The sequence below is a fragment of the Dasypus novemcinctus genome, chromosome 13 (genome assembly GCF_030445035.2).
Source record: "Dasypus novemcinctus isolate mDasNov1 chromosome 13, mDasNov1.1.hap2, whole genome shotgun sequence".
NCBI classification, from domain to species: Eukaryota; Metazoa; Chordata; class Mammalia; order Cingulata; family Dasypodidae; genus Dasypus; species Dasypus novemcinctus.
The window spans coordinates 100,402,029-100,690,386 of NC_080685.1; the positions used below are offsets into that span (position 1 = coordinate 100,402,029).

The 288,358-nt window shown below is 43.6% G+C and overlaps 2 protein-coding genes across 3 annotated transcripts; one reads left to right on the forward strand and one right to left on the reverse strand.

Annotated features, from left to right (window-relative positions):
• Positions 1–9,862: 9,862 nt before the first annotated feature.
• Positions 9,863–67,103, forward strand: SMYD2 (SET and MYND domain containing 2). 2 transcript variants are annotated; one of them, XM_004485170.4, is made up of 12 exons: positions 9,863–10,101; positions 35,047–35,110; positions 43,834–43,944; positions 46,094–46,154; positions 47,166–47,290; positions 51,505–51,572; positions 54,505–54,607; positions 56,960–57,070; positions 57,883–58,003; positions 58,959–59,133; positions 61,676–61,784; positions 63,940–67,103. In XM_004485170.4, exons 1-12 carry the CDS (start codon positions 9,929–9,931, stop codon positions 64,018–64,020), a joined length of 1,302 nt encoding a protein of 433 aa, XP_004485227.2. In that variant the 5' UTR covers positions 9,863–9,928; the 3' UTR covers positions 64,021–67,103. The 2 variants fall into 2 exon arrangements, with proteins under 2 accessions (XP_004485227.2, XP_071063837.1); XM_071207736.1 differs by having other exon boundaries at positions 9,890–10,101; positions 42,612–43,944.
• A 3,669-nt stretch (positions 67,104–70,772) lies between these two features.
• On the reverse strand, positions 70,773–240,265 carry PTPN14 (protein tyrosine phosphatase non-receptor type 14). Its single transcript, XM_004470998.4, has 19 exons — positions 239,648–240,265; positions 169,325–169,641; positions 157,655–157,824; positions 124,826–124,923; positions 122,538–122,605; positions 116,506–116,576; positions 115,494–115,581; positions 111,547–111,635; positions 108,482–108,569; positions 107,609–107,691; positions 104,437–104,494; positions 100,724–100,802; positions 95,350–96,824; positions 90,561–90,704; positions 89,310–89,528; positions 86,727–86,855; positions 84,782–85,016; positions 81,908–82,071; positions 70,773–78,145 (listed from the first exon to the last, which is right to left on the reverse strand). The coding sequence occupies exons 2-19, from the start codon at positions 169,496–169,498 to the stop codon at positions 78,017–78,019; spliced, it is 3,561 nt and encodes a 1,186-aa protein (XP_004471055.1). The 5' UTR covers positions 169,499–169,641; positions 239,648–240,265; the 3' UTR covers positions 70,773–78,016.
• Positions 240,266–288,358: the final 48,093 nt, after the last annotated feature.

Consider the following 288,358-nt stretch of genomic DNA (forward strand, 5'->3'; position numbering starts at 1 on the left):
CTCTTCTAGATTCTAAATTTGTAGAGGATGTGTTCTGAGTGCAGTTCAACTTTGATTCCTCCACAGCACCCAGGGGAGTGCTTCACATCACTAATACACTAAATGATTGAATAATGAAAGGATACAAAAGCTATTCAGTTGGTTTTTTGTTTGACCTTATGAGCTACATATATTAATCATTTTTTCTGTTCAATTTTCAACTGTTCTGTCTTCCATTTACAAAACAATGAAAATGAGAAAAGACAGATGTTGCTTGTAGTAAAACTAGGAAGCAGTGAGTGAAAAGGAGAAAATTTCATCAGATTCAAATCACTACATTTTAGAAATATATGTTAGTGGGATAAATGTTTGAATTTTTACAATTTCATAAAAAGGAACCTTTAGAATATAGTCAGACAAAATTTTTCTGGTTTGACTGGTGTCAAGATAAATGCCATACATTTTTATCTATCAAGCAAAGTAATAAGAAATCCTCATTTTCCAGCTTAAAAAATGTTTTCACCTTAAATCTAATGATTTCCCCAATACAAAGGATACAAACATTTAATGTTACTGATTTCTAACTCTTATTAGGAAAGAAAACTAAGCTAAAGATTTTTTTTTTGTTTAAAGTGTGTGATGGCATGGAGTTAATTAAGATTTGTTTCATTTGACCAGGTACAGCTTCTGTATTGGTGTCTTCCTCACTCACAGCTGTTGACTCTTTTCCTCTAGTATTTTCCTTACCTCTTGCAGCAGTTTGATATTATTGACAAATTCCAAAAAGAAATATTGGATTATGTTTGTAAACTGATCTTTTCCTCTGGGCATATTAGATTATATTGGATTCAGAGGTTTACCTGATTAAGTAATCAGGTAAACCTCCTGTGCCAGTAGGGCATTGAGCCCCCTCCCATTGGTGGGTGGGGACTCACAGATAAAAAGGCATGGCAAAGGACAGAGCTAGGGGCTTTTATTGTTGCAGTTTTGATGTTGGAGTTTGATGCTGAAGGTGGAGCCCCAGGGAGAGAGACAGAGTCGTTTATCTAACCTGGTGGAGAAACCAGAGGAGCTGAGCCCAGAGGAACCCAGGAAGGCTGAACCCTTGCAGACGTTGGCAGCTGTCTTACTCCAAAACATGAAAATAGACTCTGGTGAGGGAAGCAACTTATGCTTTAATGGTGGAAACTGAGGCACAGTGGTCTTACAAGGAGAGACGTGCTGTCTCCATGGCTAGGCTTGCACCCTAAGGAATGCGGTAATTAAGAGTTCCCGGCAAGCAGGATGAAGCTGTTCAAGGGCGAAAGAAAAGATGAGCACTTACCTTTTGTAGTAAATAAAACACTTAGACTTTGTACCTTGAGATAATACTTTTTGAGTTCCTTAGTAATGCTAATAGTTAACTGCATGTTGCTGCTTGTTGTCACAGACACTGGGGTATAGAGAGAGCCCCTTGTAAACAATAAGGTTGTCTGAGGAGTCAATACTCACAGACGCCCGGATCCCTACTCTCTCGTTCTTTCTTTCTTTTTCTTTCTTTCACTCTCCTTTTTCTCTTTGTTTCTCCCCCCCTCCCACCCCCCATATCCTTTGGGCCCAAATCTCCAATACTTGAAGGCCTGGTATCTGTAAGCTCCTACCCCAAATAAATACCCTTTTTAAAAACCAACGAATTTCTGTATTTTGCATTGGCACCCCTTTGGCTGACTAATACACCTCTTATAAAAGAAATAAACTAGACATGTTAAAAATTCTATGCAAAAGAGTAAGCCTATAAAATGCATAAACCTAGGTGTGAAGGTTTCACACACGTCTCATCTCTCTCCTTTTTGTGGCATTCTTTGGCACTCACGTAAAATCAGTGGGAATTTTGCAGGGCATCAAAAGCACTGACAGTCTGGCTCCAGGTGCGTTGTTCAAAGTCATTAACCTCTAGTAACAAAGTCAAGTTCTGTACCCAGTCCCCATCTTCCAGCCACAAAATGACACTGCCTCCCCAAATAAAAGCAAGTTATTAAAACAGTTCTCAACAATGTAGCAATGCCCAAGACTTCTAAACTTTGTTACTCTTAGTACATTTTTTTTTTTTTTTAAGTGAGGGAGAAAAAGGTAGTGAGACTTTCCAGAGATAAAGTAAAATGCTTACAAGTCCAGACCAGGCCCAAGCATGCCAGTAACAGGGCCATTTCTTGAGTCTTTATTGTCTTTTCTTACTTTTCTTCTTCAATTTTCAATATCTTGCTAGAACTAGTATTTTGCCTGAAACATGAGGATAAAGCCAGCTTAAGCTTTTTACCCCAAAATACAAGAGAACACGGCTGGTAGTTGACCAACCTGTCCCCCAAACCGCACTTATGTCCTCTTCTCTGGGCTTTCTTACACCTCCTGCTAACACAATTTCTTCCTGGGTAACTCTGCCTCTGGTGAAAATGCCTCTGAGACGCTTTCTGGAGGCTTTTGCAGCACTTCAGCCTGGAAACAAGGGTTTGCTTTTTCTGCTTGAATCCACAGCCTTTGCTTGCCAGCGAGACAAAGAGCATTAAGTGGGTGCCCTTGGCTAGCTGGATTTGCAGGCATTCCAAGCCAACACCGAAGATTCTGAAATCCAGAAAACAGCAACATATAACCCTGGAGACAACAGCAAAATACTCTAATCACTTTAATAATTGTTTTTTTCTACCTCAGAATAAAGATTCACATGGTAAAAGAAATTTCTTTCAAGTCTTCATAGAATCGCTGTCTGGATTTTTTTCTTTTTTTTAATTTCTTGGTTTAATAAAGTTCTAGGAGCTAGGTCAAAATTATTACTAGTAGAGCATGCTGTAAAAAAAATCACCCCTCACCATCAAAATTTTTTCAGGGAGTGGATATAGCTCAAGTGGTTGAGCACCTGCTTCCCACATATGAGGTCCTGGGTTCAATCCCTGATATTGCCAAAAAAAAAAAAAAATATATATATATATATACACAACATATACCATTTTTCCCAGGTACTTCGGTTTTCAGTACTTCAGTTTCTCAGAACATATTTGAGAATCTAACATATAACTAGTACTGAGCTATCCACAGAGAAGACTACCAAATAAATTTAGAGTGTCTTCCTTTAAACAGCTTTTAACTTACATGGGGATAATATCAAGGTGCTGATTATATGCCAGGATGGTACAGATTAGATTTTAGGATGTAGAAATCATTATAGGCAGAAATGTCTGCAGAAGGTTTCTCAGAATAGATACACCACAAGCTGAGTAAAAATCTCAGTGAGGTTATAGGTTGATTTGTGTCTCCCAAAAGATATGTTGCCGTCCTAATCCCCAGTACATCAGAATGTGACTTTATTTGGGGGGAAAAGGTCATTGCCGATGTAATTAGGCAAGTTAAAACGAGGTCATACAACATAGGGTGGGCCCTTAATCCAAGGAGACCCGTGTCTACAAGACGAGGACACAGACACACGGAGAAATGGCCGTGGGCCCGTGCGGCAGCCCCCGCCCAGCCTGCACCCAGCCCCGTGCTCCGCCCGTGTGTGTCTGTGTGCAGGTGTTTCTTATGTTTCCCCCCGTGCTCGGGTTTGCACGCAGGTGTTGGCTATGCCTCTACTTCACAAGAGACCACGGGCTGCCGGCAGCGCCCCTACCCCCCGAGGGTGTAAAAGCTCAGCACTCAGGGGTCCCTGAGCTCTGACGCCGAGGGGCAGAGAGGCGAGGGGTGCAGAGCTGCCAGCTGTGGGCCTTCTGGGGGGTCAAAGAGGCAAGGAGAGGCGCGTGGAGCTGCCACACTGGTCGCGACCGCCAGCTGGCCTCCCAGGGGTGCTGGCCCAGGTGCGACCCCTTCCCGGCTCTTTCGGACCTTGCGCTATGCAAGCAATGAGGCAGCCTGTCGTGCCTGAGCCTGTGTCTCCACGATGTACGGGAGAGCAGCTTGTTCCACACCTGATGACGCAGGTAGAGACAGAGTTCTGTCGCCACCCAAGGAATGCCAAGGATGTCCAGACACCGCCAGAACCGAGACAGAGGAATGGCACACATTCTTCCCCGCGGCCCTCGGAGGGAGCATGGCTCGTCCAGCCCAGGCTCGGGACTTGTAGCCACAGATCTGTGAGACCATTCGTTTCTGTTGTTTGAAGGCATCCGTTCCTGCCCTTTGCTGTGGCAGCCAGAAGCAAGGGCTTGGCCTTGATAGGCTAGATGATAAAGAGCACCTGAAAGTTCTCGAGCAGAAATGGCATTATTAAAGCCGTTAGTGTAAGGCAATACTTCACAGCAGGAACTAGGGCTGGTGGAACAGAGAGAGACCAGGCAGGTGAAGCTCATCTACAGACCCATGTGTTTAAGAGCCGCTAGCAATTTCGATAGGAGCCCTCAGGTGCCATGGGCGGTGGAAATGAAATCTCACTTTCCTGGGACAGCGTCTTGGGTTTGGGTGGCGCGCGCGGAGCTAAGGCACTGAGTGCTTGGCAGGGGTGGGGCCGCACGGTCCTGGGTCATCAGTCCACACAGGCAGGTTTTGCTGGATTGTCCCTGGTTCTCATTCACGATGGCACTTTATCTGCTTTAGTGTCCCTTTTTGGTGCATGTGCGGGAAATCACACTTCTGAGAGATTTCTGAGACTTCAGACCTCTGTCCTACGTGGTCATTTCTATTACAGGGGAATGCTGGGCCTACTTGAGAAGAGGGCATAGGGCATCTGTCTTCTGGCTGCCCCAGAACTACGGGGTGGCTCTGTTACCGTCCTCCATCCTCCACGCTTCAGCCTGGGATGAAACTAGGGTGTGTGCCCCTGGCTGAGAAGTACCCCAACTTCTCTCTGGCTTTCCTCCAATTCTCCCCCTTATTCTGGTCCTGAAGAACCTTTTCTGGATAGGGGGAATCCTTGTTTCACATTATCATGAAGGATTTACTAGGATTGGAGCCCTTTTATTTTTTTCAACTTGAACATTTTATTGAGAATACATTTTCTCGGTTGGAATGTGATGATTTCCCTTTTCTGTTGACTTCAAAAAAATTTTTTTAAAGATATTTAGATTACATAAATGTTACATAAAAAATGTAGGGGATTCTCATATGCCCCGCTCCCCCCACCACCCACATTTACCCACATTGACAACATCCTTCACTAGTGTGGTACATTCATTGCAATTGATGAATGCATTTTGGAGCACTGCCACTAAACATGGATTATAACATACATTATAGTTTACACTCTCTCCCACGCAATTCTGTAGGTTATGGCAAGATATATAATGGCCTATATCGGTCATTGTAATGTCATTCAGGACAATTCCCAAGCCCCAAATGCCCTGTTTCCCCTCTCCCTGACCTCAGAACCTCCAGCAGCCACTGTTCCACATCAGTGATACAAGTTTTTCCATTTGTGGAATCAGGTAAGTCTAGAGTAGAATACCAGTAAACCCGCTCTAGTCCACAGTTCATTCCAGGATTGGAGCCCGACTCCCTCAGAATTTAGCCTTTTGTGATCCAGAACACTAGGCGTTTGAAGCACAGGGGGCTTTTCCCTCCTATTGTGCAATATCATTTCTTTCCAAGGCCAATACCACTGACAGAATGGGAGGTGCTGGTCAGGGATAAAAGGAAATGCAGGGGGCCGGTGGATGTTCACTGGCTGGTATCTCAATGTATCACCGCTCAGCACTTTATTGTATTCTGGAGGCTACTGAAGTAATCCAGACATGAAGTTATAAGGCCAAGTGGCCTAAGAATGGAAATGAAGGAGACTGAACAGGAAATGCAGCAAAAGGGAAGAAATGAATTTGAGGGACATCACTGGGCATATTTTCCATGGCTCACATTTCAGGTCCTCTCTCCCTTTCACCTGCCACAACCACCACGTCCTGGTAAAGTTCCTCAAATCCCTCCCTCCCTCCCATGGCTGTTGCCTCAGCCTTGCCACATATCGCTCTTTGCATTAGACTCCTTATTGCTCTCCCTACCCTCAGTCCTTCACTCCTGTAAATGATCTTTCTAGAGCCAAACCTTGCTCACATCATTCAAAATTCTTCTCTGGCTCTGAACTCCTATTCAGGGCAATTTAACGCCCTCACACCTGGCACATGACCCACGCAGGCCTGCCCAGCTTCCTCCCAAGATCCCTGGCCCTGGGGCTTGAGCTCCAGGGGGCCTGGTATCAGGAGCATGGACTCCACCGCCAGACCCCCGGGGTTGAGTCCTGACTCCCACCCCTCCCACCCCATTCACCAGGGCAGATTACTAAGCTTCTGTATTCAGCGTCCTCAGCTGTAAAATGTGGGGAGGATTAAGTGAGGATACCCTTGAAAAGTGCTTAGAACTACCGCTGGTGCATAGTAAGTGCTACCTGGATGCCTGTCAAGTCAAATAAAAATAGCTTCCTGGATTGTCAAGTTCTTTCCTATCGCATGCGTTTCCACCTTTAGTTGCTTAAACCTATTTCAGAGTCCTTTTCCTGGGTCAGTCTCTACTCGTCCATGTAGAGGGAGCTACCATATTGGCTGCTCTGTGAAATCTTTCTTCTGCACTTCATTCAAACGAAATGGGCTGAAACAACCCATTTATTCTATTGCAGTTCTGATGGCCAGAAATCTGAAATCAGAGGCCCTGGGCCTAAGTCACGGTGTCAGCAGGGCCGTGCTCCCCCCAGACGCTCTAGGGATCTGTTCTCGGCCTCTTCGAGCTTCAGGTGGCGGCACTCTTGGTTTGTGGCCCATCACTGCAGTCCCTGCCTCTGCTCACACTGTCATGTCCTCTTCTGTGCCAAGTGTCCCTCTGCTCCACTCTTATAGGACACTTGCAATGTCCTTTAGGGCCCACTTGGGTAACCCAGAATACGTTTGCCATCTCAGGAGACTTAGCTTAATGACACCTGTAAGACCCTTTTCCCAAATACGATAACACTTACATTAACAGGTTCCAGGGATTAGGTCCTGATATCTCTGGGGCCCATGATTCAGCTGTGACATAATTGTTTGCATGTACGTTGGTCTTTTCACCTCCGTATGACTAGGCTCTGTTAGTGTAAGCACATACATATCAATGAACAAAACAGGGAGAAATACAGCAGAACAGGTCCACCGTCTGTGTTTACTGGTATTCCTTCTCTGCGACAGCATTATGTCCTTAGACCGGAGCTATTTCTTTCATGTGCTGATCTGTGGTTGGAAGGATATTTTACTCATGAACTGGATCAAATACTAGGTTAGAGAAATTGAGTCAAGGAGGCCTTCAGCCTTGTATCCCTTCTGCATTTCAGGCAGGCACAGTACTATCAACCGTGTTCAAATTCCATTCCTTCCAAGTCATGGGACAGAAAGGGGTGGAAAAGGTGGCTGGGCCCTGACAGCTAGAAGGCTATTCTCACGGAATGTGAGAAGGCGGAGTGGCGCACGGAGAGCATGAGCTCATTAAGAGCGCTGTCATCGGGTTGCCCTGGCTCGGTCTGCCGCCAGTCCCTGCCAGTTTATTTTCAACAGAGTTTTCTTGGTAATTGAAGCTTCTAAATTCATGGCTGTTGCTCAACCGACCATTCCCCCATCTCAAGTCACTTGATAACGTACAGCACGGGGATTTTTCTGAAATGAGGCAGCTTTTTTCTAGTGTTCTCACACCAGTTACCTTCACCTACAAGACTAAGTCTTACCTGGAAAGACAGTTCAGTAGCTAACATTATTTTGGCTCAGCTGGGGAACTCTTGCCCAATGAAAGAGAAAATACTACTTGTGATAAGGAAAAAAAAAAATAAACAAGTAGGTGGGTTGCACAATTAATCCAGGAAATCATTGGCTGTATTCTAATTGTTCAGGTCTCTGTCAATCTTACCACATTGTGGTGATTAGAGTCCCCAGAACGTTAAACTGTAGACCCCAAGAATTTATCTATAATTTGCCTAACTAGGGTAACGTTCAGAAGCTTGTAAGGCTTCAGAAAATTCTTTCATTTTCATCTAGTGCCCACTTATCCTAGAGGACAAATGTCAGAATCAACTTACATGGGGAGACTGGACTAGTGCTTTCTACCAGGAGCCTGGAATCCGTCAGGCCCCCTATTGCACAGCGAAAATGCCTGTAAGGTGGCCAGCAGGGCCGGCTGACCTCCTAACCCCATCCGTGACAGTCCCTCCAGCTCTGCTCCAGGCACTCTTTCTTCCCGTCTTTCATATAGATCATGTTTTTCCTACCAAAGGAATTTTGCACATACTGTTCCCACTGCTTAGACTGCTTGTCCCTCCTCCTCTTCTCATAGTTTTCTTCATCCTTTGGGTCTTAGCTCAAGCATTACTCTCTCTGGAAAGCCTCCCCAGACTAGGTCAAATCTTCTGAGACCCCTGGCAGTTTGCATCTGTTGGTGTGATTATCTGCTTCTTGCCTGTCTCCTCCAGCAAACTGGTAAAAGCCCTATGAGGCAGGCATCGGACAGTTTTTGTTACTATTATATCATCAGCCCTTGTCACTGTTTCAGGGAACAGTAAGCACGTAATAAATATTTAAAAGTCAAATGACAAGTAATCTTGTGCTAGCTCTGCCACCGGGCTATCAGGCAGGTCATTTAACTTCAGGGGGCTGCAGCTTCCTCATAAAAAATTGCCTCCTCCATTCCAAAAATGCTAGGCTATTATGGTTCCTGTCTTGTGCTTACAAGCTTGATTAAACTAAAGCTAGAAAGCCAACATTATCTGCCATGGCCTCGCTTCACATCTTCTGTGTGGAGAAACCCTACGCCTAGGCAAGAAATGCAGTATCCTTGATGCCCCTACCTTTCTCCAGTGCCACTGTCTCGATTCCCACCCTTCCACCCCTCATGTAGAAAACTGTGGAAGCTTCTTTAACTGGTGTGCCTGTATTCATTTTGCTAAACTAGCCCTGAGCTTAACACAGGCAGCAAATGTTTAGATCATGGTTTAAAGTGTTATATGTTTTCTGCTAAATCATTCCTTTATGCTGTGAGTCTTCACTGTGTGCACATGTTTCAGCTTTCACATAATCCTATGTAGAACAGATTATTTCCTTTTTCTCCCGCATACAAAGAATAGTACATATATGTATAGGACTTATGTTCTAAGCACTGTTCTATGGGTTTTATACGTATTAACTCATTTAATCCTCCATGCGATGTGTGACTTAAGGTAACTGAGATCACAGATGGTGAGAAGCTGAAGTAGATTAAAACCAGTGCAAATCCTAGCAGAGGTCTGGTCAAAGCATGGTATGGACCCCAAGATTCTAAGTTCCCCAAAGGCAAGGTTGTCCCCTATTTCCTCTGCATCCTTCACAATAAGAGGGAGTCCTCTTCGGTCCACCTGATTACCTTCCACTAGAGGAGCAGAGGGCACACGACGTTCACCCGGAGCCTCCCAGGGTTCCAGGCCTCCCAGCACATCTCTGGGAATATGGCACCCCGTAACTCGGCACTTAAGCCTGGTTACGGTGGTGCTCTCCCCTTCCCAGTTTCTCTTCTGTCTTCCCAGATCACCCCTTCGAGGCTCTCTGACAAGGACGTAAGACTGCAGCGTGCAGGGCGAGCTGCACCTGCACGGAGGGCGGGTCTTCTGGGCCAGGCAGCTCTCCAGGGGGAGGCCTCAGGTGCCCGCCCCCCGAGGTGACCCCAGCCCGCCGCGCGGGGCGGGGGCAGCGTCCCGCGCACTCCGGGGACCCCGAGGCGGCGCAGGCCCCTCCCGAGCCGCCAGGGCGGCAGCTCCTCGGCCGCGGTCCCGCCGGAAACGGCCCCCGCGCGGCGCGGGGCGGCCCGAGGGTCCCGCGCGCGGGGCGGGGCGGCCGGGCCCGGTCCCTCCCGCCGCGGGGGCGCGCCGGGCGGGGCCGTGCTCCCTTCCGGGGCGCGGGCGGCCGCCGCGTCGCCCCACTCCACCCCGCGCGGCCCCGGGTGACGCTGCTCCAATAGCAGCGCGCGGGGAGCCGCAGCCCGGGCCCAGCCGGCGCCGGGCGCCCGTCGCGCCGCCACCATGCGGGCGGAGGGCGACGGCGGCCTCGAGCGCTTCCGCAGCCCGGGCAAGGGCCTGGGGCTGCGCGCCCTGCGGCCCTTCCAGGTCGGCGACCTGCTCCTGTCCTGCCCGGCCTACGCCTCGGTGCTCACGGTCCACGAGCGGGGGAACCACTGCGAGCACTGCTTCTGCAGGTAGCGCGGGCGCGGGCGCGGCGGGGGAAGTGCGCGCGGCGCGCCGGGTCCTAGCGCCGGGCCGAAGGGGCGCCGCGTCCCGGGAGGGCGCGCCGTGGTCCGAGCGCGTTCACCCCGAGAGGGGCGATGCCACGTGCGGTGAAACGGGAGCCAAGGTCCCGCCGCCCCGTCAGCGTGGCGCGTTTGCAGAGTTGCGCACTCCGGGGGTGTGATCCTCGGGACCGCAGGCTCCTGCCCTCCGACGTGGGCTCGGAGCCAGGCTTGCCCCGAGCGGAGGCAGGCGGGGTGGGGCGCACAGTCGGGCAGCCCCCGTCTGGCTCCCTTAACTTGGGCTTCCTGCCGCTGTGTTCCAGCCTCCTCAGCCCAGGCCTGCCTCAGATGGGCCGTTTCCTCCAAGGACCTCAATGCCTTAATAGTTCATGTAAATATTCCTGCTCTGCACTTGGTATTTGGACCGAGTGGGGTCCCCACCTCTCATCTCGGGTTTTCAGGGGCAGCACCGAGGGGACATATTTGGCCCTGGTTTGGCGTTAGGAAAGCGCGGTCACTGGAGGGATTGGCAGGATGTGTGCTTGGAGAGGATATTAATTGCAGTGTATCGTGTATATATGTGTCTCTGTTTCTCTATATATATTCATAGACACCCACACATAATTATATCCTTAAGCCTTATGACAGATTCAGAGCTGGAAGGCACATTAGGAATCACCAATGCAAGCTTATCTCCCTCCATTTTATGGATGAAAAAACTAAAGCCCCAAGAGGAAGTGGGATTGCATATGCACAGTCACACTGGTAGGGGAAAACCTGTTCTCTTTCAGTTCTGCCCATTTCCCATCTCGTTAAGTGCTCGATAATTTTACTAGGGCTTTGGAGTTAAGTTGTCCCAGGTCTTTCACCGCTCTGAGGAAGGGACCTTGTTTTACTTTCTCTGAACCTCAGTTTCTTCATCTTTGAAATGGAGATTACTGGACTAGGTTAAGCAGACTTGAGGTCCTGCAGGTACCTTTTGAGAACAGGCCTCAAGTTCAGCGTACACCGAAGTGCTCAGTCTCCGAGACCTGCGTGCCTTATTCTACAATAAGATGTAGGAAAGGAAGGGACAAAGGCTAAATATTCGAGTAATCTCGCCCGGACTCCCTGCCAGAACTGTCTTCCGCTTGGGGGGACCTGGAAAGGAACTAGACACAGACTCATGCAGTGGGCAGCGCAAGGGCTGTATGTGATGTGGCTCTTTGAATTGGTGAGCCAAGAGCTAGAGGGTCATGGCACCACTTTGCGACGTTTGAGTGAAGTGAGCATTGGGTTTTCCCAAAGTTAAAAAGGCTGCTGTGACTGGTCCCTTGATCTTCTGAGCCCGGCTGTGGCTGGGAGTCTGCCGCAGCGTGGGTGACTACAGTGGCAGGAGCAAAGCGGGGTCAACCGGCCCTCGAGGAGGCCCCGGCAGGGATCCGGGTGACTGCTGGAAGCCGTCTTGGGGGATAAGAATCGAACGGCAAGCACATAGTAGGTACTCAGATCGTCGTGGCCAGTCCATTCTTCCAGTGAGTTAAAGATCAAATCCCCGTGGGTTCAGAAAGGGAGCAGAGCCAGTCTTCTCTTTGGCTGTGTTTCCTAACCGCATCGACGCTGCACCTCCCACCTGAGGACTTTAGTGGACAGTCAGGTACAACTTCACAACGCAGTCGGCCTCAGCTCTTCTGCTCTGGGCCCATGTGTGACAAAATAGACTTTTTAAAAAAAAATGTTGCATTTTTCTGATGGCATTTGTTACCTTTACCAACTGTTGCTTTGGGGCCACCACCAGGGCTGCCCCATGCAGTGAGTGACACTGAGTACTCCCTCCCCTTCTGTCTGTCCTACTTGAACTACTCTCACCACCGAGAGTCTGCTTCCTCTCCACAGAGACATTTGCAGTCAACTAAAATAATACATAAGAAGTGATATCCAGAATGCATACCCATGGAACTGGAATTATCTCTGTACCTCTTTCTAAATTTCCATTAAATCTGTCTAGGTTACGATTAGTAGCTAGATCAGTCCAATAGTTTTAGCAGCAGTTCTTCTGAAAACTATTTGCATGTGACTGAGGACAAACAGGTCTGTCCGGCTGCACTGTAAGAGAAGGTGTCTAGGCCGCCATGGTGCCTCAAAGGAATAGGTGCAGAATTCCGCAAATGTCCATGCGTTTAGGCCAAAACTCCCCTACAGCCTCTGCACCTTGCCCCCACAGGGAGGGACCCTGGTCCTTTATTGTGTTGAAACAACATTGCTTTAGATAAATTGGCCACAAGAGATTTTCCAGGTCATCTTAATTGTTATTGGGATTTAACTTACCTTAGAAGGAAAGGAAAAACACTTTCTTGGGAAATAAATATATTCTGTAAATTGAAATGGGAAATTTCTCAGGTCCCAATGGAGTGAGACTCTTATGGTCAGGGCAGTTCAGGCGAAGGTTTGTTTCTGGGCATTGTAAATTTGTCTCACGTTTTCTCAGTTTGGTGGGTAACACTTGGGAAGATAGGTTTTGTGCCTCTTCTGCCAGAGGGCAGCTTCTAAAAATATAAATGTCTTCTAATTGGGAGCTGTCCCCATCAGACCTCTTCGGGATGGTTTCTGTACATACACATGGATATGCACACACACAGTCACGTGTTTTTTTCCTTTTTTTGCTGCTGGCCAATTTTTTTCGTGGCAGTTTTTCTTTACATACATTACGTTTTAAACTTGGTATAACGTTTGAGGTTGACTCAGAAAGGGAGGAATCCACTGTCAGCCAGTGTTCAATCTAAATATTCATTCTGAGCGCAATTCCTTGGAGGAAGCAGGTGTCTCTCTCTTCATCTTTTATTCTCTTGGCTCATGGGTCATTTAAGGGCAGCATATTTTCTTTTTTTTCTGAGTATGGGAGAAAAGTAGGAAGATCCACTAGGACTCCTTGGAATAGGGTTCTTAGAACCCAGCTTTCGTAAATTTACATCCTACATGGTTTACTGAGTGACTGTTTTAAAATTAAAAATGTTTGCATGAGCAAAACACTATGATTAAGATGTCTTATTTTGATGGTTATAAAGAATTTTTTCCCTAAAGTCCCCAGATTTGTCTTGTAGCAGTATTTATCTCATGTTCTCATGGTTTTTCCAAATTAGTGAAAGGGTTTTAGTAGATCTTAATCAGTATTGAGGTCCATGAAATCTTGATGCTGTTTTCCTTTTTTTTAAAAGATTTATTTTATTTATTTCTCCCTACCCCTTCGTTGTTTGCACTTGCTGTGTCTGTCATCTTTGTTTGTCTTAAGAGGCACCAGTAACCAAACCTGGGACCTCCAATGGGGGAGGGAGGCACCTAATCGTGTAAGCCACCTCTGTTCCCTTCTTCATTACATCTCTTGTTATGTTTTTCCTCTTGTGTCTCTTGTTGTGTCATCTTGTCATGTCACCTTACCGTGCCTACCCATCGTGCCAGCTCACCGTCCTACTCATTCTCCTTAGGAGGCACTGGGAACCTTTGCTCTGTGTTTTGTTGTGTCTCTCATTATGGTTTTCTTCTTGTGTCTCTTCTTGCGTCATCTTCTTGTGTCAGCCTGCCACGCCAGATGTTGTTTTCTTAAGGCTCTCTGTTGTTTTCTTAAGGCCTGCTTCTGGCCGGCTGAAACTGCATGTCAGAAAGGGACATTGTCCCAGGACTGCTGTGATTCTGATTATTCCAAGAACATTCTTTGAGGGTAGTGTCTCTAAGGGGTAAATTGTTTCAAACGTTCTCAAATTATCATGTTTTCTGAATAAAAATTAGATACATGCTCTGTGGTAGTTTGGAACTATGTGCCCCAGAAAAGCATGTTCTTAAATTTAATCCATTCCTGTAGGTGTCAGTGCTTGTAAATAGGACCTTTTGATGAGGTTGATGAGGTTAGGGTGTGGCCCGCCTGCCTGAGGCTGGGGCTTAGTCCTGTCGCTGACTCACAGAGAAGGCCACACAGAAAGAGAAGAGCCACAGAAGCTGGAAGCCGGTGGAACTGAGAAGCCAGGCAAGGCTGCTGTGTGCATTGCCACGTGACAGAAAAGCCGAGGGCTGGGGGTCACCCGCAGCCAGCCCCAGAACGGCACGGTCTCCTGGGAGAAAGGATCCCTAGACGACACCTTGATTTTGAACTGCTTCTAGCCTCCAAACCAGAAGCCAGTAAATTCCCCCTGTTAAGCTAAACCTATTGCACAGTGTTTGCTTCAGTAGCAGGGGACACTAAACAGGTTTCACCAGGAGAGGGGGGTGCTGCTATCACAGATACCAAAAAACGTGGAAATGGCTTTGAAATTGGGTAACAGGTAGAGGCTGGAAGAATTGCAAAGTGCTTGCTAGAAGCCTCGATTGTTTTGAAGAGACGGTTGGTAAAAATATGGACACTAAAGATACTTCCCGCGCGGCCTTACGGGGAGATGATGAGCCTGTTACTGGAAATAGGAGGAAAGGCGATCCTTGTTATAAAGTGGCAGAGAACTTGGCAAATCGGGTTCTGATGTCGGACGGAAGGCAGAACCTGAAGGTGATGAGCTTGGATATTTTGCTGAGGAGATTTCTAAGCTAAACATGGAAGATGCAACTGGATTTATCCTTGTAGTTTACAGTGTAGCGAGAGAGGAGAGGGCTGAGGAGGAGGATTAGCACAAAGAAACCAGAAACTGGTGGCTTGGAGATTTCTGAGCCCATATAGGGGCTCTGAGATTAGGGCCTGCAGTGGGACCTCCTTGAGCTTCAGAGAGCAAATCCCCAGAGGATACGGCTCCAGGGGAGGGTTTCACGGAACGTGGAGCCAGTTGGCCGTTTCTGTGGCAGGGAGGATTGGAAATGCCCGTATGCAGGAGAGAGAGGGGGAGTTCTGTTGTCTGATGGTTGGGACCCCTGTGTCCTGCATGGAAAGTGATTCTTATTTTCTTAAAACCTACTGGAAATGATGGAATGAATATATACAGGTAAAATACCTTAGAAAAAGAGTGTTTTCTAGCTCCAAAGTCCTTAGACACTTTAATACTCTTAACGTGAGGTTAGACCTATTTGAGGAAAGAAATGGAAGAAAACAGTCTCCCACAGGTCAAGGACATCTCTGCCCTCGCCTTCAGGGTTCTCGCAGCTGCGGCGAAGCGCCAGCCTTTAAGGGCATAGGTGCTTGGTGCCATAAGACATCTGGGAATACAGGGAACATAATTTCTGTTACAGTTTATAGAGGCTCGGTGACCGAGCTGCACGGTTGGAAATGATTTCAGATGAAAGGGAGGGAAAAGCAGCCGGATATCCTGCGGGGAAATTCAGACCCTGGTGAGGGAAGACCACCATCCAACACCTTTCCCTCCCAAAAGCAATTCCACGAAATCCTCTCAATCAAAAAAATCCGAAGATCCCATCCAACAGGACGCTCCCTTGCTCCCTTGAATCGAGTTGCTCTTTGCAGCTCATGGAGCATTTCCAGGCCTACGCTTGCTTTGATCCACCCAAGGGTGGGTGGTGCAGGGAGACCTTAGCCCATGCTACGTAGGACGTAGGACGACAGTGAGGGTGGGAGAGCCGTTAAGTGGTTTCCTTGATTTTGCTTTTTTTTTTGGGGGGGGGGAGGGTGTCAAATATTGAGTGCCTCCCAAGGCACTTTCTGTGCCTTCGGTGGGAGTCAGGTCTTGCTTTTCACGAAGGTTGTCCTTCCTGAACACTATTACGGCTTGAGCCATCTCTGATTTCTCCTTCAGTGAATGTAATTTTGATCACCTCTTTTATGTTACTTCTCTTCTCTCTCAACAGGTAATTCAACAAACTACTGCATTGTTTCTGGATGTTTAAAAATATCTTTTGCCAAGTGGTGGTTTCAGAGATGTCATTTGGTTTATTACATTGCTTTGATATTTACATAAGAGTTACACACACACGTAAATATATCTTTTTAGGAGGTGCTGTGGAAGCAGGCGCTCAAACCACCTGAGCTCTACCAACTCCCCCCATATAGTCTTTTGTATGTAGCAATTATCTTATAATAGAACATAAAAAGAACACGAGGCTTTGGCCCTCTTGTAGGCTTAGAATATTTAAAATATTATTCCAGAACTAAACCAGAGTTTGTCATTTCAGCCTTTATGCCCCCCTGTAAAGAGTTAGTTTCTGTATCCTCTACTAGGTCACTATCAGAGTATAAGCCCTTTTCTTTTCTTACATATCCATTCTTTTTTAAATCGGTTTTATTGATACATATTAATGAAGCATACAATCCAAAGTGTACAATCAGTGGTATTTGATATAATCACACATAGTTGTGCATTCATTCCTTCAATCATTATTAGAGCATTTTCATTATTCCAATAATAATAAAAAACAAACAAAAGAAGCCTTTTAATAATTACCTCCCACTATCTCTGTGTTACTTGCTGTACATAACTGTTCTGTTTCCATCTTTCTAATTTATTTCTATTTCTATTTTGTATAGGTGGAGTCAATATGTAGTACCTTTGTCTAGTTTCTTTCGCTTATTTACTTTTTTTAAAAACCATTAATGGAAGATTATTAATATGCTACTATACACTACATCCACATTTAGCTTTGGTTGTATTTTGCCCAGTACTAGCATCTTGTAACACTGTCATGCATTTGTTCCGTTTCAAAGAAAAACAGTATGCAGTATTACCCAAAGTCATATTTCACTTGAGGTTTTGCTATGCTACATAGTCCCATATTAACGTTTTTTAACTTTTCCTTCTAGTAATGTACATGATGGTAGATGTTCGCTTTCAACCACTACCATACCTGTTCATTAGCACTACGAGTTACAAACATAATGTGCTTTCACCATTTCTACTCATTTCCAAAGCTTTATGAACAACATTTTTACCAATAATGCACAGATTAACCCCCATTCTATTTTCTGGTGACCTGTATTCTGGTTATTAATTCCATGAGTTTACACAGTCTGTTTGGTTCATAATAGGGCAGTCATACAGTATTTGTCCTTTTCTGTCTGGCTTGCCTCACTCTGCATGATGCCCTCCAGGTTTATCCATGCTGTTGTATGCTTCACTACTTCACCACTTCTTACTGCTGCATAATACTCCATCGTGTGTATTCACCACAATTTGTTTATTCATTCATTGGTTGATGGATACCTGAGTTGTTTGCATCTTTTGGCAATTGTGAATAATGCCACTGTGAACATCGGTGTGCAGATGTCTGTTCGTGTCACTGCTCTTAGTTCTTCTGGGTGGACACCTAGTAGTGGTATTGCCGGATCACATGGTAGATTTATATTCAACTTCCTTAGGAGCTGCCAATCTTCAGCAGTAGCTGTATCATTCTACGTTCCCACCAACAGTGAATAATCATTCCTATCTCGCCACGTCCTCTCCCAACACTTGGAGATTTCTGTCTTTTTAATAGTAGCCATTCTAATAGGTGTGACATGATATCTCATTGTAGCTTTGATTTGATTCTTAGGGATGTTGAACATTTTTTCATGTTTTTCACCATTTGTATTCCTTTTTTTTTTTGGACAAATGTCTATTCAAGTCTTTTGCCCATTTTTTAATCAGATTTGTCTTTTTATTGTTGAGTCGTAGCTCTCTTTTATATATTATGAATATTAAACCCTTATTGGATATGTGGTTTCCAAATATTTTCTCCCATTGAGTCACATGCCTTTTCACCCTTTTGACCAAGTCCTTTGAAGTGCAAAAGTTTTCATTTTGAAGAGGTTGGATTATCTACTTTTTTTCATTTGTTGTTCATGCTTTGGGTGTAAGGTCCAAGAAACTACTACCTACCACAAGATCTTGAGGATGTTCCCCTACATTTCCTTCTAGTAGTTTTATGGTCTTGCCTTTTATATTTAGGTCTTAGATCCATTTCGACTTGATTCTTATATAGGGAGTGAGATAGGATCCACTTTCATTCTTTTAGTTATGAATATCCAGTTTTCCCAGCACAACTTGTTGAAGAGACTGTTTTGTCCTAGCAGTGTGGAGTTGGTAGGTTTGTGAAAAACAGACAGTTGGCCTTAGGGGTAAAAGTCTATTTCTGGATTCTCAATTCTTTTTTTTTTTTTTAAGATTTATTTTTTAAAATTTATTTCTCCCCCTTACTCCCCCCGCCCCCCGCCCAGTTGTCTGCTTTCTGTGTCCATTTGCTGTGTGTTCTTCAGTGTCTGCTTGGACTCTTGTCAGCTGCACTGGGAATCTGTGTCTCTTTTTGTTGTGTCATCTTGTTGTATCAGCTCTTCGTGTGTGTGGCCCCACTCCTGGGCAGGTTGCACTTTTCTCACGTGGGGCAGCTCTCCTTGAGGGGCGCACTCCTTGCACGTGGGGCTCCCCCATATGGGGGACACCCCTGTATGGCACGGCACTCCTCGCATGCAACAGCACTACGCATGTGCCAGCTTCACCCACGGGTCAGGAGACCCTGGGTTTGAACCCTGTACCTCGCATGTGGTAGGCACATGCCCTATCAGTGGAGCCAAATCCACTTCCCATGGATTCTCAATTCTATTCCACTGATCAATGTGTCTGTCTTTATGCCAGTACCATGTTGTTTTGACCACTGTGGATTTGTAATATAATTCATGGTCAGGTAGTGAGACTACTTCCACGTTGCTCTTCTTTTTTAGGAGTTTTTAGGAGGTTTTTGGCTACCCTTTCCTTTCCAAATAGATTCGGTAATTCCCTTTTCTATTTCTGTAAAGGAGGCTGTTGGAATTCTGATTGGTGTTGCATTCAATCTGTAAGCCAGTTGGGGTAGGATTGACATCTTCATGATATTTAATCTTCCAATCCATGAACATAGAGTGGCTTTCTATTTGTTTAGCAGCGTTTTGTAGTTTGTTGAATATAGGTCCTATATATCTTTGGTTAAATTGATTCCTCTGTATTTGAGAGTTGTTTGTAGCTATTGAATTGTTTTCCTGATTTTTCCTCAGGTTGTTCAATACTAGTGTACAGAAACATTACTAATTTTTATGTGTTGATCCGGTTGTCCTGCCGCTTTGCTGAACTTGGTTAGCTCACATAGTATTATTGGAGACATTTCAGAATTTTCTAAATATAGGACCTTGTCATCCATGAATAGTGAGAATTTTACTTCTTCTTTTCCTGTTTGGATGCCTTTTATTATTATTTTTTCTTATCTTATTATTCTAGCTAGAACTTCTAGTACAATGTTGAATAGCAATGGTGACAGTGGGCATCCTTGTTTTGTTCCTGATCTTAGAAAGCTTTCAACCTTCCCCACTGAGTACAATGTTGGTTGTGGGCTTTTAATATATGTCCTTTATCATATTGAGGAACTTTCTATTCCTATCTTTCAAAGTGCTTTTATCAAGAAAGGATGCTGTATTTTGTCAGATGCCTTTTCTCCATTGATCAAGATGATCATGTGGTTTTTTCCCTTCAATTTGTAAATGTGGTGTATTATGTTAATTGATTTTCTTGTGTTGAATCACCCTTGCATAGGAGGACTAAGTCTCACTAGGTCAAGGCGTATAATTTTTTTTAATATGCTATTGGGTTCAATTTGCAAGTATTTTGTTGAAAATTTTTACATCTGTGCTCATTTGAGAGATTAGTTTATAATTTTCTTTTCTTGTGGTATCTTTATCTGGTTTTGGTATTAGGGTGATGTTGGCATAATAAAATGTGTTGGGTAATAATTTCCCTTCTCTTCAATTTTTCTGGACGAGTGTAAGCAGGATTGGTGTTAGTTCTTCTTGAAATGCTTCATAGAATTCACCTTTGAAGCCATCTGATCCTGGACTTTTCTTTGGGAGAGTTCTGATGACTGTTTCAATCTCTTTAAAAATGATTGTGGGAAGCGGACTAGGCCCAATGAATAGAGCATCCACTTACCACATGGGAGGTCTGCGGTTCAAAGCCCGGGCCTCTTTTACCCATGTGGAGGTGGCCTATGTGCAGTGCTGATGTGCGCAAGGAGTGCCGTGCCACACAGGGTTGTCCCCCGTGTAGGGGAACCCCATGCACAAGGAGTGCGCCCCGTAAAAAGAGCCACCCAGCACAAAAGAAAGTGCTGCCTGCCCAAGAATGGCACCACACACATGGAGAGCTGACACAGCAAGATGATGCAACAAAAAGAAACACAGATTCCGGGTGCCACTGATAAGGATAGAAGCGGTCACAGAAGAACACACAGCGAATGGACACAGAGAGCAGACAGCTGGGGTGGGGGGGGAGGGAAGGGAAGAGAACTAAGTTTTTAAAAAATCTTTTAAAAAATGTGATTGTTTTGTCAGGTTCTTATATTTCTTGTAGCATCAATGTAGGTTGTGTTTTTCTAGGAATTTGCCAGTTTCATCCACGTTGTCTAATTTGTTGACCTATAATGTCTTATTAATATCCTCTTGTGATCCTTTTCATTTCTTCGGGGTCAATCATAACATCCTCCCTTGCATTTCTGATTTTATTTATTTGCATCTTCTTTTTTCATTGTTAGTCTGTCTTGGGGTTTGTCAATTTTATCGATCTTCTCAAAGAACCAGCTTTTGGTTTTGTTGATTTTCTCTTTCTTTTTTTGTCTCAATTTCATTTAGTTTTGCTCTAATCTTTAGTATTTCTTTCCTTCTGCTTGCTTTGGGTTTGATTTGCTGTCCTTTTCCTAGTTCCTCGAAGTGTTCAGTTAGGTCTTTGCTTTTAGCGCTTCTTTTTTATTATAGGCATTTAGGGCTATACGTTTCCCTCTCTGCATCCTTTACTGTATCCCATAAGTTTTGGTAAGTTGTGTTCTTCTTTCATTTGTCTTGAGATATTTTCTAATTTCTCTTACGGTTTCTTTTTTGGCCCACTGATTGAATGTGTTGTTTAGTCTCCACACATTTAGAATTTTCTCCTTTTCTGTCTATTATTGATTTCTTGCTTCATTCCTTTATGATCTGATAAGGTGCTTTTTAGACATATTGAGATCTGCTTTGTGACCCAAAATGTGATCTATCCTGGAGAAAGATCCATGAGTACTTGAGAAGAACATATAACCCACTGATTTGGGATACAGCCTTCCGTATATGTCTGTTAGGTCTGGCTCATATTTCATATTGTTCAGGTTCTCTGTTTCCTTGTTGATCTTCTGTCTTGTTGCTCTATTTAAGGATGTGAGTGGTGTGTTGAAGTTTCCAACTGTTATTGTAGACATGTCTGTTTCTTTCTTCAGTTTTGCCAGAGTTTGTGTCATGTGTTTTGGGGCACCCTGATTAGGTACATAGATATTTAATTGTTGCCTGGTGGATTGTCCATTTTATTAATGTACAGTGGCCTTCTGCATTTCATAACATTTTCGCATTTAAATTCTGCTTTGTCCAATATTGGTATAGCTACCCCTGCCTTTTTTAAGTTACAGTTTGCATGGAGTATCTTTTACTAGCCTTTCATTTTCAGCCTATTTGTGTCTCTAGATGTAAGGTGAGTCCCTTGTAGACAGCATATGGATAGCTTATGTTTTCTTATCCATTCTGTCAGTCTATATCTTTTTTTATTTTTAAAGAGGTACCAGGGATTGCACCTCAGACCTTGTACATGCAAAACAGGCACTCAACCACTGAGTTACACCTGCTCCTCAGTCTGCATCTTTTGATTGGGGAGCTAATCCATTCACATTCAGTGATATTACTGTAAATGCATTATTTGTTTTCACCATTTTATTCTTTGACTTTAATATGTCATATTCTATTTTCATCTGTCTTTTTCCTCTTTCGGTTATCCTTCTGAAAGTCTTCTCTTCTATACTTCCCTCCAAGTGTCTTCTCTCCTCTCTTTTCCTTTTGGGCTGGAAGGTTTCCTTTAATGCTTCCTGCAAAGCCAGATTCTCTTTTTTTTTTTTTTTACAAGTTTTCTTAATTTCTGTTTATTTGTATTTTAAACTCACCTTCATATCTGAAAGGCGGTTTTGCTGAATAGAGAATTCTCAGCTGGCAGTTTTTCTCTTTTAGTATCCTACTTACGTCATACCACAGTCTTGCCTCCATGGTTTCTGATGAGAAATCGGTGCTGTATCACTAGTTGTCCCTTGTATGTGATGGTTTGCTTCTCCCCGGCTGCTCTCAGAAATTCCTCTTTATATTTGGCATTTGACATTCTGAGTAGTATGTGTCTTGGAGTAGGTCTATTCAGATTTATTCTGATTGGGGTATGCTGAGCTTCTTGGACATATTTATTCATTTCTTTTATGAGTATTGGGAAGTTTTCAGCCATTATTTCTTCAACTACTCTTTCTACCCATTTCTTCTCTTCTCCTTCTAGAACTCCCATGACACGTAGGTTGTTGTGCTTTGTGTTATTCAACTCCCTGAGCCCCTGTACAATTTTTCCCATTCTTTTCTCGCTTCAATTTTGGCTGTTATGTCTTCTGCATCACTTATTCTTTCTTCTATCATTTCAGGTTTGCTATTGTATGCCCTAATGCGAAGTTGTGAACTTAAAAACAATCATGCACAATGTGCAGAGTTCTCATACAATATCCCCCCACCAACACATTACATTGTTGTGGAACATTTGTTACAGCTTATAAAAGAACATCATCAGACTATTACCACTAACTAGGGTCTATAGCATACATTTGATATACTTTTTCCATACACCCCCCGGCCTCTAATTTCACCTAGTATGTCTTTCATTCCCATAAGAACTGTTATTTTTCTATTCAGGTTTTCAAATTTTTTCTTTTTTGTGTTTGCCCAGTGTCCTTTATCCTTTAGCAATATTGTCTTTCAACTTGTTGATTTGATTTTGTAGATTTGTATGAACCTTGTTGACTGTCTCAAATCCTGTATGTCATCTGGGGCTTTGCTATATCCCTTTTGTTGGGCCATATCTTCCATTTTTTTAGTATGGCTTGTAATTTTTTGCTGATGTCTAGGTATCTGATTATGATGATGAGTTTGCTCAGTTTCTCTCTGATACAGGATTTAGTGGCGGGAAGCTGTGTGTTACTGCTGTTCTTTAATTCTTGGTTCAACATGTTCAAGGTCTTTAGGATTATCCCTGTTGCTCAAATCTGGACCATGGACCTAGTAATGGGTTGCAGACCCACTTCCAAGGGCTTTAGGAAGAGGGGGCTTGTAAAGGCCAAAAAAAAAACTCTCGTTTTTTACTTTTCATTTCCTTGCATGCACTTTCTTGGTCTGCCAGAAGATGGTGCTCTTTGGCAGCTCTCTCAGTTCAAAGCCTGCTCAGCGTGTGTTCTCTGCAACACTGACTGCAACTTTGTGACAGAGGGTCCCACCTCAAGGCTATTCATGGCCTCTCAAATCACTTTCTCAGAGACTGTTCTCCAACCTTTGCTGGCATGCCCTCCCTTTATGGGTGGGAAGTAATTCCATTCCCCTCTGTGTCCTCAACAACCAGTCCCGGTCAGTGCTAGGTAGGGAGGGCGTTTGTGGGAGTTGGATCTCTTTCATCCCCGGCTGGCTTGCTCATCCCCTGTCTTCCCAGAACTCCCAACATATCCATTCTGTAGAACTTCTCTCTGTGCAAGAGTTAAATGGTGGAGGTTTAGAAATGGGATTTTAAGTGCAGTCACACTAGGAAGCCCCTGCAGAATTAATAGTCTTGTAGGACAAATAGGTTGCCCACCTGTGTACCTGCAGGTTCTTTAAAAACTCCTTAGAAAAGACATTTCTTTGGGAAGATCCAGGGCTCAGTGCTTTAGTTCAGTGGCAACCTGGTCTTTGGGAGAACTCAGAACTGGTGAGAACATGGGACAGCAAAATTGTGTGTTTTAGAATTTGAAATAGCAAAAAAATTGCATAGAAAGTGTCTTTTTTTTTTTAATCTTAAGACTTACCTCTTTTGGCTAAGGTTAATATCTCCTTTCTTTTTCTTTTGTCAATATGAAGACAATATGACATAATTACCTGTTTATGCCACTTTAATTCTGGCTCCCAAGGATGCAGCCAGTAATTTTAGAACATGCTCTATATTCACAGAATCAATAATTAAAGTCCCTCCCCCCCCCCCATTTTTTAAAAATTATTTTTGTTTCTAAAGAAGCTTTTAGATTACATAAGCTTTTCATAAAAAGTATAAGGGATCCCCATGTGCTCCGCTCCCTCTGCCTCTCACCCTTCCCCACGCTAACCGCGTCCTTCAGTAGCCCCTACACTCTTGACCTCAGGTGTGGACTCGACGTAATTGCGCGTCCTGGTTGAAGGCCTGCTTTTATTTGGTCTGTGCAAGGCCAGTTCTGTCCCCTTCATCCTGGACTCCCCAACCCCAGTTCCTCCTCTTCCCCAGACAGTGTCTCTAAGGGATTTCACTTCGTATCTTTGAATTTGTGTACTTGTATGTCCTGGTCATGGCCGGGAGCTGGGCAGGCTCGAGCAGGGCCCCCTGCCCGCCCTCCCTGGCTCAGCCCTCGAGCTCTCCCCGGGTCTGCCCACCCTCCCTGGCTCAGCCCTCGAGCTCTCCCCGGGTCTGCCCACCCTCCCTGGCTCAGCCCTCGAGCTCTCCCCGGGTCTGCCCGCCCTCCCTGGCTCAGTCCTCGAGCCCTCCCCGGGTCTGCCTGGCCGCTGCAGGCCTTTCCCACAGCAGCAGTCCAAGGGTGGGGGTGGGGGTGGGGGCCCGTGCTGCCCTTGTCCTGGCCGGCAGCCTGTTTTGGAGCTGGAGGGAGGCGGCCGTGTGAGAGGTGTCCTTCCCTCTCCAGGGACTCGCCGGACCGACCTCTGTGCAGTCCCCACACCCTTCCCACCCACAGCATCCCTCACATCTTTGGATTTCCAGGACGCCCGCAGTCCTTCAGGGGTGCGGTCCTCGGGGAAGGGAATTGACTGAAGAAACTGCCTTTTCTGGGTTGAACTGTGACCTTGACCTCATTAGCAGGGGTGCTCCAACCAGGCACAGAGCCCCGCACCTCACTTGGTGTAACTTCTGCTGCCTTTTCAATTGCAGAGGCGTTCACCGCAACACAATAGCACAGAAGGAAATCAGGTCTCTTCCACACTTCTCTGAAGGACAGAAATATGCAATTTAGCAGGAAAATAATACAACAAAGTCCTGGAGGTTCAGGAAACAACTAATCTTTCTAGTCCACGCATTTGCAGAGGATCCAGCTGTGTCCCTCAGATTCTTCAATGACAGTTTTAAATGTAGTGTGTGATTCCTCGTGCCAGCTTATTAGCATCGAGTCTGGTGACTCTTGTACATGCGTTTCAGATCACTCAGTAGACACACTCCATCTAAGAATGGATTGGGTTAGTTTTTACAGGAAGGAGTAGACCTGAGAAGTCCTAAGTGCTTATCTTTGGCAAATGTTTACTCCCTGGAGATCAAAATTAATGCTTACTGTGATAGCGGAGACACTGTTGTGTATTACTTCGTGTATCATGAGGAAGAGAGGGTGTCGGTGCCAAGGGGATATGGAGTTGCCATGGCAGAGAAGGTAAATATAGAAAACACTGGAGAAGTCAATTTCAGACCAGGGCATATCCATGGAAAGAAAATCTGGCTGACAAACAAGATGCAAGTTTTCATCTGAGCCCAATAAAAATCTCAGGGATTTTCCATCCTGGCACTTTCGAAAGGAGTGACATTGAAATCTGTGACCAAATGGAAAATTCTTAGACAGGCGGAACTTTCCCCTTCAATCTGGGATACCAGGAAAGACTCTTCAGGGATGTGGGGACGGACTCCTCTTTTAGGGATTTTTTTCTTAAGGTGCTAGTATTTGTAAAGGAAATACTTGTTCCCCTTTGCCAGCTGAAACTGTATCTGTCCAATTCACAAATCTGTAGTAGAGTGACAAATGCTGTTGACTGTGATAGCCTTATGTGTCCTTAAAACCTCAACAGTAAGAGAGATTTAATTATGAACAGATGGTAAACTTTCTGAGGACAGGGGGTATAAATATACATATGCATATATATGTTAATTATGCAACAAAGAGACGCAGATGCGGCTCAAGCAGTTGGGCTCCTGTCTACCATATGTCGGATCCCAGGTTTGGTTCCCGGGCCTCCTGGAGAAGGAGAGCTGGACACACCGCAGTGAACCGGCCTGCGCCGCGAGCTGACTCACACTGCAACGTAACAAGATGGTGCAATGACCAAAAAAAAAGAGACACGGAGGAAAGACAATGAGAGACACAACAAGCCAAGGAGCGGAGGTGGCTCAAACGTTAGAGTACGGACGTTTGAGTGCCTCCCTCCTATGTTGGCGGTCCCAGGATCGGTTCCTGGTGCCTCCTAAAGAGAAGACCAGCAGACACAGAAGAATGCACAGCGAATGGACACAGCGGACAGCAAGGGCAAACAATGAAGGGTGTGGGGCGGGCGGAGAAATAAAGTTTTTTAAAAAAGTTATTTTGACACATGTTCGGGCCTTACAAGGCACCCAGTGACTTAAATGCTTTTTAAGTACAGCTCATACTCAAGAAGGGCCCAGCGCAAATTGTCTCTCTTTCATGAAGCTTACTCTTATATTTACTATTTTATGACATTTTGCTGTTTATATTGATTGAGCATCCTGCTGTGTTTTAGCATTATACTCCAACCCTGGGGATACAAAGATGAATAAGACAACATCCTTGTAAATGCTGTGCCCTAACTTCCTCCAGGAGCTCGGTCATGATGTTGCTTCATGTTCTGAATTCAGTGTCATCTGGGCCGTTTGGATGCTGAATCATTCTACCTAGTCTTCTTGTTTACCGTTCTCGTAGGCAGGGCTTATTTCCCCAAATAGTTCCTTTCATGAACATGTATTTTCCTCAGAGATGAGCACAGCATTTTGTAAAGAAAATACTTTTTGAACAGAAATTACTTGGCCAAGGTGGATTAACAGGTATTTCTTTACTGCTCCATGTGCATTGTATAAAAATGTTCTTTACATCTTCATTCAGAAATAAAAATAATCCTTAAGGACTGAAAGAAAAACATGTTAATTCTGTTTAAGTGTTCTTAAAGTGAGGCCTGCAATTGGGGTAATTTACCTGAACAATTGACAATTCTGTTTTGTTTTGTTTGTAATATAAAATTGTCTACAGGAAAATAAAGGATAATAGAGTCAGCTCTTCAAAATTTTTCTGTAAGTAGTTAAGTTGCGTTTTCTGTAAGTAAGACTCAGAACAGGTCATTTGTGTCTTGGGTTAATATATGAACACTTATTATACTCATGTTAATACTCAGCTTGCTGCAGAGGATCTGACCTTGCTTTGGGAATGCACATGTAGCATTAAGTTATAAAGTTATTTTACCTGACTTATTTCTGTGGTCACAATCCTGAAGTGAGAAGTCTTGTTGGGAGCATTTAAAGTTTTTAAATAGTTAAATTTGTCTCTCTCTGGTTTTGTCCTTTTCCTCCGTATTTAATCACCTGGGAATTGTAGAAGTTAGGGCAACAGCAATTATAGGGGACTCTAAGAATATTGGGTATTCATTGCAAAGGACTAAGGATTACTACCATGTATTGTTCCAGTGGATGAAATGGCAGAGGTGATTTATTGTCTCCTCCTTCATGAAGACCACAGCTCAAAAAAAAGGGGTAGGAGATATTTCTTTCCTTTTGACTTGTCAGGTGAGTTGGCATTAAGGGAGTAATGTTAAAAGTAGCAAGGAATTGACTCTCTGATCTCACACACAATTTAAGATAGAGCACAAAATTTAAGGTAGAACCCATTTCCGGAGGGAAAATGTCATTTTTTTTCAGAGTGCCTACGTTCATTCTTTCAGCAGGCTTTAACGGCTAGACATTTCTCATGGTCAAGATGAGGTTTGCACGTAGGAGTTGTCCAGTATCTGAAAAAAGTAGTTTGATAGTCACTGTTCCTAGAGGCCAAATATTTCTCTCCTCTCTACATAGGCTGCGTGAATTTTTTTTTCCTTCCTCGGGCAAAGGTAAATTTCATCTCGGCCAGAGCCTTCATTAAAACAAAGTCTAAATTAGCGTCATCATTTTAACAAGGCCAGCCGTCGCCCTGACCACCCAGCCCAGCTTCCCATCCTTGTAAATCATGGCTCATCTGCCCAAAGTTCGGAAAACCTATTAGTTGCTACCTTACTGCCCTAAATATTTCCTGCTTCCCTGGGAGGACCCGGGCTCTAACTTTTAACAAGCCAAAGAACAAAGCCTGGTGCTGAGGGGAAGGTTGAGCCAAGCTCTGGTAAGAAGCTTCCCGCTGCACGTGGGTCCCTTTACAGGGCTACGGTGTGGATTAAAGTGCTGTGTTGAGCATCTTTTGCTCTAACACAAAAACCTGGAGCCCGAGTATTATCCTTGTCCCTTGACTGGGGTTATAATAGGGTTCTGCCACAATTCCTCAAATTTTTATGTCTCTCAAATAAGATTGGAGGCCTTGCCAGTGGAACCACTCTCGCTGGGTGGGGGGCGAACTTTGTTTCTGATTGTCTTATTTCAGCCTACGGTGAAGTTATATTGCGCGGCTGGGCTTTTTTTCCCTTTTCTCTTTTTCCTTTGGCCGGGGCTGCCTCTGTTCAACAGAGCATACTTGTCACTTCTTCTGTCACCTTTAGTTAAAAGTAATTGTTATTGCAAACTCCCTCCATGCCAGTATCATCTCCTTTCATGGTGAAACCCACTAAGCTTTCATTTCAGTCGCAGAAAGTAGGGAGCTTACAGGATCAAATTCCTTTTTATCTAGACCTACAGCACCTGCGGCAACACATTAACTAGCAGAGTTGCTAATTACATCTCTAACTTGTTGATCTTCATGGCTTCTGAATTTTAACAGCAAGGAAATTAATCACTGTGTGTTTCCTTCAGTAGGAAATGACAGGCGGGTAAATTCTAAGTTCTGTTCGAGTCACTAATAATCAAATACTTTCGTTTTCCTGTCATGTTTCTTTTCCCTCTTTGTGAATGGAACCATTTCTTAAATTCAAAGAGCCCTGCCAGTCATAGCAGGGTAGATATTTACCCAAAGGACAAAAGCTTTAGAGACATAATCCTCTAAATATGAGTCAGAGAGAAATTGTGCTGAAAGTATTTCAGTAGTTGACATCACTTTGTAAAAACAAAAGAACAGAGGCTCATTAAAAATGCAATAAAAAAAGTGCAGTAGTAGTAGCTGACATTTATTGAGTACTTACTGTGTACCAAACGGTGTTGAACATTTCACTTGTATTTTCTCATTTAATTTTCATAGCAAGCCTTGGAAGTAGGAAATGTATCTTTATCTTATTAGGAAACAGGTTCAGAAAGGATTAATAACTTGACAGAGATCTCACAGCACCTCAAGCACCAGAAAGGAAAAAAAGAAAGATTTGAAATAGGGAGGTGGGCAAAGTAACTCATCATGTTCATCCTAAATTATCAAGCAGGGATCAGGGAGAGGGCAGCCCAAAGGTAGCTGAGGCTTTCTTGCTTAAAGCTTGCACCTGGCTTCTCGGATGCTTTCAGCCACAGTTAAATACATTATAAGCCACTTGATTCTTACCCAAACACTCATCACCACGGTAGCTAAACATCATAAGAAATGAAGTATGTACTAGTCATTCTTGGGGGAATTACATCGTAAAAAAATTTGGTTTGCAGAAAAGAGGGCTTCAATGCTTTGTACAGCAAATTCAGCACCAAGTCGGGGCTCAACTCGAATCTGTTACCCTTGTCAGTGGCTGTGAACTCTGGCTGCACATTAGAATCTCCTTCGGAGCTTTCCAAAACTCCCACTGCCTGGACCCCACCAGACCTGTCGAATCTGAATTGCAAGGCCCTGCCCCGGGCATCTGTATTTTTAAAATCTCTCAGATGACCGTCCTGTGCAGCTTAGGTCGAGAACCCCTGAGAGAGACCATTAGTGATTCCCTGGTACTTTCCTTTTATTGTATTTTGGGTTATTTTAGTTTATTCCTCCAAGTGACCTTATTAATCTTTCTTTGATGGAAATTTTGTTTCCTTTGCTTTGCACAGTCTTTTTCCCTCAACCTCCTGAACAATTCAGAGCAGGTTATGTTGCAAATAAGAGACTGACGGTCTTCCGTAGGAGCAGTTTATTCCAAAGGCCTTGTGTGTTCCTGCAGTGAAAATGGATATGCCCTGTGCAGTTTCCTTCTGGCAGTAACTTCTCAGCCAGCCATAGACAAACATTCGAAGGATCTCTCTTTTTCTCCTGCACATCCACACACAGTGCAGATACCAACTCAGCAGATTTTAAGTTTCAGCCATGAGCCTTAGGTAACGTTTCCATCCCTCCCTCGCTGGGGAGATTGGGCTGTCTGGATACACTGGGCAGAGCTCCCTCTCCCGCGCCTGCCTTCCCATGTCTGGAATTGCTCCTGACGGAGTAGATGGTGATGGAGTCTTCCATTACACTGTCAGGAGCCGGTCTAGCTTTTCTCCTCTTCCAGCCCTGGCGGCAGCCTGGCTCAGAAGGATCCGTTCAGAAAATTCACGTATAACCAGGCAGTTGACTCTACGAGCATACAGTAAGACCCACCATGCTGGAAAAAAAGGCTTTTTCTGTTGTGACGGTGGTCGTCTTCTGTGACCTCGGCCCCCAGAGGACTTGAGCCTGCTTGGGCCCTTCCGGAGTCCGTGGCACTCTTAGGACTTGAGCGTACGGAGTGGGAGGGAGGGCCCTTCTTTGCATAGGGGAGATACAAAATCAAGCCTTGTTTCCTCGCATCCCATTTCCAGTGAGATTGAAGCCCGTGTGCCAGTTGGTGGAGAGACCCTTTTCAGGCTCATTTTGAAAAGCACGCGGGCCCCTCCTGGTTGCGCCTCTGACACAGAGCGGCACCAGTGGGAAACGGCCGGGGTTTACGCGGATGGGAGCTTCTGCTTCGGTGTTCTGACCATCCCGCAGACACAGATAATCGTGGCTTCGTGTCGTGAGCGGTGCTCCTGGACGGTTGTCACAGCACTTGTCTTCGTTTCCTAGGCCTGCTGTAACAGTGTCACGAGCTCGGTGGCTTCCGACGACCGACTTTGACTGCCTTGCGGTTGGGGAGGCGGGAGGTCTGAATGAGGGGCCAGCGGGCCGGCCCGCGCACAGCCCCGGGGCGGGCTCCCCCTGCCTCTTCCAGCTGGTCCTTGCCGCGAGGCTGCATGCCCCCCCCCCCGCCGTGTCCACGTTTCCTCTTTTTATAAGGACACCGTCATAGTGGATGAGGGTCCACTGCCACCCTGTTTGCCTCATTTTAACTAATCACGTCTTCAGGGATCCCATCTCCAAATAAGGTCGGATGCGTGGAGGAAAGGGTTAGGGCCCAGTTCAGCCCGTAGCAGTGCTCAGGGAAGGATGTTCTTGCATGAGGAACACAACGGGTGCCTCCGTGTGCATTCACACTCTGCTGCTTACTTGTTGAGTGACTCCTTTGGCTTAGGTTGCCTCTAGGATCCTCATTATCTTCATTTGAAAACTAGGACTATTAACTTCTTCCTAGAGTTGAAAGGATTATTAAGATTAGTACTTCTCAAACTTTTTGGTCTCAGCAACCCCTCTATACTCATAAAAATAATTGAGGCCCAAAGAACTTTTGTTCATGTGGGTTATATATATCGGTATTTACCATATTTGAAATTAAAATAGAAAATACCAAAATATTCATTTTTGAATGACAACAGTCATGACTCTTATCATAGACTCTTTACGAGAAAAGTATTTTCCAAAACAATTAGTGAGAAAAGTGGTGGTGTGTGGTGTTTTACATTTTGCAAATCTCTTCAATGTCTGGCTTTATAAAAGAAGACTGCTGGATTTGCAAATATGGTTTACATTGTCTGTGGTGATATTATTTTGGTTGGTATATGCCAGGGCAGTCTGGCTTCCCATAGATACATAATTGAGAAAGATAATCATGAATATTCTTTTTTGACAACACTAAAACGCCATAAATGGCAATTCCTTAAATGTTAGTTGTAACTTAGAATCTGAAGCTTTAGCAATAAAACTTTTTGTGCTCTGTTACATTAAAATCCATTGGTATTTCTTACACTTTAAATGAATCTCTTAGCCATGCATAATTTTATAACATCCTGCACTGGTCATTTGAAAAATACTGGGTCTCTAAGTTATGCAGATCTTCTAAAAATTGACTCATTCATTATATATTTTAAAAATCACAATTGTTAATATTACCACCAGTCTCATCAGAAAACTCTTTTTAAGTATTGGCAAGTTGTCAGGCTCAGCGTGGCAGATAGATGTTTTCCAGAATTCTAATTTTTTGCTTGAAAGTCCAAATTTAATCATTGGCAATAAATACTGCCAATTGTTTTCCTTGAAGTGGCAGGCTCATTCCATTCATTTCAATAACATATCTGCCAGATACTCCAGTCTGAATAACCACAGTTTGTTTGAAGTTGCTCTTTCAAGTAAAAATGGCATTCCAGGAAAAAAAGTGGCTAGTTACAGCTCAGATGGTCTCACAAGAGCTTTTCCTTTGAGACAGCCATTGGACAATGGTCTAGAGCAGAAATGCCTTGTGCATATTTCCCATTTCATCAACAGAATATTGAAAAGATATATACTCAAGAGTGGAAATTTAATAAAATTAGTATTTATTGCTGCTTCAGCAGAGATATTAAGTCTGGGCTTTTTGTTCCCTCTAACTGTGATTGTGAGGATAGTTTGGTGCCACCGCTTCGATTCACGTGAAGACCCCCGAAGCTGGGCCCTCCCTTGCTTTTGCAGTGCAATTGTCAAAACAGTGGGACCGAAAAATAGAAAAAAAAAATCTTAGCATTCTTTTGAAAAGAGTTCTGAACTCACAAGCTTCCTGAATGTATCTCTGGGACCCCAGCAGTTTGCAGACCACAGTTTGAGAACCCCTGAAATAGCTATTGGAAATTGCATAATGTATCGCTAATACTTCAAAGCTGGCTCTTTTCTTCCTGTTTTTCATTCTTTGTGGCTTGTGGACTTGGTGACCAGCTGGTTCGCAGGAAGCCTCACCGTTGGGAGATTTACTATTTTGATGAAATCCCATTAGGATTTGTCAGAGCCTAGTAGCCTTTGCTCTCCAGGGATGTTGCCTTGAGGCTGAAAACAAGCCTTAGTTTCATTTTAATCTGACTGCTGGTTCCTGTGGCTGAAGACCTGTATAATCCTTGCTTTTTTGCATGTCGTGAGCATAATTTATTTTAAAATATATTTTCCTAATCTTTCATATCAGGGGGCCTAAACTTATGTTTTAGAGGCTTTTCCTTGGTCCACGTGTAGGCTATAGGTGGCTCACAAGCCCTTGGGGTAACTTAGTACCTTTAGGCAAATTCTAAAGGAAGTTCTGTGACCTCTCTCCTACAAAAACAAACCTTTAAAACATTACTGTTTTAGGTTGACGTTTTTATGGGGTGGCATCTACCTGCCCATTATCCATTTCCAAACACACTTTTTTGGAGGGTAAGAATTTGGAAGCTCCCCTCCTGAGTTGGCTCATCATTAGCCTTTCAGAGACCTCAGCACTTGGCGCTTGCTTATAAGGCACCTCACAGTTGTGTCCTGAGCACATCTTCTCGTTTCCTTTCCCATAAAATGCAAGAGAATGGTGCCTGTGCCTTTCATTTAGTTTATATTCCAAAATGCAAAGTCAGGGTTTGCATATCTTCAGACACACTCTGGGGAAGGGGGGCGTGGATCTCAGGCTAGAGAAACCCATTCAGCTAGATTAGTGGGTTCTTTTTTTGAACTCTTGAGCTGGGTAGATTTGCAAACTCAGAGTATTTATTTATGTCTCAATCACAAGATGTGCTTTTCTCCCACACATTCTCTGTTCTGCTGCTTGGATTCCAAGTGCTGTCACGAAAACTGCAAGGCAGTCTGTGTAGTCCCAACAGTAGCGTTTTGGGGGAAACTTTCTTGTTTCTGTGGGAGTAATGTGCTGACTGCTGCTCGCTGACGAGCAGCAGCAGAGGCTTCTGCAGCAGGATACACGTACTGGGAAATGTCAGCTCACCCTGTCCCTGCGTCCACTGTGCTGTGCTGCGGAGGCCGTGGGCAGGTGCGTCTGCTACAGCGCAGGGCACCGCGCTTGCAGCCCGGGGCCCCCCGCACGGGGCTGGCATTTGTACCTTCAGAATCTGCCTTCCGTGCGGCGGCGGGACCTGGACAGAGCGGGTCTTCCACATAGCGCTCTGGGCTGAACAATGAGGTGGCTCCCGCTTCAAAAACAATTGAAGAACTTGACACGTGTGCTTGAATTCGGTGGCTCACAGTTTTTGTAAAAGCTTTGGCTTGTCTAACCCAGCAAATACACTAGCACCGAACAATTGGGAAATGACAATGGCCCTGTCCTTTATGGGGAGCAGGAAGAGAGCGGAGCTACGGTCAGGGAGAATTGACCTAATTATGGAGAGGCAGAAGAATCACATCTAAATAGTGCACTGGCAAGGTAGGTGTGTATGCCAATTAGATGCAGTAATATTGTATTCAGGAATATGGCTCTGCTTGCTAGGTTGTGGTGTTTTTAAACTTAACTTGCTGGCCATTTGAATCACTGACACACGAAAGTCTATCTTCTACCTTACATGGCAATCCCCAAATAATAAGTTTTGTCCCTCACCTTGTATATTCACAAGTGTCAGTGCACCCCCAATACTCTGTCTTGAAGATGTCAGACCTGCAACATAGTTTGGGGGTTTTTGTTTGTTTTGTCCCTCATTAGCAATTGAGAAAATCAGGACATAAGAATCTTTGACTTATCCAAAGTATCTGTACAGACGATGGTCACAGATGAGGTTTCCCGAGCCAGGTTCACTCTTGAGTCAGAGAGCGCGTCCCTCATTTCTTTGAGAAGTGCCCTTCCCACCGTGGGGGCTTGGGAGAGGTTTGTGCATGTCCTCTTTGACTAACTCGCTCCCACTCAAGAACTGAACCTGGTTGGACTCTCCTCTGGGGACATGCCACTCACCAGTGGGAGAGAGAGGGGCGGTGACGATTGCCTCTGCTTTCCCACCGCCGGACGTTTACTGCAGCGTGATAAAATGTGCAGCGTCGCGTTTCTGTGCCTCTCACCGTTACAGCACCCTTTCTGTTTTTAAGGAAAGAAGGCTTGTCCAAATGTGGAAGATGCAAGCAGGCATTTTACTGCAACGTGGAGTGCCAGGTAGGTGCTGGGCCAGCCGGTGGGGAGAGCCTTCTTTCTCTGACGATTGGGACACCGGCACCCTTCCTTCCTTGCCACTGCGCTCCCCAGTGCTCTCCTGCCTGCCCTGCCTGCCCTGCTGCTTCTGCCTCAAGGCCGCGGGCCAGCGCGTGCTGGTCTGTAACAGTTTGGGGGCCTTGTCTGGGACTGAGAATGGAGTAGGGACACCATGTTAGATACAGGCAGGTCCGTTCCCAACATTGACCCCTTGCCCCAAGGACACAAGCAACGGATGGAACATACAGAGATGACAAAGGCAAAATATCGAAATGCGACCTTGACCTTTTTCCATCGTTTTTGTCATGGGTCTATATAAAACTCCCTAGAGCAGGTCACACCTCGCCCTGGGGCCCTTAGAATGAGCCTGATTGCAGCTAGATTTAGGTGAGTCCTTGGCACGGCTTTTATATAGCCAGAGGGTGGCCGTGCTCTGATCCTGTTGTACTCCGAGCTTGTGCCTCGGAAGCTGCCAACGCCGAGGGGTTGGGGACTGGTTGTGTGCAGACCACGTGCCATCGCGTTTGATGGACGGGTCTCAAGTGACTCCCACAACGTGGCAATCGGAGGCTTCTGGGAGGAGCTCCGAGGAGGCTTTGATAGGTATTTCCCAAACTGTTCAGCTCATACTGCAAAACGTTCCACGGTATTCGACAGAAAACACGTCCTATGTTCAGTTTGGGGGAACACAGTCTCTTGACTGCAGAACATTTCGGAGTCTTTAATATGCTAATATGCATTATGAACTTCTAATCGTTTCTTATTTGAACACTGTACGCACTTTTTTTTGGAAAAAATGTATTTTGGGAAATGCTGATTGCATTAAAGGGTAGCCCTAGGCAATGGAGGATTTCCTGTCTATCTGCACCTCTTTTTTGTTCTTTCATATCCAGTATCACTACCCTCCCCCTTCCTTCCTCCCCTTTTACCTCTGATTAGGCCATTTCCTTTTGCTGCGGCTCTTTTTCTTTCTTCCTCACCTACCCTAGCTGTTGGCCCTGAAAGGCCCGGAAGGGCACAACCTAGTGGGAGAGGTCTCCAGGCCCTGCTGTCTCCTGGGCCCCTGGGGTCCCGCTCCTCCTCACCGGCAGCGGCTGGGGAAGCCAGACCCCTCCCGGGGTCTCCTCTCCGAATCGCCCCCAGTTGCCTCTGTGACAATGGGAATATCAATGGGGCTCACAGTTGGGGCTTGGGGGGATATGCCTTCTTTTAAAGGGAAGAGATCCTAACTTGGGGCTTACCTGGGGAGCAAGGACTCTGGGGTTGGATGCTGCAGCGTCGTAGAGACCCGAGGCCCCGAGGAGCACGGTGTCTACAGAAAATGACACATTAAGTTCTGGTTCTTTGGAGAAGCCAGCGACCGCATACAGGGGCTATCAGAAGGCAGAGGAGGCGGACGTCCCGGCCCTGCTCCTCACCAGCTCTGGGAGCTTGGCACATCACAGAACTTCTCCGGGTCTCAGTTGCTTCCAATGTAAACTGAGGTCAGCGGTGCCCACGGGACAAGTAGTAAGGCTCACATCATGGGATCGACACGAGACTTCTGTATAAATGGTGAAGCTCTGTACAGATGCGAGGGTTTATTATCATTCACAGTGTTAAAGTGTACAGTGACGTAGAATGTGTAGAATGTAGGCTGTTCTGAAGCTTAGCATTGTGCAAAGAATAGAGCAGCCAGTACACCTCAGATTTAAGGGGCTTATTTTTCTTAAGAGAGTAGGTGGGTTCTAAGATCTCGCAGGCATTTTTCTTTCTTTTTTATTATTTATTTTTAGGAGGTGTTAGGGGAAACTCCTAACAGGAGGTACCATGGATTGAACCCAGGACCTTGTATATATGGGAAGTAGGTGTTCAACCACTGAGCTACATCTGCTCCCCAGTGAGATTTGGTTTTGTTTTTTTTAGGAGGTCCTGGGGATTGACCCTGGGACCTCATATGTGGGAAGCAGGTGCCCAATCACTTGAGCTACATCCACTCCCCTAGAACTTGAGGACGTTAAGGGTGTGCATTTGTATGAGTAATCCTTATTACAAAATAAATCTTAACTGTGAGCATGCCGTTACAATAGAACACCTGTGTGAGATGCACAGGTGCTTGTGGGTCTCCCAGGCTGGCTGCTAAGCCGGCTTTCCTTGGGCCTCACCTGGTGGCATTCTCTTGATGACTCTTCCTGATCCAAGTTGGGATTTTGAGGCACCCATTATGGTCCCTCTGCCCTGCAGGACCCAGCCTCCCAGATCCACCAACTCAGAAACCTCATTTATTAGTGCCCAGCGAGCGATGCCCTCCCTCGGGGGCAGGGTCCTGTGAACCAAGGACACCAGCCCGTAAGCACTGGCATGCCAGTTTACTGCTTCACAACGAGCCCATTAGACACATCAAATGGGTGGTCACATCAAAATGAAGAGATTGCTTAGGTGGCAGAGAGCTCTGGAGTGGAACAGGCAGTGATGTGAGCCTGTGGGTCAAGGGCCTCAGGCCAGCACAGCCGTCAAGTCAGACGCGGTGCCGGGAGTGCTGCCTGCCCCTCGTCCGGCTCTCGCCAGCACCCTCGGCCCTGAGGGTGCCCCTGCACTTCTGCTCTTTGAAGCTTCTCCTAAGTGTCTGGTGACCGCAGTACCACTCTCGGTGACAAGTGCTCACACAGCTCCTAAAGCCACTTGTTTCCAGAGGCAGCAGGCTGGGTTTGACCTGTAAGATTCATCTGTGCTCCATCCGTGTTTTATTGCTAAAGGAAGAGGCTAATGGCTATTAAGGTTTTTCATCCTTTAGTACTGAAGAACTAAAATAAGTGTGGAGCAGCGTATTGTAATGAGGAAGAGCGGTCATAAATGTTGGGGGGAAAATAAGTGCCTAGAAATCATGGGAGATCCAAGGGCGTCAAACGCGAAATCATTAGGGAGGAATCTGGGGCGTTTGCTCTGGATGGAAATGTATTCAGGGCTCCGCCGAAGGGAACGCGGGGGCAGGATCAAAGTGGGGGTTCCGCGCAGGGTAGAAAGTAGCACAAGAAAAGAGCAGCGACGAGGACGCTAATTGAGTGATTCTCCACCTAAGAAAGCGTGGTTCTCAGCTGCTGGTAATTAACTGGCCCTTCTTCAAAGACAAACGTCACCCGGCAGCCCTTGTCGGGTGGTCAGCGCCACACGGCAGGGGGTTGGGTTGGACTAGAGGTCAGGGGTCTGGAGCAGTCATTAGAGGAGGAAACGACGTCCAGAGGGGTTGGCTGACCCGCGCGAGCTCACACAGAGACAGAACAGGGACCAGGCTTCCCAGCCGGCTGGGCGAGAGTGTCCCCTTCACAACCCTGTGCCCTGGAGCGTGGAGCGCTCTGGCAGAGGGGTCCCCGTGGGAGGAAGTGGCCTTTGAAGGACGCGAAAGGGGAAAGCCCCTTCCAAGTGCCATTGCTTTGCCAGAAACGTTTCCAAGAGTCCTGAGGCACTGATTTCTTCCTGAGGGTTTCCTCTCTCCACAGAAGAAGGCAACTTAGGAAATCCCGGTCGCCGCATCCTTTCTTCGAGCCGGGCTCCTCTCTTCCCGCAGTGCTTCAGGGTCCCGCGTTATTCTGTGCGGTTGAGTTCAGTCTTACCTCGTGTATGCCCCTCTGAGTTCACTTCCTCCGCGTGAGCCTGCCGGAGGAGAGATTTTAATTGACAACACATGAAAGGGTAAAGGGACGGCATATAAAAGACACCGAAATCCCTTTTTAGTTCGGCTTATTTGGTAAGCTGGTTGTTTTTAATGAAATGTATTTATTTTTATAAATATGCCTGGAAAACTCAGTACACTGTTCACTCCACGTCTTCATTACACTGGGCCATGCCACGTTCAAGAGAAGAGAAAGTTTAGGGACTTGGTTTGGAGAGTAATTGTGCAGCAGAGCATCCTGGAGTATCTTTAACTGTAGCAAGTGGGGAGGAGAAGCTTGCTTTTGTTTTGTTTTGTAAAAGAGGTGAAAAAATGATGAGGTTATGATTCTGCTCCTGATGGTAGGAAGGGGCCTGCCCTGGTAGGAATAAAATGAGCCCGTGTGGAGGACTCAAGATGTTGGAAGATTCTAGACTTTTGCCATTGGCTAAAAAAAGAACTGAGGGGTAGGCACGACCTAATAAATGCTTACCGACCCCGTCATCGCTGTGACGCTGAGCAAAGGGGGCCTGAGCCATCTGTTCAGTGCTGGCTAAATTCACGGGGTCCTATAACCCAGCCATAGGAAACAGCTGAAGCTTAGGGCACCCTTTTCCCCCAAATGTTTAGCATCACTATTAGGAAAAATGGTGTAAAATTGTGCATTCCCTCTTTTATGGGGAATACAAAAGAAAGTGTTCTAGGGATGGTGGGTCCACACCTCTGGTCATACTGGTAGGAGATGGTCAGCACACACCTAATTTCTTTGGATCTAGTCCCCTTGAAGTTAATTTTAGTGGCATCTCAGAAATAGTAACACGTTTTCTTCCTGTTCCCCATCTGAAGATATCACGTGTGCAAAGGCTTGTGCAGAAGTAGACTGTGCTTGTTTTGAGAGCTCTGTTAGAACAGCAGAGTCGAGGGATAGACTTAGAGAAGGGGACTTCTAAATGGGAATCCATCCAGGCCCCCAGTCCAGGAAGGCAGCGTATCCTTTGCGCAGCAGAAAAAGGAATGACTTAACAACCACTCCTTGCCTTCAGGGTTGGAAGTGTTGACACGTCATGAGACAATCTTGCAGTTGTTAAATGCATCTTTTAGCATTTTTGCCCTCGCACAATGACAGTCCTGCAGAGCAGTTATTAATTACATTGGCCAAAAATGTAATGCAAGTTTAAAAAAGAGGGCCATCACTGCCAAATATTTTACATCTTGCCTTCTGAGAGATTTTATTACTTAAGTTTTTACCCAAATAATCTGTGCTCATTATGGAAAAGTCAAAGAGTTGCAGACTGAAAGGAGAATAGAACACCCCTAAGCTTACTCTTCCCGAGAACACCACTGCTATCGCTTTGGCGTATGTCTTCCTAAATCCTTTCTCTGCATTTATATGCATATTATTTTGCTGGAAAATAGGATCCTAGTTGACATAAAATTTTATAAGGATTATAGTCAGGGCAGGAGTAGTAGATTGCATTTTGAAAAAAATAAAATAGTAGAAAAAGTTTTAGAAGACCTTGAAAAAAAGTTAGAAAAGCATCAAGTTGTAAAACGCTGTGTACACCAAAACTACCAATATGTGAACAAACAGAAACCCCACAATTAAAAACATTTATTCCTTATTCATCAGGTTAGCCTAATTTTTTCCCCATTTTGTTCAGTCTTGTTTATAATTTCTTACGGGCAAAACCTTCCTCTTCTCTAAATTTGTGGACACCTCTGATGGATGTGTCAAATAGGTTTAAAACCTATGTGACATTTCTACTTGTTGCTGTCCATTTTTTTTTAAGAGAGAAAACTGAGCTGTGCCGGTTATGGTACATCTGTTTCATTCCTTTCTTCATGCATCTTCAAAAAAGAAAGGGGAAACTTACAATTAAGCTGGTAAGTTTCCCACAGTGAAATTTCCATGATTCCGCATTTCCTTGAATTTATCCAGCTCTCTGATGTAACTGCCATCAGTTGGGCCGTGTCCAGTTGTGGGTGCTCTTAGTTTTGTCTTAGGTTCTGGCATGTTCCTACACTGACCCCCAGCCCTACCTCCCTGGTCAGTTGCGGGGCTTGTCGAATGAATGAATGAACCAATGAGTGAACAGTTACCAGCCTTTTTTCGAGAGCTCTCTACCGGCCAGGCACTGTTCTCAGTACTACTTCTGAGTGTTCTAAGTGAGCTAGCTCACTGAATCCCCAGAACTACCCTTTGAAGCTGAGTGAATGTTCGATTATCCCTGTCTGACGAGCCGCACCTGACAGTCTTTGAGCTTTGTATCCGATTATCACTGTTGAAAGGTCTAAAATCACAGAATTCCGGACCTGCTAACTAACTTACAGATCGTGTTAATTCCGACCAAGGATATAGGCCTAGAGAGATTCAGATGCCTGCCAAGCATCACAGAGTTGCTTCGTTGCAGAGCTGGGATCAGAATGCAGGTTTCCTGAGCCCAGGCCCACCCAGCAGCACCCTCCTTTCCTCTGAGGGCATGACAGTGAAGTTCCCTTCCCGTTGAGGACATTTATATTAATTACACAATTACATTAATGTGAATATTAACATCATTTATTACTTGTATTACCAAAGTTCATTTTACGTCGATTGTAAGAATAAATGAACCATCTTAATAAATAATGATGAATTCAATTATTTTAACAAATGTTAATATCAAGCTCCTCCTTTCTCCCAGGAGTTCACTGTTTAGGATCGAAGACCACAGACGTAATTCAGAAAACCGAGAGCTTACAGGCCCTTCCGGGACAGAGACCCCGTCTTAACCTGGGCTGTGCTCGGAGCTCCTGGGGTCATAGTGGGCACTTGTCGACAGCCGTTGACTTTTCCATCCGTCCCGGCCGCTGGTGGCTGTTTCCCTTGGCTAGCCTGACACCCTCGCTGGCGTCGTCTCTGTGCCTGGCAGCTGGGCGGAGAGCCGGTTGTGTGCAGGGAGCTGACCCACCTGATCCCACCTCTGCCTCATCGCCAGTGCTCTCCTTTTAGGCTTCCCCTGAAAACAGAACCTCTCTCCCTTGGGGCACGGCTCCCTGCGCTTAGTTATATTCGGCAGGACATTATTGAACTCCGCAGAATGTCTCGGCACAGCCCTTGAGCCGAGGGGCTGCGCCACACATGGCGCTAAATCATTAAGTGACGTTGTGTCCTTCCTTTCAGGGATGGGGGTGGAGGGGCGGGGGTTGGGAGGCATCTTCATTCAATAACTTCCTTGGGTGCCTGGTGAACGCCAGGCGCTGTTCTCGAACAGGTTCGGGGACTACAGCTCTGAGCCAAGGGGACTGCGTTCCTTTATTTTAATGGGGAGGGAGAGAATGTAACTACCCCAAATCTACTAAATATGTCATATATCAGGTGGTGAGAAGCACTAAGAATAAAAAGAAAGCAGGGGAAGGGAGCGTGCGGGCGACGGGGCTGTTTAGAAAGGGCGAGCGTGAGGAATATCTTGCTCAGTGACATTGGGGCCGAGGCTTGGAGGGATGATCCAGGGGAAGGGGTTGTAGGCGGGAAATATGGCAGGAGCAGAGCTGGAGGCAGGAGCAGAGCTGGAGGCAGGAGCAAGCTTGGCCGGCTCACGGATCGTTAAGGAGGCTATTTCGGACAAAGGGGAGTGAGGCGAGGGGAAGAGCATGTGTGGTAGGAGAGGAGGCTGAGTAGACATTGCCTTGAGGAGCGGGAGTAGCTCAGTGGCTGAGCGCCTGCCTCCCACGTGCGAGGTCCTGGGTTCAATCCCCGATACCTCCTAAAAAGAAAAAGACATCGCCATTTGCTCTCAGATGAGAAGCCAGTCGAGAGTTCTGAGCTGAGCACTGGGTGACCTGCCTTTTATTCCGCAGACTCCCTCTGGCCGCCTGTTCCCTCCACAGAGGGATGCGCTGGGAGGCGAGGGCAGAGGTCGAGAGGCAGGTGGCCGCAACAGGATGGAGAGCTGGAGAGCCGCTCCGAGCGCGGAGGCAGCATTTGTCCGAGCGGCCAATGTGGAGTTGACTACGGGAGGCCAGGAGGACCAGGGGTTCCCGGCCGAGCCGCTGTAAGGGGAGACGTGCCGTTTCCTGAGCCGGGGAAGGCGAGGGCAGAGCAGGCCCCAGTTCCAGGGTCCGCAGGTTGCCTAACCGAGAAAAGAAAAGGAAAAGGACTCTCCAGCCGGACACTCCCTCAGCCTTGCCCCAGGCCTTCCAGTTCCCGCGTCTCCGTCCGCTCTCCTGAGGCCGCTCCCGGCAGGTCCCCCGCGCTCCACTGGGACGGCTTCACCGGTCGGCAGTGACCTCCACGGGGCCAGGTCGGGTCTCGGTCACCCCCCACCTGACTGGTCAGCAGCAGTGGCAGGATCACGGGCTCCCATTCTGAAAGCATTTTCGTCCTTGCCTCCAGAACAGGTGGTGCCCCTCCTTCAGCTCCCCCCGCCCCCTCGAGGGCAGCTCCACCTGCCTTCCGGGGCTGGGCTTGCTGCACCCCACCACCCGGGGCAGGAAAGCCTCAGCGCATGACAGGGAAAGGAATACCGTTTTCCCGCTCGCCGAGGGACTGTTTCACAAGTATTCCCAATAGCTGCCCCTGCCTGGCGCTTGGAGGGTCCTGGAGAAAGTCCTCACCTGTGCTTTTTTTATCACCTGTAAAACGGACCTCGCGGCCGTGTAAGTCGACCCTCAGCTGTCGGCCGCGACGTGAGGACAGAGCAGGGCTGGTCCACTGGGTACACAGACCTCTCGCGTACCCAGACACCGCACGGATGGATGATGGAAAGCTGGTGTGTGGTCTGGAGTCACGACAGGCTGCAGAAAGACACGAGAAGCTTGATGGGAAGAAAAAACCCGGAGCAAGCAGATGTTTGTCTCTCCACAGCCTTCATGACGCCTGAGTCACGGTTTTACACAATCCTGTCTATCTCAAAAGATGTTTTGGGCTCTAGCTTCTGTGAGGCATCCTCCAGTTTTCCAAAAGAAAACATTTTGACCTTGACCTTCATGGCGGGGACTTGCTGCATCCTCTCTGCTTGCACTCTATTACGGTGTGCATGGGGGGGTTTGGTTGGGTTTAATTTTTGTTTAATCTTCCCAGAAAGAAGATTGGCCCATGCACAAGCTGGAGTGTTCCCCCATGGTTGTTTTTGGGGAAAACTGGAATCCCTCTGAGACCGTAAGGCTCACGGCAAGGATTCTGGCCAAGCAGGTGAGGAAATGGGATTCTGTTCAAGCGAGTTTTGTTTTATTTTTTCCTTAAAGGTCAGAAGGATGAGTAACTGACCGGGGGTGGCCAGCTCTTGCTAAAAGCTTTTGGACTCCTTTCCTTTCACATCCATATGGACAGGGGGAGGAAACCACAGCCGAGGCTTAAGCTGGGTGGTTGTTTGTCCCGGGCAGTGAGGTTATTGCTTCTCTCACGCCAGGAAGGTGGCCAGGGCTATTCACTCCTTAGCTTTTTGCCATGTACGCGAAAAGGTGTGGATTGGAAAACATGGCCTTTCAAAGAGTAAAAAACCTGACACAAATTAGAGCTTCCCAGAGTTCCTGATGGGGGTAAAAAGCTTTGAGATTGTCTTTCCTTTCCTTTTCACAGAGAGACAGTGCACCTGCCCTTCCTCCCTGGGCAGTATCCTGCGCTTTGCTTCTCCTTCCTCACCTGCCCTTACAGAGGCAGGCAAGGAAATCGATGGCGCACCTGGGATGCCACGTGCAGAGGGGATGAGAGAGAGAAAAAAAAGTGGGAAAGTAGAGGGGAAATGAGTAAAAAGACAGGGAGAGAAGAAAAGAAAGCAGCACCTTGGTGGGAAGAGACGGCTTGACAATGTTTTTCCAGAGATGATCAGGACTGAAAATGACCGGTCCTGCCTCCGTAGCCGTCCACTGACCCCCAGGCTTGGGCAGGCCTTCTCGACCATTTCGATCTAAACCAAATGTGATTGTTAGGATCCTGGGCTGCCCACACAGACGGAGAACATTACAGAGCCCTGAAGTCATCACTCCATTATGTTCAATTCAGGTCAGGTGCTTTCCGAAATGCCACTTGGCCAGCTCAGGGTAACCGAAGCCACTCCAGGGTGGCCTCTGGAGGGATAAGAGAAATTTCAGGGGGAAAAAAATCTGTTTGCCTGGAGAAGGAGCAATTAACATTTGGATCGTAATGAGAATTATCTTTAAATCTACGTGGAGTATTTGGAGGGGGAGGGGGCGTGTCGGGATAAAAGCCAAGAAATTAGGTCTGTAGGCCTCTTGAGAGGATTAAATGAGCAGTCTGCTGCCCTCCCCTTTCCCAGTTTATTAATGTTACTTATAATGTTGTGGTTAAGAATTCAGGAGAGCCTGGTGAATGAAATGAAATGCTTTCCCCGACAAGATGACTGATTAATCTTGCAGAACTGCATCCTGTGAATGGAAGATGTCTGCTCCCAATAAAACTATGGAAATGGTTTGGCATGGGGGGGGAGGATGGTGGGGCCCAACTTTCATTCTAATTACTAGTACTACTAATGGTCCATTTACATGAAAAGTTACCTGATCATCTTTCATCTCGGCAGGACTTGATGATTAAAAAAACAGACCATTTGTATTCTAGTAGCTTGCAAAGGCTTAGGGGAGACAGGCAACCAAACTACCCAGGGGAAGCTTAACATGTTAACGAGGGAGGTGAGCGCGCCCCGCTAGACCACCTGTATCCCCAAATTGAATAGCCAGATTACAAAGACGCGGCCTCCGGCCAGCTCTTGAGCTCCGCTTTTGAACTCTTGTCAACATCAAGTTTATTCATGTTCTCAAAGCCTGGCGGGTTTACTATTGTTAGCTCCTCTTGGGGTGTCGAGAACAAAGCGAGGAGCACGTTTAAAGTGAATCTGGGCTCACAGATACAACCAAAAGAGTTCTTTTTGAAACGCGGAATTTGAGATCATTTTAGCCTATGCTTAAAGAAAGTGTAAAATGGATGGGGGGTTTGATTTTTGTTCCTTTTTAGAAGGAGAAATAATAAATAGGATGGCCTGTCGGTAGGCTCGGTCCTTTTAAGTAAGGGCTCTCAAAAAAAGTTGTTTTCCAGCCATCATTCTTTCCCATAACAAGCATTTTTGAGCCTACTGTGTGCATCGCATTAGCAGGGTGTTCGGGCCGGACTGCCACAGTGGTGACGCTTTGAAAGCTTTGTATAAAGAGTGTTTTGAATTTCGACGTTGGGCAAGCCCTCCGAGCCTGAGTTGGGGACTCCTTGGATTAGCCTTCTTTCCTTCAGCGAGAATCGCTGCTCTTTCTTCATGTTAGTTGAGAAGTGAAAGCGCTCCTTTTTTGCACTGATTGTTGAAATCTGTCTCTGTGATTTCTTCCCCAATTACTAGAAAATCCACCCAGAGAGAACACATTCAGAGAAACTGTTAGCTGTGAAGGAGTTTGAATCACGTAAGTCCCAAGACCTTCAGTTTTTCCGCGACCGGCCGAGAAGTTATTTTATCCCTAAATGCAACGTGGGCTGGGAAGATCGAAGAAAGAATGAAAGAGCTTGTGCCCTTGGCAGCAGTGGCAGCTTTTAAATCATGAGTCTTTTGGCTGTTGTTCAGCTTGGTTTTGCTTTTTTTTAAAAACCAAAAGGTTGTGATTTTCATTTTGTTTTTTTGTGTGGGGTAGCTCTCCTTATGGCGTGCGCTCCTTGCGTGTGGGGCTCCCCTACGGGGGGGACACCCCTGCATGGCAGGGCACTCCTTGCGTGCATCAGCACTGCACGTGGGCCAGCTCTACACGGGTCAGGGAGGCCCGGGGTTTGAACTGCAGACCTCCCATGTGGTAGACGGACACTCTATCAGTTGAGCCAAATCTGCTTCTCTGTTGCTCAGTTTTGAAAAATGGTGTTATATTTTTTCCTGAGTTGACAGGATGACTAGGAAACAATTTAGGAAAGGTAGGAGCTCCCCCGAGATGAGTTATTGCATCCCGATCTATCTCCTGATGGCTCTCCTGGCAGGTTGAGTATTTTTGGATCTCTGCTGAATCGCAGTCCTGTAAACAGCTGATATCCTTCCTGGAAGGCATTAAACCAGGGGCTGTCCGTCTGCTTGACCGTGACACAGATTCCAGGGCCAGCTGGGAGCCCCTTGACTAGACCGAGGCCGATTACCAGTCACTGCCACTCGTTCCTGACCTTGTTGCTAAGGGTCAGTTGAAATTTCATGTCCCAAATGACTTCCACTTGTCAGGAGGAAGGTAAGAAAGGAGCGGCACGCTTTGTTCTTGCTAGGGTTTGTTTGTCACCTAGACCACGTGATGGGGAAGACTGCTCTGGAGACTTGACCAGGGCCTTTTTTTTTTTCTTTCCCCCTCCCTCTCCTCTTGGCCATTTGCAGTAAGAGAAGGATGTAGCTAGATATCCAGGGTTTTTCTTCTTGGCAAATAATGGGTTCAATTGTCTGTCCCTAGATCTGGATAAGTTAGATAACGAGAAGAAGGATTTGATCCAGAGCGACATTGCCGCTCTCCACCACTTCTACTCCAAGCACCTGGAATTCCCCGACAATGACGGCCTGGTGGTGCTTTTTGCACAGGTAAGAAGGCCAGGGTCGGCTAAGACTTCAGGCTCAGCCTCTCCCCTGTGCGCCTCTCCCCAGCACACACGCCTTGAAGATGAGTGGAAGGCCCGGTCCACAGAGCGGTAGAGCGTCTGCCGAATGACAGGGCTCTTGGCCTGCTGGGTCCGTTTTGCCGTAGCCTTGCTAGGTGATCTTGAGCAGAGCGGGTTCCTCTCTGTGCTGGTCCTTGGTGATGAGTAGAGCATAGAAAATTCACCTCCACCCCTGCCTTGGAAAGAGTTTATGAAAACAGATGCGTTGCCAGCAACCTGCTACTGTTGCAGACTTTAAGCTCTTTGAGAAGAAAAGCCCTGAAGTTCCTATATTCAGTTTTACTTTTCTTCTCTTACACCTTCATTCTGAGAAAATGCCAGCAGTAGGGGATTGGTTGAATAAATTATGTCACAGTCATATGATGGAAGATCACGTAACCTTTATAAGTTACGTTTCAAAGAATGTCTGAAGAGATGGGGAAATGGTGATGTAACAGTAAGTGTAGAAGCAGGGTGGAAAAGGTATAAAATACGAAAATACACATACACACTTTTTAAAAAAGATTGAGTCGAAATCCTTGTTGAGTTGTGGGCAATTTTTGCTTTTTCTGATGGGTGATTTTCTGATTTTTTTCTACATGAATGTGTGTAACTTATATACTGAAAAGAAAAAGGGGAAAAAACACAATTCTACCTTTAAAAATATATACCTATAAAGAGGTGACAATCTTTCCTCACTTCCACCCATTTCAACCCCCTAAAACAACACTGTTAACAGTTTAACTAATTCCTTTATAAACTTTATGTTTGTATGGACATATTTCTCTTGTGTTACTGTTAAAATCAGAATAAAAGGCAAGTTATGAGTAAGTATTAAGGTAGAAATGATAAAAAAACTTTCCTGATTTTCATAATATCCTAGATTTATGCCATCTGTTTATACCACAGTGGATTTGGGTGACAGTGAAGAGTTGATGAATTGACTTCTCTTAAATCTTTGTAAAAATTGGTACATGATTTTTTTTCTCTCTGGGTTGGAGAAGACAAGTTTATGTGACAAAGGAGGAGAGAAAAGAAATAGATACACGCTTCTAGCTATGAAGGAAGATGGCTTGTCTTCCAACACAGCAATGCTTGCTCAGTGTTAATGTGTAGATATTTTCACAGCTACAAATCTAGGCTCTTGCTCTCATAAGTAGAAAAATAATTGTGGGGTAAGCAACTCAGAGTCCTGGAAATTTGGATGGACCCAGAACATCCAGCACATTTAGGTGCCTTTAAAAAAAATACACACATGCATAATTAATTTCCTCATAGACTTTATTTTTATATTTATCAAAACATAGTATCCCTTCTGAATACATGTGTGTTTAGACGCACAAATATGCACAGATATACACTTATATATTTTTCATAGATAAATTTGAAAAGGGAATCCAGCATCTCCAGAGAAAACTAAAGCAACATTTAAAAAAGGCCGCTCCAGCCTTTCGCCCCACTCGGGTCCTGCTGCTCAGCCCCCAGCTGTGTTTGGGCTCCCCTCGCCCCTGGGCCCTTTCCCTCTCTTGGGTTTAGGGAAGAGTGTTAGGGGTTAACTTGTGGCCCACAGCGGCCAGCGGCCAGCGGCCAGCGGCGAGTGACTGCCCTCCTTCCACAGCCGCGAGGTGCGTTACCATCACCCGCAGCACAGGCTTGGTGGGGAAGTATATTTCTGGTGCGCAGCCTACGTATAGTCTAAACGCTAATTACCAGACTAGCTTTAGCAAGGCACTTACGCCTGATTTGACTCGAAAAAAAGGACCATGGCCCATGTATTTTTCTCAATATGCAAGTTCACTCTTCTTCTCTAGGGATACTTCAGAAGGGAGGAGAAGCTGGCAAGCAAATTGCTATGTAGTCTGGCTTAAACGCCATCACCACCTCGTCGAAAGGAACAGGATTGGCACTTGTGCTTATAGAAGCCTTTGCCTTGAGGAAGCACATGCACCCTTCCCCTGTAAGCAGAGGAGGAGGAGAGAGGGAATGGAGGGATGACTGGTGGGCCTAGCTCCTGGAGCCTGCAGGAATCTGGAATGGCAGAACTGGCCGGTTGCTCTTGGCTGTAGAGGATGAGACAAAGAAGTAACGGGGCAAGTCCTCTCCCACTCCCACAGTTCATCAGGAGTTGTCTGTACCTAGATCAGTTTTGAAAATTGTCAAATGCTCTCTTTCTGAGAATCTTAGTTATTATGTTATGGGTACCAGACACCAGAGGCATGTCACTATCCATTCTGAGAGTGCATATAGATTATTGAGACACTAGTAAGGTACAGGACACGTAGTTGGTGCTCCAGGAAATGTTATGGAATGAATAAAAATCCCAATTCACTCTCACCTAATGTTGGCGCATGGTCATTGGTTAATGGTTCTGACCGAGAATACAGGTCAGGGTACTTGGAGTTGACTCAGAGTAATACGCTAAAGTCTTCTCCTTAGAAACACCCCACCTGATGGACATGGTTATGGAGAGTGCCCCAGGATGTCAAAGACTGTGCATTATTTTACTAATCCACAGTGCCCTCCCATTTTCCTCGTGTTATGTTGCATTGTAAACACCACAAGTCAAACTCATCATTGCCCTTCTCTGTGTAGCAAGATTTCCACACCTTTGTCCCATTAGTTTTTTTTTTTTTAAAGGAGGTTACCGGGGATTGAACCTGACACCTTGTACATGGGAAGCACGTGCTCAACCACTTGAGCTACATCCACTCCCCTGCCCCGTTAATTTTAAGTAAAACTGACCACACCAATGTTTAGTAGATGAGAAAAAAGTTCTAGTCAAGGAAACTAGGTTTTGCTGTCAGTGTCTAATTTGGATTCTGACTTTCGTTCTGCCATCAACTACTTATATGGCCTTGGATAAGTCACATAACGTTGAGCCTTCCTGAACCTCAACTTCCACATCTGTGAAATGGATCATGTAACACCATATTTATGTCATGGTAATTATACAACACTTAAGCACAGTGCCTGGTCCAGATTAAGTGCCCAGTAGATGCTAGTTTTAAAAAGCCTACCCAGAAAGCGGATGTAGCTCCAGTGGTAGAGCACCTGCTTCCCATGTACAAGGTCCCACGTTCAATCTCCGGTGCCTCCTACAAACAAACAAGCAAAAAACCAGCTCTCATTGGGCAGATGTGGCTCAGCTGAGCGCCTGCCTCCCATGTGTGAGGTCCTGGGTCCAATCCCTGGTACCTTCTAAAAAAAAGAAAAACCTACCCGTTGGCCTGAAATGTACCAAAACGGAAGCGTGGCTCCAGCCCCTGGGATGATCATTCAGCGTGTGTACCTCAGGGACACAGCTGGGAGCCAGCAGGGTCTCACCAGCCGGCCACAGATTGGCGTTGTGACCTCGGGCCAGTGAGCTTGCAGGTATGTGTGATAAACCCCCTCTGAATTGTCTCCCAGGAGACTGTGGTCCTTGACGGCACAGGTGTTGGCCTGTTCCTCTTTCTCCCCACAGTGCCTGGCACTTGAGGATTCTAAATAAATGCGTGGGAAAGGGCTGAATTTATAGAACGATCGAGAATGGAGGGGATGCATGTTTTCCTGTTCAGCCTGCCAGCTCTAAGCTAAGCTTCCAAATGGTGAGGGTGGCCCTTGGTGCTTTCTGATGCGGCGTTTTCTTTTAAAGGATGGCAAAGTGGTTGATTTGCCTAGGAAGTGAAAGGCCAAGTCTCAAGTAGCTTCAGGCCTTCTGGGTCCTTCTGCCTGTCACGGGATGGAAAGCAATTAGATTCGGTATTTATGGGCTTTCGTATTTGCCGCCTCACATGAGATGGGACTGGGTTAAGGGACTCTTTTTTAGTGGGGGAGAATTGAGGACAGCATGATTGGGATTAAGCTGCAGGTGTCCTAATCCTCGTACACACTTGAGTGCATGGAGCCTTTGGGGAGTATCGCTAAAGTAACATTCTTGGGCCACCACGTGTAGGTGGGTAAGTAGGCTAGCTTGAGGGTGCCGTCAACCCCGGCAGTCCTGCTTTTATTTATGGTTAATTCTTGTTCGAATAGAAGGTACCATGGCCAAGGGAAAGGTCTTAAAATCACTAAACCAGAACATCTTCCTAGTTAATTTGTCCAAATTAAAGAAATTATTTCTATCCAGAGGGAAGCTGTAGTTCACTTTTTCCCCTTTCTCCCCCTTTCTCACTGCAGGTTAACTGTAACGGCTTCACAATCGAAGATGAAGAACTTTCTCATTTGGGATCAGCGATATTTCCAGAGTAGGCCAAATTTGACTTCGTTTCCTGTCTTTGTTCTTATTTAACACTAAGTTGATTTTTCTGATTTTCAAATAACCCACCTAACTGCATGTGGCAGACATGAAACTCCGAGTGAATTAAGACACCTTTTTAATTCTGCCAGGTTTCAAAATATTTCCCCTACACTTAAGGAGCGGAAGGTAGTAGTTAAGAGAACAGCTGCTTGTTAAGTCCTGCTAGGCAGAGAGCTGTTATTAAAGAACGTTTTAGAGTGCGCACAGAAGAACAGACTATGCCCTGCTGAGAAATTTGCTTTCTGCATGTCTGTGGTTCTAGAAATCGTTGGGTTTTTAACACTCTAAGTGAAACATTCATTGCCAGCCAAGAATTGGCCATAGGTTTGTGTAGAGAATATACGAGCCGCCTTCCCAGCTCTCCTTTTTGAGAAATACCAGTTCAGAGACATCAGAGTTTGGAAGAAGTAGAGAAAAATTTCAGAGAACTCTGGGATTTGTTTCTCTCCTTCCGGTATACTCAAGCAATTCAGGAACACCCAGCCAGTTGACGAGTGGAGATATTTATAGCTCTGACTTCAGGGATGGCTGCGGAAGGCTTTGCCATTGTCCCTCTGATGGGGTGGGTATTCCAGACTTCTGAAACCAAACCCTCGCCTCACAAGTGGAGCAGAAGAGCTTCCTGCATCCTCTCTGTGACTCAGTACGCGTTATAAGAGGTCACCCCATTCTAGAGACTGGGGGAGCCTTTAGGTGGAAGCCTGTGCAGGGAACGCTGAGCCGTGCATTTGCCTGGGATGAGGCGCTCACCTCGCCTGTGTGTGCTGCTGCCAGGTGCTGGCAGGCAGGATGGGGTCCCGTGAGCAGCTGTCAGAGGCGTGCTTGAAGCAGAGAAACAGAAAAGTTGACTCCCAGATCGTCACTTTGAGGCTCCTGCAGACTGAGTCCTGATAGGAACAGAGTTTTTTGGACAGTCTCCTTGGGGTATTTGCCCTTGGGAAAAGGAAGGAGAACAGGCCGAAGGGCGTGGGGGCCTGTGGAGAGCGCCCACGTGGGCACCGTCAGCACCGAAATGAACCCTGGAGTGGCTCTTGGTATCTTAAAGACTAAAGGGACGGACAGTGATGCTCTTGGAAGTTTTCACCCTTTTCAGGGATTGCCGAGAAAGTAACAGAACCCTGAACAGGCGTTCTTTTAGGTTCTTTTGCCTTACTTCTCCTTGTTTAAAAAAATGTCCGTGAGTCTGTCTAGAAGTGAATGACCTAATACGTCTTCTGCAAGATGACTCCAGCCATCTACTTTTCCTTTCATAAAATTGCCCTTGGGGGAAACGGACTTGGCCCAGTGGTTAGGGCGTCCGTCTACCACATGGGAGGTCCGCGGTTCAAGCCCCGGGCCTCCTTGACCCGTGTGGAGCTGGCCATGCGCAGTGCTGATGCGCGCAAGGAGTGCCGTGCCACGCAAGGGTGTCCCCCCGCGTAGGGGAGCCCCACGCGCAAGGAGTGCGCCCATAAGGAGAGCCACCCAGCGCAAAAGAAAGAGCAGCCTGCCCAGGAATGGCGCCGCCCACACTTCCCATGCTGCTGACAACAACAGAAGCGGACAAAGAAACAAGACGCGGCAAACAGACACCGAGAACAGACAACCCGGGGAGGGGAATTAAATAAATAAATAAATCTTAAAAAAAAAATTGCCCTTGGGAGTGGACGGGGCTCCATGGTTGAGCGCCTACTTTCCCCGTCCCAGGTCCTGGGTTACTCCCGGGTACTTCCTAAAAAAAACAAAAACAAAAACTGCATCGTGGTGCATTTATGCGTTAGATATCCTAGAGCCCGTTTCCCTTTGTCTCCTTTTCCTTGAGGTCGGGTGGGCTGTGGTGCCGGGTAGGGGGGAGCGTGGGCCTTCTCAAGGGCCGGGATGGTGAACGTGCTTCCTGTCGGTCCTGGGCCCAGAGCTAGCCCACCCTCTCTTCAGCCCCTGCAACCCCTCCCTCCGATGTGGCGGCGTTCCTTTCTGAACCCGGGACAGCTCATTCCGAGTCCGGCCGTGCAACCCTGTTGCTTTTTTTTGTATTTTCGGGGCAACCAGAAGAGGGGTTTGGGTCACTGAAGGGTGAGGAAGGTCATTCGGCCCTCCGTGGCTGTTCTGCCTCTGGACGCGGAGGCGCCCACAGGCACGCGAGCCCCAGTTTCTGGGCAGTTTTAATTGGGGGAAGAATCCTCTTGGGCTGAAATCATATCGGCATTGTGATTTCAAAGCCGGCATTTTCAGAGATCAAGCACTTTTTCCCTGTAGTTTAGAAGTTTCTGTTCTTAGAACTTTGACCTTGATATAATCAGAAAGCTCAAAGCACCGCGCATAGGCGAATTCTCTGTCCTCGCTGCCCCTGAAAAGCCGGCAGGCTGAGCAGCAGGAGTGGCGATGTCCCAATTTTCCAGATGAGGAAATTGAGGTACAGAGAGGCCCGCATGGGCTTCTCGGGCCTTTCGGGGGATCACAGCTGTCACTTCGGAACCTGGCGTTTCCCTCGGTGTTCACGGCTCAGCCCCGGAAGAAGACGCATTAGCAGTAGTCCACTCAGGGTAAAAACAGTGGCCTGGAAATGACAACGCATTTGTCTTTTACAGTGTAGAGTGGAGCGGCAATTAGCTGCAGCTCTTGGGTTTTGAGTTTTGCATCTAACAGGGAAGAATTTTAGTGGGTTGGGTTGGTTGGTTGGTTTCAGCTGCTTTTCAATTGTGGATTTCACTCTTCAATATTGATAAAGGTTGAGGTAGTGGATATGATTCTTATAGCAAGCAGAAAACTCCTGGAATGGGGTGGCCAACTTTTAGTTGTGTTTTGTAAATGCCTTGCCAAGATACAGTTCCCCAAGTAGAGTGACCTAAACAGCTTGCCTGCCCCCTTGAGAAACTCGAATGTTCTCTTCTGATTGGCAGTGTTGCATTGATGAATCACAGTTGTTGCCCCAATGTGATCGTGACCTACAAGGGGACCCTGGCAGAAGTAAGAGCGGTACAGGACATCAGCCCGGGAGACGAGGTGAGTGGCCGCAGGGGGCTGTGGCAGTGTGCTTTAGACAGCTGCTTTGCAAGGCCACGCAGAAAATGAGTGCTGGGGCGCTTGGGAATACTGGCTGCAAACGGCTCCAGCAGCTTACCTGTGGGGCCCAAGGTTTGGAAATGTCTGTTCTCCAGGAGGTTAATGACCAGATTTGTGACCCGTTGGCTTGGGGTCCTACCCTTTAGCATTCAGTGTGCACCATTGCCACCTTTGGTCAGGAAGAAACAGGAAAGAATAACTTTAACTGAGCTAAATTTCTAACAATGATTTAGAAAGAAAAGAGCCCGTCTGGTGGACCTTTTTAGAGTCTGTGTATTCCTGTGCTGGACGACTGAGCTCTTTTTTATTAATAGTGAAATTTTGCCTCCCCTCTCCCTAAAAAAGGTCCAAAGCAGTATTATCTAAAAGAGAGAACAAACTGCAGAGCTACAATTCCAAATGACTCATCGGCGTTTTGGGCCGGGATTCCCTTCTCGGAGTGTAATTACGCAGCTGGCCGGTGGTCAGCACTGAGCGGGACAGGAGGCCGCCAGCCCCTAATGCCCACGTGTGGAGGGCGGCCTGGGCCACTGGCCGCACCCCTGCCAGGGCCCAGCCATCTCACCTGGCCGTGCCTCCCTTTGCATTGATTCTGTAATTACCTCCTAAGATGCCTCACCTCAAAAAGGCGGGCACCGTGAATTGTTGTGTGTGCCATTTGTCCTTAAGTAAACAGTGAAGTCCCTAGCTGGGCGCGTGAATTTTTAGGGAATGGAATTACACCTTTTAGATTGAATTCCAGTGCAGTGATTTTTAATGTTATTTTAAGGTGCATGTCTGGATCTTTTGAATCTTAAGTATGCTAAGTGGTTAAGGTTCCGATACCTCTGGAACATGTTAGCTGGTCCATAGTCCAACCGGGGCCTGAAGCCTGCTGCACCGTGCGGACTTTCTACCCTTGGCTAAAGAAGCTACATTCGTCTTGCAGAGGGAATCCCGTTTTTGGTGTCTGGATTTCTGAATGCCGTGGGGCGACTGTCCCCGATGCCCCTTTTGTTAAAACGGGCCATTCGGGCTAGTGGGAAGTGAGTCTCGGGTCCCAGGCATCATGGGGCCAGGTGGACAGGCCAGCAGTTTGTCCCCAGAAGGGCTGGCTGAGAGTCCATCCCTGCAGTGGCCTTTGTCGCCATCTTCTGGGCCCTTCTGTTCATTGCATGCTGCCCAGCAGTGGTCTCAAAGGGAATTCTGCAGCTTCTGGCCTCGGGAGGCAGGGCCAGACTTGCTCCCATTTCTGTTTGCCCCTGAGCTCCCGCCAGTCTAAAACGCAGTGATGCCATAGAAGGCAGGGAAGTCAGTGGCTTGGGGGTCACTTGCCCTTCAGTGGGAGAGGAGCCTGTGCCTCAGGGCGTCGGAACAAGCCTCGAGATCTTCCTATTGCTCTCTGGGTCGGGGCAGGCTTGGCACACCCCGGGCATGCGCTTCTCCCACCCGCCTGCCGGTGCGCGACGTGCCTGGCATGCTGGCGGCTCTGTGGCACCCATCTGTTCCCTCAGCCATTCGCCTGGTCGTGTGGGATGATCAGCAAGTGCCATCCCCGGGAGTGGATAATGGACATTTCAGCACTGATCCCCTCTGTCTTAGTTATCGACCCTCGTTAGAGCAAAACAAGGACGGCCGAACCCCATGAGTCCAAAGGCAAGAGATCCGACTCCCCAGGCTCCCCGGCCCAGCTGGAAGGATGGGGGGCTGGCTGCCTGCTAGGTGAGGTGGCAGCAGACTTGGTGTTCTGGAAGCTGTGGCCGGCATCCGGGCCCCCCAGAGCTGCCGGTGGCCGGCGAGCTGTGTTAGGGAGAAAGGGCAGGCGTGTCGGCGTGGTTTCGTCCTGCTCTCCCCTCGGTCAGGCAGCGGTGGCGGCAGTGAAAGCGCCTGAGCCCTGCCAGGCTGTGAAATGAAAGGAGCTCAGCAAAGGCCAGGCCCGGGCTCGCTCCCGGGACGAACTGCATCTTCGCCCAGCGGAGCCTTTACTCCGACCCACGAGGCAAATGCCTCTGCCGCCAAGACAGGCCTGTGCTTGGTGTCTTCGGGGAGGGCAGGAGGTATGATCCTTTCAACCTCCCGGTTGACTGTCGGGGCTCCCCGAGTCTGTAGGGGAGCTCTGCGCCCCACCACCGGGGCGCCCGGGAGGTGGTTGCCCAGCAGAAGGAGCTCAGTGTGTTAAAGTCAGCAGCGTCTCCCCAGGCTGTGGCCCTCCTGGGGCCCGGGCTGCTGCCAGAAACTGGTGCACGGCCCCAAGAACGGCCAGGGCTGCCTCGACGGTAGTAGACTGAAGCTTCAACTTTTTGGACCACTTAGGTGTTTACCAGCTACATCGACCTCCTATATCCAACCGAAGACAGGAATGACCGGCTCAGAGATTCCTACTTCTTCACCTGTGAGTGCCAGGAGTGCACCACCAAGGACAAGGTGAGCTGACCCGGCAGAGGCACTGCCCGTGCCTCAGCACCTCTCTCAGAAAGACTCCCCATGTGCCTGGGACAGTCAGCAACGGGGATTTTTTGTTTTATTTTATTTTTATTCATTTATTTATCCTGCACGGGCCAGCACTCTGCTCGGGCCAGCTCGCCTTCCCTGGGAGGCCCCGGGAATCGAACCCTGAACCTCTCATATGGTAGACGGGAGCCCAGTCGCTTGAGCCACATCTGCTTCCCTGCCGAGGGTATCTTTAACCCTTTTAACTCACAGAGAAAACCAGCAGGATCCAGCTGGACCAGGTCTCTGCTCAGACCTGCTCCCGGGAGGTGACGGAAGCATTCCTATTCCACCGTGCAATAGAAGAACCTGCCAGATTACTATTTGCAGAGGGGAGAAGGGAGGGAAAAAGCACCTGAGAATAACTTGCAGGCTTTCCAACCTCTTCATCAGAATATCTGGCATTTTCCCTGGCATTGCTCAAATGCTGCTTCTTCAACACCACCCCTCTTTATTCCACTCTCTTGATGATTCCTTGATGTGTGCCCACACCTCTGCTCACAGCAAACATGTTCTAGCTACCTTGCCCAGATAAGGATTAGCTAGGAAAAAGGCATTTTTTCCTCTGTTTTGGGGAAAGATAAAGGGATATTGGATTTCCTTTAGAAGAAAAGATTTCCTCTTGTTCTTGTGTAACCCTAAAAGGCCTCTACCTCTGCATGGGGATATTTACTTTTTGAGAGGTTTCTCCATCAGTGTAGTTTCTCTGGCAGGTAACACCTTGCACCTTTGGACATTTCCCTCAGGATAAAGCCAAGGTGGAAATCCGGAAGCTCAGCGATCCCCCAAAGGCAGAAGCCATCCGAGACATGGTCAGATACGCTCGCAATGTCATCGAGGAGTTCCGGAGGGCCAAGCACTACAAATATATCCTTTACAGCGGCCCACTTTCCATCCTCGCTGGCGAGCGGTGTGGGCAGGTGGGAAGAGGGGAGAGGAGCAGGGTGGGTTCGAGATGCTGAAGAATGTCCCCTGGGGAAAGTGTGTTGCCCACCCATTATATGGCTTCAATCCTATGTTTTACAAAGTCGTGCTTAGGTTATTTCTCCGTATTGACTAGTTTGGCCCAGGGGAAGGGTTTAATTTTGGAAGACTGAATGGAACCACTTTTTGAAGGCTGTCATTTATTAGGTATTTTATGTTGGGCAAGTCATAGTGCCAAGTGCTTTAGTACAGTGATCTCAACGAATTCTCACAAGGCTGGTAACCCTCCTCCCACAGCAGAGGAGAAGCAGCTGGTCAATGACAGGTAAGTGCCCAGGGGTACTCAGCTCACCTTGGCAGGGTCAGGGTTTGCCCCAGCTCCCCTGTCTACCAAATCCCCGTTCTTGACCTCTACAGTAGGTAGCATTTTCCAGGTAGCTGGAACGGGTCTAGAATTATACTCCAGAGGGTAGAGGTAAGAGCAGTGAAAGGAAACTGGAGAAAGGCACTGTGGTTTCTTAGCAAAAGAAGGAACTTGCCCTCGGTGGGGCTTCTTCCTCGAAAAATGCTCTGGCCAAATTGCCCAGGGATTCCTGCGTCAGCCTGGCGGGATTGAGTTCGATGAGCTGATTGAGGATTTGTGATTCTAATCACCATTGCTTCTTTCCGAACTGAGGGCCTGTTCCTGTGGCAAAAATGCTTGAGTTTTAACACTGGAGGTTTTGAGGGTTTTTCCTAAGGAAAAACCAGTTCCTCCTGCTTTTGCCTGCTTTATGGAATTAGCTTTGGGGGGAGGACAGTGTGTCCGGGACGGGTGGTATAGTTGAAATGCCTGCTTGAACCTGCCTGGGGCTGTCTCCTCGCGCCCCGGCCTGTCCTTTCCTTGACGCCGGAGCACCGCCCAGTGAGCTGCTGGAGATCTGCGAGCTCAGCCAGGAGAAGATGAGCTCCATGTTCGAGGACAGTAACGTGTACATGCTGCACATGATGTACCAGGCCATGGGCGTCTGTCTGTACATGCAGGACTGGGAAGGAGCCCTGCGATACGGACAGAAAATCATTAAGCCCTACAGGTGATTGCAGGGGCTGCGCCGTCCGAGGATGGCACTCGATGGCCGCGGACCCCCTTCCCCTGGGGTGCTGGAGCCTGCCTAGCACAACTCTCTCCCCTCTGCACCTCCAGTAGTTCATTCAGCCTAGCATTCAAAAGCCACCGATTCGTGTCTTTTCTAATTCCCCTCCCACCAGTTTAAATGACGCTTACTGATCAGTAATTGGTGGTCTTGAAAACTCTCCTTCACCAACGTGACCGTCATCATCCCCCTTCTGCTCTTTCAGATCGCAGCCCCACTTTGCAAAGTTGGGAAACCCTGAGGCCAAGCAGGTTGGGTTGGGTTATTTACTGTCTCCCTTAAGGGTGGGATAAAACAACTCGGGTTTTACGTTCTATTAACAATGACTGCTAGCCACACAGAAGTTTCTGGAACAAGAGGGTGATTAAACCTTAGAGTGGGGGAGGAAGGAAGACCGGGGAGCCTCCAGTCATCTGCCTGGCCACGGCCATCCCCGCCCAGCTCACCTCCCTGGGCGGCTTGTCAATGGCGTTTACAGGGTTTGCCTGAGACCACGTGGATCCCAATCTCTGGGCCCGAGACCTGGAAATCCGTGTGTTCAAGAAGCACCCCAGGTTGCCCAAGAATTTGAGACTCCCAGGGTAGCCCTTCAAGTGACGTTCCTTTCTGGTCTGAATCTCCACCGCTCCTTCCCCCACGTCGCCCTTACTATCCAGCAGGGGGCGCTGAGCCCCAGGGGACGCCAGCTCCTAAAATCTCTTGGAAACAATTCAGCTCCCGGGTCAGAAGCCTTCCCTTCCCAGGGGGCGCGGAAGGAAGTCCTCGGGTCTCTTGCGCACTTCCGCCTCGGGGCTGATCTCCAGCAGGGCCTGGCTGGGCTGGTGGGTGAGCCCGTGGGGAGGCCTGCTCTGGGGCCTGAGGTTCCAGGTCACCTCCAGGCAGCATGGCTGCCTCCTGCCCAGGACCACAGCGGGAGCTTTGCTCTTTTGGTTTTTTTTGTTGTTGTTGTTGTTGTTTTAATTTTATTTTATTCATTTTTTAAAAAAATATTACATTCAAAAAATATGAGGTCCCCATTCACCCCCACTGTCCCCACCCCACCACTCCCCCCACAGCAACACTCTCCCCCATCATCATGACACATCCATTGCATCTGGTGAGTACATCCATTGCATCTGGTGAGTACATCTCTGGGCATCGCTGCATCCCATGGCCTGTGGTCCACACCATAGCCCACACTCTCCCACGTTCCATTCAGTGGGCCCTGGGAGGACATACAATGTCCGGCAATTGTCCCTGCAGCACCACCCAGGACAACTCCAAGTCCTGAAAATGCCTCCACATCTCATCTCTTCCTCCCATTCCCCGCACCCAGCAGCCACCATGGCCACTTTTTCCACACCAATGCCACATTTTCTCGATTATTAACCACAATAGTTCATGAATAGAATATCATTAAGTCCATTCTAATCCTTACTGTCTTCCTCCTTCCTGTCGACCTTGGCTTGGTTGTGTCCATTGCACCTCTATGTCAAGAGTGGGCTTAGATTCCACATGGATACTGGATGCAATCCTCCTGCTTTCAGTTATAGGCACTCTAGGCCCCATGGTGTGGTGGTTGACATTCTTCAACTCCATGTTAGCTGAGTGGGGTAAGTCCAATAAATCAGAGTGTAGGAGCTGAAGTCTGTTGAGGCTCAGGGCCTGGCTATCATATTGTCAGTCCAGAGATTCAAATCCCCTAGATATATCTTAAACCCCAGCACCAACAACAATTCCAGTAAAGTAGCATTAAAGGCTTGTGAAAAGAAATCCCATCTGAGTCCAGCTCCATCACGCAGAAACACCAGCTCTGAAGAAGGGCCGACTGACATGGCAGTGAACTCCATCTGCCATGACCATGGAGCTTTGCTCTTTTGGACAGGCTTTCTGTTTAGCGAGGCGAGAGCAGCCTAACTCTAAACAGCCCTGCAGGCACACACAGGGGCGAGGGGCTGCCTCCTGGGCTTTGCTCCTAGCAGCCTTCAGTTACACCAGGGAGAGAGCACCTGCTGTATATCAAGCCCTCTTCTGGACAACAGGGAGCTTGTCGTTTTGCTGACCCAGCTGCTATACCGTGGACTGTGGCAGACAGCGGGGCTCTTGAACCACGTGGGTGTGTGTGTCTGCTGTCCGATGTGAGGTGTGGACTTAATTGCTAAGCTCATGAACGAGCAATTTACTTGAAAAGATGTTTGCCCAGCTCCCGGGGCCTTGCCTTGGCTACACCTGAAATAGAAATATCTGGCCTCGTGTTGAATTTACAGATGTTTTTGCATGGGATTTCTCCAGTAGTTTCTGTGTAGCTTTTCAGAAACACGTGGACCGCATTGAAACGGAGTTGCTCTGTGAGGGCCAGGTAGCGGTGGACCCTCCGGGCCGTGCCCCCCAGCGAGTTTGGCGAAGGCTGCTGCCCTGGAGAGTTCCCAGGCTTCCTGCGCCGGGCCTGTGGGCTGCTCTGCAAGCTTTGACGAGATTGCCTTGTTTTTCTCTCTTCTTCCAGTAACCATTATCCTTTGTACTCTCTCAACGTGGCCTCCATGTGGCTGAAGCTAGGAAGGTTGTACATGGGCCTGGAAAACAAAGCTGCAGGAGAGCGAGCCCTGAAGAAGGTATGTCTCAGGCCCTGAGGTTAGGATTGCCCGAGCAGGGACAGCCTTCCTCGCGTTCTTCCTTCATGCCAGACAGTTCTGAGTGGATAATTACCAGCTCGTGACCCTCCCTCCGGCCCGAGGAGCCTGAGGAGATAGGATGAGCAGGTGAGGGTGGAGAAGTGACAACAGGCCCAGCTCTGTCATCAGGGGGCATGGGGTGTGCCCTGGAAGTACCAGGAAGGCCTGGAAGTACCCTGAGGCCACTGGCTGGGCCCAGAGACCTTGCAGAGGAAATCCTCCAGTTTCTGTCCTTTAGAGTGTATGGATTGGCGATGCCCCACTGTCGTGATGTCGAGCGGGTTAGAGATAGGTGTGCTCTTTATTAGGATTGTGCATTTGCCGTTTCTAAATGCACTGGTCATCATCCTGGTTCGTTGAGTGTCCATTCTATGCCAGCACCCTCACGTGTCTTCGCATTCTTAGAAAAGAGATCTTAGGTTTTTCTGGTGAGGAAATCGAGGCTCAGAAAGGTGAGTTACTCAACAGCTGAGGCAGGCTGACTGGCCTTAATTCAAGCCGGGGTCTTTATCAGTTCAAAGCCCCAGCCCTCCCCGCCCGCGCGCGGAGGCTTAAACACACCAGAAACCAAGAAGACGAGCAGATGCCCCCACAGTACCTGAGCTGCCCCGTGCGAGGGGACGAGCCCCATCTTGGGGCGTTTTTCTCACCATTGAGTATTCGTTCTCCGCTGCTCCCTGCGTGGAAGGTAACGGTTCACAAAATGTCATTTTTGGGACAATCTACTTAGATACTTTCATAAGAGAATGCTTCTAAGTGCCGAGGCCTCGTCCTCCAGTTCCCCAGAGCTTCCCAGGAGGCTGTCCGGGAAGGAGAGTGCAAGGCCCCGCATCCCGAATCCCAAACGCCGGGGGCGCGGCCCAGCCAGGTGACGAGTACGTGCTGATTTTCAGCTTTCAACCTGTGGAGTTTTTTCTCCTAAGATAACATTTATTGCCTTAATGAAGGAAAAGGAAAATGAACCCGTTAGGTTCTCCCTGCAGCCTTTTCTTCTCTAAAATGGCAACGTGCTCGGAAGCAATTAAATGAAAGATCGAAGGACAGAAGAGGTGCGAGGAAAGAGCGTGGGTCTTGATGCAGAGGGCAACGGGAGACAGGAGAGGGGAGCGTGACTTAAACCAGCACAACCTGCGGCCGGTCAGCCCCATGGCCTGCCTTCCGGTGGTCTGAGACCTAAGAGGAGAATGGCGTAATAGAAAGAAAGGAATACCCTTCATAGTCACGGGCTGTCAAAAATCCCAGTCGAGGGAGTAATTTAATTTTTGTCTGTTAGTAATATAATTGAATACAAAAGAGCAAAATTTTTATAGATCCCATTTGATGTATGCTTCCTTTATGCCAGGCACTATTCTCAATGTTTGTGTATGAACAACCCTGAGAAATAGGTATTATTCCCATTTTACATTTGCAGTACATAAGGCACAGAGTGGTTAAGTAAATTGCCCAAGGTCACACAGCTAGGAAGTGATGGATCTCCTAGAAACTCTACAACTTTTATATTGCCTCACTAAAAAGAAGGCTTATTAAATATTATATATTCTCGGTGTACCCCAAAATGAAACCTGCAACTATTTTAAAGGTTTTTAGGATATGTGTTAGGAGGAAATGTACTTTTTGAAAGGGAAAAGTGGGTTTTTTTCTTACAATTTAGTAATCTAAACTAAAACCAAAATAGGCTTGCTGTAGCGCTCACCGTGGACTTTTCTGTTCCATAGCTTGTATCCTTCTATTGAGCACTCCCTGTTTTCTTGGCTGAGCATCGCCCAAGAATGCTGGCCTAATGGGTTTTTAAACACTGCACTGTCTAGATTGTTAGGGCCGAGGAATATCATGGCATCATTTTATCGACGCCCATTTCGCCGGCTACTCTCTGGACATTTTTGCAGAATGTCGTACTCCCAGGGAGAGGCTGGATGCCCCGCTGGTTACCAGATAGTGGGGCTCACTTCTTAAAAAGCCAGACCCCGTGGAGAACAGAGGCGCCAACAGCCAGCTGGCGTCCCGTGCCTGGGAGCAGAGAAGTCCCGGTGCCTTCAGGTAGCCGGCCACGCGGGGCGGCCGCAGCCTCTCACCCCTCTCGCCTCTCTCCCCGCAGGCCCTCGCCATCATGGAAGTAGCTCACGGCAAAGACCATCCCTACGTTTCTGAGATCAGGCAGGAAATCGAGAGCCACTGAAACTAGGCAACATTTATTTAAACCCTAGCAGAGCCGCCTTAACGAAGCTGACGCCGTCCCCTCTTACCCCATCACGCCAGCATCGCTGTACACTCTCGGGAGTGAAAAACCTGCCCTGACTTCCAGCTCGCGCATTGCTTCCGTGGAGATCGGTCTCGATCGTTAACCTTAAGAGCCAGTTAAAATTGGAATGCCCTTTTTTCCCCTCAGAGATCCTGATAATGGCATGGTTTCAGTTAATATAAATTCTACCCTGGACAGAGCAAACTTTTTAAAAAATGCAATTGTTCTCCCCCTCCCGCCGCGACTGCCGTGTTTTCGTAGCTCGAGTTTCAAAAAAATGCAGCTCTTCTTCCCTTCGTGCCTGTTGTACTGTTCTGGACAACTCTGAATGATGAACGAGAATAAACACGCTCCTGGTATCCGAGGCCTGCGTTGTGTTCTGTCTGCGGGGAGGATTTCCCAGGCAGTGGCGGGAGCCCCGCTCCGGGGCCGCGTGGATCAGCCACCCCAGGTCCCCAGCCTGCAGGTTCTTTCACGTACAGGCCTGGGGAGGAAGGACACCAAAAGGACGGTCGTCGAAGTGAAGAAGGAGCAAGTGACTGCCCGGGACGGAGCCGTGCCCTTAATTCTCCCGTCTAGCGCCTCGTGTGCCCTGAACGTTGGAGGGCACGTGGTGCGTGCTTCCGGGGCATTCTTATTTCCCAGCCCGTCTGCAAGTCCGTGTGCTTGCTCTCGTCCCGTTGGTGGTGCTGGGCAGTGTTCTTGTCTGGAAGGGCTCCAGGGCTTGGGAGAAGGCAGAGCGACAGCATTCCTTAGCCGGCTGTGGGGCTGAGCAAGCCCCACGCTCTCCCCAGATGGCCGGCAGGCATGCAGCTCTTTGCACGGCCCGGTGGCAGCACCCTCAGGAATTGTGTTTGTTAGCAACCCCTGCCGAGAACACAACACACCCGGAGCTCCTGAGAAAGGACGTTTCTTTGGGGGCAATTCTCAGAGGCGGGAGCGAGCAACTTCCCCCATTATTTAATAACTAGAGGCGGTTGGAGTTCGCACAGCAGTTCTCTTAACTTTTCGTGATCTGGAAACAGCTTGAACAGCTGTAAATCTGTACGTTGTCCTTCCTCCTCCACACGCACGCTCACGCCTCTCGTGCGTAGCCCGCTGCTCACGGTGGGATTTAACTGAGAGCACATGCCCTTGTCCAGAGGGCCAGCAGGTGGAATCCCCTACTGTATGAGAAGCCCTGTGTAAATCTAGTACCTAAAGGAGGGGACGCGTGAACCCGGCGCGGAACCAGTGGTGGGATCTCCTGTGGTGCGAAGCCTAACGGCAGCTTAGCCTCCCTTCTCTGTACGTTTTATAAAAAGGTCAAAGCAATACGTTCTCACAAGAAATATGAATACAAGCATATATGAAAAACTGATGACAGTTCCACTCCCCAGAGGTAACCATGATAAACACTTGGCTTTATGGGATCTCAGTTTTTTTCCACACCTGTATAATGTACATAAATCAATATTAAAAAAAACAGAAGTTGGATGATCCTGGCATTACTTTGTAATCCTCCTCTCTGACTTCATTTCAACGTTTAGACGTTTGTCGCATTCTTTTTAAGGCAGAATACTGCATTGAATACACGTCACAACTTGCTCAGCCATTCTGCTGTTTAAGGACACGCAGTGTTTTTCCATTTGGTTACAAGGCTGCAATGATCTTAGACAACTTTGCTTACGTGTGGTAGCATATTTTGGGGTAGATTTCCTAAAATAAGTAGAATTTCAGGGTCAAATAGTGGGGACTTTTAAAAAAATTAGATCTACCCACTTCCATTTTAAAAACGACATCAGGTACCAATAGGATGTAGTAGTATTCATTGTCCTTCACCCTCATCCCACTCTGTTATGATTTCTTAAAAACTTGCCAGTCTTATGTATGAAAGAATATTTTATATCCTTTTCTTTGTTAGTGAGGTTGGGTACTTTTTCATTTGTTGAGGATTTATTGTATTTCTTCTGGCAACTACCTATTTTACTGTTTGTGTCTTTCAGAATTTTTTTTTTTAGGAGGTACCGGGGATTGAACCCATGACCTCATACAAGCAAAGCAGGTGCTTAACCACTGAGCTACATCTGTTCCCCAATGAGTTGGTTTTTTCGTTTGTTCATTTTAGGAGGTACCGGGGATCAAACCTGGGACCTCATACATGGGTTGCAGGTGCTCAATTGCTTGAGCTACATCCACTCCCCTCATAATAATTTATAGGAACTCAGTATACATTGGGGTATTAGCTCTTTGCCAAGTATTGAAAATAATTTTTCTTTTCATCCATACCAAGGCAGATTGTTTTAAGTGAAAAAAAGTTACAGCTTTTTAATATAAATCTTTGCTCTACCTGGAGTTTTTTTGTTTACTGGTAAGGGATACAGTTGTGGTATTTACTAAATTTTAATTTTCAAAATTGCCAGCCACTTATACCAGCATCATTTGTTAAATAACTTATTTCTCCCCGCTGACTTGACATGCTACCAGTATCATGCCCATAAGACGTGGGTATATTTTTCCTCTAGTTTCATTCCCTTAATCTATTCCTGTTCCAGTAAAATACTTATTACTGTTGTACTACAAAACTTTTATTATCTAATAGGACTGATTCTTCTGTGTTCCATTCTGATTTTTTTCTCATCATTCTTCCATGTTTAAACCAAATTAACATTAGAATCATTTCAATTAGTAGTCTCTTGGCTCTTCTCCACCTACTCCACAAAAATCCTGATGTGTTTTTTATTAGAATTGTGTTGGATTCTGTGACTTAAAGAGAACTGACTTTGTCACAGTATGAGTTTCCCTGTCCAAGTATGTGGCAAGTTTATCAATTTATCTAACTCATTAAGGGTTTAATTATGTTTCCACAGGTCTGACATATTCTTAAGTCTTAGATTTCCTGTTTTGTAACTATCATGAATAGGCTGTTTTCTTCTGGTATGTTTCTTAACTGGTTAAGTCTGGTGAGTTTTTCCCATTGAATTTTATTAAAGAAAAACTGTAAAATCACCTAAAAGAGATATGTTTAATCCTGTTATTGTCATTTTATTGCATATTTGTATGTGTTTATATATGTATGTTTTTCTTGTTGCAGTTTCTTATATTTATCTTTTATTTTTGGGGGGGGGGGCGGTGCGGTTTTTTTTCTTTTCTTTTTTTCCAGTTTTCTTCCTAATCCGTGATAATAGTCTATTTGGTGATAAATAGGTCTTCTAGTGGTTACCATTATATCTCTAAATGATATAAAAAATTATCCTTTTCCAAATCTCTCCTTTTTCCATTTATCCACCAAAGAAATACAGGCACACCTCATTTTATTGCACTTCACGTTATTGTGCTTTGCAGATGATACGTTGTTTACAGATGGAAAGTTTGTGGCAGCTCTGCATCGAGCCAATCTGTCAGTACCGTTTTCCCAAGAGCATGCGCTCACTTCGTATCTCTGTGTCACATTTTGGTAAGTCTCACAATATTTCAGACTTTTTCATTATTATATCTGTTATGGTGATCTGTGATCTGTTATTACTATTGTAATGGTCTGGGGACACCACGAACCGTGCCCATATAAGACGGCAGACTTATGGGTAAGTATTGCATGGGTTCTGCCTGTTCCACCAACCGGCTGTTCCCATCTCTCTCCCTCAACTCGGGCCTTCCTATTCCGAGACAATATTGAAGTTAGGCCTGCAAGTGTTCGACTGACAGGAGGAGTCCTGTGTCCCTTGTTTTAATTAAAGGCTAGAAACGATTAAGCTCAGTGAGGATGGAATGTCTAAAGCTGAGACGGGCTGAAACCTCAGTCTCCTGTGCCAAACAGCCAAGTCGTGAATGCAGAGGCAAAGTTCTTGAAGGCAATTAAAGGCGCTACTCCAGGAAAACATGACTGATAAGAAACCAGAACAGCCTTATTGCTGATATGGAGAAAGTAGTAGTGGTCTGGATAGAAGATCAAACTAGTCACAACATTCCCTTAAACCAAACCCTAATCCAGAGCAAGGTCCCTAGTTCTTTCCAATTCAATGAAGGCTGAGAAAGGTGAGGAAGCTGCAGAAGAAAAGTGTGAAGTTCATGAGGTTTAAGGAAAGAAACCATAACGTAAAAGTGCACGGTGAAGCAGCAAGTGCTCCTGTAGAAGCTGCAGCGCCAGTTATCCAGAAGATCTAGCTAAGATAAATGATGTGGCTTAATAACAATTTTCAGTGCAGACGAAAGCCTTCTGTTGGAAGATGCCATCTAGGACTTTCATAGCTAGGGAGCAGTCAGTGCCTCGCTTCAAAGCTTCGAAGGACAGGCTGCCTCTCTTGTTAGGGGCTACTGCAGCTGGTGACTCTAAGTTGAAGCCAATGTGATATACCATTCTGAAAATCTTAGGTCCCTTAGGAATTATGCTAAATCTACTCTGCCTGTGCTCTGTAAATGGATAAACAGAGCCTGGATGACAGCACATTTGTTTACAACATGGTTGACTGAATATTTTAAGCCCACTGTGGAGACCTGCCATGCAGGAAAAAAAAGATCCTTCTTAAATATTTACTGCTCATTGACAATGCACCTGCTCACCACCCAAGAGCTCTGTGGAGACTGACAAGATTAATGTTGTTTTCATGCCTACTGACACAACACCCATTCTGCAGCCCATGGATCCAGAAGTCCTTTTGACTTTCAAGTCTTATTATTTAAGAAATACATTTCATAAACCTATCACTGCCATAGCACTTCCGTCTTTGGATCTGGGCAATCAATTGAAAACCTTCTGGGAAGGATTCACTATTCTAGATGCCATTGAGAACATGCACGATTCATGGGAGGAGGTCAAAATAGCAGTATTCACAGGAGTATGGAAGAAGTTGATTCCAACCCTTATGGATAACATGACGGGTTGGTTCAAGGCTTCCGTGGAGGAAGTAACTGCAGATATGGTGGAAACAGCATGAGAACTAGAATTAGAAGCGGAGCCTGCAGGTGTGACTTGAGTTGCTGCAAGCTCATGACAAAACTTGAGACTGTAACTGGATTGATTCCTTCTTATGGATGAACAAAGACAGTGGTTTCTTGAGATGGAATCTACTAATGGAGAAGATGCTGTGAACGTTGTTGAAATGACAGATATTTTACATAAACTTAGCTGATAAAGCAGCAGCAGGGTTTAGGAGGATTGACTCCAATGGAAAGAAAAGTTCTGCTGTGGATAAAATGCTATAAAACTGCAACACATGCTACAGAAAAATCTTCCATAAGAGGAAGAGTCAGTTGATGTGGCAAACTTCATTGTCATCTTATTTTAATAAGTTGCCACAGCCACACCAACCTTCGGCACCCATCACCTTGATCAGCCAGCCGCCATCAGCACTGAGGCAAGACCTTCCACCGGCAAAAAGATTACGACTCACTACAGGCTCATTAGTTAGCATTTTTTATCAATAAGGTATTTTTTCATTAAGGTCTGTACATTTTATTCTAGACATAATGCTGTTGCACACTTAATAAACCACAGTATAGTGTACACATAACTTTTATATGCATTGGGCAACCAAAAAAATTTGTGTGACTCACTTTATGGCAGTATTTGCTTTGACGTAGGCTGGGACTGAACCTGCAATCTCTCTGAGGTATGCCTGTCTATTCACATGTGTCTTCATGATAGCAGACTTGCCAAATCCCAGGACTCCGTATGGCAAGCTCATTGTGGACTCCGTCTAAGCCTGTAAATTGGGTCTATTAACAGCTCTGGAACAATCAATTAGTGTATGTAGTCTCTTGCCATTCTACCTAAATCTCTCTTCATTTTCATGGACATATTTTGCCTATTACCTATTTTCTTACATAGTATTGCTTTGAAGAATTGTTTTGTTGCCACAGTCACCGTAAGAATGGAATTATTTATGTGTTTGATTAAATTTGGTTGCCACATCCTTTTACCCCCAAAGCAGCTTACAGTACTTTCATTTTCATGATGTGAACCAAGTGGGGACCTCTGATAGGTGAATGACCCCTTTGGGAACGACTATTAAAAACTTCTGAGAGCAGGTGTAGCTCAGTGGTTTGAGGACCTGCTTCCCATGTACAAGTTCTGGGATTCAATCTCCTAAAAACAAAATAAAACTACTTTCTGATGCAGCGGTAGGGATTGTGACTGGGTTACTCACAGAAACTGGTATATTGCCCTGCTCCTTTTGAAAGACACATCAAGTGTCTACCCTCATTATGAGGGGTTCATTGTGTGTGTGTTTTGGTGGTTGGCTGAAAACCTGGGACAGGGCAGTCACTTTAAAACCAAGATGTGAGCTGAAAGACAAAACAAGAATTTTGGGTCTTCTGTAGCAGTCTGGGTGCCTCCCTTTTCCAGGTCACCAGTTTGAGATCTGGTTAAAACATCTTGGGGGGAGGTGGAAGGCTTTGTAGCTTAATAGACGTGTTTATCATTGCATTTTTCAGAAAGGCCCGTTTCTCTGTATTCTTTACTCCATTTGCCTAGTGAGCATGCACCTTTTTCAGATTTAACAATGACAACTTTGGGAAAGTCAAACTAAATCTTCATTGTGCTCAAATTATGAAGGAATAAAAAGGAGGTAGAAATGGACCTTAAAAAAATGAGAGAGCAAATTTTCCAACGCCGTTTTGCCTATGAAAATAATCCCAAAAGAAGGGATGTAGGTGCTTTCAACTAATGTAACATCTATAGTACAGAAAATAATTAGCGTATTCAATAGTTTCTCTGAAAAAATGGTTTATTGCATATGGAAATCAATAGATATCTTTTACAAAAAAAGGTTAGAATAAAGATCTCACATTTGTAAAGGCACATATGAAACATTTTACAGCAATAAGAGGGCAGTGAGGACATAAACAATACACAAAGACCAATATCTAAATAAGACTTTATTAAAAAACACAGGAAACAGTGCAAAAAATACTGTCAGAAGTCAGTTTTATATACCTGATAATTGTATATAAAACTGGCAAGCATAAGCTTATTTACTGATATAAAATTACACATAGAATAGCATGCATAGTCTTATTTAAGGCTTTTAATATTATTAAATTGACAGGGAATTTATACCAAAATAAAGCTGACAATAGATACTGGTAAAATCACACCCTTAACCTAGGGAATGTCCTATAAACTTTTCTGCCCCTCCCCCCTTACAACTATACTTTGGTGCTGGAGGAACTGGGCTTTGATCTTGCAAGGTCGCGAGTGGCCGCCAGGGGGAGATGTGTTCTCAAGATCCCAAGTCCCAACCTGGAATGTATTTCTTACAGCAACAGTGTAATAGGTGGGAATTCCCAGGCCCACCCACAAAAGCCAGCCAGAGCCCGCTGAGGCACCCCTTTGTTTTGGCCACCTTTCCAGCTGTGTTGGAAATGAGTAGGCTTTTATGGGTTGACCAAAGAAACTTAACTGGTTTCTAAGTTGGGGGCTTGATAGTACATTGTTTCACAATTTAAAAAAATCTGTCCGGGGAGCCAATACAGCTCAGTGGTTGAGAGTCTGCTTCCCACGTACGAGGTCCTGAGGTCAATCCCCGGTGCCTCAAAACAAAAACAAAAACCTGTTAGGACCTGTATGCTTCCCTTGGTCACACCCTCACAGAGAAAGCTGCTCGGATCCTCAGCAAGAAGCTGTTGGAGCATGCCTTGAGGAGGAGAGGTGGCAGGTGCCCCGTGGCCTCCCAAGTCTGTACAGTGACAGCCATAGGGGAGAAATTGTCAAAGCCAAGCCAAGGCCCATCGAGGTAGTGAACGCCCAGTGCCCCACTTCTTGCCCCCCTGACTTCCTCCAAGTCAGTATTGGGCATCTGAGCCCGCCCTGGTAGGAATGGTAGTCCTAGGAGGTTGGAGCTGGGCAGGTGTTGGGTTAGGGGAGAATGGAGCAAGAAGAAACCTAAAATGCCAGAGCCACTTAAAGAAAACTTCATGCCATTGTCCTCAGGAAGTCATCGAGGACTTGGCTTGATTTTCTGTCCTCCCCCTGTTCTGGATGATTCTGGCCCATTGAGGGTCATGACTTGCCCTCTTTCTGTATGAATTTGCGTGCAGAAAATGTGTGCACATGGTGGTAAAAAGTAGGTCAGGATGTGTCAGAGTGTTCTGTATGGTGGTGGTGGTGGTTTTAGGAGGTACCAGGGATTGAACCCAGAACCTCACACATGGGAAGCAGGCGCTCAGCCACTTGACCAACATCCGCTTCTTGCTATAGACCTTTTTATAGGAGACAAAATGTGAGGTCAGCTGGAGAAGGCTCTGACAGCATGGAGACTAGAACCTCATCAGAATCTCCAGTAAAATCCTCATCTGGATGCCAGGGCTAGCTTCCCTATAAAATGGCGGCCTGACATTTCACAAGGCCCCTAGCAGGAAAACCAGATGAGACCAATGGGTAGAATCTAAGTTTTGCCTTCAAAAATGATGGTCTCCCTAGCATTATTCACAAGTCAGCCAGCCTCGGATTGCATCCCCACATGTGGTATGTTTATACCGCACCACTTTTAGAACATTCCCATTTCCAGAATGAGCAAAATAAAACAAAGCAAGTTATACTGATGGTGGTGAAAGCAAAAAACAAAAAACTATTGCCAGTTGTTTTCAATTATACTGCAATTCACAGCATTTTATAAAACACAGACCAAGGATAGTATCGAATACTGAATTAAGTAGAACATAGCCCAGTGAAACAAACTAGCCTGTTAGCTGGTGTAACAAGTTACTTAAGGTTATACATTTATCATCTGCGTCTGTAAACCCTCCCGCCCCCCATCCCCCAATTTAAGTATCCTCCAGCAGTTTAGCTGAGTATGGAAGGAATGGAGGACATATACAGGAAATCATCTCTGATGAAGAGAAACCTTACTTCTGAACGGATAAGATTATAATGGCTTTTCAGATTCCAAACAGTGGCAAGAAAATAAAAATAAAATTTTACAATGTTCAAGTTGGGAAAAAAAATGGCCCTGAATTAGAGCTTACAGTTCTATGCTGAAGGTATTGATTAGCTAATACTGCAATTGACGGAGGTGGGGGCCCCTGAGAGTGTTGGGCAGTGCTGATTTGAGAGCCACGATGGCTAAACTCAAAGCAGGTTTCCTGAGATTTTAGCAAAAGTTTCCACCCAAGGCCCAAAGAGATCCCGCTGCGATCTTTTCAGCTTTCTCTTCAAAACCCTATCAGGTGAGGAGGCATTAGTGGCTCCCTGAAGGAGGGGGAGGAGGAAAGCACAGGACAGCCGGTAGACTGGGTAACCGTTTATCCTACCCCTCCCAAGATAACTGAGAAGTGACTGCAGTACAACTTGTCAAGGTTCCTGGGAGCCAGAAGTGTGCCTCGCTCATGACGGACTGGCCGGGACATTTAAAGAGGCTCTGATCAAGCAAGATGATTCAGCAGGAAGAAGCTAGCAATGCATGAATCTGACGACCTCAGTCGTGGCCAGTGCGACTGTACATGGTCTCACCTATAATGTCAACTAGTTCTGCAATAACTGTTGTATCCATCAGGGGCCATCTATCTGTTCTTTCATGTCTTCCAGTAGCCTTAAGGGAACAAAAGTGGGGGTAAGAGGCCTTCCTTGTTGACAGTGATCTGGCTATTTTCATTCTGGTAATTTTCATTGACTAGATCTTAGTCCTTGAAACTTTTAAAGCTTTACTAGTAAAATAAGATTTCCTAATCTCATATTTAAGACCCTCATTTTCTTATGAATATAGATTCAGCCATTTTGTAGCTAAAAGGTAAGCAACAAGGAAAAAAAGCATGTTTTTAAGAGCTGACCTGTAAAGCAGATTTTTAAAAATGCAAGGCCAGCAGAGTCCTAAGATGCTCTTGGAAAAAACATAGTGACACAACAGAACAGTCCTGCCCATGTCCCTGAGGAGACAAGGACGACTCAATCACTGTATCGCGTCCTCCCGGTTTGTCTGCCTGAGAAAAACAAGACTTGCCATAACATGCAGCACCTCTGGGAGCCAAGGGGACGTGCAAGGTGGCAGGAAAAGAGGGGCCACCAGCGGCAAATGAGGGGAGCTGGTGCTCCTGAGCAGCCAAACCAGGCAAATGTGACGACCTCAAAACCAGAATCCATGATATTCGTCGAGCTCTACCTCAACGCTTAAAATCAAGCAAGAGTGAAAAGAGAACCCAGTGCAAGCACCAGTCTTTCCCAGAGGTCCCACCTCACAGTCTGCATCACTAGGACATATAGAAAGGGAAGCAGGGAGAAGAGAAATGCCAGGGTTAGAAAAAACGTGGGTCAATAAACTTTTTGTTAGCAACCTCAGGCCTGACCTAAAATCCCTCCCTCCTCCTCTGCCTCTCCCCATTTACAGCTGCTCTCCGGGAAAGCTTATGACACTTTGGGAAAGAATGATCCTGGTGGCCGAAAATGTGGCAGCAGGAACAGTGACATTCCACACAGACATCAGTCATGTTCAGGCAGTACCTGGCTCTAGCTCTCCTGACTTTTAATAGACATCCTTAAATTTCTTTCTAAAATGGGAGGCAATGAAGCTCTGACCTGTAGGAACTGACTCTCATCCTTCCCTTGACTATCCCTGACAGCAGTCAATTACCCAGTCCCAGGAATTGATTTATGCCAGATATTCAATGCCAGGTGTGTGGACATTTAAATAAGGAACTTTTTAGTTGGGGATGAAGACCTGGTCTTGAGTCAGAAGATACAGCTGTATGAAGCTGGAAAAGATAAGAAAGGTGGTCGCCTGGATAAACACACTTACCTATCTGAGGTTATTACGGAAAGGTAAAGGTGGTTGGGTCTCCCAGCACCCTCCCGGCAGCACCTACAAAGACCTGAGCCCTCTAGCCAGGAGAGTGAAGGACGAGGGGACCGGAGAGAGAGAGCCAAACACCGACAGCTCAAGTATAATCTGAAACTCAGTTCCCAGGGGAGCGGGCTAGCTCAGAGGTTGAGCACCTGCTTCTCACATACAAGGTCCTGGGTTCAATCCCCAGTACCTCCTTTTAAAAAATCATTATCCTCAACCTAGGACCACCAAGGAGGCTGAAGTAACATTCTCTCAATTTAAACTTCTCAAAAGCTTATGACTCAAAATATTCCACATGAAGATGCTTTCACCTTCCCTGATTGTATTCATCTCCAACTAAGTAAAGAAGCTTAGTCCCCTTAATTCTCATCTAAAAAAATCAGTGCCTGACATTCCTCCCTAATGCAGCTAACTCCTCCCTTTTTTTCCAATCCAGGGAAAGAGGTGTGTATAAATATAAATGCTACCTGTAAATGCTACTGTAGACTCTCACTAGGACATGGTGTCTCCTTAGAACCCAAATGAAACCAAAGAAAGCCCGGTGGAGCACTGCCCAGCTTCGCCAGCAGCCTCATCGCATAAGGAGGAAGACAGCAGACTTGGGCCCCTGAGATAAGGGACTACAGTCAACAAGGATGGACACTTTGGGTTTAGCATAGCCACGTGCGTGCTGTTGAAAGAAACAAAATAGGTCAACTAGAAAGCTCCAAGCCAGAGGCCTGACAGTGTTTGATGGCTTTGTTTTGAGATGGTCTTGCGCTCTCTTTCTTCTCCTCCATTTTTAATTTTCCCCCTTCACATCCAAACTGCAGCAATAGAAGCCGACAGCTCCAGCTTCAAGCTTGATACATCATCAGGAAATCATTCCAAAAGCTCTAACTAGATAACTAATTTAATACACTTTACTTCAAGGTTTATTCCTTGGCTTGCTTCCCAGATATAAAGCATCTCTGGGCAATTATTATGCAGATGCCACTGAAAGGACTTTAAGTGGCTGCTGCTAATTTAACAGGAGATGTGTTGGCATTTGCTGGAGTTGGGAAAAGGAATGCGAAATGGACTAAAGAACCAAAAGCATTTGTTTTTAAAAAGGAAATATGTGGAAGAGCTTTTAAGTGTTTTCCTTTGGCTTCAAATATAAACTTCAGCTAGGAAACTGAATATTAAAGCTACTTCCTCCCTGCATTTTGTGCACTAATGAAAATTTGCATAGCATAATGTCAGAACAGTGAACTGGCTTGGATGAAGCCCTTAAGAGATGGGCTGAGAGACAAGAGATCTGCCTGCTGCCCATGTTAGACCTTTTCATTGCTAACGTTGGAGCGTAAAAGACAAAAGATAAATACTGATTTTGTTCATCATGCAATAAACCAGTAACTGCAGACCAATTGTTAAAATATCCCTAACAGCAAAGTTCCCCCAAAATGAAAAATCTCCAAGAAATAGAAACAAGTACCTCTTTGCCTGTTGATGTTCCAAGTTCTGAGCTTCAGATAGGGTTAAAAGTGTTCCACTGAAAATACATTTAATACATGGTCTTCTTTAGAACTTACACTAAAATTCTGGAATCTACCAAGCCCAGTTGAAGTTGGCCTCCTTGACTGACTTTTCAGACCTGGGCTAAGAAGAGAAGAAACCTCCTCCCCCAAGTACTCTAACACAGAATACTGCCACCACAAGCCTTGGTCGGATAAGAGACCAGTTTGATTCACATTCCAAAGTGGCTCATCAGAAACCTGATTTCATACCCGTGTACTTGTGTGTGGCAACAGAAGTCACAAGACATGCTCTTTCTGGTTGGTTCAATGCCATTCTGTATATTTACAGCTCACCAAAAAAAGAAAGGAGCCCTGGAGGAAGGTATAACCTAATGCCTGCAGTGGTAAAGTCTACGAACAAGCCCACAATTAAAGAACTGTGTTCAAGAAGAACAAGACAGGAGAGAGGAAAATCCCCTAAAATTCAGCAAGAGGGAACTATACGGACCATGAAGTTCAGAAGGACAGAGACCAGCCGAGAACTGACCAGAAGGAGGGTTAGCAGGGAGACGAGGAATGCCGCAAAGGGCTTCTTTGTGAGAGACAGCGCTCACGTCTTTCCTAGAGTGGGGCAAGATGTGGGTGCGGGGTCATGCGTGGCTTAGGTGCTGCCAGCCCAGTGGGGGAGCACACTTCTGCATGCTCCCTAAGGGAAAACAGCCCCCTCAGTCAGCTTGCCCAGCTGTTCCCTGCAGAGCCCCCCAACGCTTCCTGACTGATGGGAAGACTGACTGCACCCAGCAGCTCGAGCTCCAGCTTCCAGCACAAGCACCGTATTTCAACAAGACGAACTGCCAAGGCCCTGCGCCTCCTTTCTCTTCCCACTCTGGGCCATTATCTCCTCTCAACGGGCAGGAGGCCTAGTGAACAGATGGCCTGGCCCTGGGTCTCAAAACCACCAGACTGGGGCCCCCTGAGCCAACACAGAGAAGCAGCAAGGTCCCAGGGTGCCGTCCCCAGCAGGGAAGCCCAGGCTCCAGAGTGGTCAAGGAAGATCCAGCACAGAGCTCCTTGTTCATCCTGGAAGGTGCAATCACTGCACCAACAAACGTTCAAGCCGGGGGTGGCAGACACTAAGGGAGGTGAGGACAGAATGGAAGAAGAGAGGAAACCAACTGTCCACCAGGGCTTGCAAGCCAAAGAAAATGTTAGCGAACAGAGGTTTCTCTTCAGGAAAGGATCGTGGCCCTTTGCATTTCAGGATGAATTCATTTTCTTGCCATCTTTGATTTGGACGCAAACCATCATGCTGATCAATTTCAGGCTTGGTTCCAAATCCGGCTGTGACTTCACTAGAGATGTGTTCCCTTATGCCTCTGTCCCCAAAATGAGCCACCAGGCACCCTGACGTATTACAATGCAGATCAGTCAAAGTGTGGTTCGAGTGGGAAGCACTGTATTGTGAAAACTGGATTACACTGAGTCACAGAAGTTATTCCAGAGGGGTAAAAATAAATTATCTCTTACAAAATAATACATGACGCTAGCCTATGAATAAGCTCGGCTCCTGTCTCCAGAACTCGTGGTCTGCTGCCAGCCGCCACACCCTGCCGGGGAAGCAGCCGTTGTCTGGAGGGGCCGCCCCAGCCGCAAGACGGGGCCGGGCCCCCCCCGCCCGGGGCGCCGGGTCTGTAGAGATCAGATGAGCCTGGAGTTCTGGAGAAAATGGATGAGGACCTGGTAGACGAACTTGTACTGGGCGATGGTCTGGATCATGAACATCCTTTGCTCCCTGAGGAACCGCAGCATCATGGGCACTTCCACCTTCTGCAAGAAAAGAGAAGCACCAGACCCCAGGTGAGCACCCGCCTGCCCGTGGCCGGTCGTCTTTCCCTCTTACACGCGCAGCCCACGTAAGGCTACGGGACAAGGCAAAGGACCCTGCCCCTCGAGGCTTAACCGAGGAGCCTTGCCAGCAGCCAGGCTGGGGGTCGTGCGTCACGGATGCGATATTTTAAAATGCAGGTGGGTCCGTTAGGTAAAACCCAGAGGTCTAGAGGTCACCCTGACTGGTAACTCTCAACTCCATCCCGACCCAGGGGTGGGATTTGGGGTGCCTCGTTTGACATCTCTGGGTTTTCGTTTCTTTGTCCAGTAAGGGCTGCAGGGTGGCCTTATGTGCATGTTACTTACATTCTCTAAAGCTCAGTGTCCTCGAGAATAACATGGACTAATTCATAGTACTGACCTCATGGGCTCAAGGGAGAAAATGCACGTAAAGATTGAGCACAGTGTCTGGCACACAGCGAGTTCTTGCTAAATACAAGTCCTTATTCGATGATCAACTTTAATCGAATGGGGGACAGTAACCCCTGTCCTGCCCCCTCACAGGACAGCTGCCCTGATCAAGTGAGCATTTACGGGTAAGCCTCCCAAAATGTGAAAGCACAGTCTCTCAACACCAGTCACGTTTGGAGCAAAAGCCTTCAACTGAATGCCTTTTTGACTCTTAAATGAGATTGCATGTGTAGAATCGCTCTTCAGTGGGAAGGATTACTCCCGGGGGGCTGCTGGTGTCTGCGCAGGCTCAGGGGCTGCTCTGGCGTCCCCTCACCGTGTCGTTCCACCTGCACCAGCTGGGGCATGTACGGCACAAAGACCACTGAGCCACGTGGCCGTGGCACACTCCTCACCTCTGGGAGCTCGTGACCCAGGCGAGCCACAACAGCGCAGCATTTGTCAAGGACTGAACAAATATCAGAAATAAACCCAGGGAAATGGATTTGGCTCAGTGGAGAGAGTGTCTGTCTACCATATGGGAGGTCCAGGGTTCAAACCCAGGACCTCCTGACCTGTGTGGAGCTGGCCCAAGCGCAGTGCTGATGGGTGCAAGGAGTGCCGTGCCACGCAGGGGTGTCCCCCGCGTAGGGGAGCCCCATGCACAAGGAGTACGCCCCATAAGGAGAGCTGCCCTGCACGAAGAAAGCGCAGCCTGCCCAGGTGTGGCGCTGCACACACGGAGAGCTGACACAAGATGAAGCAACAAAAAGAAACACAGATTCCCATTCTACAAGAATAGAAGTGGACACAAAAGAACACATAGTGAATGGACACAGAGCAGACAACTGGGGCGCCGCAGGGAAAGGGAGAGAAATAAATATAAAATAAATACTTAAAGAAAAAAATCTGTGCTTCACTGCTTGTGCTTAACTTTTCTAGGTTAAGAATGAGACTCCCAAGGAAGAGTCAAGGAAAAAGGTAAGTGACTTCACTGACAAAATAAAGACTGTATGAATTACAGACTAAAATATGAAAGTATGCCAAGGCCAGAAGCCATGGGAAGAAAGTGGGAAGGTTTGCACGCAAGAACAGGGCACATTACTTCATATTTATTTGTCAAAATCTTTGTTCCACTCTTCTCCTGAAATAGGGGCTTGAATTTTACTAGCCAGGCTTGAAACGGCATCAGAACAAAGTAGAGCTTTCCCCCTCACCTAAACATCTACCGAGAGCAATTATAGGAAATGGGACAGATAAGGCTGGCTCTATTCTGTGCCAAGGGAAGGGAGGTGAAAAATATGAGTCATTTTGCTATCTTTGAATATCGATGGGAACAGAAGTTCTTTTTGGACTCACCAGGTCCCAGCAAAGAATGTTCTGGCATGCAGCTGGGCATTGAGGAAATCCGCTAGGCTGGGACCCACCGTAGAGAACTGAGTCACCCTGAGCCCACAGCAAGCCCAGCGGAGGCCCTACCGGCCGAGCCCCTCCCTCAGCGCGGGGCTGGCCCCGACGTGCTGTCGGCGCTCTGCTGCGCCAGGAACATCTGGCGACCAGGGAGCCCTCGTGTCATCGCGTCGCTGAGGCGCAGCCTTTGATGGTCTCCATAGAGCTCAGCACAGAACAGCTTTTCACGTCTGACAAGACGACTGAAGGGCTTCTCAAGTTCAAAGCGGGGAAGAGGGAGTGGAGGAAGAGGGAGCGGAGGAAGGGGGTTCAGGGAATGGCGAAAGAAGGCGAACCTGACCAAAGTGACCGAAGGGGGAGGGGCACGAGGAGGCCCTTCCTCCTCCCCCGAGCTGCGGGGGGCGCCAGCGTGCGCTCAGGTCGGCCGTGAGCGCCTGCCGTCGCCTGGCGCTGGGCGGATTTGGGACTGGATGGCGAGTGACTCGCGGTATTAGAGGCTTCCTAGCAAGGACAGGGTGGAGGAAGCAAACGATACAGAAATCCTGTGTGAGACAAAAGGGCAAAAATGGGCAGAAGCTGAAATTTCTCAACTCATTCCATTTTGCTTATGGATTAAGAATTTTTTTTTTCAAACACTGCTACAGCATGCTACTCTTACTTTTCAGCAACACAGATACTCTTATGTAGAGACCAAAAATGTTTCCCAAATTAAGGTTTATGGGCATGGAGTTTAAAATTCTCTGGATGCGTTTAAACTTAGTATTTGTTGTTCTGGGGAAAGTTTTTAATATAACAGGCTTGATGGGGCAATATTTAATCTGATTTTCAAACTACTGATGCTTTTTGAGTAACTAAGTATAATATATATTCCTCCTTAGAACATCCATGATGATGCTCCTTGATTTGAAAACTACCAAACCACTACAGGATTTGCCTTCTATTTTCCAAGCTGTATAGGTTGAACAATGAATAAGAACCAAGTAACACCAGGTGTTGGGAGACAGGTGAAGGCATGGAAATTACTCGAACCAGGAAGTGGTCGATCTCATGCCTTCGTGGCACTGCTTAAGAGCCACAGGACACTGGACAAGTCACTTTTTTGTTTCTGGGCCTCAGTTTCCTCATCTGTGAGATGGGAGGAGTGCCCATGTGCCTGGCCACCCTAACAACTGCTGGGAGGACCAACTTGGAGAGAATAAAGTAGACCTTTACAAACCGTAAAGCCCTACGTGAACAGAAGGTAGAGGAACTGCTCTTTAGCTGTGAGCCGCTGTTGGTCTCATCCATGTGAAATTGAAACAGCTTCTCACTTTAGCTCCCCGATCCTATCGCAGTAAAAGAATGCCAGGTCCCTTGGCACACGCTCAGCCGCCCAGTTCTACAGGGAAAAACAGGTACTGTTCGGCGTACTCAGGTTTTCCACCCTGGTCTGCCATATACCACACCGTTGCCCAGTCTACACTAGTGCGAATGAGTAACCCCTTTTAAATAACCTCACCCTGGAGGGGAAAAAACTTTTCTTCCAGGTATGTACATTTTTACATGGGCTTCAGACCAAAAGACATCCTAGAAACACAAGACGGAGCTAGGTGCAACCAAACCACCCCCATGGAAAATTACCCACAATAAAACCAGACTGTCTGCAAAACACCGTAGACTTCTGAGAGCAGATGCCACCTAAGGTCAAGATGTTTGGATGTTTCCCATCTCCCACTTTCATTTCTTTTATATTATCTGGATAATCAGAGCATGGTGAGAGGTCAGAGATAAGAAAGGAATCTCGGGCCTGGAAAACTCTTTGTCAGGAGAAGAAATTAGCCACCGGGAAGGAAAGGGTGCAGGCCAAGGTTTGGGCGCTTTGTCCCTCAGGTGGAAGAGTGTGAGGGAAGCGAGAGGACTTACCTCGTTATGCTCCAGGCAGTAGATCATGAGTTCAGAGAGGATGACCACACCGGTCCTCCCCACGCCGGCGCTGCAGTGGACGATGATGGGAGGCTGCCACTCCACAGAGCCCTCCAGCATGCTGTTGGTGTGGCGCCGCACCGACTGGATCTCCTCCAAGTAGGCTGCAAGGCAGAAGGCAAATCCTGTCCCCAAAGCCCTGCCTGGCTTTGCAGACAAGTCAGAGGAAAGAAAAATGACAGTGCATCTTTTTTTTTCCCTTGAGTCACAATAATTGACAGTTCTTACAAGACACCTGAGTATTTGGCCGGTACCCACTGGACAGTCCTGGATCCAGAGAGGACCAGCTGGGAGACCATTAGTCCACGGGAGAATCTGCTCTTTAAATTAAATAGTTCTTTTTTAAAAAATTAAATTCGGTCTTCCCCTTTGCAAATCCCTGAGTCCCCTGAGCAGATGATTCTAGACGTTACTTACAGCAGTTCCTCCTATTAACAGACTGGGAACAGAACAACAGCTAAGTCCCCTTGAAACGCCCGCCTGTCAGAGCCAATTTCTGGTGGGGAGAGCGCATCCATCTGCCCTGGCTTCCTGTCTCTCACCGAGGCTTGACTTCATTTCTAGATTCTAAACTAGGCTCTGGGAGGCCCGCTTCTCAGCATGGACTCCATGTGGTCAGGACAGGGCTTTACCGTGAGTGGCTCAAGATGAGCCCCCCATCTAGGGGCAAAGCAGGTATGGGGAGGAGGGGGTTGCAGGTCGCCCCCCAGCCCCGGGCCTTCCAGCACCCGCCGGGCTCAGCAGGGCGGCTCAGGGTCACTCCTGCGGTCGGCCACGAAAGAAGTACAGCGCCACAAAAGCCCAAATGGCACACGAACGTAACCAGGAAGGGAGAGGATAGCTGTAATCCACATGGTCCCCAAACTGGAAGAGGTCCGTTACGAATTTAGACCTTGCAGTCGCTCAGGGGAGAAAGTGGTTTGGAGGTTCCTGATACTTGGCAACCCTCACCCTAGCGCTGCAATGTGCTTTGGAACCACTGCAGTAATTTAAAAACATCTTTTTACATACAATCAATAAGAACACCAATTCTTTATCATCTTATCCAATTGCCAAAATAAGCAAACTACTACTATTAACAACATAACATGAGATGAAGAACAAAACAAAGGGCAGGAAGACAAATGACCTGAGGTGAATAAAGAGTAGTTTCTACTGGAAAGGGGGGAAAATGTTAGGGGGCTTAGCATCCTCTGTCTCACAAAAGGCAATGCTAGCATAATGCTAAATTTAAGAAGGAAAAGGAAAGGGGAATGGGACAACCAGTAGATGCCATTTTCAAACGGTGCTTCTCTTATCATTCGTATTCAAAAAGAGTTCCTTAAATTGTAACTCAGTGAAGGCTTCAGAGGGCAGAAGACAATCTGGCCTTGGGGTCAGCACCCAGATAACCTAACCTGAACAGGGGCAGAAATCTTTGTTAAAATTTTAAAAACCTAGGAGGGATGGAGAGCCATGATTTCTATGACCCTACACAGCATTCCTTCTGAGATTCTTAGAAACCTCAGTTTAAAAATTTACATTCTTTGAAAATAGTCTGTATTTTTCAGAAATCTACATGGGCCTTAATAAATTGATTACTGGAAAGGAAGGAAAAGAGCACTGTTTTGAGGGGAAAAAGTTCTATGAAGGTCACTGCTTCCTTATTAAATCCTGAGCTACAGTTAATTGCCTTTTTTTTTTTTTTTTTTTTACCTCAGGCAAGTCTTTATACCTCTTTAGATCTTGCTCAAAGTTCTCTGATTCCATCATTTCTACTCTTATTTCTACTTCCAGGACCCAACCGCTCAAGTACCATTGTCGCCATCACGGGAAATGAAAAAGGTGTTAAGTTTGCATCAGAATCTTTCCGTTGGAACTTATCGGTGGTACTCTCAGGCACGTGAAAACTTTCTTTCTCTTCCCACTTCCTCTCCTTTTCACTACCTCCTCAACCCCTCTACCTCTTTTCTAATGAACATCAAGATAAAGCCTGGTTTCTGACATTATCTCCATCTGGATGACAGCCTAGGCAGAGGCCACTAGAGCATGGCCAGCTGGAGAGTAAACAGCCCGCTTCCATCAGCAGAGAAGCCCAGGACCTCCTGAGGTGGTGGGTGAGGACTGCTCTTTCTCCACCAGTCGGTACATTTAGGTGAGGGGGTGGGACGTGGCAGGGGCGACGGCGGCAGCCTCCACTGCAAAGCGGGACGAGGTATGGGGTCTTTCCCATTAGACTCGGAGGGCCATCTACAGCCAAGACTGTGAGCCTGTTTTCTTCTCTGCACTCTCAGAATCTGATAAAAGTGCCTGGCACAGAGTAGGCACACTCAAAAATATATGATCTTTCAAATTAAAGGATCCCATATTCTCTGGGAGAACTAATAGATCAGATAACCATATTCTGAAGAAATATATACAAATGAATATATTAGTCTTCTGAGTACATTTCAATTTCAAAGACTCCACGTTGGTTAAAATAATTCTTAGTCACTTAATCACAGATATGAGAGAGCACTGACAGGTTTACTGCTGTACATACAGGGCACAAAATGCAAACCTCCATGAGAAATATAAGTCATTAATGAGTAGTTAATGGTCTAGATCAAGATAGAAACAATTCATTTATCACAGTCTTAGCTTATTTGTATAGAAGATGAAATATAGTAACATTGCATCATTATTCTCTGTTCTTTACAATGATGAAGGGGCATGTATTTCAATGTTACAATACTTCTGCCACTTAAGAGAAAACATGCTCCCTTCCCATTTCAGCTCCAACTGACAGACCATTAGTGCAACTAGTGGAACTTCAAACTGGGGGGAAAAACTTACACAAAAATCCTTGGACATCCTCTGGGCAGCCGTGATCTGGCCAATCGGTGTATTGCAAATGCCACACTGTCCGTTCTTGTCCAGACAAAAGGTGCTTGACCTTCAGGCCTGTGGTTGCATAGCAACCAGAATCTGTTCGGAACTTTGTGGTGACCTTGAACTTGCCATAGGTGGCCGAGCTGTGCTTAGAACCCAGTTTGGGCCAGTATCGATGGCTCTTGTTTCGTCCACCCTCCTAAATCACACACAAAAGCACAATTGGGAAATATGTCAGGGGAAACTTTCATCTTCTTAATCTTAGCACCTGGGGACAGAAAAATGCAAACACTGGGGGCACTTGTGTTCAGAGGAGCCTGATGGCTAGCCCTCTTGTAAAGTGGGTGTGAAGTTTGAAGCACACCTTCCTCTTTCATTCACCAGTCTTGTGAAAATAGGTTGGCCTTCGGTCTTCTTAGCAGGTCAAGGGGATCGAACCCAGGACCTCGTACCTGCAAAGCAGGTGCTCAACCACTGAGCTACACCCACTCCCCTGACCTAGGCTCTTGAATTCACATTTCTGCTGAGTGTCTCCATCAACTACAGCTTTCAAGAGGCTGTAAGGTCCTGGCTGCCTCACAGGCTATTAGACTCTACTCTGTCTTCACAGTGCTCCTTCCTGTCACTCGGGTTTCAGCTCAGATGCCATCTCCTCAGACGGCCCTCCGCAGCCCACCTAATCTGAGGTAGCAGCCCCCGTCACTCTATCCCGTTACCTTGTTCTGTTCCCGCCATGGCACTTCACACCATCTGAACTTTATGTGTTTACTTTTGACTCCTCTGCTAGGCGTAAGCTCCATGGGGACAGGGGCCTTGCCTTGCCTGGTGACCACTGGGCCCGAGGCCAGCACAGATGGCACACTGCAGTTAGCTGCACAGGCTGCTTGGGGTGATGCGATTCTACGAGGTCGTAAATCAACTTTGAGATTGTACACAGAAGTCACTCTTTTTGTGGGATGGTCAAGCAGAAGGTCAGCCCAGAGATATGCAACTGGCTTTACAGAGTCTAAAATCCTTTTTGCCATCATAGTCTAACAGGCTGTTCTGGAAAGCAACTGCTAACAGTCAATGAAGAGAATATTATTTATTTTCAATTCTCTCTGTTCCCCACTACATTAAAATAGTGAGGGAAGGGGGTATTACAATTCCATGGATATTGGTAAAACGCATGAGGCTGCTTCCTTAAATGACTTCAAACCATATGTTGGAATTTAATAAAAGGGACAAGAGAAGGTACCTAAAATTTTAGACTCTGACAAGAGAAGAAACACAAAACTACCTCTCCCAAAGACAACAAGCTTGAAGCTGACTGCTGGGTGGTAAATGCATTTGTTGTGGTTTTTTGTTGTTTTTTTCTTAACACCACATAGAGGTCTCCAGTGACAACAGGAAAACCGTGTTTGGCTTGGCAAAGTAAGAAAAAAAAATTTTTCCCCCTCTCCCCCAAAAAATAAGAGTCCTCGACAGGAACAACAACTTCTGGTCTCTTTTCAGCTGATAAGCACGATGGCCGTGTGGGGCTGGCGCTGCCCACGGCTGAGAACACGTCCATTCACCCAGAGCAGCCAAGGTTGGCCAATTCCAGCGGAAAGAGCGTGGCTTAGTTAGGCACATGAACATCAGCTGGCCGGACTGCAGCTTAGTGGTCGTTTTCTTTTGCATGTTAGTTCACGGCAATTCAAGGAAAGGCGTAAAAAGCCAAATGAAAACGGGAGGAGGAAAGCGGCCACCATTCGTTATCCCTGGGAGGGTGTGAGGGGGCCAAATCCACATGGAAGTGAGAAAATAGGCGCGGATCACAGAGCAAAGGATCTGCAGAGAGACCCTGCGGCAGGAAGGAGGGGGCAGGAAGCCCATCTGTTCTGGCCGGCCCCAGCCCAGGGAGAGGGCGGCGGGGCCGGTCCCTTACCTCCTCCGCAGTGACCATGGCGATGACGTTCACGCCCTGCTCCCACACCATCTGCCAGAAGTCGAGGCACGTGTGCGGCAGGGGCCCCTGCGTGGCGATGTAGTGCCACTCCGCCCCACCGACCACCACCTGGAATCAAAGGAGGCATCAGCATGCCAGGCCCCAATGCAGGGCGGGTAACTGCTGACCTTGTGTCCACTGCTGGGCACTCTGAAGGGGCGGATGACACCGGGGGGGGCCAAAGGAGTTGGTGCCATTGCCAAAACCCCGAGATCCCGGAGGGCCGGGCATGCATTCCCGCACGAACGCATTTGTTGCCCCTCAAGCCAATTAAATTATTTACCGGTGCTTTTTTGGTCTGTGACCCGCAGTAAGAATGTGCAAACCAGTGCGCATTAAAAATATACACACGCACGCAACCTTATGGGAATATAAGCGCATGTATATCCTCACACATGGATTTACTTGGTACAGAAACAACAGTTAGGCTGACCATGTGCACTGCACTCTGGGACATTCCATTCTCCTCTCTCCTCGTCTAGTCGATTTCATTAAGAAAAAACAAAACCCAAAACCAAACCAGAACACCCAACTGGTCATAGCCATCACTAAACTGACCCCACACCCCACTAAGGCATTGTGGCCCACAATTGGGAAACGCTGCTCTGTGGCATCCTTTTTAAAAAGTGAAATGTACCATGGAATAACAGCCCTTCTGGAGAAGTGTCTTTCTATAAGAGACAGAGGTATAAATACCCAAGTTGTCGCTGCAGCTCTGTGGGCCACATTTGGCAGAGATGAGAGGAATGTCCTGACGTCGACAGTATGTCATTTTAATCCATAACTTCACCTTGTGTTATACCAGTGTCCCACTGCAGCTACTGTCTGAATTATGGGGTCATGAGATGATCGTAGATAAAAAAATAATTACCCCATGCAGGCAAGGGTGATTGTGAAAGGGTAATTCTACAGTTATAAATACCAACTGCAGAGGATCATAAACAGTAACTTGTGCCGCAAATGCTGAGTGCACAGTCTCAGGGATAAAAGGGTGAACTTCGGAGGGAGTCCTTCTGTGCCCGCCGCCCTCCACCCCCATTTCCGTGCGGTGCTACAGTGGACTCAGACCCCCGTACACAACTGCGCAGTACAGATCTCTTTGGAGTGTTCTAGGAGCAACGACGTGATCATTGTCTGAAAGTTTTGTTCTTCATTTATTTTATGAAACTTTATACGAACACAAAAAGTAACCATGTCAGTTATCTCACAACACCAAACCTGTTTAGGTCAAAGCTGGCAAGCCAAATCCACTTTGAAGTGCCGTGGGAGGTCACATTCACATGTTTGCCAGCTAAAAGCCTGGCTGATCTGCAGAACTGTGATTTTAAACCTTAGCCTCTCTGGTGCCCACCATATAGGAAGTGTAAACCTCGCAGAGTGTGCTGCTGCCTGGGGCCTCTTCTTATTTTCCCAGTACTGACAGGAGGGTATTGAAATCTGCAGTAAAAGCACAACCGCCAGTGCTACTGAGGCAGAGTTCACGGATGTGATTCCACCTCTGAGCAATAAAGCTCCGTTCTCTGTTCATGGCTGCCTGGAACACAGGGACACCGGCCCGATACACAGCTCTCTTCCGGAGTACAGCACGTTCTTGCAAGCTCTGTGGGTCTATTTAACACACCTATGTCTAACCCGGATGCACAGATGAATGTGGACCCCAGAGAATACTGAGGAAGGGAATGCTCCTCTGTTAAAAAAAACTCACTGGGCACAGTTTATACAGGGTGAGAGCTTTTTTCCAGGGAACAGATGGAAACTGGTGGAGGGGACTGGGCAAAAGAGGACGCTCGTATAATCTTGCTCTGTAGGATTTCCACAGACACCCTGCTGAGCAGTGGCTGTGTGGGCTGCATCAGTGTTTCAATACCTGATGCAAGTTAAGCCCATGAGATTTGCCCGTGAACTTAAAAGTTTCCTTAGGTTTTTCATTTCAGTTCTTCCCTCTCAAAAAGAGTGAAAATGAGCAATATGGCCTATGACAGTTTACAGTGCTTTCTGATACTTTTTAAAAAAATGTGTATCTATGCTCTGTAAAAACTCTACACCCAACCACTACAGTGTATTTTTCATATTCTGTATCAAAACTGGTTAGAACTGATCCATGGCCACAGTTTAGAGGCTCACAGGCACCTAGCAATGACTGCTACAGTTGAAAAGTCTACTGGAGAAGGGAAATGATTCTGAACGAGGCCAAAAACAGGTTTCTCAGGCTGCTGATCACAATGTACTATTACCGGAACCTTGTGTTGTTTGGGGAGTTGGAACCAACAGAGAGAAAAAAATTTCAACCCTGAGATAAACAAGCATCGGCAGTACCTGCCCTGAGGTTTTCCTGAGGCCGCTGACTTCCTTCTCCCTGCGGTGACAGACTCGCCCTTCCAGCTGACCAAGACAAGCACTCCCTAAGTGCCTGGGGATAAGCCGGGTGGGCACAGCTGAGGTCCATGCATTCCCCCGACAGCCTGTTTTCATCTTTAACCTGGCAGTGTTTGGAAAACTGCCCCAACACGCTTCCCTCTTTACCTTGATATGGGAGGCGTTAATGTAGCCGGTGTTATTTTCTTTGGTTGGTATCAGCTCCACTCTGTTCTCCTCATAGGGGACAACTTCTCGGATTCGGCTGCGTTCTGCATTTTCTGGGAGAGCTGCGGTGCTGAAAATGCCATTAGCCTTTTTCTTTGGAATTTGCTCATATTCTGTAAACACCATTCCCTCTTCTAGTTTCTTCTTCAGGTTTCTGAACTGCAACAGAAGATCAATTTTCAGCACGCTGAACAATCTGATCCAAACATGCCCCAAAATTCCCAATGAAACAGACTTCTTTAAATATTTACAGCGATAGCTTTAGGAAGGGATTTTAAGACATAACAGCTACTGCTTGAGTATATGATCTCATTATTAACCAAATTGCCAGGTTTTTGTTTTGTTTTGTTTGCTTTTGTCCTATAACCCTTTTCCTTCTCACTCATACCTTAAACAAAACAATCTGGAAAAATACGCAAGAGGTGAAATTCAAAATCAATCCTTTTCTCCTCTTATCACAGCTGTTTTTACTGAGCTAAACTTTAAGATGATACTGGTCCACAGTTTGTAGTTCTCAGGATTAAACCTTCTTCTCAAGTCCCTTGTGGCTCTAAAAGCATTCTAAGCCTTTATAAATACTTGCAAAAAGTCAAAACCCTAATGTTATTAGCACTCTCATAAATTTATATTCTGTTCCCTAACCTTCCAATAGAAATTCTGGGATCTAAAGGAATACCTATTTTTCACCTCTGAAACACTACCATGCAACTTCTCTTTGATTTTCAAAACCAAACTTCTCACAATGTGTTATCCTAACAAATATAAATGAGCCACAGTTTACAGCCATACACCGAGTCACCATATTAAAAGAACTCTCATCAATGTTTGGGTAAAAGAATCACCTTCTAAGAAATGGCAACCATTCACAAACATCATAGAATTTGAGAGAGACAGCAATTGTTTAACCTCTTCATTAAGAGATTGAGTGCCTTGACCAAGGATATAAAACTTGTTAGAGGTCCTTTTTATGCAAGTATCACTGCACCAACTTTACAAAGCGGGAAAGCTGGAACAAAATATTCGATGTTGAAAAAGACTGATTTACGGGCTTACATTTAGACCAGATCTTCCTCATCTCAAATAGAAGAATAAATTACAAATCTTAGACGTGGCATGTTTGGGCAAGGAGAGAGCTCTGGAATCCTAAGACCATAGAGAGAGAATCACACACTGCACAGGCCCAGCACTTACCCGTTCATCCATGGCAACTCGGGTGGCATCAACTCGATTCTCTTCCCGCCCGGAGACCCGAGCTACTGCGAGCCCATTCAGCGCTGCCAACATCAGCGGCCTCTTCTGCACCTCCAGGCCTGCCATCTTCTGCTTCTCTAGATTCTTGTGGCAAGAAAAGGCATGTTCTCGTTGTTGTAATACCAGTAGAATGCTGGAATGTGTTTTAATCTCCCCAAATCTGTAAGTCCCCCAAGCCAAGGAATGTCGACAATCACCATTAGTGGGGCAAAGTCAATCAACAGCCTTCCCATTATTCCCATCGCACATGACGATGCCTGGTCCTACAGGACTCCTGTGCTTTAATTAATTAGTTAATTACTAAGTTTACTCTTTCCCGGCCTTCACTTTAAGATAAATAAAGGAGAAAAGGCTCCCCACAAAAGGCATCCTATCACAGTGCTCATAAGCCCCCCCACATACAAACAGGGAATGCACAAGACCCTGCAGGAATTTAAGCGCTGAAGGAAAAGAGGACAAAGAGCAGAGACACGGAATTTCAAAAATAATCTAACCCAATCACAAGGATGGGCCGTAAGTAGACAATGTTGCAAAGTTTGTAGAACTTGGCTGTGCTGCTAATGGAGAGGTCCAAGTGCATAAGTTATGGAGAAAACCTTCCCAAGTTCCCGTTCTGGGGAGCTATGACTGAGGATGTCACATCTCTATTTAATCTCTGACCCTGGGGTTAATTCGGCCCCAAGGTGGGAGCTGATGTAGTTTGGTACACTCACTAACGCACAGCCTGGGGTCATCTGAGATCACCCATCAGGCATAACCTTTTGGGCTTCATCCAAAAAACCCAAAGGAACAGACACCGTGGCTCCCAAGGACTGGTGCAAGATTGTTGGATGCGACTTACCGACAGGAGTATATGGATTTTGGGGATGAGCAGACCACTTAGGAAAAGGTTTTGATGTTGACTCCAGGCCCTCGCTTGTAGCTTTTAGATTTCTGTCCTCTCTATCCCCACCTGCACCTACTCTCTGAAACTGGATCAGTCAGGCCACTGGTCCGTAGGTCTCGCCTCAGCTGTGCTTCCCCATTCCTCTAAACTGAGGTATGAGAAATCTCTTTTTACTCATTTCAGGCAAGCCAGTAAGAGGTTTTTCCTAAAAACAATTTTGTCACAGAGGGACTTCACTAAGCATAGAAAAGGTAAGTTTTTTTTAGAGTTTTAAGCTTCTGATCCAAACTAAAGTGAAACCACGTTGCAGATTCATTTGGGTGTCACAGATGAAACGGTTCTCTCTCTAGTTTCTTTTTAGGCCTTTAGATAATTTTTTTCCATCGTTTGTAAATCTTCTCCCCAAGGCATCATGGCTTCTGGTGGATCACACGGGGTTAGTGGATTATTCTCATTGTGGGTGTGGAGTCAGCTTTACGCCTTCCATGGTCTCCACACACCTACAATCAGAAGGGCGCCCTGGCCTTCCCGAGCTGTTGGGAGGATGCTTCCTCCAGTGACAGAGCCAACCCATCAGACAAAGGACAGGAGCCGCGCAGAGAGTAACTCAAAGCGAGATGAGTGCAGGCGGACTTTGAGCCAAAAGCACAGCCCTGGTTTCTCAATTCTAGGCACCCTATGGGTAATAGAGTTTAGAGCTAAGTTTCTGGGTTTCTTTTTGCTTATCAGTTTGTTTTTACGGGGGAGATTTTTTTTCTTCACCTCTTCTCATTGGGAATCTTTTCACCCTTCCCCAAAGTTGTGTGAAAGTAACAGGGCTGAAAAACTGGTCTAGACCCCCAGACAATCTTTATTCTTCCTTCCCATCTGAGCTTATAAGGTAATGCTACCTGGGCCTAAGACAAAAAGTAACTAACTTGTCTCTCTCTTGGGAAAGGACAACTACCTATCAAGTGAAAACCAAACCTCAGTGAGAAACTATTTCTCTAGTGCCTTCTCACTTACTAACTTTTACCAGAGATAAAAAAAAATAACAACAACAACAGGAAGCTCTGATGTGGTCCCTTCTCTTCCCTGACCCTGACTTCTATTTAGTGGACTAGGAGCAGGGAAATGTCTTCCTGGCAGCAGGACCAGCGAGGAGGAGGAGCTAAAAGGCTTGAACCATCCATCAAACAGGCAAGAAGCCGAGAATTAGGGAGAGTTGCCTGTAGGGCAAATTCTCACCATACCTGTCCTCCTCCAGTTCCCATTAGTTAGTTTCTCTTTGTTTTCTTTTCAAGAGGGTCCTGGAGAGGCCAGGCAGCCTTCTCCCACCGGTTCCTAACAAGCCAAACAAGAGCTGCCCAGCTAGGACAGCAGACAAGTATAAGATGGGGAGATGCTGTTAACACGTCACAGGGAGTTTCCTCACTGAAAGACAGCTGGAACCATTGTCAGCTTCAGGGGCACTAGCAGTGTCACCGTACTGCCCTGGCATCGGGATCACTGAGAAGCCAACTTGTCCAGTTCCCAGCAGGAGTAGCAGACCTTGAGTCTTGGAGGAGTGCATGAGGTTTGGGAAAAAAGCAAAAGGGAAATGAAGTAGGGATGGGGTAATGATTGTTCCTGAACTAAAAACTAAAAATGGTCAAAATTTGCTGTTACTATTCTCTACCTGGATGAACAGAATAGCAGGTGGAGAAGGAAGAGCAGAAAACCCCCTGCTCCTTTGTGATAATGCAAGAAGATCTACAAAGGGGGCTAGGTCTGCGATCTTGGCGTCAGGGTCGTTGTTTAACATGGGTAAGAAGAGAAGAAAAGAGAATGAATATGACTCAAATGAGGTTATTGTGTGAGCATCAATACATACCATGAGGCATGTTGCTTTCAAGAGACCTGAGGCCAAGAACTGCTGGAAAAAAATCTCTTTATACCAATTAATTACTTTTTCCAAGCTGGGAAAGCTTTCCTCTAATAGCATCCCGCCCCCACCATGCTTCATTCCATCCCCCTGGCCAGAAGTTTCATTTGCCAGAAGTATAGGCACATCTTTCAAAATTTCCCTCCAGGTTTGCAAAAAGTGGAAAAAGTTATGCCTGCACCAAATTCTTAGCACTATTCCTCCAATGGCCAGAACTGTGAGACTGAGAATGTTCTTAAGGTTTTTCTAAAGGAATAAAGTTGCTGTGGATAATATTCCTGAACCCAGGAACTTGTCCTCCTTTAAAATTTAACTCCTGACTGTCCCTCTTAGGTGATTCCCGCTGGTGATTTAGGAAGACTTACGAATGAGGGGAGTCTAATGAGCTCCATCAAAGCAAATTTTAAGTTAACAGCTGTTCTAGAGTTCCTAAAGTAAGCCTCATGGTATAGACGTGAATGAAGAGTAGAAAGCAATCTGAGTTTGATTAGTTATAATGGAGAGTTTTGTCTTGCATTTTCAGGGTGTAAATACTTTTGACCTTTTAGATATTTGTTAAAGTAACAATGACAATCCAACTATTTTGTCGACAATAAGAGATACAATGACCTCGTTCTACACACATATCTGTTACCTGCACTGTCTTGTTCTGACAACATACCTGGTCCCTTAGATTGTATAGATTCTGAAGAAGGCTTATTTATGTCTAATACTGGGATGAACCTTCCAATGTTGTATGTGTGTCTGTGCATATGTATGGATGTGCATGTGGATATGCAAATTCACGTATGTGTGAATTCACATACATGTGCCTAAATTTTTGACAGGATAAGCTCAGTGGGGACTTGAAGCTCCATGGTCAATTACTGAGTTACCTATCCAATTACTCTCATTTTCTTGGATTTGTATTAAACATCTATTGAAAGAAAGACCAAAAATAATGCTGGGTTCATCACAGTCTGGACAATACTAGCAAGTAATCTTGACATGCAGACCTTGGTAGAAAGCCTGGAAGGATGGTTCGCTTTTAATACCTAATTGGAGGAAGCAGACTTGGCCCAGTGGTTAGGGCGTCCGTCTACCACATGGGAGGTCCAGGGTTCAAACCCCGGGCCTCCTTGACCCGTGTGGAGCTGGCCCATGCGCAGTGCTGATGCACGCAAGGAGTGCCCTGCCACACAGGGGTGTCCCCCGCGTAGGGGAGCCCCACGCGCAAGGAGTGCACCCATAAGGAGAGCCGCCCAGCGCGAAGGAGGGAGCAGCCTGCCCGGGAATGGCGCCTCACACATCACGGAGAGCTGACACAACAAGATGATGCAACAAAAAGAAATACAGATTCCCGTGCTGCTGACAACAACAGAAGTGGACAAAGAAGAACACACAGCAAAATAGACACAGAGAACAGACAACGGGAAGGGGAGAGAAATAAATAAAATAAATTAATTTTTAAAAAAAAGATTACTTTGGAAAAAAAAAATACTTAATTAGAAAAAATACTTCCCCCTTTTAAAAAAAAAACAGTAGGAGATGTAGGAAAACAAGCTGCTAGCAACCTATACAACAGGTAGTTTGAGACCCGAATAAATAGCAAAATGTTCCCTCCACACCACGAGCCTACGCTGTCCTCACTCAACTATAGCACCAAGAGAACTGGTTCAAAGCCATGAATGAGCACGGAAGACTCATCTGAAGGGGCTGAAAACAACGTTTTGTGGAATAAGATACGACCCGTTTAAATGCCACATGGTTCTTTAAAATACCTAACACTTTCTCCGATAAGCCCCGTGCCTCCCTCTGCACCTAAAAGCGTGTTTGCTTTCATACACTGAATTTAATCACAGAAAAGGACCAGATCGGGGCTGCGTGGCGGAGCCCTGCGAGTTTCACTGTCCCCGAAAACCCACCAACCGACCAAACCCCCGGGAGGGGCAGGCACTCACCCTGATCATCATCTCCCTCTCTATAATGCTGTCCTCCAGGGAAAACATCTCAGACACAGGCCTCTCCTTCACAGGCTCCTTCTTGACCCGCTCCTTCACGCTCGTCAGGTCGGGCTCCGAGATGGAGGGGCCGAGGGAGGCCCCGTTGGCGGCCAGCGCGTCTGCCCGGGAAGCCGCCACCGCCTTGGCCGGCCCGTGCCGCAGCACCCGGGCCCTGGCGGCGGCCGGAGGGAGGCTGGCGTGGTCCTGCCTCAGCGCGCCGTTGCTAACGCTCTTCCTGGGCCCGGGGTACTCGGGAGGGGGCCTGTTGGGGATGCGGGCCAGCGCGGCTTGCAGCTGGGCGCTGTAGCCCGCCTCCTCCCGGAGCGCGGGGACCCGGGCGCCGGCTTCGGCCGCCTCCTCCTCGTCCTCGCTCTCGCTGCTGTGGATCAGCATGGTGGCGTTGGAGGCGGTCTTCTCGTGGTGGTAGCGGGGGAGCGCAGGCCCCTCGTGGCCCGCCCGTCCCCCCTCCGGCGGCGCCTGCTCCCGCAGGGCGCCGCGCCGCACCTTGGGGAGGTTGAGCGACTTGAGGGTCATGGCTTCCATCCCGCGCACCATGCTGCTCATCACCTCCAGGCTGTGGCGCTTGCTCCCCGCGCCGGGGTGGTGCTTGGTGGCCGTGAGCGGCTCGCTCGCCTCCTGGAGGGACTGGTGCACCACGGGGGAGCTGTCCTCCTGGAAGGTCTTCACCGACAGCTGCACCTTGCGGGTCACCAGGTCGGGGCTGCTGCCGCTGGCGTACTGGTGGCGGTGGCTGGCGAGGTCTGGGGTGCTGGTGGCGGGCCGGGGCCGCGGGTAGGGGGGTGGCGGCCTGAAGAGATAGTTTTGGAGCATGTGGGCTGCGCTGTAGTGCAGGCCACCCTGGAGCTGCATGTTGGCCAGCTCGGGGGTGCTCACCGTGTGCGAGATGGCGCTGGCCCCCGGCTGGCTCTGTGCGGCGCTCCTGGGGCCCGTCGGGTCGGCAGGGCCCACGGGCTGGCCGCCGTAGCCCCCCTGCGGCGCATAGGGGACGGGGTAGGGGTGCCTCTCCCGCATCTCGGGCTGGCTGTACACCAGCTCCTCCGGCTGGGTGTAGGCATGGGCGTTGCTGATGGTGAGGTTTCTCAGGGACTGGCTCTGGCTGTCCGCATGGATCACCCCTCTCTTCATCTGCCGCATGACGGTCTCGTAGTCGGGGGTCGGCCTGTAGGACGGAACGATGATGGCGCTGTGCCGGTGGCTGGGGATGTAGTCGGCCCGCGTGGCGTCGGTGCCCGGGATGCTGAGGCTGGAGGAGATGGGCGAAGCCTGCACGAAACCCTGGGAGCAGTTGAGCGAGCTGACGCTGGGAACGCTGCACGCGCTGCCGTTGGTCACCGCGCCGTTCAGGTAGTTGAGGTCCAAGCTGTTGTGGGAGTTGCAGTACAGGGCTTCCTCGTTCCCGTGGAAAATGCTGTCTGCAAGAAGTCAAGCAGAGGCACGTGAATTCGGAGCCAGCAGGCTTTGAATCCGGTCAGCCTCCCGAGCGCAGGGGTGACTCTCCATTTAAAGAAGTCACGGAAAAATGAAGTCCCTTGTCTCCACCCACATGTGCCGCAGAAAAACAGGAAATTTCTTGGACAAAATGCCAATATACAGAAGGAACGCTTTAAAGCATAAGGAAAAAATGAATGTAAACAAAGAAAGGTATCCACGTTTGGAACAGGAGTCGCCCGGACAAGCCCTCAGTACTGCCGTGAGCTTTTAAGTTGGGTAACGACGCATGGGTAGGTGTTGGGTACGCCAAGTCCTGGCCTCCTGCGCAGGGCTCAGGAGCAGGACTGGATGTCAACAACTCTAAGAGGGTAATGGGTTTGACATGGAGCTACTCTTCCTGATTGCAATGCAAAAGATCCCTTTACCCAAGGAGCCGTTTGAGACAAATACTTAGAGCCAGGAAGTCAGCATGGCCAGCTCATTCAGATCAGCAAACCCTGGAGCCAATTCAGAATCAGACCTACTGTACCACTGCCTGAAGTCTTCCTTTAGATTTGATTTCATAATTGAGGTCAACTCAAGTAACAATTAGTAGCAGTTTAAAGAGGGGTCCCAAAGAGATAAAAATTCTAAAGTCAGGCCCCTGCCAGATGTCCAGGGTTCTTTCAGTCAACACACACCTACATACACACACGCCTCGGAAGGTAATCTCTTGCCAAGCACTGTTCTGTGAGAGAGTGCACTGACTTTCACACTATGAATTTAAGCATGGGCAAAGCAGAGGGAGACAAAGCCGGAAAAGGAGAAAAAACAGAAAAGGTGATTCATGGAAAATAGTTGCCTGAAGAGGAGGGCAGTGGACAGGGACCAGATAAGAGGAAGCGGGCAGGGAAAACTACAACGCAGGGTAGATTTGACCTCCTTCATGGGTCTTGGTGCCTTCCCATAGAAGCAGGGTAACTTTGCTAGCCTGCTGGTAAGAAGTCCTGTTTTATTAAATTAAATAGCCTTGATTTGTCTTTGTTTTCACGCTCACACTTTTCACAGAACAGAGGATTCAAAATAGCCAGCAGATGATAACACAGAAACTAATCATCCATTTAACATACTGTCAAGATCTAAGACTTTCTAACATCCTCTGTTTTGAGGAGTGCTTAATGTAATGATTTTTTTTTTAAGATTTATTTTTTTATTTATTTCTATCCCCTTCCTCCCCTGCCCCAGTTGTTTGCTCGCTGTGTTCTTCTGTGACCGCTTCGATCCTTATCAGCAGTACTAGGAATCTGTGTCTCTTTCTGTTGCATCATCTTGTTGTGTCAGCTCTCTGTGTGTGCGGCGCCACTCCTGAGCAGGCTGCACATTCTTTCATGCTGGGCGGCTCTCCTTACGAGGTGCACTCCTTGCGCGTGGGGCTCCCCTATGCGGGGGACACCCCTGCGTGGCAGGGCACTCCTTGCGCGCATCAACACTGCACATAGGCCAGTTCCACACGGGTCAAGGAGGCCCGGGGTTTGAACCGCGACCTCCCCGTGTGGTAGACGGACGCCCTAACCACTGGGCCAAGCCTGCTTCCCTAGTGTAACGATTGAGAGTACTGGCTTGGGAGATGTAGCAATTTGAGATTATTTTATGAATCCCAAAAGAAGAAATATTATGTTTGTAAACTAATCTATTCCCCTGGGTGTGATCCTCTTCAATGCATTAAATTCTGTGGAGGGGCCTTTGATTAGATTATCTGTTAAGACTGATTTAGGGCTTTCGATTCAACTGTGTCAGGTGGTGGGACCCAGGTTGGGGTACACCCCCCCTCCATCTCCCCCCCCAGTCTGATATAAGCAGACACTCAGACAGACACAGGAGGAGAGAGCTCTGCCCTTTTTGATCCTGCCATGTGTCAGAATTGGGAAGGGTCACTCTGCTGAGGCCCGGGTGAGGTGAGCCATCCTGCCTGGTAGCTTACGGCTGAGACTGGGAAGCGAGCAGGAGGGTGGAGACCGACAAGGAGGCCCAGAAGGCGGCAAGCCCTGTGCCAGGAGGGACAGGGCTGCAGGGTCGCTGAAGCGTGCCGCTTCTAGAAGTCGGGCCCACAGAGCTCAAGAGGCAAGGGTGAGGGAAGTGGACGTGGCTCAATGGATAGAGCATCCACCAACCACATGGGAGGTCTGTGGTTCAAACCCCAGGCCTCCTTGACCCGTGTGGAGCTGGCCCACGCACTAATGTGCGCAAGGAGTGCCCTGCCACGCAGGGGTGTCCCCCGCGTAGGGCAGCCCCACGCGCAAGGAGTGTGCCCCATAAGGAGAGCCGCCCAGCACGAAGAAAAGTGCAGCCTGCCCAGGAATGGCGCCACACACACAGAGAGCCGACACAACAAGATGATGCAACAAAAAGAGACACAGGTTCCCGGTGCCGCTGACAAGAATGCAAGTGGACAAAGAAGAACACACAGCGAATGGACAGAGAGAGCAGATAACGAGGGGTAGAGAAGGGAGAAAAATAAATTTAAAAAAAAAAAAAAAAGAGGCAAGGGTGAGCCCAGAGGGGAGGCAGCGCCACCATCTTGCTTCACCACGTGGTAGCCAACTTCGGAGAGAACGTACCTCTTCTGGTGCCTGGAGGTGGACTTTTATGGCCTTGGAACGTAAGGCTTACCCCCAAAGAAACCCCCTTTATAAAAGCCAACAGACTGCTGGTACTTTGCACCAGCAGGCCCTTGGCTGAGTATTACAAGAGTCAAGACACCGACCTGGGAAGCGGACTTGGCCCAGTGGATAGGGCATCCGTCTACCAAATGGGAGGTCCACGGTTCAAACCCCGGGCCTCCTTGACCCGTGTGGAGCTGGCCCATGCGCAGTGCTGATGCATGCAAGGAGTGCCCTGCCATGCAGGGGTGTCCCCGTGTAGGGGAGCCCCATGTGCAAGGAGTGCGCCCCATAAGGAGAGCCACCCAGCGCAAAACAAAGTGCAGCCTGCCCAGGAATGGATCTGCACACACGGAGAGCTGACACAGACGATGCAACAAAAAGAGACACAGATTCCCATGCCACTGACAAGAGAAGTGGACAAAGAAGAACACACAGCGAATAGACACAGAGAACAGACAACTGGGGTGGGGGTGGGGGATAAATAAATAAATAAATCTTTTAAAAAAAGACACCAACCCTCACCTCACCTCCAAGTCTGACCATTACCCTCTGGGCATCCCAGTTTCTATAACTGTAAAATGGCAACGATAATAGCACCGATCACATAAGTTAATTTTGAGGAGAAACAAAACATAGCAGGTGCTCAGAACAGTGCCTGGCACATAATAATTGCTTTATAAATGTTAATTTTTACCCCTCTAATTGCTATTGTTACTAGAGCAGGCTTTTTCATGCATTTTGGATGGAAGTGTTTAGGGAGAAAAGGAGGAATAAAACAGATTTCCTTTACAAGGTAGAAGCTCTGAGAAGGGGCTGGTGGGAGAGATGAGAAGTAACAGCTTAGTAAGAGGCTGCAATTATTTGGGTATTTCTTTCAATCGTCCTGGATGCCTATATTCTCTGTCACCATGAAAACAGACAAACCGGTGTAAGCTTTCCACGTGGTAGGAGGGTAAAAGGCATTCAGCCGGGGTACACCGCCCCCTCTCTTCGCCAGCTCACATGGGAAGGAAGGAGAAAAGGCGCTCACTCGCTGCCTCGTCTCTGACTCCCGGAGGAGCAAATTTCTGGGGGAATTTTTCTCTCGGGGTAAATGGTAGCCTTTCACCAAATGAAGCTGCTGGCTCCTGTCATTCAGACAAGGGTAACGTGGAAGCATCTCTGTCGTCAGTCTCTTGTACTGCTTACCGGTACTCAACGTTTGGTCTTAGGATGGGGAAGGGGCAAGCCAGAGTTACCTTGGGAAGTGTGTGTTTCCGTGTAGTGCTCTCCACACTGGACGTGCATGGGAGGCAGGATGTAAGGCGGCTGCCGGGGCTGAAACAGAGAACACGGCGGATGGGGGAGGGTGCCGGCAGGAGCGGCCCTGGCTCCAGAACCCACGGCTGCAAGGACGTCTGCCAGCAGCTGCTCTCCCTGCCCAACCCCTCGGCCGCTCTTCCACCCATCTGCACCCCCATCTCATTGCTAAGTTGCAACTGGAGACACAAGAAGGGGGAAATAAAGAAGCCGGTTCAAGGTTAGACAGAGAAAGAAACAATCTGAAGGCTGAACGTAGCTATTAATCTATTTTCTAAAATGCTTGCAAAGCTCTTTATGCCACTTTTAAGGGAATAACTCAGGCACATCATTAGGTCTCACCTAAGAAATATGAAGAGAATAAGGGAGAAACTGTTTCAGTCTATTCGAAATTGGCTCCCTCCTGGAGCCACCAGCTCATAGATATCAGTGTTGCTATACCTACAGCTCACCTTCAACCTTGAACTGGAACGGGACTAGTGTTAAGCAGGGTCCAGTTGCAATTTATATAAAAATCTAAAATGTGGCTGACAGCATGAGTGCATTTTTCTTGCAAACACTTATTGGTCCTCCCCATTGCAGAATGAAATGCAGAAAGGGCTTTGTAGGAAATCCGTTCAACTATCTATCTACCCTTTTGTGATGGTTTGAAGTGTGATGGACCCCAGGAAATCATATTCTTAAAGCTAAGCCATTCCTTTGGGAATAAACCTGTTGTACCTAGGGCCTTTTGATGAGGTTCCTTCAGTAGTGGCCTGGGGTGAGTCTTAATCTTCTAACTGGAATCCTTTTTAAATGGGATGAATATGAAGGAAGAGAGGAAAAAGGCCACGGACTCCAGAAACTGAAAGCAACATGATCCAGAGAAGGGAGAGACAAGCAGACGCTGTCACGTGCCTTGCCAGGTAACAGAGGAGCCCAGGATTCCCAGCCACCAGTCTCCGGGGGAAAGTATTGCCTGAAGATGCCTTGATCTAGACATTTTTCTCCACCTTAAAACTATAAGGCTTGTAAGCTAATAAACCCCCATGGTACAAGCCAACCCATTTCTGATACATTGCTTTCGGTAGCCCAGCAGTCTAAAACAACCATTGAAGAAGAATCTTTTCTATATGGTTCTTAAAGATGGCCATTTACAATCAACCTGAGTAACTTCCCACTCCGAAGAGAGTAAGTTTCAGAAGGGGGGAAAAAAGAGCTTCAATGGATGAAATATTTGGTGAGCCAACAAAAGAAATATTCACGTTATGATTATTTGATGCTGTGATTTAGAGCAAGTCATTTAACCTCACTGGATCTCAGGTTCCTTTTTATGCCATTTTTAAAGGAATCACATTAATGCGGCCTCCTCCTCCCCCCACCTACCCAAACCATTATCCATTTTATTTACATATTAGGGATCCAGGAAAGAATTTTTTGATGAAAGGTTTCTCATGCTAAAAACAAACAAAAAACAAACAAAATTATAAAGTTAAATTTGTAAACTACCAAACTAGATGATCTCTTAAAAGTTTATTTTTAAAAACGAACCATAAAGTAGATATTTTTTCAAATATTACTATTTTAGGAGAGAAAAAGCTAAAATCAAGTCAACAAACCCCAGGTGAGCAGAGGTCATACTTTCTCAATGGAAAAAGTACTTGTCAGAGTTTAAAGCTGGAAAAATAACTCACCTCCCATGTTTTGGCTACAAACAAAATGCTTGAGTATCCAAAGGGCAAACGAAGAAGGTAATGAGGTCAAGGGATCCGAAAGTTAAAAGTAAGCACGGGAGAAGAAATAATGAACTGAAATGAAATTAATCTAACTAAGTAATTCAGGGTACCAAAGGAAAGATGCTCTATCACTTCTCCTAATATATACTTTTGGCTGGTTGTGACTTAAAAATATTTTTCCTCTTCTTAGTCAAACATTACTTAATTTTTCCATGAAAGGACAGCAGGAACTACAGCAGGTTTTTAAAATAGAGAGGGATTTGGATTTGTAGAAGGGAATAGAAATACTTAGCAGGGAAAACTGGCTTACTGCCTCCTCTTGCACTTGTTAAAAAAAAATTCAGAGTAAGTGACAATCTGTGGAGTGTTGTAAGTGTACAGGCAAAGGGCAATCATAACTAATCCTCCAAACACTATTTTAGAATCATATATTCCATTTCTTCCCATACCTGCTAAAACAGAAGCAAGTGAAATGTCATACAGCAGGCAGCAGGAGGGCAAGGGAAAAACAGCAGTCCTGGCTGGCAGCAGGGAGCCAAGAGACAAAGTTACCCTGTCTTGTGCATAGTCTCATCCCAAGACACTCTTGGCTTAATACTTTAAGCCTACAGAGCAGGAGAAAGGGAGAAGGCAGAATCTGGCTTCCTGTACATTGTCTTCCTCCAATAAAATAGGAAAGCCTCTGCATTCTCTAGATAGTTATGGCAAGAGATGGGGTCACAAGAAAAGCTTAAATCACTTTGTGCCTCCCTTCAGGTTCCTAGACATAAATGAAAAATGATCACACTAAGATATCTGGACCCCAGAAAAGGAAAATAACACTAAGGAAGGAGAAGAATTAAGAAAGCAGCATCATGAATTGGTTGGTACTCCAAGGGTAAACCCCAAAGTGACTTCCAGGCCTTCAAGGCCAAGAAAAGGGAAATATTGCACATATTAAGAATATAAATATCCACGAGTACTTAGGGATCATTATGGAATGATATAATGGCTCAACTCTAAAATTATCCAAGTCCATGCATTTTCCAGAAAAAAAGATTTTCTCCAAATTTTCCTTTCAAAAGACAAGTTAAAGATGTGCTACAAGGTATGTATACATTGCTTAGAAAGAGCAGTAAAATATTATTCTCCTGTGCACTAGAAGCTGATTATCTAGAACGATAAAAAGTCATATGTCTATTTTGATTTTGTTTTTAAAAAAATCATAACCGAAAGGGAAAGAACTGTGACCTGGGGGGAGAAAACTTTAAAGGGAACCAACTCTCCTACATATTTCTATTACATTATCTTTGAATAATCCTTTAAAATTTGACACAGCTTAAGACAGAACATATATATTGCCATCAAAGTTGTTTTCCTTATCTGATTCACCTGATGAGGGGAGTAGTAGAAAACAACAAATAAACCAATGTTAGATAGAACAGCAGATCGATTCAAATTACGTTGGTCAATTAAAGGCTTCGAATTAGAAAACAAGCAATTAATGTTCCCCACTGAATACCTGAGGCCAAACAACTAAACTCATTCAATTCTTTCCTCATTTAAAAAGCATTCTCTGACTAGTTTATTGAGGTCTCTTGATGGCAATGAATACGAAAAACCAGAAGGAGTGATAAAACAACAGATGAGCAAGTAGATAAAAACACGCAATGGACTGTGTGCTGGCGGACCGGGTTTCAGTGGCCTGGAATGAGATGTGCAGGTTGACTCACGGGGCTGACCCTCGAGCCCTGCCCTGAGAAGCAATGCGCCTGGAAGGGTACAGGGGAGAAAATGAACCCACATCGCCCCAGCTTGACAGACAGGTGCCCTCCGTGTTCTCAGGATCTGCCCTGGTCCTGATGTCTTCTTACCTCTCTCCTCAAGTTTGCAACAAAAGAACACATCTGTGTTTCCAACAGTCAGACTACTTGGTTATTTAAAGAGATGATACATACCAGGGAGGACCGGCTCCAGGTGAGCTGGCGTCTGATGGGGGGTGGAGAAGTTGATTGTCTGTATGAAAAAGTGAAAAAAACAAGGCTAGTCAGTATTATTTACCATCTAGAAGAAGGCCAGAGAGATAAAGGAGGGGGAGAAGGAGAAAAGAACTACATCAAAAATACCAAGCATAAACATTGTGTTTCCAGATAGTGAAGCTAAGAGCAATTTCTATTTATTTTTTAATTCTTTATTGGCAATATTAAAAGAGTGAGACTGATGACTAAAGAAAATTAAGTGGGAAATAAGCAAGACTGAGAAACATCACCATTAGTACATGCCGATTTTAAATGCTACTCTGTAACTTTTCATATGTTTAAGGAGACAGATCTGAGGCTGTTACACCTCCTGTCTCTTTATATTGCATACTGTAATAAAGCTCTCTTTGTAAAAAAAATACATGTAATTATTCTTTAAAAAGAGGAAAAAAATATATTTTTTAAATGTCGACAGTCAAATGAAAATCCAAAATCGTAAAATATTTCTGAATAGGGTTGTTGCAAGTTGAACTGAGTCCCCCAAAAGATATGCTCAAGTCCTAACCCCCAGTGTCTGTAGGGTAACTTGGAAAGAGGTCTTTGCAGAAATATTTGAGTTAAAATGAGTCATAGTGGACTGGGAGGGACAAGGAGGAATCCAGTGACCTGTATCCTTATAAGAAGACGAGGTGAAGACACAGGGACACAGGGACACACAGGGAGAATGCCACGTGATGGCGAAGGCAGAGACTGGGGATACATCTCCAAGCCAAGGAAGGCCAAAGACTGTCAGCAACAACCAGAGATGAGAAGAGGTGAGGAAAAATCCTCCTCTAGAACCTTCAGAGGAGAGTGGCCCGGCCAACACCTTGATTTTGGGCTTCTAGCCATCAGAACTCGGAGAGAAGAAATTTCTGTTGTTTCAAGCACCTAGTTTGTGGTAATTTGTTATGGTAGCCCTAGGAAATTAATAATGACCATATAAAAGAACTTTTCATTAAAATATCATAACACACAACTATTTCTCTGGTCAGACCCTTTACAGACTGAGAGCCAACCTGGATTAAAAATAATAATAGTAAACCTGGATTAAAAATAAAAAGGAGAGTAGCAATAAATATACGTAGGGCCTAGAAATGAAATCAAAGGTGCCTTGGAGCAAACGGTGCCAAATGTCATTACATTTCCCCTGTCCTCCCTCAGTGTAATCATTAAAACTAAAAATTCAGGAGGTATAGAGTTTTACATCATGTTAAACTTCTTTAATTTAAAGGATTCTCCTTATTCTGAAATTTCATCCTTCCTACCTTGTTCGTGATAGAACGTCTTTTCCTTGGTCAAATGATGGAGATAGAACACTGGAAGTTTTAAACACTTGGCCAAACTCAATAGAATCAGACCTACGTTAAATACACTTCCCCCATTTTTTTCTCCCATAGTCAAGAAATATGAGAACCACTCTTGGTAGCTATATCTCCAAATAACAAGCAGTAGGTCTGTAGGAGCAGGAAAACCGATGACCGGCTTCTCGAGGGCAGAGAGGACTCAAAAGTGGAGAAGGATGCTGTTAAAATGAGGCTGGTTTCGTGAAACTCTAGTGGGATACCCAGGCCTTACTGGAGTCTATGCTGCACTTCTGAAACCATACAATGAATTGAACAAGCATGGGGATTATGACTGTACTTTGCAGAGGGAGTCCTAGCCTTAGTCACCTAAGAGATTAGGAACCTTCCATGCCTGGCTAGGAAGAAGAAAGGAATGGTTATGATGGAAGGAGAAAGGAAAATCAGAACATCTTCTTAGTCTTCAATCTAACAAGGGATAGTCACTAATATCAGAAGAAAGGACCACAAGAGACATATAAATATTCAGTACTTTTTATAGGAAAGACATTTGCTGAGAAATGGTTAAGCCAGAAGACTACTGTGAAATACACTTCTCAAAAGTTTTCTTTTTATTCTCCCTACAGAAGTCAACTACTGAATGCCTGTTAATGTCAAAGACCCCTTCATATGTCAAAGGCAACGACCGTGTAGAACTGCACAGACGTGACCAATAGGGAATCTGCTCAAAAGAATGGTCTGTGAGCGTGTGCCTATAAGAAAGCCATGGCCATTTAATTTACCATGTCCTGATCAGGTCTTCCTCTGATTTGCATTGGCCAACTTTGCTGGCAGCCTTAATACTATCAAACATACTTTTAGACCCCAGCAGTGACCAATTTGCAGTGGCTGGTTTGAAACAGTCTCCCTCATGTGGAGAAAAAAGTCTGCTATGACCTGCCGATCCAGTAAAGCAGCCACATCCTTCAGCAGGAACTGCTCTAGGACAATACTTTTCAGTCTTGGATGTGTCCACTGGGGGAGTGGAAAAGCAGTTCTTCTTTTGCATTTACAGCCCTAAAGCTCTTTGAAACAAAATTAAACACCTTGGGCTCCCACGCTGCTGAATGTACTCTGTTGAGGAACGTCTTTTGAAGGCAACCAAGGTAAAGACGACGTAGTGTGAGCCCCAGCATGCTACATCTGGGGTCAGGTCACATTTAAGTTCCCTCATCAGATTCCTCTTGATTGTCTGTATTTCCAAATTACAACACACACACACACACGCATAGGTTTGTGACATCTATTAGTGTCTTCCAAGTCTTCCTCTAATTACCCTGGCCTCTCATTTATACTCAGATGACATGACCCAGAAGCACACGCAGGGTAGGCCAACTGTGTAAGCGAAACGGAGCTGAGGATGACAGGAGCGTCTTCTCTTTCAAGTTGGCTCGTCACCGCTACATGCTTCTGAGGGTTCTCCACATCTGACACGAAGAGGCGCCCTGGCAAATTGGGCATGGCTCGGCTCCTCCAAACTCATAGCGAAGCGTCGCGAAGGGGGTGGTGACGTGGGCCCGCCAATTCAGGTCGTCAAGCATCCGCAGTCAATCTGCGAAATTATTTTGTCTCCAGGCATATGCACTATGTTAGAGAGACTTTTTCATTACAGTTCTTTCATTCCTGCCTGGCTTTAGCATACTTCTTTAGCTTTTACAAAGAATGAGGAAAAGGAGGGAATGGAGAAAGTGATCTACAATATCCCTAAAGCACACGAATGTAATCTGACAAAGTCATCTGGTGAGAAGGTGAACTGTATCCATACTTACTCTGTGCAGATTTTGTTTTGTTTGTAGAACTTGTGCCGTGTAGCAAACAACCGAGAGATGTATTTGGCATTTTCGATATCATCCTGGAAAAATAAGGGACAGAGAAAAACAAACATTTGTTTGATGATATATGCATTTCACTAAGATTACTTCTAAGCACGGACACATTCCTTGCTCCCTTCATTTCAACTACAAAAGAACACCGGCAAACCAACCTGCTGAAACTCAGAAGCAGCAGTGCCTACCAAGCCAAGCAAAGGAGAGCAGACAATGCTGACTCCAAAAGAATCCTGTATGTCCAAGGTGCTGGGATGGACACTGATGAACTGGAACATCCACATAATTCCACACCAAGTGCATAAAAATCAGTAAATGAATCAAGGCACAACAGGGAATAAACACCAAACATCATTAAACCAGAGGCAGTGAGATGCATGAACCGTCTTGGCTCTGGACAGAACGGCAGTCACTCAGCTTACTTCTGATTAGGCTATGATGGGAAGGAAAATCCAGGTCATCCAGCAAAAGAAAATGCAATGCAATATGATCAGGAACTACTTAATGAGGGCTGTAACTAAAGTGCAGAGCAGTGTGGCATGCTAGCCTATGTGATCCGTCACAGGTAAGGCAGATTGACAAACTCTAATCCTAGAGTCAAAAGTCACCTGGGAAACCTGGCATTTTTAAACATGGTATTTCATAGCATTATTCCAAAAGGAGCTGTGATAGCACTCGGTAAGTACTAGAAAGTATCTTTTCAAGAGAACATTCATACCCTCAAGACATGGAGAGTGAGGAAAGAATATTAGGAGTTGGAAAGTCAAAGAGCAAGCTGCTTGTTGGACCCTGCCGCTGTCTGTCCATTTTGCTTACCGTGTGAAGAAGGGCCGTCTCTTCCTTGTTGACAAGCTCCACTAGGATAGTTGACTTGTTATGAGTGATATTCCCAATATCATTCCACCTGGACAAAAGAAATCCAACTGTTTGCCCAAAGATGTTCCATGAATTTATGATTCAGCAGAGGTGCCATCAGCTACATGTCAGTCTCACATGACAAGTTAAGATTTCAATTTACATTTTCAAAAGCTAAATAATCCTTCTCTCAAAACAGAAAAGTAAAGAAAATGAAACAGGTCTCTACTTAAATAACTAAAATGTCTATGTAAAAAATTACCACTTATCTCTGCTCATAAAGGTTTCCTTGATGATTAGCAATGAGGAAAATTTGCAAGGGACTTTTGCTGCCATGGTTTTTTTTTTTCATTTCCAAACTGACGAAACATTCCCCAGGACTCCTGCTTTTCAATGATGGAGGAGTATATTAAAAATGTATGAGTGCCCAGGAACCTGGAATCCATAACAATTTCATATTGCGATGTGCAACTCACAAATTCGTTATGGCCACCTAAAGAAAATACCTGGAGAGTGTTGACTGTGCCTACTTGTGATCTAAACAAACAGGCACACAAACAAAAGCCAGAATTCCCTCCCCTTTCCTCTTGGAGCACCTTAACTAACACGAGATACACAGAAGCGATCACTAGCCAACAGAAAAGAGAAGCTATGACCTTCCATTCTACCTGGAGCCAATTTCCAGCCATCTTTTACTACCACTCCCTTTCACTCAGTGCCATGACCTCTGATTCTCTGCCCACTGCGTCTTCACCCTTCTGTGTTTTTGATCATCTGCTTCTATCACCCTTTGCTTGGCTAATTCCTGGTTCCCCTTGAAGATGAGCTCAGGAGGCGCCCCTTCTAGAAAGCCCTTCCTCATTCCCAACACTCACGTGCTGGGAGAGGAACCTTCTCCTCTGCCCCTGTAACACATGGGGCACTGCCTCTCCCCACACTGCATTGCGATTTGATTTCCACGACGTGATCTAACTAGACCAATGCAGACCACAGGCTCCAGGCTCCAGGCCCTGTGTAGGAATTCTGCTTTCTTCATCTTTGTATTCCAAGCACTGAGCCAAGTGCCTGGCACAGAGCAGACACTCAATAAATGTTTGCTGAAAGAATTAAAAGTAAAACATTGCTTCTCGTCTATATAGAGTGCAATTTTTATGTCAAGTCTCTAAGGTACCCAGGGCAGCTATTTGTGTTCCTACTTTAGAGATGTGGCAATTTTGGCACCAAACAATTCCTGACATAGTCACATTCACTGTTCTTTAGGGATAGATGAGTTCTAGACCTATGTTTTCCAGATTTTCCTCGAGTCACCTTTCCATTATACCAATACCAACTGTGTTTAAGTACATCTGCTAAGACAAGACTCTCTACAAGTGTTCAGCACAGCTTCTGTCCCACTTGCAATTTCACAAGATTACATCTACATGTACTTATGGCTACATTCTCCTCAGTGAAAGTTCCTAGAGATAAGAGATATTTGGTTTCCCCTGGCTCCAATCCTTCAGATCAACTGCCAAAGTCTGGATGAACTCCTGTCCCCACCACATGACATCTCCTAGGGGCATAATTAACATGATACCATAATAGAAGTAAATTACCATTTTGTTGGGCGTTTTGAGATAAAGGCTAAAGAAGATATCTGGAAACAGTTCTTAAGGAAACTGCAAAACCTCTGCATAGCTTATGCTCATCAAACTTTCAAACTTCTATTTTCTTTTATTCCATCTCAATAGCTGTAATGTGAGACTTATCTATTTCTCCAGACTCAAGGAGAAACTGAAGCATGAACTTAGCTATAGAAAACTGGTTTGAAAAAAATGCCTGGATAGCTTTGCAGTAGACATAAAAATTTGCAGTTATACCTGTGTATGTATTTCTATTATTCAATTAACACATAATTTGGTGCCGGTACATAGAATTGGCTCTGAATATGTCCAAGAGTCAAAAAGCTAATGGCATAGCCCCAAAGATTTCTTTTTCCCCTCTTTCTTCAATAGTGCTTCTATTCAAAGAACCATAGAAAATCATAAAGCAGGGCGGGAAGGGCATAAAAGCCAATCAGAAACCTTTCGTTTAGAAAATTCTCTCAAAACAATCTGCAGTTACTGCTGATCCAGGGAGTACTTGGCTGGCCAAGATTCACTTCCAGAAGGTGGGCTGTGCTTTGCCTCTGTGCGCCATCTTTGATCATCTGCCCTAGGTACAGAGCTCTGCTATCAGATGCACACACAGGCAAGCTGTTCTTCCAGTAAATAATGGGCCACATCACCCTTGCAAACGAAATCATGCGGCTTTTCACATTGTTGACACTATGATGAAATCTATGGGCACCAACACAAAGCCAGCTCACTGACATATAACAGAGGGGACACTTTGCCACAGCCCTACCCTGGTTCCATTCACACTAACTGGAAAAGAGGGTAAAGAGGGTTAGTGTCAAAATAATAGATAGTCCCCAAGTCCTTTACTTTATAATGATAATAAATTGATTGCTCCCTTTTTTTCTTTCACAAATAATCTTCTTTGGTTGATACACGTTAGTTTTAATAAAAATAAAACAATAACAATAACAAAATAGCTTTCACTCTTTCAGTCTATGAGGGTAGACTGAAGGTCCAGGGCAGTGTAGAGAAGCCAGTTTGGATTAAACAATGGGTCATGCATGAGTCCAACAAAGATGATCAACAGAAGTGAAGAGCCATCTCCAGCCAGTCTCCCATGGAGGTTAGTTCCACTCTTTTGGCTCTGTGGGGCTCAACAATGAGCTCCCTGGAATCAGCTGGGGAAACACGCCTTTCCTCCTGCCCCGACAGGCCTCTAAGGAAAGTGAGATGAGTTGCTTCATACCTGCCTAAACCCCGCAGAGGGCTGACCTTATCTGATTTGAGAAATATCTCAACTGATCCATAGCCTGGCTCTTAGTTCATGCAGAGAACTTCGACACTCAGTGGGGGTTTCTCCAGAGTCGCTCCAGGGGAAAAGGCAGGAAGAAAAGGGGGAGGGAAAAAGACAGTAAGACAATAATATACCTGTATATTAGAGCTTGTCTTCCAATTCTGTTTTTCACGAAAATCCCCATAAAGAAAACGCCAAGGTGCACCCCGTTTCCATGATTGTCCTGTGTGAGAGCAACAAAAGATACCTGTGGTGCAACAGATCACCTGCAGTCTTGCCGAACCGCACTCGGGTGGCAATCTACCCACATGGACAGCACACCGTTCCTCGCCCATAACTGGACTAAATCACAAACAGCATCCTGGCAACAAGGTGACCAGCGGAAGGGCGGCAGACAGCCAGTCCTGAACGGACACACCTACTCACACTTCCTAGTGGACTACATTTTTTTTTCTCAATTTGTCACATTTCCCTTTTACGAGAGAATTTTAGCATTTTCTTATATTTGCTTGTCCTTTGGATTTTCTCTTTCATGACAATTAAAAAAAAAAAATTTTTTTTAGAGGTACCGGGGCCAGTGATTGAACCCCAGACCTCATACGTGGGAAGCTGGCACTCGGTCACTGAGCCACATAAGCTCCACTGAGCTGGTCTTTTCATTTGTTTTCTTGGTTGTTTTTCGTTTTTAGGACCAAACCTGGGACATCCCATGTGAGAAGCAGGTGCTCACGGCTTAAGACACATCCGCTTCCTCTTTTTTTAACTTAGTTATTATTTCTGAAATCTAAGTTATACCTGCACATCGTTTGCATCATTAAATATTACTTAGGGTTGTTTAACAGGCGCAAACAGCAGAGCAGGGCTCCAACAGTCCACTCCCCTGCGGTGGCAGCATCAACTCTAAGAGCCCCTGTGTGCGGTGCATCTATTTACCTCTGCTGTGCTTGGCTTGTTCAGTTTAGAACCTCATATTCCTCGGTTCTGGGATTTTTCTCAGATTATTTTGTTTCCTCTTCTGGTTACTCTTTTCAGAGCTCCCATTATTCGGATGTTGGGCATCCTGGCCTGGTCCTCTAATTTTCTTATCTCCTGCTCCCCACTTTTCAATACTTTGTTTTTTGGTGAAATTTTCTCAGTTTCATCTTCTGCCCTGTCTCTTAGGATTTCCATTTCTGATATCATATTTTCAATTTATGAAAACTCTCTTTTATTTTCTAGATGTCCCATTTTATAAACACTATTCCTTAAAGGATGTGAGCTTTTTTTTTTTTAAATCACTGAGTCATAGGGTGAATGGGGAGCCTGGGGGGTGGTAGCTGGGCGAGTGGTGACAGCACTTGTCTTCTCCCTGCTGAGTATCCATGTTTTCCAGGCTGCTTCCTCCTCATTGTGTCGGTCCCCGTCTTTCCTGTTGGGAGTACCATGTAGATGATACGTGGCTGTCTATTTGTATTTTATTATTTATGCTGGTTTATTTTAGTTGTTATTTTTGCTTGTTTTACTTGGCTGTGTATTCTCAACTGAGAGTGGGGTGCTAGGTGCAGCTGGGTGCTTTGTGAGCACAGGTGCGGTGTGGGGACTGCAGGTCACTGTCGGGGATCTGTCAGGGCCCTCTGCTGGGGAGCCCCAGATGTCTTATCTTCAGTGTGGGCTCTTGGTCTGTGGTCAGGAGCTCCCAAGCTCATGCCTAGGATAGCAAAACCAGCTTGACAGTATTCAGAGAGCTGAGTGGGAAAAAGGCTCAACACCCAGTAAGTAAATCTTGGCTCAGTCGCCTGGGGGGACGTCTTCTTTCTGGGGTGAGAAGGGGACAGTGGCCACGCACAGCGAGGCCTGAGCCAAAAAAGAAGGCTCTCACCACCTCCCAGAATACCGGATCCCATTTAAGACACCGAGGAGACTGGGTCCCTTCTTAGTGACTATTCTTAACCCCCAGGGCCCCCCAAAATCTTACATGAGCACAAGGGGTCTTTGAGCAAGATAAAGAAAAGGTAAGGCAACTGTTAGTGGCAAAAGCAGAAAGAGTGTTAGAGAAAGAACGGAGGATGAAGAAAGAAAACTACCCTGGTTGAAGAAGTTGAAAAGGTAAACTGTGAAAAAGTAAAGAAGAAAAATAAAAAAGATAAATCATACCGCAGAAAAAAAACATTTGTGATAAAAGAAGACAGAAGTAGAGATGGAAGGAAAAGGGAAATCCTGCAGAAAGACCTCCTTGGGCACCTTGCCAGGAGGCACATGCGAAGTCTGATGCGGATGGCAGGAGAGCGATTCACCAGGTGGATCCATGGAGAAACCTGGAAGGGATGTCCAAGGGGGCCACTCTCATGACCCTGGGGTCTTCACTGGTCAGATCTTAAGGGCTCTAAGTCCACCTCAGCGAAGGGCCCAGGCTCCAGCCTGCCCTACTTACCCCCACCTCCCCACTCTATGTCCAGGAGTGACTGGGGCAGCAGCCATGCACCTGCCTGGAAACGGGCTGGTACTCTGCCAGCCTTGAAATGGTTTTAGGACAGTTCATGGGGAAGCCCACACCAAGGGAAATAGCCTTCCCTAGGACGCAGCCACACGATCCCTTACTTTATTCAGTCAAGAGGGACCTGCAGTAACCCTGAGGGACTACATCAACACTCAGCCCTCTGTCCCTGTGTACTTTCCTCCCAGCAATCTCGCTCTTTCCTGAGCTGACCACATCACTGCCCCCACTACTGCTGCTGCCCCCACCTGTCGTCACTGGATTTCCAGGAACCGTGTGGCCGTAGGTGTTACCTTAGTCATCGACAGCTATTTGGGGAAGGGAGGAGGGGAGGAGACGTGCACTCACTCACACCCGCCCTGCAGTGAGGCAGCCGGGCCTGCCTGCCCCTTCAGGGTGAAGGTAGAGGAGCCCCCGAGTTCCTTTCCCACTAACGAGCAACCCAGAAAGTGCATCGGGGCCAAGCTCAATGGGTCTGTCTCAACCGCCCCTATATCCCAAGGCTCAGAGTTACCAAAACATAACAAGCCAATGACCATGACAACAAACCTCCGACTTTCAGGGATTAGGAAGCCAGTTTGCTAGAAGTGGAGAAAAGTTTATTCTGATTTTTCAATGACCCAAAATATCATGACTATATATGGGCTGCTGAAATGTAAGTGGGTTGCAGATGGCTTCATAAGGCATTATTGCAAGTAAAATGAATTACAACCCTACGAAGGGCGGCCATTAGAGAAGCAAAAGAAAATTAAACAAATCTAAAAAGGAGCCATTTAGCCCCTTTTGCAAGCTGCGGCCACCCTGCTCGATTCTACTTGATGCACATGGGCAGTTCTCATTAAGGCAAATTGCAAACGTGCAACAGAGGGGGAACAGAGCACTTATAAACCAGCCAGCGGAGCCAGTTTGGAGTGAAATGTTTGTGCTCAAATGGCAGGCGGCTCCCAAATTGCCAAAATGTGCCATTTGCTTTAGGATTCTGCTAAAGCGCCATTTTTTCAAAGTTGGTCAGCAGAGAGAGGAAAATGAGTTTGGAGATGGGCTCAGTCCCTTAAATGACCATGGACCATGACCCCCGGACCACATCCACTTCAGAAGGTGTATCTGTTGGAAAGGACATGCTGTGCTGTAACAGTTTCCTAGGCACGGCTTCCAAAATACACCAGAGGGGCTGGAGACCCACAGTGGAGGGCTCTACAGGGCTGGAGAAATAAAGTGTAAATGCATACAAAAAATGTCTCATTCTACACAACAAAAGATCAAAGGAAAGGAAAGATAATCTGCACGGGAAGAAAACTACGGGCTAAGGTCTTTATTAAAGCACACCCTGGAAGACCAGATGTATGCTTGGATAACTTCAAGGCATAGGATGGGCTGGTATTTTGTATTTAGAACACTGTCTTATCAATGAGATGTTTTGCTGAAGACCAAGGACAACTTCAAACTCTCATAGTTAAGCAAAGTGATTGCTATACCTGAAGTAAATTGGTTGTGCCTACTAATGGCACGTAGCAATAAGAAAGCCAAGCCATTCGGGCCACCACTGGTTTTCCAAATGCGTAGGCCCTTCTGAGAAGGAGAAAGCAAAGATCCGCCTCACGATGTTACCTTTACAGGGAAGCTTTCCTGTCCAAACCCATCCAAACGCTCCACTTCATTGATGTACATAAGTTCAGCTTCTGCTGGCAGGATTCCACTAAAATCAAAACAGCATCAAAGGAGGAAACTGTTAAGGAAAACAAGAGTCATGAGCAGAGCTTCCCCGCCTGATGGCAAATCTCTAGTTTCTGGAAGAAAGAACCACCACCCAACTGTGTGGGCATGGCGTGGTACTAAGTAATTCATTAACATGTCCCCCAGCAGCCTTTCACTAAACAGGGAATAACAGAGGAAGGTAAGGATATTTACGTAAGAATCATAGCCTGTAGATGCTCGATAACTATTCCAGACATCCCTCTGAAAAATGCTGCCACCAGCTTTAAAAAGAAGTTATTTTTCTCCCATTTGAGAGAAATTTCCACTATGAAAAAAAAATGAGAAAAAAACACGAAGTTCATAGGGATGATATTTTGGGAGCTAAGTGGTAAGATGAGGGAGCACTGGGTACCACTTGGTCCTTGAGGTTGGAAGGGAAGGGTGTTTGTCTTATATTAGTTCAAAATGGTTCCACACAGCCCTGACATCAAGCCTCAGTGCTTCCCCGGCTGGGCCCCCATATTTTCATCCTGAGCTCCCTCTCAAGGGGCATCCATGGGAAGAGGGCTCTGCCTTCTCCTGTCCACCTGAAGCAGCTTTTCTGCTTTTGCTCTTAGCACAGGCAACCCTGGTCTGCCAGACTTGGCAAGAGAATCCTAGAAAAGCCACAGAGAGGAATTCTCCTGGCCAGTAACTCCACATCTGTGTGGACTTTCTGGTGTAAAAGAAAAAAAGGAAAGAAAGAAAGAAAAGAGAAGAACAGAACAGAAGGAAGAACGGGGAGAAAGAAGGAAGGAAAAGCAGGAGAGTTTTGTCTCCAAACAGAAGTGCCGAGGTGAGTCTCGCAGAACTTTGTTGCCTTGAGGCAGGGACTGGCCACAAGGGAGGACGGGCAGCCCCTGGCCCACTTTGCCGGCCCCCTCACCTGTGGGCTTTGTGTTCCTGGGCTACCTTCTGTGTCAGCTCCTCCAGAACAGCCTCCTCCAGGGCCAAATCCTGTAGGAAAAGAAAGTAAAGCAAGGTCAAGAAGATATGGGCATTTACTACCTGGCTTGCAAACCTTAAAAGCTCTCATCTTTGGAAGATTTTCCACAGGAGCCTTGCCTCTTTGATCACTTCTTTACTCCTTCAAAATTAAAGGCTGTAACTTTTAGTATGGACCATTGATTTTTACTTTTAAACTATGGCTGACTCTCCACGCGAAGTTATTTCAAGGTACATCTGGGTTGCCAACTCATTTCTGTAGGACCAGGGAATAGCTTTTTTTTTAACCTCTTCCCAATCTGCCTGTCTCTCAGAACCACTTTTATTAAAAATGCTTTGCATGCATATATTTTTAAAACTCCGCGTACAGGCAAATGAGTCCATTATCCCTTCGAAAGGCGAGCTTAGGAAGGGAATGTGCCAGACTTTCATGTTCACCCTCACAAAACGGGCAAACTGATTCAGAGCCACGTGAAGGCAGAGCAGGCTCCTGTTGATGCTATGTGATGGATTCGTGGGAATGGAGAAAGCCACGATGGCCAAAAGAGCTCAAGGGAGCGTTCGGTAAGACAGCAGCTACGCGGCTGGCCAGATGATACCTTGACCAACCAAATGCCAGCCCCCCGGTCCCTGTGGGCTCTGGACAGTCAATGGCAGGCATCTTTCCCAACTCGCCGTCAAGGGACTTCTGGGTGGGGTTGTTTACACTGTGGAAGTCTGGGTTTGTCAGACATTGACCAGCAAAGCACTGTCTAGGGTAGAGATGGAGGCTGGAGGAATGAAGCCAAGACAAGGAGACAAGAGCAATCATTCCCTGACAGCCTGACCGATGCAGCGATCACAGAGCTGGTCTCAGCCCTTGAGGACGCCTGGGGGGGCCTGAGGAGGCGGAACCCCCCCCCCCCCCCGCCAGCTGCCGCCAGCCTTCCCAAGCAGCAGCTTCCACACACCCCAGGCCGCTAAGCGCTGAGAACACAGGTGTGCCCCATTTCCTTCTGAGCTCTAGAGAGAAAGTCTAAAAGGACTAGGAGGTGTGTGATTTGGGGGGGGGGTATTTTGGCAGAAAACACCCAAATTACTCCTTTGCCTTGATTCCAAATTGTTATTTATATGAAGATTTACCTCCAATTTCACACCTTTTCGGGGATGACATGCTATCACCATAAACGTTTCTCACACCTCAACTATAAGATAAACATCTCATCTCAAAACAATTAAAATGTGAAATACGAATACTATTTTTAAAGCTGGAAAATGAGGGAAGCAGACTTGGCCCAATGGCTGGAAAATGAGGGAAGCAGACTTGGCCCAGTGGTTAGGGCGTCAGTCTACCACATGGGAGATCCGCGGTTCGGACCCCGGGCCTCCTTGACCCGTGTGGAGCTGGCCCACGCGCAGTGCTGATGCGCGCAAGGAGTGCCCTGCCACGCAGGGGTGTCCCCCGCGTAGGGGAGCCCCACGCACAAGGAGTGCGCCCCGTAAGGAGAGCCGCCCAGCGTGAAAGAAAGTGCAGCCTGCCCAGAAATGGCACCACACACACGGAGAGCTGACACAAGATGACGCAACAAAAAGAAACACAGATTCCCGGTGCCGCTGATAAGGATAGAAGCTGTCAAAGAGGAACATGCAGCGAATGGACAGAGAAAGCAGACAACTAGGGGTGAGGGATGGGGAGAGAAATAAACAAATAAATAAATAAATCTTTAAAAAAATAAATAAATACAGCTGGAAAATGAAACTCTGGCTATATACTGGAAATTCTATAGCTCTGCAGATGGTCATGAGAGACCTTAGAGAAGTCAGAGGGAATCACTGGCAGTTCTTATTTTTCATGTGTTAACTGATTAATTTGCTGTTTCCTGCTGAGACACTCACTAAAATGACTCAAGTCCATGAGAGGAAAAATAAGCTCAACATTTTAAGTTTTATGTTGTGGAATTTTTTACAAATTCCATATGGCTTAGAAATTTTGCTATGTGTATGCATCTAGGCATTGAGTAGCAGTAATAATAATAACCCAATATTAATTTTGAAAAGCTCATGAAAGATATTTGGTTAACAGGATAAAAGAAAGTGAAGATCAAAAAGTGTTCCATTAAACCTTGGCTTCCTCACTTAAAAACAAAGTATTCCCTGCTATTGTACTCCACTGCCTCAATCCATATCTTGGGGGCCCCCTGAGGTATGTGCCTCTGCCACAGAGAAATGCGAGCATGGCCCCACACAAATGAAAAATGGCAGAGTGCATGCCTGTACACAGCCGCACACCTGCGCAGTGTACTGTGTACTTAACTTTGTTCTCTTCTCTGCTGAAGGAACGCCATCTGACAAATTTGGTTACTTTGTAAGATCAAACACAACCATTCATCCATCTTCCCTCCCCCACCGGTGGAATGCATTCTCCTCTTTCAAAGCTCTAGTGGAATGAAGCAGAAAGTGTAAAACCTTCCATAGCTCCCCACTGCCCACTCAATTAAGTCAACACCTGGGCATGGCATTCAGTCCATTTTCAGCCTCCCTTTCCAGGCTCCTCTGTCAAGGGTTCAAGGCCTCAGGCAAACTGAGCTCAACTCCTCTTTCGAACACAAACTGTTTTCACAAATCCAACCGCGCTCAAGCTGAGCCTTCCTAGAAGAATTCCTCAGATCCTGTGAAAAGTCACCCCATTTTTTGGGTCCTGTCTCCGCTACCATTTCCCTTGACAGGGTTTTCCTATAACTCACCCACCCCCAACTTTCACTTCTCTGGACTTCTTCCTTTCTGTGCATCTCTCTCCAATAGCCCTTATCATATTCTGCCTACTGCATTTCTTCCGTAGTTATTTGTATACTCTCCTTATCCCTCATCCTTGACTCCTTCCCTCTACTAGATTATAGGTACCTCGAAGGTGGCAAATCTTTTTTTTATAATCAATTTTTCTTTACAAACACTCTACACTACAATGTATAAGTTTCATATTATCAAACAAGAGTTCTTAATTATGCAAAGTTGGTTAATAATCATTTGTATCTTCTGCCTGCCCTTTCAAAATGCATCTAGTGAAGCCATCTGGAAAGGGAACTCGTCAACATTCTTATGTTTGCACAACATAGACACAATAATAATGCTGATAAGAAGAAGATGATGACGATAAATAATCAGTTACTGAGAACTTACTATGTGTCAAATTAGGGACTTCACGTGCCTTATCTCTTTTAATCCTCACATCAGGATTAGGTTTGTTCTCTTCCTTTTTTGAATCAGAAAATTGAGGCTTAGTAAGGTTAAATAACTTGCCCAAAGTCATATAGCTGCCAAGTGGCACAGCCAGGTTATGGGCATGGAGCTGCTGGATGCCTGTGCTTTGCACCTCTCTGACGGTGCATCCAGAAGACAGCAGGTGGGTGGGGAGGAGGGACGGGGGAAGAAAGTCGATGGCTAATGGCAAAGCCTAGGAATATTGCCAACTCAGATGCATGCCAGACAAGCCTCAGCCTCTGCTCCATCACTTTCTGGATCAGTACTGCCCAATGGGACTTGTGCCATGATGGGTGTATCTGAGCTGTCCAATACAGTAGATTCTGGCCATGTATGCCTAAGAAGCACTTAAAATGTAGTTAATGCAATGGAGGAAGTGAATTTTTTAAGTTAGTTTTAATTAACTCAGATTTGACTATAAATAGCCATGAGTGGCTAGTGGCTACCATTTTGAAGAGGGCAGTTCTAGATTCAGGAATAGCAATGTCAGAATTTGTCCGTTGATGATGAGATCTGTGAGGGCTGTGCAATTTAAGTATCTGGTATCAGCTGCCACTTGGGGATGATGTACCAAAGAACTCCTTTACTACTTCACAGCTCTTAACCCTGCAGCATTCTACCATCGACAAACTCACAAACATCAGGCTGCTAATGACCTCTGAAAATTCTGAGAAACACACAGCCCTGCTCTCTGCCTAAAGGCTATTTTGATAAAGACTTTTAATGAGAGAACAGTTAAAAAAAATGTGGAATACTGTCAACCCAATTCATTCTACTCCCCCGAATATAAAAATGCACATTTTCTAAAATCCAATGGCATGAGCTTCACTTTATTCTCACCAAGCATGTTGGAAAACAGCCTGACTTTTGAGGGGAGCTTCAGAGATCTTAGAGATGTTGGTTCAACCATGTTTACGCTCAGTCCTATGAAGAACTTCTATGCTCTTTGAATGAAAGTTGATTTAATGAGCAGAATTAATAAGGAATAAGAACACAGCAGACCATAGATAATACTGCTGTTTTGTTGGAGGGAAGAAGAATCGGGATAGAATTATGCCCGAAAAGTTAAAGATTTTGTAGTATTTCCCTAACCTATGTGAACAAGGCAGGCTTTAGACCAATTAAATTTCACTGCGTACCTTAATAGGGGTTAACAACTCCACCTTTACTGATCCTAGTCTTAAACCCTTGACACAGATGCCACACTCTCTCCAGTATGCCACAGCCAATCAGACGGGAAGTTCTGCCCACTTTACTCCCAAACATCCCTTACTTTCCTTTCTGGTTTTTATCTTCACTGCAAATGTCTAAATTATATCTCTTGACCAGATCACTGCAACAGATTCCCAAATGACCTCCTCCTAAGCAGCTGCATGAATCCAGTGGTTCTGGAAGCATAGGGTCTGCAAAACCCCTGGAAGAAACACGTACATTCTAACTCATCAGAGGTTTTCAGCTCATCGCTACTCTTGTCCTTTAACACACCCTGAGCTGCACACTGACTCTTGCCCACACAGCCATGCCACCTTGCCTTTCCTCTGTCTAGAAGTCATGCCTCACTCCCTGTCATCCCTGCCTGTTACAACTGGCCCATTCTTTAAAATGGAGCTCACAGACCATGAGTTTTAAGGTTTCCCAAATCCCCAAGTACATGTGACCTCTCCCCACATAAAATCCTCATCATGCTTGTAACACTTGCCCTTGCATTCTCATTTTACAAATTTTCTTACTTCACCCCACTGCGGTCCCTTTGAGAACAAGCACTGTTTCCTGTATCACATCATGACCTGGGAGTCCCCGGGTCAGTGATGATCAAAATAGATGATCAAAAAGAAGTGGCGAATGATGACGATTTCTAACACTGCTGCCAGAATATTGGGTTGGTTATAGTTCTTCCCTAATATGGCTTTCGCGATACCTTAATGATAAAAACTAGAATCTTACTTCATCAAAATTCTTCCCATTTACCCTGAAGCTACCAAACAAACTTAACCAAACAAAAATTCCCTTAGGACTAAAACTTAGTCTCATCTCGGGAAGAAATTTTCTCAGCGTATACTATGTGGGCAAGACAGGCTAGGTCCCTGCTTAAGCACCACAGAACTGACGTGCTAACAACACACACATGCACACACAAATAGGAACCACCACCACACGGAAAGTGGGTGACGTTGGGACGGACCAGGAAAATGGCCAAGAAAAAGGAAGGCCTCTTTGAGGACATGATATCTGAATGGGGCTCTGAATGACAAGAAGGAGCCAGTCACACAAATCTAGGGGAGAGCGTTGCAGAGAGAGGAAAGTCCCAGTACAAAGGCTCGTGTGTGGGGGCAAGCTCGGTATGTTCAGAAAGGATGAGAGCCAGCATGCTGGAGCGTAGCAAGCAGGCACTGCAGGGGGGGAGGGGGGCAGGGGGCTGCGGGGGGAGAGGGGGTTGGGAAGGAAAGGGGGCTGCAGGGGGACAGGGGGCTGTGGGGGGACAGGCAACTGGGGGTGACAGGGTGGTGAGGGGACAGAGGACTGGGGGGGACGGGAATCAAGGGGGTACTTTGATGCCAACAGGAGAGGCATTTTTACCTTCTCCATGTTTTATGAAAATTGTCTCTACTTTAAAAATGTGTGTACTTTCCTCCCCAGGGAATACATCTCTCTAAAATCCTCTGAAATTTTCAAAGGAAAGAATTAAAAGTCCAAAGAAGGCAGAAAATTAATTAAGAAAAAGGAAATTGCACTTACCATAGGAAATAGTACATATTCTCTGAGGAAATCTTGAGAATCAAATTGATTATAGTCTCCAAAATCAGCTGAGAAGAAAAACGGTGAGAGGGTATAAGATGGAATAACATAGGGTAAACTTACTGCCACATTTATTTTTCCCACTCCAACCTATTTTTACATTATTATTAAATAAAAATAGTGCCAAGATTGGTTTGCTATTGTTACCATTTTTACATAACGCCACCATATCAACGGTACTGCTATGCAATTTTCTAGAAGAGGGAAATTTGAAAGTGATTCGTAAAAGCTATTTTAAAACTTTTTTATAAGCCTATATTTATCTGCTTTTTAAAATATGCATCAATTTGTATCTTAAGACTATCTGCCAAGGGTACTTTTTAATTCAAGGTTAATTTGGAGGACTGAAGAGCAAACCCATTTGCATCTTTTCATACATTTGCAGCTGGAAATTCCCACTGTAAATCACCCTTGGCAAGCAACCTTGAAAATCTTTACACCTCCTAAACAACTTCACATGTTGCAAGATGCCAAAAATTCTGTTTTGTCCTGTTTTCGTATCACAATGGTATGCTCGAACTCATGCAAAATGAATATAGTATGTGTCATAAATATATAAATGTCTTGCTTCTCATCCCACTTGCTCTCACAAAACTCAAACCACTATGAAACTTTAATTTCACGTAAAAGATTTAGCATCAGATAGAAATGAACGCAGGTTATCTTTCAAGTAACAATAGATACAGAATAAGGGGATACATAGACACACACTGAAGAGCAATGTAAAGAAGTTCCTGGGAAGGTGAAGATCCACCCACAAACTTTGCATGGAACTACCCAGTAGGTGAGGCACTGCAGAATAGCAAAGATTACTCCACCTGCCTATTTTCAATCGTCAGCATATTTTATCACAATTTATATCTCTATTGATGTGTCTTTCTAATTGCCCAATAAGGGTTCTCAGGAAAATTACTTTTAAAATATTATAGCTGAAGGAGGACTCATCAGACTGAACAGTTGACTTCAAGGACCCAGTGAGTACGGAATCCAAAGAAGTTCACCAACTCCATTCAGCCTGAAAGCTGTCACCAGGGTCCTCCAATACCCAAGATGCCCAAAATAACCCTAATGATTTCATGAGAGGGAAAACGAGAGTAAATAAAGGGCATGACAAAGATTTTTAAAAGGAGAAAGACCCAATTTCAAAACGAGGGCTATACTGGATCTTTTCTCTTTTCTATTAAGGGACTCTTCTCTATTATTTCAATGATGCTATCACAGATTTTTCCTTTGTAACTGATCATTGTTTCTTCCCTTTTTGGTCTTTAAGTGGTCAGGTGTGATGCAACATATTTTGCATATTTCCATCCACAGGGTAACAGGAGCCTCCAACTGTATAGGAATCTTACATCCAACAGAAATCACTAAACTGCCAATACTCCGGAATGGAAAAAGTCAAGGAAAAGTTGCCCTTCCTGACATTTAGAACCCAAAAGGTTCAAATTCAGTTCAAAGTTGGGTGCGGGAAGTTCAGTTCACAGCTTCTAAAACAATAGTCCACACAGCAAGGGCTCAGCTGCTGACAGGCTTACACTTGCTCATTAGCTGTTTTTAAAGAAAATAACGACAAAGGGAAACGTGTTTCTTTTTTAAAATTTTATTGCTGTCTTTGTGTTTTCAGCATGACTAAAGGCAATTATGCCACCACTTAATAAAGAGTAATGTGTAAAGTATCTATATAAAAATACCTACACCTAACAATTTAGAGAAGATAAAGGCTAGCTGCCTGATAAATTTAAACAGGGCAGGTTGAAGACCTATTTACTAATGTGTGTCTGTTGTTCACATTACAACTGTGCACTCTTAACTTATTTCTTTACATTAAATGTCTTGGAATAAATTACATCATAATGTTTAAACAATAAAGCCATCACACCTGAAACTGTTGTGAAAGTAACACAGTTATCGAGCCACAGACTACAACTGCACTGTGTGGCAAAATAATTCTGAGAAAAGTTCCAGAAACCCTGAAATGTACTTTTCATGAAAGGCAGAATAAAAGCTACTATTTCTTCAAACAAAACTGGAATCACACAGCATGAACAGTTTACAAAGAGCTTTAAGAAATCCACCCTCCTGCCACCAAAAATCACTAACATTGCATTTTTAACGTCAGACATCTTGAAATGAAAAGAAGGCTTTAGGAAAGGATCATTTAAGTAAACCTAACTTTTCACTGGGAGGCCAGCAACACCAAAATCAAATAGATAATGAGAACTATAGCTTACCTTGCACGGCTAAACCAGCTAACCGAATCGCCTGTTCCAATGTACACCGTAACCGCCCTTCAAGCACGTCTTTTTTAACTTGCAGGTAATACTGATATCTGTTTATGGGGAAAGAAGAACAAATAACCTGAAAAACACATACTTGGAATACATTCCTACCACACGGATCTCTAGATGCAGAACCCTGTGTCCACAGCAGGCTACACAGGTGATGCTGACAAAGGTTATCTTTGTAGAAGATGGAAAGTGGCCTCTGCCTGTGTTTCTCTTTGTTTGATGTGGCAGGTGCCACATCCCGCTCATTCGCAGCGTGAGCATTCTCATCAGATCATTTATTTGTCGGCCAGCAGGCTGAACGGCTGATAAGGACCAGCGTTTCATAAGAGACCCTTCCACACCTGGTGATGCACAATAACACGGCTGCCAAAGCCACATTAAACGGCGCTCTTTCCTGAACAAACTCGGGAAACACGTCATCTCAAACTCAAAACTCTGGAAGCACAGACCATAAATAGGCCAGATAATTTGGATCTCTCTTAAAGGACAGGATAAAAATTCTCAGAGCCAGGTTCCACCCTACATGTCTGTGACTCATCAAGATCTAATCTAATGCAATACTGACCCTTCCAACCCCAAGGACATTCGCAAACACACAACGTTCGGGCAGACACGACATGCCGCCCAGAGCAGCAAGCCTCAGACTAGACCGCTGCCTCGAAAGCTGATATGTACACTGCCCCCTTGCCAATCAAATGGTCCTCTCAGAACTGCACAAACATTTAAAACTCTCTGCACCCTAGACTTTTACCTCGCAGGCCTCTACTTCCTCAGACCACACCTCAGAACAGTCACGTGCTCTAGAGTGAATTCCTAGCAAACACCAACAACCCTCTTGCTACCTGTAACCACGACTATTTTGCCGTAACTCTGACATCTCCATCAAAAAGTCAAGTAGTAGGACTCAAGCCCTACCTTTCTGGAGAGAGGCAATCAGCCCTGTTGGCTAGTTACCGCTGTTTCTGCCCGGCTGTCAGGGAGGGTTATCACTAAGTATCAGTCTAATTCATCCATATTTAGGGAAGGAAGCCAGCTCTGCACTCTCCAGGAGAATCCTCCACTTTCTCTCTCCCCTTGGGTCTACTGGGTGGGGTAAAGACAACCAGGGCAGTCTTTGGTAGGTGCTTGACTTTCCCTGCTGCTAATACAAGTACAACGCAATGGGTCTTGAACACTGGGAACTTACTGGTTCACGGTTTTGAGGCTAGTGAAGCTCAAAATCCAGGTCAGAGCAAAGCCGCACTATCTCGCTGCAGCCAGGGTGTTCTGGGGCCAGTAGCCTCGGTCCTCGGCTTTTCTATCATTTAGCACAGCACACGGTGGCATTTTTTGCCTCTCCCGGCTCTGGGGACATCCAGCTTTGGGCAGCTCCCTGTGGCTTCTCTTCCATGCCCAATTTCCTTTGGCTACAAGGACTTCAGCCCCCTCGGGTCAAGGCCCACCCTCATTCACGCCGGCCATACCTTCACTAGTAACGTTTTCAAAGGTCCTATTACACATGGGCTCGCACCCACAGGTGGGACCCGAACATGTCTTTTGTGGGGGGCATGATTCAATCCCCAACAGTGGGAAAAACCTATACTCCAATCAGAAGCGCCAACACTGGAAGGAAGTCCTTTAAAAATCCTTTTCAGCCAAACTTCACAAGTAAGAGGAAAAAAAAGGTTTTTGCATCAGATCTTTCACCTAAAAAAATTACTAATCATTTTATCGGTTCCACTATTCAAGCAATAGTTTTACTTCCTGTCCAGATCATTTGACTAAACTAACAGATAAAACAAGTTTCTACTGATTTTCAGAGACCTATCCCCTGACATGTGCACAAAACCTCTGTGCCCACTTCTGTCAGCAGGGGCCACTCACTGCTCTGGCCCAGTGGGCACTGCTCTGCCTTATCTCCTAATTACACCCTTAGCCGTCAGAGGGGGCAGGGATTCTAAGTCCAACGAGCAAGAACAGAAACTGTATGTAAGAACTTGGAGTTAAAAGACTTTTTAAAAAAGATTTATTTATTTATTTATTTGTTTGTTTATTTATTTATCTCCCCCCCTCCGCCCGCTCCACCCCAGTTGTCTGTTCTCTGTGTCTATTTGCTGCATCTTCTTCTTTTGTCTGCTTCTGTTGTTGTCAGCAGCACAGGAATCTGTGTCTCTTTTTGTTGCGTTATCTTGCTGCATCAGCTCTCCGTGTGGGTGGTGCCATTCCTGGGCAGGCTGCACTTTCTTTTGCACTGGGCGGCTCTCCTTACGGGGCACACTCCTTGTGCGTGGGGTTCCCCTACGCGGGGGACACCCCTGCGTGGCAGGGCACTCCTTGCGTGCATCAGCACTGCGCATGGGCCAGCTGCACGCGGGTCAAGGAGGCCCGGGGTTTGAACTATGGACCTCCCATGTGGTAGACGGACGACGCCCTAACCACTGGGCCAAGTCCGCTTCCCTTAAAAGACTTTTGATGGCAATAAAGTGGCAGCTCCTCTGTTCCTAAGTGTGCACAGATTAATAAGGAAGAAAACACTAGGCAAAATCATGAAAATCCCCAGGAAACAGAAGGCGATCCCTTTATCAGTAAATATTTTTTGAAAGACATGAGGGAACGGGACGTCACAACCTGCTTCGTCATTTTTCACAGGAAAAAATCAAGAGTAAATGAAAACGTTGTGAAGCAATGACTGTGATTTTAAAGAAATGTCACCAGAGCAAATAAAAATATCCAAGGGTAAAGAATTCTGAATTGCTACAGTAAAACATGCTGCCTCAAAATCTTTTGGCTTCCTTTTTCTCCTGATCACTATAGTCAAGTACCTGAGCTCAGACTATCTTCAAAAGTTTCACCCAAGGTGAGTGAACCTTACAGAAAGGCAGTCCTTGCTGATTCGCTATGGTGGACGAGCCTGCTGTCTGCCTGCTTGTCTCCCACGCCGAGGGAAAAAGAGCCGACACGTGCACGTGGCTAGTGCCAAGGATTGCAGAGGCTTCCACTCGGCAACCCAAGAGCTCCAACAAAAATGCGTGACATGCCCTGCGTGACATTGCAGTGACGGATACAGGCCATTGTATATTTTGTCAGAACCTACAAAATTGTGCAGGAAAGAGGGTAAACTATAAGTAAACTATAGTCCATGGTCAGTAGCAATGCTCCAATATATGTTCATCAACTGTAACAACTGTACCACACTAATGAAGGATTTGGTTAATGGGGGGAAATGTGGGAGGGGTAGGGAGCGGGGCATATGGGAATCCCTTATATTTTTCATGTAACACTTATATAATCTAAAGCTTCTTTAAAAATTAAAAAGTCAATTTAAAAAATGCTTTACATGAGCACCTTTGCTTCAAGAACTATGCGCCCTGTCAGTTACAAGCAATGCTCAATGTTGTATATAGCCTACTTAAAATAAGTAACCAATTGGTGTTCAAAAGCATAATCTAGTGATGCATAGTATCAGTTCATCCCAGTAAAATATGAAACAGGAAGACGAGGGCTCTAGAAGATTTCCTCTCACACCACGTATCATGACACATTTCCTGTGTGTTCTTCACCTTTCCTCGCAGGTTTTTCGTCAGCACCTTCTGCCTTGATCTGTCATTGCAGGCTGGTTCTGGTATTTCTGTGGACCCTTTGGGCCACTGAGAGGTTCCACTCAGTCATGTGAGGTGGCCTTCCTTTCACTGACCTTGGATTTTCCCCTGTGGCCCATGAGCCTTCTAGGGAATACCTTTTATGTCATAACCTAGTCAATTTTAGGGCGGGGAGGCTGCCTTCAAGTAACGGGGTCCCAGGTTATCAGAAGTTCTTTTAAGTGGCAAGAGTTCACCGTGAAAGCAGCTAGGTCACTCACTGGAAGACCACACTTTCAAAAGGAAGGGGAATAAGAAGAGAAGAATGAGGAAGAAACCTGTTGACCTCGCTCCATTGCCAGATGGCTATACTATACTATAGTTAAAGGAGCACCAAAGAAACCCACAAAAACAACAACGACAACAACAAAAAACAAAGTGTGCCAAAGTCTGCTGAACGTGGCAGGGTATCCTGGAGAGGCCTGAGGCACATTCTCTGCCTTGCAGAGATGGGGCTCATTGCTTTGGTTGCAGCTGGACTGCTTCTCTCTCCAGTGCACTGTCTAAGGCAGGGTTCAGGGTATAAGAGTCAAGGAGGAAAACACTTTAAAAGATGTTGAGGGAAGCAGACCTGGCCCAGTGGTTAGGGCGTCCGCCTACCACATGGGAGGTCCGCGGTTCAAACCCCGGGCCTCCTTGACCCATGTGGAGCTGGCCCATGCGCAGTGCTGATGCACGCAAGGAGTGCCCTGCCACGCAGGGGTGTCCCCCGCGTGGGGAGCCCCATGTGCTCCCCGTAAGGAGAGCCGCCCAGCGCAAAATAAAGTACAGCTGCCCAGGAATGGCACCGCACACCCAGAGAGCTGACACAACAAGATGATGCAACAAAAAGAGACACAGATTCCTGTACCGCTGACAACAACAGAAGTGGACAAACACAAGAACATGCAGCAAATGAACACAGAGAACAGACAACTTGGGGGAGGGGAGGGAAGGTGAGAGAAAGAAATAAAATAAATCTTTAAAAAAAAAGATGTTGGAAGCAGATGTGGCTTAAGCAGTTGAGTGCCTGCTTCCCACATAGGAGGTCCCAGGTTCGCTTCCCAGTGCCTCCTAAAAGAACAAAAACAAAAAACAAGCAAAACAATCGATGAAACCAGCTCAGGAAAACGATGAAACCAACTCAGGGAAACGGATGTGGCTCAGTGGTTGAGTGTCAGCTTCCCACATGCAAGGTCCTGGGCTCAATCCCCACTGCCCAGTACCTCAAAAAAAAAAAAAAAAATGTTTACCTGGCTTATCTGCCACGGCTAGAGCGTTTTTACATGCCACACTGGAAATGAAAATGATTACCTAGATTATTTATCAATAAACACTTTTAGGAATGGACCACCAACCAGTTAATCTACAGGATCATACAAAACAATGGTTCTAGTTTTCTTACCCTGCTGACCCCAACTTTTAGTCACATCCATCACTTCCATAATATATGACCAAGTTCTAGTACAAATCCATCCTATCCTAGGAAGCAATGACCGACAATCCGTGAGCCAGGAGCACTGAAGATCGATCCTGGTCATTTAGGTTGGATGCAGGCTTGTACTATGATGCAAAACCAAGGAGCTGAAAAATGCAGTGTTCTCTCCTGGAAGCCATCCAGACTATACCGAAATCTTTTTTTTTTTTTTTTCATGTTCTCAAAGATATTTATTTTAAAACAGTAAAAATAATTACAATAACAGTAGTAATTACAACGTGCCTTGTGTCATTGGATGGGTGTTTGGAAACTCCGTTTTGGCAGATAGCTGACCTCTGAGACTGGATTAACATCTATGGGGAAAGGACTGCTTTTCCAGACATGTACTAGCCATCCTCCTGCACCCCTCTGGTTTACTAGTCACAAGAACCTCCCTGATATGGGCGCTTTCCATTCCTTAGTTGAAATGTCACGTAACCACTCAAAGTCTCAGACTTCTCGGCTATGAAAGGAAATGGTGCAATGAGATTGATCTCTAAGATTCTTTCCAGCAATTACACTAAGGGTTACAAGGGAACCCTGACAGCATTAATGGGATGGTGCTATTAGCACAACTGTGGGTAATTACTGTGTGAGACTACAGAATGAGAAGGAAATTTGGACCATGCTGAAAATTGTTTGTTTGGAATACTTTTACTCAAAAGGCAATTTCTAAAATACAATAATTCTATCATATAAGAAGACTGTATTGACAGAAACATATAAGCTGAAATTGTATTTCTAGAGTGATGTTTAGTTTTTGTTCATTTTTGATTAGACATCCAATTATAACAGCAGTAAAATATAGGAATGAATTCTATTTTGGAAACATGCAATTTCATGGAAGTATACTCCACCCTGTCATAGCTTTCATTGGAAGGGAAAAGGAAAAAAAAACAATACTTGTGCCAGGAAAGTTAACTCTCTGCCAACTTTCCAAAGAGATCCTCTTTGAAAACCCAAGCTCACAAGGAAAACTTTTTAATACTTTTCATATTCAAAGACCTGGAAATAGTCTATCCAACTGGTGATGTCCAATGAATGGTTTTAGGTTAGGATTCTACTCTCCCTGTAAGAACTGGTGAACATAATTATGGTTTTTGAACTTAAAAAGCCACAATCTCTGTCTTCAAAGATATTTTTGCTGTTTTTTTTTTCTTATCTCCACACAAGATTAATTTGATTAAAGGCAGGTTTTTAAAACCTGAAAAAGTTTCCTAATAATCTATGATATTAAACATTGTAAGTGGGAAGTGACACATGCTATGACCCAATCTTTGGAGGCCCCATCTATTTGGGATATTCCTATCCACGGGCAAGAAAATAGGTGACTTTTCTAAGTTCCTTCCTATCCCAAGATTTTAAAAAGGAAGCTTATAAAATGCCATACTGGGTCAAATCAATGGGGGCATTCAGTATTATATTCTGCTTCTGACAGTGGTGTCAAAGAGCTCTTTCAAAATTACACCCTGCAACATAATCAGCATTTACAGATGGACTGCCAAGACCTTTCGCCTCTCTTTTCAAATCACATTAATAGATAATGGACCTATATATGGAATGTCTCTCTGCCCTTATGCAACTATGTTTTACTTGCAGGCCTGAAAAAGCCTTCTCAGATTGAGACATCGCATGTGGTCCTCTAAAAAGTAGGGACTACTACCCCAGAGCCACCAAAGAGGCAAGACGGACGGAGAAGCCGCCTACGTGTTGCTTTTTAAATTAATTTACCCCACCCCTTCCACAAGTGAAATCTTCATTCCAAGACTAGTTTCGGAGAAATGCCTCAAAACCGGGAAGGGCCAGGTAATATATTAAAGCCTTCCAGTCGGGCTTTGGTCAACTTCTATCCCGGGACCCAAGATCCTCCTTGTGAACCGCAGGATGGTGGAGCCAGGTGGACTGGCAGCCTGAATCACCGTTCAAGTGTCTGCTGCCACTCTCTCGGACCGCTCCCTGGAGGGCCGTGCACGCCCACCTATCAGCTCAGTGACAGCTCTGGGGCCAATGAAAGGAGGGCGGAGGTGAGGGCATTCAGAGCCAGGGCCGGGCTCGCCAGCTCCTTCCCTCTGCTCTGGGGCCTCCAGTGCCCAGGGAGGGGCTGCTGACTAGTGAGCCTGAGCTCCAGGTAGAGAGGGAGGGAGCAGAGCCTCGACCCACCCACAGTGGACCTGTGACCGGGCGAGAAATACGCCTTTGCTTTTTGAAAGACTGAGATTTGCAGGACTGATTTAGCCTAAGCTATCTAATATGGAAAGGATTTTTAAAATTAGGGAAGGAAACTACGTTCAGAAAGGAAAATGAGTTGCCCAAGGTAACAGTGCTCCTTAAGGGCAGGGCCCTAAGAACCAGAACCAAAGCCTGGAGCTCTTGCCACCCCCACTCCCCAGCTCGGGGGCACGGGGCAGTGAGAGGGGGCTCTGACTGCATGCCGTTCCAGGCAAACGACCAATTCCAATGGAGTCTATAAAAAAAACCACCACCACCCGGTGATTTTTATGCCCCCATGCTTCTCAGGAAGGGCCCTGATAATCACGACACCTGCCCTCCCCCGCCACCACTGCCTGTGCCCCAGCATATAAGACGATCAAAACTTTTCTATACAATCTTATGACAGGGCATGTTTCATACCTTGGCCCGTGGATTACTCCGATCTGTTTTTCCTCCCAGCAACAGCTTCTGGAATATTTCACTTTCCTCCCCCAGAGACAGAAGAAAGGAAAAGAAGACTGAATGCACCTCTCTGCTTCCCCACTACTTGTTAACAACTGTAGAGGGACAAAGGCACGCTCTACACATGGGGGTCCTGCACTGTAGGCTCCTACCAAGAAGGGGGGGGGGGGCTGTGTCCAGCAGCTGGCATACAATGGGTGCTTTTTAAAAAAGGAAATTGCAGTTCACACTCAGGGCCATACACAGTCTTCAGTGACCCTTGCGCCAAATAACTTCTAAAATATGGGTCATAAAAAATTATCCAGAGAGAATTCTGTTGCCACCACAGCAATAATGCCTGATAAAGGTGTATGAACGGCAAGTCTCATCCATGCATTACTCTCTTCACCCCCACTGCCCTTGGGGGTCTGGACAGAAACAAAATGTTTTTTCCCCCACAGTTAAAAAAGTATGAAAAACAGCTCATAAATTGTATTCTAGCAAACTGCAAGGTCACACAGCTCCTACCTGCCCTTCCCTCCACTACTGTCCAGATTCCATTAAGCTAATATATCCCTTTCCATAATAAATCAGGATGTAACAATTTGGAGAGAAGGGGCATATTCATGCCACTCCTAAATTCATAAGTCTTTGAAACCTTTCTGTAAAACCACTAGGGTAGGAGGACCAGAGAGAAAGGCATTCTGTTTTGCCATTTTTGTTAAGAACAGCGTTGGAATTAAAAACCCTTTCCTCACTAGGAAGTAGCCTTTACAATTAGCGATATCGGAAGAACCTTGCTATAATGTATGGAAACCCAGTTCTGCCAGGGCAGTGCAGCATGTACCCAAGTGAAAACACCACATTCTGGTGAATGCTATAGTGGGCAAATAAGAAACAAATATAAAAGTTTCTTCATCATTAAGAAAAAGAAAGAAAGAAGGGGGACTCAGGACTAACTGTCCTAGACTCTGGAGTACAGCAGATTTATGGGGCAGCAAAGGAGAATACGTTGATATCTCAGATGGACAAAGATACCAACAGGAGAGAAAGAGCACATTCCATCCATTCCAAAGGGTGTTTCGCAGCTGTAAATCCCGACAATGGGCTGGGTGGACCACAATGTTCTGTGTCTGCCGCACCAGATAAACAGCAGTACGCAGGCATGCAACCAGATAAACCTGAATCCTTCCCTCTGTCTCTCCAGCCTCAAAACGCTTGAGAAGAACTTCATTTATGAATATTTGTGTAATCATTTGCTTGATGCCTGACCCATGAACTGTCTGAAAGTTTTTATAATTAAGGAATGTTCACGCAGACAGTCAATTAAAACTGCATTGTCTAACAGACTACAAAGTCAACACACCTACAAGTACGCAAAATTGAAAAGATACAACGGGAGGGAAAAAAACGAAGAGGCAACACTATAACAAAGATGATCTTAAAAGGGAATTATTTTTCTTCTAGTTTTTTTTTCACACCACAAGCTATTACGTGTACATGCATGAAAATACAAACATATACCCAAACACATACAGACAAGATTTTCTTGGCAAAAGTTCAATTCCAGAAGCTTGCAACATTCATTGATCACCACCCTATTTTGCCAGAGACATCTAATTTCCAACTGAGGCTCCTTAAGTTTCAGTGAGTCAAAGGACTGCAATTCTTTTCTAAAAAGGATGTTTGTTTAAATGCACACAAACACACACAGGCCTTAATTACTAGTGAAAAAAAGGCCAATGATAGCACGGTGTTGCAAAAGAGAAAGGCATGCCACAACCTGATCCTTGCTTTCTGCTCTTTAACTCTTGCATTAATTATAACAAATTATAGAGAATCCAAGTACAGTTTATAACTACAATAAATTCCCTAATAGTAGCCTATAATTTAATCAGGGTTCTCTTCAAAACAGAAAAACTAATTTTCTACAATGTCTCATACAAAGGAGAGAGAAGACCCTGGCACCACTTCTATCTGTCCCATTCTGTGTTTTTGGGCACAGATTCCTTTACCGCAATCACATCCACAGGACTGCAGAGAGCCTGAGAGCTTCAGCTGCTCCGAGCAGTGATGTCCTGAACTAAAAAAACATTACAATAGAACTAGAAAATTCTAGCCTCAAAAAAAAACCAAAACACTGTCCTAAAGTGTTTGGTGTTAAAATAATTCTGAATCTTTTTTTTCTCTCTTTCTCAAAAGCCTCCAAAGTCTTGGAAAAGAGTTTGTGAATTCCTCCAAAAGGTAAACACAGAGTTACCATATGACCCAGGCAATTCCACTCCTTAGGTAAATACCCAAGGGAACTGAAAACACATATTCAGATAAAAACTTGTACACCAATGTTAACAGAAGTATTACTTATAATCACCCAAAAGAGGAAACAACTCAAATGTCCATTACTTGATGAATGGATAAACAAAATGTGGTATATTCGAACAACGGATTATTCAGCTGTAAAAAGGAATGAAGTTCAGGTACAGGCAACAACATAAACGAATTTTTAAAACATTAAGCTAAGTAAAGGAAGCCAGATACAAAAGGCCACATAGTGTATGATTTTATTTATATGAAATGCCCAGAAAAGGCTAATCCACAGAAGCAGCAAAGAGACTGGGGGTTGGGGAAGGGGTTGGGGTTGAGGGATGCCTAATGGGTGTGGGGCTTCTTTTGGGAATGATGAAACTGTTCTGGAGTTAGGTAGTGATGATAGTTGCACACTTTGTGAATATGCTAAAAAACAACAACCGAATTACACACTTAAAAATGGTTAAAATGGTGGATTTTAGCTCAATTAAAACAAAACAAAAAGCCTCCAACTCCTGACCCAGCACACAAGGCCCTTCGTGATCTGTACAAAACCACTCTCTTTCTAACTTCCTGTCCCATCACACACCCCATACTCCAACTTAAGACATTTACAGAGCACCAAAACTGCCCTGCCGTTCCCACCTCCTTGCTGTCTGCTGTTTGAATGCCCTTGGCCATCCTCCTCCCTCTGGACAATCACCTTCCCAGATTCAAGGCGCTGTTGAAATCTACCCCCTCTCTTCAAGCCTCCCAAACAACCCACCCCCACGGTCCTCAGTGGACACTCTATCATCACCATCTCCCCCACTCCACCGTGACCTCAGATGCAGGACTGGCCCTCCCCACCTTCGAACCGGAGCGCCGGCACCAAGCAGACACTCAATACCTATTTCTGAGTAGAGGAAAGACTGACAGAGACAGAGTAATGGAGACAGACAATGACAAAGACAGGCAAAGAGGGAGGGGGATACGAACCACCTCATAGTTAGGATGTCACTGCTACTGTATAAAAGAGGCACCTGAAAGTGTCAGAAATATAACCCATCACCCATCAAGCAAGAAGCCTTAAGAAACCTTTCTCGTAATACAAAGAGCAAATAAACTCCTTTGGTGTGAGCCATCTGTGCATATGCAAACATCTTAAGCTGCTTTCTGAGCTACCAAGCAGCAACGAAGGAATTGGGGATGAAGTGCAATCAGCCACCAGTGGTGGGAGGTAAACCCTTGTGGTGGACAAAAGGAGCACAAATCAAGAAACAAGGAGGCTCGCTCCAGGCTGACTGGCTGGCCAAAGCCAGGGCTCTAAATTGCAGCTGTAAAATATGGAGCCTCTAACACTAGTAATAAATATGTCTTGACTCATCAGCTCAAAATAGACACCTGCCTGCCCTGAAAATCATGTGTTCCTAATATTACCTACAACTCCACTGTGGGAAAAGGGAGCTTAAATTACCTTGGGAAGTTGGATGAGTCAACAGCCCACAGCTCTGTCTTCTTACAAAGAGCCAGATTTGTGGCTGAGAGGTCTGCATAATATCCTAAAAAAATGTGTTGAGCTAGCAGATGGAAGCACAGTACCATTGTTACCAATATGCTTGGTCTGAAGGAGAAAATAAATAAAATCAATGAAAAGGAGGCAAAAGAATCATCTCTACGAATGGGGAAGAGTTCTTCCTTATAATCCCTAATTAAAAAGGGCTCCAACATTTTCGTAAGTGAGCGACTGTCAAATCCATTTTTCTGTCAACCAAGTAATGTCCCAGGAATGAGTAGGAAATACTATGAGTTTAACAGCTGTTTGATGAATGAGTGAGGAAACAATTAATTACATGTCCCTAGAGTCTATGATAGACATAAAAGTCCCAAAACTATATTAAGTCATATGGCTAGGCATACCTGGTCATAGCTGGTGACCACAAAACTCAGTATGGATGGAGGCAAGGGGGAAGACCACTGAGTTTCAGGCTTCTATCTTCTTCACCCCAGTTTCCTGCCATCCAAGGAGTACAAGCACCTTCTTCGGCTCTTGTAAATGGAATGTGCTGTGTATCAATTCTCACATACCTAATGGACTCAAGAAACAACCTAAAATTCTACATTAGCCAGTAGGCAAGTAACAAGCCAGTCCAAAGAACATCTTCAAGCTGTGGGAACTTCCTGCCTTGGACAAGGGTTGGAAGAAAAAATGACTGATTGTGATTTTCTCTCCACACTGCAATGGGCTGGGAATCCTTCTTGCCTTCCGCTATCGTGGGTTGGTCCCGACTTTGGATCCTGATACCTCAGTAGTCTGCATGACAGCAGCCTCTCCATCCTTCCCCCCAGCATCTCTGTCAGTGTAACTATGACCCCACCCAAGTGTGCTCTCTAACAGCCAGCCTAATTTCAAACTCTGGTGGCTGTTATTATTTATTGACCACTCTTGGGTGTTACATATCTCTGTATGCTGGGCTTTAGTCGGTGCTTAAACTCTGCAGGTACCCTCTCTTTGTCATTTGATGTACGTTTTCCCTTATTCAGAGCTTCAAAATGTCTGAGTACCAAAAGAGTGGTACTCACTCTTGGAGTGAGTGCTTTAATATGGAGTGGTACACCATATTAAAGAGTTTATTTGAAAATACTGATGGGGGAAAATCACATAAGCTAGATGGAATGTTCATCAGAAAGAACAAAATAGCTGTTATTTCTACCCAGAAGTAAAAAAATATATATATAAGATAGATATGTCTGGGCTTTTGCTGAATCCTATTCCACAGCATGGGCAGTCCATAAGGCAACTGCCCATCCCACTTTCTATCTGGCCAAAATGATCCATGTTCAACCTTCTCCCAGTCATAACACCTCAGTATTACAGATTCTGTGTATCTCTAAGAATAACAGGCCCATCCATTCCTACTTCCCACCCTACTAGCCCATAAAAACCTTGACGGCCACCCCTCTTTGTAACTCATAGACCTGATAAATGATCTTAGGCTTGGCAGTTGTTCAAAAAGCATTATGATGGTTTACTGACTCAGAAACACAGTGGGAATCAAGAATGTTGTTTTTGAAGTCAGTCACCCAAACAGTTGTGGCATTAAACAATACTGGAGTCAGCAACAAAACAAGAAAACAAAATTCCTAAACTCCAGGTGTTGCATAGTATAAAGCACCTTTCCCTGACTATCTAATTGGAGTAATTCATTCTGCCCCACTGAATTTTGTAACTCGAACACAGTACTGTTCAGGCAATTTATTATATGTCTCCATTTCGCTTCCTTGGCTGTTCATCTTTGTAGCTAGCCTCAACACCTAGCACACAGATCATCACTGAACACTTACAGTAGGACAAGGCATCCTGGCAGCCACACACGACATGCTCATGTTTAAATAACAGACTGGCCGGAAGAAACTTCACACGTTAGGTATGTTGAAAGAATAAAACATCACACGTCCCTCAAAAGCTTTGGAAGATCTAGATTCTCCATAACTTGGATTTTAATCAATTTCTCTAAATGTTAAGAAATCAAAGGATTCAAACAACGATTAACAATGACAGTGCTGTACATTTGTGGAGTTGTTTTCCAAGGGTTTCCAGGTATAACATTTCATGCCATTTCATTGTCGCAACCCTGTAAGATAGTCACTTAGACGATACCCATTAGGAAATGGAGGTTCAGGGAGAGGAGGCAGCCTGCCAGGTCTTCTGATTTTATAGTCAAGTGCACTATTACAACATTCTACCTATGTTGTAAACTGGCATAGACTATAGTTCCTACAGATTTGGGGAATAATTTCAAAGGAAAAAATTGGAAGGAAGATTTAAAAAACTACAGAAGGTTGTAAGCACATTATAACATGAATCCAGTGACTAATGCAATTTTATGGCTGGAAATCAATAATATTCTTTTGTAGAATCTTGAAAAGCATCTGAGGATATCAAGTGCAACAACAACTGTCAAAGATAAAATACCAAACCAACAAATATCTCACTGCCCAAGAACTTAGGATCTTCCTGTATTGTAATTTCTGCCAAAAAATAAAAATGCGCTCGATATTCTCAAGCATGGAAATGTCCTCTCCACAATTCCTCTTTTCAAATCCCTTCTGAGGCCACAGAATTTAAAAAGTAAATACTCCATTTAAAAATAATTTTCAATGTGCTTTCTTCTCTTAACAAACTTTGTTTTCTAACTGCCTCGGTCTTTACAAGACCCTCATTCATATCCCCCCCAACATTAAGGTAGGAATTATGCCCTAGAGAAAGATGATGACGTAAAGTGTTAAGGGAATACACACAGGTGGAAGGAAGCCTGAGACATGGGGAGACAGGGAAAATCAAGATCTCAAGCCCCACATCAAAGATAATTCTGCATTTCTCCTATTCCATGGAAGAGGCTGCTTGACACATGCTCCCCCTTCAAGCCTGTGTTTAAGATCTTTAAACTATCTCGACAGAAACCAGAATAAGAACACATCAGGAACCAAAACCCTGAAAGGGTCCTGTTAGGGATGGCCAGTGGCTGTACTGACCATGCACTGAAGACAGGAGGCCACGTTCAAAGGCAAAGATTCTTCAGAAAGGAAATACTAAGTGGGTACTTAAGTTCCCCTTTAAATAAAAAGCTAAGCAGGCTTCTCCTAAAAAATTATAACTGTGGAAAATGTTTGGCCTCATATTTTATTAACATGTTCATGAAGTCTAGAAGGAAAACAACAAAGGTTTGTGTAATCAATAGCTAATGGTCTATGCATTTTCTGCCATTTAAATATTGTTTTTATGAAATCTCATCAAGTCACTACCATCTTTACAGTGACAAACGAAGTCCTGTATGCTTTCTTTTTTTAAAACGTTTATGTTATTTCATTTATCTACTCTCCCTCCCCGCTTGTTGTTTGCGCTCACTGTCTGCCATCAGCAGCATAGGCCAGCTTGCCTTCACCAGGAGGCCCCGGGAATTGAACCCAGGCCTCCCATATGGTGGGCGGGAGCCCAATCACCTGAGCCACATCAACCCTGCCACCCCCCTGTATGCCTTCTATACAAACTGAATCCCAAGTGTTTTTCCACTCTCTCGTATTAGCACATTCTGTATAACTTTCACCAATTCTTACATAAAGGCATGATTATGCTTATAGAAAACTGATTTCTTCTTAAAAACCATGACCACAGATTTAAAATAAGTATAAAGGAGAATTTGATTTAAAGCACACATACAATAGTGGGCTTTAAAGGGTGCTTATTTTCTCAGTGGAGGGGACTTATAATTATTGTTACTTGAAAATAAACATTATTTGAAAACTGAACACCATTGTTTTACTATTTTTTTAGAGAATACAAAGTATATTCAGATAAGTAGGGTATCATATATTTTTATAATTTCCTACCTGAATTCCATTAAAATGGCAAGCTACTATAAATATTTCAGAAAGCTGATCTTCTTAAGGACAGAGGACTTGTCTATTTTGTTCACTGCTATATCTCTAGTAACCAGAAGATTTCTAGCATACATTAGATGCTCAGTAAATATACACTGAATGCATGAGTGAGTGAGTGAGGGAATGAATGGAAAGTCCAATTGATTGGTATACTGCCCACAATGGACTGTCCAAGCTAACTAAAGTACTAATTATTATTTCATGCTCAAAGATAACTTATATGATATTTAACACTAAAATACTATTAGGAAATACTAAAGCTTGGTGGACATATTTTTTCAAAACAGAGTTTTATGATATTGGGAACTCTAGAGGTAAAGAATATTTTTCCTTAATGACCTAACCAAACTGAAACTGCAGAAGAGGAAATTACATAACTTGGTTACAGGATATGGAAAGAGATTTCACACCAGGAACCTGTCACCCAGCAGTGACAGGAAGACCGTGAACTTCAAAAAATTCTTTCTCCCGAGATATCAAAATCTTACACAGAGATTAAATTATTTCTCAAGAGAGCAAATTTAAAATTGTTCTGTGGTAAAGGAGATATTATTTAGGAGATGAAGAAAATACAAGAGACGCTGACGGGTTTCTCCAAGTTAACATAGCAAGTTAACAGTGGCACCAACAAAGCTGCTGGCTTCTGGTCCTCCACTGCCTCCAGCTGCCAGGACAATGACTCGATGTAATTTGGCAAGAAGATAAGTTTTGTTGGGGAAAGGCGAGCGTAAACAGCACCATCTCCATTTTATAGACGTGGAAACTGGTTCATGGAAGGTGGCCAGCTTGTACAAAGTTATCCAAAGAGTGAAGAGGGGGAGCCAAAATGCAAATCCAGGACTTCTGCAGCTACAATTTGGTTGCTTCCAACCACATCTAGCCACCCTTGAGGGCCTTTCCCCTGCAATCTCCCTCTCCTCTCCTATCGCTTCCTCTGCTGGTAATCTACTCCCTTCACACTTTCTACTTCACCCATCAGTGACCCTTGTTACTGATGGGCGTTTCCTTACCCTTTCAGTATGCTGGGGAGAAGACAGTCTTCCAGGCCCCGATCTAGCTTGTCTTCCCTTCTTTTTTTTTTTTTTTTTTTTTTTTTTAAAGATTTATTTTTATTAATTCCCCTCCCCTCCCCCGGTTGTCTGTTTTTCTGTGTCTTTTTGCTGCATCTTGTTTCTTGTTTCTTTGTCCGCTTCTGTTGTCGTCAGCGGCACGGGAAGTGTGGGCGGCGCCATTCCTGGGCAGGCCGCTCCCTCCTTCGCGCTGGGCGGCTCTCCTTATGGGTGCACTCCTTGCGCGTGGGGCTCCCCTACGCGGGGGACACCCTGTGTGGTGCGGCACTCCTTGCGCGCATCAGCACTGCGCATGGGCCAGCTCCACACGGGTCAAGGAGGCCCGGGGCTTGAACCGAGGGCCTCCCATGTGGTAGACGGACGCCCTAACCACTGGGCCAAAGTCCGTTTCCCATTGTCTTCCCTTCTAACAACCAATTCAACGGATACCTCCCCAAAGCCTCCCCTTACCATTCTCCAGTTGGCACTTATCACCTACTACTTTGTAGTTGAGATAGTTTCACTTGGCCAGCTACTCTTCCCAAATAGATCAGTGAACCCATTCAGGGCAGGAGTGACATCATGAGCCTTATACTTAGGGGATACTCGGTAAGTGTGTTGAATGAATGAATGTCTGGAGGTGGGTCGAGAAGGCAGAGAAGGCTTCCAAGGCAGGAATGAGAAAGGAAGAGATGCCTCAAGTACTGGAAAAGAACAGAGGGAGGGCTAAGAAGCATGGAGTGTCAAGAAACCTGAATGTATCAGTCAGTCAAGTAAGAAGGAGCTGTATAAGGAACAAGACAGTAACAAGGAAGACAAATTCTTGCAATGCTTCAAATGCCTGTGAATGTTTGTCTTTATCTTCCAGGCAGTGGTAAGCCATTTACCAGAGAAGAAGGAAAATGATGAAAGTTATAAATTGAAGAAAGATGCTTAGAGTTGGTGATGGGGTGGTAGAGATACAAGTTAGGAGGCCAAACAACAATGATAATAGTGTCAGGCTCAATAAGGAAAGCTTTTTCATTTACTAATTAACTTACTCTAATTTATAAATTTGACTGACACTAAAGCCTGTGCTCTTCACCTGTTCACTGCATATAAGAAAACAAACATAAAACATAAACCAGGGAAGTAGAGTAGGCTGGAAGGGATTTACCTAGAAAGGTGGTAGAGCAGAGTTTGGTACATGCATAGCTTCTGGAACGCACTGCTGTGCCACTCACTTTTTTTTTTTGGAGGTACTGGGGCCTGGAAATGAACCCCAGACCTCATGTGAGCTACACCAGTTCCCCAGAGTTGGTTTTTTCATTTGTTTGTATGTTTATTTTTTGTTTTTAGGAGGTACTGGGGAAGGAACCCAGGACCTCACATGTGAGAAGCAGGCACTCAAGCACTTGAGCTACATCTGCTCCTTCTGCCACTTACTCTACTGTAGTTTGGGGCAAGTTATTCAACCTCTCTGTGCCTTGGTATCCTATTCTATAAAATCAGAATAATATTATTATTAACTCAAAGAGTTGTTGTAAGGATTAAATGAGTTAACACATATTAAGAGCTTAGAATAGTGCTTGCTCCACAATAAGAACCTGTTATTATTAAAAGAATGATTGGGGAAGTGGATGTGGCTCAAGCAATTGGGCTCCTGTCTACCATATAGGAGGTCCAGGGTTCAATGGCCAGGGCCTCTTGGTGAAGGCAAGCTGGCCTGTGTGGCAAGCTGGCCCACGTGGAGTGCTGCCCCACGCAGGAGTGCTGCCCCCCGTGGAGAGCTGGCGCAGCAAGATGATACAACAAAAAGAGACACAGAGGAGAGATAATAAGAGACGCAGCAGACCAGAGAGCTGAGATGGTGCAAGAGAATGATCATCTCTCTCCCACTCCAGAAGGTCCCGGGATTGTTTCCCAGAGCCACCTAATGAGAATATAAGCAGACACAGAAGAACATAAAGCGAGTGGACACAGAGAGCAGATATGGGGGGGAGGGGTAGTGTCGAAATAAATAAATAAATCTTTTTTTAAAAAAAAGAATGATTGAATAGTATGTGCAACTAAAAAGAAGTGCTCTGAGTTCACTGATGTGCCCCAGGTGCCTCAAACCTAGCAGGCACTCAATAAATATGTGCTTAATAAATACAGTATTAACCATGGGGAGTAAAGGAAGGGCAAGATCAACTATCTCAGATTTTTCAGCCTGGAAATTTGTTTTCCATTTTTCTAGTACTAATAAAAACTTTGGAAAACTGTTGGGCTAAGGCTAGCATATCACACTTCAGCAGAAATAAATACATTCAAAAATGAATATAAAGCCAAGTTCTAGAATGTTCACAGCACATGTACCAGAATGTTGACAGCAGCACTATTCCTAATAACCCCAAGCCAGAAACAACCCAAAAGCCACCTGTCCATCAATGGGAGAATGGGAACTCCAAATGAGGGACTACAGTGCAGCAACGAAAACCAACAATCTCTACTACACATCAGAGTACAGATGACTCTAAATAGAACAGTCAAAGAAGCCAGGTACAAAGGAGCACATACCATATCAAAAATTTTTTCCAAAAAATTAAAAAGATAAAAGCAAAACTAACCTATGGTTTTAGAAGTCTGGATAGTGGTTATCCCTGAGGGATGGTGACTGAGAGGGAGAACGAGGCAGGGGTTCTGGGGTTCTGGGGTGCAGGTGAGGTCCTGACTCTTGATCCAAGGACTGATTACTTGGGGTGTTCACTCTATGAAGATTCACTGAGCTTTATACTAATCGGAGTTTTACACTTCTTTGCAAGTGTTATATTCCAATAAAAAGTGTTGTTGTTTTTTAAAGATGATTGGTACAGTTAAGTTGCAAAGGGACAGCATGTCTCCAAGTAGAAATATCACGAGGCAGTAGGGGAGGTTAGAGCAAAGTGGGTGCTGGTGTGACAACTGATATAAGGAAGGAAAGCCCCGGCAGCGCTATTCAATTTGAGACAGCAAAAGACTCACAGAGCCGCTTCCAAAGGGGCTTTGGGAAAGGATATAGTTAAGGTCCAAGAGAAGGCAGTAGGCGGTAAAAGTTGTTCACTGTCTACCCTTCTGGTTGCTGCGAGCAGTGACTGGATACAGAGCACTAGGAGGCCAGGATGCAGGTGCTCGACAAACGGCAGCTGCATCACACACCCCCAGGAGTCTGAGGCAAGAAGCTAACCCAAAAGGCAGAGGGGCTGCCGAGGAGTGCTCCTTCACAAAAGGAGAGTCTCGTGCTCTCCTCCCAGTGCACAGCCGTCTGGTATTCAATATTGAACAAATGCATTAAAGAGAGAGCAGGAAATCAAGACTGCGGTCTCAGAAATTTGTCAGGGAAATTAAGATTGCTATCCAGGACCAAGGCGTCTACTTTTAAAAATTTTGTACTTAAATACATTGTGCTTCTCATGGGGAGCTGGATCAAGGATTTTATGAGCCAGTGTAGAAAACAATGTCTTAAAAAAAAAAAAAAGATCAGGAAAAGGAACTTTAATGTCTTCACATATTTAGAGTTTTATCTGTCTGAAATGATTTTATTGTTTCTCAATTTCCCTGTTGCTTCACCTTACATTTGCCTAAATGCAATAGAAGTCAACAATCAGAATGGCAAGAGGATCTATTGAAATCTGTATGCAGAATTCTCAGTTTTGTAAAATTCTCATTTTTAAATAAAAATCAAAGCTACAATATCAAAGCTTGGGGGAACAGTCAGTATAACAAGTTTCAATGAAGGTTTTAGGGTCCTACAGTATCAATTCAGACCAGTTATTTTTATATTTATTTTTTAAAATTTTCTCTCCTCTTCCCCACCCCCCACCCCCATCCCAGTTGTCTGTTCTCTGTGTCTATTTGCTGCATGTTCTTCTTTGTCCACTTCTGTTGTCAGCGGCACAGGAATCTGTGTTTCTTTTTGTTGCGTCTTCTTGTTGTGTCAGCTCTCCATGTGTGTGGCGCCATTACTGGGCAGGCTGCCCTTTCTTTGGCGCTGGGCGGCTCTCCTTACGGGGCGCACTACCTGTGCATGGGGCTCCCCTACATGGGGACACCCCTGCGTGGCACGGCACTCCTTGCACACATCAGCACTGCACATGGGTCAGCTCCACATGGGTCAAGAAGGCCTGGGGTTTGAACCACAGACCTCCCATGTGGTAGACAGATGCCCTAAACACTGGGCCAAGTCCGCTTCCCAGACTAGTTACCAAGGGTATACATAATGCTAAATTCTAATTATTTCTTGTTTGCATGTATACATTTCAGAAATTTAACTAACTAGGAGGCTAAAATGTTATATTCTGAAATTGTCCAAAATTCCTGCAGAACCATGGGTTTCCCATTTTGCTCATTCATTAATTCATATGAGCCTATCCACAATACCCATGCATCTTTCTTAACACACCAACCATCCTTTAAAGTTCCTCAGCCTAAACCAGATGTTTCAAACTTTGCAGCTCTTTAATCCCTTCCCAGTTCCCCCAAACGCACTGTCAGGATCTCTAACACTAGATTCGGTAACATAAAACACCAGCTGTAACCAAAAGGACATCGGGATAGGATTGCCTCATTCAGCAGAAGTTAAAAATGAGTGTAAAAACCACCTGCGGCATGAATTAAAAACAGACTTTGGTTCAGGAAGTTAGGAGTGGTAACAAAAATCTGCAGCTCTAAAAAATACCACCGGCAAGTCTGCTGCAGGCAGCCTAAGGGCCACACACTTGAAGAACCCGCGGACCCCCGTTTTTCTTAATTTAGTTTTGTAAGAATCGCCCTTCACCAAGAGCCCTTCATCTCCTTAAATGATCCTTAAGTGGAATCTGTTTCTCTTCCGCAGATTGTATCTCCTCTTTGAGTTACAACACTGCAAGGGTAGCACCCGCCAGCCTGGCCCCTCCTGCTGTAGCCTACCTGGCCTCACCTGAGCAGCTGCTCTCACCAGGTGAAGCCCACCTCGACCCGTTTCCTCGCACGCTCCAGATCATCGCAGCCTGCCCAGAGGGGATCTGCAACCTTGGACAGGCCTGGGGGATGGCGACGGGGAGCCTCCTCGAGATAGACATGTTTATGATAACAAGACAATTTCTGCTTCGATTATATTTTTGCAATTCTGCTTTGAGGAAATGCCCTAGAGACGGAACCAATTTGAGGTTATCTTCCATAATAAAAAGGTTTTTTTCTTTCTCTTTTGAGGGTGATCTTGATTTTTGGAACACAGAAGTTAATGCCAAATAGGCCCGTAGTGGAGTTTTGACTCAACCCAGGTTTATATAATGATTCGGGCTTTCCGAATCCCCAGTTACCTCCTAAGCCTCGTGACGGCACTGCAATGCCTCCACTTGGTTGGGTTAACTGCTTTCCTGGAACCCTCTTCCCCACGTCTTCCCGGCACGCTTGCCGGGTGAGAACCTGCACAGCAGCTCCCGGAGGGCTGCAGCAGATTCCCGCCGCCTTCTACTTTACCTTCTTTACTTAAAAAAATAAACATTTTTTGAATACTTACTGTGTTACTAAGTGCTGAACACAGTGAAAAGGTGCTTTCTGAATTAATCCCCGCCACAGCTACGCCAGTATCATCTTCTGATCATAAATACAGGGGTCAGGCATGGGAGAGTAAGGAGAATGACCACCAAACAAGTACCCGAGAGGTAGGCTTTCCCACTCCTAGTTTGTGCTCGTTCTACAACAGCGAGTTTCGTTTTTGTACGACATTTCATTTCCAGCTAGTCTTTCCCTTGAAGCTTAAACCAACTGTCAGTTCTCTGATGATTCCATCCATCATGCAAAATATACAGCACAACTCTGGCAGGGACATAACTTGCATTCAAATTTCCCATCAGTATCCTCCAAAGTCCTTTGCACAGTTGATCCTTTATATCAAGGATCCAAATTGTTGACCTTTTCAAGCTTCCTTCGCCCCGTGGGTTTCTCACTTCCGTCCCTGTAAATATCTTTCCAGTCTTCAAAACATTTGTTTCTAACATTAGTTCATCTCCTTGAATACCTATGAAAGTCTGGACTTTGCATGTCTGGACTTGCATTTCACTTGGACTCGCGTGAAATACGCTGGGATTTTCTCTGAATAACGGGAACTCGTTTTTACGCTGGCAGAAAATGGCAGGCGAAATGTCTACTCGCTCACCCCAGCTGCAAGCCCAAGGCTGATGTGCTGACCTTAAAGGAGGGTTCTGTCACTGGAACACGTTGCAACATGCCCCGCTATGATGCTGTGAGTCCTCCTAAAGCGGTGTCATTATTTCATAGTCACACCTGGTAACTCGACACTTGCTGACACCTTTCTACTGTTTATTTCCAAGGTCTTAATTTTCCACTCTTCTGAAGGACTGTCATCCGAAAGTTTGGCACTTTCACTATTTGCCCATGGCTGGAGATCACTGATAAAAATGTTAAATAAAACTCGCCTTAGCTCCAGTCTTTTCATTATGCTCACTGTTTTAAATGACTCCACTCAAAGAAGGGCTTGTTTCTCCTACCCTTTGTCTCCTCTGTCTAAACGACTTCCTTTTCTTTGACACAACTCATCCCTTCCCATTCCAGTGTCTTAGCTGTGACAGGGCAGGAGAGGGGAGGATTGTCAAAGGCTTTTTGAAAGTTAAAATAAATTCTATCCAAGGCTCTTCCCATGACTGGGTGCTTGGTTCCCAAAACCATTTCAGTATTGCCTTAAAAGCTAGGCTTCCGCCACGATCAGCTGTGTGCCTAGAGGCAAAGCCCCTTATCTCTCTGTTCTCAATTTCTTCATCTGTAAAATCTATAGGGTTTCATATATATATATATAAATATATATACATTGATATAAAACTCTACGCTTCTGGTAAACTTATCTTTCTTGATAGAAAAACTCTTCCACGAACTGTCTCTTCTCAAATAGACTACGTTGGTTTGTGAAAGATCCAAGTGAATTCTTTGGTCTACAAGATGCTCAGGACCCTTTTTATGGATGGAAACTTTATGAGAAATCAGAAATGAGGAAGGTACTAGAAGCAATAAAGAGAGGTAATCTGACAAACTGGAGCCACATTTCCACAAAAGAAAGTATGGGGACATGTAAATAGCACCATGGAGTGACCCTTACACAGAAACAAGTTTTTCAAACAAGAATTGAAGGAAAGTCTACACCTACACCTAGCTCTGCAGTCTACAGTCTTGTAGGCAGCTGCTGAAATATGAAAACGGCTAACAGCTGAGGGGCATAAAATCAGCAGTTGATGCAAGTATTGAGAAGCACTGGGTATTTTAGAAAATGCAAGCATAAGATGTCGTAACTTAAATGCCTGCAGGATCACACAGCTCACATAAAAGAGGAAATATGGCCAAATGTACCACCGCAAGGACTGGCAGGTGACCAAGGCAAGCTGCAGAGCACATGCCTGTCCTGAAGGCCTCCAAATTAAATTCTCAAAGAAAACCTACCTATAAACCAGATTCAGCCCTCATGGTAACATTTATCATCTCTGATTTTACAGGTACTTCAGCCACCTGGATTTTTTTGCTGAGGCTTCAGTAGAAACTAAATTCCCTGTTACTTCCCAGCCAGGGCTGGGAAGGGGAGATGCAGGTGGAGGGATGTATTTCTCTGGTATTTAAATGATGGCTGACATAACCGCCCACTTGATAATAATAAAATTTCTTTTAGAATAAACCGAAACAAAAAACAAAAACAAAAACAAAACAAAAAACCCTCCATTTTCAGGAAATAATACCCACTTCATGGGGTTCTAGTGAGAACTGAAAAAGATAATGTATTTAAAACATTCGGCATAGTATTTGGTACATAGTTGTTAGATGCAACCATTATTATTAATTATTATTATTATTATGTGATAGGATAAGTACAAACTACATTCACCACAACCTCAAAGAACTATGATATCCTCAGACTGGGAGGTTCAGAGGTCTTATATTCAAGGCAAACAATATCTACGGTGACCATAAAGCACAGAAGACTCTTTAAAATGTGATGACAGTGCATCTGTCACTTTCCTCTTCCCTCCCCACCCAACCATCCCAACAATGTCCCAACACTGAGATTCTAGGGAAAAAAGGAGAGCAAAGAATTCCAAAATACCTATTGCCTGTTCCCCTTAACAAGATGTTTTAAAAATTCACTACTGAAATTAGCACACCATGCACATCCCAACCATTACAATGATACCTCTACAAACCCTAAGACCCCTTTCATAAGGAAGTTGAGTCTTTAAAAAATTCATAAAGCATAGGCTACATGATTGGACATGACAAAACACCTCTTCCCATAGCTTCTGTATGTCCTTCCCCCTTTTTCCACCTTCAGTTCAGAATGAGCACTACAGTGTGAGGATCATAATCATGTTCTACTTGGCGTTTAAAATACAAATATTTTTAAACATTAAGTCATGTTATTACAAATCTTTATTTTATAGGTTGAAAGCTGAATCTTTCATAGTTTCTTGCAATGTAACACTCAAAAAGAACCATTTGGAATCAACGAACAAGTGAATGAATGAACGAATCTATCTTTGCAAATCAAGGAATAAGAGGAGGACAAAAATCTATATACCCTTGTGTAAGAAATTAAGTTATTTTCAAAACAGCTCAACAGAAATATATTGTTTGCTCTTGAGAAGTTCAGAATAGATCATCAAATACTAGTCATCATCACACATTAGACATATAAAGTATTCAATAATGTTAACATTTTAAAGGCAAAGGTTTAAGGTACACTATCTTCACCTATTTTTTTCTGTACATTTTGATTTACTAATGGCTAAACCAGCATATATAAGTATATCTTGCTTTATAAAGGGTACAAATCAGATGCATTAAAGAACCCTAACATTACATGAAGACTCCTTTTGAAATATGAATGATGCTTCTAATTTATTTCTTTTTGAAACGGATATTTCTCTTCTTTACAGGTGACCTTCAATGAATAATAAATTACATCAAGTAGTATTACTAAAAAATACGATTTAATATGTTTTCTCTCTCTTAAAGGGAGAGAATATTGGAGACACACCCTGATTATTTTCAAGGAATAACTTCCTTTTTATCTAGACCTCACCTGGTTCTAGTGGCAGTGGGATGCCTGTATTCCTCTACTGTACCTTTTTCATAAGGCGGTGGGAGTTTGGGAGCCAAAAACACACATAAAAATAAACAAAACACAGGAAGTTCCTCCATGCATTTGGAAGACGTATGATGAAGCAGGCACTAATGTGTACTCTTGAATTAATAAAAGTGCAAACTTTACAGAGTCATCTTCTCCAAGTAAAACATGAGGAAATCCTATGTGAGGACTGAGAGAAACAAACCTATCAGCTTCCCTAAAGGAAATTACATTGCTTTTATAACAATGCCCCGGTCTGTGCAAGGATTTTCCAGTACGTGAGATCCAGGAGTAGAAGCGGTTAAATGGGCCACATGTCTCTTCTCATATTTGTATAGACTGTGAAAATTTTATTTTTATTGCCCTGGGGGTTTTATTCGCTTTTTTTCTTTGCTCATACCCTTACCAGCAGACTCAGACTGACTCACACCTAAAAACAATCACAAGGTAAGCATGGAACAAAGCTGAGGTACATGCACATACATGGGAGTGGGAAAGCAGGAGGCTGTCCAGGGCAGCAGGGTCGCTACATAATTTGCAAGGCCCAGTGCAAAATGAAAATGTGGATCCCTTGTTTAAAAATAATTAAGAATTTCACGGCAGTGACAGTGGAGCATCCGGGTGGCAGCACGGGGTCCCTGCACGCATGGTGCACAGCTCGCACACCCGTGAAGCTGGCCCGGGGCTGAGAAACATCTGGCAGGCACCCTGGATTCCACCAAAGCAGTGAGACAGCCTTCATCCAGAAACAAACAGGGTCAGCCATCTAAGCTTTAAGGACCAGCTCACATTAAGTCTCATCAATGATATGGAGATGAAGCAAAAGCTGTTTGCAAATCCAGCTCTTCGGTAAGTGTTTGGAGAATGGCGGGAGGACAGCTGTTGAGACCTGCTGGTTGTTCACTCTTCCTCTCCTACTGACCAGCAAAATGTTGAACATTAATAAAGTTTGAAATGGAAAAAAAAATGCACCAGCAACATTTCAATCAACCAGTTGATTTTACTTGTTACAGAAAGTCATCTCCATTGCTTACTTCCTTGTATATTACACTAACTGCACAGAATAAGGCTTAAGATTAGATCCCAGGATCAACAGCATCTGAAAATATCTGGCAGAAACAATTCTGTTCTCAATAATCGAAAGAGAGAGAGCAAGTTCCCATTCACCAGCTGGAGGTGGTCAGGAGGAAGATTTGCCCTTCTCAGCAATAATTATGGTATCCATGGGAAGTTTATACTGAATCTGACAGGAGTCCCTATTTTCCAGCTCATGGGCAAACTTTAAATATCCACTCAAATGATATTTCCAAATAATAAAAGTACCAGGAACAAAATAGAGGGTGTTATAGAAGGGAATGGAAACATTACCTTAACTAGAGCTTTTAAAAGAGACACTTTAAACACTGGATGAACACTGACTTGTTTTCAACAGCACACAAGGCGGATATCAAGAGTCCAAGGGGGAAAAGCACTGGTATTTACAAGAAAGGAAAGGTGAAGAAACCTTCTGTAAAGCCTCTGGAACTACTTCCTTAAATCTAGTTTACAACGAAACAATGCACCATGAGGGCCCTTACGGGGCTGTAGGGCCTCACATCATCAGGCTTTGCCATCAGTAAGCCAATGCGCCCAAATGTCCAGCTGGAAGAAAGGCCCGTCATTGTCTAAACATGTAGTAAACTAACTCCCTTGTCACTCACCATCATGCACATATCCTCTTCATGGTACCTAACTGCACAGTTTGAAATACAGGCACTGATTCCCGGTTGGTGAGGCAATTTTGCCTGGTCCGTTCTTTCCAGATAGGAGCTACGTTTATCATGCTGGACAAGCCCGTAGAGAGATTAAAGCATTCTGGAATAACTGTTGGGCAGTCTTACTTTACACTAGACTAGGAAATAGCCACAAAGGCCAGTACTTGGGAGGAGTCGGGGAAGGTACAGAATGCTGATTCTAAAAGGAGGGGAGGCCCCAGAGGCTGACAAGGGTGGAAACAGCTGCAGTTGAAAACAGAGGCAGCGCCGATTAGACAGAGGGTGCTCGGAACAAGTCCCGAGGCCTGATGTCTCCTCCAGATGTGCAGTGGTACACTAAGACTTTCCTTGGCAAGTGGGCAGCAGAGCTGGCTGACACAGCTACACTACTGTGCTTCTGCACTGGACTCATCGCCAGCAGGCCGGGCAGCAAGCTACAGGCAGGTCCTGGAGGAGGAGGAAATGCTATTTGACCCCATTAGGACAATCAGAAGTTCCTTGGCACTGTGCAAACAGGTCACACAGCAGTGAGTAATGCCAAGGCAAACAAGTGCCCTGGAATTAAAACATTTTAGAAACCAAGCATGCACCCAGCAACCTAAGCTTTGAACCCTAAATGCACTCTGCAAAAATTAGTTTTGTTTTTTTTTAAAGTTTTCTCCTTAGAACAGGGAGGGGGGAAAAGAACAAAACCTGAGGAGGGACTTCTTCACTTGCGGACGACTTGGAAAAATACCAAGTCTAAACTAAAAGCAGTGGTCTCGGCCAGCAGTTTCTAGACTTCCCTTGCTATTATTAAGTATCCTTCTGTTTGACTAAAAATTTCTCCACCTCTTACAAACCTTTTTTTCTTTCTTTCTGTGTCCAGAAAAATCTGAAAACCATGTGTTTATAAGGAGCCAGTTGCTATGCAAATCATTAAAACACATTACAAAAATCTTTCCTTTGAGTCAGGAAGAGAACATTAATAGGGGAAGATGAACTGCAAGCAAGAAGAGTCCCTCTGCTGAAAAGAAAAGCTGGCAGAAAGAAATCTGAGGGGGAAAGCAAAATGGAAAATAAAAAAATGATGGTAGTCCCATCTCTTGAGTCATTTCAACCAAAGGGGGAAAACTAACTTTTTAAGCCCCAAGGCAATGCATCGCACATTTTGGAGATACATTAACAAAGCTCAGTGGTTTTTAACCTCTGTCATTCCTATGGTTTCATGAGTCACCTCCCTTCTCTCCACTATTGGGTCTTTCTTTTCAGCAGTTTTCTCACACTTACTATCAAGGGATTTTTTTCTTTTATTTGTACTCCTGGGTGCATTCTTTTTGTTATCTTCTGTCTTCTCATTCATTTTCACCTAAAGGTAGGGCCTGAATTCCCATTTCTTCCCCAATTCAATCATAGTAACATGGCAGGTTTCCCCCACTTATGAAGAGATTTGTTCCTCAAAAGTCATATTGAGCAGGAATGAGACTTGGTCTGACAAAATTAACGTCATCCCAATTTTCTATTTTGAAAAAATAAATCTAGACCTGGTAATTTTATAAAAGTCTATGAACTTATTAAAACAGTTTGCAAATCAACATCCTTCTCACATTTGTGTTGTGTTGTTCAGAACACTCTATGAACCTGCAAATTTTCAAGGGTGGGATTGTCTGAGGGCAAGAAATGAAATAAATGCCTAGTAAATGGTACCTTCCTTTTACTCCTATGAGTCTGGATATACACGGTTCACAAAGAAAGAAACAAACAAAAACAGAGTTTTGCTTCTAGACACTTTGATCTTACCCAGAGACAAGAAATGACTGGTCCTGACTAACGCTTTAGAACCTGCTGTACTCTCGAAATGAAGTAGCCAAGCCATTGCAAACGTGTTGGGTGAAAACAAGTTTGGGTGGCTCCAGACAAAGGCTTATTTTTTAAGCACAGATGGTTGAATGGCAGCCTCCTCCAATGGACTGCCACAAATGAAAGGCAGATTTCTATTTCTAATCTATGCAAATATCTTACTCTACAGGGCATCACAAAGACTAAACTGTTCCATGACAGACACTGTGGATCCCAGGTGTTCGCAGAGATGCCAAGACCCAGCTCCACCTGAGCTGCCTGGTAACTTGGGTAAGAGCAGGATGACTCCGTGCCCGGGGGGCGCTGCTCGCGGCCTTCTGTCCAACAGCCCTCTAGAATCCTGGCCCCACCACCGCTTCTCCTTGGCTGCTCTGCCCCGTGCACAGCGTCAATATTCAGCTCAGACCCCAGAGGCTTCTGAAGCCTCCCAGGAAGGCTCTGATTCCCAAAGGATCCTCGAGGCCGTCAGTAGCACCCTTCACCGTCTATATGCCGCTGACCCCAGACCCAGAAACCCTGAGCATTTAAAAATGTTCCTCTGCCCAAACCAGCTCTGTTTTATACCTAGTCCATCCATGTGCCTCCACTCCATGGCACGTTTCGCTGAACCATACCCAGGGCCACTGGTGGTGACACACAACCTTCCCAAGCATATCGAATTCCCTTTTCTTTTTCTTCTATCAATTTTCTTTCTTTACTTACAACACTTTTCTATTTCTCCATCTTCCCTGCTTACAACTTTGACTTGCTCTAATACCCTCTGGCACATTCCAGCGTGGAGGCCCCGTGGGGGCAACAAAGATTCCTGCAGTGCTCAAAAACAACACAACTCCTCATGCTAACCTAACCTCCTTCTTTTAAATACCCTTTCCCATAAAGGGAAAGTCACACCTGAAATCCACAGTTACTTCTCCTATGTTTAAGTCCAAAAATAAAAATGTTTTTTGGCACTTTAAATCATTTTGGTTGAGTTAGTTTTTCTGATCAAATGACAGTAGCAGAGCTCACTTCAAATTCCCGGTTAGAAAGCACTTCTGCCTCCTTCAGCTTCATCCTAAATGCACTAGGCTAACTGGGCAAAAAGACATCTAAAGAGAAAGGGGGAAAGTCTTGCCTAACCTCTACCTCCAGTCACCACCACCACCACCGAAATTTCTTACTCCATATCTCAATTTTTGAGATTAAAACACTTAACCGTTTCAGCTTATGAATGTAAACACTGACAGCCAAATAATACAGCTTGAAGTTTAGTTACCTGTAAAATCTAAAATTGTGAAGCGTTTTAGAGTTAACTAAGTCATCGATCCCCAGGTCTGGATGACCACCAGAACCACCTGAGAAACGCTGTTTCTCATCAACAACACATTCTACAGAGCCCCGGCTCTCAAGCTTCCAGCCCAGACCTCTGATTCAGTCGCCAAATCCAAACACAGGATAAATGATCCAGGTGATCATGATGTAGGAGGCTCCACCCCACGTGCTGGTCTCCTCTACAAGACACCGTACAAGCTATGTAGTCTCTGCTGCCACCCGTCAAGAGGCGGGGACCCTCACCTTAGAAGTCTCTTTGTTCCATTTTTCTACGGCTTTAATTATTGGACACTGTGTCCTTAAGGTTGAGCCCAAAGAGCCAAAGTCTTACAACTCCTTTAACTTCACTTATTATTGGTCCTAATTGTGTGCTCCAGAGCTAGCACAAAATTCTCCTGCCCCAAAAGAGTCTTCAAAGTGTGGAAGGCAGCTCATGTGCCCATGCAAGTCTTCATTTTTCTGAGCTTAAACAACCTCTTTGACTGCCTAAAGCACAGCCTCAGAGTCCCTCACCATTTTAACTGCTCTCCCTCAACAACAGATCTGGCAAAGTGTCTGGTCTTGGCTTCCAGATCACAAACTGTTTAGACTATAGCCGTGTATAGTTTGACAACGATCCTCCTAAATGATGGTATACAAAACCAGACACAAAACTCCAGCTCAAGAAGTCTGTCCCATAGATCTTCCATGATTTGAACTTGTACGTCTACCATAAGGACTAAGATTTGGGGGGGGGGGGAGCAATTTTTGTTGGTGGAGGGTGAATTTTTATGTGTATGTATCTTTAAAACAAAAAATTTTTTTCTAATTAAACCTGCTTCTTGGTTTCAGAAACTCCTATTTCTTTTAAAGTTCCAGTACATTCTTGATATTTTTTTCTAATAAATACACCTGGAATAACACTTCATTTTTCTTATAGACTGAACTTTGTCTAACATGCACTAAATTTATGGTCTGTGTTTCATCTTCGTCATTCATTGCCTTACATTTAATGGTCTGAGAGCCAAGATTTAGCAAGTATTTATTAAACTATTACTGTGTTCCTAACACTGTGTAACGTACTCAAGGAAGATTCAAAAACGAGCAGAAATTGTCCCTTTTCAAGGAGTTAATTTCTTTTAGAGGAAGGGACTTACACGTCAATGAAATACCTCGAAATCAGTGCAAGATTGTATATAACTAGTTACTTTAAACAAATGTCATATGAAAACTGAACACACAGGTTCTCAAGTCAAACTGCACGCTAATCTATGACCTCTTTTTAAGACACACCATAGATTTAATATTAGCTTCTGGTAAGTAAAAAAAACAGGAACTATCACCTTAAAATATTTATAAGAAGTTCAACTACATCATTATTTCAGAAATGCAAAATCTGAAAAACTACCCAAGTGAGAATCAAGCAGACAATCATTTCTTCTTTGAACATGTCACTAGCACTGCTTCCAAGCACACTCTCTATCATGATCAGAAAAAAAGCAAAAAGTAGATGGCAAATTTCCTTTATTACTAGAAATATCCCATTTGAGGGGAGATCCTCCTGGTTTTTAATAGAAAACACATACTGATAAGTGATAAGTGAATTGCACTAACATAAAAAATGCACTTGTATCATCCCTAGAATCACAGACTATCAGAACCCAGCACCTTATACAAGCCCCTCACTTCACAGATGAGATGAGGAAATATTTCAAAGATGGCAGGTGATTTCTCCAAAATGAAATAGCCAATAAGCAGGAGCATGGGATTGACACCCACGTCTCCTCTAGAACGTCTTGCTTCCTGTCTCCTCTTATTTCCAAGTACAGTCAAAACTCTTGCCCTCTCAACATTTTTCTCCGTTACTCCAGTCCCACCTTTAGGTACTTTCCCAATCCTCAAACCAAAAGTCAGATGGAACATTTTATGTGGAGAATTTAAGAAGGACGGGTGGACAAAACACTCTTAGGTGGTCAACTTATTAAATTCTCATATATTTATTTTACCCAGTCTCCAATTAACACTACTCTGCAGCTAAACACAAAATTCTCTGGCTCAGGATCACCCTCATTACAGCGAAACACTAGAGTTAGCGACACCGATTCAAGCAAAAATTCTAAAGCTTCGAAGCAACTGCTAAAGCAATCCCCGAGCACCTCACCCTTGCCCCCCGGTTTCCCCCCACCTCCCCCACACAACTAAATCAACAGGCTCATCTACTTTATCCAAGGTCTCAGTCCACACCCTCATATAGAACAGAGGAAGGGGAAAAAAAAGCACCTACCTTGTGGCCTCTTGCTGAAGCCATGACACATTTGGCACATAGAACATGACTCCAAAGAAAAGCAGAGGCTCATTAGCAAATTTGTCCAGATGTTTCTTCAGAGGTTTCTCCAGCTCCACCCATCGTGCTTGCTGGCTCTTGCTGAGAAACCAAAGGCCAAAGTAGTGCGTCTAGAGAAACAGGGAAAATAGCATCAGTTCACGCTTGTAACGAGCATCCCAAGACCACACAGGGAACCAGGCTCCAGGGCCTGTGTCAACTTTGGTTCCCCAGTCCATGCACAAGGAAACAACTTTCACTTTCTAACTGTAGGACAAATTAAAAGAAACTCTATCCACATAATCCTGCAATCTACAATGAGTGGCCAGATGCAGTGTTCACACCCACTGCCGCTCTGTGCCCAGGTCTGCCCACGTTTGTCCATTCACCGCAGAGTCTGTTAGGGTCTGTGGGTGCGAGGGGCAGCTGTGTTGGGTAGGGATGGTGCTGCTGGGGGGGGGCAGGGCTGACTCTCAGCTCGGAAGGCTGGCTCTCCTGTGTGCCTTCTGGAACCTTCAGGATCTGATCCCACATGGTCCATGCCGGCGAAGGCAAAGTCGGTCCTTGCACCTGCTATAAAGTAACTTATTACTCACCTCCTAAAATCAAGCCTTCTGGCAGTTGGAAGCTTCGGCATTACAGAGTATTTTCACAGAACATCAGATTTTAACAAAAAATTTATTCAGTCTTTTTGAGCTGTAATGAAGTACTTTTAAAAACATCCCACCCTACCACTTTATTATACATGAACTGCAACCAATCTCTCTCCCAGTATCAAGCTCTGAGAGAGGAAGGCTCTCTTCACAGCTGCCACAGGAGCCCCTGGTGGCTATCCTTGGCAGATTATGGTGGGATTTGATAGATTAGAGTGAGGTTTTCACCCTTAGACTTGAAGCCTCAACCAGTTTAGTTTTGAACAACATGCTAAATGATTAAAATGGGTACTGTATGCATCCAATTTCATCTTTATATTAATTCATACCAGGATTTCAGGATTAACACAACAATCACCGAAAAAGAGAACACTGCTTTTGAAGCATTCTTTTATACTTCAATTATAGCCTAGACTGGTTTACAATGCACCTGGAAATCTACCTTCAAAAGAATGTTTTCATGACAATGTTTAATTTCCAAAGGCATTTCTGTGCTGCTGTTCCCACTCCAGCTGCCTACCCTTCAATATTCCCATAGATCAACACTTAATGAGCAAAGTCCAAATTTTAACTCTGAAATTACTAGAAAACCACGTGTCCCTGCCTACATATGGCTACAGAGACCTAAGTGCTTTAAAGAGGATAATTTAAACTGGATTTACTTTCAGATGGGAACAATAATTTAATCAGCTTTCCTCCATGATGTTTCAAAAGACAAGGTCACATCAGAAATCTATGCCCTTCTCAGGCAGCAAAATGCCAACAGAAAAGAGTCCGTTTAGACAAAACTTGCTTGACTGAATTCTGACTCTATTGTCGTTTCCCAGTTTCAGTGAATCTATCAAGGTAGTTCCAAGACAACCAGTGATGTAGAGGAAATGAAACTGTGGCAGAATAGAAAGAAAAGAGGCTTTGGTGTCAGTTCATCTCCCAGCTTTTCCACTCACCATCTCAATAACTTTGTACGAGAAGCTGAGCCTCTCTGACTCTGAGAGCTTTCTCATCTGTAAAATGGGAATGACAGGAACAGCTACCATTCACAGAGCTGTGAGGGGAACAGTTCATGCCTGTGAGCCATGCGCATGCACATGGCACGTGTAAGCAACTGCTTCATCATCCATCACTGGTGAAGGACAGCAGGCAAGCCAGCCCCAAGAACCATCTTCATCCAGCTCCACTGGCTTTCCTGGGAACCACAGAATTAGAAAGCAGAGGCTATCTGGAAATAAACAAGAAAGAGACGCCAAAAAGAGGCTGGAAATCTATAAATGACATAATAACCTAAAAGGTGTAAGATAAAAAGAGGGAAGCAGATGTGGCTCAGGCAGCTGAGCGTCCCCCGCCTACCACATGGGAGGTCCCAGGTTCGGCCCTAAAGAAGATGAGCAAGACAGCTGACACAACAGGCTGGTGCAGCAAGTTAACACAATATGACATAACAAAGATAAAAGGAGGAAAACACAATGAGATACGCAACAAGCAGGGAGAAGAGGTGGCTCAAGTGATTAGCACTTTCCTCCCACATGGGAGGTCCTGCGTTCAGTTCCCAGTGCCTCCTAAAAAAAAAAAAAAAGACGTGCACACAACAAACAGAGCAGACAGCAAGTGCAAACAACAAGGAGGGAGAGAGAAACAAATAAATTAAATTAAGCTTTAAAATAAAAAAAGGGAGAGAAAAGGAACACTTATCAAAGCAGTACCTCCCCTAATACTGCACAGGAACCTGGATACCAGTGCCCATGAGACATGGAATAGCACGTGGATATTCTCCTAGGGGGATCTATATTGTAGACTTACTTGTCTGAAAAGGACCCAAGGCAGTTCTGCATTATCTGAATTCCTTTATGGAGGTCAGTGCCATATAAGGATATTCCACTGTATTTTGGATGGCTAGGAATGAGTTTGCATATAATAAATGAGACAATATATGTAAACTGTAATGGACTATATAATTAGTATTTTTAGTTGGAAAAGAGCCCTTTTATAAGCATAAGTGAGGGAAGGAGGGCAAGCTTCATAACTACTTAAAAGGCTAAGCATGATTTATTATCTTTCACTAAATGTAGTTTTGACATTTGGGGGGATATTTTTATAGTCCAAACTTCATTCAGATTATCACATTCATTCAAATTAGCAGTACTGAAATTATAAGGAGTCCAAGGTACTTGCATAAATATTCTATAATCAGTTTTGAAAAAAAAAGAAAGAAAAGTTAAAATTTGCAATCGCTCCCATGCCTTGATAGCTAGTATTTCAAATTTCCCTTTCTTCATTCCTGCCTAGTCAGATCATTAAAGCAGACCTGACCTCCCCCAAAAATATACCCAGAGAAAGAATATGCCATAGAGTATACACACACCTATGCACATGCACATGCAGGTACATCCAAATGCACATGCACACTGATATGTACACGTAAACATGCACAAACACCCCAGCATACACTGTGTATACACACACACACACACACACACACACGAACCCATGCACACACACCAAAAAGGAGGAGGAAGGGGACAAGAGGCATCATGGTGTTTATATTACAATGGGCTGGCTTCAACAATGGGAATTTATTGGCTTGCCTTTTTGAGGCTAGAAGACGACCAAAACTGAGGTGCCAGCAGAGTGATACTTTCTCCCCAGAGACGGGCATTCTGGGTCTGGCTACGGGCGGTCCTCGGTTTTTCAGCTCCCTGGCAATGCATATGGCAGCATCTTCTTCCTCTTCTGAGTCCTGTTGACTTCTAGCTTCCGGCTGCTTCCCATGGCTTCTCTCTTTCTGCGCCCAACTTCCTTTTTATAAGGACGTCAGCCTTATTAATAAGGCCCACCCTGCTTCAGTTTGGGCACACCTTAGCTAATAACATCTTCAAAGTTCTATTTACAAATGGGCTCACACCCACAGGTCCAGGAGTTAGGACCTGAACATGCCTTTTGTGGGGGACAGGATTCAGTCCCCAACAGTGAGGTATTAGTGGTCTTTGAGGCATAATTAATGTTATCTACAGCTCTAAATTACAAAGCAAACCACTTCTAATCAATAAACCCTGCTTCACAGCAGACGGTTTTTGTTTCATTTTGCTGCACTACAGCATTCTCCAAGACACACAGAATATTTTAGAGTAACTGCCATCCATTGAAATGTTTGCTCGATTAATCAAGAAATGGGTTTGCTAGTACACAGAAAAATTAGGGAAAACAGGTAACTCAGAGGACACAGTTTCTATCCACTCATGGCCAGAATTTTCTAATTTAGAAGAGCTGTACTCAGTTATCTAGTAGAAAGGAGAGTCCAGGTATGGAGAGCCCCATCCCCACACTGCTTTTTGAAGCTTTGCACCAAGTCACATTCTCCATTCCCACCCTACTTCCCTCATTCTTCTTCTAGCTACATCCCTACTCTGGTGCATTCGATAGAAAAGAAAGACCCCGAATGAAGACTCTTACCCTACAAGCTTTAAAACGCAGTGCAAGCTTATTCTGCCATGTCTCTACTGTGCCTCACAGGAAATGGATACAGAGCCTAAACTCTTACTTAAACTAACATGTGCACCAATCAATTCCAGCATATTATCCAAAGGACTATTAATCCCATCAGGCCCAGCTGACACAGCACCAAGCCCATTCATAATGGATGTCTTAATTTAAATGTTAACTCCATTTTGGAAGCAGAGTTTCCACACTGAGCATTGCCACATGGTTGAGAAAAATGTGTATGGATGATTCCAAATAGAAACTGCATCCACCATGACCGAAAGGATCCTTTCTTATTACCTGCATAAAATCTTGAAGCATTTGTGTTGTTTATGTCTGAGACACCAAACATAAGCCAGGTCCACCTAATCCTCACAACACCTTTGGGCAAGTCATAAATCCCATTTTATTTCTCTAGCAAACTAGAGCACAAAGCCCTGGTGCTGTAAGTTTGGCAATGAGTTGACTGGAAGGATGAGAAAAGCTGACAGAAGATCTAGTTCCCAGAGAGGAGAACCACAACTCTGAACCAATTACTGAAAATGCACTACTATAAATCAGTGGAACAAGAGTCACACTAAAATGTCATTTTCATGTAAGTAGTTTTCTGGTTTTGCTTTTTAACAAAGGAAGCATAAATGTATATATGCACTCAAAAACCTCCTTGTTTCTTCAGTTGGCAGACTTGTGTGTGAACACTTTATTGTAAAAAAAAATAATTTAAAAAAAAGAGCCATCTCCTTTTGGTATTATGAAAAAATTTTCATGAAAAAAGGGCCCTTGAAAATAACTCGTGGGTGTTTTGATTTGTTCATTCATTTATTTGTAAAGAAACGGTGCATAGTGCCACATTCTCTACTAATAAAGGCTTTTGGAGGGTTTTGTTTTCTGAGTTTTGTAATCAGTGGCATAGCTTTAATGCTAACTATTTGCAAGGGTTACAGATGCAATCTTGGCAATTACCAGGGATTAAATCCATGATCTTATCTCAAGCATTCTGAAGAGCTAATCATCCAGAAGCAAAAGTTTAAAATACCTTGCATTAAGTTGTAATAGGTTGCCTATCTTACCCAAGTATTTCAGTTATAAATTAAGAAACTGGGTTGGTAAGCCTCAACATTAAACATACAAGAGTTACTCACAGCTCTAAAAGTTTCACTGAGCCATGGAAAATACCTCAGAAAGATGACTATAAACAGACCCTGAAACAGCAAACAGTACTTCATGCAATTACATTCCAATGGCTTTGGAAAACAAACCACTGTACATCAGTTGGAAAACTGTAAAAACAACTTGTGTGCAATCCGCCTCTGCTCTGGGTAGGTCTGGGAGAGTTTTATAACTGACATGTCTATAATTAACAACTGCACCATCTTCATTCTCCTATCCAACCTCTTCAAAAAAGTACAAGTAAAGAAACTGCAGAGTAACATCTACCAAGAAGCATATCTCACAAGAGAAATCCCTTTTCCAAAGTAGCATGGCTCACTCAGTATGTACAAAAAGATGAAGACTTAGAAATTAAGCCTGGGGAAATTATTTCCACTTACAATCTCTTATATGCAGAAAATGGATACACTGGTGCCAAATTAACTTGCAAAGCTTATATTAAGCTAAACAAATTTCACATTACGATCTTTACAAAGACAAAAAGCAATCCAAATTCAAAGATCAGAAGGCTCCCTAGCAGCCTACACTTTAGTCAATTCTTAATCAGTGTTATTTTAATACACTGCAAATATACATGGATGTGGTTAAACAAGCTACAAAATACTATTGTTATCTGACAGGGCTAGGGAATGAGGTATTCCAGTTAATCGAGTATTCTCACAATCATACCTAAGTTACCAATTGCCAAAAGATTACCATAAAATCAAACCACAGAAATATCCTTAGTGTAAGTTAACTTTTATTTGATAGAAATCCATGTTAAGAGTCTGTAACTTTACAATCTCTAATAATTATTAAAATAGCAAAACATGAAAAAGTTAGACAATTTCGACTGTGGTTGATGGCTTTGGATAAATCAGCTTTCAGTAAAGATGACTACACAAATTTACAAATGAAAAAGGTGATAAATTTAAAAAAGGAGAGGCCCAAAAGTTACTGAATTGACTATTCCCCAGAGCATTGGAGAAAATAGCAGTTCTCTACCTCGGTTAGTTAACCATGAAAGAGTTTCTCAAGTACTTTTCTTAAACTATGTATGCCTCCTCCACTTACTGTTTTTAATAAATTAAAAGTTCACTCAAGATTATCCTATAAAGAAATAATTTTAGAATACTCTTACTGGAATTCTTCACTTTTACTATTCACATGCCCCTCTTTGCCTTTGTTAGAAAACACGGTTCAACAGAAATATTATATGAGCCACATATTTAATTTAAATTTTTCTAGTAGCTGCATTTTTAAAAATTACAAAAAGGTGAAATTAATTTTAATATATTTTATTTAAAGCAGTACATTCCAAATATTATCCCTTTAATATATAATCAATATAAAAATGATTAGATTAAAATTTTTTTTTTCATCTTAAGTCTTCAAAATCTGATCTGTATTTTATACTTAACTGCACATCTCAGTTCAGAGTAGGCACATTTCTGGAGCGCAAGAACCACATGTGGCTAGCGGCTGGCTGTAATACTGGGACAAAGCAGTGTTACAACAAGGATAACTACTGAAGGAAATGAAAAACTTTGGCTATTTTGGCTCAATTCAGGATCCCAGTGTCTAATAATTAAAGCCATATAAAAATGGAACAAGCAGACTTATAGAAGGGTAAAGAGCCTATCACCTAATGCAGAGCCTGTTTGGTGATATTTTTTTAAAAAAGGATTTATTTTTTATTTATTTCCCCCCTCCCACCCCCCCATTGTCTGCTCTCTGTGTCCATTCACTGTGTGTTCTTCTGTGTCCACTTGTGTTCTTGTCAGAGGCACCCGGAATCTGTGTCTCCTTTGGTTGTGTCTTCTTGCTGCGTCAGCTCTCCGTGAGTGTGTGGCTGTTTGGTGTCTTATTGAGGACACTGTCATACCGTGTGCCAGGAATTGTTACTGTAGCAGCTTTGCAAAAATAAACTCACTTAATCCTCCCAATACCTTACGGAGGTAGCTACTATTACCATCCCCATTTTGCAGATGAGAAAAGTGAGGCACAGGGCAGTTAAGTAACTATCCAAATATTACAGAACTAGAAGTGGCAGAGCCAGGATTCAAACTCAGAGAGACTGGGTTCAAACTCATATTCCTAACCACTAAACTCTGCTGCTTCTCATACATTATTTTTACAATATGAGGGTTGGTCACAAGGCAACTCTGTTTTAGCTATTTCTCTCAACTTGATCAAACTTTGTTGAGGACAGGGCATAGAAAAGGCACAAGAAGATGGGGCTCCAGACACGCTACACCCCCTGCAAACAGAACAACTCCACTTTATACACTGAAGTTCCACCTAAAGTTTCATTTAGGGAAAAAGGAAAAGGGTTAAACCCACTGATCCAAATACTTTGTAAGTACACTAAAAGAACTCTACTTTTCCGAGTCTCTCATACTTCCTGAATCTCTTCCTAACAGAGTCTCTTGCCAGACTCCCATCTCTATCTTTTTTCTAAACTTTAAAATGATTTTTTTAAAATCTTCCTAAGGCATTCCTTTTATCCCCTCTTACTAGCATTAGGTCCACCGAACTGGCTTCTCTGTTCTTTCTGTTGCTTCCTTCCTCAAATCCCCTCATTCTTTTCTGCGATCGGGACCTTTTCCTAAAACACAGGGCGCCCATGCCAGGCTCCTCCTTAAAAGCCTGACTGCTTTCCATTTCAGGGCAATGTTTCATTCCCAGACAACTCAAAAGAATATTAGGAGGGGGCTCAAATAATTGTGAAACACTAAGTTAATCTCCCTACCCCTTTTTTAACTGTAGAAGTCATACGATTGTTTCCCAAAGCATTTTGCCACAGAACCATTTCCCCCACTGGATCTTCCCCTCGGAATCAGGACAGTGGAGTGCGCACGCCTGGGTTTGAACCAGCCTCACAGTCTGCCTGCTCAGTGACCGACCACTGGCAAGGTAGCGCATGCTACGGTCTCACCGTGTGCAAAATGAGGAGAGCAGCGGTAGCCACGTAACAGACACGCCATGAAAATTAAATGAGATGAATGGAAGGTGCTCCGTACAGGAGGTGGTAGAGTAAAAGGTGGTCAGGATGGAATTATTCTTTGTCACACATTCTTACAGGACCTAGTTGAAAGTCACTAGCTGGGAGTCAAAACCAGACTCCCACCTGCCATTCCACACTCGCCTCCCCGACCCACTCCACGCACACAAACGGATCTGTACAAACTGAACTTCGCCCCTTCCCTGGAAGTTCCAGGTTCTCTCCTGTTTCTGTACCTCAGCACAGGCTGTTCCCTTTGCCTTGTTTCTTGTTTGTCCTGTTCTCTAAACTCTAGGAATAGTGGGCATGGGGACCCTACCATTTTCCACCTTGTGTCCCCAGAGCCTGATTCTAAGTGCTCGTCCAGTGTAGCCAGGCCTTGGTCCTTTGGAATGTCATTTCAAATAGCAAACATGCAAGCGTATTCAAAACTGGATCCAAATCTCCAAACACCTACCTTAAATTCTTTCCTACTACAGAAGCTCCATCATAAGGATACAGCTAGACTACCGATTACTTCTTATGGCAAGTCAAATATCCACCATCATTTGGTTTCCAAGCATTCATAAAGACGAAACACTCTGATACAGTTTAGATTGATTTTCACTTCCTCTTCCAAAACACCACCAGCTCCATTTGGAAAAAGATCCAAATACAAAGTCACGGTGTGAGAGGAGCAGCCCCTGTGTTCACGCCCCTTCTGCTTGTAGGAGGAGGATGCATTCCTCCTCAAGGTACATATGTACACAGGAAAAACGAAGTATTAGATCGCTACATCTTATATATGTACACAGGAAAAACCAAGTATTAGATGGCTACATCTTATCCTTTAACTCAAGAGTATCTGTAGGATTGATTCATAGAAGTGTTCAAAGTTATGTCACAGAATGAAAACATGAAACTAAAATAAAGACAGTGATTTCCTCTAATGTGGACACACCCACTTAGGGCACGTCAATTTAAAGGCAGCATTAAAGGCAAACGCCACCTTAGAACTGGAAAATCAATCGCATTACAACAGGCACTTGACAGCAAAATCTGGACTTCACTGCTTTATCCTTTGTGACAATGTAGTTGTGGGATAGTAGGGGGTTGACCTCTGCTCTCTCACTGAGATAAACAATCTGCCAAAAATAATTATTACCAAACACTCCTTCGTGCAGACACTCCTTGCCTTAACGCTCATGCTCTGCACGGGTCATCTGCAGTAATGCCTTCTCAGCCTCTGATATTGGCCAGTTCCTCTAGGCCTTGGAAAATCCAGTTTCCTTGGCACCTTTTCCACTGCTGAACTCATGAGCATCCTTCAAGGTACAAATAGTGCTGGTTCCGTTAATCTTTCATTGAGGCTTCCTCTCCATTCCCAGGGCTGCAGTGTCCAGTGGGGCAGACTGTGCACTGCACAACTCCAAGGGAAGCCACTGCCGTTCACACCTGCCCCTGCCTTCTCATCTATAATAGCACAGATGGCATTCAATCTTAATTGTTTATATAAATACTGGACGCCTCCACTGGTCTGTGCATGTCTTGAAGACAAAATTACACGTTATTTATCTTAGTTTCCCTGAGTCCTTGAATTGTTCCTGGAGCAAAATGCAACTGCTCAATATTATTTCCTTGAATAAAAAATTTTTAAGACTTTCAAATTTCAACAATTATAAAGTATTAGACACGCATTAAGCGTTTTCCATACAGTGTCCCTTTTACTATTTACACCAATCCTTTGAGGTAGGTATCACTATTCCCATTTTACAAGGGAAACTAAAGCCCAGAGTGGTTCCGAACTTCACCATGGTCACTCAGCTAAGAAGACAGAACAATGATTTGAATCCAAATCTGAGACTCCAAATCCTGTGCTTATAACTTAAGCACATGGTATACTGACTACTAGTGCAGGCTGAGAGTATTTACTGGCTCTAATTTGAGTTACTGGGCATATTCAAAAGCAAAACCACCACGTATCTGGTTAAGTGGTCTATAATGAAAGTTTTTACCAGAATCTAGACCAGTCTCCTGCCCAACTGATTCACAGTGTTAAGGTTTTTCCTTTATGCCCAAACACATAGATGTGTGTGTGTTTAAATATGCATACCTCAATGTGCTGTTAAAAAGCAAGAGAGAGACAGCTACCAACCAGCAAGGCCAGAACTTTTCACATGTTAATTCTATTGTGTCAGCTCTTGAGCTATGTGTATCTCTTGGGCAAGACAGTCTCCTGCACAGGAAAAAAAACTTCAGAGGAAGACTTGATCACCAAAATCAAAACACGAAGAACAGCCAGGGACAGAAGTGTCTCCCAAGGGGAGAGTTCGACCTTCCCCAGCCCTAATTCCTTTGTGCAAGTGGAAAGAGGATGGAGTGTGGGAATGAGACCACCTATGGGCACGTCCAACAAGCACCCCGACCACTTCCTTTCTGTCACGCTGAGCTACTGGGCAAAGACTGCTGTCACCTGGTCCCTATGAAAGCCCAGTGCCTACAGGTCCACAGCTTTCTTTGTCCTCAGGGTGACTGGACTCTCAGGCTGGCAGTCAGTGCAGTGCCGGCGACCGTTCAGCCGTTCAGCCGTGCCCCTCATCTCACTAGCTAATGTTTCGTAGGCTCTCAAGACGCAAATGCTTAAAAGTGCGATTTCCCACAAAAGCCTCTTCTGAATACCCGTAAGACTGAAAAAAGCAAGGCTTGCGTCTTCTAATTCTTCTGCCTTAAGAATTTCTTCTAAAGACTAAGAACGTGACTGTCTTAACTAGTCAACCCTGTGTTTGCTTAAAGCCAAATGGAGTCTCACAGACCATACAAAGAAAACGAGTGCCCCCAAAAAAGAATCTGAAAAGGAACAACCCCCAGTTGCACGAGCCCCCCACAAAACGTTGTATTAGTCATGCTCACTTCAAATGCTTTTTCTCTTTTCTTTAAGTGGAAAAGATAGAAACAAACAAAAAAGCAGCTGCATCCTTCCCATATGTGGGAGTTGTATCCTGATTCGAAGCTTGCAATGGAGTGCTACCCACGCAATTGTTTTAAAGAGAGAAAATGGCTTTGGGGTGAGAGCCTCACTTTTTCACCCCCCAAAACCTCTCACCAACTGCAACAAAGGGAAAGCTGCCCTGTGTACGGTCGAGGCGGTGCTCCCACTTCCCACAGCAGCAGAGCAGGTCCCCTGATCCAGAGAAGGTCCATACGGTCAAGACCACGCTAAGAATAACAGGATTCTGATGGACCCGTGGCTTAAGCTGAAAACCGTGGCCGGGATCCAGAGGCGGGCAGCTGGCTCCTTCCGCCAGTCCCCCCTCGTATGTAACCTGTACCCCTTCTCTCTCTCCCTCTCTCCTCCTCTCTCCGCCCCCTTACCTCTCGCAACTCCAGCCTCTGGGCCACCGCCTCCAGGCACTCCTGCCCTGTGCTCTCCACCGAGAGCGTGCACTCGATGACATTGCTGTCCAGCAGGCGAATCCGCGTGACAAAACAGTTCTTGCTCAGGACGTTATAGCGCCGTGTCCGGCGGAGCTTCAGACCAAAGGGCATGGCGCCGTCCTCGGGAGCCGCCTTCCTCTCCTGGAGCGCGCGCCCCTGGGATGTCCTCAGCAGGTTCGTGACCGGGTGAGCGCACTACCAGCCGTGCTCCTCCAAATGCGCGTCCATGTCCAGCGTGGCCCTCCACAACGGAGCTACAAATGGAAAATAAACAGCAAGTCCATCAGCTGGAAGGGAAGTCGCAGGTGGTGGCCACACGAGCACACGCAACCAAACAGGCGGACAGCAAGGCTCAGGAACCAGCAAGCTCTGGAGCACCTAAGTGTCTTGTCAGACGCCATGCACTTGCTTTTTTTTTTTGTCCTTATTTATTTTTTTAATGTTACATTCAAAAAATATGAGGTCCCCATATACCCCCCACTCCCTCACCCCACTCCTCCCCCCATAACAACAACCTCCTCCATCATCATGAGACATTCATTGCATTTGGTGAATACATCTCTGAGCACCGCTGCACCTCATGGTCAGTGGTCCACACCATAGCCCACACTCTCCCACAGTTCACCCAGTGGGCCATGGGAGGACATACAATGTCCAGTAACTGTCCCTGCAGCACCACCCAGGACAACTCCAAGTCCCGAAAACACCCCCACATCAAGTCTCCTCCTCCCATTCCTTATCCCCAGCAGCCACCATGGCCACTTTCTCCACACCAATGCCACATTTTCTTCTACTACTAACCACAATAGTTCAGGAATAGAATATCAGTAAGTCCACTCTAATCCATATTCTATTCCTCCATCCTGTGGACCTTGGAATGGTTGTGTCCACTCCACATCTATATCAAGAGGGGGCTCAGATTCCACATGGATGCTGGATGCAATCCTCCTGCTTTCAGTTGTAGGCGCTCTTGGCTCCATGGTGTGGTGGTTGACCTTCTTCACCTCCATGTCAGCTGAGTGGGATAAGTCCAATAAACCAGAGTGTAGGAGTTGCAAGTCTGCTGAGGATCAGGGCCTGGCTATCACATGGTCAGTCCAGAGATTCAGGTCCCCTGGGTATACACTAAACCCCAGCACCAACTACAGTTCTGGTGAAAGTAACAGGAGAGGCTTGTGGACAAAGATCACATGTGAGTCCAGGTCCATCACACAGAAACACAAACTCCAAAGTAGGGCCAACTGACAAGGCACTGAACTCTGCCTTATCTTTTAAGGCTGATAGGATAAAATCCACTTTAGTGTTGAGGAAGCGAAGGATCAGAACTTATAGGAGGATGCACAGAGTGAAGGGCAAGCCAGATTCCAACTCCCATTCATATGCATTTTTCACCCTACAATCCTGTGTACTCAAGAAAGCAATTGGGGTGGAATGTGAAAATGTTTTGTAAAAAACTTATCTATTATCTCATTTCAACCTCATTAAGAACTCTATAGGGTAGATACTATCCTGATTTTTGTAGATGAAAAAAGTGAGGCTCAATGACTTGAGTGACTCAGTGAACCTGAGTTTAAACTATTATCTTGAGGAGCGGGTGCGGCTCAAGCAGTTGAGCACCTGCTTCCCACAAGGGAGGTCCCAGGTTCAGTACCCGCCGCCTCCTTAAAAAACAAAACAAAACAAAAAAACACATGACAAGCAAACAAACAAAAAAACCAACTCAGGGAGCCAATGGGACTCAGTGGTTGAGTGCTGGCTTCCCATGTATGAGGTCTGGGGTTCAATTCCCAGCCCAGCACCTCAAAAAAATAAAATGATCTTGCTCCTCCTCATTCTTTCTAACACTGTCTCTTTGCTTTTAGTAACACTATTGGCCTTGTTTTTCATTTTATGTCTATATTTTATATATTTTATTGCTTTATTTTTATTAACTTTAGAAGGGATGATGTAAAATGGAAGGAATACACATAGAGCCAATTACTTTCCACTCAAAACTTATATATATATATATATGAATTCTTTGATGCACTTAAAACCACTATTTTTTGTTCTTTTATCAGCAAATATTTTGGCAGTGAGATGTAGGGAACCACCGTACCATTATTTTGTTCCTTTACAAAATGTTTGGTACTAAAGCACTGTCCCCAAATTATGGACAATTTAAATCACTAATGACGAGATTTACTGACAGCTTTATACCCCACCAAATGAAAACGATGACATTATTGCCGTGGCAAGCCCAATGAAAACAACGAAAGTCGCTGTGCCATTCCACCCTGAGCCGGCAATGTTTTCACTGGGAGGCTCATTGAATTTTTCTTTCAAAGGTCAGAAACGTCCAGATAGTTTTTATGTTCTGGTTTCTGTGCTCCATTAACCTCACAGGACCATCTCTTGCTCACATGGTTGTTTTGTTAACATCGTCCCCTAAGCCAGGCAGATCCGCCCAGTCTTCACATGCTTTATACACCTGCCAACACAGAATTATCCCTGAGTCCTGGGACACTTGGATAGAAAACTATGAATCACGACAAGTATGAATTCTTGAGTTAATATATAAAATGGCTTCAATATTTATATTTTGAGGAAAAGGGTTTTTTTTTTGTTTTAAGAAGGTCCTGGGGATTGAACCCAGGACCTTGTACAAGGGAAGCAGGTGTTCAACCACTTTAGCTACATCTGTTCCCTGGTATTTACCTTTCTGTTGCTACACAATATGCATGTGTTCCTTTCTGTGGATTCATCAGGAAGTAGACCTACGTGCTGACTTACTGCTAAGTAAGTTAATAAATATAATAGAATACTTAAAAACACTCATGTTAGTTAGGATAACAGTGATAGTGGGAGACAAGAACTTAAAACCTCATTCATTCACTCACTCGCGCACTCATTCATTCATTTTAAGGAAGTACCAGGGATTGGTCCAGGACCTCGTGTGTGGAAAGCAGGCGCTCAACCACTGAGCCGCGCCCCCTCCTCAGCTTCCCTGTTCATAAACCACTCTCTGTCAGTACCTCCGGCCTCGCAGAGGTTGTCAGGACACGAGCCCACAACACAGGAAAGCCCATGCCCCACACACTCCCACAGCCAGGCTTTGGAACTAGCCCCAGCACACTCCTTACTGTGACCACTGTATGGTTGATGATGGTTTAAAACACATATGCCAGAGACTTTGGCTTGGTAAAACACATTAACATTTCTAAATCGCTTTACGTTGGCAAGTATCATGTTTACCTCCAAGGTAGGCCAAACTGATATCTGTGTATCTACAGGAAAAAAAATATGGAGGGTCTCCATCTCCCCAAAGAGCAGAGCCAGAACTCAAATGCAGAGCGCTGTTTACAACTCACGCATTCCTTCAACCTGTTGAAGCACAGGGCAGAAGACAGCAAGATTCAATTCCTCTATTTGCCAGGGAGCCTCAAACAGAGGCAAATATTTGCTCTGTGGGCACAAGCCACATTTCTAGTCCTGGGCCAGGCATTTATATCTGGGTGTGTCTCAACTTAAACACCAATGAAAGAATGTGGCTGGCTTGGTGCAAATTTGTGCCAACCGCTATTAAAAACAATCCCTAATATATATTCTATGGGATGCCATCCACAGTATATAGTTAAGTGAGATAAAAAGTTACCTGTTCAACAATGTATAGAGAAGACTCAGTTTTTATAATAAACAAAAGCACAACACAAATAAGAATCTAAGTTCACCAAAATTATCAACAGTTATCTCATGGCTACATGGTGGTAATATTAAATGGAGCTCTCACTTCTATTTATATATTTCTCAATTGCTCTAACATCTTATAACCACCTTAGAATATTTTTGTAAACAATTTTTTAAAGGTACATTATCTACTGAAAAGGGTGTATCCAGAGAAACATCTATACCTTCATGGCAATCTTGCAACAATTTATCTACTAGAAAATACCTAAACTAAACTAAAAAAAAAAGCTTTTCAAATCTTCAGTTTGCAAGAGACTTTCCACACAAGGTCTCAACAAAATAAAGTTGTAAAGGAAAGCAGACTTGGCCCAGTGGTTAGGGCGTCTGCCTACCACATGGGAGGTCCGCGGTTCAAACCCCGGGCCTCCTTGACCCCTTTGGAGCTGGCCCACACGCAGCGCTGATGCGCACAAGGAGTGTCCTGCCACGCAGGGGTGTCCCCCGCATAGGGAAGCCCCAAGCACAAGGAGTGCGCCCTGTAAGGAGAGCCGCCCAGCGCGAAAGAAAGTGCAGCCTGCCCAGGAATGGTGCCGCACACAGGGAGAGCTGACACAGCAAGATAATGCTACAAAAAGAAACACAGATTCCTGTGCCACTGACAACTCCAGAAGTGAACAAAGAAGATGCAGCAAATAGATACAGAGAACAGGGGGGGATAAATAAATAAATCTTTAAAAAAATAAAAATAAAGTTGTAAGAAAACTGGTCTGGTTCTCCTAAAACTCAGTGTCATGCAAGAAAATGTGTATGGGGGGGGAGAGGGAAGAGTCTTCTAGAATAAAAGAGAAGGAGTTAAAAATACAACGTATGAACCTTGATTAAATTCTATTTTGAAAAAAGCTATAAAAGACATACTGGGGACAATTAGGGAAGTCTGAAATACAGAAAGTATATTGGATGATGTTAAAACATCATTGTTAATTTTCTTGTGTTTTTTATAATAGAATTGTGGTTATGTAAGAGAATGGCTTTAAGAGATATCAGCAGGTATGTGGTGGATAAAATGTCAAGATGCCTGTAACTGGGGAGAGTGTTACTGTGGGGGGAGTGGTGGGGTGGGGGTGGTGGGGGCGAATGGGGACCTCATATATATATTTTTTAATGTAATATCTTTTTAAAAAATGAATAAATTGAGTAGAATTTGGAAGGAAAAAAAAAAAAGATGCCTGTAACTTACTTTCAAATAAATACATACATGGCTAAGCACATACACATTTTCAGAGTTGAAACAAATATGACAAAATGTTAAACAGTCGTTGAATCTAGGATGAGAGATACAAATATTCACTGTAATATTCTTATAACTTTTCCATATGCCTGAAAATTTTAATAATCAAGAGTTAAAGGGAAGCAGATGTAGCCCAGTGCTTGAGTGCCTGGTTCCCATGTGCAAGGTCCTGGGTTCAACCTCCGGAACCTCCTTTAAAAAAAAAAAGCCACTCAAAGCAGGTACTGTTAGCTGCTCCAATCACATGGACTCGTTCAGGCTCAGTTCAAATGCCGCTGCCTCTTTCCTGGACCTCTTCCTTTCACTCTATGAACTCCAAGTCATGTGTGCTTACTTTAACACACTCATCTAACTTATGTTAAATATATGAGCAAACGTGGTCTCCCAACTCCTCCAGAGCTAAAAACTCATCTTCTCCATCTCTGACCTCCCATCATTCACCTAATACAAAGCCCACGACATTTACACTCAGAGCATCCTTTCAGGCAACTCATTTGAGCCATCCCTTCCCTTAAGGACGGGCAACACATAAAACATCCCACGTGGACAATCTGTTGGACACTACCCTGTAATGATAGGGTTAGAGAAGATGATCTCTTAGCTACTTCCAGTTTTACCATTGTCACAGCTTATGAATTATCTGCCATTTTTGAGCTCTCGAAGAATCTAGAGCATGAGTTACGAAGCCACCTTTTAACTATCCACACAGGTATCAGGTACTACTACCTTAAAGTCAGCCCTTTTTCCTGTTGTATTTTAAGCCCAGTTCCTCTGCTTTGTCCTTGATAGGCAGAGAGAGCGGGTATTAAAATACCCCATACAGTGTACTTGATACGAAGTCATCCTCCAAGCAGCTCCCCTCTGCTAAAGAGTTCTGGCTCCCGGCACCTTTCCTACTTTTCCTAAGGGGCTCTCTGGGGCTTCATCATAGTTACTTTATCACATGAACAGTAAAAAACCTAGAGTTAAATACCACATTCTCATACCAAGAGCACAGATTTGATACTTCGGATTTTCCTGGTGAAACTTGCTTTCAAAAAGAGATAAGTTGGAGACTCACCACTCCATTTAACACAATTTTTAAAATAGAAAGCTACTTTAACAAAAAGTTATTTATAACAAATAATTTTATGTATCTTCTTTTCAAGAACATGTCTAATAATTAATGTCAATCTATAATTGTTTCCATGACTCATTCATGGAAGTCAGAGTGACTTTCTGTGACCTTTTTTTGGTAACATAGATAGTAACTAATAATTTTTTCTCAAGACAAAGAGTAATTTAGCATAATTTCGAACATAATCTACCAATCCTCTTTATTCTAAGTGCATCTCAGGAAGAAAATAGCATCCGATAAGAGCGTTATGCCCTAACCTTTGAAAGAAAGAGCAATTTGGAATACAAAGCAAAGGGGGGAGAATGACAAGGAAAGAAGACAAATTCTCTGAATTCTCTAGCTTCCAAGGTCCTTCCCTCAGAAAAGGTCTTCATAGGTTTTCGAAGCAGTGAAGTGACTGGAAACTGAGCGGTGAAGACCGTAATGAGGAAAGATGCTCCCTTGACAAGACGAGGGAGAGAATGACGGTGAAGTGAGCGGTTCTCTCTACAAACAAGAATTTACTATATTAGAGCACACGGACCCTTGTGCAAAAACCAGCTTTTAACCAGACAGGCCTGGGTTGAATGGCAAGTTACATGTGCTTTCGGAGCCTCAGCTCACCCATCTGTAAAGATAATCTACCAAACAGTTGTGAGAAGTAAATGAGAAAATTCTTCTGTTCCGTTGAAGTATGGGGCTATTTCCTTCCTACAGTCTCCCTGAGAGGGTGTTAGGTGTGCTCCAAAAGAAAGCCAAATCGTTGTGAAAATAAGGACTTGGGTAACTTACCCCCCACGTGGAGAAAAAGTCTTTAAAAGGGAGGAAAATAGGGGAGCACATGTAGCTCAGGGGTTGAGCACCTGCTTCCCATGTACGAGGGGTTCAATCTTTGGTCCCCCCGAAAAAAAAAGAAAAGCAGGAGAGGTTAACCAGAGAGAGGAGTTTTACATGAAGCTATTAGTAGCCCATGGGGAAACTATGTTTACAATCGGACCACATATTCTCCCCACACAACCACTGCTATCTTATCACCAAAACTCTGACACCTGAAGGATAAAGGGGAGAACGATTAGATTTCAGAGCCCGGGGGAAAAGGCCATCCTGCATGGTTAAGACTGTAATCTTACTTTCACCTTGGTCAATCACGTGCATATATTAGCAAATGTCCTTTTCTTTCCCAGGGTAAAATTATAGGGTAGCATCTCTACAGCTAACAACACATTGCCATCTCCCCCTCACTAGACGTGTCTTGGCTCCCCAAATAGAATCCTGAAGGGAAAGAGCTGCGTCAGATTCGGCTTCGTTGTCTCCTATAATCCTACAGTGGAGCTCTGAACACGGTAGGAAGCTACACAGCTATCAGCCATCATGGTGAAAGAACGAATCCTGGGATAGGTGACTTCCTCAGGCTCAGGTAAGGCAGGGCCTCCAGTGTGTCCCCTTAGCAACACCTCAGATCCCACGAGGACTGTGGCGCCTTGGGCAGGTCTGACTTTTGGGGGCTAAGTAGAGATAAGCCATGGAGAGCAGGGACTAGAGCTATTTAGCTCACTGGTGCTTGAGGGGGGAAGGAACAAACAAAACGGAGATTCCGGAAGGATCGCCCCACACGCAAGCCTTCCTTTTCCAGCCCTTACCATGTCATACACTGCGGTGATCTCCCAGACCAGAGAGATGCCCGATCCTGCCAGAGGTCTCCACAGAAAGTATAATACAACTGTTGAGGTGAAAGAAGTGTTCCTGTGCATCCACGACTGCTGAGAGCAATTTGTGGGGATAGCTGCTCTGTAAACACTGCATTTTAAAGAGGCTTTTCTAGAACAGGCTACAGTGGGAGAGAACACACAGAAAGCTTCGAAATAGCTTTTCAAACCCATTCCTGAGCAGTTAATCAGCTTCACAAAACTCTAATACGTAAGCTTCCATCCTTAACTAGGAGCTATGGATTTCCAGTATTTTACACTCTCATATTTTCCCTGAAACATAACAAAAAAAAAAAAGCCTTCAACGTTGAAACTACAAAGTTAAACAGCTTTTTCATAATACAGAAAAAGTCACTTGGCTGATCTAGTAAATCTTTAAATATGGTGGCAATAAACAGAAATTCATGAAATATCAACCAAAAACAGTTCAATCCTCTATACTGAATCAGTACCTGTACTGTCATGAAGGGAATGAAAGAAGGAAATTAAAACCTAAATCCTTGGGGAGTGGGTATAGCTCAGTGGTTGAGCACCTGCATTTGCAAGTACGACGTGTCAGGTTCAATCCCCAGGACCCCCTTAAAAAAAAAAAATCCTAATCCTAAACATAATCATACTTTCTATTTCCCAAGTTATGTTATGTATACTTTCCTTTTTATTCCCCCTGAAGTTCTGAAATCACCAAGAGAGGCTAACTGCTGTTCAGCTCCATCCTGTATTCACTAACAGCTTCTGGAATTCTTCCAGCATTCCATATTATTACAACACCCAAGTACACCTCACAGAACTACGCAACCCCCGTCTGGGTGTGAGAAAGAAAAAATTGATGTAACCCGTCTATCCTGTTTATATATAAGCCTGTATAAAGCAAAGCTCAGTTTTATTAAGTTTGACATCATTTTCCTAAGGGGAGATTTAAAAAGGGATTGAGTGGAAAGGAACGGAAAAGAAAGGAGCTGAAAATTATTTCTCTGATTTCTCCTAAAGAATAACAGGAAGGAAGTTCGCTGTTCTTCTGGAAAATTAAAGACTTTCATCATAGTTTCTTCTATAAGTTTTCCATGGGTATGCAGTACCCAAATTATATCCTACATAAAATTATTTTTAGTCAGGTAGTTTTTGGGTTTTGTGCATAGTTTAAAACACAAGACCCTAATTTTAGTTGCTTAAGAAAACAACAACAACAAAAGCAGAATGGTTACATTTTAAAATCATTTCCTTCTTACCAACTCACTTTTAAACATTTGGTAGTGAGATGAAGAGAAATTAGTCCAAAATTACATTTTCCAGCTTTCCCATGCACTAACCATGTAAATGACCTTTCAAAACTTCTCCTACACTGTACTTGAGCAAGAGGAGAAAACTTCTTGCTATTGCACTCCATTAAAATGATGCCTCACATCCATGGAAGGTAGCGCCTACACAGTAACCACCTCTATGCAGAATATAGGTAAAAAAAAAAACAGGAACGGAGCCAAAACCTTTTGAACAAACATCACAAAGTCCTCAACTCCAATGCTGTAAACTTTGCACAGGAAGCAAAAAACATCCTCATAGTACATTGACTCTGACTTTACATACAGTTCCTTACAAGTTCCTTGACTTTACTTCTTAGCTCTTTTCAGATTACACAGAAACAAGGGGCTGTTGCTGTGGGCTAAATAAGGGAGGTGACAGGTAGATGATGAAGCACTCCACAACACAGAGGCCAGGGGATGGGTCTTAGGGTCAAAAACACCCTTCCATAAATCGTAAAGATTAAATAACATCCAACATACCCTACTTCAGGAGACAAAAAATAAATAGCTTTTTCAAAAATTCCCATCCATGGTGAGTAAAAAGAACAACAACAAAATGGCTCTTGAGAGGTAAACCCTAAGCAGTGATTCTCCATCTTTATTTCTATCCCAACACTCAGAAGCCATCAAGCTCTCTGAGCTAATGCCAAGGTCATTTTCAACTGCGGAGTGGTAGAACAGGAGGCAACCCTGAGGGAGGTCAAGTAGTTTGAAAAAGCCCCCCCAGTTATTGTTTAAAAGCTCATTTCCCCACCTCCCTGCTTTCAGGATCACAGCCCTGAGGTTTCTAGAGACACGTGACTTTCGTAATAAAGGGGAGGTTTTCGTTTTTGACCTTACTGAAACTTTTCTCTTAAGGCATTCAAAGTACGGCCTGAATATCAGAGGATGAAACAATATGTCGCTCGGGATTTATTTCAAAATAATGGGGTAGGAGAACTGAGGGAGTGTGGGGGGTGCAGATGAAACCATATTGGCCGTGAGTTGATGGGTGTAGAAGCAAGTTCTTATACCGTTCTCTCCAGTTTTGGATGTGCTTGAAATTTTCCATAATAAAACTTTTCTTTAAAAAAAAAAAATCAAATATTCCTTAAACAATATTTTGTAAAGCAACCTGGTAAAATCAATAACTGTACCCACCTTTGCAGAGGTATGTTATACCAAAAAAAAAACTCAGAATTTTCGTTCTGCCTTAACCTTCTTGCCCTTCCAAAATAAAACCTGCATTTAATTAGATCAAACTGACAGCAAGAGGATTTCATTTCATTTTTTTTATAAAGATGGAAGAAAAAAATTTATTTTGCTGGTAAAGAAAAAGTTGGATAAAAGGCAAAGCACAGTCAATCAGGTATAAAATAAGGGTGGGGGGTCTCCCTGACCATCTTGCATAATCAAGCATATCAGGAAATTACCTGACTCTGATTTTCCTCTCAAATGAGCTTCCTCTGTCCACTCACGCAGAAATGCTTTGTCATAAGAGAACCCAGACTCCTTTGAGAGAGGTGGAATCTGCAGCTCTCCAATTCCAGTTCCCTTTGTGGTGTCTACACCCCCTGCGCTGCGTGTCCTAGAACTGTCAGGGCTAATCCCAGCCAGGAACCCAGACTGGGAAATGCCCTGCATGTGTCAGGACGCTAAGGCGGCGACCTCGGGCTCCACCGTTTATGAAGAGGATACAGGCAAGTGAAGAGAACTCTGACGAGCACCGTCTCCAGCAGCCCATGAGACGGCTACTCTCGTAACTCCCATTTTACGGACGAGGACACCGAGGCTGGAGAGTTTAAAGAACTTGCCCAAGAGGACACCAATACTAATGACAGTGGCGCTCAACCCAGAGCTCTGTCTGGCCCCCTGCTCTTACCCACTGAACCGCGCTGATAACATGCAGGAAGAGCGACGGGAACTATGACCTAGAATGGAGAGCAACTGTGACCACAGTCAGCACCCACAGCCCAGCACGTTCTGGCTGCAACACTCCACCTACAGGGTCTCTCCGCTCAGCCACGGGGGACGTTGTTCAGACATGGTGGAGAGGACCCAGAGGCTGGCGACCCAGGGCCAGTCCTGGGGTGCTCGGAGGGCACGGCAGCAGAACCGGAGCCCCGCCCCGACCCTACCCCGTGCCTCCGACCTCGACGGCCTTCCTGCTACAGGAGCAGTCTGTGTGGTAGAGGGGGACAATCCTGGCACGCCACATATAATCTCTTCTTCAAAAATTCCAATTATATGGGAGCAAATGGAGCTCAGTCGTTGAGCGCCTACTTCCCACACGGGAGGTCCCAGGTTTGGTCCCCCCGTACCTCCTAAAACAAAACAGAACAAACAACAAGCGAACAAACAAAAAAACCAACTCGGGGGAGCTGACGTGGCTCGAGTGGTTGAGTGCCCGCCTCCCACATGGGAGGTCCCAGGTTCGGTTGCCCTGTGCCTCCTGAAAAAGAAAAAACAAACAGCAAGCAAAACCAACCAACCGACTCAGAGAAGCCCATGTGGCTCAGTGGTTGAGAGCCGGCTTCCCACATACGAGGTCCTGGGTTCAATCCCTGGCTTCGGTACCTCAAAAAAAGAGAAAAGGGGAAAAACGCCAATTTTAAACACAGTCGTTCATCCAAGCAAAAGAAACTCACCGCACCTTCACCTCGCTTTACTTGTCTCTGGAGACATGAGTCCTGAAGGAACCAACACGCTGAAGAGCGGGGCTCTTTGTGAGCAGCCATGACGCGTGAACCCCCTCAGCCAAGCTTTCTGCACCCCCATTTCCCGTACCCTTCCCGCCAGGCCAGCGCGGGTCCCCTCAGCTTCCCTCAGCTCCAGGGCCTTGGGGGGCCCTCATCCGTGTCACTTCCCGTCCAGACAGCGAGCAGCAGGCCAGCGGCTGGGCCCGCAGCCCCGAGCTCGCCTGGGTGCATGGCCGCGGGCGGTCGGCTCCCGGCCCCACCACAGCGCTCACCCCGAGGCAGGAGCCGCCCGAGCGGCTCATGGGTGCCCCCCTGCCTCCCTGCGCCGCGTGGAGCCCAGGAGCGCGCCCCCTCGCAGGCTGCTGTGAGGAGGCCGCGCCCCCAGCGGCGCCCCCGCGCAGCAGGCACTCTGTGCGCGGCGTCGCTGTTGGTACTGTGGCTTTGTCACTCAAGACCGCGTGGAGCCCGTGGGCAGCGCCCCTCGCAGGGCTGCTGTGAGGAGGCCGCGCCCCCAGCGGCCCCGCGCCCCCGCGCAGCAGGCACTCTGTGCGCGGCGTCGCTGTTGTTACTGTGGCTTTGTCACTCAAGACCGCAGAAGTCCAGGAAACCCAGCCTGCCTGCCACCCACACCAACAGCAAAAACTGCCTCCCAACCAACGAACAGGTACAGAGCGGAGGATTTTAAAAGCTAGGGCTGTTCATCGTCAGGAGACAAGCCGCGAAAGCAAAACCCGCCACGACAGGCCCCACGGGCCTGGAACGGGGACAGGGTGCCCTGCGGGGTTCGGCCATGCGGCCACCGCGGCGAGCCGGGAAACCTCCACGTGGGTTCTGAAGGGCCGTAACTCAATCACTTCTCCAGAGCCAACAAGCTGAATCGGAGGAGGGAAAAGAATGACAACAGGGAGGAACGAGGGTCGCGGGTCAAGAGGTGTATAATCTGATGTAACCAAATGGTAAGGGCAACCGGGAAACAAAGCCCCTCAGCGGCGGCCGTGCCGCCCCCTGAAGGCAGGCGACGGCCCCCACACGGGCGCGCGCCCTGGGGACCCCGAGGGCAGGCCAAGCAGCTCTCAGGCACTGCAGGAGAGAGCCTGCGGACCCCGGGCGTGGTAGCGTCACGGTGGTAAAAGCCACGTGTCAGCAGGCTGCCTTTCCTGTGCCCGTTCACAACGGGAAGGTTCGCCCGGCTGCCCGCGGCGGCGTCAGGCAAGCTGGCCTCGGGCGGCGAGCTGTGCGTGCAGGTGGCTCGCGCAGAGGTGGGAGGGTCAATGTCAAGGGCTCTTACAACCTTCTCAGGTTTTCCAAGTTTTAAGTGCATTTTAAGTTGTACTTAAAAATATTTCTAACAAATTCACACCGAATAAATACACCAGCTACTAACACAGAATAAACCTGATTGAAGAGGCTCCCTTGGCTGATTGTACCTGTTTCCAGAATGCTAAAGATTCCAAACAGCCCTGGACATAAATACCGTTTACTGAAAACTTCTGTACATAAACAAAGAAATTCCTGAGAAAATAAATCTGGACTTCAGCTCGACTGTAAGAGGAGACCAACAGAGTTTTTACACAGCTTTACTAACCCCAAAATTCCTCTGCACTATAATTAACACATACTCTGACCCACTTTGCCACTTTTGGAAACTTCCAAGGAAATAAAAGCAATGATTCCTAAGGATTATAGATAAGGATGCTACAGAAACCATGTCTCTAGTGGGAGTGTGGGGGACTGAAAGCAACTTGAATATCCATAGTAGAGTAATGTTCAAATAAATTTTGGCATATACACATTATACAGGGCATGATACAACTATTTAGAATTATTTAAATCTGTGTCTTATTGATTCAGAGAGATGTCCATGATGTGTTAAGGGGGATAAGTAAGTTGCAGACTAATATGTGAAGCAAAACCAAAATCAGTCATCATGAGTGCGTTCAGGTTTATATGAGCTTGGAGAAAGGTGTGAGGCATTTCCATCCTTGAAGGGGTGGAAGGGGGAGGCAGAGAAGCAGCATCTACTTTTTCTTTACACAATCTTTGAATTATCATTGTATTAAATACATATATATATATAATATTTATATTAAATCACCCAACCTCTGCCCCCTTCTAAATACTATATAGATACAAGAAAAAAAAAATTACTATATAGAAAATTTGAAGTCTTTCCTTTAGTAGTAGTATTTATAATAATGCCAGCTATCATTACCATTTCGGCTATATTATCATTTGAATGATTACTAAATACTAAGAATTGTGCTAAAGGCTTTTACATGCATTATCTCAGTTAATCCACATAATCCCAATACATAGATAAGGAGAGTGAAGCTACATAACCTGCCCATTGACTAAAAGCCAAAACAAAACACAAAGGAACAAAAAACTACTAGGGATCAGTATTCCTTTTCAAAATTAGAACTGGTTAAAACCACTCAAATACTGGAACTTGCATAATGAATCTTCATTCTTTTTTTTTTTTTCTTTTTAAAGATTTATTTATTTCTTTCTCTCCCCTTCCCTGCTCCCCACCCCCCCCCCCCCAAGTTGTCTGCTCTCGCTGTTCATTTGCTGTGTGTTCTTCTGTGTCTGCTTGTATTCTTGTCAGCAGCACTGGAATCTGTGTCTCTTCTGGTTGCATCATCTTGCTGCGTCAGCTCTCTGTGTGTACAGCACCACTACTGGGCAGGCTGCTCTTTTTTCGTGCTGGGCGGCTCTCCTTACAGGGTGCACACCTTGTGCGTGGGGCTCCCCTATAAGAGGGCACCCCTGCATGGCACGGCGCTCCTTATGCACATCATCACACAGGTTAGGAGGCCCTAGATTGGAACCCTGGACCTCCCATGTGGTAGGCGGATGCTCTATCTGTTGACCAAAATCCACTTCCCTTCATTCTTTTTTAATTATTAGGATTAGAAATGTCATTATTTTTCTATTTTAACTAAAAATTTTAATGACCTTAAATTTTTTTCTGATTAAGTTCATTATAAGAAATTTAGAAACTAAGTAAAAGGAAGAAAATTAAAACACTCACAATCATTATCCAGAGATGACCAATGTTAAAACGTTTGCACATTTTATCCCACTCTTCCATTTAATTAGTTTATATCACTGGGATTGTATTATACCGTTTGATATCTTTTATTTTTCTGATTATGATGTATTTTCCCATACTATTACAAATTCTTCAAAAATATTTTAAACTGCTATATAATATTGTACTGTTTAGATCACTACCATTTATTTACCCAATCTTCATTGTTGAAATGGTAGGTTGGTTCTGATTCTTTACTATTTTTCAGAAGTATTTGTCTTTACCTCTGATTCTTTCTTTAGGGTATATTATTAACAAGGATTTTTGCCAAGTAAAAAAGTTACACTTTTAGAAGCCTCTTAGTCCATCTTCCTAAACTGCTTCCCAAAAGACTGTCAAATGCAGAAGCTATGTCAAATTGTTACGGCTTCCATTTCTTTGCTTGAGTCTTTTTGGATCCCAGAAAATTAAGTTCTTAAGCTAACCCATTCCTGTACATGTAAACCTATTTTATGTGGGACCTTTTGATTAGATTATTTTTTATTAGATCAGTAGGGTTAAGGACCTTTGATTAGATTGTGGGACCTGGGATGGGTCCTATAAATACTGGAGTCATATATAAATGGAAGAGAACAAAGAGAGAAAGAGGGCTGCCATTTTTACCCAGTCATGTGAAGGAGGATTCCAGGATTGCCTAGAGCTGTAGAAAGACAGAGAAATTTCAATAGGCTGAGAGAGGCTGGAGAATGGAATCAGCAGAGCAGCAGAAGCTGAAGAGACCAGGCCCAGGAAGAGACACGCCATTTGTGTGACGGCCCACAGCTGAGCTGAGGGAGAAGGAGAGCCTGAGGAGAAAGCAGAGATTGGCAGCCATGTTGTTTTGCCACACTGCAGGCACAAAGCCGACCTTTGACTAGAAAGCATCTCTGATGATGCCTTGATTTGAACATTTCACAGCCTCAGAACTGTAAGCTTTTACCCTAATCAATTCCCTGTATAAAAGCCAACACATTTCTGGTATATTGCATTAGCAGCCTGTGGCAAACGAAAACATGACTGAAGCAATCTTTTCTTACATACTTCAGTAAAAAGCAGCATATTATAAAATACAAAGGAAGTGAACTTGGAGTCAAAACAGTCATGTTAAGGTTATAGCTTTTCCTCTTACTGCCTTATTTAAGCAAATTTTTTTTTATCCTAAACTCGGTTTCTTAATCTATAAAGAAAAAAACTGCTATATTAATAATATCTTTTTTAAAGGGGGGGGGGGGAGGATCTCAAAATGTGCCAGAAAAACTTAATAAAGGAAATTTTCAATCCAAAAAGTAATACATCAAAGTCTCAATGTCCTCCCTGTGTGAGGAAGTCTGAGTGGCAGCATGTGCCCCAAAATCTAATTTGCAATAAATAAGGGGGGCTATGAATATTAGGCATGGCCCTGTCTATCATCAACAATCAAAAATCTCAGTAGTCCCTTCTCACAGTAGCTTAGTGCTATGTCACCACACCACAAATTTCAAAGCAGCAGTTCCAAAGATACCTTTCCAGAAATGTAACGTGTTGCCCTCCATCAAGTGGTGGCCACGATTCACTCTAAGGGCAAAGGAAAATGTTACTCAGCCTGAACATCAAGTTACCACACTTCCTTATGAGGCCAGATAGAGCCGATGGCAAAAAAGAAACAAGAAGTGGATGAAAATACACAATCTGAAAACTAGTCTAAGGTTCAGGATAGTCTACAAAAAGTACAAAGTAAACAGGAATAAAAAGGAGAAAGGGAGATGACGAGGATACACAGCTCAAGAAGAAAGTAGAATTTTGAGTTTCGAGAAATTTTGGCTGAAAATGATGCCGAAGTTCATTAATTTTCTTATAAATGCAATATTTGAAATAGATGCAATGGGAGGCCCAAACAAATACAACACGAAGACAAGAATAAAATTTCCAATACTCCAGTTACCTCACTATTATGTACGATTTTTCTTGAGTTCAATTTAAACCCTTCAAACACTAGAACAACCGGAAGGCAGGTTCTCAAAAGTACTTCTGCCTTTACACCAGATTGCTAAATGAGCATTCTCACATAGTAGCTACAATAAGTAGTGAAGAGTGGAGCTTTCATTCTACCACTCTCCTCTGGGCACTCTCAAGAGAGAAAGAACTGATCTAGAATAAAGCATAATGCTGCTTAGTCATACATATGCTAAATCAGAACTTCTAGATAACTAAACACATCAAAGGAAAATTACTCAAGGTTACCATCTCTTGATGCATCCTTCAAGTAACAATCTTCATTCTGTTGAAATTTCTTCTTTGCAAAATATACTCAAATCTCTACTGTTAATTTTATCAGTTTCCTCTTTAAAGCCTTTCTTCTTGAAATGGGCAACTGCAAACCACCATCTCAACATTGCACCTGTATGTATTTATCACTGTTATCATAACATTCCCTGCTTCCTATGTGATAGCATAAATAATCCTACCTTCTTGCCTTCTCTTTTTAGATACTATTTCATCACCCTCTTTTATGATCTCTGTGGTTCTCAACTAACTTTAAAGTCTTGTCTTCCTTAAGATGCTAAACTAAAAGGAGCATACAAGTTGGATTTTTCCACAAATCTGCATTTGAAGGAAAAGATTTCTCAGTGGAACAAGGAAAATCTAAGCATGCTGTCATTTATAGCAGGTAGTAGAAAAGAATGCAAGAAAGCAACTATAGAATGATTCTGGAATATCTAGGTTTAATTCCTCTCTCCACCAGGTTATTATAACCCAGTCATTAATTAGAAATTTAGAGCCAGAAGAAGGGAGATTGTGGAGTTTAAGCGGCAAAATAAAGATGTGTTCATCCCTTCCACATTCAAAAATCACTTCAAATCGATGAAGTGAAGAAGATACAGATACTGAACACTCCATGTTTGATGAAGCAAGGGGGTTTCAGAAACCCCGCACCATAAAATACAAAATAGAGGGTAAAAACCTGTCAGAATAAGTGCAATCGACCCTCTGGAAACTTAACTTTCAAAGGCACAACGTACCAGAGGCTTTTCAGTTTGGTTTTGTTGGGGAAGTGGGTAGGTTGTGGGTAAGGAAGGATTTGAAACCAGGGGAACTGTCTGACCATTTAATAAGGAAGCATTACTCCTCCTCCAGGGAGTAGCCAGTGCAGATGGGAGCAGGCAGTGAGGGCTCCACGAGGGATGTCTCCACGTGAAACAGGTGGGAGGGGCGGCAACCACAACTATGCCCTGAAATTACCTGACAAGGTTTAATTACGTGGAAAGTTGTGTGAGAGGCATTGCATAAGGCAGTTGGAGGTGTGTGGGAAGACAGAAATTCAAAGAAAACCAAGTAAATGAAAAGGTGAAGCATTTACAAACTGAAGGAAAACTAAAAATCTGTTAAAACAGAAAATGTAATCTCAACACGACTCAGCGCTCGGTGAACAAAACTTACATATTTATATTGAATAAGCAGCACTGAACTGTGTCTAACCAGAATATTATTAATAGTTCTAATTATGTTGGAAGGATGGATAATAAATGAGGTTTTAACCAACTCTCATTGGCGAGCAGATGTCACTCAGTGGTGAACGCCTGCTTCCCATGCATGAGGTCCTTGGTTCAACCTCTGGTACATCCAATAAATAAATAAATAACAAATCAATCAATAAATGAGGTTTTAAGTTCTTGTCTCCCACCACTGCCATTATCCTAGCTAATGTAAGTATTTGTATTTTATTATATTTATTAACTTATTTAGTAGTAAGTTAGCATATAGGTCTATTGACCGAGAAATCCAGAGATAGGAATATATGTATATTGTACAGCTATATAAAGATAAGTACCAAGGAGGAGATATAGCTCAGGGGTTGAGCACCGGCTTCCTTTGCATGAGGTCCTGGGTTCAAACCCAGTACTTCCTAAAAAAAAAAAAAAAAAAAGTTTCACTGGGGAGCAGGTGTAGCTCAGTGGTTGAGTGCCTGCTTCCCATATACAAGGTCCTTGGTTCAATCCCAAGATCCCAAGAAAGAAAGAGAGAGGTAAAAAAAAGAAAGAAATACCAGGAGAAACTACTAAAAATCTTTGGATGTGATCACTCTGGGGAGTAAGGCAAGTCTTGGAGGGGCGGGGCCTTTTGCAAATAAAGTTGCTTTGAACACTGTCACACAAGTATCTGTTTGAGTCCCTGTTTTCAGTACTTTGGGGCACATACCTAGAAGTACAACTGTCAAGTCACTTGTAATTCTGTGTTTAACTTTTGAAGGAACGGCCAAATTGTTTTCCAACATGGCGGCATCATTTCACACACCCACCAACAATGTATGCCAACATTTGTGATTTTCCTTTTTTTTTAATAGCTATCCTAGTGGGTGTGAAGTGGTACTCTAATACTGATGCTGTAATTTAATGGGAGAATTACCCCAAATCACTTCACTAAGGAGGCGGTGAGCCCTTCTCTTCCAGAGCCAGGAGCTTGTCACAAGACAAAGGAAACCATGAAGCTTCCTAGAGTCAGAAAAGGAGAAAGCTGCACCGAGCAGAAGGGCCTCCCCTGACTGCCCAGATGCCACCCTGTGGAACTCTTTTGGCAAGGAGGAGGAGAGCATCCCACTCGATTTCTGGAAATCTGTGGTAACCATTAAGAACTAGGCCTCAGGAGACAAAGGACGTGTAATTCTCCTTAATGTAACTGTAGAGAATACTGTATAAAGAAGGACAATGAAGACTGGGCTGAGGAAGGTGGAAATCCAAACCATCACTATCAACGTGACTTCCGACACCCCAGCTGACCCCATCCATTTACTATAAAAGGCTAATCTAATTGCGAATGTGGTGCGCTCTTGTGCCGAGCCTAAATGCACGAAGAGGAATCCGGCCTTTTAGGTTTAAGTAGTGATTCCTTGCCTAGAGCACAGCTATCTACCTTACGGTCCTACTACTGTAGAGGTCCATGAGTTAAGGTCAGTAAATAGTCATGGCCAATATGCATACCCTAATTACACTAGGGAGCTATCGTTTATGGTACATTTCCTCCAGACTAAACACTGTACATACATTATTTCTAATGTCAACCTCATAGCAGGTGTTAAGATGAGTGAACAAAGAGTTTAAGTAACTTGCGTAAGACAGAATACTAGTTAGCAATGGAATTTACATTGGCCCCAATAGGTCTTCCATGGAGTCGGAAGGGACACAGGGAAGTAAATCTCCACCAGTGGAAATATAACCCAAAGTTCATAACCTACTGAGAGTGTTGTATAAAAATAGTTACCACATTAGAGAAAAAAACTCTTTGGAGTGCCTGGGGGTGGGACAACAGGAACAAAGATGCTAGGCCACTCAGGGTCCAAAAGGAAAAGAACGGAGATCACAGGGATCAGAGGCCCAGAAGCCGGTGCCTGCCCAGTGCTGGCCTGGCACTGTCTCCAGATAACACGCCTGGCATTTACTAGTATTGTGACTTAACTGTTTTAAAGACAGCGGTAACCTCCCCGGATCCTCACACTCTTCCCAGCAAGGAACAAAAGCCAATCTTGATACTGCCCACTGAAAAAATACACCAGAACATGTGAAAGTTCACAGAGGTTTACAAAACTGACTGACTGATCCAAGTTTAACTTTGCCACTTGTCAGTAAACATGGAAAAGCTGACCTGCTGCCACCCTGACACACCAACCTCTTACCTAAAAGTAAACAGGAAGTCAAACCACTCCTGCTCTGTTCAATTAAGATGACATTTCAAAACCATCCTAACCCACATTTTTAAGAGAAGCTCATTACTACCACGTCACCTACCCTGTGCCAGGCACTGTGCTCGACGGTGGGGACAGAAAAGTTTACGGCTGTGCTGAGCTCACAAGGTTCGCCCACCAGAAAACACCTTATTAATCTCTAAAACATGCCTCCATACACACTGCACACAGAAGAAATGAAATTGCTAAAGCATCATCCACTTGGGGCAACATCAGAGCTGAGTACATAAAAATCATAGAAAAGGAACCGAACAATGAGTCTTACATATTGTCTTTTTCCTTAATACTTGCCTTTTTAAAAACGCCAAATACCAGACAATGAGGGAACACGATCAGATTTTATTCATTCAAATCATCATCCCCGAGCCACTTCAGAGCGGCAGACCCTGTAGATATGAAGAAGAGTAAGCTATGGATCTTGTCTTCAGGAAGCTCATGATCTAGGGCACATGAGTTCTTAAGGGCTGGGAGAATTCATACACACCTCCCTGGAAAGAGGTTTTTGGCAGTTGTGTTTAAGAAGTGTTTTGCAAAAGCGATAAAAGAAATATCATTGTCTTTCCTTTTTATAAATTTCCCTTATAACAGGGGTTCTTAACCTTTTTTTGTTCCACAGACTCCTTTGCCAGCCAGGGGAATACCACAGGCCCCTTACGAAGTCCACACTATGCTGTGTGTTAAATATATCACACTCACACCAATACATCCCCACAGGAATAATGTCGGTTTTTTTAATTTAAATTCAAGCTCACTGACCCCTTGTTAAGAACCCTGCCTTATAACAAGCACAGACATCAGAACAGGCCCTTGACCTGGGAGACATTTCCTCAAAATAAGCTCGGTGTCACTTCTCAAAATATGAAATTCCACTCTACCTTCCCACTATAGCACTCAAAGACATCAGAATTTCCCAGGCCATGATGTGGCTAAGGCTGCTTCTAAAGACTAAAAAGGTATATGAGGAAGGTACTTGAAGATCTGGATCTTGCCTATCTAAATAATGGTGATAACAAAGAGGAGGAATGGTGATGATAATGAAGGTAATTAACAAATGTACTAAGCATTTACTATGGGCCCAGCACTGTGCTACGCATTTAAGTGCATTATAAGATTTTACCCTTATAACAGCCCTATGAGATAGGCATTTTATTCATTCCCATTTTACAGATAAGGAAACTGGGGCTCAAAGTGGTTGAGACTTTGTCCAAGGACACAAAGCCAGGAAGTGGCAGAGCCAAGTCAGTCTGAGTTCAATCCAAATGCTTAAACACTGTACCATGCCCTCCCCTACCTGCCCTTTCTCCAGATGCACCAATCACTTGAACTGGGCAGGAAACCACTAAGCGCTTTCTAATCTCCAATTCTTTACATGCTATTGCCTCTGAAAGGCCCTGCTTTCCCGTCTTCATCTAGCCAACTCTTACTTGTCTTCTGAGCTACTCTGAAGTCACCTTTCCAGGAAACTTTTCTGGGGCACTCCTCTCCCAAAGTAAGGTTTGATACCTCTTCTCAGTATTTCTTCAGCACTGAGCATGAACCTCCTCTCAAAGCACTTGTCCCCCTGTGCTATTAAGTCACAAGCTCAAGGTCTGGAACCATTCAACTTTGGAGCTCCAGAGAAGGGGCGCTTACTCACAGCAGGCATCAAGTCAGCTGTGTTGCCTGGATGAGCAGAGAACTGAAGCTGAAGAATCATCTCATTCCTGAGGTGATGGCAATTGCTGGAGTCAGACACACCTGAGTTCAAGTCCTGACTACATCTCCTTCCAAACTGGACCACGTTACTTAATCTTAGGTCTTTTTTTTTTTTTTTTTTTTTTAGGGTACCGGGGTCTGGAATTAACCTGGGACCTCATGTAGAAGCCGATACTCAACCAAGGGGCTATCCCGGGTCCCTTATCTTAGGTCTTTAACCTAAGTTGCCTATACCTCTGGGTCTCATCAATAAAATGAGGGCTAATAATAGCATCTAGCTCAAAAGGTTGTTCTGAGGGGCTAGCCTGGAGCTTTCAGTAACTGGCACATAATATGTGCTTCATAAATGTTACCTATTAGTAGTAAAGTACAGGTCAAAAACCATTGCTCTCTTGATTCCCCAGCTCCTCTCCCTCTAATCTCGATGCTCTGAGCAAATGCAAAGTCACTTTGACGATGTGGCCTGAAGGTCACTTCTTCAACCAATCTAGTGTTTTTGAGAGCTAAAAGGTTAAAGACCCTGTAGGTTTTTCTATAAAGCTTTCAAGAAAAAAAGAAGTTTCACAAACATCCTTGAATTTAACCTTTTCTCATAAGACAAGCATTTCCCTGGGGACCGATGACCTAACTCAAAAGAAAGCTGTTGCTACTCTAATATTAACCTTAGAACAATTTTAGTAATTGAATCATGCTGATCAGCAGATAACAGTAAAAACTGTTTAGTTAAAAACCTTATTCATGTCATGCCATATTAATAAAAATATCCTTGGCTGTAAAGAATAACAGAAGTAGCTTCCATTGTGTATATATAAATGAAAATACAATGAAAGAAATCAGAATTTGCAGTCATATTTATTTAAGAATTATAATTTGCTCATATAGTATAACCCAGTGGCATAAGCAAGATTTACTTTTTAAGCTACATTTTCTTTAGTAGGTTTAAAATCTAAATATTTCATTATAGTTAATTATGTAGGACTGGGGATGGCCTGGAAAAACTCTAAAAACAAGACTCTTTTAATCCATTTTTAAGATGCCACAAGGTAATATTAGTCCATAGGTACAATTGTTATATAACAGCTCCTCTGTGGCTATAAATTATCAATGTTGCTAGGGTCTTCTGAGTTTGGTCTTGATATACGTACAACTAGGTTTACCTCTGGGCTTACAACGCAAACTTTAGAACTTCAGAATGTTGATTTTGGAAAGAGACTATAGGATGAGCTAGAAGGATTTCCCCATAGTCTAGTTTACCTAGCCTGCCAGAGCAAACTTCACCTTCTTTCTTCCAAGCTTTGTTTGTCTTTTATATACTTACACACACACCCACACACCCACTAAAGGGGAGTTTTTGGGTTTGTTTGGTTTTTTTTTTACCACATTAGATCTTAGTCTAAAAACCCAGAAGTGATTTCCTACAAATACAGCATTTACAATAGATCCTGATTTGCCACTTCATTTTTCAGACCACCCATCCTAATTTCAAATGGAGGCTTTTCTTTTTCTATACCATTCTCTGCCTATTTCCATTCTTGGATGGGATCTTACTAAAAATGTGGTATTCTCTAATTCATTTATCAACAACACATTTATTAAAAGGACCTATTAAAAGCAGAATATTGTGCTAAAAATTTGGAATAAATTTGGAAATAAGTAAAAGATCATCTCTGCCACCAAAAGGGCAGAAGAAATGAGACATGTCCTTAACCATGAAGCTGTTATAATAGAAGACAGATGGTTACAAGTGTCATAAAAGTCTGTTTGATCCTTTGGCATCTGCAGATTCAGCACCTGTAAATTCAGCCCACAAGGTCCATTACATAACAAATCACAAGTGCTGAAACACATGTAACAATTTAACAGTATAACTTATTTAAATAGTTTTATGAATTATTTTAGTTTTGTGTGACTCTAAGGAGGGCCAGTTAAAATTTCAGATAAACCTTATGGCATATTATGGGTGAAATAAGTATAATAATGGTATTCCAAAGGTAACTCTTACAAGAGCCAAGAGTCTGATTATAAACAATGAGCTGTTAAAAGGTGTTGATAGGAGATGAAGACACACCACCTGGACGAAGCCTACAAGGAAGAGGTTACAAGGGAGACTGAGTTGGGTCCTTATGCGTAGCAGGATTCCAGTAGGCAGTGGTGATGGTGGTGGTGCTTGTTTTTGGAGAGGGGATGGTCATTCCAGCTACTTCTTCTAACGTGGGAATGCACAGGGTATGTTTGGAGGTCAGAAGGAAATCTGTGTTGGCTCAATGCCTCCGAAGCCACTACCCATGAGGTTCTGATGGGAGAGAATCAAGAGAAGTCAGATGTCAGCGTCCATGCCAGTGATAGATGAGGAGCAGTGGCTGGCGATGGGAATATCAGGGTTCGAGAACTCACAAGTAGAAGGGTTCTAAGAGATTAAAAAGAAGTAAATCGTGCCACCATTAAAGTGCTATCATATTCCAAAGAATTGATAAAGAATAGCAGAAAAGATAGAGCAAGAAATTTACCTTTTACACACAGTTATAATTTACTCAGAGAAACAGCAGGATCAATGACAATGATATAAACTAATAGTCACCATGCATCCAGTTCTGTGACTGGCCTACTCTCTATATAAGAGCTTTACCTACAAGGTCACGTATATATGATCAACAGCTGCTCAAATCTGTAATAATAACAGAATGATTACCCTCGGGGAATCTTAAACAGACTATATTCTTTCAGCATCTATCAGAGAAAATAATAACCAATAAAGTTGTGGCACTCAACTTATATGGAGACACCCATGAAAGATTACCAAAGAAACTGCTGGCAGCTCTCCACCGGCATGCTCTTCACTGTCGACGGTGTCTTCCTTTCCCTCTCTTACCCCCACTCACCTTTCCTTAACACCAGTGGTCCTGTTGTCAGCCCTAATGCACAGACTAGTGTCCCCCAAGATAACAGAGGTGAGTGATTCCTGGTGTACAAACCTATGCTTTAATGCTTCCTGGCCAGAACAGGAGCAAGTCCCAGATATACTTCTCTTTACTCGGCGGAGTTCAACCAACTTAAACTCTATGCTCTGTTGTATTCTGTAGTTATCTAATTTAAAGAAGTTGGGGTTGCTCTTTTTGCTGCAACTGTGGGAAGAGATAATGCTAGGAAACTGGTATACAGATGAATCTCTCGCATGGGCAAAGCAGGGAGAAATAAAGCTAATGAAATGTTGGGAGTCCATAGGAAAAGGGGCCTCCTGACATTCCCAAGGAGAAGCCACACCAACAGTAGTGCAGGACAGGAGGGAGAGAAGGAAGGAGAGGGATTCTGTACCTTGACAAGATTCAAGGAAAAGAAAGAGCAGTATAATTAGCAACACTGACCATGTGCCATCTTCACCACGAATGAACTTAAGGGAAAGAGATGCCTAAAAGACCTGGAATTCCTTTTGTCCGACTCATGAAACTAAACAGGTCTTGACGATTACTTAACGAATTGTTTTGGATCAAGCAGCAACTGTCTGAGAACTGGGACCGGCACTTGATGAGGGGTATTTTTTCTTCTCCTAGCCTCATCCCCAAAAGGGAGGGAGACATACTGAGTTACTCAATAAAGTAAAAGTATCTAAAGATATAAAAAAGTCTTTATATACTATCTCCCTATATACATATACTCTATATAGGTTGGGTTCTGAAATAAGAAGGTCTAATTTGAAGACTAAGTTTGAGTTTTAATCATCTGTAAATCTCGAACACACTAAACTCTCTGAGCCTGTTTCTTCATCTGTAAAATGAAAATAATAATCACCATACTTTGCAGGATTATTGGAAGGAATAAATGAGATAAGTCATGGGAAGCAGGAATCAGAGTACCGGACATACTTAATAAATTATCTATTACGGTAGCCAATACAATTAGGGGAAAGGTGGTAAAAATCAATGCTCAAGAAATAAAAAGGAGATTTGAAAGACAACTCTAAGAACTAAAATTTACTTAACACCTTCTGAAGAAAAAAGCAACATTTAGGTGAGGAAAAAGTATTTAACTGTCAAGGAATCTGCAGTAATTCAAAGGAGTCTAAATAAGAAATAATGTGCCATTAATGTGCTCCAGGAGAAAATGTATTTGGACAAGGCTGAAGTTATCAAATCAAAATGAGGCAGGAAAAAGGCTTTTTGAAATATTACCATGTGTTATTTTAAAATATATTTTGCACACCCACTGACAAACAACACTTCGTGTTTCTTTTCTAAACATAAATTCTCCTGGCATTCTTGGTCTTGAGCGTATAATGTGTTCAGTAATTTTCCATTTTGGTTTTAAATGTACTTCAGTTCTTAACAAAAATATTTATGCTCTGAAGTATTTGTTGTTTTTGCCTAACTAGATCCCAGTGAACAGATGAGAAAGGTATCCAAAAGGAAATGTGGAATAGTGTGAAAAATGTTCTACAGCAGAAGCTCGAACTCTGGGACATACTTTATGACTGTCACAGGATAGTGTTGGAAGCAGAGGGAGTCTCAGCCCAGGCTGTCAGGGAGCTCCAAGCAAGGATTTCTAGCTTTACCATGCACTGACCACACCATCCCTGCCAACTCAAGGCAACACTTAAGGGGAAACGGGCTAATAGACCTGCCACACTCCTATAACTTCAATATATTAGCAAATCATTGTTTTTCTGGTCCTTTTAAAAACAACATCTTTATTTTCAAATGAAATATTACAGATAAAAGTACAACTGATTAATGACACCTGCATATCATATGTGTAGCCCCATCCCCAGCTCCTTAAGGCCTAGGACCCCTGAAGAAAAATACTGAAAATACTAGAACTAAAGTTCAGCTGGAGAAAGATTTGAGATATTTTAGCAGGTGCACGTGAACTTCCATCATTCATTATTAACTTGACGTATTATTTGGAACTGCTTTGGTGAATCCTAAAACTCCTCTAAAAAATTATTCCAACAATCATGATTAAACTATAGAAGAAAAGGAACAGTAAAATTCACTCATTCAATCAACCTAACTCAGTCTAAATATAAGAAAGCAAAATTACAAAGGCGATAGAAGAAAACTTAAGAAAATATTTCATAAATTTGAAAGGACATGGAAGTCTTTCCTAAATAAGATCCAAAACTCAGAAATCAAAATAGATTTCATTACATAATTTAAAACTCCTGGGGGGGGGGGGGGGCGGGAAGCAAAGCAGACTAGAATAAAGCCACCTGGGAGGAAAAAACTTACATGTATATATGTAACATGTAACAGACAAAACATTAATACCAAAAGAAATCCTAATAATGAGAGTGATAATTTATAAATGAATGACATGAAGAAGCATGCAAAAACATTCGCCCTCACTAATTATGAGGAAAATAAAAATTGAACATGTATAGCAAGCCATTTTCTCTATCAAATTCAGAAAAAAAATAGAAACTGATCATTTCTAATACTGTTGAGGATATGGAGGTAATTTATTGCAATATAAACAAGTAAACATTTTTAAAGGAAAATTTGGCATATGCCAAAATTTAAATGGATATGACCCTTGACCCTGTAATTACACTTAAAATTTCTCTATCCTATGAGATTCTATTCCATGTATATATGTAAAAGGATATTCACCTGAACATTAATTATAATAAAGAAAAACTTGATCCCAGTAGAAACCTATGGAATATGACAGAAACTTTCTAAAGAATGAGGTTGATGAGAGAGAGCTTACAACATATCACTGTGTGGCAAAAGGAAGCGCAGCATTGTGCAGAGTATAATTCTATTTCTAATTTTTTTAAAATTTCTGTACATTTCACATATGCATATATGTGCATAGGAAAAAATCTGATAGAATATACCCCAAACTATTAACATTGGTAGGGTTTAAAAAAAAAGCATTTTGCTTCTAATTCAATTAAATACATACACAAAGAAATGATGGCAGTGATTATACATGGGAGGTAGGATTTGGGTGGTTTTTATTTTCTGCTTTATAATTTTTCTATATTTCCTACATTTTCTATAATGATCAATACCACTTTTACATTTAGAAAAATAGTAAGAGTTATGCTTAAAATGTTTACATAAGGGAGTGGATGTGGCTCGGGCAGTTGAGAGCCGTCTCCCACATGGGAGGTCCCAGGTTTGGTTCCTGGTCCTCCTAAGAAGAAACAAACAGGCAACAAGCAAGAACAGTGAGCAAGAAAAGACGAGGGAGCCATTTCAGGGAGGGAAAAATAAATATATGCCGGGTATTTTTTATAAAATATCTAAATGGAGAGTATTTTTTTTTTAATGTTTAAATAAAGTGCTTGAGGAAGTTTTTCAAAACTTGAGAGAATAAAATTGATTGAATGTTACTGTTTCTATCCCAGGAAGTCAATCAAAATCATAAGACAAACCCAAGAGTTAAAATTCTTCTCCTTCTTTCCATTCTACACACTGACTCTCCTGACATGGTTCACAAACAAAAAACCGAGTCATTTTAATAAAAGCATATGAAAAGTACACACTCTAAATGTATTCGTAAGAGCTGGAATAGTTATGGAAGATTTCATGGAAGAAGGCAAGATTGAACTGAATCTTAAAGAATTCAGAGGGGCAAATGAAAGAAGAATGAAACACTGCTCAGTATCTGAGAAGTACCATGTATATATCTAGCTTCCCAAAAGTCTAAAATATGATTACTCAATAATGCAATATATGCTGAAATATATTAAAATATGCATACATACATACACGTATTATATATTTGACTATATATATATATTTTTAATTCTCATATTCCTACTCCCAAAAAAAAACCTTCAAAGCAAATAGTCTATAAGGCATCCCAATACATTGCTGGTGATATATCCTATGGCAAGCAATTTGGCAATATCTATTAAAATTACAAATGCACATACCCTTTGTTCCAGCAATTCCACTTCTAAGAATTTATTTTCAACAAAAAAATTTTTTGTAATTGCAAAATCTGAAAACAACCTAAAAACTCCATCAAAGAGGACAGAATAAATAATGATGTGTCCATGATGGAAAAATGAATGAAGAGGCCCTATATGTACTGAAATGAATGGCTTCCAAGTTAAAGTCAATACTGGCAATAGTGGAATAATATACTAGAGTGTATGGAAAGTGGGCAGAGAAGGGTAGGCATGTATGCTACTGGTACGTTCAAAACCTCTCTGAAAGAATATTTTATAAACTACTACCAACTGACTTCTATGAGGAGAACCTAGAGCACAGGAGAGGAATGAAGGTGTTTTACTGTACAATCTTTCACACTTTTTGAATTCTGCATCATGTTTATCATTCACCCATTTGAACAAAATTAAATATAATTTAAAATTTTAATTTAACACATATTATCCCTGCCCTCAAAGGAAAACTTCAAAGCCAACACCATATAGAAAATTATCCATTCATGTGAATTCAGAAAGTCTGTCAAAGTTCACATAACCATAATTTTCTTAATGGCTAAAACATCAAACTTTCATAAACCTGAATATAAAAATTTGAATATAAATTTTCTTCAAATACGTTTATGATACAACTCCTGAAAATAAAATAATTTTCAGTTTTATTTACTATCTCAGAATATAGCAACACTTTTCACATTACAGGAAACAGACTTCAAAAGCCATTAAAAATGTCCTATAGGAAGAACTCTTGCCTCTGGGGACACCTCTGTACCAGCCACTGAGGAAGGGAAAGGGCAAACAGTTCTCTCTACCTGGGAGAGTTTCTTGCAGCTCTCCTGTGCAGGACAATTTCTCATTCTAGGCAATGAGTCGTAAGTCCAATGTAGAGCATTTTCGCTTTATACCTAATTCTAATATAAAACCAATGAGAATGAGCCCAAGGATAAATGTCCCCTGCAGAATACTCTTCTGCCATCCCAGCCACCCCCTCTCCCCCCAAAAAAACACAAACCCACGTGCCCATATTGTTGATATAGTCAAAGATAGCTGAAAATATAATCTTAGCTACTTGGGACAAAGATGGACTCAGATCACAGACTCCCAATGGGAATGGGCCACTGAGCTACCTGCTTCCCGTCCTAACCAAGGCTGAAATTGCTTCTACAAGACCCCCAAAGTCAATGCAAACTCTGGTCAAACACCCCGAGTCCCTGGTTCTTTCATATACCATGGGTTTCACTGTCCAGAGCGCTCTCTTACTTGAGCTGCTAACAATAATCAAGGCCACCCTTTCAGCAACAAAGAAGAAAGCCATCAAAATTCCCTTGCTTGAACTCAGTAAATAACAACTCTTTTTATAGCTTTTAACACAAGTGGCTCAAAACAACTGGCTGAGTAATGAACAGAAATCTCTCTTAAGGTTTTAGAACAATTGAGGGCAGACAGAAGTAAATGGACAGTAATCTATTCAGCCAGGGCTCACTAGATTTTCCTGTATATAAGGAACTTTGGCTATCACAGAAAGGAATAAGGACATATTTATAAGAAAGTTTTTAGAGAAATTTGACACCAGCAGAGGCCTCCCTTAGAACTCTCACCATCTCTTAACAACATCTAGGGGATATGTAAAGTCTCAGATATCTCATCATTAATATTAGGAAAAAGTAGGATAATTGTAAGGAAAAGTTTAAAGTTTAAAAAAAAAAGCATCTGATACATGGTTATTATTATTCATTACTGTTAGAAACTATATAAAACACTATCAATGAAAGATTCACCATCTTCAATAGTAGCTTGAAAAAATTAAATATAGTAAAGATAAATATGTATTCTAAATGTATTCTATATTCAATGCAAAATTTAAGGAATAATGTGGTAAACAGAAATTCATCTGGCAGGACTGGGCAAAAACATCAAAACTTGTCTAATATTGTCTAATATTATGTGTGACTAATATTAAATCATATGGGAGTTGGTTAAACACTGAATGCTTACTCAATGAAAGCATAATAAGAATTCTATGAACAAGTAGGGTATAAACTCCTTAACAGGCGACTTATCTCTGTTGAATTTTCACCTAACACAGTGCCTGGAACATATTAGGAGTTCAATAAACAATTATTATATTGAATGAATGAACTGGGACATAATGGCTAAAGTAGTGCATTTGCAGTAATAACATTGAATGCTAATGGAGTAAATTCCCCAATCAAAAAACACAGACTGGCCGAATGGGTAAAAAAGCATGATCAAACTATATGTTGTTTACAAAGACTCACATCAGACCCAAAGGCACAAACAAGGTGAAAGAGAAAGGGCAGAAAAGGATATTCCATGAAAACAGTAACAAGAGAAGAGCTGGGATAGTTATTTTAATATTGGACAAAATAGACTTTAAGTCAAAAGCTGTAGTAACAGACAAAGGACACTATATATCAATAAAAGGAACAATCCACCAAGGAGAAATAACACTCACCAATATTTATGCACCTAAATACCATGCCCCAAAATACATGCGGTAAATACTGGGAAAACTGAAAGGAAATAGACACCTCTACAATAATAGTTGAAGACTTAAATACATCACTCTTATCTATGCAGAGACCATTAGAAGAGCAATAAGAAAACAGAGAACTTGAGTAACATGTTAAATGGAACTAGACCTAATAGACATAAATAAAACACTAATCCCCAAAACAGCAGGATACCATTCTTCTCAAGTGCACATGGATTATACTCCAGGGTAGACCACACATTGGGTCACAAAACAAATCTCAAAAAATTGAAAAAGACTGAAATTATACTAAGTATCTTCTCTGACTATAATGGAATGAAGCTGGAAATCAGTAACAGGCAAAGAACTGGAAAATCCAAAAATACAGAAAAGTTAAATAACACACTCTTAAACCATCAGTGAGTCAAAGAAGAAATTGCAAGGGAAATCAGCAAATGTCCTGAGACAAATTAAAACAAAAACACAATGTATCAAGACCTACAGGATGCAGCCAAGGCAGGGCTGACTGTGAAATTTATAGCTCTAAATGCATACATTTAAAAAGAAGAACTACTATCAAAGACCTAACTACACACCTGGAAGAACTAGAAAAAGAATAGCAAACTAATCTCAAAGCAGGAAAACAGAAAGAAAAAAAGAAACAAAACAAAGATTAGAGCAGAAATAAAAGAAACTGAAAAAAAAAACCAGCATAAACAAAACCACAAGTTCGTTCTTCAAAAAGATCAATAAAATTGACAAGCCCTTAGCTAGACAGACAGAACAAGGGAGAGAAGATGCAAATTAATAAAATCAGAAATGATTTTACTTCTGATGTGGGGGCATTACTACTGACCCCACAGAAATAAAAAGGAAGAGGATACTATAAATAACCAAATGCCAAGAAATTAGACAACCTAGACAAAATGGACAAATTCCTAGGAACACAACCTACACTAACTCTAGAAGAAATAGAATATCTTAGCAGACCAATTACAAGAGATTGCATAAGGCATCAAAACTTCCCAAGAAAGAAAAGTCCAGGACTAGATGACTTCACAGATGAATTGTACCAAACATTCCAAGGAGAATTAATATCACACCTGCTCAAACTCTTTCACAAAATTGAACAGGAGGAAACACCACCTAATTCACTCTACGAGGCCAACATCACCCTAAAACCAAAGTCAGATAAAGATATTACAAGAAAACTACAGACCAGTTTCTCTTACGAATAAAAATTCAAAAACCCTCAAGAAATACTTGCAAATCAAACCAAATAGCATACTGAAATAATTATACAACATAATCAAGCAGGATTGATCCCATGTATGCAAGGTATAATTTTCATCATAAGAAAAATAATTAATGTAGTACAGCATATTAACAAAATGAAGGGGAAAAAACACATGATCATCTCAATTGATGCAGATAAGGCATCTGACAAAATCCAGCATAGTTTGTTGATAAAACACTTAGAAAATAGAAATTAGGAGGAAACTTCCAAAACATAATAAAAGGTATGTATGAAACTCCCACAGCTAACATCATAATCAGTGATCAAAGACTGAAAGCATTCGCTCTAAGATCTGGAACAAGGTAAGGATGCCCACTGTCACCACTGGCATTCAACTTTGTGCTGGAAGTTCTAGTGAGAGCAGTTAGGCAAGAAAAAGAAATAAAAGGCATCCAAACTGGAAAGGAAGAAGTAAAACTTTTTCACTATTTGCAGATGATATTATCCTTTATATAGAAAGTCCTGAAAAATCTACAACAGAGGTACTATAGCTAGTAAGCATACTCAGCAAAGTGGCATGGTACAAGAGCAACACACAAAAACTGGGAGTGTTTCTAAACATGAGGAGGAAATCAAGAAAAATATTCCATGTACAATAGCAACTAAAAGAATCAAATATCTAAGAATAAATTTAACTAAAGATGTAAAGGATTTATACACAGAAAACTATAAAACAACTCCAAAAGAAATCAAAGACCTAAATAAATGTAAGTGCATCCCATGTTCATGAGTTGGAAGACTATTGTAAGATGTCAATTCCATCAAAGTGATTTACAGATTCAATGTAATCCCAATCAAAATTTCAAAAGCTTTCTTTGCAGATATGGAAAAGCCAATTTAAATTTATTTGGAAAGTTAAGGAGCCCTAAATGTCAAAATTATCTTGAAAAAGAAAAACAAAGTTGGAGGACTCACACTTCATGACTTTAACGCATGTTACAAAGCTACAGTGGTCAAAACAGCATGGTATTTGCACAAGCATAGATATATTGACCAATGGAATTGAACTTAGTGTTCAGAAATAGACCCTCCCATCTATAAACAATTGATTTTTAGCACGGCTTCCAAGCCCACTCAATTGGGACAGACTAGTGCCTTCAACAAATGGTGCAGGAAGAACTGGATATCCACATGTGAAAGAATGGAGGTGGACTCCAATCTCATATCATATACAAAAATTAACTAAAAATGGATCAAAGACTTAAATATAAGACTAAGACTATAAAACTCCTAGAAGAAAACATAGGGAAACATCTTCAGAGTCTTGTGTTAGGCAATGGTTTCTTAGACTTTACACTGAAAGGACAAGCAGCAGAAGAAAAACTAGATAAATGGGAACTCATCAAAATTAAAAATTTTTGTACAGGACTTAATCACAAAAGTGAAAAGACAACCTACTCAATTGGAGAAAATACTTGGAAACCACCTATCTGACCAAGGTTTAATATCCAGAATATATAAAGAATATCTACAACTCAATAAAAAGATAACAACCCAATTTAAAAAAGGGCATAAGACTTGAATAGACATTTCTCCACAAAGAACTAACAAATGGCTAAAAATCACATGAAAAGATGCTCAACATCTTAGGGAAATGCAAATCAAAACCACAATGAGACACCATGTCATATCCACTAGAATGGCCATTATTAAAAAAAACAAAACAAAAAATGACAGATATTAGAGAGGATGTGGAGAAACAGGAACACTCGTTTACTGCTGTTGGGAATGCTAAATGGTGCAGCCACTGCAGAAGACAGTTTGACTGTTCCTCAGAAATTTAACTATAGAATTACCACATGATCCAGCAATCCCAATACTAGGCTATATGCCCCAAAGAACTGAAAGGAGGTCTCAAACAGATATTGCACACTGATGTTCACTGCAGCATTATTCACAAATGCCGACACATGGAAGCAACCCAAGTGTCCATCAACTGGTGAATGGATAAACAGAATATGGTATATACATAAAATGGAATATTATTCAGCCACAAAAAGGAATGACGTTCTGACACATGAAACAACGTAGATGAAGGCATTTATGCTGAATGAAATAAGCTAGACACAAAAGGACAAAAATTATATGATATTGCTTATATGAAATAATTAGAACAAGCAAACTCACAGAGTTAGAATTTCGAATATAGGTTACCATGGGCTGGGTTGGGGGTAGAGATGGGGAGTTAATGCTTACTTTGCACAGAGCTTCCACTTAGGTAGACTGTACAGTTTTGGAAAACGATGGTGGTAATGGCAGTACATTATTGTGAGTGTAATTAACAGCACTGAATTACAGATGTGGTTAAAAGAGGAAATTTTAGGTCATATATGTTTCTAGAATAAAAATGAAAAGATAAAATATAGGATTGTGTAAGAGTGAACTCTATTTTAAATGATAGACTAAAGTTAATAGTACATGTATAAAAATGTTCTTTTGTGAATTACAACAAATGTATCCCCCAACACAAGGTGTTCAGAGGGAGGCATATGCAAAAAAAAAACCCACCTATTGTAAGCTATAAGCTATAGTTAATAGTGCAATTTTAATATTCTTTCGTCAAATCTAACAAAGGTACCAGACTAATGCAAAGTGTCAACAATAGGGGGGTATATGGGAACGCTGTATTTTTTACATTATTTTTCTATAAATCTACAATTTCTCAACTTTAAAAAAATTTTTTAAAATATATACTTTTAAAAATGGGGTCAGGTATATGGGAATTCTGTATTTCCTGCTTGATCTTTCTATAAACGTACAACTTCTCTAATGAAAATCAGTGTTTAAAAATCAAAAACATAATATGACAGAAAACATATGTGGAAAAACATCTATGAAAACGTGTATTTCTGTCAATTATTTGCATAAGATGTAACCAGATTTCCCTCAAGACATTTATAAAAATATACAAAAATTGAGATACGTAATACACAAGAAATTGAGATATGTAATATATTATCAGGCTAACCCCACAAAAACGGCAAAGCATATCAAAAGAAAATTCCAACCAAAAAGACAAAATCCAAACAATTGTGGGATTTTGCATTCTAATTTCAAATAGTGAGAATTATGATTAGTTTGTATTTGGAGAAACCACAAAAAGAAAAATTTACAGTTTTGTTAAAAATTATTAAGAAGAAGCATTAATTAAAAAAATGGCAAGCACTACTAAGTTTACTGCGGCAGACATGAGTCTCAGGACATTATATGAACTAACTCATTAAAATTTCAAAATAATCTCTAATGACAAATAAGAGGTAATCTGGATTTAGATCGACATTCAGAATTGGGGTTAGGGTGGTGAAAGATAACGATTTCTTTTTTACACGTGATGCCTGACACAGCTCAGTAATCAGAAGGACTGAAGCTTATTTAAACACAGGGAAGAGAATGTAACCATAAATTGAGCATCAGCTGCCTCTCTTCCATTCTTATCTCCAATAGGCAGATGTATATTTGCAGGGCAAGATAAGATTACAAATAAAGAGTGACTAAGAAAGAGAAAAATCAAAACCTGAATTCAATTTCCACTTCAAATCGCACTTTATAGGATTGTTACATTTCAGCCAGCTCTCCTGTGTCTCACTCCGCTCCTTTCCCAGCGTCAAGTGCAGCACTTTAGTACTTGCTATGGCGATCTGTTATGATGACGTTGGTCTAGGAGCTGGTCAGTCCCATGAGGGAGACTCCTCTTATATGTTCAGCAGCAGGAGGAGTAGATACTAACTTCAGCATTGAGAGTAGTTTCATATTTTCTGCATTAAAAAAAATTTGTCCAGCAGCAGACACACCTGACTTTGCCTACTCAAATAAGGGTCACCTTATGGGTTTTTTTGTTGTTGATTTTGTTTCTTTTAGCTCAAAAGTGGGTCTTTAAGCTTCCACAGTAAGGACAAGCCCAGCGCAACTGATGGTTCCTGGGAGTCCAAACTCTTTGTACACAGAGCTTTCTTTTTGTGGCGCAGTGTAAGAAATAGTCAGGAAACTCAAGTATGATATACTTTCCCCAAACAGCACAAGGAGGAAATGGTAATTAGACTGTTGCCAGTGATGTCACCACTTCCTGGTTCCTCCTACACTGGTTACTGGAATATGGAAAAGATCTTTGGGAACTCAACTTAGCACAAAATAAAAGTCTCCCAACTTACATTATACTTTGGAAAGCAACTGCTGCGGCCTCCCCCTCAGTCATACCTTTTAGACCACACTCAAGAAGTCCAAAGGCACTCACAGCAGGATTGTGACTCCTCCTCCATCACACTCAGCCAGAAAAGAAACCTTTTGCTCACGGTGGCATCCAGGCGCCTGGTCCACCCCCTGGCAATTGGGAGCTGCTCCAAACCTACCATTATAGACAACGGGCTCCTCCTCAGGGGCTTCTGAAGTGTTATTCTCTCTAACCGTGTACAGTGAAGTCCTGAGAGGCTATGTTCTTTACGCCACACCAAGGCTGCCTGCTGCCCTGTCACCTTACCATAGCGGTCCCATCCAACTTGAAGCAACCAAATGGACGCCAGCCACCACTGGGCCAGCAAGTCCACACACTGATTTCCCAGCACCCCCTCTGAAGTTACAGCGTAGCACGCCCATCAGGCATGCACTAGAAGGAACACTTTCACAGCTTACAGTGGTCCAAGGAATCCCTCTACCCGGCCTGGGGGGAAATGTGTGACTGGGGTATGGCCCCAGCTCTAGCTCATCTCAGTAATGGGAAGACAAACAGGTAAACAAGATTCACCCCAGCATAAGAGGTCGTGTCAGGAATTTGGGGGAAACTTCCCGCAGAAGCCAAGTATTCACTGAACCCCAAGGACAAGCAGGCGGATTGATAGAGATTAGAAAAAAAGTAACAGCCTTCGGGGAGAAAGGAATTTGGTGCTTATTGTACAAAGAGGACAAAGGAGAATGAGTTTAGACGGACTCAGTTCTTGGTTTGCTTAACTGGACGGGAGGTGATACCCACAAGAGAGAGAAAAAAATAAGGGTCCACTCTGAGGAGCAAAGGAATGGACTTGGTCCGTGACATTCTGAGCTCACGATCCCTGTGGTCGATCACATGGAATGATCCCGCGGGCAGCTGGACGCTGAGGGGGCCCTGAGAGAGAGAGGGCTGTGTAACAGAGGAGCTGGAAGGGGCTGTCGTGAGTACGGCTGTGCACACCCCCAAAGGACACAGCGCGGGGAGGGCAGGGGTGTGGCTGACCACGCTGTATTTAACCGTGGCCTCAAAGGGACACACGGAGAAGGAGGAACCTCAAGGGAAACCGGGAAGGTGAAGGCTTCAGGGCCACACAAAGGAAAGTCCATAAGAAAAAGACAGAGAAGCCCGGGCCGTCAGGAGATCACCAGCAGCCTGGGCGAGGGCAGTTTCCAGAGAGTCCTGGGGCTGCCAGCCACCCTGCTGCAGACGGAAAAGGAGATGAAGCCTGCCCGTGCAAGTTTCTCCAGAAGTTTCAGCCACCAAGGAAGAGCCCAGCGTGCCTTTTGCTTTGCTTTGCTTTTTTAAAAACATCAGAGTCTGTATAATAAGCAAGAAATACTCCAACCCTGATTGAACTGTCAGCTCAGGACAGATTCACAGTTAACTCTCAGGGGTAAACTGAAGCCTGGAGATAGAGACAGAGAGACAAGACGTGCCCATTTCATCCAGGCAGCCTTTCAGACAGCACACAGATTATTATAGAGAAAGGAAACTCAGAACAATTCCCCAGGTAGAGTCCTAGGAGGAAAGGAAACGGGACCATGATAATGACTGTAGAATCCTGAATACCATTAATCATAAATTTCTTAGAACAGGCAAGAACCAATATTCTAGCAAGCTTTTTTTTTTTTTTTGAATCTAATGTTTTCAGAATGTGAGGTAGGCAAAACACCAAAAGCCTTAGTTGGACACACACAGGGTAAACGTGACATGGCATCTTGGGGTGGTGGCAGCCCGCCAGGTGACCGTCCACTCCTTCACCAGGAATGCAGAGCCCGCCACGGCCAGCCCACGAGGGACTCAGTGCCAAGCAGCCCCTGGGAGCGGACGGAAGTCTCAGATTCTTCTTTGCTCCCTTTGTTTATTTTTATTTTCTATCATTTGACAGTCCTGACAACTGATCCCATATATAAAAGACCAAAAGGGCAGGCCTGCAAACAAGAGTACTTTTTTTTTTTCCATGTTCTGTACTGAGGGAAGAGCCATTTTGTGGTGGTCTCTAACTACACAGCTATGATCCAATTAAATAAAAATTTGGCAGCCATCATTCTACTGGTCCTTTAAAAAAAAAAAGAAACGGCACGCTATCCATGGATGCCACCTGCTTTCTTTGCAAGGAATGAGTCATAAAACTTCTGTACTATGTAAATGTTATCTGTAAAAGGGAAAAATACCGCACTATCTCAGACATTCAAAAGTAACTACTGAAGGTATATGGTCTTAGTCAAAGGTAAGGAATGGTGAACCATTATTCATTCTGAGCAGTAAGTCTCACCTAGATTAGGTGTTATGTCTGGCATGTCGCAGGGGTTAACCATTAACATAGTGGCTTACGAAACTCAACAGCCCTGCTCCCCAGCCCTCCACTTCTGCAGACCAGCCGTGAAACGGCAAGTCTGTTTCTAAGGACATGGTTAATCCTACACCAGTGCTCTGTCAGTAAAGGACATCCCACAAGTCACGACCTCAACAAAGGGACCTTTATCAAATTAACCCTGAGTGAGGAAGGGGGTCACCTATATTAAATTCCAAAGCGAAATGTTCAAGGTGTATGTAACATCTTTTAACCCTACAAATTAGCTGTCGCAAAGTTAAGTTTACTCTTCTCCAGGATGTGGGGATTTTAGACATTATGATTATTTTTACCAGATTGGACCTACCAACTTTCTATTGTTTCCATCAGTACCAACGAACAATATAATGGGGGGGGGGGGGAGGGAGGGAATGACTTATTTATTCTCCTCATTCAGCTGTTTTAGCTTACCAATCCTTTCTAAACACTGAATTCTGCCACAGAAGCTCAGTCACTGCAACTTTTCCTTCTTCATCTTCCTCGCCCTCCGCAACCTGACTTCTTGTGACACCAAAATGCTTAATGAGATCCCACAGCAAGTGCTCTCAGGATGAAGAATGCCCTTCCATGTTGGACAAATAGCTGGAGACCTTTTCACTGTTCTGGCACTTTTTCTAAGTCAGTCTAAACACCTTAGGCAGCACAGAGTATATCCTCTGCAAATGAAGGCTCTGTTTGCCAAGCAGCCAAAGCCAGAGGCCGGGGTTCCGAGTGCTAGTTTCTGATTCCTAATGACGACAGCCAGTGAGGCTGGTTGGATATGCTTCTTCTCTTTGCAGGATCGAGGACAATCACCTTGAGAGGATTTTCCCATGCTACACCAAGTTATTTATAAAAATTACAGTTTTATAAATCTTGAACTGTTCCGGATTTAAAGCTACAAACACACACACACACCACCCACCAGGAACTTTGGTCCAAATATCAATTCAAAAACTACAGGGAGTTTAACCTTTGAAGTATATTTGATCTAAATGTTTAGTTGAAAAACAGGCTAGTCTGGGATAAGAAGTAGGAAAAAACTTAAAAGGTAGTTGAAAGAAGCTAAAAACTGGCAGCCTGTGAGTGTAATGCAGTCCACAAATATTCATTCATCCAGCCAACATTTCCTGAGCACCTACTATATGCCCAGTACTGTCCCAGATACTGCCCACGTAGCAGTAAAACGAAAACTTTGAATTTGTTTATAAAATCAAGAGAGTTCACGCAAATATACAGATTTGCATTAGCTCTTGGAAAAACCATCTGAGAGCACTGGCCTGCATTTCAGCCTAGAATCCATGAGCTGGGGTTGCAGGGGTTGCCCCCTAGACAGGGCAAGCACTCTGGCTCCCTGTTGGGACGACAGGCATTTCCACTTCCTGCTGGCCCCCTAGGCGTGTCTTTAACCGGCACTGTATCTCCCGCTGGGACTCAGGAGTCTGACTTCACAGGATCTGAATCCCACATCTGCCTCTACGGTTTGACTTGAGCTAAACTCTCTCTGCCTCAGTTTCCTTGTCTATAAAACGGGAGTGATAATAATAGTACTTATTTCATAATGTTATCAAAGGTTAAATGCTTGATAACATAAGCCAAGTGCTTAGCACACAGTAAATCATTAAATCCTGACTCTTTTTAATTTTTTTTTAAGTTTTACTTTATTTTTGTTGTTATATTTGTTATGAGTATAATCATCACCATCATTAATATTACTGCAGGAAAAATAATTAAGTATGGAGGGAATTCCAGGATCCCCTCAATTGTGCAAGATCTCCTCACATCACCCCCCCTACCACCACCACCACACAATTTTTCTTCTCCTTTCCTTTCTTTAAATCCAGGATAATTCTGCGAGTTGACTCAGGAACCCCAGGCGGTCTTTTACCATCTGGATGTTCCCAGGCTACAAATTCCAGAACAGCCAGCGGATTCAACAGATAGCTCCAGTGAGCAAAATTAACAGCCCGAAGTCGTTCTTGAAAAGGATAAAACACCCGTTTTAAAAGGTAAGAAACCTAGTGTTTGAAGGCTCTCGAGCTCTGCAAAAATACCCTGAAGAGACCAACGACTACAAATCCCACTGCGTGTACGGGTCCTTTGGGTGCATGACAACTGTCCTGGGCGCCACCCCCCAGTCCCAGAGATGGCTCATTTGAGGAAAGAGTAATCAAAACTGCAAAACAGGCTTAGCCTGTTTGTTCCTAGACAGTGGTTTTCTAACTGAAAAGACCCCCAGGTAATTTGTTAAAATGCAGATTCTGAGGCTCCGCCACTAGAGCACCAGATTCCTCACGGCTGGGGTCCCTTGCGGGAATTTTAACAGCCTCCCCAGGGGAGCAGAAGCGGCAAGGCGCCTGACCACTCTGAGCATCCTAAAATGTGCCAACTCCACCGTAATCCTTTCCAACCTTCACCACCCCTGCTCAAACCATTGACTCGTGGCACGCAAGGCCAGACACTGAGGACTCCAAGCCTAGCAAGAGAACGACAGTTCACCTCCCGGGTATTATAAAGTGTCATCAATTAATCCCAGTTTGTAAACAGACACCGGCCTCTCACTCTGCCAGCTTTAAAAAACGAACATCACAAGGAATGATGCTGGGAGGACTGACGATGCCCGAGCAGCTGTGCGCACCAAAGCTCAGCGTGTGACCCAAGCAGGCGCTGGACGCGCGACACGCGCCCTGTTGAGTCCTTTCTGGCCGCTCCGCTCCTCCAGTCACCAACGTCCTCCTCCCTCCTTCATCCCGGGCAACGACGGAGGAGAACTAACAGCGAGACCAGCCCTTCTTCCTCCTCACACCCACTCAGTACGGCAGCCACATGCCCCAGGGAACCGCATCTCTTCACTGCCCTTCGACCAGGCTATCCCAAATGCCGCAGGTAGCGCTCGTCATCCACAGAAAAGGGCTCATTTTAGGGACTGAAACACAATGAAAACTTCAGACACCTTTTATTGCGTTGTTAAAATGAAGTCAGCCTACTCACTGCATTTTCAATCCCGTAAAAGGGATTTTCCTTTTTACTCCTTCCCTCAAGAAATGTCTTGCCCTTGGAAAAGTTACACTTGGCAAAATACTGCTTTTCTGGCCAAACTGTAATCGGGCCGATAGTCTCCCTCTGGCCTTGTCCTATATCTGATAAAAGAGGTTTGTATCAAGGTTATCAAAGAAGTTTCTATATCCCCTGAACCCCTCTTCCAAAAACATAAAAACAGGAAGTACACCTTCACTCTAACCCCAAAGGAGCTAGAGTCACTCGCCCTCTCCACCCCACCATTCCAGGTTCTCAAGAAAATCTCCCTGCTTCGGCACATGTATGGCCGGTAAGCCCCAAAACAAGGTAAGAGCAAATAAATCATTTGCCTCTCCAGCTTCTTCACCCTTTCCCACCATCTCTAACAGCTGAAGCCACAATGCTGAAGGGGTAGACATCATTTCCTTACGATGTTTTTTGTTTTTTAATGCCAACAGGGTAACAGGCCGAAGGAGGTTTGCAAATTGAAAAGCAATCCACAACACTGCAGAAAAGACTTGGCGAAGACAGCAGGGACTGCTGACATATACTGCTGTCCCCACTGGCACAAGTATACAAGAGTCATCACTGTGAAACGCATGCCCGGCAGATCACACCATGGCCAGACACCTAGCATTTCCATAAAACAGATGGTTTATTAAGATATGCTGACTTTCCTGCTGCACGTCATTCCTGCCAGATTGGTACCAGCGCAAAATAAACACAAAATGTGGTTTGGTCAAGTGTGTTTGCAGCTACCTATTACTAAAAGCTTACCCAGGCAATCAATAGTGTTACCAGAACTATAAATATTTATTTCCTTTGAGGACAGTAGAAAGGCAGTTTATATTTCAAAACACTGGATTAGTTTTAATACAAGAAGGCAAGGGGGGCAGGAACTAAGTGTCTTTTCTAGGAAAAATTTAATCACCAACCCTCTAGGATAAAATTAGCTAAAGACAAAATCAGTCCATACATTGCATCTAAAGAAGATGCTGCTAGGCCAACTCACCAAGATCACTGAAAATAACATTAAAGAATAGCTCAAGTAAGAAATATTAATTAACCATTGACATCAAAAATGTTATCACAGCAATACCAGGAACCAAAATTGAAAATGAAAATATGCAAGAACATACCACCTTGCTGTGTGAAATATATCTATCTTCTGGGATGAAATGGAAAGAAAAAAGTTTTTGAGTGGTTTCGGTGAGGGTGGGCAGAGAGAAGGGGCTTAAAATATAGAAAACATTTCTTAAAATCCTCTACAAAAAGTACTACACTTTGGTATCTTTTCATAAATTCTCAGCTACCATTTTCACATCAAGTAGCACATAATAAATAAATGTTTGCCAAAATGAACGGGGTACTGTAATTGAAAATACGGCATTGATGGACTTTTCTTTTTCCGAGCATGAAATTAATGTTTTCAGGATGGGGTGAATGGAGAAGCAACACATCATGTAAAAACATTAAAACTATTTCTTTCTCACTAAAATATTATTCCTGCATGTCTACACCACTCATTCCTATTTTCCAGTACTAATAAAAGATACTCCTCCCTGTATAGATGTCTACACCACTCATTCCTATTTTCCAGTACTAATAAAAGATACTCCTCCCTGTATAGATGCAAAGGATATCTTCTTTAGAATTCAATAAATTATATTCCCAAAACTAAAATATTTTATTTTAATTATTCATTCATTAAGGTCATAAAGCAGATGAAATATGTTATACTACACTAACTGTTCCAATAGTGTCTAGAACACTATTATTCTCTATCATCCATTGTGGTAGATGGTACATTTAACAAAGAATGAAAAACAACAGATAATGACCAAGTAATTCACTCACAGAGATGAGGAATCCTCAAATATGAACTTCTTATGGATTCTCTTGAGCCCAAGGACTCAAACCACCCAAAATCCCAATGGACAGATGGGCCAGAAGGGACCAAGCAGAAGAGAACAAGCAAGAGGTACAGTTCCTCTGTTATTTTTCCTATCTCTGACTACAACAGCTATTCCTTTTCAGTTATAGTCAGCTAAATTGATACAAACAAAAAAGAAGTAAAATTTAAAAACCATTCTACAAAAAATATAGTCTTTACAGTCAAATACACAGTAAAATAAATAGTTGCCTAAGAAAAATCTCCTATGAATGTCAGTCCTGGGTTCTGTTTCACAGTCCAGGTATGTTGCTTTTCGACTACTTCCCTAGATAATCTAATCAGTGCCTTCAACTGAAAAAGAAAATCCTTCAAGAATCTATAAGAAACGATGTTCCCATAGTGGTGCATCTATATTCCTCCATCAGAGCTGTCACCACTCTATTAAAATTATCTGGTATGAGTCTGTTTCCCACACCCATTGCCAACCCAGAGCATCATCGTCCTAATTCCTGTCCCATACCTACAACACAGTTTAAGTTCTCCCTAATGTTTGCTGGCCTGAAATAAACTGAAGTAACTTCCTAATAGACATTAATATTTTTCAGATAGAGTTTGAAAACAGAAATGTACAAATAAAAAATTCTTATTTCAGGTACTAAGCACTCTAGCATAACAGGCTAAGACTTACATTCATTCATTTAACCTAGCCTGCCTAGACTTTTGCTAGAAAATACAGATACTTGCTTACACGAACTGTTTTCTAATGGCATATAAAATAAAAGCGCTTTCAAAATAATCTGGATTCTTGATAGTCACATCGAGTTTAATCCTCCTACCCCATGAAATCTTTTATGTAAGGTATAAAAAAAGCAGAGTCATCAGTGATCAAAAACTAAACTTCTGCCCATCATCTGGTGGAAACGCAACAAGAAGATGAGCAACAGGCAAGACGGCGGAAAGGAAGACAAAGGAACGGCTGTCTACCCCGGGCTCACCACATGGTGGGACTTTTCGGTCGAAAGGGCATCTTGACCTAAAAGCACTGTCTGCTCTCCATTTTTTTTTTAATTCTTTCTAAACTTTATCTAAAAAAATAAAAATTTGGTGACTAAAAAAGACAAAATTTTAAAGGTTCTAAAATACTTTTGCTTTAAATCAGACCACAGTAAGCAATGAAATCATCAACTCCATGGTAACAGAAAACACAGACTATACTAGGAACGGTAGAAGGGAAGTTTTGGTTACAGGAGGTTGGAGAAAAAGAAGAAATTTCAGTAAAGGAGAATTCCAGATGCCTGGAACCTAAAAGCGCAGAGGAACCACGTGTCAAGTGCTTCAGCAGCAGGCAGAACAGAATGGGCATAACCACGTTGCTCAACAAATCCACTCGTGGCCACTGCGCCAGGGGCTCTGACCACCAGCCTTCTACAGTGGGAAGAGGAGAGGAGAGAAAGAAAACCTCAAGGCCCCTTCCAGTCCCGAACTTTTACTGTTCTGCATGCCCCATATACTTTCCTCCATCACTTTGACTTGTTGAGTTTATTGGGATCAATCCTGTGATTAAGTGCCTTGTAAATAAATACAAAGCATTTCACCAGTTCACTCAAATGTTTTACTGCCTGACCTCCTCCTGCTTAGAGGTTACACATGGAGCTGATAAAAAAATAAAAAAATAAAAGTCATAAGCATTCCTTTCTATCCACCTGGACTAAGTTGCTACTTACCCCAGGCTAGGGTCTATTTAAAGGGCCTAAAATGCCTTCCTTGCTTTTTGTAACACAAGGGAGAAATAAAACAGATTCACAACAGCTGTCAGTTACACATGCCACTACAGAGAAGGAAATTTCAGGGACAAGAAGTCACCTGTTTTCCTAAATAGAGAATGTAATGTACCTTTGGGGTTGGTAGCTTAAAAGAAAACATAAACAGGCAGTTCAGATGCAATTAAAAAACAATACATGTTTTGTTGAAAAGCCATGTTTCAGTGAAAGGTCCATAGAACACTTGACATGTTCATAGCATGAATTTTAAAACTTCACATATAAATACATGCATATGTATACTGTTTTCATAAAGTAGTAGTTAGTGGCAAAAAGGACTTAGCCACCTATTCTAACCATAGAAAACAGGTTTCTGAAATACTAATACAACTAAAATAGCAGATCCCTGCCTTGTGAGAAAAAGATGCAATAATACTAAATCGACGAGAGTATAAATAAAGGCAAACAAGAAAGAGCAAGAAGAGTTCAATAAGAAAAACTGTTAAAAGTAGCAAAATGAGCAATTAGGAAAACTATGGGCAACACTGAGTCAGCATATTGTCCCCCACATGTTGGTCATAAGGCACCTAAAACCATATTTCATGAGTTGTTGTTTTTTTTATGTTTTTGCTTAATCTGTAAGAAAACATAAAATGGGAAGTTTCTTTGTATTTTTTTCTTTCACAAATATGAGAGATTTCATATCGGGAATGTGGCATCTTAACAACTCAAAAGTAGCTTCAATTGAATCTGGAAACCTAAAGGCCAATTTGGGTGGTGATGGTGCAATCACTACCAATGCAAACGTTAGCTTAAACAAGTATCTCCTTATGAAAAATGATAACTTGCAAAATGATTGACCAATGGTTAGCTAGTTCAGACAATTCTCAAATAATAATCTATGTTCAGAAAACGAACAGGCAGGACACAAGTACGCAGAACTTCGCCAAAGAACGCATATGCAATGTGCTTTACATCACCTTCTGACACAAGCTCACTTTCCTTCTAACATTTGTCTTAAACCAGCATAAAAATCAGCCAATATTCTAAATGTTGGTGAGTAGAGGAGGTTGCCTAGAAGTGCAATAAGTAGACTAGACACCAGCTATTTTAAATAAAGGACAGAGAAGTGTAGATGAGGGCCACCAGAGGGGGAAAAAATAGATCATAAACAGTTTACTCGTAAACAAAAGATAACCAATTATGAAAATAAGTGTCATGGCATTTTCTGTGATTTAATGTATAATTTCACATTCATTGCTTAAACATTTAAAATGCTGGCAAGGTACAACAAGAAAAAAGGATGCAGCCTCTTTTTGCTAATAACCCAACCACTAGACCATGAGAAGCAGAGAAACACCAACTCAAGGTTTTTTTTTAATTGCTATGGTGATCCAGAACTACATACGAAATTAATGAAAATTATTCTTTTAAGAATCAATCCTATTTAATGAGGCACCTAAGAATATGAGAGACTAATCTGCTCTTACTCCTTGGGTAATGCTTACATTTTCCTAATACAGGATCTACAGGGCAGGATTGACCCATCTTTCTAGAAGCAGTGCCTTTGCATTTTGCAGCCAAAACGCAACACAGTCTCTCAAAGGAGCACATCTGCTTCCCAACCCCCGCTAATACCGCCCCATTCTTTTTACATATAGTGTTGGAAGTCTTTCCGAATAAAGAATAATCCCAAAGTAATGACTGTAACTGACTCTGGGTCTGACAACCAGAGGCCCTGCGGGCATCTTCTGTGAAAGCATCCAGGGGTGCAGGAGCCCCAGCACTCACCTGGCAGCTGGCCCCTGGGGCAAGAGGCCAAAGCAAAAGCCCTAGAGCCCCTCCCTCCCTCAGGCTCCCCGCAGAACAGGCATGGTGCTCCAGTTCCCCAGGGCTGGGAATCCCCTTTGCACTGAAAAGAATGCTTAGATTCTACAGTAGGCTATATAAACAGGTAACAGGGCTTCTTGAGAACTGAAGCACCAATTTTAACATCATCGATAGGAAGATCAATTCCTGGTTCTGAGCCAAGTGATTACAGACACACTTGGGAACATTCTTTTATAAAGTGGGCAGTATGCATGTGTCAAAGCAGTAAAAATGAAGAGAAAAAGAATGGTAATTAGTATCGGGAAAGGGTGGCTGTGTGTCTAGAATGCAAAATAAAATAAAATAGATTTTTGCTGACTTTAAAATCCAATTTCTTCAAGTAGAAAGAAAGCAACATAAAAGTGGGCTTTAAAAATATGAAAGGACTAAAATATAAAAGGGTCAAAATCTGCAAAATCTATTTTATCAGATGATACTCCCATCCAGCAACTCCTTACACGAGCCATGGACCCATTTGGAAATCTCTGACCTACCTCGCAATCTTCTCTTTTTTTTTTTCTCTTCCTTGTCTACTATTGACCCCTAGCTGCTTTTTAGACTGGAGATTTTCATCTGAGAACTTGAAATGCCTGAGTGTCTCAAAATATTTCAAAATAAGTTCGAAAATTCTCAAAACAAATTCATGTACTAAGCGTTGTGCTACAAATAAATCTGGCCTGGAGAGTGTCAGGAAACCTAAAACCCTGGAGATGATGTTGCATTTCCCAAAAGGATACAAATCACAGCTCAGCAGATACCAAAGAGGTACATTATGTAGCGCACAGCAACCCCACAGACACTTTAAAGAAGGCACAGTAATAGCTCTGAACATGAATTCTCGAGAAGAGATTTGGCAAGCCAGTGCCAGAACCATTGCGATGGCAATGTGCTAGCAGCGGGCCAGGGGGGCAGGGCAGGATCAGATTCCTCTGCAACAAGACAGAGAATCTTCTGCTAAATTGCAACAATCCCCTCACCGCAATGACTTCCACCCTTGACCCGGCTTAAGGCTATGTTATAAACTCAAGGGTGGCGGTAAAACACTGAAAATATATCCAAACAAAATTAACATTAAACTACTACAAAAGCAGTATATTACACATAATAGTCCTGTTTTTTTCATGTGAAGGGTCACATGAAAATGTCACAGTCATTCAAATAAACTATCACTGTAAAAAAAAGTTCAATTTACTATTTAAATTTGCTACTTTACTCTTTTCTGAGACTAAACCAGATAACTAATAGTTCTACTGAGAAGAGTAACAAAAACAGAAGTTTTCTTTTCTCTGACCACTAATCCTACCAGAGTTAAAAACAAAAATTTTCTAGAACTATTGCATTTTCAAAGTACAGCACTGCAACCCTTAGAATTTATATTCTACTAGAACAACTAACTCATGTTAAACATGAGGAAACTGAGTCATGAGAAGCAAAGTAGCTTGGCGTAAAACCAAGATAGCTAGTTAGTGGCAGAACTAGGACTCCGGTTTCTGAAATTCCACATGAGTGCACTTTCCACTATACCACAAAGGTGATGGTGGGAAATGGTTGGAAAGTTTGCAAAAATTCTAAATGAACTTGGCCCATTACACCTCTGCACAGAGTGGTTTCATCTTACATGGCCTAAGGGACTCTTTTGTAACAAGCCAGTTGCTTCAAAATGGTGCTGCATTTTAAATGGTTAGTAGATTTTATAGACATGTGTGAAATCAAAGTGGTTAAAAGTTAGAGGCAGTTAAAGTGTACATGTATCAGCAGTGATCCAAACACTCTTCAAAGAAGTCACAGTTTGGTTTCCTAGGTCAAACGATAATATATGGCAAAATATCATTGTAAGGTAGTCCATTACCAGTAAAATAGGCTCTATGGGGAGACTACCTTTAGAATCTGTCTGGTAAGGACTCAATGTCCCCAGGGAACTGAAAGAGTAAAACAGAGAGAGGTATATTTTTTTAGAAGAAACAAGTCTTGGATCACCCAGAAACCAGAGAGATATAAAAGAGGATTCATGCTCACACACGAGCACTGACCAGCCCAGACGCAGCAGAAAAGAAAAGAGCGGGCACTTTCACTGTTAATGTTTGAAAATCCAGGGATTTTTGTTTTGTTGTAAGCGTGGGGGTGTGTGGAAGAAATGACAGGAGATAGTTAAAAAAAAAAAAAGGTAGAAAATCGGAGGACAGGTAAGGAAGTAGTAAAAGGGATAGAGGGAAGAGGGAAAGGGCAAAAAAGTGTACTCTACGGGAGGGGCAATGAGAAAGCCCCTCCCTGCCTTCAGTGGAGGAAAGCTCTCATCAAGACACAGGAAGCAGAGGGGCTGTTTCAGGACACCTGGACGCATCCCCCTGCATATGGGACTGGGTCCTTTGCTTTGCCTGTGAAGGAACTGATTTTGAGTTCAACCAAGAGTGGCCAAATGCCACTCTTAGAAATTTATACTTTCACCTTCTATACACCTTAGAAATTTATACTGAGAAGCCTAATTGTCAAGGGGTCTCAGGTCATTCTCAACCCAGAAGGACTAGTATGTGAGAAAATCATTTCGTATTCAAAAATTCTGAATTCAGGACAAGTTAAATCATTCTAACGAATGCAATGAAACGAGGGGCACCTGAGGCATGTGGTAATACTTCTATTGCCTGCTCAGGGTCCCCTCTGAAAATTAACTCTTTAATTCTTTAACTCTTCTTTTTGAATATTCCTTTTCAATTAGCCAAAAACTCCTATAGGCATAGCAGTATTTCCTCCTAGTAGGTAAGTCCAAGATTCCAAATAGTCACATAAGTGAAAAACGGATGGGATTTAATAGTTGCTAAAATGTGCATACTGAGGAACAGCCAGCCAAACACAAACAATAAACCAGAAAAATTTAAAAGGTAGTTGGGGAAAGCCATTAAGCGGAGATTGCCGTCTGTGGGCCAGCTCAAGTCTGGTGGAGGTTTGTGTCTGTTTTTCTCCAGAAAGCCTTTTTAAAAGTCTATTAACAACACTTAAAAATGAAGAAAGAATACACAGAATGAATAGTTCCCACATTGGAAATGCAACACTGATAAGTACATCTGCCTAAAGCTCAAGCAATCAAAATTTACAGTGCACATAATAAGGACTGACAATGGAATAGAAGACTTTGTCTTCAAGTCATTTGAAGTTCCTATTAATAAATATTTAATATTAATCTATAAAAAAAATGAATAATTATGAGCCTTAGAAATTATAAAACCTACTTGTTAAAAAGGCCATTGAAAGTAATGCTGGCATATGTAAATTGGGCAATCTTAAAAGCAGTAAAGGCAACAGAGAACATAAAAATGCATATATTATATTTTTTGATGCAATGATCCCACTCCTGGGAAAGCGACCCAAAGGAATAATTTGAAAGAAGACACTACATGTACAAAGATGTTAATTTTATTTATAATAGAAAAAAAAAAACAACTCTGGAAATAACCCAAATAGTTAACAAATGGAAATTGCTAATTATAACATATTAACTCAATGGATTAACTGAAATTATAAGCATATTAAGACTACAATGTAGAAACATGGAAAATTAGACCAAAATGGGAGAAAGCAGGATAAAAAGTATTTTCTCAATATATTATCCTCTTGATATATATGATAAGAATGCAGTTATATAGTTTACACAAAATTTAGACAGAATATAAAAACTGGATATATTGGAGTGGTGGTATTATGAGTGTAAATATTTTTGATACAATTAAGATCTGAACAGTTATTTTAAAACAGAAAACAAAATAATGGGCTTCGGTGATACCCACAGTCCAAGAAGTCAAAAATTATGGGTTCTAATCCACATGTCATGGACTATCCAGCCACAAACAAAATATGTGTTGGGGACTTGGTATACCAAAGTCCCCAGTGCAGTAGAGTGAGGAACAAAAACAAAAACAAACAAACAAAAAAAGAGATGGTTCCCTTTCAAGATGGCAACTCGAAAAACGCATTTGTATTTGACAACAGAGTACACTGCACATGCTTTCCCTGGAACTCTGCAGCAAGGGGACATAAGGGAAACTAACCCAGGTTTTTGGCCACTGCCTTCCTTATAGACAACTTCCAACAATTCATGGACATGGACAAATGTATTAATTGCTATATGACAAACAGTAGGTGAGAAGAACCTCAGATTTGCCATATGTTTAAAAAGCTATTTGCTGTACTGAACATTCAACGTTGGTGATGAACAAACATCCTACTCAAGAAAGAGAGTGTCAGTTGGATGAAAGCATATTAAAACAGTTTGCTAGTCATAAGCTTTCTTAGATCAGCCAGATTTTACCTGAAAACAGCCCATGAGGTTAAGCCACATAGTGGATTCCTTCGGTAGGTAACATTAGGTCTAGGAGGGAATTAAAAAGAGAAGGAAATGGAAGAGAAACGACAAAGTGCTGAGGAGTGGGCGGTGTGACACCAACTAATTTAGGGCAGCACAGTACAGGGCACCATGGGTGATCGACCTTAGACCTAAAAGCTCCATGCACATAGACACTTTACACCACAGCCTCTACTCTCCCAAAATAAAAGACTTCCGTGAAGCAGAAAACATTATGAAGCAAAGCACTTCCTCTTGTTTTTGCAACTATTGGTGGCTTAAGAAAACATTCACAATGGGTTCAGCAGTAGCCTTCTTTTTATAAAACCAGCTTAGATATGTAATGATTCAAAATAAACAAGCATCCTATTTTACTGCGATGATTTGTAAAATCTTTGTTCTGTAATTATCTGGTTTCTTCTACATTAACCTAAACCATTCTCATTCCCATTTACTTGGAGCCTCAGTATGCAGTTTTCCCCGAAGATTTACGTATTCCAAAAGCAAAACTTCACAAACCAACGGGTCCTCATCTCTCAAAGAAATTTCCAATGAATTCCAAAATGTACTGAAACTGAAATAAGAACATTTGAGAAACAAAAATCCAAAGAGTTCTGTGGCCCAGTCATTCTCAAATCTATTCAAATTAATATCTCTTCACTGTTCATCTGAGTCTTACAGTTTGCACAATTAATACTCTTAATACTCATCCTATTAACATTCTGCAGGGGAGTGGGTGTAGCTCAGTTGGTTAAGGACCTGCTTCCCCTGTATGAGGTCCAGGGTTCAATTCCCAGCGCCTCTCCCCCAAAAAATAAATAAAAACAACCATCCTGCAGCCAGCAACTACGACAGCTCAAATAAGCTCCGGTTCACATACTGATGTCCAGTTCACACATCAACTAGCTTCTCCCACACTTGCACTTGCTTCCCACAGAGCTATAATATTTCTTACAAGCTTTACCAGGCTAAATCTCAAAACACAAAGAATGAGTTCCTCAGTTGTGTGAATTTTTGACATTCCTCCACTAAATGAGGTAGCAGGAGGCGTTTACACCCCAATGGTAGTTTTAAGATTCAACTAACATCCCCAAACCCCATCCCACATTTTCTACCCCAGCACACATCATTGTCCCTGCCTCTGGACTGAGTGGCCCGAAGCTTTCTCCTATATGTCTTCCTGGAGTCTCATACCCTTATATGAGGAAATACAACCAAGAATATTTATGGAATGTCTAGACACCGCTATTCCTAAGCAGAAGCCAAAGACAAGTGTAGCAGCAGGCAATATGACACTTGTAAAATAAACCCAAGTGAGAGGATACAGTTGGTAATAAAAAGTTTTCGTTTACAGCTAAAGAGAAAAACTGTAGGAATGACGGGTTCTTATGTCTCTGTTGGTATTTTCTGCTGTATAAACCCTACGGCAATAGGCAGATATGAAAACCATGGAATTAAAGCCTTCCATGCCAGGCAGCAGGACAATAAATTAACCTCTTTAGATTTAAAAATATGCAACAGAATTCATCAATTTGAGTAGGGTCCGCCATCACCCAGTTCCATAGTAATAGTTACCATAATTTGATTCAGATAAAAGTCACGAAATCTCAATTCAAATATATATTTTGTTTCTATTTTCTTCACCATTTTGCTTTAAATGTAAGGATAAATATGTATTTAAGAAATAGTAAAGTGAGAAAAATATGGGGCCAAGAAAACAAAGGGTGTTTCTTAAAACGGCTTTTAGAAACCAGGAAAGAAACTTGTAGGTGGCCCTTTTCTATTCCATTTAAATAGATGAATAATAAGACAGTCTGTTTTAATGTTTTTCATTTTAAAATATCACTAGTAATTACAAAAATAAACTGTAAGGTATTATGAATCCAATGAAATGAAAATTCAAAACCAGCACTAGTAGGAGATGAGGAAAGTTATATACTTAAATATTGATGATGGTACTACAGCCTGATAGTCTTTCTACAAGTTAATCCTGCCATATGTAACAAGAGCTGCATGTAATTCCTGCCCTCTGACCCAGACAGCCTACTTTGGAAACTGTATTCCAAGCAACCAGTCCAAGTTAAATAAATGCAATTTGGTCAACAATGTTTATAGCAATGCTATTAATAATCGTTAAATGGGAAACAATCCAAATGCCAAACCCTAAGAGAAAAGTTAAATCAATTATAGTGTAAAGGATGGGACTACCAGTCCTCAACTCTTTGTTTCCTTCCTGTACTGTATCCCACCCACTTCCCTGGGCCTTGCCTAGGAACTCAGCTGGATGAGTCCAGGTCCCCAGTGCATGGAGTTTTCGGGCTTGGCCACATGCTATTTGGCCCATGGGATGTGAGCAGACAACCTATCTGCTGCGTCTGAGCAACTGCTTGAAATGAGATTGCAGGCTTCTTACTGCACTCCTGCCCTCAGCCAGGAGAACACCATGTACCAAAGAGGAGTTGTTCCTTTAGCATGGGTCCCCCCACACCACCACCCCCACTGGCGAGAAGACATGCGGAGACAAGCTGAGCCCAGGCAAGCCCTCAAGTCTGCAGCCCACCCACGGCACTCATGGAACAGAGGCAGGAAGTAAGAGTGCTGGTGGAAGCCACTAAGATGGTAGAACCTTTTCAGTTACCATGGCAAAAACTAAATAATACAGTAGTCATCAAAATATGGCAAGTTATAGAACAGCTGACATAAGAAAATATATACTTGAAAAAAAATTGTGAAAAAGCAGAAGCCAAGAATACTTGGCACATAAAAGAAAAGTCAGAAAAGGACCAGAGATCAAGTTAGAAGGATGGAATGATGTAACAGTTTATAATTGTTTATTTTTGCCAATGAAATATATGTTTATATGTATCTTTCAATTCCCATTTAAATGGTACCTTTTTTGTAAACATATTTTTCAACAATTCTACATGGATCAGTCATAGAAATAATTCGATCAAACACTCTTTTTCTCTTTAAGTGATAATGATTATTGAACACAGCAAAAGAGAATCCAGAGAGGGCTATGATTCAGCCATTGAATGTACGAACTTTGGGTTCATCAATTCTTCTATCAGGAAATAAAGAAGGGAATTGTTTAAAAAAAAAAAGACAAAATCAAGAGTCAGGAGAAACTATATTCTGTGATAATCTACTTCCTAGTCATCAAACGCTGCATTTTCAGAGTAAGGGCCAAAGACCATCAACAATCTGAAAATAAAGTTGTGTTACCTTTCATTTTACCTTTAGGACCAATGTTCAAAATTCCATTGCATTTGTATGATTCAAGAATCATAAAAATGTTCAATTTTACTCATGAGAATTTATCCTAAAATAAATTCAACAAAACTATTCATACGAGAATCCTCCCTATCTTCTTCTACGAAATACCAAGAAATATAAAATGTATATATTTTCATCCATAAAATACAAAGCAATTTTTAGAATATCAACTGTAAGTAGATGTATTAAAATATTAATTATTACAACTACAAGAAGAAAAGCATACCTATATGTGGAGTATATAAAACTAAAACTATGAAAATAGGCCTACATATGAAGAAAAACAGAAAAGTTGAAAAAGTTTTAAAACAGCTGGAAGCAGATTTGTAGGTAGACTTGGCAATTTGTTTGGAGTATTGTTATTACACTGAGGAGAGAAAAGGATCTAATGATCTAATGCTAGTATTTACAAAATCTGCATTTGCTAGGAAATACAGCAATATCTCATTTTAAAAAAAACAGAAGTGAGCTTAAAATTTGAAAACGGCAATTTCTGATAAATATCTTCAAATTAAGGCAATTTTAGTAAATGGGAGATATTAAGCGTAACTGCACATTCCTTAATAGCTCAAAGTCATTCATACCAACGTCAATTGTACTAGATTTCCTATTTCAAAGATGGTATCTGCTAGTGCTGGGGAGATGAAGGGGAGCCCCCAAAAGACACTGAATGCATAAAAGGACTGCTACTGAACAGTTCTAAGTCACGTCTTCCCTTTCACCTTTGAGATGCAGTGGTGCCGAACGGTTAACAAATATTTCATGCCTAGATTTGATGCCCTGGCTCCATCATGTACTAGTAATTGCACCCCAAAGTTGGTACCTAGTGAACTACTAGTTACTAGCTGCAGTCTTATGCAAATTAATTTGTCTAAGTCTCCGTTTTCTCGTCCATAAAAACAGATGAGAATGATAACCAACTTTTTGCCTATACAGCTATACAATGACAGTGTTTACTTCAAAGGTTGTAAGGATCAAGAAAGATAATCGGCTTAAAGTGCTTGACAAAGTACTTGCACGTGGTAAGTACTAAATGAATGGCAGCTAATATTAGTCTCTCTCTGCTGGTCATCTAAGATGCCACCGGGCTTGCTGCTTACCATGTGCAATAGTGATTCCTCATTTCCGTCTTTACCCACTGTTAGCCCAGTCTTCTGAGACATACTGGGGGCTTACGGCTCTAGGAGTACAGTTTGAAAACCATGTATAACAGTGCTGACCAAAAGAAATAGAATGTGAACCACACATGCAAAGCGCATATGTAATGTGGAACTTTCTAGTAGTCACATTAAGAAAGTAAAAATAAACAGCTACAATTTTAATCATAGATTTTAATTAACTAAATATATCCAGAAAAGTGTCACTTCAATAATCACTAAAAAATATATATATATATGACACATTCTACCTTTTTTTTTGGACTAAGTCTTTGGAATCTAGTGTGTAGTTGGCACTTCTGGCATACCTCATTGGGAACTAGCCACATCTCAAATGCTCAGTAGCCACACGTGGCTAACAGGCACATTATTAGGTGTTTATTCTTTTAAAATTTATGACCACAGAAAAATATCTCCTCCCTCAAAAACATGAAAATGCATTTATTAAACAACTGGATGGAGGGAGGGAGGGAAGGATTCAGGAAAGATACGTGTACTCAGACCTGTACAGACTTCTGGGCCTAAGGGCTGTGGAGTCAGAGAAGCAGTTCAAACCCCACTGCTTCCACTTACTAGCTGTGTGACTTCAGCAAAGTACCTCTTTAAATCTCCTATTTCTCAAGGAGAAGCAAGAGCTAAAAATAACAGTGCTTTCATGCGGTTGTTTAAAGACTGTAGGAAAAATGGGTTTCCATACACAAAGCTCTGTTTTCTAAAAGGCCAGAAAAAAGAATGGGAGAAACTGATAAAGGGAATACTGAGAAACTCAGCTTGAAAGAAGTAAAGAGGCCATGAGAGAGAAAAATTGTTCATATTATATTCACAAAGCCTTTGTTAAATGCCTAATTAAACAAAACACTTCAAATAGTGGCACTTAATAAAATAATTGCAATGACACTTCTAAACGCCTCAATGGTTTACGCTTCCTTAGCCTGCCCAGCTTTCTTCTTGGCAGTGTTTTAATTACGGGGGGGGGAGAAGGAGGGCTGATTGCCAGAATTTGGAGAATCAAGATTTTCCAGTAGTGCATATTAGCCACATTTTCTGGTCTCAAGATGAACTACTGAGTATATCTGAATCTTTCTATAAAGGGTAATGTTCCTGTAGTGCCTCAAATTTAATTTGAACATTACTCTTTACTATACTATAAATATGTAAAATTTAATTACATGTTTACTATCCCTTAAACGTCCCCTGAAAGTCTGTCTTGTGAATAAATTACTCGTATTTTATTTACCTGTTCTTCTTCTGTGCTCTAAAAGTGGCAAAAAAGAAAAAAGAGTCCAGTTACTTTAAAAAATAAACTTAGTTCTAGTCTGCTACTGAAGGTTTTACATATTTAATATCTTAATAATCCAAGTCACTATGCTAATTTAAAGGTGGAATTTCTTAAAGACAACAAGCATGTCTTTTCTATTCCAGGTACCATCTACACCAAGACTTTTCTAGAGAGTAGTCCATGGAATATTAGTGCCCCTTGAGATTGCAGGTGTTCCATAAAATTTGTAAAAGGGTCCTTATTAGAAGGAGTTTAGCTTTGAAACACTTTTATTTACTTCAAGTCTTCCCAGAGCCTGACTCACTAAAGTTCACTGTGAATCTTCCGGGAGGGGAGGCTCACTATGAACTTTCCCAAATATCATGCTAGGCTCTAATGTTCTGTCACGTCAGAGCTGAAGCTGCTGCACTCGGCCATTATTACAGTTTTATCAGTATGCCAATGAGCAAAAAAATAATAATGCAAATCAAGAACCAAAAGACAGGGAAATGGTCTGTTTATTCTGCAGAAATAGACATCCTTTGTATAACTCTGCCCTGAGTTTCTGGCTGAAGTGCTGTGCAACGTGCATTTCTTCCTTTAATCATCCCAGAAAAAATATTAATTTTGGTAAGCTATCACAATTCTCCAAAATGTAGGCGATCTATTACAAAATTGGGATTGTTTAAAATAATTTAGGAAGTATAATTATCACTTCATATTCATAGGGAAAGGTAAAATTCCTAAATACATTCTGAAAGATGAAGGGACACAGTGCACACTTGTACCTAACCTGGAACTCAGAAAAGCAGCCTCATTTGAAAACAACCAAACAGCTGCTCAACAGATGCAAAGCACAAAGCATCCTTTCCAGACTTTATTTTTAGATGCCTCTTAGTAAAACAATCATTTTCTAAAGAATATAATTAAAATAGGTAGGTGTCATTTCATTATTTTGGCGATTCGCTTCACATCAGCCTCACTTTTTTTTCCCTCAAAAAAATCACTTAATTGTAAAATGTACCATAACAAATTCCTCACCTTTGAGTAAAAGAATTTATGTGACCTTTCAAAAATGTATCTGTTTTAAAAAGCACAATGCACTATGAATGTTAGCATAAGCCACGAATGTAAACACAGATATACCGGCTAAAATGTAAGTCCCCTTTTTCAAATAATTTGGAGATTTCATTATTCTTTAAAAAAAAGAAAGAAATGGGTGCCTTCATCATGTAAAGCACATTTTTTTTCAAAATATGTAACAAATCATGCGTAATAGATCACAGGATTTCATTGGCAGAAGCGAATGCTAATTGCCTCCTGGAGCTTTAAATGAAACCTAATTGCTGGCTTGAGCTGTTGCCACTGACCTTGGTAGCAGACTGGTGCACCCTTGGTAAACCTAATACTGCATAATCCTCCTTCATTACGGTTATTACAGCTCTGCAGTGGGACACATCTGCCACAAAAATAAACTCTTGAGCCGATCCTCTAAATGGATGTGTTACTTCTCCATAGCAGAACAAGTAGCACCGATGGCAGGAGACAGCCGTACAGCAAGCAGCACCACTTCACGGCTCAGGTTTTCTTCCAAACTTGGACCCACGCGCTCTCCTGGACACGGCTTCAGAAGCTACCAGCACACTCCAGGATGATGGGGAGTGGGCCGAGAGTGGCCGAAAAACAGAACCGCCACCAGAAAGTAAATGGGAAACGCAGAAGTAACTTCTAAAACAAAGCAGGGCTGAATAAGGAAAGCGATTATTCAAATATATTCAGAGTCAATCCGATATATTCAGTGGTTCATCTTATTCAGACACCCCCAATTTCAGATACCGAACCCAACAGATCTTCCCTTCCATCTGCGTTGAAGTGTACTTCAGACACACGTAAATAAAAAATGTGACTCAATTCAAAACGTTTATCTCACATCTACTAATCAGTAATTCCCCATTCATTTATTGAAGATAGAATCGGCATCGGGAGCTAAGGACACCAAGATAAATCAATCACAAAAACGTGTCTTGTAAAGAGCATACAACTTGGGGGAGACAGATGAACAAACCACTATCATACAATGTGATACACGCCCCAGTAATGTACGTGTGAAGTCCTGCGGGGAGTCAGTTAGGATGACAATTCTTCTTCATGATATAAAGGGAGAGTCAGACAAAACATCTAAAAAGATATAAAAATCACACCAGACATTAAAGGATGAGTAGGAGGTTATTATGTGAAAAGAAATTTCACATAAAGGAGTCAAGACACCTGCCTTCAGCCCTGGGTGAGAGGGAGCTGGAGGGGCTCCGGGGAGCAGCCGGGCAAGGCTAGCAGGTCAGCGGGAGGCCGTGAACGCTTTGGAGGGAGTCATAAGCAATTCACTTCTCTCATTAAAGATTTCAGATTTAAGTGAGATCGTAATGAGCATCCCTGTTCCCACCACCAAACTCAGGAAATAAAACAATACCACACCTCCTCCTAACCACATGCACACACTTGGCATTTATTTTCTTCTGGCATTTTTTCATACTTTTACAACATACATATCCCTAAATAATACCCCAAGTGGCAAAAAAAAAAAAAAGATTTTTAGCCAGAGAGTGAAAACACCAGAGCTGTTTTACAAAGAACTCTGCAGGGAAGGGGGCGGCCGAGGCGCAGCGCTGCAGCGGTGGGGCCAGGTGGGGTCGGGCACTGTCTCTGCGGAAGGACTGCCTGCCCCAACAAAGAGGAGGGTGGCTCAGGGCGAGGGAGGCAGCTCCGGGTGAGCAGGTGCAGGTGGCCAGGGACAGTGGTGGCTGAGCCCTGCGTGGGAGGCAGAGAGGAGGGACAGGGGCAAGAGGCAGCTCCCAGGCTGCTGACAGGCGAATGAGAGGGATGAGACGGGTTAACCGGGACCCAAAGAGATAGAGGCCAAGAGCCAATGGCACGAGGGCTAACCAGGCAGTCAGATCAGGGAAGGCTGCCCAGAGAAAGCAGTATTTAATAAGGTGGGCCCCGGGGGACAGCTCGGACAGGCAACCGTGAGTGGGAGGATTCTTGGACAAGGAAAACAGCATGGCCATAGGTGGGAAATTACTGGGCCTGTTCGGGAAGCAGCTGCAACTTAACGGAACCCTGCGGAATAGCGGGCCATAAATCTGGAGAAATCAGAGGCCCTTTGGGGGATTATTTGTGGAGAATCTTAAATATCAAGCTGAACTGTGCGTATGTAATTCACGACAAATTCACTTTCAAGACCATGAAATGTGCTGTAATCCCTTTTACCCTGAGAACTGAAATAATGGTGAGAGCCAATCTTGTGATCTGAGGATAACATCAGTGATTTCATTGCTTCTTATTACAGTTTTATAAGTACAACTGTCTGGGTAATGGGCGGGCTTGCAAATCTGCCTTGATGAGGTGTCATAGAAGTTCTCTCTCTCTGTCATTTTAAAAACTGATGACCCAGTGGTCAAATGGTGAGAGAATATTTTATATGAGCTGCAAAAATAATCATCATAATGCATATGAAGTAAACTACATACACTCTAATCAATAAACCAAAACTTGCAAAAACGAATTTAGTTTATTTTTCGTCCCCCCCACTCCCGCAACTGTTCCCACTTCCTAACCCTTCTGTGATATTTGCACACCTTTGTTCTGCAAAGATTCCTGGGTTTGAAAAATGACGGGAAAAGTATCAAGTCTTGAAAGTATCCAGGTAAAGCAAAACAACATTAAAAACCACAACCATAATTCACTGAACAGCTAAGAGATTTCTCTCCTCAAATGAACCAATATGACATTTATAATAAATAGCACTGATGCCTGTTTAATTTTTAAAATCACATACAGTCATTAATACAATGCAATTTTCCTACTGCATTGTTATTAGAGAATAAATAATAAGTTGTAAACCAAGCTGGGCTCTATACCCTCAAGTCAGCATTTTGGAAATGCATTAAATCACTTGTTCTAGAAATGCTTTCTTACCAACTCCCTTTCACTATCTGTAAAACGGGGATTTATACTAGCCATTATACTTCCTAGAGTTGTTGAAAAGTTTAGTAAAATCATCTCTATAAGGTACTGAGAACATCAGGATAGAGTCAGCACCAGTAAATGGGAGCCATGGTCACTGCTGGCCAACCTACTCACAGGACAGGGATTCTGAGATAACTGCCACTTGCTCCCTACCAGGAGAAGCTCACAACCTGGTAGGAGTGACAAAGAGGCAAGCAAATACGTTGTGGTCAGGCAAAACTTACCAATACAGGCAATTCAAGTGTTACGAGACGATAAAGGGGGTAAAGGCTAACTGTGAGTGGGAAACCAGCCAGCAAAGGTGGTGATGCAACGCTAGCAGTCACGCCGGCAGAGAGGAGGAGAGGTCACTGGGGATCGGAATGTAATAACGGAGATGAGATTTAAATGCCACCAAGTGTTAGAGGCTCTAGCATGGAAGAGAGAAAAAGAGCAACAGATGAGGACAGGGTAAAGAAGCCTTACAGGGAAGCAGACTTGGCCCAGTGGTTAAGGCATCTGCCTACCACATGGGAGGTCCACGGTTCAAACCCTGGGCCTCCCTGACCCGTGTGCACCCGGCCCACGCGCAGTGCTGATGTGCTCAAGGAGTGCCCTGCCACGCAGGGGTGTCCCCCGTGTAGGGGAGCCCCACGGGCAAGGAGTGCACCCCGTAAGGAGAGCCGCCCCGCGCCGCCCCGCACAAAAGAAAGTGCAGCCTGCCCAGGAATGGCGCCGCCCACACGGAGAGCTAACTCAGCAAGATGACACAACAGAAAGAAACAGAGATTCCTGTGCTGCTGACAACAACAGAAGCGGATAAAGAAAAACATGCAGCAAACAGACACAGAGAACAGACAACTGAGGGGGGTGGGGAAGAGGAGAGAAATAAATAAGTAAATAAATAAGTAAATAAGTAAATAAATCTTTAAAAAAAAAAGAAGCCTTATAAAGGCAGTATGGAGAGAAAGAAGAATTTCAATAGAAGCATAAAAAACAGATTTGTGTTTTTAAAAACTCTTGGCAGCACTGAAAGAAAAGAGTAGATGAAGAAGGTACTAAGTCTCTGAAGCTCTTGAAATAATCCCAAGAGGCCATGAAGATGGAGGTCAGGGAACAAACTGAAGCAATTTAAGGGTGCAGAACTCAAAAAAACCCTAAAGACTGACTGGATTTGTCACTAGGGTTTGAGGGTAGAGGATGGGGTGCTAAGAGAGAATATGGTGTAGAATCTGGGATGTGTACTGGATACTGAGGTGGATATAACCACCAGAGAAATCAAACTGCTTGGCCCCAAGCGGAAAGGTTTGGACTGGAGACGGTAGCCAAGCGGATCTGCTAAAATGGAAGCATCTATTTCATGTTCACTATGGGCCTGCCTAGTGATCAGTGAACAAAAAGCCTCCCACAACTCTAAAACAACCAGAAACAGAATCATTCAAACCAATGCCGTAAAAAAGTTAAGTGACCGCCTCATCAAGCTGAGGAACAGTGAACAGACCACACCAAGACTCCTAAGCTCAGGCGTTCTCAAAACGCACTGCGTCAGGGCCCAGGAGCAGCAGGATCACCTGGCAGCCCCTTGCAATTCAATCAGAAACTGGGCTGCGATGGGGTGGGGAGCGGCAATCTGTTAACGAGCCCTCCCTGCCTCCAAGGGAGTCCAATGCTCCCTCGAGTTTGGGAACTACTGCCTTAGCTACTACCCCAATTATCTGAGGGGAATGGAGTGTGAAAGAAACACCCCCCCGGAGATAGATTTCCAAAGGCTGGAGAAAATTAAATGTTAGTCAAGTAGACACTTTGCCTAAAGATAAGCATTAGGAACTCCTGCTAATTTTCAACAATGACTGATTTTTCATTATGAGCTCAAAACTTTTAAGGTAAAGTACAAGTCAGTGGCCCACGTGGTAAGAATACACTTCGACAATGAAACATTAAAATCTCAAGCGGAAAAGGATAGTCCGCTGCTGAGATAATGCTGCGCCACCAGCTGTCCTGCTTCTCATTTTCTCACAGGGCTCCTGATGGCCAGCATCAAGCATTTATGGGGTGGTCAGCTAGGGTTACGGGATCTGTGCATGCACAACAGTCCTCGGGGTCAAGCTAACTGACCAGGATGAGGAGGAAATCTTTGACCTGGTCCAATTTATCCCCCTACAGGGCTGAACTAAATCACCCACATAGCAAAGTTTACACCTAAGTTTGACCTAAAATTTAGGCCACAACACTTTTTTTTTTCCATAGCAGGACTAAAAGTTTGATGGAAGCACAAAACAAAACCAAGCCAATGAATACTGAACCCACAGGAAAAAAAGAAAGAAAATGAGAACAATGGTAATCTGCAACCACCCTTACCCCACAAAAAAGTTCTTAGTCACTATTACCTCCCGTCCTCAGGTCCTCAAGGGCTTTGTCCACAAGCATTTTATCTTATCCTTTGCCAAATCCAATCGAGAGATTATTTTCATAATCAGCAAGCAGGCAATTAATGTATGGCATATCTGGTCTGGGCGACATGGATTTCCGCTCTGCTCACTGCAAGCATACCAGCCAGAGCTGTGTTCTTCCCAGGCTGTCGGCCCCTGTCCCCTCAAAGGCGTTCTCTCATTGGACTTCGTGGCCAGACCCACTTTGCTGGAACAACTGGGCTTCAAGAACACAGCCATGCCTGCCCTACTGTGTTTTATGAGCTGTTCCTTTCTTCTAACATTCCCTCCTGCTGGGAGATAGCTGCGATGATCCATGAATTAATGTGTGTCAAATACTTTCTCAGATGAAAGGCAACATTAAAGTTGAAGGAACCTGTGGCTTGTTTCCTTACTGTAATACTTAGAAATATTACAAATTACACTAGAGGTGCTACAGTCAACTCCACATTTCCTTCAAAGAAGGAAAGCAAGGCTGCAGGTATGCTAACGTTTTGGTTTTGGCTTTTTTTGTTTTTGTTTTTCTTTATTGGAGAAGTTGTGGGTTTACAGAACAATCATGCATAAAATACAGGATCCCATACACTAGCTCACCACTAATGCCTTGCACTGGTGTGAAGCTTTTGTGACAGTTGATGATAGCACATTTTTCTATTTGTACTATTAAACCCCATGGTTTAACTTAGGGTTCCCTGTTTGTGTAGTCCAGTTCCGTGGATTCTTTCATATTCTGTTACCATATATACAATCTAACCTTTTCCCTTTTAATCCTATAAATTTATTTCAATGCTGTTAATTGCATTCACAATGTTGTACTCCATCACCACTATCTATTATCAAAACATTTCCATCATTTCAAATAGGAACGCTTTATAGTTTAAGCCTTAATTCCCCATTCCTTATTACCACCCTGTGCCCTAATAACCTATATTCTAGAGTCTGACTCTGAGTTAGCATATTCTAATTGTTTAGAAATTGGTGATCATACAATATTTGTCCTTTTGTGCATGGTTTATTTCACTCAATATGATGTCTTCAAGGTTCATCCATGTTATTCCATATATCGGGACTTCATTCCTTTTTACAGCTGAATAATATTCCATTATATGTATATACCATATTTTATTTATCCATTCATTGGTTGATGGGCATTTGGGTTGCTTCCATCTTTTGGCAATTATGAATAATGCAGCTATGGACACTGGTGTATAAATATCTGTTTGAGTCCCTGCTTTTAATTCATTTAGGTATATACCTAGTAGAGGGATTCCTGGGTCATAAGATATTTCTATACTTAGATTTCTGAGGAACCACCAAACTGTCTTTCACAGCAACTGAACCATTTTATGTTGCCGCCAGCAATGAAGGTTCCTATCTCTGCATCCTCTCCAGCAAGTGTTATTTTCCATTTGTTTTGTTCTGTTTTGTTTTAATAGCAGCCATTCTAATAGGGGACACTAGCTTTTGCACCGTTAAGGACTGGGGAATTTATTCTAATATAGTCTAACTAACTGGACTTCAACAGTAGAAATAAAAAGCATCCTTATATTAGAATTGGACATTTGTTATGGTAAGTAAAGGAAAAAGGACCAATTTTTCTGCCCTTCTTCTCTGACTTTCCTTCCCCAAACTTCCCTACTGCCTGGTCTTGACCTCCTGTATGAGGTGCCACGTGGCAGCTGCCAGCCAACACATTTGCCTTGAGCCAGTAGACGAAGGGGGAAAAATAGTCAAAGACAAAGCTTTGTGTGTTTGTTGGCATGCATGTGAATTCAGGCATGCTGAGAACTCCATGGCACACACAAAGAGCACATTCATGGCAGAGATCCTTGAGCCAACACTACTCTGGGGAAGGCACTATGTGAGGAAAGTAATATACAGCATTACCCTGTATTCTCTGCACACATCCCACATATTCAATACTACTGGTCCCATCTTGCAGATGAACAAACTGAGACTCACTACTACCCAGCTAAAAAGTGGCAGAGTTAGAATTCCAAATCTAGCTGAATTTCAATCTCCCAACCCTGGGTCCCCGTGCTTCACCACATAGCCAGAGAAGGCTGCGGGACTTGCCACATACACCACTCGGACCACTCAGTAAAACTTTCATGCATATCTGGCAGGGGTAGGGTAAATTAAATCAAATTATAATCAGCAAGGGAGAATTACAAAATCTCATTTTAGTCATTAACTTTACTCTCCTCCCAATCAACGCTTTTTTTGGTCCCTTATTCTTTTTTAATCAGGGCAAGGAGCAATGATTTAATTTAATTGGCTAATTAAGAATTTCACCTTATACTTTCCTATACTTGATCTCTAACAAAGAGCGTAGCAGTGTTCTAACACTTAGGATGAGTTCAAAATTACACAGCACACCTGGTGACTATGTAAAGACCTTCAAATGTAGGATAGCATGTCAAACAGAACAAGAATATGGAACCCAGATGGGTCATAATATGCAATCAAAGGGTTGATGCGTATTTTCCTGAAGCAAATTTAACCCTAATAAGGAGGGACGGCACTGAAAAAAGAAGACAATCCTCTTAGCTATTGACCTCTGAATCCAAACACTCAGGACAAGTGAGAATTCTCCCATTCGGATTTTCTGTGAATTCTTCATGATTCTTCTACATTAAAATAGAATGTATAGTGAAGCAGACTTGGCCCAGTGGTTAGGGCGTCCATCTACCACATGCGAGGTCCGTGGTTCAAACCCCGGGCCTCCTTGACCCGTGTGGAGCTGGCCCATGTGCAGTGCTGATGCGCGCAAGGAGTGCCCTGCCACGCAGGGGTGTCCCCCGCATAGGGGAGCCCCATGCGCAAGGAGTGCGCCCCATAAGGAGAGCCGCCCCGCGCGAAAGAAAGTGCAGCCTGCCCAGGAATGGTGCCGAAAACACAGAGAGCTGACGCAACAACATGATGCAACAAAAAGAGACACAGATTCCCATGGCGCTGACAACAGAATCGGGCAAAGAAGAACACGCAGCAAATAGACACAGAGAACAGACAACTGGGGCGGGAAGGGGAGAGAAATAAAATAAAAAATTTAAATATAAAATAAAAAGAAAAGACTGTAAAGCTGTTCTTTCCATTGCAGCCACATGGTACATACAAACCAGAATAACTACCTCTGCTTCAAGCATAAGGTAGCTGTTTTTAGGCCAATGATGGAAGATAGGCAGATACTTGGGATTAGCAGGAAAGGGCTTCTCTTTGGCCATTTCTCGCATACAGGTCTTTCCCCTTCAGCAAAACTTCTATACAGGGGTTGTTCTTGGGAGAAGAGAAGGTGTTGGTGGAGGGGCTTGGAAAACTACTGAAAGTTGTGGGAGTCAGTGCGTTATTGCCACTCTGGTGCTGGCCTGAGGTCACAGAAAGCTGGATCTCTGCAGCCTCAGCCAGAATTCAGTGACGATGGGTTCTACCATCACACCACTTCAGCCAGCGCAGGGCACCCCTGAAACACTAGCCCCACGCAGAATGCACTATAAGGAGCTTTTCTAGGGAAGCGGACTTGGCCCAGTGATTAGGACGTCCCTTTACCACATGGGAGGTCCGCGGTTCAAACCCATGTGGAGCTGGCCCATGCGCAGTGCTGATGCGCGCAATGCAAGGAGTGTCCTGCCACGCAGGGGTGTCCCCGCGTAGGGGAGCCCCACGCGCAAGGAGTGCGACCCATAAGGAGAGCCGCCCAGCGTGAAAGAAAGTGCAGCCTGCCTAGGAATGGTGCCGCACACATGGAGAGCTGACACAACAAGATGATGTAACAAAAAGAAACACAGATTCCCGTGCCGCTGACAACAACAGAAGCAGACATAGAAGAACACACAGAGAACAGACAACTGGGCGTCCTGGGGCAGGCAGAGTGGTGGGGGGAGAAATAAATAAATAAATCTTAAACGAAAAAAAAGGAGCTTTTCTAGACAGGACTCAGAGTCCTGAAACATTAGGCTGCAACAACGTGCCTGAAGAAATTCAGTTTTTATCAAGTTTCAGAGGAAGGAAACGGGGTCCTTTGTAACTGCGCTAAAGCAATAATAACGGCATTATTATTAAGTACAGAAAAGTAAAACACCATGACGCATACATGAACTAACTCTGCACACCACAGACGCCCGTTTGGAGGTGGCAAAAAGGCATCATGTCATTCTGCTCCCACTCATTAAGGCTGTTTTTTCTATGGCACAACCTTTAACCCCATCACCAAACAGTACGGTAACGTCAATACAAGGTTTTGTATTATCATTACCTGTTGCAGTATTGTCATTACCTGTTGCTCTTTAGAAGGGAATCAGTACCATTCTAATGAAACCAGGCATGGATCAATTAGTGCCAAAAAAATGTAGAAGGCTGTACAACTGCTGCTTGTTCTAGAAACAGCATCAGAAGTGGAGATATGTCTAAAGAGGGAGACTTGCTCCTCTGGGAGCTACTTGGTTCCCATGAGTGGCTGACAAGCCAGTTTAATTCCTGACAATCAAAAAAAAAAACAAAAAACAAAAAAACTGCCACCCCCAGCAACATACTGCACCTACCGGGCCATTAAGTCCCCAAATAGCCAGGTATGACCTTTTTGTCCTTGTGTACTCATTGTTGGGATGACTGAGTACTCACTTTCCACAACCTGTTTCCTCGACCTGGAATGCACGCCCCTGGCCAGCCACCCCACCGGGTGAGCACCACCTCCAGCCTCCAAGCGCAGCACAGATCTCCTTCCTTCCAGCGAGCCTTTCCTCCCCTCTCCCAGAAACTCCTCCTCACTACCTGGTAATTCTCCATCTGCCTAGGGGTTCCCTCCACCAGGCTGCAGACTCCTGGGCTGCGATCTTGTTTTAGCATCTTTGCACCTCTGTTCCTAACACGGAGTAGAAGCCCAACACAGGGTTTGCTGAATGAATGAGTGAACTGATCCACTAAAAGAAATCAACGCATGGGTGGAAGCCCTGAACAGTACCTGCAGCCTGCGGTCCAGAAATTCCCCCAGCTTCACAAAGAGCTTGTCAGGGCCAGTCCCTCTAACAGACTGAAGCCCAAACACCTACAATCTCCGTAAATTCTAAGTGGGGGTGGGGGTGGAGTGACTGGAACGAAGAAGTGGAAGATGAAGGAGATAGGGACAGGACTCCCTAAAGAAAAGGGGGAAAACCCCTACAGGTACTCAAAAACCAGATTTAGGGGGCACGAAGGGAAGGAAGGAGCGGAGGGAGGCGCTAATACTCAGAGCGCTGGGAGCTGGAGGGGGACACCCGGTCTGAAATTATGTGGCCGCTAGTTTTTCCCTAGAAGTGAGCCAGCCGGGCCGACCACCCTGCAAAGGGCCAAGACGCGCGGAGTTGGCTGGCACAGCCGGGGCCTAGTGAGAGCGCACGGACTACCTCTCCGTGCCTTCCAGGGCCTCCAGTCCCCCGGGGAGCTGGGGTGGAAACGCTGAGCTGCGTTCCCTTCCCGCGGGAGCTACCGCAGCGTCGGCTTTCATCCCCCGACCCCAACGGTCTGGGCATCGCAGACCGCCCTTTCCAGGCCCGCACCCGCTCCCCCCAAAAAATGGGATGGGGAAGGTGAGGGCTTAGCTGCTAACTCCCAGACCGCGCTCACCTTCCGGCTTAACTCTCCCTGACCAACGGTGCGCCTCGCTGCGGGCAGCTCCCGCCGCGCAAGAGCCCCCTGGCGCCCAGCCACCTCGCGCCCCCACTGCCCTGCCAGGCGCCCCCGGCCGCCGACCCCCAGCTGGCGCTGCCCGTGTTGGCCCAAGTCATCTGTAGGACACCCGGAGCGCGGAGGCGGCTCCCAACCCCGGGCCCCCACGCCCCGGCCGGCGCTTACCTGCTTACATGGCCCCCGTCGGAGCCCCGGGGTCCCGCGCGGAATGACTTTCCTCCGCGGTGGCGGCGGAGCCTCAGTTCCCCCACGGAACCGATTCCAGGCGCAGGCGGAGGGCAGCAGCCCGAGCAGGCGAAAGGGGAGGGAGGTTTCCCCCGCGATCCCCGGCGCGAGAGGCGGCGGAGGGGAGCAGAGGAGGAGAACAGAAGAGGCAAGCTCGGGACGGGCTGGTCCCGGGGAGAGGAGGCGCGGCGAGAAGGCCGGGGAGGATGGGTGAGGTGGGAGCGGAGGACCGCCGGCGGCCCCTCGGTGGCTGCGGCTCCCGGAGGCGCCGAGCGCGGCGGGGACGGACCCGGCGGAGGAGACGCGCAGCCACCTGCCCAGGGGACTGCTCCCGCTGCGCTGCAGCGAGAGAAAGTTGGGCAGAACTTTGCGGGGCCGGCCGAGCCCGAGCGGCAGGAAACGCGGGCGGCCGGGAGGGGAGGGAGGAAGGGGCCGTGCGAGTGGGAGGGGACGGAGCAGGCGCCGGCGGCCCAGCTCCCCCACCCCGGGCGGGCTCGGCGGCGCTGGCGGCCGGGAGGCAGTGGGGGGAGCGCGGCGCGCGCGCCCGGGGCCGGGCAGGAAGGCGGCGCGGGAGGGCGCGCGCCGGGGGCGCCGGGGCGGGGGGCCGGGCGCGCGCGCGAGGGCGAGGGGGCGTGTGCGCGCGGGCGGGCGCGGGCCCGGGGAGCACCCGGCGCTCGGGCCGGAGGCGCGCGGCCCTCGGGGACGTCACAGCGCTGGAATCCGAGGAATGCCGGGCTACGCGAGCTCCTTCTGCGCGCCCGGGGGAGGGCGCACCCTTTCCAGGTGGCAGCTCTTGGAAAGGTTTTGAAGAGCCGAGGGCAGGGGAAGGAGGCCGAGGTGAAAAACCCCGAGAGTAAGGAACGATGGGGGTGGAGAAGGGAAAAACGAACGCCCGGCGCGGGCGACAGCGGGAAGGAAACGTCCGGCCTAGATCTCCGCAGACCACGGGGGCTGGGCAGCGCCAGATCCTCGCCCAAGTCCGACCTAGGGCAAGGACTGTCCGCTCTACCTGGGGGGACCCCCTCGAGCCGACTGCCCCGTGCAGCTCTCGCACAGGGGAAGACCGACCGGCAGAAGGGAAGGTGCCCCCCCCCCCAGTAGGCAGTTCCGGAGATCTCTCCCCTAAGGCACCCGGACCCTCCGAGTTCCTCCGAGTGTCTGCGCCCCGCGCCCCCCGCTCCCCAGGAAGCATAAAAAAGCGCCTTTATGAGGGTTGGAATATGTCGTTTTCCCGGTTCGTGCCATGCCACAGGATCGCCCCACCCTGCCCGGGTAGGCACTGGGAGGGAACTTCCTCGGCGCTTTCGGAGGTGGGGTTAATGAGCAGCGGCTGGTGTGATGGAAAAAGCTCGAGCCAGCGCCAGAGCGTGGGTTTTAGGCCCTGCCCTGCTGGTGTGGAGTTGGTTTAACTGAGTATCCCAGCCCTTGTGATCCTCGGTTTCTGGAGCTGTCAAATTGAAGGGTTTGACTACATTTTTTTTCCCTGTGGTCCTCTCCATTGCTAAAAACATGTCTTAGGGGTCTGTTACTTGGCCCAGATCCAAGCCCAGTCTTTCCATCCTCTCTCAGGTTGAAAAGGAACCTCCAAGATATCATTGCAGAAGATATTGCCCTAAATTACTTTAAGTTCCTAAAAGTCAAACAAAAATCCTGATCTCTTGGGGAAGAGACTGAGAAACCAACGAGCAAACCCTTACTGTACACGCCGTGTGGACATCTGCGGTAACTGACTTCGGTGAGCATTTACCAATCTCTAAAACTGTAAAGAATTAGAGAAGACCCAGAGAGCAACTCAAATGACCTTAGAGAAGGAAGGAAAGGCTGATGGAAAATACCACCAAAGATCCTAAAACTTTCAAGGAAATAGATGGAAAGCCTCCATATGGATTTACAGGATTTCCAAAGAAAACGTTACCGAGCATGGAAAGCACTCTACATGCTCCTGAATTATTATCCCCATTTCCTAAATGAGGAAAGTGAGCCTTGAAGAAATTACACAACTCACCGAGAGTCACATGGCTAGTAAAATATAGTAATGAATCCTAGTTTGCCTGGCCTAAAATGCATGATCTTAATCTTTTGGAAACTTGATGGAAAAAGGATTAGGATTAAAGATAGGGAAATGCCTGCAGGCTTTCAAAGTCCTGCTCTTTCCTGAGAGATGAGAAGCCTCTTGGAGACTTATGTAGTGGAAAGGAGGTGGCATGTCTGTGTTGTTGCTGATGGCAAGCTCTGAGCATAGCACACTGAGGCTGTTGTGGTGTAGAAGAAAGAACAAACAACTTGGAATCAGATACAGAAATTCTGGTTCTGCCCCTGACCAGCTGTGTGACCCTGAGCAAGCCACTTCACCCCTGGGCTGGAGTTTGTTTTTCAAGTGGAGTGTGACGTGGAAGACAGAGCTGGGTTGGATGAGTTCACCTTTGAGGACTTCCCAGGTCTAAACTTGCATGAACATACAATCCTCCAGGCAGATGGCATGCCTCTGGTGGAAGCTAAGTGATCCAGCCAGGATGTGATGGAGATGCAGTAGAATCAAAATGAATGTTTAAAATCCAGTGAATATCGATGAATGTTCAATGGTAAATTAAGCTAAGATTTAGCACTAACCCTTTGATTTAATTTTAATTTAATTTAAATTTATGTAATATTACATAGGAAAGTAAAAAGCAACTCATTATTACTTTAAAAGCCTTTAAAGTGTATTCAACCAGCCACATTTCTCTTTCTTTAGAATGGAACACAGAAAAATACAAATAAGATTTTTTTTTTTAAATAGGAAGTCCAACTTTAAATGAAAAAGACCTTTCATTCTCCAAATAAATATACAAAAGCAAGTCACAAGCTTCATTTCAAAAGAGGCAATTCATTTCCTAAGTCTGTGGCATCACATTCACCTCTGCCTAACTAACATGTATCAGGATAAACAGGAGTTTGGTTGATGGGATAGGCCCAGGGACATATCACTACACATTTATTTTAAAGCCTTGCAATTTTAAGAACTTGTCAATATTAGATTTCCTCAAAAAAGTATCTTTTCTAGTCTGATTCAAACTAGAAACACGAGATGCCAGGCAGAATCCCACAGGCCTCCAATACGTTCTTCACGTTAATTTATTTTATACCTTCAAAGCCAATGAAATCACCAAAAGCAAAACAAATAAGGTCCCCAATCAAAGCAAACTAGAAAGTCAGCAGGCTTTGTTAGGAAAAGTTTTAGAAGTCTAAAGTTTTAGAAGTCATAAGTGTGTGTGTGTGTGTGTGTGTGTGTATTTATCCCCAGCCTAATTCCAATTCTAAAGGTTTTTGGTTTTTTGGGTTTTTTGCAACACAGTATTGGAGGACAGGAGAAATGAAAGTAATTGGAGAGCTTTTTCAAAAAAAAGCACATCCTTGGTATGTTGGACAGGTGTATTCTGAAAAACTCAAGTAATTCTCTTATGATTTTCCCCCCTCCAATACAGAATGACTGGCTTGCAGAAAAAAAAATACAATAAAAATAAGTCCAGGTAACACCTTCAAAAAGTAACAGAGAAGGAAAGGAAGAGAAAAACATAATTTAGAAAAAACCACACTTCAGAGTGCTTTAATGAGAGTTTACATTCAGAGTTGCTTATCAACCAAAACAAGTTAGAAAATTCACTGGAATATAACTTCTTGTTATCCAGTGATTTTTTAAAAGGTTGTCTAATTGTGCTGAGCTGCTGTATAGAGTCACACACACCGCACTACACAACTCCAGGAGCTGAAATAGACTACGGTGAGAACGGCATCCTCTGGAGTTGCGCAGGCCTGGCCCACGCGGAGTTCCCCACTTCCAGGCGGCGTCGTGGTATCTGGCACAGATGCCTGAGCCTTCTTCCCGTTGAGGCCTGTCAGCTGCCCAGAAGGAAGAAGTCTACTAACGTCCTGCCTTAAATTCCCGGGCTGACTAGACCAGAAGTCACACTATTCTCAGACACTGCTGAAGTGGACTAACAGAGGACTTCTGTGAGGGCACAGGTGGGCCTAAGCTCTCCAGTCCCTTCTGTGCACCTGGCACACGTGCACCCTTTGATGTCACACACTCTTTCCCATTTCACCATCTTTCCCGAGGCCTCAAGCCCGTCCTTCCTGACGCGCCCCATCGGGGGCCACCAAGCCTTCTGGTTACAGGTGGCTTTTCTAGTTCATCCATCTCTCAGGAAGAGATTCCTGGCCTTCCAAAGAGACCCCTGACCTCAGTCAAATAAGAGAGGCTCCCCATTCTGAACCTGTCAACCTAGGCCATAAATGAATAGTCCTTTGTTACCGCCTTCTGGAAAAATAGGCTGTATTTTTCAAGCTGGGTGGGTGGGGAGGATGAACTTGCCCTCCCAGGATGCTGTGCCCACTTCTCTGACAAATGCTTTTGACCCTGTGGTCAGTGATATCAGAGTAATGTACATCAAAAGGCAGGCTCATTTTAGGAAGAATAACTGAGGTTTTTCTCGTGAAAATGTACAATATTTAGCCACTGGCTTACTTTTTTAAAATTCCATATAGCAGAAACATATATTAATCAAGTGTACCACAGAAACAGCAATTCTCACACACTGTTGTATTTGTTGCAAAATTTAAAAGAAAACCTAGGCATAGTTAAGTATCTTGCCAAGTCCAACGCTTTTGTTGTCATTCTCAATTGCTTTCACGTTAGGTGGCCAAGCACCCTTTGAAACGTGTAACAGCATAAACTTCCTGATTTTCCTGCCTCCCCGGGCCCCAGCCTTGTCTTCCAGCTTATTCTGGGCCTGAGGGGAATGCTGAGCTTATCTCTCGACAGACACAGCACGCACACATGCATTGCATGTGTCCAGTGCTCACGATCTCCTCTCTGGAGCCCACTGACAATGAAAAGTTGGCCCATCCCTTTCTGCTGAAAGGCAGTGATTATGGAGAAAAGAAGGCTTTCACTACCCCTAAAACCTCTGCTTAGAGAGCTTTTTCATTTTGATTTAAACAAATTTAAACATTTTAACGGACTAGAGTTTTGTTGTTTTAAAAAAAATAAAATAAACCTCCCCATAGTCATTTACAAACAATTCTCAAACTAAATATTGGGTCCAGCCGATCTGGTAGGCAAGGCCAATTGTCTTCACAAAAGTTCCTTTGGTTTACAAAACATCACTTCAAAAATTGAGCGAAAAAGAAATCCAGTGGCAGGATACTGGAACATGTCATGGAACCCACAAGAGAAGGGTGGGGCCAAATTGTATACTTGTAAGTGGTTAAAACGGGAAAGTTTCTGTTGCACATAAGTAACCATAATAAGAATTTCAAAAAAGAAAGAAGGCAGGGCCAGAGAACTATGAGGTACTCTGCTTTTCTCCCTCTGGCAGGGGATCCTCTCCTCTCCTTTTGTCCATATCCAGACTTGACAGCTATGTGACCCTGGACAAATTACTAAACCTCTCAGACCTGAACAAGAAAAGTATCTGCCTCAGAGGGTTGTAGTAACGATTAAATGGGTCAACGTGTGTAAAATCCTTAGAACAATACTGGGCACATACCAAGGTACCTATTAATATTACCATCAACTTTGTGCTTTCTTTACAGACTCGGTTTCTGTCCTTCAGCAGGGACAGAATCCCAAATGCAAATTTCCAGGAGAAAGAATCTGATTGATCTGGCCTGAATCATTAATCCAGGGTCTTGGAGAAGAAACAAGGTTGACATGGCTGGGCCCTAGCCCTTTGGGTGGGAAGCATTGTGCTCAGTAAATAGAGTAAGCTTAAGGCGTCTACCTATCTCCCAGGGGAAGAGAGAGCTTCTTACCAAGGTGAGGGCTCGGTTCACTCTCTGTAATTATCTACACCAGGCCCAGACCCAGTTTCTCATGTGTGGAGGAAAAAGCAACCCACTAGGAAGGTAAGTATCACAGAGAGGAAGGTCAGGAAACCAGTCTCTATCGAGCACCTGCTATGCTCTAGGAACAAACTTAGTCTGTGTCTACATAATCTGCAGTCATCCTTGTATGAGTGTTTGAGTTAGGTGGGACTGTATATTTTTATAGATAAATAAACTAAGTGCCCTTGTTTCTGACATGGGCCACTGTAGCCAGAACACCACTCTGAGTGGTATGGGACGTGAAAGCGCTGCTGTGACTCGTGACACGGATCAGCCTTCCCTGGGGGAGGGAAGGAATGGGTCGTGTTTGAGATGCCTTTCTAAAGAACATGGACATGCCAGCCCGGAGGGGTGAGAATTTTGGCAAGACTCAGAATTCAAACCTGGACCTTTCTAATTCCAACATTCATGTTCTTTCTAATCTACTATGTTGCTGCAAAGTTTATTGAGCCATGCTATGTGTCAGGTGCTAGAGTTAGGGGGTGGCAGAAAGTGTATGGTGAAAAAGAGGGAAATAAAAACATAAGCTGATGTACACATTGGCAGGACAGAGTATACATTCAGTGCTCCTCGTTGTGGTAGTTTATCAGCGGACAACTGTACTTGGCTGACACTGAATTGGGCTAATGAGAAGATATAGATCAGGGTACATGTCTCCAGTTGTTTTGAATCCTTCTTTTCCCATGTTCCTCTAAGAGTAAAAGCCGATGATGTAAAATCAGAGAACAAATCATTCTGAAAGACCTTAATACCTTTTATTTCCAATATTCCAAGATTCCTATGAGTTAATGTCTTCATTACTTCAAGAAGTAGTAAGTTGGGTGAACGGTCCTTCTGGCACACAGGAGGCTGCCTTTGCATGAAGACACACTTCCTGGTGTGTGGAGTAGTTTCTGTTCATGACATCAATCTCCAGAGGTCAGAAATTCCCTCTCTAGCGCCCAAATTTCTAAAAATACTTAGTTATGAATTGGTCATCCATGAACTGAGCTAAAATGTCCTTCCTCCCAACTGGGGCCAGGTCCTAGGAAGTTACACAGCTATAGAATTTGCCAGTGCTGGTGAAGGAGCCATCAACTCTTCCAAGGAGTAACAAGAGGGCAAGTAAGTGATGTCTGTAATTAACCCCATCTAATCTCTAAAATATTTGTTTGCTGCCATTTTATGGTATGATAGTGGGAATAGGTGCCAGGCTGCTAAGAATAACTGGTATAGAGAAATTCTTAGTGGAATCTCAAAATCATTGTACACTAGGAGATAAAGAAAGTGATGATTAGGCATACTATTGTAAGATGTCAAAAGCCAGCCAAGACATATCTTAGTTAAAAAGTTAACAGGCCACTCTTCCATTATGTACATTCTTCAGTCCTTTCCCACCAATCTTGAAAGAAAAATATCAAAAACACATCTCATAATGAAGGGGCAGGTCCAGAAATGGCCCTGTTTCTGATATTGTCTGGTATGGTATGGTTTTAGCTACACTAATCCCCTGAAATGATACCTAATTTGAAGAAAAAGCCTGAGAAAGGTGAGTTCTAATCTTATGGGCCACTGACTCCTTACCTTCTTATTATCCTAGATACTAAATTTTAAAAAGCCTCAATAAGTCACACAATTAATTTGTTTTTCTTTTACCCCCTTGGCACATGGCTTATTTTTCAAATGTAATTTAAACACTTAGAAGAAGTTGTTGACAAATAATAATGCAAACTCTACCACCAGACTTACAGAGATAAAATATTGGATAACCTCGGAGAGAGATTACAAATTCAAGATGATCAGAAAGCAGAACGAGAGCAGGGGTGCCCTTGTTTCCAACATGGGCCACTGTAGCCAGAACACCACTCTGAGTGGTATGGGACATGAAAGCGCTGCTGTGACTCGTGACATGGATCAGCCTTCCCTGGGGGAGGGAAGGAATGGGTCGTGTTTGGGATGCCTTTCTAAAGAACATGGACACGCCAGCCCGCAGGGGTGAGATAGAGTTACCCGTAGGTATGGGCAGGCCTTGTAAGAGAATCCAGCAGCACTGAATCCAAACCTCCCCAAAGACCCGCTGCTTCCTGGCTGCCTCCCCTAAAACGAGGGGTGACTCAGAGTGTGACCGGCTGTGGGACTTCAAACGTGTCTGAGTAATTCTCACGCACCTGGACAAGGGCAATTAGAGGACCCGTTCCTCCTCACTGAGGATCAAAAGATCCTCCCTGTGGCCAGCAGAGAAAAGGCTCAGTCTCGAGGTGTCTTTGGCTACAACGAAGAGGCAGCCGTGTCTTCTGGCATGATAAATCTTAGAGGCTAGAAGGAGTTTATTAACCTGAGAAGGCAGCCATTGGGCTTTACGCCCTGACCTGATTGAGAATGATAGGCATAGATAAAAATTTCCAAATGGTGAAAGAGAAATTGATTTTCTGTTGATAGATGGGGCCTTCCGAAGGCCCATAAGATCTGCCTGCTACCTTTCTGACCTAATGTCCTCATACTCCTCCCGGGCTCACTCTGTCTTGTGATATGGAAATTTGTCATTCCTTGAACATGCCAAGTCCTTGCAGGATCTCAAAGACCTCAGGATATTTGTACTCGTGGTTCCCTCCACCCAGCACGCCCTCCTTCCAGAAAGTTCCTGGCTTCTTTGCGCACTTCGTTGCTCAGACGAATAGCACGTCCTCACACCCCATTCTCTGTTCTTTACCTTGCTTTATTTTCCTTGCTAGCATTTATGCTATCTGACATTATATTGTCTAGATATATTTGCTTCTTGCACTTCTCCCCGACCAGAAACTCCATGGCAGTGGGGATTTCTTTCTGTTCTGTTCACCACTGTAGTCCACTGCTTGGTGCAGAGAAGATCCTCAACAAATATTTATTGAATGTCTGAATGAATAAGTAAAATTTTATTCTTTTTACATGAGTATATCCTAAGTAAAAATAACTGCCAGTTATTTGCCTGTGCTCACAATTTTACATGTATTATTTTATATCATCATTATAACAACCTTCTGAGGTAGGCATTCCATTTTGAAATGAAATAACTTGTATGTTTTTGTTGATTTCAGATTGCAGGTTTCTGTGTCTTAGGGGAGTATTTGAGGACACCGACCATTCCTGGCCCTCTGTCTATCTCAGTACATGCACTGCCTGTCTTTTGTTTATTTACATTCTTTCCTCTTTATGCCCATTCCTAATTTAATTCCCCTTCTCCAAATCGGCATCTGATCTAGTATGTTTAAGCAGTAGATTATAGCTTAAGAATACATATTCTTGAGCTAGATTGCCTGGTTGACATCCTAACTTTGACATTTACTAGATGTGTAACCTTGGGAAATTTTTGGTCATTATTGCTTGAAATAGTTCCTTCCCTCCAGTTCTTTTTTTCTTCTGGTATCCCTAATAAGCAGAATCTCACACTTATATGTTTCTCCAAATTAACTTTTTCTCTTCTTTCCATTTTTTATCTTTATTCTTTCCTGATTCTTTCCTGGGAAAATTCCTAGACCTGAATTTGTAGCTCATTTATTTACCAGATAATTTCACTATATAAGTGATCCATCACATTTTCATTCAGTAACTATAGGATGGTTCATTCTTAATATTTCTAATTAGTCCTTTTACTGCCCTGCTTCTTCTCACTTCATGCTTCCAATATCTTCTTTCATCTCTTCCAGGCATAATTACTATTCTGATTTTACATTATCTTTCTGTTTTCCATTAGTTCTGCTTTCTCAGTGTGTTGTTCCTGAGACTAGCAGTTCTTGGATTTTGCTCCCTGAGGTCATCCTTGTTCCTTCAGAACCATTGGCTGGCTTGACTAGTGATATGCAGCCATGGAGAAGGGTAGAAGTTTCCCCAAGCTTGAGCTTCTCTGGGAGAACTGGGGTGTAAGTTACTGTTGGTGTGTGCATTTGGGGGTTGTGGGGGTAGACTGTGGGGTGCTCAACTGATCTGGAAAGAGCCTCTGAATAACCTCTTATTGGAGGCAACCACCTTTTATTATAAGCAGATGTCCATAGGGTGGTGGGAGCGGGGCTGTGTGTACAGGTGGGTGGCGAGGGAGGCGAGGGGCTCTCGGGAGCTGGTCAGACCGGCCAGACTCCTCGCTCTCTGCTCCTAGCCGTGCCAGGCTCCAGCCCTGCCTTGCAGTGACCCCACTGCTTCTAACCTGTGCTGCTGATACCTTGCCTCCACGGTAGCAAACGGAGGCGGCAGGAGTCTATCCAGGGCAATACGGGGAAGAGGAAAAGGTCAAACTAAAACTTCTTCCCCAAACCCATTCCTCTTTGTGACCCAGGCCCCTCTACCCTTGCCAGTTTCCCAGCCAGCAAGCCAGTGGACTGTCTGCCCCACGGGTTTGCTCTGCGAGCTGCTGGCACAGCCCTGAGGTCCAGCATTGCCTGGCTTTGCCGTAGCATCACCACCCGAGAGAACCCTCAGTCTGTTCTTAGACCATATTCCCCAAACCAGAAGTCCTGTAAGTTTCCAGGATCAGCAAGCCAGGTGGAGCTAGGATTCAAAGTCTGGTCTTTTTCACTCCAAACTTGGGAGCTTGTGCATTTAACGCTTAATTATATTCATTTTCTGGAATTCTAAAGATGGGCAGGCCAAATTATCCATCCAACTAAAAATTTTATTTCACTCCAACTGTTTTCCACCAAAGTGAACCAAGCTAAAGAAAGACATGTACAAGAAAGCTATCAAATGAACACTAACCACGGAACCAAAGGACTCAGGAACCGCCTTGAAGCAGGGGCTCCTCGACTTTTCTTTTCCACGGACCCCTTTGCCAGTCAGGTGAAAACCAAAGACCCCTTACTAAGTCCACTATACTGTGTATTATTTAATAAATACATCACACCTACACCAATACATCCCCACAAGAATAATGCTCTTTTGAATTTCAATTCAAGTTCATGGACCCCTGGTTAAGAACCCCTGCCTTAAAGAGACTCTCAGTGGCCAAAGATGGGCCAATTTCAGCACCAGTAAGGATAATAATGATGAGCTGAAATATTTCAGTTATGTTTAAATCCATAAATTCATAATGGTACCAAAAAATAGTAACCTCACAAAATAGTCATCATTGGAACCAATTCATTATTTTGAAAAATGATAAACAAAGGGATATAAATAAGGCTTTATCTTGCCATTCCTAATGAATTATATCGCTGGTAATCAAATAGTAGATGAGGAAGGGTTTGCTGTTATTCTAGGTATTTAAATATTCTAAATAACAAACAAAAGGGATGATCAAATTGGGATATCATTTTACAATTCCTGATAAGGTAATGGTTCCAGGCATCAAGCATCAACTGCTGTTTTTTGCGGCTGCTACCACCACAAAAAGAGAGATAATTGGACATTTTGCTTTGAGGGAGATAAGCTGAATCTGACCAAGCCTCTAGAATAAATTACTAGTTTACCAAAAAAAAAAAAAGAAAAAATACAAGAACAGAGGAACATGTTCAAATTGACCACAAAGATACAATCAGCAAAATGCAGCCTGTGGGAAACAATATATTTTTTTCAACAAAGGCATTTCAGAGAGGGATAGAGGTTGTAAGTGTGGGGTAGGGGTAGCGGGAGGGGGCAGGAAAGGGGAAATTCTAGACTAGAAAAGCCTTTAAAGTCTAGCATCTGTCCCTGCAATATCATTTAGGACAACTCAAAGTCCCAAAAATGCCCCTACATCACATCTCTTCTTCCCTCTCCCTGCCCTCAGCAACTACTGTGGTCACATATATCCTGCCTTAACCCACTGAATGTACTGGGCGAGGGTGTGAACTACAGGGTAAACTATTATCCATGTGGTGCAGCAGTGCTCCAAAATGGGTTCACCGAGTGGGATGAGTGTGCCACAGTGATGAGGGAGGTTGTTGGTGTGGGAGGAGTGGGATGGGGGGGTGGGGGGTATATGGGAAACTCATATTTTTTAATGTAACATTTTTTGTGTGATGTATATATTTTCAAAAAAATACAACTTACAAAAATGATGGGGTGGAAGGTGGGGAGTGGGGTATAGGGGAACCTCTTATGTTGTTTTTTTTTTAATGTTTTTTAGTGTAACTTTCTTTGTGATGTATTAACATTAATAAAAACAAGTGTTAAAAAAACATTTAAAAATCTCAATTATCACAACATGTGACTTTACCTGTATCCTGATTCATATAAACTCTAAAGCCAAAAAAGCCATTTATGCCCTTTAAGAGGGAATTTGAACACTAAGTAGATAATTTAGATAATATTTAAAATGTGATAACAGGTATTCTCTTTATGTTAAATATAAAGAGTCCTCCTCTTTCAGAGATGTATATTGAAACACTTATTGCTAAAATGTTATGATATCTGGGTTTTGCTTTGAAAGAATACAGGAGGAGCAAATGCATAGGTGTGTAAATAAAACAATGATTCACAACGAGCTGAGAATTGTTGAAATTGGATGACAGGAATATGAGAGTTCATTACACTCTTCATTTAATTTTTATAAGTATGACAGAATAATAAAGTAAAAACAATGCTAACAGAAAGTGTTAAATATATTACAAAAATAATATAAATATAAATAAAAAATATTCTTATTTCAAGCAATACAGAAATTAAATAAAACTGAATTAAATTAAAAAGTGAGAGTTGTGCGTTTTTATAACCGATTCCCGTCTTCCCATTTTCCTGGAGGTAATCGCTTTTAATTCTTTATTGACACAGACAAATGTTTCATGTGTTATTATTTATATGTTGTTGTTGTTTGTTTAAAGTATGTGGGCCATCCTACATTTTGGATGAGACATACACAAAATTTTTTTTTAAACCTGAAAGTATATACACCAAACTATTAACGATATAAGGGAAAGAGTGGCATTTTCACTTGTGCAAAATTTGGGATTTTATATGATCAAAATAAGTTCAAAGGTACCTTACTTTGGAGAAAACACAATATAAAAATTCCAAACTTAATGAAAAAATTTTGTTTAGGATAAGTAGAAGGAATCGTCACTAAAGCAAGTAACCAGAGGCTATAACCGTGGCTCTTTTAAACTGTGGTCACCACTGCTGGTTTTAATTTTTAAATGTTATTGAATTTACACATTTGCTTTTCAAGTGTACACACAGGCACACATCCCATGGTCCATGTTCTGGATTTAAAGTCAGGAGACCTGAGTCTTAAAGAAACTACTGTATACACTAGTCAAGCCTCTCAAGTCAGTGTTTAAAACCATCCATTTGTTAGAATTATTTCCAAAAAATAGTTAATATGTTAATCGCAGCATACTTGTCCTGGAAGGAGGAGAAAAGAAAGCATGAAAATATAAATAGAAAACAAATACCATATACACATGGACCTTACTTGAAAAACAGAACACTTGGCGGGTGCATCCCTCTCGTCATCTCTCATCTGGCAAGGAGCAGATAGCCTGCAGGCCCTTCTCCCTGCTGGGACCACCTACTCCACCCACCTGCCTTGCCAGCTCCATATGTTCTATAAAATCAGTGTTCTCCTTTTGTGAAATTTTCTCCAAATAAGGAGAGTGTCTTTTCTACCCAATCTTTCTGCAAATCACTTCTAAGCACTTACGTGATTAGATTTGGGTCAAATTTAACTTATTACAGATTACATGTAGATCAGCATCGATAAATATTAATTATACTTTTCTGTGTATATACGTTGGGATGAACATGAATTCAAAAACCCTTAGTAAAGTCATACTGTTTGATAACTGCTGATAAAGCCAAATTGAGAAAGACATGTTTTGAGGGGAGCTTTAAACATCGTCCGTCTTTCGACCAAAGCCAGACTGTTGTTGTCATATGATGATACCTTCCTGAACATAACACAGCATTTTGAATGAATACATACTTTTTGATAAAGATGAAGGGTGTGATTTTTAAATAATAGAATAAAAAGAAAATGTTTAATAGCTAGTATTCTTTTAAGAACGTTATTAGCGTGTTTTCCTATATTTTTTAAATTTAGCAAAGAATCCTTCAAATGAAGTGATACTTGGCATAACACTTCAAAAACTATTATGATACCACCAAATCATGAAAGCAGAAATAAGATTTAAGAAAACAATCCTCAGTAGGAACACTTAAACACCATTTCTGGCTAAAATTGCACTTTGCTGAAAGAACGTAAATGAAGGATATGAAAGGATTCTGATTTTATAATCCCTAACATTTGAAAATAAGCCAAAGAAAGAAACCAGTTCTAAAAACCACCACCAAATTTTAATCTAAATAATAGCTATTCTACGAAGTGATTTACATCTTTATGCATGCTTTATTTAATACACTGTTTTATTGGTCTGCAGCCAGCAAAGTCATCGGTACCAAATTTTTTTAAAAAGTGGTTTTATTGAGATAAATTCACATACTATACAATCTATCCAAAATGGACAGTCTGTGGCTTTTAGTATAACCACAGTGTTGTGGATTCATCACCACAAAAAAGTTTACACTTTCATTACTCCAAAAAGAAGACCTCCACACCCCTTAGCCATTATCTCTCAATCCCTCGATCCTTCCTCAGCCCCACATAACCACTAATCTAATTTCATCTTTATAAATTCATTCATATTTACATTTTATAGAAATGTAATCACACAATATATAGTACTTGGTGTCTGGTTGTTTTCACTTAGCATAATGGTTTTTTTTGTCTGATATTAACATCTTGTAGTGTTAACATATATTAGTTCACTTTCAAAGAAAAATGTTCTAATACGTGCAATTTTACCCATATTCATATTTCACATGTGGTTTTACTATGCTATACAGTCCCATGATAACATTTTTTAGCCTTCCATTTAGCAGTATACATGACCTTAGACTTTTTCTTTCAACCACTGTCATACCCACATAATAAATAGTACTGCTAGTTACAAACATTATGTTGTGTTTTCACCTCTTCTATTCATTTCCAAAGATTAACACACATCCTTTTAATCAATTCTGCACAAGTTAACCTTCAGCCTTCCATTCTTTAACATCGTTCTATTTTCTGGTGACCCATATTCAAGTTATTAACTCCAAGAGATTACACAATATATTTAGTTCTTATAGCATAATCATACGGTATTTGTCCTTTTGTGTCTGGCTTGTTTCACTCAACATAATGTCCTCCAAGTTCATCCATGTTGTCATATGCTTCATGACGTAATTTCTTCTTATAGCTGCATAATATTCCATCATGTGTATGTACCACAGTTTGTTTATCCATTGATCAGTTGATGGACATCTGAGTTGTTTCTTATCTTTTGGCAATAGTGAATAACATTGCTATGAATACTGGTGTGCAGATGTCTGTTTGTCACAGCTCTCAGTTCTTCTGCATACATACCCAGTAATGGTATTGCTGGGTCACATGGCATATTGTGGATAAGTGTTCCTATCTCTCCACATCCTCTCCACCACTTGTAGTTCTCTGTCTTTTTATTTTTATTTATTTTTTAAGATTTATTTATTTATTTCTGCGCCCCCCCACCCCCCACCCCGTTGTCTACTCTCTGAGTCCATTTGCTGTGTGTTCTTCTGTGACCACTTCTATCCTTACCAGCAGCACCGGGAATCTGTGTTTCTTTTTGTTGTGTCATCTTGTTGTGTCAGCTCTCCGTGTGTGTGGAACCATTCTTGGGCAGGCTGCACTTTCTTTCGCGCTATGAGGCACCCTCTTTGCACATGGAGCTCCCGTATGCAGGGGACACCCCTGTGTGGCACGGCACTCCTTGCGCGCATCAGCACTGCACATGGGCCAGCTCCACATGGGCCAAGGAGGCCCATGGTTTGAACCATGGACCTCCCATGTGGTAGGCAGACACCCTATCCATTGGGCCAAGTCTGCTTCCCAGCTCTGTCTTTTTAATAGTCACCATTCTAATAGGTGTGAAATGATAACACACTGTAGCTTTGATTTGCATTTCCTTAATTGCTAGTGACGTTGAACATTTTTTCATGTGTTCTTTCAACATTTGTATTTCTTCTTTGCACAAATGTCTGTTCAAGTCTTTTGTCCATTTTTCAATTTTTTTTTTTGTCTTTTTGTTGAGTTGTAGCATCTCTTTGTATATCATGGATATTAAACCCTTATCAGGTATGTGATTTCCAAATATTTTCTCCCATTGATTTGGCTGCCTTTTCACCCTTTGGACAAAGTTTTTTGAGGTGCAAAAGTGTTTAATTTTGAGGAGGCAAAGTAGGCTGTTGGAATTTTGATTGGTTTTGCAATGGGTCTATAAATAAGTTTGGGTAGAATTGACATATTCATGATATTCAGTCTTCCAAACCATGAACATGGAATGTCTTTCTATTTGTTAGGTCTTCTTTGATTTCTCTTAGCATATGTCATGACTTATTTTTGTCTGTCTTTTACTCCTTTGGTTATCCTGTCTGCTATTCTTGCCTTCTACACTCTCCTCCAAGCCTCTCTCTCCTGTCTTTTTCTTTTGGGCTGTGGCTCCATTTAATTCTTCCTACAAAAGTGGATTCTTTTTTTTATGTACTCTCTTAGTTTCTGTTTATTTTTTAATATTTTAAACTCACTTTCATATTTGAAGAACAATTTTGCTGGACAAAGAATTCTCAGCTGGCAGGCTTTCTTTTTCACCATCCTAATTATGTCATACCACTGTCTTCTTACCTCCATGGATTCTGATGAGAAATCCACACTCAGTTTTACTGGGCATCCCTTATATGTGATGGTTTGCTTTCCCTTGCTGATTTCAGAATTTTCTCTTTATCTTTGACATTTGACATTCTGAGGAGTATGTGTCTTGGAGTTGGTCTATTAGGGTTTATTCTGATTGGGGTAAGCTGTGTTCTTGGACATGTAAATTCATTTCCTTCATCAGAGTTGGGAAATTGTCAGCCATTATTTCTTCAAACACTCTTTCTGCCCCCTTTTCCTTCTCTTCTTCTCCTGGCACTCCCATGACACATATGTTGCTGCATTTCATGTTATCATTTAACTCCCTGAGCCCCTGCTCAATTTTTTTTCAATCTTTTCTTTCTCTGTTCTTCTGTCTCTTCAGTATCAGCTGTTCTGTCTTCTGTATCACTTATTCTTTCTTCTTCTGTCATTTCAAGTCTCCTGTTGTATGCCTCTACTGTTTTTGCTTTTTTTTTTTTTTCAATGGTACTGGGGCCAGGGAATGAGCCAGGGACCTTGTATGTGGGAAGCCAGAACTCAACCAGTGAGCCACATTGGCTCTCCTGAGTTGGTGTTTTTGTTTATTATTTTGTTTTTGTTTTTTAGGAGGCACTGGGAACCAAACCTGGGACCTACATGTGGGAGGCAGGCACTCAACCACTTGAGTCACATCCACTTCCATTTAATATGTTTTTGATCTCTGTCTTTCACTCCATGAGCTCTGCTATTTTTCTGTTCAGGTTTTCAAATCCTTCTTTGTGCTTGCTCATTGTCTTCTTGATGTCCTTTATCTCTTTAGCCATATTTTCTTTCAACTCACCGATTTGGATTTGGAAATTTGTATGAATTTTGTTGATTTGTTGTCTCAAAGCCTAGGTCTCATCTAGGGCTTTGATATATTCCTCTTCTTGGGACATTTCTTCCATTCTCTTAGTATGTCTTTTAAATTTTCAGTGCTGTCTAGGCATCTGAGTATGATGGTGAGTTTACTCTGTTGCTCAGTTTTCTCTTTTGTAGGGATTTAGTGACAGGAGACTGTGTTATTCCCATTCTCTGGCTCTTGGTTCAACCTGTTCTAGGTCTTTAGGGTTGTTCCTGTTAGTTGCTGAAATCTGGGCCATGGACCCCGTAATGGGTTGTAGACCCACTTCGAGGGCCTTGTGGAGGGAGGCAGTAAAAATTCTCTCTTAATTACTTTTAATTTCCTCACATGCACTTCCTTGGCCCTCCAGCAGATGGCACTTTTCATCAGTCTGCAGCAACACTGATTGCAACAGTGTGACAGAGGAGCCTCCCTGGAGGCTATTTAGAGCCCTACAATTCATACTTTCTCATAGACTGTTTTCCCACCTTTGCTGGCAGCCCCTACCTTTGTCCCAGGTAGGAAATAATTCCACTCCCCTCTGTGGCCTCAACAACCGGTCCCAGTCAGTAGGAGGGTGATTGAGAGTTCGGATCCCTTTAGACCTGTGCCACCTCCTAGGGCAGACAGTGACATGGCACAGGGAACCGAGCCCAGGACCTCCCATGTGGGAGGTGGGTGCTCAAATGCTTGTGCCATACCCACTCCAGGACAGGGATTCTTGATTTACATATAAAAGACTCTCCATTGCAGCTCTTGGTAGCCATGCCAGGACTGTGATGGATAGGGCTCCATCCTCACTGGTGACACGTGATGAGCTCACCCCGATGTCCTAGCAAGAGTTCCCAAAGGGGGAAAGTGACATTTTCACTTGCACTGAAATTTTTAAAAAAATTAATTTATTGAAGTATATCACTCATACATAAACATACATAAACAATAAGTGTATAATAATAGCTGTGAACTTACAAAACAAACATGTATAACATCATACAGGACTCTCATAACTCACCCTACCACCACAGTTGTTAAACATTTTTAACTAATGATTAAAGAGCGTTGTCAAAATATTACTAACCAAAGTATTTCCCAACCAATCCTATTATTATTATCTTTATATCATTTATATATGAACATACATAGACAATTAAGTCTACAGTAAAAGTTATGAACTTACAAAGCAAACATGAGTAACATCATACAGAGGTCCCATACATCAACCCTCTACCAACACCTTGCATTGTCATGAGACATTTGTTACAGATTATGAAAGAATATTGTCAAAATATAACTACTAATCATATTCCTTGTCTTACATTTGGTGTGTTTTCCCCCAAACCACCCTATTATTATTTTTAAAATATATTTTTTTGTGACAGAAGTTGTAAACTTATAAAACAATCATGCACATGTGCAGAATTCCCAAATAACACCACTCCATTAACACACCACACTGTGGTGGAACATTTTCTACAGATAAGATAATATCATCTGATTGTTACCATGTCCATAGTGTACATTCAGCTCACATTTTCCATACTGCCTCATTATCAACACAGTACATCTTTCACATAGATGCAAGACTATTACATTATTACTGCTAACCACAGTCAATAGTCACTCCACTGTACTTTCCCCATGCTTCTTCACATTATCAACACCTTGTAGTAGTGATGTACGTTTTCTCTAGCTCACAAAGGACTCTCTTGCATCTGTACCATCAACCACAATTCTCACCCACCTGCTGGTTTACTGTGCTATTCAGTTCCTAGATTATTCTCTAGCATTCCGTCAATTGGCATTTCCATAACTAGACTACCAATTTCAGTCACATTCCCATTTATAAACTAGCTGTTACTCACTACATGTTACCATCCCCTCTATACATTTCCACACTTTTACAGTAAAGCTAATTAAAACTTCTACATACATTAAACATCCGTAGTTCATCTCAGTCCTCCTCTTATCTCCTTTAAGAATCCACCACCTACCACCAGGTCTTGAAGATATTTTCCTACAATTTCTTCTAGAAGTTTTATGGTTATTGTTTTTTTTTTTTTCATTCACATTTTTTTTTATTGACTTTGTAATAATATTACATCAAAAATATATATGTGAGGTCCCATTCAACCCCGCTACCCCACCCCCCCTCTCCCCCCCCAACAACACTCGTTCCCATCATCATGACACATCCATTGGATTTGGTAAGTACATCTTTGGGCACCTCCGCACCTCATAGTCAATGGTCCACATCATGGCCCATACTCTCCTCCATTCCATCCAGTGGGCCCTTCCCACTGAATTGACGTCCAGACACCTTCCAACCAGCAAAAATCCCCGAAACAGCGCGGTCCTAAAGAGCCTTCAACGCTGCCCAGCCGCCCCCTGCAGAGACACTACCAGGCAAGCTCACGCAGCCACCATCTTGCCCTTCCCTTCCTATTGTTTTTAATTTTAGGTTTTTGATCCATTTTGAGTTAATTTTTGGATAAGATGTGAGATAGGAGTCCTCTTTTCTTCTTTCAGCACCATTTGTTGAATGGACCATTCTGCCTGAGCTGTGTGGGTTTGATAGGGTAGTCAAAAATCACTTGACCATACATGTGAGGGTCTGTTTCTGAAATAAAAATTTGGTTCCATTGGTCTATGTGTCTGTCTTTGTGCCAGTACCAAGCTGTTTTTACCACTATAGCTAGGTAGTATGATTTAAAGTCTGGAGATGAGGGTTTGCTTTTCCTTTTTATGATGTAACTGGCTATTCAGGACCCCATACCTTTCCAAATAAATTTGAGGATCGTGTTTTCAAATTTTTTTTAAATGCTGGTAGAATTTTTATTGGGATTGCATTGAATCTGTACATCAATTTGAGTAGGATTGACATCTTAATGATATTTAGTCTTAATCCATGAGCATGGAATGTTCTTCCAGTTATTTAGGGCTTTTTTTATTCCTTTTAACACTGAGTTTCAGTTTTCTGAACACAAGTACTTTACATCATTGGTTAAGTTTATTCCTGACTACTTGAGTTTTATCTGCCATATTTTATTTTCACCACTCTTCTGATACTTTTAGTTACTTTTATTGATATAATCTTCATTTCTAGACTCTCTTCCAGGCCCCTCTCTTCTGTCTTTTCTTTTCAGGCTCTAACACACCCTTTAGTGTTTCCTGAAAATCTGGGCCCTTGCTTAGAAATTCTCTCAGTGTCTGTTTATCTGTGAATATTCTAATCTAGCCCTCATTTTTGAAAGACAGTCCTGCTGGATATAAAATTCTTGGCTGGAAGTTTTCTCTCACACAGTTTCTTAAATTTTTAGTGTTTACCACCAATTGTCTATCAGTGAAGGATAGCACTTTAAATGACTAGCAAATAAATACATATGGAAAACTTGGAAGACCACTGATTTTCAGTTCACTAATTTAGCTGATAAGCTCATGCCTGCAGTTTTCTATTCTTACATCTGTTAGCATCATTTGTTAATTCAACAACTACATCTTGAACTGTTCTGTGCCAGGCCTTGTGCTGGACACAAGAGACAAGTGAATACAGGCTCTTTGCCTCATGGAAGTTAAAGCCCCGTGAGGACATAAATGTTCCATAAATTATTACACCAAATATATTTATAATTATAAATTGTGCTAAGTGTGATGAAGGGAAAGAAACGGGTGTTAGCGAGAGAATAAAGGGAACTTATAGGGAGGACGGCGGAGTCTTGATGGCCTGCTGCTGCCGAGATGACCATGGGAAGCCAGGCCCGCCGCGGCGGAGGCTGGAGCCGCGTGGATGGGGACTGCTCCGTGCCGGCGGAGCCTGTCTTGGGCTTCCTTCTCAAGAACACCATTCGGGGCGCACGGCTCAGCGAGGCCTGGGTCAAGGGCTGCAATCTCCTCTGCACTGTCCAAGAGGCTCAGTGACTCAGAAACCCAGGAAGAAGGCTGCTCGAGAGCACTGGCTTCTTCTCCACCCCAAATCCATGTCCCGGCACCCCCCAACTCCTCTCTCGCCTCTGCCTGCTACCTGAGGACCCTCGGGGTGAAGGGGGGTGGGGGGGCCTTCAGAGCGAGGACACACAGCAGAGAAGGTCTTAGGTCCCAGTAATTACCAGACTCCTTTCACCCTGGCTAGTTCAGCTCCCATGCTTTACTTTCTCTTGGGAGAGGATGCGTGCCTGAGTGTACATGTCTAACCTGGGCCCACCAACGTTCCCATTTTCCAGTAGGTGTGGAGCCTTAATTAGGCCTAACTGTCCCAAAGCAGAGGCTGTGGTTCAGTGGGCCACGAATGAATGAGGTTTTACCTGTGAACGATCAATGCCTCCGGAACCCCAGCTTTCACTTACCGTATTTTTCGAGTACCTCCCCCATGCATGGTCCTGGAACTATAATCATGAATAAGACAAGGGCTCTGCCTTCTCAAAGACACAGTTTATAACCAGCTCATGATTAGTAACTGAAATGCAAAGCAGAAGGCAATCTGTGTGTAATTAAGATTAAAATAATGTGTGGGAGCAAGGAAAAAAAAAAAAAGAAGACCCAGTGCTTCCACCCAAACAACTATGAAATGGGCAGGAAATGTCTGAAACAATGATTTTGAAACTCCAGAGGCCAGAAGAACACTGTAGAGCATCCAGGGAAGAGAGGAAGGAAGAGGCTGATAAATTATAGTAAAGAACTGCAAATTTCTCTCTCCATGCAGCAGCGACCAGCACCCATTCCATACTCCTATAACAGGCAGCCAGGGGTCCAGGTCTGGGCTAGCTGCAAATGACAGAAAGGGATATAAAAATCATCTTCCCCAAGAACAGGTGTGCAAAGCTGATCATTGAACATGGCTTGAGATTAGCAAATTCAGATTACTGGGTCCCAGCTTCGGAGGGCAGATATTGTTTCAACTCGCCCTGGACAAAGGCTGGGGCAGCCATTGTTTCAATCGTGCCTGGACAGGGGCACAGGTGGTGGAGATTTAAAGAAAGAGGGCTTTGGGGAGCAGGTGTAGCTCAGTGGTTGAGTGCCCGCTTCCATGTTCAAGGTCCCAGGTTCAATCCCTGGTACCTCCTAAGTAAAAAAAAAAGAAAGAAATAGGGCTTTGTCAGAGTTGCAGCGAAAAGTTAGCAGAAGGGCAACATTTTGGGGCAGGACAGGAAAACTGAGGTTTGGGAAGCCATCCTAAAAGTTGTTGGTGCCTTTCCTGACTCCCTCCTCAGGGCACGTTGGAGCCGGTCTGCACCCCCTTTCCCTGACCCTGATCTGCCTAGGAAAGACCAAATTGGGAAAGTCTTTCCCCACGGTGACCCTCCTCTCGGAATTTGCCCTCCAGGCAAAAGCAATGTGAGACAACAAAAGAAATATAAGAAACTACAGAGGCAGATAGATTGGGACAAAGCCCTGCCAGCCTCAGATACCTGGGAGGATTGTCCCAGGGGAACAAGCAAACCCCTGTAAACAAGGTGTGGCAGTTTAAGATGATTTATGGGTGGCGGACTTGGCCCAGTGGTTAGGGCGTCCGTCTACCACATGGGAGGTCCATGGTTCAAACCCCGGGCCTCCTTGACCCATGTGGAGCTGACCCATGTGCAGTGCTGATGTGCGCAAGGAGTGACGTGCCACGCAGGGGTGTCCCCCGCGTAGGGGAGCCCCACGTGCAAGGAATGCACCCCGGAAGGAGAGCCGCCCAGTGCAAAAGAAAGTGCAGCCTGCCCAGGAATGGCGCTGCACACACGGAGAACAGACACAACAAGATGATGCAACAAAAAGAAATACAGATTCCCTTGCCACTGACAACAGAAGTGGACAAAGAAGACACATCAAATAGACACAGAGAACAGACAACTGGGGTGGGGCGGGGGGAAGGGGAGAGAAATAAATAAATACATAAATCTTTTTTTTAAAAAAATGATTTATGAATCCCCAAAGGAGAGATTGTGCTTGTAAACTAATCTATTCCTCTGAGCTTGGTCCCCTTTGATTGCATTGGAGTCAGCTGAGATGTTTTGATTAAACTGTGTTAAGATTAGGGCTTTGATTGGACCACATCAGTAGGGCATGACTCTGGTTGAGTCCCTGCATCCTTGGTGGGCTGATATAAATGGATGCTCACTCAAGAAGACGCTGAAAGAGAGAGCTCCATAGACACAGAAGGGGAGAGAACATTGATCTTGCAGCCCCAGAAAGAGAGATGAGCCATTCACCTGATAGTTTGCAGCCGAGTAGCTAAGAAGACCCAGAAAGAAACAAGCCCTCTACCAGCCTGTAGCTGAGAGAGGAAGGCTGAACCCTCCAGGGACCAGCAGCCATCTTATGTCAACATGTAGGAACTGACTTTGATGAGAAAGCAGCCTTGAGTTGGACTCTTTAGGGCCTTGTAACTGTAGGCTTTTACCCCAAATAAATGCCCTTTATAAAAGCCAACAGATTTCTGTTACTATGCACGAGCACCCTTTGGCTGACTAATACACAGGGGAACTCCAGAACAACTACAAGCAAAAGCCCAGGACAAGGCAGAGGCCCCGTAATAGGGGAAAACACTGCACAATGCACTCACCTCCAGCAGACCTTCCTGACAGGAGGGCTGAAGTTCAAGGGGATCTCTGTCCTATCACCAGCTGGTTACAAAACCAAGAAACACACATCCCAGGGAGTAAATCCCAGGGTTATCATTTTAAAATGCTAAACTGTACAGCATGCAACAAAAGAGTACAAGTCAACAAAAGAGTCCAAGTCAAACAAAGAAACAGGCAGTGATGGCCCATCCAAAGGAAGAAGATGAAAATGCAGAAAATACTGATGAAGATGATAAGAATGTGGACATACCAAACAAAGCCTATAAAAAGTTGATTTTAAAAATGCTTAAGGAGATGAAGGAAAGTGCAGAGAAAGAATTATAGGATATCAGGAAATCAATGAATGAACAATATGAAAGTCCGAAGTAAAGAGAGAGAATTGTTTTTAAAAGGAACCAAACGATACTACTAGAATTGAAGACCATAATGACTGAAATGAAAAATGTCCTGGAGGGTTTCAAAAGCAGAACATAGATGACAGAAGAAAGAACAGTGAACTTGAAGACAAGACACTTGAAATTAGTCAGGCACAGGAGCACAAAGAAAAAGAAATATTAAAAGCAAAAATAGCCTAAGACAGCAATGGGACACTATCAAGTGCACCCACTTACATGTTATGGGAGTCCTCATAGAAGAAAGAGAGAAAGGCGCATAAGGAATAGTCAAAGAAATAATGACAGAGAAATTTCCAAACATAACCAAATGGCACCAAGAAGGTCAGAGACCACCAAACAGGATAAACAAAAAGAAAAACACACCTTGCCATATATTGATATCACTATCAAATGCAAAAGACAAGGAGAGAGTTCTAAAAGCTGCAAGAGAAAGGACACGTGTTACATACAAAGGAGTTCCAGTAAGATTGGATTCTGATTTCTCATCAGAAACCATGGAGGCAAGAAGGCACTGAGTTGAAATACTTAAAGTACTGAAGGAAAACAACTTCCAGCCAAGAATTTTATATCCAATGAGGCTCTCTTTCAAAAATGAGGGAGAAATTAAGATATTCTCAGATAAACAAAAACCGAAGGAGTAAATCACCACTAGACCTGCCCTACAAGCAATGCTAATAGGGATTCTTCAGACTGAAACAAAAGGACATGAAAGGGAGTGGATGTGGCTCAACAGTTGGACACCCACTCCCCACATGGGAGGTCCCAGGTTTGGTTCCTGGTGCCTCCTAAAGAAGACGAGAAAACAATGAGTGGACACTATGAGCAGACACAATGAGCGGATACAATGAACAGACAGTGAGCAGACACAGAGAGCTGAGAGCAAGCAGAAAGTGAGCAGACAGATAAGGGAGCCATCTCAGGGAGTGGGAGGGAAAGGTGAGACAGTAGTTCAGAGCAGTGTAAAGAAATAAAGACCTGTGATAAAGGTAACCATTTGGGCAATTATAAATGCCAATATTATTGTATTGTATTGTTTAGTACGTAAGCCTACTTCTTACGTCCTATAGATGTTAAAATGCAAATACACAAAAAGTAATGATAAATCTAGTGGTATTTTTGCATAAAGTTTGAAAAAATACAAAGTACAAAAAAATGGGGGACAGGGACACAGGGAAAGTACATGTGCATGCAATTGAAGTTAAGTTGGTATCAAACCAAATATAATTGTTATATCTTTGTAATGCTAAATCTTTTTAATCTTTTTTTAATTGTTTTTTACATTTTTTTTCTTTTAAATACATAGATCATAGAAAATGCTGGGGGAACAGATGAACATGGGAGATTGTCAGGTGTGTGGTTGAAACTAGAATGCTAAACTTTAACCCTATGGTAACCACAAGGAAAATGGATGAAAAATATATCCAGATAGAAGTGAGAAGACACTCAATATGTTACAACATGAGAAAGCAAATAAATATAAAAGTAGGTTTTATTGGAAGTGAGGGACAAAAATGGCATAAGACTTATAAAGGCTAAGTGGCAAAATGGCTAGTCCTCTATTATCAGCAGTGATTATAAATGTAAATGGATTAAACCCTCCATTGAAAAGGTAGAAACTGGCAGAATGAATTAAAAAACATGGCCCAATTATATGCTGTCTGCAAGACACTCACCTTAAGTCACACATACAGGTAGGTTGACAGTGAAAGGATGGAAAAAAAAGTATACCATGCAAGAGTGAAAGAGGATTAAACAGACTTTAAGTCAAAAACAGTTCCGAGGGACAAAGATGGTCATTACATGCTGATAAAGGGGACAATTCAACAGAAAGATGTAACAATCATAAATACATATGTACCTAACAGCAAAGCCCCAACTATAAGAAGCAAATACAGATTTGAAGGGAGAAATTGACAGTTCTACATTAATAGTGGGAAACTTTAACATTTATCAATAATGGATAGAGCATCTAGTCAGAAGATCAGGAAGGAAGTGCAGGATTTAAGTGATGCACTAAAACAACTAGACCTAACAGACATATAGAGAACACTGAACTGAACAAAAACAGAATATATATTTCTACTTGAGTGCACGTGGATCATTCTCCAGCATAGACCATATGTTGCCACAAAACAAGTCTCAATAAATTTAAAAATATTGAAGTCATACAATGTATATTCTCTGACCATGATGAAATGAAGCTAGAAATCAATAACAGAAAGAAATGGAAAATCTACAAATATATGGAAATTAAGCAACATACCCTTAAACAACCAATGGGTTATAGAGCAAGTCAGAAGTGAAATTAGGAAATGTCTTAAGGCGAAAGAAAATGAAAATATAATATACCAAAACTAATGGGGTTCAGCAAAGGCAGTGTTTAGAAGGAAATGTATAGCTCTAACTGCTTACATTAAAAAAAGAAAGACTTCAAATAAGAGACACTCACTTGCTTGCGCCACCTCCAAACTGGACAAACTAGAATAAAGAACCACAAACTAAACCAAAGCAATCAGAAGGAAAGAGATAACAAAAATTAGAGTGGAGATAAATAAAGTAGAAAACAAAATAAAACAAAACAACAACAACAAAATAGAATCAACAAAACTAAAGTTGGTTCTTTGAAAAGATCAACAAAATCAAGAAACCTTTAGCTAGAATGACAAAGAAATAAAAAGAAAGGATGCAAACAATGAAATCAGAAATGAAGGGGGGACATTACTACTGATCCCGCTGAAATTAAAAAAAAAAACATTAAGTGGATAGTATGAACAACTGTATGCCAATGAATTAGATAACCTAGATGAAATGGACAAATTCTTAGAAACACATAAACTGCCTACATTCACTCAAGAAGAAATTGAAGATCTCAACAAATCAATTCCTAGTAAAGAGATTGAATCAGTAATCAAAAACATCCCAGCAAAGAAAAGCCCAGGACCAGATGGCTTCATATGGGAATTCCAGGAAGACTTAACTGCAAATCTTCTCAAAATCTTCAAAAAAATTGAAGAGGATGGAACATTCCCTAACTCATTCCATGAGGCCAGCATCTCTTATACCAAAGCTGGATAAAGATACCACAAGAAAAGAAAACTACAGGTGAATATCTCGTGTGAATATAGATGCAAAAATCCTCAACAAAATACTAGCAAACTGAATCCAACAATATATCAAAAGAATTAAACACCAAGATCGAGTGGGGTTTATCCCTGGTGTGCAAGGTTGTTTCAACTTAAGAAAATCATTAATGTAATACACCACATTAACAGAATGAAGGGGGGAAAAACATGATCATCTTAACACAGAAAAGGTTTTTGACAAAATACAGCACACGTTCTTGATTTAAAAAGCACTTAGAACACTAGGAATAGAGGGAAACTTCTTCAACATGAGAAATGGCATATACGAAAAGCTCATAACTAACAACCCACTTAATGGTGAAAGACTGAAAGTTTTCCCTTAATAACAGGGACAAGATACAGATGCCCACTATCACCACTGTTACCCAACATTGAACAGTAAGTTCTTGTCAAAGCAATTAGAAAAGAAAAAGAAATAAAAGGCATCCAAATTGGAATGGAAGAAGTAAAACTGTCACTATTTGCCAATGATATGATTCTATATGCTGAATCCTGAAAAATCCATGATAAAGCTCTTAGAGTTTATAAATGAATTCAGTCAAGTGGTGGGACAAGAGCAACATGCAAAAATCAGTAGTGCTTCTATACACAATTAACGAACATATTGGAAGAAGAAATCAAGAAAAAATTCCATTTACATTAGCAACTAAAGGAATCAAATATCATGGATAAATCTAACCAGGGATATAAAGGATTCATACACAGAAAATGATAAAATATTGCTAAAAGATATTAAATATGACCTAAATAAATGGAAGGATATTCTGTGTTCATGGATTGGAAGACTAAATATCATTAAGATGTCCCAAAGGAGTTTATAGATTCATGCAATCCCAATAAAAATTCCAACAATCTTCTATGCAAAAATGGAAAAACCAATCATCAAATTTATATGGAAGGGTAAGAGGCCCTGAATAGTGAAAACTATCTTGAAAAAGAACAATGAAGTTGGAAGACTCACACTTCCCTGTCTTAAAACTTATTACAAAGACACAGTAACCAAAACAGCATGGTAGGAGCAGATGTAGCTCAAGTGGTTGAGCGCCTGCATCCCATGTATGAGGTCCTGGGTTCAATACCCAGTATCTCCTAAAAAAACTAAGACAAAAAAAAAAAAAAACCAGCATGGTACTGGCACAAGGGCAGACATATAGATCAATGGAATAGAACTGAGAGCTCAAAAATCAACCTTCATATTTATGGTCAATTGATTTTTTTTTTAAACCAACCATTTTTTTTTTAATTTTATTTTATTTTATCACCCCCCTCCCTTGTTCTTTGTATTCACTGTGTCCATTTGCTGTTTGTTCTTCTGTGTCTGCTTGTAATTTTTCTTCTTGTCCTTCTCTTTAGGAGATGCTGGGAACCCATCCCAGGACCTCTGGTGTGTGGGAGAGAGACACTCACTTGCTTGTGCCACCTCATCTTCCTGGTCTGTTGCATTTCTCACTGTCTGTCCTCTGCATCTCCCTTTATTGTGTCATCTTGCTGAACCAGCTCTCTGCACTGCAGGTCTGCTTGCCTTCACCAGGAGGCCCTGGGAATTGAACCCAGGGCCTCCCATATTGTAGACGGGAGCCCAATTGCTTGAGACACTTCCACTTCTTGGTCAACTGATTTTTGACAAGGTGACATAGACTACTCAACTAGGAAAGAATAGTCTCTTCCACAGATGGTGCTGGGAAAACTATCTCCATTTGCAAAAAAAAAATAAAGGAGGAGGACTTCTACCTCCATATACCATATACAGAATCAACTCAAAATGAATGAAAGACCTAGGGAAGCAGATTTGGCTCAACTGATAGAGCATCCACCTACCACACGGGAGGTCCAGGGTTCAAACCCTGGGCCTTCTGACCCATGTGGTGAGCTGGCCCAAGCGCAGGGCTGATGTGTGCAAGGAATGCAGTGCCACACAGGAGTGTCCCCCATGTGGGGGAGCCCCACGCGCAAGGAGTGTGCCCCATAAGGAGAGCCGCCCTGCGTGAAAAAAGTGCAGCCTGCCCAGGAGGGCGCTGCACACATGGAGAGCTGACGCAGCAAGATGATGCAACAAAAAAAGAGACACAGATTCCCAGTGCCACTGACAAGAATGCAAGCAGACACAGAAGAACACACAGTGAATGGACACAAAGAGTAGACTACAGGGTCTGGGGGGAAGAGGAGAGAAATAAATTTTTTAAAAAATTTAAAAAAAAACAAAATGAATGAAAGACCTAAATTAAAAGCTAGAACTATCAAACTCCTAGAAGAAAATGTAGAGATGAATCTTCAGAACATTGTGTTAGGCAGTGGTTTCTTAGACTTTACACCCAAAGCACAAGCAACAAAAGAAAAAATAGATGAATGGGACCTCATCAAAATAAAAAACTTTTGTTCCTCAAAGGACTTTATCATGAAAGTAAAAAGGCAACCTACACACTGGGAGAAAATATTTGGAAACGACATTTCTGCTAAAGGATTAGTATCCAGTATATATATAAAGATCCTTCAACCTAACAGCAAAGAGACAAAAAATCCAATTAAAACATGGGCAAAAGGCCTGAACAGACATCTCTCCAAAGAAGGTATACAAATGATCAGAAAGCACATGAAAAGATATTCAACATCATTAGCCATCAGGGAAATGCAAATCGAAAAACACAGTAAGATACCATTTCATACCCACTGCAATGGCTGCTATTAAAAAAATGGAAAGTAAGGGAGAAAATGTGGAGAAATAGGAACATTTATTCATTGGTGGTGGGAATGTACCATGGTGCAACCAATGTCAAAGACAGTTTGGCAGTTTCTCAGAAATCTTAAAACTACCATAGGACCTGGCAATCCCAATACTAGGTATATATCCCAAAGAATTGAAAGCAGAGACTCGAACAGATATTTGCACACCAGTGTTCATAGCTGCATTATTCACAATTGTCAAAAGATGGAAGCAAACCAAATGTCCATCAACGGATGAATGGATAAACAAAATATGGAATATGCATACAATGGAATTTTATTCAGTCATAAAAAGAAATGAAGTCCATACTGCAGCATGGATGAACTTCAAAACATCATATTGAATGAAACAAGCCAGACACTGACAAAATATTGTATGATTTCACTGATTTGATACGATTAGAATATACAAACACAGAGTCAGAATATAGGTTACCAGGGGACAGGGGACAGATAAGGAACGGAAAGTTAAGGCTTACGATGTACAGGGTTCCTATTTGGAATGAAGGAAATATTTTGGTAATGGATGGTGTGATGGTAGCATAACATTGTGAATGCAATTAACAGCACTTATATGTCTGAATTTAAGTGGAGAAATGGTAGATTGTATATATATGGTAGCAGATTAAAAATTAATTTAAAAAATCCATGCAAGTACACTATATAGTAAACCCTAAGTTAAACCTTGGACTTTAATAAATAGTATATTATAAGAATGTGTGAGGGAGCAGATGTAGCTCAAGTGGTTGAGCACCTGCTTCCCACGTATGAGGTCCTGGGTGCAATCCTTGGTACCTCCTTAAAAAAGTGCTACCACCAAGTGTAACAAATATACCACATCAATACCAGGTGTTGGTGGTGTGGTGGTGTATGGGAATCCTGTGTTTTATGTATGATTGCTTTGTAAACCCACAACTTCTCTAATAAAGGTAAAAAAAAAAAGCATGCATGAGAAAATAAGTCTCCTAATTCAGGCTTGGGACACTTGAATTCTGAAAACAATCTTTTATATAACGTGCATGATCCTTAAGACCAGGCTGGGGAATGCAAACATCTGTTCTTCTTTTGCCCTTCTCACTTGTCTTTACTCATAATCCCTAGATGCCCAGTGTAGCAATTTGATACAGTTACGAATTCTCAAAATAGATATTGGATTATGTTTGTAAACTAGTCTGTAACTGGGTGTGATTAAATTATGATTAGGGTTTTGATTGGGCCACATCATTAGGGTGTTGAGTCCCCACCCCTTAATGGGTGGGGATTCACAGATAAAAGACGTGGCAAAGGACAGACTTGAAGATTTTGATGTTGGGGGCGGCAAACTTGGCCCAGTGGTTAGGGCGTGCGTCTACCACATGGGAGGTCCGCGGTTCAAACCCCAGGCCTCCTTGACCCATGTGGAGCTGGCCCACGCACAGTGCTGATGTGCGCAAGGAGTACTGATGTGTTCAAGGAGTGCCGTGCCACGCAGGGGTGTCCCCCGATAGGGGAGCCCCACCTGCAAGGAGTGCGCCCCATAAGGAGAGTCACCCAGTGCGAAACAAAGTGCAGCCTGCCCAGGAATGGTGCTGGAGAGCTGACACAACAAGATGACGCAAAAAAAGAAACACAGATTCCCGTGCCGCTGACAACAAAAGAAGCAGACAAAGAAGACGACGCAGCAAATAGACACAGAGAACAGACAACCAGGGTAGGGGGTGGGGGGGGAAGGGGAGAGAAATAAATAAATAAATAAAACCTTTTAAAAAAAAAGATTTTGATGGTGGAGTTTTTATTTTAAAATTTAAAAAATGTTTATTTCTCCCCCCTCCCTCCACTGTCTGTTCTCTATGTCCATCCTCTGTGTCTTCTTCTGTGTCTGCTTGTATTCTCATTAGGTTGGCAATGGGACGCGATCCTGGGACTTTCTGGAGTGGGAGAGAGGCAGTCATTCTCTTGCGCCACCTCAGCATCATGGTTTATTGCATCTCTTATTGTCTCTTCTCTGTGTCTCTTTTTGTTGCATCATCTTGCTGCATCAGCTCTACGTATGGGCCAGCTCACCACATGGGCCAGCTTGCCTTCACCAGGAGGCCCTGGGCATCAAACCCTGGACTTCCTATATGGTAGATGGGAGCCCAATTGCTTGAGCCACATCAGTTTCCCAATGTTGGAGTTTTGATGTTGGAGTTTTAATGCTGGAGTTTTGATCTGGAACCCAAGAATTGAATGCACAGGAGACAAACACAGAGGAGTAGAGATGGCTCCTTAGACACAGCAGAAATTCCAGGGAGAGAGACAGAGCTGGTCACCTGACAGTCTGTAGCTGGCCTTGTGGAGAAAACAGAGGAGCTGAATCCAGAGAGAAATGAGCCCTGGGAAGAGAGGAACCCAGGAAGCCTGAACCCTCACAGATGTAGGCAGCCATCTACTCCAACACATGGCAAAAGACTTTGGTGAGGGAAGTAACTTATGCCTTATGGCCTGGAAACTGTAAGCTTCTACCCCCAATAAATACCCTTTATAAAAACCAACGAATTTCTGGTATTTTGCCTCAGCACTCCTTTGGCTGACTAATAGACCCAGGTACCAACTTCCTTCCTTCTTCCTCCGTCAGGAAAAACAGGCCATCAAACTCCATAATTTTTTCTAATCATAGGGAAACATCAGATAAACCAAACCAATGACATTCTGTAATATAATTTACCTTTATTCTTTAAAACTGCAATGTCAGAAAAGACAAAGATTTGAGTAATTTCAAGATTGAAAAGGACTAGCGAGACATGATAACTAAATGCATCACATGATCCTGGGTTGGATTTTGGAACAGAAAAAAAAACTATTTTTGCTGTAAAGGAAATTAGATAATATTATATCCTTATGAATTCTCTGATTTTGACAGCTATACTGTAAATTTATAATTGCTTCAGAATATAAATATACATATATAACATATATTCTGAGAGACAAAGTTAAAATGATTAAGTATGGAAGAACAAAAACAATTGGGGAAACTGGGTATACCTGAGTTCTTTTTTTCCCACTTTTTGAAAAACATTTTTTATCATAGTCACATGTATACAACTGTATTAGCCAGGGTTCTCTAGGGAAACAGAATCAACAGGACATATCTGTACATAGTATGCAATTTTATAAAATTCTCTCACATGACCATAGAGATGCACAAGTCCAGGTTCCTCAGGCCAGGGGCTCCAGTTAAGGTCTGATGAAGATTCTTGATGAGCTCCCAGGAGACTGTCTAAAGAGGAGCGGGGAAATTCTCCCTCTCTAGCATTTTACTATAAGCTGCAAGGAGAAGCCAGTCTGCATTCTCTGGGTTTACTTTGGAAAGTTCTTCGCCTAAATGCCCAGGCTCACCATTTTCAAGTTCTGTCTTCCATAAAACACCAGGAATTAATCTTGTGAGGTTCTCTGCAACTTTAAAACACAGATTACGTTTCCTCCAGTTTCCAATAATAGTTTCATCATTTACTTCTTTTTTTTTTTAAAGATTGATTTATTTACTTCTCCCCCCTCCCCAGTTGTCTGCTCTCTGAGTCTATTGGCTGCGTGTTCTTCTTTGTCCGCTTTCATTGTTGTCAGAGGCACAGGAATCTGTGTTTCTTTTTGTTGCATCATTTTGCTGCATCAGCTCTCCGTGTGTGTAGCACCACTACTGGGCAGGCTGCACTTTCTTTCGCGCTGGGCGGCTCTCCTTACGGGGCGCAGCACTCCTTGCGCACATCAGCACTGCACATGGGCCAGCTCCACACGGGTCAAGGAGGCCTGGGGTTTGAACCGCGGACCTCCTATGTGGTAGACGGGCGCCCTAACCACTGGGCCAAGTCCGTTTCCCATCATTTACTTCTAAGGCTCATAAAAAGTCTCTTTAGCATTGATATTCCTACCAACAGTCTCTCTAAAGTGATCTAGGCCTTTTCTATCAAGCACGTCACAATTATTTCTTCTAAGTCCTTATCAAAAGTCTCTTTTGGCTTCATATTACTACCAACAGTCTCCTCAAAGCAATCTAGGCCTTTTCCATCAAACATCTCACAATTACTCCAAAAAATACCCTTTATCCATTTATAAAACTGTTCCAGCATTTTGGTATTTGCAAAAGCACTTCCTCACTCCTTGGTACCAAATTCTGTAGTGGTCAGCCAAAGGGATGCTGATGCAAAGTACCAGAACTCTGTTGGCTTTTATAAAGGTATTTATTTGGGATAGAAGCTTACAGTTTCCAAGCCCTAAAGAGTCCAACTCAAGGTACCATATGAGATACTTTCTCACCCAAAGTCTGCTGCCACGTCTTGACGCAAAATGGTGGATGATGTCTGTGAAGCTCAGCCTTCCTCCTTCCTTTTAAAAGTGCTGTGGTCCCAGCTGCTTCTGAGCTCAGCTGTAGACTGGCATAAGGCTCATCTCTCTCTCCAGGGCTTGTTTATTTCCGGGCTCAGCTGTGCTGTTCTCTTCACAAGGTCAGCTGTGGACTATCTGGCTCATCTCTCTTCCTGGGGCTGTGTCTATGGAGCACTCTCTCTTCCTGCATATCTGCTCCTGTGTGAGTGTCTGCCCACCAAGGGGGTGGGGACTCAATGCTCTGTTGACATAGCTACATCAAAGCCCTAATCTGAATTTAATCAAGTGAACATAACCTTTGAATTTCATACAATCTAAGGGTTTCATGCCCACAGGAACAGACCAGTTTACAAACACAATCTGTGTTTCTTTTTGGAATTCATCAATAATATCAAACTGCCACAGCAATTAAAACTTTCCCATTATAACCACTTTCCAGTGTACAATTCAGTGGTAGTAATTACCTTCACAATGGTGTGCTGCCATCACCAATATCCATGACTCCAAGTTTTTCATCACCTCAAACAGAAACTCTGCACCCACTAAGCAATAATTCCCTGTTCCCCTCACCCATGGCCCCTGATAACTTCTAATCTACTTTCTGTTTCTATGAAAGTGGCTTGCACGAGGTATTTCATAGAAGTGTGGTCATGCAGTATGTGTCTTTTTTGTCTGGCTCCTGTTTCCTTCTTTTTCTCTTTAGGAGACACCAGGAACCAAACCTGGGGCCTCCCATGTGGAATGTGGGTGCTCAACGGCTTCAGCCACTTTTGCTCCTCCTGCTCACTTACGAATCTAATAAAAATTTCAACATTTTAAATTTAAAAATATGAAGGAGCAAGTTTACAAAAACCCTCAGTTTGTATCATATTTTCTTACATTGTCTTGAATTTGTATCACATTTTCTTATATTGTCTATAGAGAGACCTAAAGGTTTGGGATTCTTAAAAATGAAGATGACAAAAGAAAACCCATTTTGAAGAAAAAATACTGCCTTTGAGAAAGCCAACATGTTTGCATGTACCTTCTCATAACTTTTTCAGAATGTTGAAATTATTATTATTATTTTTTGGAAGTACTGGGGATTGAACCCATGACCTCATGCAGGCAAAGCAGGTGCTCAACCACTCGCTTACACCAGCTCCCCTCGAAATTTTCTTTTTTTTAAAGACCAGGAAGCAATATATATCCAGTTATGAAAATCAATGCCTAGGAGGTCCAGTGACTGCCTGGGTTCATCCTTTATAGTGGTCTCTCTTGTTATAAGCATGTCAGTGACTGATAAATGAGAAAACATGTAGTAGACAAGCAGTCATTCTGGACATGGGACACACAGTGCTAGGCCAAGATGCCAAGTCCTACGGTCACTTTTCTGACTTAGTTTTGCTTGGCTTCTGGATTGCATTTCACATAGGAGATTGCTACCTCTTACTTGAAACACATCCCTTCTTGGAACACGCTCGGTGTTTTGTTTGTTTGGGTTTCCCCTCCACATTTCTCGCCACTTCTTCTCCACCCTATTTCTAAATGGAATCACCCAGCCTTTAGTCCTGGGTGTTCTTCTATGTCCTCCCCTTGATTATTCACATCCATTCACAGGGCTTCAAATGCCATCTGTATGCGACGACTCCCACATTTATATCTCATGCTGAACTTTTGCTTGAGTTCCATTATCAAAACTAAACCCTTAAGTTACGTTCTCTGATCCTGTTCCTCTCTTAGTGTGCACTATGGCGTTAAGTAACACCACCATCCACCCAGTCGTTCAAGGCAGAAACCCACGAGCAGCTCTGCCAACACAGGGGCCGTGACGACCGCCTCCCACCTGGACTAGTGCAACCTCCTCAGGGTTTGTCTGCCTCCATCCTTGGCCCCCTCTAATCCCTTCTCCGTGTGGAGCCATTTCTCCCCAGGATAAAGACCTTCAATAACTTCCCATCATAGTTTGAAAAAAAATCCAAATATTTCACTAAGAATTCCGATGATCTGATCTCCGCAAACCTCTCCAGTCTTATATTGGGCCATCTCCCTTTTGCTCACTATGCCCAAGACATGCTGGTTTCTTTTTCACTTCCTTAATTATGCCAAGTTCTTTCCTGCCCTGGGGCCTTTGGGTACACTCTTCCCTCTGCAAGGAACACTGTCAACCTCTGCCTTTCACAACTTTGGCTCCTACACAAAGTTGGCTCGGCTTAAACGTCTCTTCCCTGATCACCCTCTTACAAGGATTGGACTCTTTTCCCTCTCATTTATTTTTTTAATTTTTTTGCTGTTGTTCCTTTCCCCCCTCTTGTTTTTATGTGGTTGGCATACGCGTCTTGCTCCTCACGTACTGTACCTTGATAAGGGCCTGGAATTTTTTCCTCATTACTATTGCCAAGGCTGGACTGAGGCCTTTTTATTTAGAGCAGTTGTTTATTCTCTCTCTTTTTTATTTTCTCTTATTTATTCTCTCTCTTTTTATTTAGAGCAGTTGTAGGTGTAAAGATAAGCCAAGCAGAAAATAAAGTTCCCATATATCCCACCTCACACTCAGAGGTTTTGCTATTATTAATGTTTTGCATTAGTGTGATGCATTTGTTACAGTTGATGAACCAATATAATGATAATTACATTATTTACTAAAGTCCATAAATTACACTGTTCCACTCTTTGTGCTGAACAGTTCTACAGTTTTTTAAATTTTTTAATAAATTTTTTTGTGAAGTAAAATTTCCCATTTTAAGTTCTTTCGAGGATGTAGCTCAGGGGTGTTGTTGATAACATTCACAATGTTGAACTTGACATATAGTAGAATTTCTGGGTATGGACGTTGCTTCCACAAATTCTCTCTCACCCTAGTTTTCCAGTTCAAAATCTTGCCAACTAGAGATAAGTATATTTAAGTGCTTAAACACCTTCAAAATATAAAATCCACAAGTAGGAGTAATAATTATCCAGTAACTGGGAATTTTACACAAGTCTTGGCAAGGAAAAGAGGAGGATAAAGTTTGCCCAGCTTGCAGTTTTGCAAAGGGCCCGTTCTGATCTGCGCAGAGAACTGCCATCTCTGACCTCTTATTCTTTCTAGTCCCAACTGTCCTCTTTGCTTTAATTTCCTTCTCTCTCTTCACCATGGCTTCCTATGACTCTGAATACATATACATATATATATATTTTTTTTTTTTTTTTGCACGGCCCCACAGCTGAGGCTCATTATTCTTGAATACTTAATGTCTCATGATCCCCATATTAGCATGTAGATGTCATTTGTGAATCCTGAAATTCTCTGTGCAATAATGACTTAGAGCAGAGAAGAAGCATCTGTCCTATACACCAGAGGGAGAGTATACAATGTAAAATGATGGGAAAATACTGTTTGGGAGAGACAGTCAACCACTTTTTAGTACAGGCAATAATTAACAGTCATGTTCTACTGAAAACAAGGCAAAATCCCCTCTACCCCACACCAACGAATGGGAGGGAGAGAGAAAACACAGAAGTTCAGTAATCTTTAGTCATAATGATGTTAAGGTTCCCAATGTAGGTTATTGACAAACTGGAAGCAGACCAAGACCAGAAATGATTTTCATAGTAACTGCTCCAAATATTAACTAAGTAACAACCACCTGCAGTCTTTGTACAGTTAAGGGATGGGGGAGGGGGACTCCTGGGTTGCCCCCTTCTCCAGGTCACTACCCTCCACCCAACTGACCAGGTGCCTTGGGAGTGGGGCAGGATATTATCTTCAGTTTGGTCTACTTTACTTTTCTTAGAAGTACCGATAGAAGGGAACAGAGGTTGAAATTAATGAGGTGGAAATGAGATTTTGAATTATCAGTGTGTTTCATTTATCTCTGCTTGCTCCTGCTTCATTTCTGTTGGTTGACTGCACTCAATTTCCTTTAGACTTCCCTAGCTAGCGAAGTCTAGACTCACAAAAAAGGATTACTTCTCTCTCATGGAAGCATGGTTTCCTAGATCCACCTCTATTACTTATTTTTTAAAAAGATGTCTTTGTTTATTTCTCACTCCCTCCTCGATATTTGCACTCACTGACTGCTCTCTGCGTCTGTTCATTGTGTGTTCTCAGTGTCTGCTCAGCTTCTTTTTACAGGAGGCACCGGAACCAAACCTGGGACCTCCCATGTGGGAGGGAGGTGCCCAATCGCTTGAGCCACCTCCCTTCCCAGCTGGTTGTGACTCTTGTTGTGTCTCCTTGTTGTGACATCTGGTTGCAACATCTCGTTGTATCAGCTCATCACACCAGCCCTTCCTGTCAGCTTGCTGTCTTGCTTGTCTTCTTTAGGAGGTACCTGGGACCTCCCATGTGGGAGGTAGGCACCCAACTGCTTGAGTCACATTTGTTCCCCAACCTCTATTATTTTTTAAGGGAGATTAAGAAACTTAGGAAGACCCTTGCTACATTTTGTTTCTTATATAGAACACTCAAGGTATTTTTTCAATAAAGTGTTTTCACAAGTGTCTGTGAGGCACATTTCTGAAAACTCCTTCTGCATACTTTTCTGCATATAAGCCCTAGAGTAAAAAATTTTTAAGTAATACAATATATTCTCGGTTCATCCTGTCCTTGGAGAAATAGCTTTCATTCTTTTGAATTGCTTTTAAATTCTCACGTTGGAGAACTTTTGCAAAAAACAAGTTTAGGCTAGGGTTGATGCGCAGTTGATTAAAAAGTTGAAATAATGGACAACCAGCAAGATGGCAGCGGAGTAAGGAGCTCCTAGAGTCAGCTCCTGCTACAGGGCAGTTAGCAAACACCCAGAGCTCTCTGGAGCTAGCTGAAGTACCTGTCTGGGGACTCCAGGAGACCAGGCGAGCATCCTGCAACACCCTTGAAAAAATGGAAGGAGGAGACTGCCCATCTGCAGAGAAGATTCATAAGTAAAGCACTCCATGCCATGAATGCCAGTGTCCATCCTCCACTGGAGGCACAAGCCACCTCAGGAGCTGTTCTGCTGCTGGAATTGAAAGCTCTACTTCCCAAAAATGGGGAAGGACGAGATGGTTGGGTTCCAACTTCAGCTGCTGATGGATAAATTCAGTGAGCTACAGTATAATCCTGAGAACAGCTAAAGTTTAAGCCTGTCCAAGTCAGAAAGAGACCAGTAGCCACCATCTTAATTCTGTGCCTGGCATGAGGGGAAGTGGGGTTGACTGAAAATCCCAGTGCTGGTGGGGATAGGCTTCTTTCCATCCAGGTCAGATTTCAGCTCTCACCTAAGCCCCAGCCCCAACCTGGGATGGAGGAAACTGTGAAGATCTGTGCCAGCCTCTCTGGGAAATTACCAGTCAAGCCACGGAGGCTGGGAATTGTCCTAATTTGGTGGCGCAAGCTGCCCCAGGAGTTATTCTGTGGCTGGAACTGGAAGTTCCATTTCCCAAAAACAGGGGAGGAGGAGACGGTTAGCCACTGATTTTGGCTACTGATTAGTAGACTCAGCTGGCTAAGGAATAACCCTAGGAACAGCTAGAATATGAATCTGTACAAGTCAGAATGAGGCTGGTGGCCACCATTTTGACTCTGCCTCCAGCCTGAAGGGAAACGGGGCTGACCAAAAACCACAGTGACAGCAGGAACTGGTTTCTTTCACACAGTTCAGCCTTCAGCCTGAGACTAGGCTTCAGCCCCACCTCTGGCAGGGAGGAGGCCTGATGGGCCCTGCACCAGCCTACCAGGTAACTGCAGGTACCTTCGGCTGGTACAGCCTGAAAATCAGAAGTCCACCAGGACAACTGTGGTCATTTTGGACCTGCACTGCATAGACTGCCCATACCTGCAGCTCCATCCCTGCTGCAGGCAGGGTAGAAAGGGGTGTGAAGCCCCATTAGTCTCTCTGGGTAAATACAGTCTAGCCTGCACAACTTGAATTATTACACACAGCTGTAACTCTGTCCTACCGCTGGCAAAGGAGAAAGTTGGGAGAAGCTTCATTGGTCCTGGGGCAATGAGGGAAGCTTGAATCTCCACAGCTTATAGCACCAGCTACACCCTTGGCTCCTCCTGCAAAATCAGCAAGGGAGAAAGGGCAGGAAACCCTAAACTAAAGAGAAAAACAGCACCCATTAAATACTGTATAAGTCAGATGCCAAGACACCAACAAAAAAATTACACCCCACACCAACAAACAGAAAGCTATGGCCCAGTTAAGGAGCAAGATAAGCCTCCAGATGATATAAAGGAGTTGAGACAACTAATTATAGATGTTCAAACAAATCTTAATAAATTCAATGAGATGGCTAAAGAGATTAAGGATATTAAGAAGACACTGCATGGGCACAAAGAAGAATTTGAAAGCATACATAGGAAAACAGCAGATCTTATGGGAATGAAAGTCACAATAAATGAAATTTAAAAAACATTGGAATCATATAATAGCAGATTTCAGGAGGTGAAAGAAAGGATTTGTGAGCTTGAAGACATGGCCTCTGAAAGTGAACATACAAAAGAACAGAGGAAGAAAAGAATGGAAAAAATAGAACGAGGTCTCAGGGAAATAAATGACAGCCAGAGATGTGAAAACATACATGTCATGGGTGTCCCAGAAGGAGAAGAGAAGGGAAAAGGGGCAGAAGGAATATTTGAAGAAATAATGGTAGAAAATTTCCCAGACCTATACATGTCCAAGAAGCACAACACACTCCCATCTGAAAAATTCTGAATAGACCAACTCCAAGACATATACTAATTAGAATGTCAAATGCCAGAGACAAAGAGAGAACTCTGAGAACAGCAAGAGAAAAGCAATGCATAACATATAAAGGATACCCAATAAGATTAAGTGCTGATTTCTCATCAGAAACCATGGAGGCAAGAAGACAGTGGTATGATATATTTAAGATACTACAAGAGAAAAACTTCCAGCCAATAATCTCATATCCGGCAAGATTGTCTTTCAAAAATGAGGGTGAGATTAGAATATTCACAAATAAACAGAAACTGAGAGAATTTCTAACCAAGAGACCAGATTTTCAGGAAATTCTGAAGTGTGTGCTAGAACCTGAGAAGAAAAGACAGGAGAGAGGGGCCTGGAAGAAAGACTAGAAATGAAGATTATATAAATAAAAGTAACCAAAGTGTCAAAAGAGTGGTGAAAATAAAATATGACAGCTAAAACTCAAATAGAAATAAACTTAACAAACAATGCGGGAAAAAAAAGCAACTCAATGTTAAAAGAAATTTTAAAATGTCCTAAATAACTGGAAGAACATTCCATGCTCATGGATTGGAAGACTAAATATCGTAAAGACATCAGTTCTACTCAGATTGATATACAGATTCAATGCAATCCTGATAAAAATTCCACCAGCATTTTTTTAATTGAAAACACAATTATCAAATTTATTTGAAAGGGTCCTGAATAGCCAGAAACATCTTAAAAAGGAAAAGCAAATTCTCATCTTCAGACTTTAAATTATATTACCTAGTTATAGTGGTAAAAACAGCATGGTACTGGCATAAAGAGACTCACATAGACCAATGGAACTGAATTGATGGTTCAGAAACAGACCCTCACATGTATTGTCATGACTAGCCTGTCAAACCTGCACAGCTCAGGCAGAACAGTCCATTCCTGAAATGGTGCTGAAAGAACTGGCTAGCCATAGCCAAAAGAAGGACAGAAGACCCCTATTTCACATCTTATCCAAAAATTAACTCAAAATGGATCAAAAACCTAAATATAAAAGCAAGAACCATAAAGCTTCTAGAAGACATTGTAGGAAAATATCTTCCAGACCTGGTGGTAGGTGGTGGATTCTTAAAGGAGAAAGAGGAGGACTGAGATGGACTACTGATGTATAATGTATTAGAAGTTTTAATTAGCTTTAATGTAAATATGTAGAAATGTATAGAGTGGATGGTAACAGTGAGAAACAGCTAGTTTATAAATGGGGATGTAGCTGAAAATGGTAGTCTAGGGATGTAAAAGCCAATTGACAGAATGCTAGAGAATAATCTAGGAACTGAATAGCACAGTAAACCAAGAGGTGGATGAGAATTGTGGTAGATGGTACAGATTTAAGAGTGTCCTCTGGGAGCTAGAGCAAATGTACATTGCTACTGCCGGGTGGTGGGAATGTGGAGAAGCATGGGAAAAATACAACTGGAGTGACCTATGGATGGTTAGTAGTAATAATGTAATATGCTTGCATCTATGCCAAAGATGTACTGTGTTGATAATGGGGCAGTATGGAGAATGTGTGCCAAATGTATGGACATGATAACAATTAGATGATATTATTTTATCTGTAACAAATGTTCCACCACAGTGTGGTGTGTTGATTGAGGGGTGTTTTTTGGGAATTCTGCACATGTGCATGATTGTTTTATAAGTTTATAACTTCTGTCATAAAAAGATACATTAAAAAAAATAATAAGGTGGGTTAGAGGGCAAATACACCAAATATAAGATAAGGACTGTAATTAGTATAAGATTTTGAAAATATTCTTCATCATCTATAATGAATATCTCATGACAAGGCAAGGTGTTGGTGGAGGGTTGATGTATGGGACCTCTGTATAATGTTATGCATGTTTGCTTTGTAAGTCCACAACTTTTACTACACACTTAATTGTTTATGTATGTTCATATATAAATGATATAAAGATAATGATAATAGGGTGGGTTGGGGGAAAGTACTTGGGTTTAGTAATATTTTGACAGTGCTCTTTAATCATTAGTTTACAATGTTTAACGACAGTGCAAGGTATTGGTGGTAGAGTGAGTTATGGTAGTCCTGTGTAATGCTATGTATGTTTGTTTCGTAAATTCTCAACTATTACTATACATTTACTGTTTATGTATGTTTAACTGTGAGTGATAAACTTCAATAAATTGTTTAAAAAATGGAAAAAAAAAGTTGAAATAACAGACTGCCTGGGTACAACAGCGGTGAAAAGTCACTCTTTTATGTTCTCTCTCTGTGGGATCAGAAAACAAAGATAAAAGTCAGGCCAAGGAGATCATAAACTTATTTTTATTTTTTATTTTACAAGGTACTGGGGATTGAACCCAGGACCTCATACATGGGAAGCAAGCGCTCAGCCACTGAGCTCCACCCGCTCCCCATAAAATTACTTGTATAAAAGAAAAGAAAGAAAAGTACAGCCAGGAACAAAAAGAGAAGGACTTTTGGACCTAGTTGGCCAGCTAGCTCAAAGCCTCTATCAGAAATAGCGAAGATTGTTTGCAACTTGGTGGTGGCTTACAGAAAGTAGAGTGCCAGGGGACTCTAGGTCCTTTGTCGGGTAAAGCTTTTTGGATGACATGGCATTGGGCCTGGAAGGAAAGTGAAGGATTGAAAGAGAGGTAGGGAGAGAGAATTCCAAGCAGGAGAGAAGGCACAAAGGTGTGAGTGAGCACAATGGTGTTTGGGAAACTGAGGAAGGTTGTCTGCCCTGCCCTAGGGGAGGGCATCCTCAGATGCAGGCCTCTTCGTCACAGAAGGAGGGCCACAGGCAGGCCCCGGGGGGACTGGGTCGCCGCCTGCCCTGGTCTGCCTGGCAGAAAGCCACCCTAAGGACTTTGAACAACCCAAGGAAATTAGTCTCCAATTCAGAGGTGCTACACTTAAAATTCAAACTAAAGCAGACTCATAGCTGCTCCATACAAGAGCAAGCTCTGGGATTCTCTCTCTCTCTCTCTTTTTCTTTCTCTCTCTCTCTCCTCTCTCTCTCTCTCTCTCTCTCTCTCTCTCTCTCTCTCTCTCTCTCTCACACACACACACACACACACACACACACACACACACACACACACAGAGTCTGAGTTACCGTCTACCTCCCTCACTCATAGTCTCCATTAAAAGGTCTAACCTGGGGCCCATTTAGTAGCTCTAGCTGCAGAAGGCAATGGTGGAAAGCCAAGCATTTGACCTTCGACTCATGATAAACATGCACCATGTGCATCAGCTGCGTAGGAAAGCACAACTATTACCATATCACTTGAAAAGAATCTGCCATTCCCCACTTCCCCTGGGGAGGGGGGAAGAAATCATGTTGACCAAGAATCTAGTATTGTTCTTTTTTTCCCCCCTTAATCCAGAGAATGTTTAGGGTTTCCCAAGTTTGGTTTTCAGTTATTCTGAATCAATCCTTTTTGGGATAAACATGTGCGTGTGTCTGGTTATTAGATACGTTCTTGGTCCAAATATCTTTATCAGTCTGCGCTCCTGCTCATCTTTGCATGAAATCCAAATCTCAGAGTTTTTTTTTTAAGTTTAAAACAAAATAAAAAACAAAACAACGAAACACCTGGCCTGACACCCAGAAATTTAAGGGCTGAAAGCCAGAGCAGATTCTCCAATTGTAAGAATTAAACCATTCATCATCTGGCCTTCAGGTCTGCTGGCCAAGAAGGAGCAGGACGCTTGCTCACGCATCGCAGGAGCAGGGAATGCAAATCTCCTAGCAGTTAACTGCTGTGGTTTCAGCCTTGTCCTGAAGTTAAGAACAGTGTGACCCTCTCTTCTAAACAGACTTCTAGCACCTCGTCTTTGAACCCTCTCAAATATGCTCCCTTTACACAATGTTTTAGTACCATTTTGGTTTTTAAAGCTAATCTAATATGGGTACTAGGGCACAAATTGCCCAGATCCCCTGGCTGATTAGGTGGCTATTTTTAAGACTGGGCAGATCAAATACCTTCCCTAAAAGTCCTTAGTAGGCATTTTAATGCTTTATGTAAACTTCAGCCAGCTACTAGACAACATTTCTTATGGGTCATAGTTGATTTATAGTTCACAAATTTGTATAGGGGTGGGGGGCAGTTTGACAATATATGAATTTATCACTGTTTAAAAATCTGGGTATTTATATGTTTGCTGGCAATCCAATTTACTTGCTCATTTTCAAATCCTTTCTTGGAAAAGGAATTCAGATTACATAATCGTGAAAAACAAACCTGGTGCCACTCGGCATGAGCGAACATGTTACAGTATTTTATGGCCTCAGGTTATTGAGCCAGCACCCAGTTTCTCGCACCAAGGAGAATGCTGGGCAAGTGAAAGCCGACCAGTTTTGTTAAAGTTATAGACACACTCATTGACAATTTTAAGAAACAATTCACCTCTCTCTTTTTAAAATTGTTATTGTGGTAAAATATACAACATAAAATTTCCCAGTTTATAACTTTCCAGTATAATTCAGTGTTGTTAATTACATTCACAATGTTCTGCTACCATTACCAAAACTTTTTCTATCACCCCAAGCAGAAGTTAATTAAACATTAAAACCCCCTTGCCTACTCCCACCCTTGCCCTTGGCACCCTATCATACCTTTTACATCTTATGAGTTTGCGTATCCTAGTTATTTCATATAAGTGAGATCATACTGTATTTGGCCTTTTTTTGGTCTGGCTTATTTCCCTCAACATGATACCTTCAAGATTCATCCACATTATATCATGTCTCAGAACTCCAGTTGGCCAGATGGCTCAAAGCCTCTATCAGAAATAGTGAAGATTGTTACAGCTGAATAATATTCCATTTTATGGATATACCAAGTCTTGGTTTTCTTCATTCATCTGTTGATGAACACTTGGGCTGCTTCCACCTTTTGGCTATTGACAATTCACCTCTCCGGTTAGATGACAATTATCACCGCACCACTGGTTTAGTGAAGTAATGAACTCCGATCTGGTATAACTGTCTATAAGCATAAACTGTCTACTAGAGTCAACTGAGGAATTCTGGTAGTCTGGGTTTTTAAATGATCCATTTCAGGTGGGCTTGGAGATAAGGGAGTGTGAAGTAATTTTTAATTTATAGTGTCTGGCTGGAGAGCCATATACAGACTTTGTCCTAAGACTCCTGCTCAGGATCCTAAAGGAAATTTGTTAACATCAACCGTGGGGCTGGATCAGCAGCCAGACAGTAAAAGGGATTATCTTCTCATTTCAGACAGGTGACCAAATAAGAAGGCTTTTCTGCCTCAAGCAAAATTTCGAGCTAAATTTCTATTTTAAGCACAGAAATGAAATAAAAATAATCTGACTCATCAAATTAGTCAACAACCAACTGAGCATTTAACCTTTCTTGTGATTAATATACCCTATACATTTACAATGAGGTGTAAAAATCACCTTAGTTCTTCCATCAGAATTACCGGCGATCAGATGGCACAGAACCATGAGGACAGTAGCTATCTTCTGAGAAGCTACCATGTGGTGCTAAGAGCATTACACAGATTATCTCCTTTAATCCTCATAACGACCCTGTTAGGTAGTTAAGGGTGAAGAGAGCTTGAGTAATTTGCCCAAGTTCTCACAGCTGGTAAGTTGTAGAGCTGGGCGTGTTCTCGGTGTGGTACCCACGCCCTGTGCCACGTTGCCTCCTGGTTATCGGCATCTGGTAAGGAAAGTGCACCTCAGTCACTGGGCGACAGGCACCTTCATGCGTCCTGAAAACATATTGTCCTATTTGACTTCATGAAATAATACTTTTTCTCTTTGTAATTAATGAGTCATGCGGTACAAAACTGGAAAGTGTTGGTTAATTGTTTTTAAATACCGAAATGTTCCTCGTTTCTGGTTCTGGAATCCCAGAAGCAAATTCTCCCAGAAGAAGAAACGCAAAGGGGTTATTTTATATTTTCTGTCTTTCGGGAATCTGGCCATGAGATACCAACCAAGAAAGAAAAGATAGTTTTCTTCAACTACTCCTCCTTCCCCAACTTCCAGGGGGCAAAGGAGACTGTATTGTTTTTGGGGGGTGGGGGGCCGGTTAGCTGGGAGAGTACAGTTTGATGAGTTTCCACTATTTGGGGGCCCTTTGTCCTAATTGGATGGATTATCAGAAAAATATTCACAAATTCTACACGTATATTGAGAACTTGCTATGTGCCCGGCACTGAACTAGGCATTAGGGTTCAATGGTGAGATCACAGTCTTGTGGTGGATTCCCAAGGAATCCGGAGGCCCCAGATTGCTAGGGGAAGTTTTGAGGGTGAAAGTGTGAAGAAACCGAAGTCAGGACGCTGCTTTGGAGAAAGGAAAAGGAAGTGAATCACCATGAGAATATTTTTCTACGTTTTCGCCTGTTTGAGAATTGAGGTCTGGAATAGACGGGAGTCACAAATGTTGCTGTTTGTTTATTTCGCCGTGTTCTAAAGGTCAAGAGCACCTTCTCTGCAAGCCTGGCACAGAGGCTCAGCCTTTACGAATTCCCTTCTCTGCTTGCTGACCAGGCCTCACCCAAACGCAGCGGGTCTGCGTTTATATCAAAGACGTGAGGAGACATCCCTCCTGGCGTGCCCGGGTCCTCACCCTGTTAGCACAGCAAGTCCCGCGTCCTGGGAAAACCCTAAGTCCTGGGCAAGTGGTTAGTCACCCCAACTGCCTCTTGAAATTCAACTAGATAAACCTGTTCAGCCTTGATGGGCAGGGTTGTTGTTGTGTTGCTTTTTCCCTTAGAATCATCTGAGACAGTTTTGAATTGCTGCATATTCTCTGCTCATTTTTTTCTCAATGTCCTATACCCTAAAATGACAATAAATTAAACTTTGAATTCTTTTAAAAGTATTTCAGAATTATTCTTACCCGTCTAGGGAATGAATGTTTTAACTGTTTCTCAAAGTTGGGCTTAGAATGTTGTCATACAATTTAGCTGTCCAATTAGGACATTGTAAAGAATAAAACAATAAATTCAATAAAATTACTTAAAATGTATAATTTTAACATGTTGACTGATTGACCAACAAATTCATTTTTATCTTATTCTTGGACCTATAAAATCACTCTATTTAAAACCATTTCCCAAACTACAATTCTTTCTTAAAAACTCATGTAGCTGTATATATTAAAGCCAAAAATTTTGGAACATATCTATATCAATTATATGAATATTTAAAATAATATAAGGAGAAAAATTATTGTTGGTGGGTATTCATGCACTTTAGTTCCTTAGTTGGGTCTTTTGCAATACTCTTTTACTGATATATTTCTAAAGAATGTATTTTTTCAATATAATTTTTTTTTCATTGCTGCCATCTTTTTAAATTGACTCATCTGTTTAACCTACAATATTTTCAACGGAAAAATTACTCTTTTTTCAGGTGCTGAGGCTCAGGCAAGCTCAAAACAAGTTCTGCTAAATGGAATATTGTCTCAATTCATTTTTAAATTTTGAAAG

Bases quoted from the DNA above. Each gene is read 5' to 3' on its own strand.
- SMYD2 (XM_004485170.4), top strand. From the start codon at position 9,929: ATGCGGGCGGAGGGCGACGGCGGCCTCGAGCGCTTCCGCAGCCCGGGC. The intron at 43,945-46,093 runs GTGAGGAAATGG...CCCAATTACTAG, and splicing joins CAAGGATTCTGGCCAAGCAG to AAAATCCACCCAGAGAGAAC. The intron at 58,004-58,958 runs ATATCCTTTACA...ACGCCGGAGCAC, and splicing joins GAGGGCCAAGCACTACAAAT to CGCCCAGTGAGCTGCTGGAG.
- PTPN14 (XM_004470998.4), bottom strand. From the start codon at position 169,498: ATGCCCTTTGGTCTGAAGCTCCGCCGGACACGGCGCTATAACGTCCTG. The intron at 89,529-90,560 runs GTAAGTGCTGGG...CTTCTGTTGCAG, and splicing joins GAGTTGCCATGGATGAACGG to TTCAGAAACCTGAAGAAGAA. The intron at 78,146-81,907 runs GTAAGTCCTCTC...CTTTTCTTGCAG, and splicing joins ACTGCCTGGAGCATAACGAG to AAGGTGGAAGTGCCCATGAT.